This window comes from Pipistrellus hanaki, assembly GCF_964339955.1.
Source record: "Pipistrellus hanaki genome assembly, chromosome: 4".
NCBI lineage: Eukaryota > Metazoa > Chordata > Mammalia > Chiroptera > Vespertilionidae > Pipistrellus > Pipistrellus hanaki.
Genome location: NC_140506.1, coordinates 52698435 through 52986792, shown reverse-complemented (window position 1 = coordinate 52986792; position 288358 = coordinate 52698435). Strand labels below are relative to the sequence as shown.

General features: G+C 39.0%; 2 protein-coding genes across 4 annotated transcripts; both read left to right on the top strand.

The window, feature by feature from the left end:
* The first annotated feature begins 74607 nt into the window (after positions 1 to 74607).
* NUDT12 (nudix hydrolase 12) lies at positions 74608 to 89169 on the top strand. 3 transcript variants are annotated; one of them, XM_084880455.1, is made up of 7 exons: positions 74608 to 74674; positions 77208 to 77419; positions 77947 to 78536; positions 80546 to 80713; positions 82016 to 82129; positions 84558 to 84757; positions 85866 to 89169. In XM_084880455.1, exons 2-7 carry the CDS (start codon positions 77214 to 77216, stop codon positions 85974 to 85976), a joined length of 1389 nt encoding a protein of 462 aa, XP_084736581.1. In that variant the 5' UTR covers positions 74608 to 74674; positions 77208 to 77213; the 3' UTR covers positions 85977 to 89169. The 3 variants fall into 3 exon arrangements, with proteins under 3 accessions (XP_084736581.1, XP_084736582.1, XP_084736583.1); XM_084880456.1 differs by lacking the exon at positions 74608 to 74674 and adding an exon at positions 74687 to 74740; XM_084880457.1 differs by lacking the exon at positions 74608 to 74674 and adding an exon at positions 75093 to 75222.
* LOC311621098 (uncharacterized protein) lies at positions 86524 to 198887 on the top strand (the record flags this gene model as incomplete). Its single annotated transcript, XM_084880850.1, has 12 exons — positions 86524 to 86635; positions 107850 to 110177; positions 117696 to 117887; positions 123402 to 123569; positions 129271 to 129372; positions 138682 to 138792; positions 147301 to 147479; positions 184548 to 184705; positions 186494 to 186536; positions 188349 to 188535; positions 196404 to 196539; positions 198467 to 198887. The coding sequence occupies 12 exons, from the start codon at positions 86524 to 86526 to the stop codon at positions 198564 to 198566; spliced, it is 3816 nt and encodes a 1271-aa protein (XP_084736976.1). The 3' UTR covers positions 198567 to 198887.
* Between the last annotated feature and the right edge of the window lie 89471 nt (positions 198888 to 288358).

Here is a 288358-nt window from a genome sequence, read left to right as displayed (position 1 = left end):
TCAAGGAGTGAACAACACTTCTCAAACCTTAATAAATGTCAAGGTTATAAAGGTACCATATCATTTGTAAAGTTCACCTTAAAGGTAAACAGGGCAGCTTATTAGCATCCACAAGTAGTACAATTTAATTTTAATCTAATAAATATTCTGAAAATACCTGTAAGACCATTATGCTAAAGCAACTTACCCTTTAGATTAATGGCATACTGTATTGGTTTCTGGGCATGCTGCTAGCTTACTCTTTTTGAAAACTTTCAAAAAGATTTCTTTTTTAAAAATGTTTATTGTTGAGCCCAGCTGGTGTGGCTCAATGATTGAGCGTCAACATGTGAACCATGAGATCACTGTTCCATTCCTGGTCAGGGACCGTGCCCCGGTTGCAGGCTTGGTCCCCAGTGTCGGGCGTGCAAGAGCAGCCTATCAATAATTCTCTCTCATCATTGATGTTTATATCTCTCCATCTCCCTTCCTCTCTTAAATCAATAAAAAATATATTAAAAATCGTTATTGTTTAAAGTATTATATATGTCCTTTTCTCCCCATTGACCACTTTTAGCCTGCTCCCAACCCTCCACCTATGCCAAACTTTGCAAATGTTTATAACGCCACCATCTTCAAAGTTAGAGCATATTTAGTACACAAGTAAACTCTGAAGTCAGCTTAGATTCAAACTCTTCTTCCCCACTTATCAGTTCTGTGATTCGGGAAAAGAATATAAGCTCTATATGCCTCAATTTCTTTAACTACAAGATAGAGAAAATGATAATGCCTGACTCATAAGAATGTTATGCTGATTAAGTTAAATAATAAACATAAAATACTCAGCATTTGATATATGGCAACATGACACAAATTTAGATATTAATATTATTAATAGTGATGATGATTATAATTACTAATAATTATAATACATTACTAGAACATATTTATGCATTATGAATCTTCATAATCACATTAATATCGAATGACCTAATATATAACTATGAGCTATTCTAGAAGGGAGTAAGATGTTTCAATACAGAGAAATGTAAACAGGACAATTTTTCACCACCAGTTTGCTTTGAGAAGCATAAGTTAGTCACAGTCACAGTCATTTCCTACTTGTCTTTTTTTTTCTTTTTTCTTTTCTGAGATTTCAAGTATAATTGTTCAGTGTGGCAGAATTTTCAGAAACTTCCATGCATTAAAGTAGAATTTTGAGGTGCTTTATGTAAATAAGAAAGCAATAAAATATATAAAATAAAGTTTAGCATATAAACTACATATTTTATAGTTATCAAATATATAAAATATTGAGGTTAGCCAGGAATTGTAAACATGATAACAAGTGTATATAACAAGTCACACAAGGTTTTTGAACTCAATGACTGCATTTTAAGTTACAAGTGGCAATAGTTATAATGCAGGGAATGGAAGGTATACACATTTTTTTATGATTTACAGGCTTCAAGTTATATAAAAGCAAAGGATATCCTCCTAGGTGCAACACTTGCCCATACAGTCACACACATCGGGTGTAATGCAAAATAATCAGCATGTCTGGAGAGCAGTATTCTGTCCCCTCTTCAGAAATTAAAAGGCAAACAAAACTGATTACAAAATGTCCAGGTCCAGAAAAAGTGCCCATTTTCTAAATAATATGTGCCCTGAGAAAAAAATAATGTTGAATGCTTACCATTGAAATAGCTACAGAAAGTAGTAGGAGTCAGAGTTCAGCAATTCTGAACTTCTCTTAATTCCTGAACAATTATTTCCTCTTTCCATTTACAAACATGCCACCTGCCCTTCCCTCTATCTGCAACACTTGTCCATCCCCATCCAACTCATATTTGTCCTGTGTGAACCTCTCTCAGTCCTTGACTTCTCAGCTTAAGTAGCACTCCAACTGGCAAAACTTCTCAAATACCCTATGTATAGAAGAAATGCCCTAGTAAGTACTCATATGCCTTGTACTTTGCCCATGGTGTTCATTTTCACACTACATCTTACACACCCACTTACCTACCTATATCCCTTACTAGACAGTAAGCACAATGAAGGCAGGAGTCATGTCCATACCACTTTCATGGCATCCTAATCACCTAACACAGGGCCTGGCACTTTGTAAGTTCCTGCTTAGTATTTGTTGAAAATGGTGTTCAATGTTCTCAAATTTTAGCATCACTTTCAAATGGCAACTAAGCAATTACAACTATTACGTACTTTGGAAACAATTTCATTGCTTTATTTTTCAAATAAATACATAATATGCCATGTTATATGGCAAGGTCTTCTTTATGATTTTAAGTTTTCAATGCCCATAACCAAGAATCCAATTAGTAAATACTTAGAAATGGGAGCTCACACTTAGCTTTATTTGCCCTTTGCCAGGAAATAAGCTCCAAAACCGGGCAAGACCACTTCAGCCATTTTTGCAATCTCAGATACTGAGGGAGACACTTGCTGTGAGTTTTAATGAGAAAATGCATGATGTAAAAGAAGAATAATTGAACTTAGAGGCAAGGCACACAAAGGTCCTGGCTCTGGTGTGTCTCAGACAGGACCTGACTCTTATCTTAGCAACCTATGTAACCAGGAGGCTGTTTAGCTTTTCCAACTGCTTCTTGTAGTGATAAGAGGGGGTCAGGCAATTCCTAAAAGAAAAAAGTTTCTTGCAGAAACCGGTTTGGCTCAGTGGATAGAGTGTTGGCCTGCAGACTCAGGAGTCCCAGGTTCGATTCTGGTCAAGGGCATGTACATTGGTTGCGGGCACAACCCCAGTGGGAGGTGTGCAAGAGGCAGCTGGTCGATGTTTCTCTCTCATCGACGTTTCTAACTCTCAATTCCTCTCTGTGTAAAATCAATAAAATATATTTTTAAAAAAGAAAAAAGTTCCTACACCATTGAAACAGAAAGAATATAAACTATTCTTCAAAAAGTTCTTCAAGAACCTGGTGATTGGCATCTGGTTTAAAAAAGGGGGAAGGTCAGGAACAGGCCACAGAGATGTACCAAGAAGTCTCACCAGCAGGCCCTTAAGCATAGCAGGATGTGGAGGTTCAGCCGGGTCGGGTCGCACAGACCAGGCAGGAGACCCCGTGGTGGCATGTGCCTTAAGGTGATGCTCAACAACCCTGGACGGTCAACCTTAACTCCTATTCACCTGTTGCCTACTTTAGTTCTCTTCCATTCATGTGGGTCAACTGTTAAAAGATTGTGTTTGGTCTGTTAAGTGCAATCAAGGTTTAACCGATAAAAGGTTGGACTCAAGAAAAAGAAATCTAGTTGTCAAATTAGTTAACTGTACTATTGTTTAATGGGATACAGTAAATGCTTCAAGTGTCTAGAATTTTCCTGGATCAATCATTTCTTTTAATGCATAGAGCTGAATTTTGCAAAAAAAAAAAAAAAAAATCATTCTCAGTTCTTTTTAAGTTATATTTAATTCTTTTAATAGGCAGGAAGAGTCTCAAAAATCTTTCTCTTCACCAGATGTTTGATCCCCTTGCCAAACGTTTGGTCTCTGAGCTTTACTCCTTCAACAGCATGATTTGCCTTCTCTTTTCTTCAGAGGAGGACTAAATAGTTGTAGGAACCTTCTCCCAGTATGGCACTGCCACTTGCCTGAGATACCCCTATTTCTACTACCAATGTCAGCTAGCTTCCTACCTTGATAGAAATGGAAGAATAAAAAGGTTGTGTTTACTGTTCAGACCATCGGTAGAATTCAGAACTAGTTAGTAAAAATAACAGAGTAATGATGAGAAAGTGTTGTAGCTTTATAGACACATATTTGTGTTCCCAGTTTTATTGATCCACTAAATAATAAGGGAGTTATCTGTTCTGTAGTGTAATGGGGTGTAATAATTGTGTCAGGCCTCTAGAGTTCTTCTGGAGCAATTAGTTCTTTTTGTGCACAGAGCTGAATTCTGCATGAAACCAAAACTTTCCTCACTTTGCTTGATTTCTTTTTTGTGGGTTATTACAAAGTTAAAAACACAGACAGACGCACACACATAAAAGCATCTTTCTTGATTATTGCTCTGGTCTGGCTTTTCCAGTAAATATTACCACTGATCTTTTCCTCTTCGGTGATATTCCCTGATAAATGTGAGGATTCCCATGTGTGGATGGGAGTAGTGAAGTGAATTAGGAGACATAAATGGAGCATCTGCCCTCTCCTCGGAGAACCATCAGTTATACTGGAGTGCTCTCAGAATCCAAGCAATGTACTTATTTGGAGGCAGTTTTGGAAGGGCTGACACTATAGAAAGTTGGGAGATCTGAAGGAACCTGAAAAATAGCCCCTCATCAAAAATTGAATCTACAAGACTAAATTCCACCATAGTAGAGTTAGTTCTTTGTATTAAAAGACTTAATATCCAGTGAAATTTCAGAGTTTGGTAACATATAAATAGAAGTGGAAAGGACATATTTTAGCCATTAATATAACAATAGAAACAATCCCTCCTTAAAACTCTATTGTTAGTATAACAAATAATTAAGTTTGGAATCAGAGGGGAAAGAAAGAAAAAAGGAGCTCTAAAACCAAGTTGCTGACTGAGAAGAGAAAATCAAGAAACAACATTTCTAAAACCCCTCCTCATCCACTTACCCCAAGGACTGAATGTCTGAGAGGGAAATAATAGATAAAGCAGATACTGACTACTGAAAAGAGGAAATGCCTACTTCATTTATTTTATTTATTTACATATGTGTCCTTATCCCCTCATCGCCCTCCAACCCTCCACTCATGCCCTCACCCACTTATTGTCTATGTCCATTAGGTAGGCTTATATGCATGCATACAAGTCCTTTCCTTGATCTCTCCCCTTTTCCCCATCCTCCACTCCCTTCCCTCTGAGGTTTGACGATCTGATTGATGCTTCTCTGTCTCTGGATCTGCTTTTGTTAATCAGTTTATGCTGTTCATTATATTCCATAAATGAGTGAGATTATGTGATAAGTATTTAACTTTTACTGGCTGGCTGATTTTGCTTAGCATAATGGTCTTCAGTTCCATCCATGCTATTGCAAATGGTAAGAATTCCTTTTTTACCACAGCATAGTGTTCCACTGTGTAGATGTACCACAGTTTTTTAACCCACTCATCTGCTGATGGGCACTTAGGCTGTCTCCAAATCTTATTTATGGTGAACTGTGCTGCTATGAAGATAGCAGTGCATATATCCTTTCTGATTGGTGTTTCTAGTTTCTTGGGATATATTCCTAGAAGTGGGATTACTGGGTCAAATGGGAGTTCCACTTTTAGTTTTTTGAGGAAACGCCATACTGTTCTCCACAGTGGCTGCACCAGTATGCGTTCCCACCAGCAGTGCACAAGGGTTCCTTTTTCTCTGCATCCTCGCCAGCACTTGTCCTTAGTTGATTTGTTGATGATAGCCTTTCTGTCGGGTGTAAGATGGTACCACACTGTTGTTTTGATTTGCATGTCTCAGATAATTAGTGACTTTGAGCATGTTTTCATATGTCTCTTGGCCTTCTTTCAAAAACTATCTATTTAGGTCCATTGCCTAAATTGGGTTATCTTTCTTTTGTTAAATTATATGATTGGGTTATCTTTCTTTTGTTAAATTGTATGAGTTCCCTGTAAATGTTGGTGATTAAACCCTTATTGGTGATAACATTGGCAAATATGTACTCCCATGCAGTGGTCTTTCTTGTTGTATTGTTGATGGTTTCTTTTGATGTGCAAAAGCTTTTTACTTTGATGTGGTCCCATTTGTTTATTTTCTCTTTAGTTTCCATTGGCCTAGGAGCGTATCAATGAAGAAATTGCTTCAGCATATGTCTGAGATTTTGCTGCCTGTGGATTCCTCTGGTATTTTTATGTTTTCCCATTTTATGTTTAAGTCCTTTATAGATTTTGAGTTTATTTTTGTGTATGGTTTAAGTTGGTGGTCTAGTTTCATTTTTTGCATGTATCTGTCCAATTTTCCCAACACATTTATTAGAGACTGTTTTGACTCCATTGTATGTTCATGCCGCCTTTGTCAAATATTAAATAAACCAGAAAGCTTAGCACTCCATTGAAATTGCTCCTTCTTGACAAGAGTCTGACTTGGTCAGGCTCCTATTGTGAAGACCAGGCCTGATCTAACTTTATCTGTGATGAGGTGGCAAATTCTCCCTAACTCTGTGATTCCATTAATAGGCCCTGATATTCCACCTCAGCTTTTAATTTTGCTCCATCTGACACTTCTTTGTGTTACTGCTCAATTTAACGGCACCTGATATTTTGGCCCCTTGGAAAGACCCAAGTCTCCAGCTAAGTCTGTAAAATACAAGTGTTGAGTAAACTGGGAAGTAAATGCATCAGTTTTAGAAGATAAATGGTCCAGAGAAAGCTGCTCAAGTCTAAAGAATATTAATTGCCCTGAGGTGATCTGTGTAGGGAATCAAAGCGAAAGTTCAATAAAAGAAATTCTTGATAATAGGGAAAATAATGAACTCTCCACAGGAATTTTCTGAAGTGCATGGGGGAAAACAGGACTTGTATAAAATGGGGGGTTCCAAAAATAAATGGAAGGTGACCCTATAAAACTGTAGAATTGGGATTGACCTGGGTTAAATGTGCCTCCTTTTCCTCAAATGTCATTCTTTGGGACAAATTGGGGGGTGCCAGTTATTAATCCATTGCCTCTTAGCTTCCAACTCACCTTTCCTTCTCTACTTTAGGATACTGAAGCCAGGACTCCACAGACTGTGGTTCTCTCATGTCGTCTGACCAATCGGGGGCACTGAGGGGCCTGAAACTTTGAATAAGAAGAAGCAACAGATTTTCTGCTCTTTTGTTTTCCGCTGAGAGCTGTCAGAGAGGAGAGTGGCATAGTGTGGGGACACAGCATGCCCTACAGCATTCTCTGCAGCATTTGCCATCTCCAGGCTAGCCTCAGGGTTCTTTGAGGAAGCCCCAAGGTCCTTCTTCGCAGCAGTGGCAGTCAGTGTGCTGTAGGAGCAGCCATGCCCTCCATTCGAAGGTAGTAATCTCAGCTCAGTGGAGGGAACCCTCTAAATTTCTAACCCCCCTCCTGGCCCACTTACCCCACAGTCACAGTCTGCAGTTGCTACCTCTGTTAAAACATTATCAAGTTTTCTTTACCTACTTACCACCTTTTACCTACTTAATAATTGTTTATATTAGAATTTCCCTGTTCAAAATATTAGTGTGGTTATATGTCTTCATGCTCAATCTTAACTGATACAAGACCATATTTATAGTAACAGTCCCAATTCCCTAGTAACTTTTTCCATTTTTTTAAAATTCAGAATGTCCAGTTCCTACCAATATCGGCACCACCACCACCACAATCAGATATTTCTGAGATCACACAAAGTGGCTTATACAGACTTATGAAAAAATATCTTCCAAATTGCATCTCATTTGCATCAACGAATGTAGAGAGTATCCTACCACAGAGAGCCAATACTGGGCCTTCATATAATTAAAGCTTCAGTTCTATAGCAAAACATGGTAAGAATCCTGCTTGTTTCGGGGAGAAGATTCATAAAACAATGAGCTGGGGTCCTAATGTTTTATAAAGATTTTAGGGAAACTACTCTTTATGATTATTTTCTTGCAGCTCTCTCATACTTAGTCTGCACAGGATTCAGGCATGTACCCAATTGGCAGTTGAACAAGTGATGGGCAACAAGGTGAACCCAAAGTGGGCACTGCTCTTCTGTGGCTAAGAGGTGACTAAGGTGTGCTTATTACACCACACTTATTCGTTTTCCCTCAAGACAAATTCTTCTCAAAGTTATCTCAATGCACAAGAAAAGGGCCCACTCCACCAGTTTTCCAGACTATTGCATTATGCTTATATCTTACTTACTTATAAAGATGTAGATATGTAATATAGAATAGCAAGACTTAATAGTTCAGTATATTGAAATACAAAGTTATAGAGGATGGAGAGGGAAAGCAGTAGTAGCATGAGATAAAGTCATTCAACTAACAAGGGCTCCTTTATGGATACTAAACAACTCACACCTTGAGGACAATGAAAAGCAATCTATATTTCTTATAAATATAATTGGACTTAGAGGATAGATTGGGATGGGGTAAAAGGGGGGGGGGTTAATTTAAAAGAAAAAGATCCCTTACCTCTCATCTGTCTTTATAAAAGAAAGAGACTAACAACAGAATCTGGGCCAATATTGATAAAGTACATTAAATTCCTCAAAGGGAAAAAAAAATGTTCTCTAGCACAAACCAGGCTAGAGAAAGCAGTTCTTCTCAATCTGATTTTTGAAATATAACATTGAACATAATCTCTATTCTTACAAAGAATGATGAGTTGATTTTCAATAGATGTAATTCACAAGTTCCTCATCAATTTTTAAGAAAAATGACTAGATCTTTCGAAGGGGACAGATGAGAGCTCAATATATAAAAAATCAAAATAGGAAGCCATTGTTAAATATAAATGAATTACTTTATTATATAAAATTGAAGTAATCTCTCTACATATGCTAGTTGAGTATATTTCCTAAGATACATTTGAACGGCTGATGCCTTTTTTGTAACAGTCGCATGGTCTGTGCTGCTTCTCCACATCCCCAGAGGAGAACACGCTGAGACCAAAAAAATGCAAGTGGGGTCTCTAATGCTTAAACCCTATAAGTTTTATCTTCAATTCACTTCTGAAGTCAGGCATCACACATATATTTTTTTAGTTTAGAGAATTACTTCAAAAGTTTAAAATGATCATTTAAATTCATTTGAGGTATATGATCATAAACTCATTTGCCACCTTTTAGAATGATATAAATGATATGATATGAGATAATATAAGTATTATTTCCAAGTTACAGCTTTGTAACATTTAATCACACATATTGTTGAGTCTAAGATGATAATACGATTAGACTTAGCACTAACCTCTGAGATCTAGTAGAGAAACAATTAAGATCACTTCCCTTACTATTGGATGGATGATCAGGGACCAACATTCATGCCTCAACATACATGTGCATATATGCTCTGAATATAGCACTAGTTTTATATAACCCTAACTAAAAATAAAACAGAATGCCTGAAACACAACTAGGAAAATGCCCATTTTCATATAATATTTTGCATACTTCAAAAAAGTTATGTAACCTACATAACATAAATAGGATCACACAGTAAGAAAGAATTCTATGGATAACAAAACACCATTTCAAGTGCTGTCTTAAAAATAATAATAATAATAATAATAATAATAAAGTGCTGTCTTACAGAAGTTCACTTAAGCATGTAAGGTACACATTGCAATTCCTAAGAATAAACTAGTAATCTGCTTTATGTTTAAAAAAAAAAAAAAAAAAAGGAAATGACATTCTAAGATCCAGCTGCAAAAACAATATGATGAATATTCAACATATGAGAGACTAATTTATCTTTACTCCATCATTAAGCATTTTTGTGACGAACTCCCATTAGAGGGTGTGTGTGTGTGTGTGTGTGTGTGTGTGTTCTTTTTGTCTAATGCTTGCTCATGCCCTTTCCTGACATCCTGCATCCTAGTCTTTTCATTTTTCCAAATTTCTGATTATCCATATTGTTAGAAACTCATACTCAGAGAACTCTCTTTAATGATAGGAAGACAAAACTTTGATCAAAACCCTCATTCCACCACCAAAAGTCTGAGCTAATAGCTTTTCCCTCAGCCTACCTTAAAAAATAATGGCATCAGAAATAAATGTAAGTTTTTCACTGGCAAATATATAATCTTAATTATTTTTGCTCACTAGAATTCCACCTTTTTTATTCTTTCAGATTACTCCTAATTCAGGAAAAGATTACTTCTTATTTTACACCAGGGTCTACCACTCTTAAGACTTCATCTTCTCAAAGTAAATGATTATTTTCATACATCTTTCATTGCTATCTCAAGGTAAAACATTTGACTGGGAGGGCTTCTTCTAATTTTAGATAGCTCACTGAAAAGATATTCACCTAATAGCTCATTAAATTCAATGTCCAAAACAATTCTTATTTAAACAACAGAGGTAATAGGACTAACCCTCACACTCACTGAGAAGCTTAGTCTGAGATTTTTCTGTAAACTGTTGGAGTCTGACAAGCCTGTTCACTAGAAGAGTTCATAGTTCCTTTCCAAAAAATAATTGACAAGAAATAATTCTTTATGTAAAAAAAATCCATATGAAAGCACATCTTCAATGTAACAGCAGAGTTATGGCTCCTTCATTTATTATGTATCCAGCACCTTCTTCATGTATTTCACTGCCACTGAGATCATGACCAAACATCAATACATGTTAACACATTTTCAATATTTATAAGCTAAGGGCTTAGATCCAAGTGTTATCAATAATGGTCCTGCTACTTCATTCACACCCACCAGCATCTCAATTATACTACCAAGAGGCACCCTCAGGAATTTATGCAGGTTAACAGTTTTTTTTTTAAAAAAAAATCTAATTTAAGCCTGCTTTAGGGTTAGGATTGCCATATGTCTTTGCATACAATTTATTGCCTGCCTCCCCTGAAATAATTACTCTAGAAGTGTTTTGGTTGCCATATGACAGAGTCTGTAAACAGGAGGCTGAGCTCAAAATTATACTAGCATCATGATCATAGCAAAGTTAAATAGGAAATAACATTGCCTACCAATATAAATAGCAGTGTTTAGTAAATAAGATAGATAACTGTTAGAAATCCATCTTTTTCTAAACAAAAAATGAGAAATGGCACTTATATTACCACAAATATCCAGCAACATAACAACCTATTTCACTGAACACTGAGTAGAATCTATTTACTTTGTTAAATAAATGTGATGATTTAAGTCAAATGATTTTGCAAATGACACTAATTTTCCATCAGTAATGCATATACACACAAAAACTAATATAGAAATCTTTCTATTTAAGTAGAAAATGAATATTAGACACATTTTTGTAATTTTTGTAAATTTTTAAGAGTTTAAAAGATGGCTACAAGCCTACTGTCCTGAAGGAGTAAAGATTTATCCCTTAAAAATACAATTGCAAAAGAAATTCAATTATGATACCAGAAGTAGAAGCCTTGTTACCTGAGGCTTTCCTTAAAAAACATTCATTTTTTAAATTGACTTGTTATTGAAGAACGTTTAAATGTAAGCTGTTTTATATTATTAATATAGAGTAAAAATTATTTTACTACTGAGATCTAGTCAACTTATGTTCCTAATGGATTACTTAAGGTTTTGCTAACTGAAGTCTAGATGCCCACTTGAATCCTAGTTAGTCTTATGCCCAAATTGGGTTACTTTAGTTTATAAGTATAGTTTTAACTATTCAATAATAAGATATTGCTATCAGGACATATTACCATTAGTAAGCATCTGCCAAATGAATTCTCTTGTTTTCAGTGTTCTAGAAATTCAATTGAATATTGGAATCAGAAGAATCACAACCCTTCTGATGTTTGTTTCAGGCTCTATTTCAACTAGTATTCATCCACATACACACATTCTAGTCTATCCTCCAAACTAAATATATTCTCTAAATAAAAGATATGTAGGGAATATGTCCCAAATAAAACAAAGATGAACTTGAGGTTGCTGTTTGCTTGACAATAGTGCTGATGTTGTGATTCAGATTAGTTAAATATGCTAGAGATGACTACCAAATAAGTTGTAAGCTATACCTTTTTGGTCAAAGGTCTCTCTCCCTCTCTCTCTCTCTCTCTCTCTTTCTCTCTCTCTCTCTCTCTCTCTCTCTCTCTCTCTCTCTCTCTCTCTCCCTTTCACACACACACACACACACACACACACACACACACACTCACACCCATTACATGATTTATGATTATCATATATCAAAAGCTTGCATATAGGTTATATTTAATCCTCGCAACATTTTTATAGTTAATAAATTTATAAAAAGGATCGTGGTTTATAAAAGTCATACATTTTAATGTTACAACAACTTTAAACCTCTGCAGTCCTAATAAGAATTGGGAAATAGAGTCCTTTATTAAAAAGCTCAAGGCAGCAAAAATAGAAGTAAAAAAACTAAAAGATCATACTCATACATTACAAAATGTTTTCAATATCACTCAGTAACTATTTTTTGCTACTTCAGACAGAATTCTGCAAAGTATACATATGAATTTCTCTATCGCATAGATTAAAAGCAGAAAATTCAATAAGGAGAGCACACATTTAAAACAGTTGGAAAAGCCAGCTGATTACACACACACATATATATATAATGCAGTACCAAAAAAATCACTGTATTAAGTGCAATAACAAAAAATTACAGTGGTGGTTTTAAACTAAGAAGATAATGACCAAATGACTCCAATACTCCTAAGGACACCTATTGTACAGTACACACTAATGATCCATCACCTGCAAGTGACTTAATCTAGCTTATTTATACTTGTTTTAGGTAGAGAAAAGAGTGATTTTTATAGAAAATTTTTCTGTACAAAATGGCTTAAAAATATAATCTGAAAATAAAGCGTAGGTTTTGATGTTATAAAATTCATTTTTGAAGAACACTGCATTCACTAATGATAGGTATTTATTAACTGCTACATAAATTTATTATTTTTTATATTACATAAAAATACACAAGCAGATATAATTGCATGTATAGACTTCGTTCTCTAAAAACTAATAAAACAAATATAGGAATATATTTTGGCCCATCTAAAATAGGAAAAGAATCTATGTCTAGCAAAAAATCAGCCTGATTAATAAATCCCAAACCGCTAAGCCTGGGTATTTCTAAAGGAAAAAAAAAATAGAGCATAAGGAAAAACAAACTATAAGAGAAGAAAACAAAGGATGAGAGGAGAAAACCATGATGGTGATGTAGGCAAACGCCTTACTCACTGCCTCCCACAACCACAACAAAATTATAACTAAAAATCAAAACAACCAACATCCAGAACCGCCAGAAAGCTGGCTGAATGGAAGTCCTACAACTAGAGAAATAAAAAAGAAAGCACACTGAGACTGGTAGGAGACACAGAGGCACGCAAGAGGCTGGTCCAACACCCACGTGCTGCTTTTATAATCAATGGGGTGATGGTCTCTGTGGAGGCCACATGGAGGAGCAAGGGGTCCCAGCCCGACCATAGACATCCAGCTCAGGGTCCCAGAGCTGGGAAAAGAATTCCCCATAACTATGGGCTATAAAAACCAGTGCACATTGTGGCTTAGTGACACAGAGGCTGCTGAAGATCCAGTTGCTCCTCTTAAAAGGCCTGCACACAAACTGAACTTATAAGGTCCCACTTTCTCTGAGCTCCAGTGCTAGGCGAGGCTCTGGGGGACTCAGACACATAAGAGGAGGAATTGGATTATCTGGCATCATGGCAGGAACTCGGGGGTGGCTTTCTTCCAGATGGAGGTGCTCTTGCAGGGGTCATTGTTCCTATGCTGAAACCTTCCTAGTTGCAGGGCTGTCTGGCAGCCATTTCTGTTTGCTCTGCCCTGGTGATTCCCTGAGACACCGCCCCATCCAATTTGCAGCCTCACCTAACCTGTGTGCAGCGGATTTTGCAAATAAATGGCCTGTCCTTGCTCATGCTAAAATCTGTCAAAAAAGCTGCAGCTGGGTCCGGGAGCCCCAAACCTATGAATAAAAGGCCCAATATCTGGCACCAGCACCAGTCTGTCTTACTTCACAGCTGGGCCTCATCTGGGCACTTCCAAACCTGATACAAAGAGGAAGCATCTGGATATTTCTCTGTACTAGTAACTCCTTCTGGGTGGCCCCAGGCAGTGGCTGACTTTACATCTCCCTGGAGACCCAAGAGCCAGTGTACCCATACCAGATTACAAGTCTACATATCGATAAGCAACATATTCAAGGGTCAGACTCAATGAGCACCAAAGCTCCAATGATGTAAGTTGTGCTCCATAAGGGTGTCTCCTGCACAGCAGCTCTCCCACTATAGTCACAGCTGGTCCTCACAGCCAATTGGTCTGGAGGTCAATTCCTCCCAATGACACCAACAGCAATCAAGTCTCAACTACAGCAAAACTTCACCCAGCCCACAAAGGGGTGTACCTAGAGTGTCCACCTCATGTTTCTTCTCTCTCTGTTTCTCCCTTTCCCTTCCACTCTAAAAACAGGTGAGGATTAAGAACAAAAACAAAAGTGTGGCAGAAAAAAAATCAATGACATATCACAGAAAAGAAGATCTATATTACATGAAATTCATATTACATAAAAGAAGATAACGGAAAGGAGGGTGGAAAGAAGAAAGTAAGGTCCAATATCTTAGGATGGCAGGAAACAATCAGAATCAAGCCTTCCTTAAATGTCTTCAGGGCAATGGAAGGTTCCAGGGCTTCAGGAAATATGTCCTATGAAGAAAGGACTGTTATCACTGTGGCCTAAAAATCAGACTTCAGACTTAACTGAGAAATGGAAAATTACCACCAATGAATACTCTAGCCAAAAAAGTAACACGTTCTGCATTTCTGTTGAAAAGTACATAATCCTAAGTCTTACTACCTTTGTTTTAAGAACCAAGGTAGTAATTTAAAAAAAAAAAAAATAGATTAATTAAAAAAAAAATAAACTACTGTAAAATGATGGGTTCATAAATAACCTTGTCCTTAAAAAGGGAACTATAAAACTGGAAGGTACTAAAGTATTTTCCTTAATTATTCTCCCAACTCTAATGATTTCTTTCCTTTCCTTTTGTCCTTTGTGTGGAGGACAAAGCCAGTCAAAATTCATGTCGGGAACACAAACACAACCATGTTCCCTCCAGGTCCCAACCCAACTGTAGATCCATCATTTCAAATGACAATTCCATAGGAAATCAATATCTTGAAAGGAAGATTGCTTCAACTACTGCAGTGTGGACTGTGGGTGCAGCCAGTGAATTCAAGAAAGCAGACCCATTTGTAGCTGCTGCTCATTCCAGCAGGATTGATTGCAGGTAACTTCCTCAGAGAGAAGGTGGAGGAGCTATTCATTTCTCCTCTTTTCAACTTACTCATCTCTTCTGTGTTGAATAACAACAGTCCTGAATGATACATAGCAGCAGGAGATAAACAAACACCCTGGTCCACTCAAAATGCTAAATAATAACTCCACTGTTATTTAAAGATTGATGTTCTCTCCATTCAACATCTTTTTCATATTGCACATTACTAACAGTGAATGCAATTCACTGATATTACATGTCAGGATATTCTATTTTTTAAAAAGTGTGCAGATGCCCCAACTCACAAAGCTTCTTTGAACATTGCAATCAAACACAACCTAAAAACCATAAAAGCAGATTTTCTTCCTGCTTCCAACACTTGAAACTGATTTGTAAAATACTTATTTCAAATTATTTGATTTTTCAGAACATGTGCAATGCATGATTTAGAAGGGAGAATAATATAACCAGGGTAAGTCCATCTCCCAAAGATAATCATTATTATACATTGGTCTGTTTCCTTTTAATTTTTCTGTACAATTGTTTCACATAGTTAATCTCATACCTAGGATGCAATTTTATTTGTCCTTTATAAAACCTTTTAAAACACAAACAATCCCCATTACAGGGACACTGATCATCAATCTCATATTTCAGGGTTGTATAATACATTGTTTTTGCACAACTACCACAATCTACTTAACCATCTTAACTACTGATATTTAAGTTGTATCCAATGTAGCATTTGTTACTAGACATACTCTGCGATAAACACTAGAATGTATCTGGGAGATTTTTGACTCATATAGATAAATCACTTTCTAAAAGAATTACTGATAGGCTTTTTTAGATATACATTTTTAAATAAACCTCTTTATGCCAATCCCTGATGTAGATAATCAGAAATGTCCAGGTATCTTTATGTCAGTCTATGAAATATGTTTTCTCTAAGAAGAGTTGAAACAGAGCATAGTTCTATATTACTGAGTAAATCAGCCAAAGAAGAAAGTGACCATCAATTTAATCCCTCAAAATTTGTCTTATGGTACATGAATTGTCAGGTTCCCTAATATCAGATATTAAGATTAAGTATATGGTGCAAATCAGCCCTCATTCCATGTTAGTACTTTATATGTACTTTCATTTGACCAAGTTTCCAATTTTCAGAAGGGGCTGACTAGTGTGTTAATAGTGAAATGACAGCCAAGAACAAAAGATTCTAGTTTTGGCCTTAACAAGGCTCTGTGGTCATAGACAAGTCAGATAATCCCCCTGAATATTAGCATCTTCTGTGAACTACTTGATTGGGAAATGAACCTCTCTAGCTTTCTGTGGCATTTAAAAATTCTGTCATTCTCTGTCCTAATTTATATGTAGCAGGATAAAATTTCTAAAGTCTTGCCCTCATTTTTCTTACTATCCTCTACACATATATCCAAGATATTCATTGTCAAAGGTAGAGGTGGAATATAGTCTAAAAAAATAATTCAAATGGACTTTTATGCACATTACATAGATATCGGTCTAAAATCCAAAGTTCTTTCCATTTGAAAGACTGAGCCACTCAACAAAGGGAAAATACCTACTAGAATTCTAAAACTCTGGCTTTGCTTTATCAGGAGCAAGGAGGGATTCAAAGCAAAGGGTTATAGCATTGCTTTTCACACTGCTCGTGAAGGCCCAAAGGAAGGTCATGAGATCAGTTTCCTGGGTCTAGACTAGCACTGTTTCCCCACCCCTGATTGAATAGAGTAGGAGAGAATGCTCTGCAATTCGAGTAAGGTGAGTGTGTGATTTGGGGAGTTGATACGAAAATGGGTTTTTATTAAAATTTTTTGAAAATATCAGTTTAGATGGCAAACCACTTTGGGGTTGGGAAGGAATGTGCTTATGTAAATCCATTTTCCCGGAACATTACTATGTGTATATGTAAAAGAATTTGGGGAGGACTGGGGAGGGAAGCTACTGCAACTGTTCACCTGGTTCTTCCTTTTCCCAGAGAAGGCTTGAAGCCCAGAGAAGTGGAGTCTATGGAAACCATCACACTTCTGAGACGATGAAGGCAGAAATAGCTCCACTTCTTGTCTGGGTTCTAATCAGATGCAGCCTGGCAATATGATGCTTGCCAACATGGAGCCACCGCATTTAAGTATAATTTTACAACAGGGCAGGTCTTGACAGAGAACTATCTTGAGATTCATGCCCACATCGCCACTTTTCTTTGAATCCTGTGGGATATGCAGAGAATCTGAAAGGACTCTCCTGCCCAGCTGAGGCACAGAGGTAAGGTGAAAAGTAAGATACGGGATCTCTGAAGTTTAAGGGGTGAGGAATGAGGAGATTTACAGCTCAGAAGAAGCTTCCCAGATAATCACTGCACTCTGCCAACACTGAGAAACCATGTGACAAGTTATTCCAGCAAGGAGCATAGCAAAGAGGAGTTCAGACCACATTCTCTCCTTCCAATGTCAAGAAGATATGAAAGCACTCAAGACTCTAGATACATGGTCGGCAAAGAGAACCAAGTATTAGTAAACAGAACCAAATATCAACAGTACAACAATTGAAATTTCTTTTGAGAGCCAAATTTTTTAAACTTAAAAACTTCTTCTAATGTCACTTCTTCAAAATAGACTTGCCCAGGCCGTGGCATTTTATGGAAGAGCCACACTCAAGGGGCCAAAGAGCCACATGTGGCTCACAAGCCACAGTTTGCCGACCACGGCTTTAGATCCTCTGAAAAAAGAGGAGCAGGAGAGGGGCCCTTTTCTACAATAAGAAACAGCTTTAAGCTGGAAGTTAACCTTGGTTTGGAAAGATTGCCTTCCATTAGAGTGGAAATGAGGACGTGGCATACATGTAAAGCTCATTCAAAAAAAAAAAATTCAGTTTGCAACTTTTTTATTCATTACATATCCCTGTTACATTACATTTTAAATACCTTTAAAAGCCTGAAATCTCTTGTTGTTTGTTTTAAAATCACGTTTAATTTTGGGGCCAGTATCTGTCACATAACTGTTGCTCAATAAATGCTGCTTCCAGGGTTTCCCAACCTTTCACTTGGCATGGCATAGACTAGTATAAAACTTGGAATTAATATTGTATGCTGCTTAAAGTGGAAGAGGTTGACCTGCTCAAGTCTGGGCCACCCCACGCCCACTGATGTCTCCAAAGATGAAAGGAATCAATCAATAATCACACAACCATTTCAAAGCGGTCTACTGCATTACTAAATACAATTTGCACAGCAGATTTTAACTCATTTGTGTTATATTTACCATGGTACCACATGTATAATACCACATTTACCAAAGCACACACAAACATTGTTAGCAGATACCTGTGGTTTCTTGTTTATTAAGGCAATCAAATATTTCAATATCTTGTAAACATTTAGAAAGCTTCTGTTAACAAGTTTCTACAGTGATCCCCATGTATCAGCATATCAGACCCATAATGCTAAATAGCATACAAGAGATTAATCCAGAATTGTGGCAATGTATGAACCATTATATCTTAAACAGTCAGCAATACTTACCTTCTTCGCAATGGTAAGGACACAAATGTCAGAAGCCCTATTGCAAACAATTGAAAATAGGTTTTTTTTCTATTGCTTCAAAATACTATGATGATTTTTCCTGTTTTGAAATAGGCTTTTATTGTGCTCAGGATTGTTTTACTATTCTAAAAAGCCATTTGAGTCATTTTTAAGTATAAAATTATTCTTTACTGAGTGACCATATTGATTCTCTTGATCTCTGGTGAATAAATAATGTCCATTTTAATGGCCTGTTCTTTTCCAAGGAGATCATGAAAACGTTTAAATAACTCTCTGGTATTCATATCAACCTACTACAAATAAAAATACAATATATAATTTTATCTACACATAATAAAATTATGCCATCATGAATTAGGTAATAGGATAATTTCATTCTAGAGGTTGCCTTTTCCAATTGCAATGGCAGAAGATAGGATCAAAGAGGGCATGATTTCTTTTTAATAATTAGTCTAGAATTCTGCCCTATGGGTTTACTGATTTCAACTGTATGTTCAAAATACTGTGAAAAAAACTTTAGTTATTTCTTTGAAGATGAAGCTTCGACTGGATACAAAGAATGTACCAGGCCTCATTCCAGGACCAACTTCTCCACAAAGCCTTCCCCGAACCTCCAACCCAGAAACTGACCTCTCCCTCTTCCTGACTCCAGCAGCACATGACATGGACTGCTCATATTGCACCCATGATATGTGTCCTTATGAAATGATTCAAAAAAGGAGAGCAGTCATCCCACACAGAAGGGAAATCAAAATATCGTAAATTATTCAATAAAGGCTATGGCCATATTTACAGGCCTTTTTTTTATCATTTACATTTTCAAAATGTATTCCAAAGGGAACCTGAAAACTGAATATTGTTAGAATTAATGGAAACAGCAAAATGCTTTATCCATCACGGTGTTAAATCTCTCATTTTAAGCCTCCAGTTCATGAATATTTGATCTATTAATATATACACCAAAGAAGTAATCTACATATGCATGTGCGAATTCATAGCAACGTGGCTTGTTCCTTCGTGTGAAGTAGACCTGTACTTTACTTGTCAACATTAAAATGCCTGCACTAAACAATAAAGTCATTTATAATGAAAAGTGTATTTCACCAAAACAAGAAATGCACTGGCAATGCTTGACAGCATTTTTATAGCCCTTTAGTAAACACATCAGTTCCACATAAGGTTATTTTTTTTAAAATTTTTCCTTCTTTCTCTTTTCCATAACAATGAGTTAAATTTTCATTGCAACCAATGTACAAGGCTGGATAATCTCAGTGCATAAATTATAACATGCATATAAATTATAAAAGGCATGTATCCCACTGCATATATTATAACATTCATGGAGCTAGCAGTGGCTAGTTCCCTTTAAGGATTCAATAAAAGAATGCTATAATAAAATTTAGTTGCACTTGTCAGAAATCTATTTAAAACAGTCTAAAAGGACAAAAATAAATTATCCAAATAACATTCATTTATTTTATGAAAATCAAAGGATAATTAGACAATCAAGTTGGGGGTGGAGGGAAAAAAATAAGAATCTTGGGGGGGTGGGGATTAGAGCAAGAACTTAACAGCATTAGGCCACTCAACTCTTTCACCTCTCATCAGCCTATTTCTTACTTAGGTATAGAAATCCTTCTCAACATCCATTCATCATGTCAACCAGCAATCCCACACCAACCTGTTTACTCAAGTGAAATAAAATCTTAGTTCACAGAATTGTGATAAGAGTTTTATTCATAATGAACTAAAACTAGGAAAAAATATGTCTCTGAACTAAGGAATAAAGGAGCAAACTGTGGTACAGATACTGCATGTTGGAATATTATTGAGCAATCAACAATAAAAGAAAAAAACTATAATAAATGCAGCACCATGTATGCATTTGAAATATATTTCACTAAATGAAAGAGCTCACACTCAAAGGTACACAATACATGATTCCATTTATATGACATTCTATAAATGCAAAACTATGAGACAGAAAATAAATCGGTGATTGCCAGGGATTGGTGTGGAGGAAATTCTCAACTACAAAGCAGTATAAAGGAATTTGGGTGATGGAAGTTTTGAAGCTGTTTCCATATCTTAATTGTGGTGACATTTATAAGACTTTATGGGTTTCTGATAATCCATAGGACTGTATGATAAAATGGGAGAATTTTACTTTATGTAAATTATACCTTAGACATTTTTTTAAAATAGCTTAGAAGGAAATGACAGATATTAAATAGATAAAATACTTTTGTTACAAAGAAAATCCAATGAAATAAAATACGAAAATAAGGGGACAGAGAAAATACTAAAATCTAATATTCAAGAAAACCTTTTTGAATTAAAGATTTGAAATTGCATATTAAAAGAGCACACATGTACTTGACAATTTTGACTCACTCCTACTATCACTAAGTGCACACTACTATCACTAAGTACACACTAGTAAAATTACTGAACTTCAAAGAAAAAAATATTGGGGCATTTGTTAAAAAGATTTTATTTTATATAAAAATGCTTTATTCCAGAAGAGAATGTAATAATATATTTAAGAATTTTGATGACAGGATATGTGTACAAGTATTTCATATCCAGCAAAACTGACTTTCAATTATAAGGGGCATAATACAAACTATTATCAACATTAAGAATTCAGGAATGCTCTCATGAGTACTTCCTGAGGAATCTTCCAGAGAAAGAAATCTAACAATCAAAATAAATAGAGAAATATCAACATAAACACTGATGGTAAGCATTATGCTTATAATTACACTTAGAAATAAAACTAAATATTTTTTTAAAAAATATATAGAATATATGGTTATACACTCAGAACTTACAGATATGGTTCATCTAAATTGTGCAAGGAATGAGGATAGTATAAGCAAAATCACTTATAACTGTATTCCATAATCATATTGATAGTGGCACATTAGTATTATTCTGAGACTGTTATGTAATTCAGGATGAAGCAAATAGGAAATTATGGATTACTAATTCTATCATCTCCTATGTCCTTGAGGAGAGGCTAAATTAAAAGCCTTCAGTACTTAAACTGCTTTAAAAATATTAATACAAACTCATAAATTATATTTCCTATAATTATGTGTTATTCTCTATGTGTGACTATATATGACATATATTTCTGTGTGTTTCTTACCTCTGCCTACATAGTTAATTTTATTAAAATGCCTAGAAACAATGACCAACCCATGGTAAATAAACATCCCTAACATCCAGATTTTAATCTTGAAATCTTACTTTCCATTAAGTACCCCAGAGTTTGATTTCTTGGATAAAGGCTGATTTTAGGAATAAGGCAGAAAATATACAAGACAAGCCCAGAAAACATTGTCGAACTAGATAGAAGTAAGTAATCAAAAACTACTAGAATCCTGTCCAAACATTCATGAGCCAAATGGAAGAGGCTCCCTAATGAGACCATTTGAGCTTTAAAATGATAATGCCAACTGATTAAAACATCAAAACACATTTAAATATATGAGTTCACAATGATAGGAAAAAGCCAATGGGTCTCCAGAAAATGAATGGAAATCAATTCAACGTTATGGAAACTGGTAAATTAAGAGAAAGAATTAAGCATCTCTTCTGCTTCCTTATATGAATTGTACCACTGGATAATCACATAATAGATGAGGAGAAGCATTTCTTCTTAAAATTATTTCAGCTGATAAATGAAAATAAAATAGTGAAATTAGAATAGCATCATTTTCCACCCCCTAATGATTGATTGATTGGTTAAGGCATTAGCATGATAAGGTAGTTAACATTACAATAAAAAAGATACAGAAAGTGGGAAAAAGTGAGAGAGAAATTGAGAGAAAACCAGACATTATGTGTCTCTTCAGGAAAAATTGCCACCACCAGCACATTTGCAAAATGGATCAAACCATCATGCCTTGGGAAACAACTGCAGTCTATAAGAGGAGAGAGGTAGAGTGATATAGTAAATATATAGTACTCTGAGTATGAAATTACCAATCCAGACTGGGAAACTCTGTAGGTTAAATAATCAAGATTCTTCAACAAATGAATTCCAAAGAAAAAAATAGATATGGAGAGAAATTGTATATTAAAAAACATAAAAAGCACAGCCTATGTAAACAATGTACAAGACTGTAGTTTAGAAATTCACACTTGCATGATAAAATGGTGAATAAATGCAAGGGAGTGATTAGTATGTAAAATTGAATGTCTAAGTCATATGGTAAAACAAAACTATAAAGGAATATAGCTTAGGTTGGGGAGGTTAAACAAAAGGAAATACTTAACACATTGAGGACGGACCATGAGGATGATTGTGTCTTCTGTTAAGGCTTGTGGCCCATTACAAAAATTCTTTATAAAGAGATTAGCTTGTAAGAGCATGCAATAAATAACTTCAAAATGCCAGGGGTGTTTAATTTTAAAGTGTGCATTTAACATTTATGTAAAATGTTTTTTGTACTCATTCAATAGAAACATATCTGGCCACTGAGTAAAGCTAGCAATAAAACTACTGGTCCGCAATGTGTTAAGATAGCCATGAAGTCCAGAAAACATAAAAGTAAACATTGACATCTATATATATATATAAAATCCAAGTGACTGGACCGACCAGAACAACTGGTCACTATCGGGACCCCAATAGACACCCCCCACCCTGATCAAGGGCAGAGCTGGCTGGATCCTACCCATGTCTGAATTCATGCACTGGGCCTCTAGTCCTATCTAATAAAATAGTAATATGCAAATTAACCCAACTAAGATAGCTGCAGCCACAGAGTGAGTAGGAGGCTTGGGTTTCCCCGGAAATGAAGGAAGCCAAGTTTTCAGCACATGATGGTAGGCCCAGGCTTCCACTCAAGGCTATAAAGTTTCAATTATAGAAGATAAATAAATCCCAACAAAAATGGCAGCAGCCATGAAGCTGGAGAGAGCAGGAGGCTTGAGTTGCCCCCTGTGATGGAGCCCTGGCCTCCCTTGGCCTCTACTGAAGGCTACACAGTTTCAATTATAGAAAATAAATAAATCTCAGACATCAGGGCCTCCACTTGGGTCACCAGGGGACATGGCTGGCCTGCAAACCACCACAGGCCCCTCATCCAGGCTGCTCCACGCCCCAAGGAAACCCCCACCCTGATCCAGGACACTCTTCAAGGCAAACCAGCCGGCTCCCACCTGTAAGCAGGCCTCTATCCTATCTAATAAAAGAGTAATATGTAAATTGACTGTCACTGCAACACACAAGATTGCTGCCCCCATGTGGTCAAAGATGGCTGCCCCCATATGAACAAAAGATGGCTGCCACAAGATGGCCAGCAGGGTAGGGCAGTTGGGAGGGACCAGACCTGCAAGGGAGGGCAATTGGGGGTGATCAAGCCTGCAGGTGAGGTCAGTTAGGAGTGACCAGGCCTGCAGGGGAGGGAAGTTAGGGGCAATCAGGTTGGCAGGGGAGCAGTTAGGCATCAATCAAGCTGTCAAGGGAGTGGTTAGAGGGTGAGCAGGCTGGCAGGCAGAAGCAGTTAGGGGCAATCAGGAAGGAGGAACGCAAGCAGTTAAGAGCCAGCAGTCCTAGATTGTGGGATGGACATCCATTTGGTTTAGGCCCGATTCTATCTCCTGCTTGCTCTGTGGCCACAGCCATTTTTGTTGAGATTTATTTTTCTTCTATAATTGAAACTTTGTAGCCTTAAGCGGAGGCCAAGGCAAGCCAGGACTGGGGAAACTTGACTTCCTCCATCACCAGGGGCAACTCAAGCCTCATGCTCTCTTCAGCTTGTGGCTGCTGCCATTTTTGTTGGGATCGGGCCTAAATGAGCAGTCTGACATTCCTTAAAGGGTCCCATATTGGAAAGGGTGCAGGCTGGGCTGAAGGACACTCCCCCCACCACATGCACGAATTTCATGCACCAGGCCTCTAGTATTTAAATAAACAGAAGAAACATCTTCTGAAATACAAAATATATCATAGATAATTTTCTAAATGACAAAGTTAATATATTTATTTGCAGCTTATATGACTAGCAAAGAATTATCAACCCTTATATACAAATATTTATATTTCAAAACAAAAGCAATACTAGAAAAAAAGTCAAAATCACGAATAGGTAATAGACAGAAATATATATATATATTTAGGCCACATAGAAAATAATGATCAACCTCACTAGTTGTTATATCAATGCAAATTAAATACCCATTCACAATTTTTAACCTATTGGATTTGCAAAATTTTTACATTAATAATAACCAGTGTTTGAGAGTATATATATATATATATATATATATATATATATGTACAGGTACTGTCTAGAATGTTTTCTCCTTCTGAAAATCTATTAAATGAATATAGCAAAATTTGAACCTACATGAATTATTTCTTTCAGTTTTCACTTTTTTGTCTTTTGTGAATTCTAGGCAAACTCCTTTGTTCAGTTTCCTTAACTGCTAATTAAATCTTTATGATTATTCAACTATTCAGACCATTTATTGAGCCTTTTATTTTGATGACCTCCAATTAGTTGTTTGGTTTTGTTCTTTAAAGAGCCTGTTATTTTTTATGGCTGCATTAGTTAATTTATCTCTTTAAGGATTATCATTTATACTTTCTGGAGTTACTCCTAAAGTCTCATAAAGTTGGTTATCATTAAATGCTAGTAATATTCAGTTGATTTTGAATCTTCTGCTTTAGCTGTGCTGTGGTTCAAGCTTCTCCTACCCAATTACCTCCTTTCCTTCTTTCTTTTACAACAAACAATGCTGGAATAAACATCTTTACACACCCTTACACAGTGATACTTTCCCTTTCATAGAATGGATTCGCATAAGTTGGTAAAATATTTGTACATTGTGAATGTAAAATAGATAATGTCAGATTATGTTACATGCAAGTTGGAATAATTAGCACACCCACTAGCAATTTGTTAGCTAACCTCATTTCCCCATATCAGCGCCATCTTTGCTGATATTTTTCAAGGTAGATTTTGGATCTCTGGTACAGTATGAATTATACATTATCTTGTTTGTAGTTACACTTAGTAAATACTTATTAATTAGCTGGATGAATAAGTTCAACTTCTGGGTTCCTGTTACCCTGCTCTACTTTTTTCCACACAATAATCTGGGCCTTCTAGCACACTATTTAATATATACATTTATTATATTTACTGTTTAATCTCTGTCCTTCCTACTGAGACAAGCTCCTCAGGAGGGGGAATCTATTTTTTTTTCACTGATATTTTCAAATTCCTAGAACACTAGCATTTAATTGACAACCAGTACAAATTTATTGAATGAATATATGAATGGGCATATTAAATATTCACTTAATATCCTAGTTAGTATTTCAAAATATTAAATATTCAATATTCACTTAATATTAAATATTCACTTAATATCCTAGTTAGTATTTCAAAAATATTTTGAAAACTACATATTATAAAGATTTATTTCTCCTCTAAACAAATATCATTATTTCTATAATCATGTACACATGCCAAGCTGACTATACAACCTGCTACGAAGAGAAATCAATATAACATAATTTCTTCTTGGAATCCATTCAGGAAGCATAAACCACCAGCAGGAATAAGAGAACATGTGCTCATCTATAATTGGTTTTTGAGTGTGGACCCTGAGGGCACTGTCTTAGAGAAAGACTCCACTTTAGTCATAATCAATTTATCAAGCATATTAGTTGACCTGGAAGTAACAACAAAATAACATTAACTTGGATAAATTAAATATTGTCTGTCTTTTTAATATCCTAAACATCAAATAATATAATTTTAAATAAAGTTGACTTAAGATACACCAATCAGATAATTTCCTATTTTAAAAAACAGTACCTCCAAATAAGTTTTCATTGGAACCTCACAACTTCCCTGAGAAATAGGAAGAAAAAAATATTATTATATTTATTTTAAGGATCAGAAAACTGAATCCCGAATAGTTAAGTGACTGAAAGAAATGAAGTCAGCATTTGAATACATGTCTTTGGACTGATATCTTTCTGAAAAAGCAGTGTGTTAAAAACAAACAAACAAAAAAACACAACCAAATATTTGGAATTAGAAGTAGGTTTTTATTATGACACTATAATTATTAGTTATGGAAACATCAACCACTGAATTATCTTCTCTAAGCTTCAATTCAACATCTTATTTGCCATTAGGCAGAAAGGAATAAGAAAAAGGCCATGCATCAAAGGAAATTATTAACTAATTATCTATAGATAAAAAATATACTAAAATTTTTAAATTTATATTGTAATTCATGGGGTTTCTCTGAAAAATGGCTGCTATTCTCTATTTGTCTTCTGTTAGCAAGATGCCTCTAGGTCTAAGAATTTGCTGACATGTAACTTATCCCTCAGCCACTGTAGACAGGCCTGGGAAGCCACGTGGGCATTTCTTTAATTATTGTCAGCTGAATTCAAGGTGACAGGCAAAGCCACTCCCAGGACTGTTAAAGTGGGGCTATCCACTTGGCACTGTGCTATGAAACTGCTAGCAAAATATGGTTCTGTTGTTCTACCTTTATTATTTTTCCTGTATCCAAATGCATCTGAGGCCAATGATAGAACCTTCATGTCATTCCTCTCCCACCCCTACACCCTACCTCCAGTCCCTAAGCACTCAATTTTTGGAGTCATATAAAGATTAATCTGGGCTTGGAAACAAAGTCCCTTTTTTCCTATCTTTTCCTCTTATGCCCTCTTTAGCTAGTAGGTTTCTTAATATTGTTATTCCCTAAAAAACAGTGGCTCTGATCAGTTTAACAAACATTACTTGAGTGCCCTCTATGCTGACAATACTAGGGTGCTATTATAGAAATAGAAAGATACGTAGAGCACAAGCTCTATCCTAAAGGAAATTACAGTTTATTAGAGAAAAGAGATAATTAAAGGAATCATATTGCTATAATTAGATATATGTGGTAGTTAAAGATAAGCTCAACGTTTTATGGAAACAAAGAGGAGGAACAATTAACCACTCTAAGAATGGAAATCATGTTAGTAAAAGGCTTCAAGAAAATAAAATTTGATCAAGTTGAATGAGTAGGAATTAGCAGGTGAAGAAGAGATTTACAGGTGTGAAAACAATGTAAGTAATTGCATAGAAGCATGATGCCCAAGATTTTGTTTGTGATACAAGCAGTTGGGTATTTCTAGGGCACAAAATTTGCCTGAGCTTTGGACATGTGCAGCCAAAGAGCTTGTGGGATGACTAAGTAGAAATGTGTGTAAGGTAGCTTAGGAGAAAAGTCCAGACTAAATATTTGATAGCCATCAATAGTATAATAAGATGAGGGCAAGCACAAGGGAGAAAAAAATCAAATAAGGCAAGGAGGAGGGAGCACGTTGTTATCTTATATAATGTGGTCGGGAAGTGCTTCACGTCTAAGGTGATTTGTGAGCGGAGATCTACAGTAAGTTATAGGAATATCTCATGATGGAGCTTTCCGGGAAGAAGAAACAGCAGGACAGGCCCTCAGTGAACAATGTGCTTGGATAGTCTGCGGAACGACAAGGGGTCAGTAGGGATGACGAATATTACAGGGAGGAGGGAGAGCAGAAGGAAGTGATTGTTACAGAGATAGCAAGGAGCCAGTACAAGTAGAGCCATAAAGGCCATTATATAGACTACATTATAGGACTTTACTCTGAAGAATAATAGAAGTCAGAGTTTAAATTGGAAAAGTAACTATGATTTATGCTTTAATAAACCTACTCTTGCTGTTGTCTATGGAATTTACTATATGGGGCAACAACAAAACCAGGTTTGTTTGGTTTTTAGGTGACTGTATCATTAATTCATAAGAATGATGGTAGTTTAGAGGGGTAATAAGAAATGGTAGAATTCTGGGCACCTTTTGAAAGTAGATTTCACAGGATTTTCTGAGTTTCAGTATATAACAAAAGATAAAAGGAAGGTTCAAGAGATAATGAAAAGTCTCAAGAAGGATCAATCCCTGAGAAAGGAAAACAAGGAAAGAATGATGACACAGAGCAAAGGAGGTATACTTGTTTAAAGAAAGTTTAGAGAAGGAGAATGTAGCAATATTGTCTAAAGCAGAAGAGTCAAAAAAAAGAACAGAAACATCTATTGGGCTTAACAACTTTAAAGTTATCCTTGCCAAAGCAGTTTCAATGAAGTGGAAAAGGAGAAATCAGATTGCAATGAATTGGAAAGTGAATGGTACCCAAGGAATGAGAGATAGCACTACACGTTATCATTTCAAAACTCAGCACAGGGGAAAGAAGAGGTTATAGCTGCTGGGTATCTGGAGTGAAAAGAAGTTTTAATCAGCCAAATGATGTGACTCAGGACCAGGAAAACCCAGGGTAATCTCTTCTAATCCAGGATTTCAAGGCCAACCCAGTGGGATGGGTCATTTCCACTTCCAGTCTTCAAGATTTAAAGGCCAATGTTCCCTGAAACCCGTGTCAAGGAGAGAACTTTGGAAGAATAACTTGACTATTCAGCAATCATCCAAACAGGGCATAATGAATCCAGGGATGTCACCAAAGCATTAAACTAAACTGTCTCTGGGAAAATGACACATTCATTAAATCTGTATGGCATTATATTCAGTTGCACTAATGGTGGTTTAATAACTTCACCTGATAAATCATCTGTTCAGCTTCAATTTTTGCTAAGCAGATAAAAATGTTAAATTCTATTAAATAAGAATGCATCTTAATTTCACTTATTTAAATGAAATTTATACAGATTAAAAGATTTAATTAGAGTGATCTTGATAAGAGACCACTATTTTTCAACTTTTAATCAAATACTATCTATCACATATAGATTGCATAATATCTCCCTAAAATTCCATATATTAACTTGAATTTTTAAAATGCCCTTCCATTTAGAACAAAAAGAATAATACTAAATAAAACTTAGAAACTTGAAGTTTTTAAGATATCAAGTTCAAATGAGTAAACAAGCACCGGAAATGTTCCTGTCAAGCTAAGGCTACATAAATACCAGTAGAAACAGGATGAAAATCTGGATTCCTGTGTTTCAGTACACTTTTATTTCCACTGCTGCAACCAATAATTCTTTTCAGTTGTTTCTTTTTTTCTTTTTTTTTTCTTTTCTTTTTTACCATTTTTTATTGAATTATCATCTGTTTGAGTTGTTTCTTAATAAAGTACTGAATTCAATATTTAAACTGTATTGATTCCTTTCCTATATATAGCTCTAGGCATTGTTCTATTGATAAGTCTCAACATAAATTATTTCATTCTATCTTCACTGCAACTCTAAGAGACGGTACTATTATTACCCCCATTTTACAGGTGGAGAAACTAAGCCTTAAAGAGACTGAGTAACTTTTCCAAAGCCACTCAGGTAGCAAGTAGCAAAACTAGAATGGCAGGCGAGGCAGTCTGCTCATTTCCTGAGGCAGGCTAAGTCTTCTCAAGATTTAATTCAAAAAACATTGATTGAAATGCTACTCTCAGTAAGGTACTATCTTAGAAATGGAATAAGATATAGAAGATGCAGAGCGTAAAAGCCTATTGAAAAAGATAGATGAGTATACCACTAACTCAGAACACAATAGGTAAAGAACGGTAGTGGTGCAGGACAAGTAAAAACAAAGAAAACAAAACAAAAAACAAAAACAAGTCCATAATAGAAAGCAATTACAGGGCTGGGATGGAACATTGACATGGCCAATACTACCTTGTAATCTGTTGGGATATGCTTTGAACCAATCTATTACCAGTAGAGCCCAATGGATAACGAATATTTCCTTTTAACATATATATATATATATATATATATATATATATATATATATATATATATATATATATATTCTTGTCATCCAGCTCAGCTTTCTCTCCACACCAGACTTAGCACAGCCACTTCTAACTGTAGTTAGCACTCAAGGTATTTCTTTAATGCTCATGCTGCAGAGGGTAAAGAGCAAGCAGAAAATAAATCAGCAGTGCCAAAGCTCTCTTAATATGTCAAAGAATCCTTACAGAAAGTTATTAGAGGCCTCAGTCTCCATAAAATAATCCATTTACATCCACTGTCCACTTAAGTGGCGATCTCTAAATTTATGAGGTAACTACTTGCTGAAAAGACTTACTGAGTGTTAATTTCTTAGATGACCCTGGGCTGGTAAGAAAAGTGCAAACAAGTGTCAGACTCAGGAACTAACTCCTACCAAATATATCCCATTTCTGGATTCTCAAATAACCAACCCAGACCACTCAAGGATCACTTGCCCCCTCAATGGAGCTTTTTTTTTTTTGACAAATAGTTATGTTATGACTTATGGACAATTAGGGAATACACCTATGATTTTTGTTGTACTAATAGTGGTTTAATACAGCAAATTTTAGCTGTATTTTTCTTCAACTAATTTTGCCAAATATGTTTTATTTTTAAATACCCACCCTGTATAATAAACTACATATGTTTTAAAAAGTCAAGAGAAAAACCATTATTTTTCCATTTCTTATTATAAACACTAGAGGCCTGGTGCATGAATTCACAGGTGGAGTCCCTTGGCTGGGGGGAGGGAGGAAGGACCTTGGGAGGTTGGCTGTGGGAGCACACTGACCACCAGGGGACAGCTCCTGCATTGAGTGTCTGCCCCCTGGTGGTCAGAGAGTATCATAGCAATACAGATTACTATTGCATTGTAATTTGTACACACTTGAAGTATGAGTGTCTGGAGGTGAAAATACTATTAAGTTTCCCTTTTATTTCAAGTGTGGTCTATCTGGCATCCACTTTAACTATTTGATTGTTTTTCTTGTATCCCTTCCCAGTGAATAGAGTTCTGACCACTAAGAATGTGAAAGTACACAGGGAAATGTGGGCATATGCTGCTTGGCCCAACATCTCCAGAGTCTCTCATTAATATAAGAGGTCCTGAAACATGTGTCTGCATTATTTGCACACTGTGGTCAAGACTTGTATCTTATCTCTATAACACCTAGACTCATATACTTGATGTTTTAGTTTAAACGATATCATCATTCTTACGTATATTTATTTTTAAACTCTCGACTCTATTGGAAATTTAAAATCAATATCATGTGTCATAAAAAATGCCATAAACATCTAGTTAGATGAAGCTGCTTGCCAAGGCCTGCTTTCCAATTATTAAACAGGGAGATGAAGCAGTGTGAGTGAGCTATTAAGGGTACATGAGAACCACACTGAGGGTTTTTTTTCTCCTTATTCTAATTAGAAAAAATAATTGCTAAGATAATACCCCCCTTTCTAAGTACCTCAATGTTTTTTAATGTTGTGCTTGTGTACCTTCTAAAATCATCTCAAGTACCTCCAGGCAGCCAAGTAGCACTCTGTTGTAAATTATCCAGAATTTCATAAACTCAAACCTTGTCACTTCTAACTGATCTAGAATTTAGTATCACTGTTGTTATCTACAGTCTTATCTGAGCTCTCCTTCCCCCTCCCCCACTCCCCTCCACTTCCCACCTCCCATTAAGTCTCTGTTGAGTTTTTCTCAGAGCAGGACTGGTCCCGTTGTCTGGAAACTGTTCCCACCTGGCTTTGCCACAGGCTAGCAGTCACCATTACCTAGCAATTTTCTGGCTCAATTCCCATATCAAAAAAATAATGGTGGGCTTCATAGTTACTCACATCTCCTCTAAACTTACTTTTTTACTTCAGTGTTCTGCTTTCAAAGGTTTAGTCATTTCTCACAAATAATGAGATGCCTAAAAAAGCCTGTCTTCTTTGAATTTCTGTTGTTCTGAACTTTAACTATCATTTTTAAGTGAATTCTTTTCCTTCGTGCTACATGTTAATAACTCTACAATTTCACTTAGAAACAAGGTTCCTTTTCTTAGCTCTGTAATAACTAAATTACTCATCCTAGTTTCTATAAACGCTAATTGCAAATCCAATAGTTTTCTTAGCCACAATATTCTTAAACTACAAATTTCCCACATGGTATATTTTCTACTAGAAAATAGTCAAAGAGCATAATACATACTTCCTTTTTGGAACTACCAGAAGAGCCATGTGGCCTTATAAAGAAATACCAGTAGTCAAGTTAAGATGTTCTGTATTATCTTTATTGTTATCCATTTCCCAATTATCTTATTTAAAAAAAAATCAAATTTAGCATTGTTGAAAACTAGAAATACTCAGCACCGATATAAAATATGAGTCAGTGGCTGGGGTTAGTTGTGGTACACGAACTTGTCATATTTCACAGGACCAAACTTCTGCAGAGTATTTCCTAAACATTACATGTGATCAAATGACTTTTCACCCATTTTACAGGCTTTGAAAGGCTCACCATGATTTTACTTACAGCTATTATTTCTAATACAGTTGAGTGGTGACCTGATGACCCACTGGGACATCCAGAATGCAAAACAAAGGACACATGCCATGCCGGTCAAATGCTGGCTGGCAAGTCCCTGAGTGGCCAGGTCATGAGTGACTTAAAAGGCCTCAGCAAGTTATAAAGAAAGAGATTAATGGGAAGAGAAAGAAAATCTTCACCTAATGCCACAGTAAAATGAGCTGTTCTGTGAAGACAGTAAACACAAAACTCGGCCACATTGACACAGAGCTCCATGCTGGAGTGTTAACCACTTTCAGGCAACTGAAATATTCTTATCCTAATTAATAAGTGGTGCCTACAGTTTAAAGAGCCAATGGTTTGAATTGAAAATAAATATACATTGTAGTGAGATGACCCCCATATCAGTAACTCATTAAAATTATCTCAAACAGATGTTGGGGGGGGGAGGGCGGAAACTGTAAGAAAGGGACAATTAGATGATAAACATAATATTCTATTGCAGCAGCTCATCATATTTACCCAGGTATAGCTTTAAGTTCTTTTTGTGAAAGGTTGCAAAAAAATCAAATAGGACTCTAAATTCATTTGGCTTTTGAGATTATCACTCTATTTAACCTTGAAAGCTTTTTGTATTTTCTCATGCCTTTGTTTGCTTCCAGGAATTTATCTTCATTTTAACTTTAATCCGTGTTATATCTCCTGCCTCATCTTTGATCCACAAGGTTCAGCTTTTTTTCTTTTTTCTTTAACCTTCTGTGTAGGTGTAGGTAGGGAGGGCTTCCGTCTCCTTTTTATAAGAGTATATATTATGGCTTTCTTTAAAAGGTTATACATGAATAAACATGATAACGAAAACATAGCTTTACTGGAGGGGGTGTGTGTTTATACATATGTACGTGTGTGTGATTAACCAATGACCACTTTATTTGTTAGATTGAAAAACTGGTTTCCAAGTACTAGTTGTTCCCTATTAAGTAGCAGTTTCACCTGGGATTTACAACACTGATTCTGTCAGTTCCACTATCCTCAAGGTGTCAGCATTTTGTCTCAAGAAGCCCAAGCATTTCGACATTAGTTCTGACAAAAGTAGAGGCAAACACTTATCAACGTTGCCATAAGAACCATGAAACTAGCTTTGCAATAGCTGTCTTAGACCTCTGCAGAGAATTGCAATAGTTTCGACCAGCTCTGTACAATCATGGGCATTTTTTACATTAGGTATAGCAAACACAAAACCTAGGGTCTATGAGCTTTTGAAAGGACTTGAGAAAAATTATATATCATTGGCTTCAAAAAGATTCATAAATATTCAAATGATGTCTACAAAAAGTATGTCAACTGCTTTTCAATTCATATACCAAACAAAGAAGTTTAAATCTCAAGAGCAATAAGAATAACTTATCGTTTTAAAATGAAATTATCTTAAAATTTTACCTCAAAAAATTCAATTTTACTGATGCATTCGTGTAGGTATATTAGAATTGGAATTTGATATAATAAGGAATGGAGTCTACCTAACTAAGCATGCCCAGAACATATGCTGTGATCACTATAGATTTTCATTTACATGTCAGCAAGGCAGTAATTAGAGACTGTAAAACAACTGAGAATTTTGGAAAGCAACAAAAGATCTGTAGCAGAACTAGCTGTAGACTGAAAATTACTTTCTCACAGAGATTAAATCAGATAAATTGGGATTTTCCTGAAATCTTAACCTGTGAAAAGAAAATCCCAGGCGATGTGAGTCTTAATTATTATTATCTTATTATTATCTTATTCTTATCTCTTATTCAGAGATAAGAATAAGATAATAATAAGTCTTATTCTTATCTCTGAAAATAATGAGTGGAACAGCTATACTCTAAGATGTACGTGTGTGTGACTAACCAATGACCACTTTATTTGTTAGATTGAAAAACTGGTTTTAAAACCATTTAAATATGGTTTATACTGTCCCAAAGTCATCATGGGTATCAATGTATCTGTGAGAGGGTTGTTTTGTTTTGTTTTTCCTTTTTTTTTTTTTTTCCAACAATTTAAACATACCAAAAATATACCAAAACAGAGACACTGGGAAATGTCCCCATACAGTTGTAGTTATTTTATATTTATTTTATTTAACAACTTGGAGCATGTAACAATGATCCCATACACTTCCTACCTGAGGAAAAAATCAGAGCAGAAAATTCTCCGTCAAATGTTATGGACTTTCACGGATCAAACTTATAAACTACCTGACAGCAAACCACCACATCCTATTACAGTTCCACACCTTGTTGAAGGCCCAATACAAACTTGGACTTGAAATCAAGCACCCCCATGTTACCAGGCAGCCTGCTTTTTCACAATAACAATTCCATGGAGAGAAACTGCTCTCACTTTCTAACAGGTTTGAGACTCTGAAATGTGACCGCTTCTCTTCAGTAATTTTCCATCAAATGTGCAGGCTACCTCTTGACAGGGAGACACCATTTCTCATTTACCTCTTCCCACAAGATTGAAAATATTCCTTCTATAAAACTGGACTTCCATTTTATCTAAAACCAGGGCTGATATCTGTGGCTTCATTTCTTTTTCTACATATTTCCTCATAGAAAATAAACAAGGATTGGTTTCTTAGCTCACAGGGCTTGGGGGAACTTTTTAATGTGCTCCCTGTATCTAAAAGTTATATACTGATGATATGTCAGATGCTATTTGAGTTATACTAAGCCAGTCCCGTTTAGTGGCTAACTTTCTTGGTGACCAAGAATCTATTTGCTCAGAATACAAATTGCAACAATGGGCACAATTTATTTTTTTAAAATATATTTTATTGATTTTTTTACAGAGAGGAAGGGAGAGAGATAGAGAGCTAGAAATGTCCATGAGAGAGAAACATAGACCAGCTGCCTCTTGCACACCCTCTACCAGGGATGTGCCCGCAACCAATGTACAAGCCCTTGACAGGAATTGAACCTGGGACCTTTCAGTCCGCAGACCAACGCTCTACCACTGAGCCAAACCGGCTTCGGCCAATGGGCACAATTTAAAGCCATAAACTGAATAATATATGGATTAGCAAATCTATGCTTATGAGGTCTGCGGGGGACTGAAAAGTTTTTAACACTTCCAGCAGTAGAAATGAATAGCTTTGAAGGTTTAAATCACAGAGCTGACTTAGATCACAAAGTTTTAAAATTGAGGTTACCACCATCTGCTCCAGATGAGTTATTTTGCTGCATTGTGAATGGAAGCCCATCCAACTTACAAATCAATCAGAAGTGATATTGGGGAGGAAGTTCATTCTGAACTGCCAGTCCTTGTCCAGGAATTTGTCTTTGTCAAACAACCAGCAGCTCTATTCTGTCCAACTGCTAATACCTTGCTCCAATACAATAGCAGGTTGGGCGATAAATAATAAGAAAGGCATTTAATCTTTAAAGTCTCTGCATAATAAGCTTCAGTTAACTATAAATGATGCTAATGGCCTGAAAGCTTCCAAAACTTCCTGGGAAAGGGGTAAAAAAGGAATATATAAGGGGGGGCGGGGGAGGAGAAAGAGAATTTTGACACTGAAGTACAATTTGCACTTCAGGAATTTCTTTCTCTATATAGAAAAATAACTTTTTTATTATGTATCCAAATAACATCCCCCGTTATTTTTGTAGTTATTTCTGGGATGTACATCTGTCACAAATAAAGATGTACATCTTTATTTGCACCCAGAATGGTGCATACCAATATTTCCTGGGAGCACACAGAAACCTGGGCAAGGCCATATAATTCTGACATCCAGAATTATCCCTGATGTTCTCTCGTCTATTTTTCCAGTTTTCTAAGCCCGGATGGCTCCTTTAACTTGCCTCAGGCCTTCCCTTTGTTTCACTTTCCTTTGACACCATTTTATTTTCCCATACTTAGCATGTCTGGTTCTCTCCCACAAAAGACAGACTGTCCTGCTTTCTAACACTTTAGAGGAGAGGGGGAGCTCATACTTCGTCATTAGGCATCAAAGGAATATTGTAGACCACGGTGTTTTGGTGTCGCCAGAATGTAACACTGCATGGTCTATTGCTAGCCTCTTTATAATGACTGTGCTCATTATCACCTGAGAATTTCCTTTCCTGTTGATATTCTGCTGTGTTTTATCCCATCTCTCACATGGCCAGCTCTTTGAGGACCAGGGACATGATTTACTCAGCTTAAAGCCTTTGCAACACATAACACATCCTTTTAACTTGCATCAAATTAACAGAATTGAATTCTAGACAAATGAGAACTTTTTGTGAAGTACTGTCAATTTTTAATTTCTGAGATTCCTATTTTACAGGTCTGTGTTGATTAGCTTTGTAATTAATTTAATAATTGTTGCCTAGCTGGGAAAACAAAAGTTGAACACAAGTATATGCAAAATAATAAAATATTTCATCCAAGTTGATAATGGTGGTGTGTATTGGAATCAGGAAGATTGGAAAAAGAAGATGGGCCAATTTCCAGACCTACTTCCTGAATTGGAATTCCAGCTGACTTGGACATTCATCCCTGATAAAGAACCACTGGTAGAAGTATAGGCTATCCTATATAATAAAAGGGTAATATGAAAATTGTCCCTAATGGTGAAATGACCAGAACAATTGCTCGACCAGCCACTATGAGGTGCACTGAACACCTCTTGGTCCCTTTCCTGGCCGGCATGCTCTGGTCGCCCAATGATGAACAGGGAACTGGGCGTGGGTGGCAGGTGGCAGGGCCAAGGCCCCTGCCCCACCAGTCACCCCACACACAGAGGGCAACCCACAGCAGGGGCGGGGGCTGGGCTGGTGAGAATGGCCAACCTCTTGGTCCCTTCCATCAGCCCTCAGGCTTCAATCACCTTATGGCAAACCAGGAACTTGGGGTGGGGGTGAGGGGGGGCAGCCAAAAAGGGGGGGAAGCTGGCCGCAGGCAGCCTGAAAAGATGGCTCTGATCACAGTACAGGCCTAGGGACTGTACCCACACATGAATTTCGTGCGTCTGGCCTCTAGTTATAAATAAAAGAGTTCGGGAAGTGAAGATACCATCCAGAGACTCTGTGAGAATCAAATGAGTTTTGTTTTGAAAAAGGGCATCATAAACTGGAAAGAGCTGTAAAATGTTGTCATCAGCTTCGTCATTTCCAGTAGGAATTTTCTGGTAGCTGCATAGGGAGAACGTTTTTGAAGTCAGCCTTCAGGAATGCAATGTACCTGTGACAGACCATATTTTTAAAATGCCCCATGAATCTTCACTTCCTTACTCAGATCTATCTTTAATTATTTACCATTTTTCCCAACTCAATCCAATTTTTTTAAATCACCACTCTTGACCTGTTTCATAAAATCCTCTTCTTTAAATCTCACTTCAATGTTAAATCTACTCAGTTGCTTCTAACTTGAACTATTCTTGTTAATGTAAAAATTCATAAAAAGGGACATATCCATCCATTAGACTATCCAAATTGTAGGCAAATGTGTGATGCTGGTATGATTCAAACCCTCAGAGTACAATAGTATCATTCGCAACTTAATCTGAAAATATGAAAATGTGTATTATATTCAAAATACTTTGATAACCGGTTGATTTGCTACAATATGAAACTTCACTCGATTCTATTTGGCCTCATGCCCTAATTCTTAATTAATACTCTTAGGTTCCACAACATGGTTCGAAAACAATGGTAAATCATTACGCTACAGACAGTGATTTCTGAATTAATTTCTTAGCACCAGCAGCAATTCTGCTATTACAAGATGCATTTAGATCATAAATTATTCTGTGGGCCCTGTTGCCTGTGCCAAATAAATGGGAAGTTACTAATATGTATAAAGATGGCAATTTGGCAGGAATATTTAGAGCACAAAGAGCAAGATTATTGCCTACTCTCCTGTAGCTAAAAATGCTGGTGAAAAACTAGCCAAATGGTCCCTGAAACACATTTGTTGAAAAGCTGCTTCATCTTCAGCAGACACCTGAGAAGAAACTAGTTAACAGCTTGACAGATTCAAGACAGGGACAAGCATCTTTCTTTGGCACTATTTTAAATTGCTACATGGGAGGGTGAATCAGTGAGACTGGGGTCAGGAGAGAAAAGGGAATAATTGCTTGTTAGAAAAGAGAAGGGCAACAGAGAATACTATAAGGAACAGACTTCCAAAATACATACTAAAAGCAAATCTTTGTTGAATTCATGTACTTAAGGACATAATTTCATTTTGAAAAAAAAAATTACTTCTAGGACATAAAAATATTGGGCTAGAAATAAAAAATAAAGCATGATTTTTTTTTTAAATGTGGTAGGCATCATTATTTTGTTCAAGAATTAGCTAATCCACAACCCTTACGATATTGCAAGAGTTTGAATAGGGTCATAGGAAACAGGAAAGTATTTTTCAAATATCAGTTTGATGTAAAATAGGCATACATAAATTAGATACGGTGACAGCAATCCCATAACATAGAGGTTGGCAAACACTTTTGGTAAAGGGCCAGATAATAAATATTCTAGGTCAGTGGCCAGCAAACTCATTAGTCAACAGAGCCAGATATCAACAGTACAACGATTGAAATTTCTTTAGAGAGCCAGATTTTTAAACTTAAACTTCTTCTAATGCCACTTCTTCAAAACAGACTCGCCCAGGCCATGGTAGTCTGTGGAAGAGCCACACCCAAGGGGCCAAAGAGCTGCATGTGGCTCTCAAGCTGTAGTTTGCCGACCATGGCTCTAGGTTTAAGGGCCATAAAGCCTTTGCCACACTCAGCTCTGCCCCTGCGATGCAGAAGCAGCCATCGACAATAGGTAAACAAGTGTGCCACAAAGCTTATTTACAGACAGAGCCCACCTACTGGATCGGCCAGGATTCAGAACACTGATACCACCGAACGCTGGAGGGGAGGTGCTGCGGCAGCAGCTGTCACTCCTGGCTGCCGGGAACGCAGAATGGCACAGCCACTTTGGAAGACAGTTTGGAAGTGTCTTACAAAACCAGACATACTCTTGTTATATAATCCAGCGATGCTGCTGCTTGGCATTTACCCAAAGGAGTTGAAAAACTTACACCTGTGCAAAAACCTGCACACAGATGTTTATAGCAGCCTTATTCCTAATCACCAAAATTTTGAAGCAATATCCTTCAGTCATGAAAGGATAAAAAAAATGGTGGTACATCAGTGGAAGGGTATTCCATCCTAAAAAGAAATGATCTATAAAACCACGAAAAGACATGGAGGAGCTCTGGCTGGTGTGCTCAGTGGTTAGAATGCCAGCCTGAGCACCAAAGGGCCACGAGTTCGATTCCTGGTCAAAGGCACGTACCTGGGTTGTGGTTCCCTCCCTGAACCCAGTCAGGGTATGTGGGAGAGTCAACCAATCAATGTGTCTCTCTCACATCAATGTCTCTGTCTTTCTCTCCTCTCCCCCCCCCCCCTTTTCCTCTTACTTCCTTCTTTCCCTTCCACTCTCTCTCTCTAAAAAGCAATGGAAAAATATCCTCCGGTAAAAGGATTAACAACAAGAAAAAATTTAAAGACATGGAGGAATCTTAAATATGTATTACTAACTGAAGGAAGACAAAGCTCCATACTGTATGATTCTACAGGGAGGAAGGGAGAGGGATAGAGAGTTAGAAACATTGATGAGAGAGAAACATAGATCAGCTGCCTCCTGCACACTCCCCACTGGGTATGAGACAACCTGGAAAAGGCTAAATAATGGAGACAGAAAAAAAAAGACCAGCGTTTGCTGGTGTTGAGGGAGTGAAGGGATGAATAGGCAGATCACAAAGGATTTTTAGGACATTGTTTGATACTACAAAGGTGGATTCATGTCATTATGTATTTGACAAAACCCCCAGAATGTACAACATCGAGGGTGAACCCTAAACTACAGAGTCTGGATAATAATGACATGTCGATGTAGGCTAATCGATTGTAACAAATGTAAAACTCCGGGAGGGAGATGTTGATAATAGAAGAGACTGTGCATGTGTGGGGGCAGGAGGCATATGGGAAATCTCTGTACCTTCTGTGCAATATTGCTGTAAACCTAAAGCCACTCTAAAATATAGTCTATTGAATTACAAAAAATAAAGGGCCTCTAACTGGACCACGGGCTTTATGACATTTGATAATACTGCCTTAGTGCATGAACCCTGCAGCAGAAAACGGGGACAAGTTCTTGCCGCTTCTGGGGAATCTCACTTTAGTCACAAGGAAATCCTCTTCTGTCTAGTTACTTTTCTTTTAGAGATGCTCCATCTCTCTCCTGTTTCCCAGACACCGATTTTAACCCTCTAGAGTGGCTTCAGCTTTGGGAGTCCCCGCTGGAATGGGAAGTGCTGTGGAGCAGCTCTGCTGTGCATAATACAATTAGTACGCAGCCTCTGCAGCTCTCTGTTCCCAGCTGAGCAACGTCAACAATAATACCCATCTCAAAGAGGTGCTGTGGGAATTAAAGGAGTTCCCATCTGAAGCGTTTAGTAAAGTCCCTGAAATATGGAATATATTTTTTAAATTTAGCTACTGCTTATATACATTTGCTCTTTCATAAACCTTCTCTGAGCAAATGAAGCACCTAATATTTTACCTACATAAAAACGGAGAAAATACAGGGAGAAAAAATAAAAAATAAAAACTTGCCCTAGCCTGTTTTGCTCAGTGGATAGAGCATTGGCCTGCGGACTGAAGGGTCCCGGGTTCAATTCGGTCACGGCCACATACTCAAGTTGCGGGCTTGATTCCCGTCTGGGTGTGCAGAAGGGATCGATGATTATCTTTCATCATCACTCTGTCTACCCCTTCCTCTCTAAAATCAGTAAAAGCGTATTTTAAAAAATAAATAAATATGCCTTAACCAGTTTGGCTCAGTGGATAGAGCCCAATGAGGGTCCCAGGTTCAATTCTAGTCAATGGCATGTACCTTGGTTGTGGGCACATACCCAGTGGGGAGTGTGCAGGAGGCAGCTGATCTATGTTTCTCTCTCATCAATGTTTCTAACTCTCTATCCCTCTCCCTTCCTCCCTGTAAAAAAATAAGTAAAATGTATTTAAATAAATAAATACTCAAAAGATTATCCTGGAACACATAATTGACCCAACATGGCACTGACCAAGATCCTTACCGGAATGTAAACTCAAGATACTAAGGGGGTAAAAATGTTTGACTCATTCAATCAAAAGTTCAAAAGCACACAATCTCTAAGAAATTCATCAAAACTCTCACATATGCCTGTGGACTGAGAGACAGCAATATGGAGACAATAAGCAGAGACTTGATGATAAGGCAGTAACACCAGCCACAGAATCTTCAGAGAGCAGGCTGAAGGTCAACCTAACTTTCCAGGTTACCACCAGGAGAACACAGCTGGGCCCAACAAAGGCAAGTGAATGTAACTTTGGCCATTATCCACTTCCCTTAATATAGAGGCATACAACTGAGCACCTGGATCCCTCCCAGAGGGGCTGTCCTTGTTGAAAAAAATGTCCACTTCTCACAAAATGAGCAGGTATCTAATCCTGAGTTTTTCAATTTGTTCAATTAGGGAGCAAACACTGATTTCCTAACCTAGGAAAGTAAGTTCATGGCATTGCATATTAAAATTCTAGTTTCCTGAATTTTGAAAAAAACTCCTCATCTTGTTGACTTTGAATATATTGATATTCATGGTAACTTTTATGAACACAGTATTGGCAGTTCAAGACACAAAAGGATAATTTATATAATGTCTCAAAGGAACACAATCCTGGTTATTTAAAATTTGTTTAATTATATTTTTAAGGATTAATTAAATGACTATTACAAATAATTTACTTACTTTGTATCCCAAGATATCTTTATATAAATATAGGTCATATCTGAAAACTGGACCACATAAACTTAAGGGCAAGTTAAAATCATATAAATGAAATTCATCTTCATATTATTACCAAGATATAACCAAATATATTTTAATACATTAAACAACTAAAGACTGTTGTAATTAACTGTCTTTTAAAAACCTAAATTAAAACTTTCTGCCTATTTATCCTTTTGTTTCATTAACAAAACATTTTGGGGATACCTACTAGGTGGCAATAGTAAAAATATCTGCTTTCTTCCTGTCCAGTATTAGTCAAACTTTCAGTATTTGGAATTAAATTTTCAATTCTAAGTTCAGCCTACATTAGATGCAGGAACCTAATTCGTACCATAAACTCACAGTCCCAAAATTTATCACCAAATCAGTCTATACATAGTAGTAGCACCTAGACTCTTCTCTTATAACCTAGATAAGTACTTGGTTTATTGAATCTTAAATATAATAATTGGTTCTGTACCTTTGGCTTAGACATCTAAATTAGGGTCTTGATTTCTTTCCAGATATCCTCTCCTCCTGTCCTGTCTACCTCAGATTTCTGTTTTGTCTGGAAGTCAGCTTCATGTTTGCCCCTGAGGTCTACTACTTCATCTGTTCAGGACTGTACAGGCTTCTCTCCTGCCCCTATCACATCCCAATTGACACTTTCTGATCCCAACTAAGACTCAGTTCACTAAGCTGCAGGATATAGAGCAGATATTAGCATAAGTCATGGCTATGCAAATTGCCATGGCTATGAAAATAAGGCTCGTATTAATTAGTGATTTGCTTTAACTTATGCTTTTAGGAACAAGTGTTGAAGTTAAAATGCTTTCTAATGAACATCCATATTAAAAGAATGAAAATGTCTTTGCATTTTCTCAAATTTGCAAGTTAAGATATAAACTTTCACATAAAGTAGCCCAAATTATAGTCAACTCTCAATGATCTTACATGCATATAATCTTTATATAATCATCTAAGGGAACTATTGATATAGTTGATGACATCTATACTACCCATATTACTTTAGTTGCTGATATCCCTTTCATTAATGGCTATCACTTAGCCCCCTCAGTTTTAAGTGAATGCACTGACTCACTTACATTCCCAGGATAATATTCAAAATGTTCTAAAATAGAAGCAGCACTGGCCATGACCGGATAGCTCAGTTGATTAGAGCATCATCCTGATATGCCAAGGTTTCAGGTTCAATCCCTGGTCAGGGCACATACTAGAAACAGTCAATGAATCAAAGCGATCTCTCTCTCTCTCTCTCTCTCTCTCTCTCTCTCTCTCTCTCTCTCTCTCTCTCTCTCTCTCTCTCTCTCCCTCTCCCCCCTGTTTACCCTCTCATCAATCAACAAATGAATACATTTAAAATAATTGGTGCAGACCAATTTGAATGGAAGCTGGACATAACTTTGGGACACAATGAAATGTTTTCTCTCCTCACATCCTACTCCAATTAAATTCTAAGGATATCTTTCTACACTGTGAAAATCAGGCTTCTTCCTTCTAGTGCATTCTCTTCATCATTTGCTTCCATCCAAAAGATGAAGAAAGCAAAACATGAGGAAGGAATACCTGCTCTTATCCATCTTGGCCTGGAGGTGATACATATCACTTCCACATACATTTCATCAGAAAGAATAAGTTATATGCCCCACCAAAATGCCAAAGGTCTAAGCCTGGAAATATACTCAGTGAGTACAAACTACTTTCTCCACCACATATAAATTGTGTTAGAAGATTAAAAGTGCTGGGGGGGGGGGCGGGGGATGAACAAAAGAAAAAAAGGTCACAAATCTAAACAACCTGCTCAGAGTAGGCTTCATTGAACAGGTGACAACTGAGCAAAGGCTTCAAGGTTGAATCAAAGGCTTCAATGTTAAATCCATAGCTGCATATGGTGGAAGAGCAGCTCAGAAACAGTTAGTTCAAAGCCATGATGTGGGACAGTGGCTGACATATTTAATAGAAGTATGAAGCCTGTCGTTGTGAGAGCAGAGTATTGCAGTAAAGGCCTGAGAACTCAAGGGTGCTTGTAGATTTTTATAAATTGTTATAGACTACACATTTTTATGCCCCTAAAGCCCATAAGTTAAAGCCCTAACCTCCAAAGTGATGGTATTTGGAGGTGAGGCGTGGAAAGGAAATTAGGTTTAGGTGAGGTCCTAAGGGTAGAGCCCCAGGATGGGATTAGTGATCTTAAAAGAAGAGGAGGAAATACCAGAGCTGCTTCTACCAGGTGAGGATACAGCAAGAAGGTAGTGGCCTACAAACCAGGAAGAACTGAATGTGCTGGCCTCTTAATCTTGGACTTCCCAAACAAACAAATGTCTATTGTTCAAGCCACTCAGCCTATAAGTACAGTATCTTGTTATAGTAGCTGTAGCTAACTAATATGTAATGCACTGTGAGTCCTTTTGCTTTGACTCTGAAAAGAATAGCAGTCCTTTGGTGGATTTGAGTTGAAAAGTGATATGATAAGATAGTTACATTTTAACAAGACTATTGAGGCTATTATTTGAGAATATGCTACCGTGTCAAACAAAAGGTATGAAATTTAAGAGACCACTTAGTAAATTATTAAAACAATCCCAGTGAAAGAAGGTGTTAGGCTGGACTGGTTAGCAGCCAAGGAGACTTCTAGCAGTGAAAATTTCAAACGTACTTTGAAGGTAGAGTCTATGTATATTCTAATAGATTATATATAAACTGTGAGAGAATAAAAAGAGCCCAAGATGACACCAGGGCTTTGGGCTGAGCAATTAGAAAGTGGGTGTCATCATTAACTGATATGGGGGAACCGTGAGTGAAGCAAATTTGGAGAAAAAGAATAAGGATCTATTTTAGAAATGTTAATTCTGAAATATCTATTATATATATCTAAATGGAACTGTCAAATAGTCAACTGGATATATGGTTCTGGAATAAGGAGAGAGGAGGTCTTGGGCAAAGATATAAATTTAGAAATTGTCAACATATGGATGATATTTAGGCCATGAGGCAGATGAGATCACTAACTTAGTAAGGACAGAAAAAGAAGAGGTCCAAGGTCCCAGCCCTAGGCCAAAGAAACATTAAAAGGTGAGGATAAATAAGACAAACCAAAAGGGAGGTGAGAGAGAAGGGGCAGGAGTAATGTGAAAAGAAATCCAGGGGTGTGGTGTCCTGGGATTAAGTGAAGAAAGAGTTTTCAGGAAAAAGGAATTATCAACTGTGTGAAATGCTGCTAATAGGTCAGGCAACATGATAACTGAGAATTGGATTTGGGGGCCTTCGGGTCTTTGTTGACCTTGACGAGAGCAGTTTTGGTGGGAGGTGCAGTGGCAAAAACCTGAGAAGAGTGAGTGTAAGAGAGATACAAAGAGAGAAATTGGGGGCTGAAATGCAGGTAACTCTTTCGAGAACTTTTGGTGCAAAAAGCAGCAAAGAAACTGAGCTGGAAAGTTTTGTGAAGGTGAAAGATTTTTGTTTTAAGATGAGCTAAAACTATGGCGTTTCCAATATGTGTCCATGGTAAGCTTCTTTAGATTCAAATATAATCACAGATGTACTCAGATTTGCACATTTCTTTAGATGCTAGCGATAGTGGCACAATGCTCGGTTCTGCTCTTAGTCAAGAATATAATTATTTTGGCTTCCCTTCAATGATTAACACAGAAAAATGCTTATTCAACACAGCTACGAACTTATTACATTTTAAACATAGTCTATCAATTAATGCCTCCTCCCAGTCAACTTAGAGTTAGTACAGTTATCACACTGGGAAAATGTGAAAGGTGTATTTATCTTTTTGTACCTTGCTGTCAAAATATGTCACACACTAGTGCCTTTCCATTTTAAATATGAATCATCTAACTGTTTCTCTCCTCCAGCCCTTTTGCTGGAAAGCAAGAAAAGATATATCCTCCAAAATTAGAGGAAACACGTATGACTTCGGAAGATTAATCTAAATCTAAAATCTCAGGCCACCCTTCACATGACATCACTCTCACCATCACATCTCTACCTGTACACTTAAGGCAACAGAGAACCAGTTGCCGTTTAGCAGCAAGATGCTCCTTGAAAAAAAGCCTAGCTAGCTGTTTCCCATTCATCCTCCCCTAAGAAGAATTCCACGGCAACAGTGCAATGGACTGTTGACAGGTTTTCACTGAATAGCATAGGACTGAAGTTTCAAGAACTGATATTAGTAAGGCCAGGGGGAAATGCTAGAATTCAGTTAATACTTACCTGTTTTCCCACAGTAAGCAACGTTTAACTTTCTGAGCCATGGGTCTGATCTGGTAAAGCGATCCAGTCACAGAGAAAGGATGGGACTGCCTGCAGTCCTGTTGAGACTGCATCACAGCACAGCTCCTCCCTCCCCTTCCTTCCCTTCTCTTCCATGGTAGCCATCCCAACATACTGCCTGTATGCTAATCTCTAGCCCACAGATTGCACACCTGGGAACCCAATCTCCAACCTCTATCTTTAAGTACAGTAGGATCCAGCTATTCAAATGATATTACCAGTAATCTGTCTCTGTCCTTCAGCTCTGCATTAAATTCGTTTTAACAAGTCTCATCTCTGTGGTAGAGAGATGGTTTTAGCTCATTTCACCTAAAACATTTTTCCAAATTCAGTTCTGTGAAAATAAATTTCCCTAATAACAACGTTTGTGCTGAAATATTATAAACAGTTTCTAGAAATAAAGTAAGCTCATATACCATCTGAGGAATTGGTACAAGAACGCTGAAAATGTCTAGAAGTGGAGAGAATATGGCATTTAAAAAAAAATCATTCAAAGATCTGAAAAGTTGTTCTGATTTCTCACTATAAATAATTGAATATATGAACTTGGAAAGTGCCAAAAACACGAAAATTTGGAGGCTCAAAATAGAAATTGGCTGAAAATCCTTAAAAATATGTTTAAAGTATAAAACTAACAAACTGCCTGGCCAGTGTTGCTCAATGATTGAGTATTGGCCCGTGTACCAAAAGGTCCATGGTTCAATTCCCAATCAGGGTGCATGCCAGGGTTGCAGGCTCCATCCCCAGGAGGCAGCCAGTCAATGTTGATGTATCAATGTTTCTATATCTCTCTCCTTCTTCCTTATTCTCTCTCTAAAGTTAACAAAAACATAGCTTTATAGTTTTTTTTTAAATGTTCCAAAGTTGAAGTAGACACAATTTGATATATGTTTCATATATTTGATAGATATTAATATTACATACATCTGTTAAATAAAATTAACAAATAGACGTCTTGGCACACAGAATTTTCTTTTGTTATACTATCATTTTTAGTTGTTTTTATTCTTTAACATATGAACTATCATTAATTTTATCATGCTTAATCTTCAAATCAATTAACTCTACTCTGGATAATTTAGTTGGTCTATTTGTAATAAAGCGAAATAAGATTACAAGTGTCTAAACAGGGTATATTTAAAATGTTCTCACATTCTTCTCTTTAACAATCACTCAATAAATATACATTGTGAACTAGGCCCTGTACCAGGCACTATGAATATAGCTTAAACAAATGCTTCACCCTCATGGAGCTTACATTTAGCAGAGGAAACAGACAGCTAGTAAATAAATGCAGCATATCAAGTATTGGTAATGATTCCAAAGAAAAACAAAGCAGAGGAGGGAAATAGAAAGTGAAATGAGGCTATTTTAGGTAGAATGGTCAGAATTGGGGCACTCAATAATACCCTTATGTTCTGTTTCAATTGAGAAAGAAATGAAAAGGCAAATGGGAAATAGCACCTTTTTGTCAATAATACTGATTTTGGAAAATATGTCTGATATCTGTGAGCAAATAAACGTTCTAACATTGAAGCCCTCCATTAGAGAGATCTGCCAACCAGTTTTAGTCAGGGTTGAAAAACTGCAGGCTCCCTATAGGGTCAGACCCCTCCCACAGCATCATAGCACCAAGCTCCAGGAACTAACACTCCCTGCAGGCAGCCAGATCCCACGCTGGACAAGGGAGATGCTCCCAGTTACCCCTTTCAATTGCCCATGAAGATAAAGTCACCTCTCCTTCAGTACTGAGGGAATGAGAGGATAGAGACAGACAACTGTTACTAAAGCCCCTCGACATGGAAGGAAACAGGCAGAGAGGGATAAAAAGAACCTTCCTAATGTTTCTTTCTCCAACTACATTCTGCTGCTGAGGTGTGGGCGCAAAGGAGATAGGCAGAGGGTTGGTTGGGTTTAAGCAGGGACACAACCTGCTAAGTGGGACAGGAGGTGGGTGTGGGGAAGAGGATGGAGAGAGGGGTGTTGAGCATGTCTGCAAGGCAGTCATTGTAGCAAAGAACCACGGGATTTAAATTGGATAAGAAGAAAAGCAAGTCCATTAAGACAGTAATAGATCATGAATAAACAGCACAGTAAATAGATTAGATCAAATGTAATCAAATAATGTTGGAGACAGGGAATCACTAAGTGACCCAGAAATATAAGATTTGGTAGAGATCTGAATATGGGTAAGGCGGGAGCAAGATGTACCAATAAATGACATAAATTTTTGGCTGTGAAGTGAAAAGCAGGAAAATTCCAAAGTCCAAATTTTGAGGAAGAGATATGCTGAAGCCACCAGAATGGGCCCATGGCAGCCCTTATTACCTTTAATAAATCCATTAGGTTTATTACATCTTAGAATAATTTTGATATTCTCATCCTGTCTTAGTCAATTCAGGTTGTTATAACAAAATACCATAAACTGGGTGGCTTAAATGGAAGGCATTTATTTCTTAAAGTTCTAGAGGCTAAGAAGTCCACAGTCAAGGTGCTGGCAGATTTGATTCCTGATGAGAGCCCTCGTTCTGGCTAGCAGAAAGCTGCCTTCTTTCTGAGTTCTCACATCGGAGAGAGAGAGAAAGAGCTCTGATCTCTCTTCATCTTACAAAGACAGCAATCCCATCAAAGACCCCCACCCTCATGATCTCCTCAAAATTTGATTATCTCCCAAAGGCCCCACCTCCAAATGCCATCAGATTCATTTGAATTCTGAGGGGGACACTAACATTCAGTCTATAACAATCGACTTTAGAGCTAAGCCAGAATTGAATTATTTATAAGATAAATTTAATTCCATACAACTTAAATACAAGATTTTGCATGCAAAAAAATATGGAGATTAAAAAACAAAAAGTTGCCGAGACCGGTTTGGCTCAATGGATAGAGCGTCGGCTTGGGGACTGAAAAGTCCAGGGTTCGATTCCGGTCAAGGGCATGTACCTTGGTTGCGGGCATATCCCCAGTAGGGGGTGTGCAAGAGGCAGCTGGTCGATGACTCTCTCTCTCATCGATGTTTCTAGCTCTCTATCTCTCTCCCTTCCTCTCTGTACAAAATCAACAAAATATATTTTTTAAAAATAAAATAAAAAACAAAAAGTTATTCCAAATAATTTAGATATTTAACATTTTAAAATAAAAACTCTTCTCTCAAAGGAAGCCCAAAGTCAAGAGATGCTGATTACAGTATTTTCAAGTTCACCCCATCCCTTCCCCACCCCATCCCTAAAATAGCTACTTCCCTTAACAAGGATGCATGTATCTAACACAAGTTTTATTCTCCAATTCCTATCAATGCATGTAATCTGAAACTAGCAGCAAGAGTGCCCTAGAAGTCTAAATTTATAGTGTATCACACTAGGGGAGAATAAAGTAACCCAGATCCAAATAATTTTGGACTTCACAGTCTGTGGTCAACACCTAAATTTCACCTGGAATCAGAGCAGATTATGGAACACTGATGTATAACCAACGGAAACATTACTACAGCTTGATCACATAGTAATATGATGCATTTCTCATTTGTTTCATTAAAATAGCATCATATCCACAAAATTTTTAAAAAGAGAGTGGTTCAGAATTATCATCTTATTAAAATGAAACTCCTGCTTTGGTTGCTTTTTCTTGATTTCTTTAAAGCTCCAAACTATGGTGTATGTGACCAAGGAAATATAGATTATCCCTGAGACCTAACACAGCAAGGCCTTAATATTACACAGAGCCCAGACGTCTATTTTCCATGTTTCTTCTTCAAAATGTTTTCCCTTCACCCCTCCCTCTGCCGGTCCAGCTTACCCCCAGGGCATCAGTTTCTGAGTTAGGGCTGAGATGAATACTCCAGATTTTAGGTCTAACCCAGCCTCATTCACTTTAGGGCCCCCCCCCCTTTTTTTTAATCTTCTCTTTTCTGTCACAGAGTCTCAGAAAGTTCTGCACCTGGATGTCACGCCTTGTCATGACCTAAGCGGTGCTCACTGACAGGTGCTTGGGAGAAAATGAGCCGGGAGAAATAGAGGTGACCGGAGGAAAGTCAGAAAGAGAACTATAGGAAGAAAAAAAAAGTGAAAGAAAAGGAGGATATTCTGGAGTTTCTCTCAACCTCTCATTTTCCCAAAATTACCTACATTGCCTGACAGCTGTTCTTGCTCTCCTTTCATTTTACATTCACTGGATCATAATGATTCAGCCAGAACACAGGGGAAAGTTAAGGCCGTGAGAGGTCATTCATCTTCCCCATAAGGGGAGAGAAAAATATGCAGTCATCCCCTCATTCTCAGAGTGACCCATTGTAAGTGATGATTTTTATGTCACACTGGACTTTTCTTCATTCTTTCTTGTTTAAATGTATGAGGGCTATTCCACATTGAGATAGGTCGCCAGGGTAGTTTATAGATTTTCCTTCCCTTGAGAACTTTAAAGAGATAGATATCAAACTGTCTTTGAATAATGGCATGGAGTCTTTGCCACAAGTTGAGCAATGAATAAAAAACAATAACTTTTTCTGTCCCTAGTGCCTTATGAGTTAGGGGGGGAAGTCACACACAATTGCAGTAGTTAGAATATAAAACAGTTCCTTTTAAATACTAATTCTTTGTTTCCAATATGGTGATTTCTTTTAAATGTCTCTGACATTAAATGTCAAAGTAGCACCAACTGTGTCCTACTAAAAATAATTTTTTGAGCTATAAAATTAATAGACTACAATGAAGAATATCAATGGAGCATAATGAGCCACAAAAGACCTACCTCTATCAACACTAAATTAGAAGACATGACTGCTCCTAATAACTCAGATATACACAAGCCTGTACTGTCCATAAATTACTGCAGGGTTACTGGGATGTTTATTAAAAGTACTAGGATATCTAATGTCTTCTGAGTAGATGTGGAATCTAAGGTGAAGATAAATTCATTTCTTTAGAACTCCAAGTACTAAGGACTTATTGGTCTTAAAATAGCAACAGGTTGACCAAGGCCTGGGATAAAACAGAATGATGAATAAATGCACGAGAGCTACAATATTTGCTACTTTCATTCTTTTGATCTTTTTGTGATGGTTAGTTACTGCCCCTCACAATATGTTCAGACCTCTCTCTACTTCAGATATGAAATCTAGATCAATATATTTTATTTTTTTTATCCAAAGTATAATTGCCTATCCCTAGAGTCCTACTGGCTGGCTCATTTTATACAACTGAGGCTTATGCTATCTTTTGTTAATTCTTGAGATAGGTATGACTCTTATTAGATCTTCCCACTCATTGCTGAAATACTTTTTTTTTTTTTTTTTTGAGAATTCAGAAAGACCATTAATTTTCTTCTCTAGATTGATTTCCTCCATCAATTTAGAGAAGAAAATTAGAAACTGGAAGGTTGGAATATAATCTGGATTAGCTCAGGCATACTAGCTAATAAAAGTGTAATGTGCAAATTGCCTATACCTCCATTACACCCCTCCAGCCACACCCACTAGCCAATCAGTGCAGGTATGCAAATTAACCCAACCAAGATGGCTACAGCCACAGAGTGAACAGAAGGCTTGGGTTTCCCTGGCAATGGAGGAAGCCAAGGTTCCTGCAGCACATCCTGGCTGGCCCAGGCCTACGCTCAAGGCTATAACATTTCAATTATAGAAGATAAATAAATCCTAGATACCAGAGCCTCTGCTTGGATCGCTGGGGGCGTGGTCAGCCTGCAAACCACCACAGGCCCCTCATCCAGGCCATCCCACACCTCAAGGGAACCCCCACCCTGAGCCAGGACACTCTTCAGGGCAAATCAGCCAGCTCCCACACGTGCATCAGGCCTCTATCCTGCATATTACTAATATCTATCTAATAAAAGAATAATAGGCAAATTGACTCTCACTGCAACACACAAGATTGCTGCCCCCATGTGATTAAAGATGGCTGCCCTCATGTGAACACAAGATGGCCGCCACAAGATGGCCAGCAGAGGAGGGTAGTTGGGGGTGATCAAGCCTGCAGGGGAGGTCAGTTAGGGGTGACCAGGCCTGCAGGGGAGGGAAGTTAGGGCAATCAGGCTGGCAGGGGAGCAGTTAGGCATCAATCAGGCTGGCATGGAAGTGGTGACGGGGTGATTCAGGCTGGCAGACAGAAGCATTTAGGGACAATCAGGAAGGCAGGGAGGCAGGCAGGTGAGCAGTTGGGAGCCAGCAGTTCTGGATTGAGAGAGAGATGTCCAACTGCCCATTTAGGCCCTATCCTACTGGGATTATCCCTCGTGGGATCCCATATTGGAGAGGGTGCAGGTGGGGCTGAGGGACAGCCCCCCCTCTCGTGCACAAATTTCATGCACCAGGCCTCCAGTCAATAATAATATTTAATTTTCATATATATAAGTCTATGATATCCAGTAATTGTTATTTTTATCACCCCAAATTTTGTTATAATAATCCAATATAATAAAAGGCTAATATGAAAGTCGACCACAGAGAGGAATGACCGATCCCTATGATGCTCACTGACCACCAGGGGACAGACACTCAATGCAAGAGCTCCCCCCTGGTGCTCAGTGCACTCCTACAGAGGGAGCATTGCTCAGCCAGAAGCTGGGCTCATGGCCTGCAAGGACAGCGGCAGTGAGGAGAGCCTCTCTCAGCTCCACAGCAGCACTAAAAATGTCCAACTCCTGGCTTGTATCAGTCGGATATCCCCTGAGGGCTCCCAGACTATGAGAAGGCACAGGCTGGGCTGAGGGACCCTCCACCCCACCCTGAGTGCATGAATTTCGTGCACCTGGCCTCTAGTTTATATATAACAAAAAGTTGCACTACTGTGAAGAATAGTAGAGATATTGCTGCTATCAGATGTCTAAAGATATATTCCAGATAGAAAGATGGTGATTTTTAGGGGCATCCTGTGGTTCTAAGATCCTGATGATGAAAAAAATGAGGACTGCTGTGAGCTTTGGGGCATCTCTCAGTATATGACATCCTACAACAAACAACTGACTTAACATCTCCTGTGAGATTTCACTTCAAAAGTTGATTTTATTTTGAAAAGCTAACATGAACTCACCAAAGAGATTATTTCTAAAGCAGTTCTTTCAGAAATAGCCTTAAAACTAAATGTCCTAAAATCACTTATTTTTATTTTCTCTCACAATTAATAATAGGACATACAGTTCTTAATTTTTTCCCCTAAGCTTATCACAAAACAAACAAAATATATTAAAGTTGAAAAACTTTAATCTCATCTCATTGTCCATCTAAGACCAGGCAACAAAAATGTATTACAACGACTGTTCTGGAAGAGGCATCTCTCTTGTTCTATTAATTAACTTTAAATTAATTTTAGATTCATTGTTTTGCTTAGGTTGGGTTTGTTTCTTAAAATTTGTGAAAGAGCAAATAATCTATTAGAGACAGCCTCGCATGTTTAAATCCCCTAAAACAGGAAGTAATTTTAAGGCTCAAATTAATAAACAGATAGAAATGTTTTTGTATTTAGATTTTAAGAAAGTTTTTTTCTTTTTTCTCAAATTGTCCCAAAGTTTCTGATTCTAAGAATTAATTTCCTCTCCTGTTTACAAGTCCCTCTTCATACTTAAAGTATACAATTTAGGATCTAGATTTCTCTGAAATGGAAATTTATGACTCAAAAAAACAAAACAAAACACTAGAATCAATTGTTTGAATAGCAGCAACTATAATTACATCCCCTTTCAAATACTGCTTTACTGACTTGATCCCATTTAAACTTCTTAAGAATCCAACATAGTGACAACTGGCTCATTCAGAAGATGTATAAAAAATAAAAAGGATTATACCCAGATGAGCATACCCTCACATCACGTTCAAGAAAATGCACTGGAAGCTTTGAATGTTTTCTGAAATGTCAAATATTTCATAATAGACTTCTCTCAGTCACTTCTCATTCTAGGATAGCGTTTGTTCATTTCTACAATGCCTTTGCACCCTCTTATGGCCATTTCAGGATCTGTTTTATTGGGAGCAATTTATTCTAGGTTATTCAAATGTTTCATCTTGTAAATTTGAATTTTTATTAGGATGACATTTACACACTCTACAACTTTAAATCCACAATTTTATAATCCCAAATATTAATTGAAGCTCACACTTCTTCACACTGTTGAGATAACAGAAGTATATAGAGTTGAGGTTCCTAGGACAATAATTAGGAAACAATCCATACTTTTCAATTATGTCTGACATATTAATAAGCTAATAAGAATTTAAGATTCTGCTTTCTTGGCACAAAGCAATTCAACAATAAGGCCATCACTAGGTATCACAGTTCTTATTTCCTTATATTGAGATGATAAAGTCAACTTAGCATCTGTTTTGGCCTGTTTATACAAAACATGGAAATGATTAGGACTATTCTAAAAAATAGAGTAGAGATGTGGCTGCCCTTTGTTACTGTGTAATAATAGCAAGACTAAACACACACACACACACACACACACACACACACACACACTTTATAGCCTAATTGACTCACACTATCTCAGAACCATTAAATTCATTTAAAACTAGAAATCTTAAAAAAAAACAAAACAAAAAAAAAAAACTAATGGTCAATTGTTATCTTTCTATTATATTTGACACTCATAATAAAAGAAAGACCTCTCATTCCTTTCTTGGCTTAAAATCTCTTTGTGCTAATTACATATTTAGAAAACACTTAGAAACATGTGAAAGGTTTCAATGATAAGCTTTATTTCTGAGTTTGTGCGGCTGCTAGTGATAAGAATACCTACTTTGTGGTGAAGAGAAATAACATTAAACTGTATATTTGGCAGTAGAACTGTTTAAAGTGTTTATGAGGGGAACTGTTACATTTCCATATAATTTCTTTTCTTTCCAGGTTGACAGCTACATATTTTAAGATATCTTGAAGAGAAGTATAACTTGAGCATTCTACTGATTATAAATTTCAAACTTACATTATATTCTATATTTTTTATAGAAAAGTACTTCAGAACCTATACAAATATCTATAAATCAATAACAGTTTCAAAATACAACTACATTTTAATGGCACACACAAAAAAGCAATAATCAAAAGCTCAAGAGAAAACAAAAAGTGCAAGAAATCCCATACTGAATAATATGTGAGGAGAAGGGAAATACAATTTCACCAACCTGGTGCCATTTAGCATATAGAATGATGATCCAAATTTTTAAAACATCTATTAATCTTCCAATTACAAATAAAATTGAAAAATAAAGTTTCAAGAGATCCATCTGAAAAATATAATTCTTTCTCATAGTAATTAACAGCACTTACAAAGGTCACCAGTGCCTGCAATGTACCAATTCATAGGTTTCCTGTGTATAAGATAGTGTGTCAGATGTACTGACAGCAAATACATATGCAGAACATTACAGTTATTGCCAGTCCAAAAAAATTCTTTATCTACAATTATATTCTCAAGAAATCTAAAATGCTACAACTCACCTCTATTACAATATTAGATTTTAAATTCCAAACATACATTGTCTAAAATACCTTGTTCATATTTCATAAAAACTTAAAAATTTGATAGGGAGCTGCCAAGTGAACAACTACCAGTACCTTCTCTTGTATGTGCTCTTTCTCAGTAACAATCATTGACAACTGGGATCTCCTTTATAAGTGAGTGTATCTTTAAAAAAAACAAAAACTGGGTATACTTTGTGAATGAGCATTGCAAATGATTGCATTCAAATGTATCCTGTTCTACAAAAGCCTGATGTGTCTGATAACTTAAGTTATATTCAAAATATAAAGCAATTAAGTTTATTAGCACCTAAAACTATTTAGGAAATAGTAATGAGGGCTGTTTGAAAACAGCGTGACCCAGGGGTCCTAAAGTACTTAGCATAAAATTCCAAGCCCTTCAAAATCAGCCACAAGATAAAACTTTTTATTTCTTTACTACTACACATTTTCACATCTCAGTGATTATACATTTAGCTAGCTCTATCAGAAATAATTTTCTCCCCTACTAGAGTACATCTATATCTATATCTATATCTATATCTATATCTATATCTATATCTATATCTATATCTATATCTATATATGGCTAATATGCTAAGTGTCCCTCCAACCAGTCACTATGATGGGCACTGACCACCAGGGGGCAAACGCTCAATGCAAGAGCTGCTGTGATGCAAACTGGCCATTTACAAAGAAATGGCACCGTGGACCTGGCACCGACAAAGCAACAGTCAGCTTCCCCCAAGTGGGAGACAGGCCCTACCACCACCCCAGAGTAACAGCCCACAAAATCGCCGCCAATGCTTCCGAGACCCCATGGTGCAAAATGCCACTAACAGCCCAGCCCAGTCCAGAAACAGTGGCTATGAGCACAGGTAATGGCATCATGTAGCAATGCCCGGCTTCCTCACCCTAACGACTAGCCTCCTTACAATTTCTTCAGCCCAGGAACAAGACTTGCTTTATAGCCAAGTGCAATTTACACTTTAACCAAATTTCTGTGAAGCTTTTTTCCCCGAGCCTCATCTCATTGGATCCTCACAGAAGTCCTAGAGTAGGTAGATAGTAGATTCCTATTTTCTTTTCATTAGCCAGAAAATAGAGATTTAGAAAGTTTACAAACATGACCTGACTGAAAAGAAGAAATGGTGGAACTTGAAAATGACTTCAGGTTTTCTCACTGTTCAGAATATAGTCAAACACTGCTGCAAGTTAAATATTTTATCGTCTGTTCTTCCTGCATGATCTACAATAATTATCTGCATTGTGTTGATATTTACTGGTGTGTTCCTGACAATTACCTGAAAGAGAAGTTGGGGTGCTTCACTGGGCTGGAAAAAGTTTAGCTAAATCAGAAAACAGTTCTAATTAAGCAAGTTTATCTATATAGATAAAGCTCTCACTAGCACCAATCACATGCGTGTATTTCCATCTGTCATTGTCCATCATGAATTTGGTTGACACTTCTATTATAAAAAAAAAAGGGGGGTGAATAGTGATATTAAAATATTCCTTCTAATTAATTTCCTTTGAATGTGCACAAATTTATACACCGGGCCTCTAGTCCTTATACATTGGGATTTATCATGTGGGAATGCGAATTATATGTTTGAATGGCTATCTGACCCAGTAGACAACTATATGAATTACGAATTGCTTGAAAGCAGGAAATGAGTTGATTTTTTTTTATTTACATTCCCAGTACCTGAAACTAGTAGGTGGCAAAGCAACATTTGAAGTCTACAACATCATTATGAAGAACTGTGTTTTAATTCTAGGCTCAATCACTTAACTTTCCAGTTTCCTTATATGGAAATAAGTAATAATACACCTTTCAGGATTATTGCAAACCTGAAGACTTCTATAAAGTGACTAGCCCAGTACCTGGCACACAGGAGGCACTGCTACCTGTGCTCAATAAATTTTAATTAAATTGATCTTTCCATATAGTTCTTTCCATTTGAGTATTAACTCAAAATCTTTCCAGATTTCTCAAAATTTAAACAACTGTCTTGTTCCTTTTTACTGTTTCACATATACCATAATTTAAACATAACCATACTATAAAAATAAAGAATTTTACTGTGTATTCAGGCAGTTTAGGCATTTGAGGGCAGTAAGTTCAATTTTTTCCTAAAATAAAATATTCTAAGAAATGTGAACTAAATGTGAACTAAAAGTATTCGACTTTATTTTTCTCTTCTACTTTTCACCGAATGAGGGGAAAAAAATGTTTCAATATTTATAAGTAAGAATAATGGATGTGCATAATTTTGCCTTACCATTCATTCCTGCCTTTTAAACCCAGTTTAAACTCAGTGAAAGGCCAAGAACACAGACCTAATTATGCAGAAAAAGAAAAGATGCTTTAACTGCAGTGCACATTCAATAGACAAAATCCAAAGAAAGCAGTCCTGTCTGAAACGTTTATAAATCAATTCATTATATTGATTTGGAATGAGTTGTGTTGTAATTTAAAACATAGATTACCACAGGCCAAACTTGATAAAGTTCTGTTTTTAAGGTACTTTCACTTGGCTATATACACTTGACCCGAGCATTTTCAAGAAACACTGATTTGCCCAACCTTAAAAAAAAAAAAAAAAGGCTACTGTATGTAAATAACAGATTCTAAAGTGGTAATAGATTAAGCATTTAATCAAAATGAAATTTCAAAGTATAAAAAATTGTGTATTAGAGTTAATAGCTCCAATAAATCACTGATATTTTATTGAGGACAGGCAATGTGTTTCTATTTGAAAATGATTTAATCCACATACCATGTATAGAATGTTTCCACTTCATTTCCTATTTCTAATGTAATCTTAGAAGAAAATTTCAAGGTTTGGTTCTGTTTTGTTTGTTTTTCATGGAAAAAGCTGCTCCTTAGGGAATCAGTAATTACACCTAAGAGTCCTTTTGCACTACAAGTCTCCTGATCCCTTACTGTTTTATCCTAATGCAACTTAAATATTTTGTCATTTTTATCACTTATTAATCTTAAAGTGTGGAAATAATAAGAGCTGTCACTACCTAGGATAGCTCTTAAGAAGCACAAAAACCAGGGATTCAGAAAGACTCATCTAATTTTAATTACACATCAAACAAATGGGGTCATGAAGTCAACTTTTCAGTTCATTAAGTGCTACAACATATGCTTCTTGGAGAAGTAGAATATCTGTTAAAATAATTTTCTTCGTAATAAAATATCTGATCTAGTGGGTTGACATTCCTTATTCTCCATACATTCTCCTGCCGTAGAGTCCCCCTCCCCAAAACGTGCAGGAGTCCAGAGAACGTAGGTAAATAAAATAATAAATTGCAACTGAGTCATTCCTGAATCTACCTGATCCAGTGTAGCAAGGTCTTGCCATAACATTGAGTCTCCTTCAGTGAAATTTCTCCTGGGCCTCCGTGTCTTCATCTGAGCAATGACCACATGAATTCTCAATTCTACTGTAATTTTAAGTGCTCTGAGCTCTTAATAACTTAATAACAGATATCAACTATTCTACTGTTAGCTAATGTCTAGATGACATATGGACATATTAATATATGAATGTTTAAATAAGTAATATGTAAGTAATTCAAACACATGTATAGTTTCTTAAAGTCCAAGAAACATTAGACAGTTTTATTTTTAAAAAAATGTTTTTATTGATTTTATTTTTTTAAGAGAGAGAAAGGAGAGGAATACATAGAAACATTGATTGGTTGCCTCCTACACACGCCCTACTGGGAATTGATAAAACTTGCAAGCTCAGGCATGTGCCCTGACAGGGAATTCCTACAAATTTTAACAGGATTCAAACTACCTAATCTTTCTATTATAATATTCAGTTATAGAATAAGCAAAAACTAAGGGTAAAAAACCTGGCTTTCCTCAGTTAAAACAAAATTCAGTCTCTAAACCAGCATTTTTATTTAAAAAATAATCTTACAGTCCTAACCAGTTTGGGTCAGTAGATAGAGCATCGTCTGCGGACTCAAGGGTCCCAGGTTCAACTCCGGTCAAGGGCATGTACCTTGGTTGCAGGCACATCCCCAATAGGGGGTGTGCAGGAGGCAGCTGATGGATGTTTCTCTCTCATCGATGTTTCCAACTATCCCTCTCCCTTTCTCTCTGTTAAAAAAAAAAAAAAAAAAAAAAAATCAATAAAATATATTTTAAAAGGTTTTTAAAAAATCAAAAAAAATAATAATCTTACAATTTCAAACTGATTTCTCAAATAATTCTTGATAAGATTAATCGGCAAAAGTGTAAGTCTCTATTTAAAAATTCCTCACTAATTGCATTATTTGTGTAGATTTGAAAGATGTATTCTTTTCCACGCTGATTAGATACCAAAAGTCACAACCCTTGCTAGCACTGCCACCTGCTGTTGACTCTAATTCATTTTCCTGCACATAGAAATAGAAATAAAAATAAACGGAATAGCATGAGCAAACTGGTCTGGAAAAGAAGCAGTGACACAGATTCTAAAGAGAATTTGTGTGCAAGCCATGATAAAGTTATGTGGGCTCCTGATGGCAACAGAGAAAGTTATATCTACATCATAATAAGCCTCTGACTATAAAAGAGGATATAATGGGTCACGGAGAGAGCCCTTCAGACTGTTTGGTTATTCACATTTGATTGAGGCATATATTTTACAAGAGTATTATTTATGTGACAAAAAAGAAGTAGTTTCAATAACCCCACCTCACTCCCCACCAAAAAATTAAAAGTATTAAAGTTCTTCTAAGAGGAATTAAGGAATTTCCTTTTAATTGATAAATCATGTCTAATAAGTGTGGGAAGATATAAGCATACATGTATGAAGATAATAAGCAAATGTGGCAAAATATGTAAATCCATCTGAAGGATATATGGGCAATATTTTTCTATCCTCTTAATCTTCCTTAGATTTTACAAATTTTCTAAATAAAATGTTGGAAGGAAAATTATAATGCACTGATATTTTAATCTACTTTACCAGCGAAGCTAAACTTCACAGAATTTAAGATAACACTGAAATCATATGACATCAATTTAATATGTCATTTAAACTCTGACCCCCCCAAAAAAAATTTAAATAATTTTATTTAAACAATATTGAGGCTTTTTCCCCTTTCTGTCCTTACCTCCCCCCCTCCCCAATTCTATTGGAACATGATTTATAGCAGCTGTAAGTCTTATGGGAGATGGCTAGTCACATAGTTGAAGCACAGACCTAACACTGCTGCTTGGGTAAGGTAAGAATAAAGTGTATAAAAGAACATGAGTATACCCAATGCTTTTTTCTTTTACAATTTAACGGTGTCAAAGCTGACCTGTTAGGCCACATGCAAAAGAATGACACTAGACCATTATCTTACAACCTACAAAAAAAAAAAAAATAGCTCAAAATGAGATTAAAGACTTGCGTGTAAGACCTGAAACCATAGAGTACATAGAAGAAAACATAGGCAGTAAGTTTCTGGACATTGGTCTTAGTGATATTTTTGTGAATTTGATTCCAGTGGCAAGGGAAATAGAAACAAGTGGGACTACATCAAACTAAAAGTCTTCTGCACAGCAAAGGGAACCATCAACAAAACAAACAAAAACAATCAACCAAATGGGAGAAGATATTTGAAAATGATACTTCCCATAAGGGGTTAATAACCAAAATAAATGCAGAAGTCATACAACTCAACAACAACATAAAAAAAAAAAAAACTGATTAAAAAATGGGTAATCTAGTCATTTTTCCAAAGGAAAATATACAGATGGCCACCAGACACATGAAAAGATGTTCAACATCACTGATTATTAGGGAAATGCAAATCAAAACCACAATGAGGTATCACCTCACAGCTGTTAGAATGGCTATTATCCAAAAGACAAGAAATATGTGTTGGAAAGACTGTGGAGAAAAGGAAACATTTGTACTCTTTTGGTGGGATTATAAATTGGTGCAGCTTCCACAAAACCAAAAAACAAAACAAAAAAAAAAGTGTGAAGATTCCTCAAAAAAATTAAGAATAAAACCACCAGATGACACAGCAATTCATATTCTAGGTAATGAATTCTAATAATATAAAAACACTAATTCAGAAAGTTATATTCACCCCATTGTTCACTAAAACAATATTTACAAAGCCACAGTATGAAAATGACCTAAGTGTCCATTGATAGATGAATGGATGAAGAACATGACTGCATCGACAATGGAATACTACTCGGCCATAAAAAGATGAACGTTTGCCATATATGACAACATGGATAAACCTTAAAGGTATTATGCTAATGAAATAAGTAAGACAGAAAAAAACAAAACCATATGATTTCACTCATATGTGGAACATAAAACAAAACAAACACAGACACATACCACAGATTGGTGGAGGAGAAGGGAGATAGAGGGAAGGCAAATAGATAAAGGGGGATCGAATATACAATGATGGGGGAAAACTCAACTTTTGGTGGAGAGCATGTTATAGTGTATACAGATATCAAATTATAATGTTATATACCTGAAATGTAGAAATAATTTTATTATATTAATATTAAATTATAATTATAAATTATACTAATATTTATATACTATATAAATGTTATTAACCAATGTTACCTCAATTTTTTAAAAACTGACCTATTAGCTGCCTTGAAAGCTTGATTGGTGTGCTTTCATTTGCCTATCTATCAAACATATGAGAACTTCTTTAAAAAATACTAATGATCATTTTATTACTGCTATTATTATAAAGAAAATTTATTTTAAAGCTCCTTATTTTGTATAAAGAAATAAAGCATAGTAGTTTTGGAGTTGTCTGTCTAACCCTTTTTCTGTGGATTTCCCCTCCACCACTTCCCCTGTCCTCGAAGCTTTAAAGTCCATGACTCTAGCCAGCTGGTCACAACCTACCAGACAACTCTTCTGGGAGTTCAGAACTGGGATTCAAAAGGATAATTCAGTCTCAGTGTTTTGAAGTGGTGACAGGTAAACTCAAGCATTATGGGGTTGCCATTGAGAACAAAAGTCATGGAAAGACAGAGAGAAATGCCCCTATACAAGAGACAATAAGGAAAAATATGCATGGGAGAAAAAGAAGAGACTAAAACACAGAGATGGAATACTGCCTGACAGCCTTCCAGTCCCACACGAGCCCAGCAGTGCCTCCTGCCCACAGGTCCCATGACGTTCCACCATATCCACTGACCTCATCCCCCATTGCAGAGACACTAATTTGCTGTGGAATTGTTTCTTGAAGCTAAAAGCCTTAACTCAAACAATCTGCTGACACAGGAGATAGAGAAAACTTTGATACAACAAAAAGATTAGAACTCTCATCTAATAACAAAAACACTGAAAGATGTAGATATTGCCCGTGAAATACAATTTTAGAGATAAGCACCCTCCATAGAAAACTGCCATATTTTATCCTGAGCAGAGTCCATACTTGGGACTTTTCATGGCACCTATGGTAGATTGTATTATTTATTCAAAACATTCATTCTTCCTCCTTATAAATTTCCTCTCTAGTGACTCTATGAAAGAATTGTATTTTCTTCTGCCACAGTCTGAGGCTTGGCCATGTGACTTTGGCCTAACCTTAACCCTAACGCTAACCCTAACCCTACCACAGTAAGCCCAAGTCACTTGTGCCATTGCCAAACACGAGCTTAAAGGCCATCTTGTCATTTCACAGAGGTTTTCCTTTCTGGCTACACGAGAAAGAACAAGGTGAGGTTGTTTCAATAATGTGAGGATATGTGACATGTCAACCTGCAATAGACTCATAACATAAATGAAAAATAGATCCATATTCTTGAGAGTCACTGAAATTTAGAAGTTGGTTGGTGCCATATAAAACCTGACAAAAACTGGTGCATGTCTCAGATTCTCATAATAAATAAGACCAGTGGGGAAAAAAGTCAATATTTAATTCTGGAGTTCATTTAAATATTGCTAATAAGCTTATTTTTTTTTAAATAAATACTTTATTAATTGTTTTTTTTTTTTTTTTTTTTTTTTTTTTTTTTTTTTTTACAGAGAGGAAGGGAAAGAGATAGAGAGTTAGAAACATCGATGAGAGAAAAACATTGATCAGTTGCCTCCTGTACAACCCCTACTGGGGATGTGCCTACAACCAAGGTACATACCCTTGACCAGAATTGAACCTGGGACCTTTCAGTCTGCAGGCTGACGCTCTATCCACTGAGCCAAACCAGTTTTGGCAATAATTTTTTTATCTTAAATAAATCCCTCTCATTTTTAAAATTACCCCACTGTTGATTATTTTAAGGATCTTTAAACACAATACTTACCAAAGGATAGATTTACTGCTTCTCCCATGTTTCTAAGAATTGCCAACAGATTTCATCTAAAAAACACATTTCTTTTTAAAATATTTTTAAAGATATTCTAATGTTACATCTGTACTTTACTGGAAAACTGTGACTATATAAGACTTTTTTAAACAATAACTCAATTGATAAAAGGTTCATAACAAATCTTATATTCTCCTTCTATACTACAAAAACAACCTGATATCCTTTCAAATAGTACAAACCAAAAGCAACTGCTAACACCATTCCTATTTTCTTAGTCATTTTATAACACCAACTGCTTTAAGTCTTATATGAACCAAATATAAATTTTGCTTTTGTTTTCCTGAGAACAATATGCCATATATCATAGAGAGTTTTGATAACTAGATAATATGATTAAGTATGAGGCTAACTCTATACAATCTGCCACTAAGAATAGATGCGGGACCTTAGAGAAGTCATTCAATTTCTCTAAGCTGGTAGAGAGACTTAGAAAAATGAGGGTAATAGACAATGCCTATCGCAGGGAGTACAAACGAACTAACACTATGACTCTTTCCCTAATATAAAAATATGGGCTACATGGTCACAACAGAAAAAGCAGACTAGGTGGTTACATATAGTTTCCATAAACTTTAGTATGAAGATTAAATTATTGAAAAACCAAGTGGTATTGGAGATTATTTCTATTTCTTTACTAATCCCACCATTATAACCACAATAAACTGTATTAATGACAGAATTTTTTCATGAGATTCACTTTTTTATTCTAGGTCATTGGTTGAAAGTCTACATTTCAAAAAAAAAAAAAAGAAAAGAAAAGAAAATACCCTAGTTTAATGGCTTTAACAAAAAAGAGGTTAAGAATTAACCTCAACCGTTTTAAGTTATATATTAAACTGTTTTTCTAAACTTTTTATTTGTATTTACTCATTTGATCCTTTAACAATTCTACGAGAAATTTGCTACATATTAATTAGTCCATTATTCAGATAAGAAAACTGACACAGATTAAGGAACTGGTCCGAAATCCACAGCTCATAATTACAGTAGCAGTCAGGTTTTGAATCCAGGCAGGCAGTACTAAAACTCCATATCAACTAAATGTTACCATACTGATACCAGTAAAGCAACCAGAATTGGGGGAAGAAATTATATGCCAAGAAATTATTGCCTACATATATACACCTCAAAAATGTCTTTCAAAAAATTCCATTTTCTTAAATTATTGAGGTTTCAAATGGATAGAAATTATGTGAATGCATCTACTAATATAAATGTTGATATAAATGTATTACTTCCATTGCAGCAATTTCTTTCTTTCACTGTTATTGATGAATCAACTTTGAAAAGGAGATTTGCATTTCAACAGGGCTGAGAAATTTTATTCTGTGAGCTAGATTGTGCCCTTGGTAATGAAAATGTAAAGTTGGAAAAAGCTACGTAAAAATGACAATGTAAAAAAGTCCCTAGCAAAGTCTGTGTAAATGTATAATAACTCTGCAAATATTAGTGTAAAACACACACACACACACACACACACACACACACACACACTACACACACATCTTAGATTGATATTTGAATGTTAAGGACAATTTTTTGTGAGCTATCACTTTTATAAAGATACCAGAAGCCTGACGCATGAAATTCATGCACAGGTAGGGTCCCTAGGCCTGGCTGGTGATCAGAGCCGATCAGGGCCTTCCAGATGCCAGTGCTGCTAGCAAGGGCCTTCCTTCATCCCATGTCACCTCCTGGTGGTCAGAACATGTCATAGTGAACAATAGAACTCCCAGTCTCCTGGTCAAACTCCTGCAGGGACACTTTGCATATTAGCCATATAGATAGATAGATAGATAGATAGATAGATAGATAGATAGATAGATAGATAGAGATAGATAGAGATATAAAATTTCAACTCAATTTGAAAAATCACTGAATAACTGAAAAATATTTTTCCAAACTTAAATTGTATTCAAAATCATCAAGAAAGAATCACAAGATTCAGTTTAATTTAAATAACTTAAATTTAACATGTTCAAATAACTTAGAACTTTTAACTTTAAAGAAAATTTTAAAAATCCTAGCCCCGAAATCAAGGAAATGTGTCAAAAAAAAAAAAAAAAAGGCCATTACTTTCAGGAAAGAAGAGGCTATTTAACTCCTTAAAATAACTAATTTGCTATAGTGAGCCAAACTTTTATAATTGGTCCATTATGAAAAAGTAGATCTTAGGTTCTTTATTCCAATTTTTCAAATAAGAAAATTCCAATAGATTGAATACAAAAGAAGAACCCTACATTTTTACATCTAAATTTGCACAAAGACAAGATATCAATAGAACAGAAAGTTGGTTGTATCTTAGTGTCTCAGAATAATGATTACTATAGAGAGTCAAATAGATAAATACCAGTTTCTATAAATTCTCAACTTTTGGGGGCGCACAATAAACTGCATAAAACTAAAACTACTGGGAAATTACTACATTTTGGCTTTTAAGAGGTTTTGTGAGGATCATATTTTTCCCCAGAATGTACCTGTTGCTTTTCTAAGGATATCAATAAGCCCAAGAGCTCATCTACACACATTTCCCAGTTCTAATAACAGTGAAAGTATTAAATAACTAATCCAATATAATGCACTATTCCAAAATACAGTGTTTGGCCAATATCTTCAGAGAGATACTGTAATTGTTTCACTCTATTTTCAATGAATGGTCTATAATGAAAGTTGTTTTTTAGGCTTAACCTAGAGCAGCTGTGCCCTGTGGGAAATGGAGAGTCTTTGTAAAATGTGGTACAGTTTATTAATAAGGGTGAGGAAGAAGCACAACTGATGAACCAGCAAATCTGCTCTGACTTACTTGGTCTTTGCTGAATGAATTTGAATATCATCAAAATACATTATCCTTAAATATAACCTGCTTTCTGTGACTCACTGTATCCTCATACTCATTACAAAAGGAAGTTTAAGCATTTAAATATTTTAGATATTTTGCTGGCCCTATGGCAATACATAAAACAATCTATTTTCTAAAGGACAAAAATGATGCTTTCAATAAGAAAAGGTTGCCAGGTGAGTATTTAGGATCTGGGGGGGGGGGGGGGGGCAGAGAACATTTACATAGCAGCATTTATATTTGATACTGACATATAATAAACAGAATTTCTCACCTAAAAATAATGCAAAATTACTTTCTCTGAATATTTACCAATTGGCCATTGGGGAACCATAGAGATGTGAATTAAAATTCTATTTATACCAGTGACAGATTGTTTTATCTTGGATGCACTTGTTAATTTCTCTCTCCCTCTTCACCTCCCTCCTTCCCATCCTTCTTTCCTTCCTTCCTGATTCATTCATGAATTCATTTAACTTTTATAACATGTGCTGGGCATTATGGTTGCCTCTAAACATGAACAAGATAGTTGTTTCCCAAAGGAACTCTCATTCTTTTGAGTAATAGAAATATATATGTAAAATGTATACTATAAAATATTATGAGAAAGGTTTATTTAGAGTGCTCTGGGAGCAGAAAGAGGAATATAACCCAGTTTCTCTGAGATGGTGATAGATGACCATAGTTTTGAAAAATAGGAATTAGTCAAGAAGTTCTGTGGGTAAGGGGGCAAAGTGAGGCAGGTATTTCTGCCAGAAGAAATAGGAGTTCACATGCCACAGGCCCTGCAATTATTTAGTTACAGGTCTAGGGTACATAGCAAGCAAATAGAGGAATGACAGCATTTTCCAAAGTTGGGTTCATATACCAAGGGTACAGAAGATAATTACAAGAGAAATGGAAGAAAATATTAAAACTTTTTTACAATTATTCTTACAATCTCATTTTTAAAAAATTCTATTCTATACCGATTACATAATGTACATAATACTTTAGTGTTTTAAGCTTTGTCCATGTGTATAATTTATAAACAAATAAGTATGTACTGGGTATATTTTCTCCAAAATTTTTAATGAATGGTATTATAACTTTACAAAAAAGAAAGAACCACATATTCTATATTATCCTAAAGGTGATGCATAGTAATAAAAGGTTCTTAGCCAATGAAGAACAACTGGATTTTAACACTCTTGCTATATTCTAGGAGGCAAATAAGAAAATGGGATTTGAGACTAGTAAAGCAATTGTGAAGCCACTGCAGTAATTGTAGTGAGAAGATCCTAAGCAATAACAGTGGCACAGTGGGAATGCCAAGGAGGAGCAGAGGGAGGGAGAGAGGGAGGGGGGAGGGAGGGGGGAGGGAGGGGGGAGGGAGGGAGATAGATTTATTTCATTAACTGGTTGATTCTTGCATGTGCCCCAACTGAGATTCATTACATTTTGATCCTACCCAATTCCACAAAATAATTTATACATCCTTCCAAAAGTAGGTTTATAAATCAAGATCTAATGTATTATTAGCCTACTTGAGATAATTAAAACTCAAAGATAAAATTATATTCTGATTTCATGACTAGGACCAATATTTGAAAAACAATGCAATCACTGTCCCAGTTACATCAATCTAGTTTTTCTTATCTAAGTTAAATTAAAATCTTGATCATAGGTGAGGGTAAAAGTTACTGGCTGGTATATAGCTAAGATGCTATTATGAATATCTAATTATTCCATGCCATCATAATGGTGATGGAACAAAGATAGTATTGTTTCTGCCTTCCCTCTCTATTTTAAAAGATTCCATAGGCCAGGGACTTTTTAAAAGAAATTTGCATCCAATATAGCATAGATTGCCTTTGCTAAGAAAAACAGAAACCAAGCAAAAGAGAATGGATATTAAGATATATCTTTGCTTTATATTAAGATATAAGTTATACTTTAACCCTTGGAACTTCAACAATTGGATTTAACAAAATTAGATATGTACATTTTGCATAACTGACCTCCACTAAGCTTAAATTCAGGAGAAGGAAATTTGATAATAGAATTTAACTAATTCAATTAATCTTCTCCATTAGCATCTTAAGAACTCTTTGCCTGTTTTTAAAGGAATGAATGAGTGAATGTTCAAATTTTATTTCATATCAAAGTACTTGATCCTACATAAGAAATATCCCACTTATGGTCTTGTTGCCAGAAAAGCTCCAGCTAATTTAAATTTCAAATGTTTTCATCCATAGCAGGTAACTTTTTAACTAGGACAAAATGGACTATTACATAAGCTATCCCTAGTGGCATTTTGTAATAGTTCCTCATCTTGGTTTTTTAAGTATTTCACATGGCCTTCAGTGGCATTGCTCCTCTCTTAAACCACTCTAGTTTTCCCACAATTCTGTCGGCCAGATTTATATTGAAACTGGCTAAAGAGCATAGTGGCAATAAATGGATTCTCAAGGATATTTCACAAGAACTTAAATTATATACAGCATTTTTAACATCAACATTAACAAGAATCACATATAATATTAAAAATCAGTTTTTTAATCTTAAAAAATACATAATAAATACCTTTTGGAATAAAATGTCTTATAATGTTTCAAAACTAAAAATGTATTGGATTCAGACTGACAGTTCAAAGAATAAAAACAAAATGCCAGCCCAGTTTCAAAAAGTGTTTATTAATCATTCTAAATTTCATTCCTCATTTTAATGTATTCTGAGTATATTGTAGCAATCAGCGTTATATTATTGTTGCAATGATAGCTTTGGAGGCCACAGAAATCCTCTGTGGGATACTGAAATCAGACAAGTTGGGGACAGCTGATAGAGCACTTTGGGGGCATTATGTTTGGAAATTAACAGTTAAGGTGCCCTCTAATCATGGTAAAGTCATCTGTTTTTCATTCCAAAATTTTAGATTTACTTCCGAACTAATCCTCTAGGGGCTCAAATACAGACTACATTCACCTCCAACAGTAAATTAACCGACATGTGAGCACATAACATGGGGCTTTAAATACAGAACTAAATTATCCGTTCTCCGTAGAAATAGAATGGACTCTGATTCGTAGAGCAGGTAACAAACCTAAGGCTCTCAATCACTGGAGGAATTTACGTGCACTGCAGACACCCACTCTCGGTAGAAGGTCATCGCTTCAGAGCCCTGGAAATAATCCCTGCCAACTGCCTTGCAAAGTGCCTGAGGCATCGCTCCTGAGAGGCATAACTCCTCTTCTTTCAAGGCTAGAGGTCAGAGCCATGATCACAGCTCAGTCAAATTTAAAGGAAAAAGTATCTGGGGTCAAAAATATCCTGAGGAAAAATACAAGACGAAGGCTAAAAAAAAAAAATAAATAAAAAATAAATAGATATTGTGCTCCTCTGGGCTTCAACATGGTGATGAGAAAGAACCTGTTGCAGAATATTAAATTTAGATTTTATTTTCATCAGATAGCTTCAAAATAACTGAACTAAAACTGAATACAGAACGTGACAGATGTCATGCTGCAATCCGTTCTGAGGACATTTTTAAGTGCTACAAATCCATTTATATCCTCATCAGCCTAGACATTCTACAAAAGAACAAAAAAAATCAAGTTTAAGTGACTTAAACACGGAACATGAGCAGCAGCTCCTGATTAAATGACTGGGTCGGTTAACCTGAGTACACAGAAAGAAGGCTGCTCTCTTAAGCGTCGTTCCTTCTGCCTCTGATCAGACAGACTCCCCCTCGCATCATGGCTGCTGCTTCACAAAACACTACATAGAGCCAAGGGGGGGGAGATAATTTGTAAATAGGGAGAAACTGCTCTTTGGGAACTCTTTATACAATACATAAACTAAATTGATGTTTGTGTGGAAAACACAGTCATTTCCTATACTTCTGAAAGTGAAAAACTCTGAAAGTGGTTTTTGAAAATCATAAGACAGATGAAATTAGCATGAAACTCAACAAATGTGGCTTGGGCCCCATAAAAATCATAAAGGAGCATAGTTAAAGGTTACAGGCATTTTTGGATGTATACAATGCAAAGGGTAAAGTGTTTTATTTTGGTCGTCTTGCCAACTGCTATTACATGCTGTCATTTGCAGCAAGGGGCCATGAATTTGCAAAAGAGTGGGCACAACAGGCCTTAAATCAGACAAGTTGGGGACAACTGACAGAGCGCTGTCCAGCAGGCCCCTAGAATATCAGGATTTATGGTCTATTTTTCTGACATATCTGTAACTTGGTGTAGAATCTATAACCTCCTGATCTACTAATCTACTTTTAGCTCTACCTTGGTCCTACCCTGGTAAAAAAAGAAAAGGAAATCCCGCCCCCCAAACAAAACAAAACAAAATAAAAAAACAGATATTGTCCTGTCATTGTTCCTGGCTTTTCAAAACTCATTTCAGAGGTTATTGTTGTTCCTTGTGTCACTCTGAATGGATTAAGTCATGGCAAGGTAGTAACTTAACCCGGAAATCTCAGTGGTATAAACCCAAAGGTTTATTTCTTGCCCATGCAAGTCCATTGCAACCCTGGCAGCTCCCTCCCAAGAATGCCAGTCCTATCTCCTGGTGACCTGGTCATTCTCACATTCCATACCCCGACTACCATACAGGGAATAAAGATCTAGAGGGCAATTTACTCTCTCCTGGCTGCTTTGGCCCAGAAGAGCACCCCGTGTGTCCACAGGGCACTGCCTGGCTGTAAAGAAGCTCTGGAAAGAGAGGAAATAACACATTGGTAAGCACTTTACTAAGTCTCCACTACACCTTTTTTCTAACCCTGGCCTGTAAATGTTCCTTCATTGGTCTTCACTCTATTATAGAGGATGTAATTTTACTTCACTAGACAAGGAGGCAAGGGAACAACTAAATCAAATATTTTCCTGACTAAATTCCATAAACACACAAATAAATATGACCACAGAAAGTAAGATGCATGCCTGCTCAATGTTAGGGAGAAATCCTACCTGTCATGCATGGCAGTAACCTCAAAAATATATTTAACTTTATATGAAAACCACCATTTATTCAACATCAACAAATATTCACTTAATGTTTCCCATATACCAATCAAAATTCCAGATACTGAGAAAACAGCCATAATTGAGATAAACTTGAGCTTTCTCATGTAGTAATTCACATTCAAATAGAGAAAACCAATAAGCATTAGAAACAAGAATTTTCAAAAAGAATGGAAAAAAAAAAAAAAGAAAATATCAGGAGAGTTACTGTAAACTGGGTGATCAGAGAAGTCCTCTAAAAATACCTGAGCAAAACTGGCTAAGGCCAGAATATTTTTTAAAATGTTTTTAATGAATTTCAACAGAGAGAAAGGGAAAGGGAAAGAGGGATAAAAACTTTGAGAAAGACACCTATGAAGTGAGTTTTTTGGGGGGGAAAAGGTTTAATCTGATATTCCTGTAGATTTAACTACCAATTTACAAGAAATACAGAAGAAAGGACATCATAGGTATACAATTTTCAAAATTCAGAATGTGGAAATTCTATAAAGCAAAAGATGATCAAATCATCAAATGTAATGTGGAGATTTTGTGTAGGTTCTGATTCAAGCAAAACATGTAAAATAAAATTTTTGAGATAATAAAATTTGATACTGAATATCTCATATTACAGAATTATTGTAAAATTTAAGTTGCATTAATGATATTATAGTAATGTTTTTAAATACCTTTTATATTATAGATACCTATAATAATAAAAGTGTAATATCCTAATTAGACCAGACAGCAGAACGACCTTCAGGACAACCTTCTGGGACGAAGCCCTTGCACGAATTTCATGAATCAGGCGTCTAGTATATTCATAATTCCAAAAGTTTTATTATTAAATATTTATTAGTAAAATAACATGGTATCTAGAACTTACTTCAAAAGAATCTAAAGGACTGGAAGATTATATATTAATAATTACTTATACTGCATTACTAATTTATTAACTTTTTTTTTACTATTTACTTTAACTTATGTTGGAATAGCAAGACTGGATATTCCAAGTGAATTAACTGAGTATTTCTAAGCTCTTGCCTAATCACTGAAATCATTAAGAACTGAAGACATCTATTGTCCGAAAGAAGCATAAATAAAGCTAAAAAGAGCAGTTATGGGAGTACAATGTTGATGGGAACATAAAACTTCATTGTGATAAGCTTCTAATTGAGATATTGGGTAGTTAGACCGACCAGAGCAGAGTAGAAAAGATAGCCCAGGTACAGAAGGTCACCGGGGCCAAAGCTTCCAGTGCCTAGCAACAGACAAGATGGGAAGCATGGTGTTGTAGGATGGGACCTTGCTCCAAGAGTGACCTTTCCTCTCCTTGAGTATTGCTGGCCACCTGGTTTAGAACTCCTGACTCCTTAATTGTTGCTGATTGCCCAAGAGACAATTTAGTAAAGAAAAAATCTGGAAGCTAGAAGACTGCCAACACCTACCTTTGTAATCTCGACTCACACAAGTTCGGTAGGTTTTGGAGCATAACAAACAACAACGACAATAACTGTGTCGAGTGTACTTAGCACTGCATGCATCATCCTATTTAAATCTCACAGCAACCCAAGAAGGGCACTTGTTATGTACTTTCTACTGAAGGAGGTGGTGGGCATCAACACATGGCACCATTTTGCACATGAGGAGGTTGAGTTTCAGAGGCCAACAACTTACTTAAGGTCATGTACTGGAAAGTCTTGGTCCAAGGCATATTCCAATTTTCTCCATCCCCCCCCCACACCCCCCCCCCCCCCCCCCCCCAGTTTTCTTTAATATGGAAAAAAAAGAATACTTTGAGCACTCCATTGCATTGGACTCTATCGAAGGGTGCAAATGACTGGAAAACTTAAGTCCATTCCACAGACCTGGAGTTTTCCAAGCCAGCACCACACGCTACACACCTCTCCTGGAAGCATCACCAACGCTTCCCTCACCTCCAGGAAGCCTCTTGTCCAAGCCTGGAACTCTCCTGCCATAGGACTGTCTTTCCCCCAAAACCCCACCCCTTCTAGGGTGGCGCACAGCCTTGGCCCTTCGAACTACATCTCCCAGAAAGCTGTGCGAGGTCACCGGCCCTTCACCGGAAGTCGGGAAAGTTCTATCCGGCTCAGAAAAGAGTAAGTGTTGGGCTTTCCCCATCCCCTGACCACATCCTGGTTTCCGCTGTTTCTGGTTTTCACTTGGTTAGTAGTGGCGTTGGCCAGTGAGCCAGTCGTCGCCCGGTCAGGGGCCGGGGCCCCGTCTCCAGGCCTCCGGCCCCTTCCCCCGCCATGGAGGCCTGCGGGCCCCGGGCGCCGCCCTGGGAGCGGGCGGAGGAGCGGTGACCCCCCGCCGCCGGCCCCTGGCCCGGGAGGGAGCGCAGAGCCCGGGGCCCCTGGGGCCCTTCCAGGCCCGGCTCTGCAGTGGTGCAAGGAAATGCTGCCTCGGGTTTGGTTTCCTATTAAAAGAAGGACTCAGTAGTGGCAAGAAAATAAACTGTTTGGGGCATTTGACCCTTTGAAGAGACGGTGTGGGTGGCGCCTGGTGGGTTCAGGGGCCTCCTGGGTGCCCGGGAAGGGGGTGCCCCAGGGAACGGCGGGTGACTGGGGACACAGCCCTGCCTCCCCTGGGCAGGCCACGGCCCGTTACCAACGGCAGTAAAAGTGGGTGTGGGTTTGGGTAAAAGGTAAGGCCGGTGAAGCCTAAGGTTCTGTTAAATGACCTCTCAGAACAGTCCATGCCTCTCGGAAAGCAAGGGCAGCATTTAGGGAACCATCACCCAGTCCTGCCTTCCAGGCCCTTACCCCACAGAGGACCTGTCAGTGAGCGGGGACCTGTCAGAGAGAGAGGAAAAAGTAAATGGAGCCGTGGAGCCGGACTCAGAGTTGGCCCTGCTTCTCTGGAATGAATAATGGTTCTGCTTCTAGATTGCTTTTATGCTGAGAAAGCTGATGGGGGGAGTGAGCATTTAAAAACCTATCTCCCGAAAAGACTGTGCTGTCCTGAGCATCGCAGGGGGGCTGCTGGATGGCACTGCGATTTGGAGGACAGTTTTGCAACCACCTGTAGGGAGGGTGAGGAAGTGACCATGACTTCATAAATGAGGCAGTGAAGGACTGCTTACAATAAGCCTAACTACAGGACCTATATGCTGAGGTTTTTATAGCAAATAAATTTAAGAGAAGGACAATTTAGAAGGGAGACTACACATGAGTCTGTATATAGCAGTGCTTCAAAACAAAGTCCTTAAAAGTTGTGTATTACAATATTTTTAAAGCATTTAGAAAGCTCAATATGAAGACAATGATCAGGTAAATTTTAAAGTAAATCTAAAGAAAAAAAATTGTTTTCTAATACAGAAGTCACTTTTAATTAAGTTATAAACAGATATTCATTATTAGGTTTTACTCAAATGTTTACATTCCTGTGAATATATTTCACCTACTTAGTTTTTACCTACTTACTTGTAAGTAGTAGAAAGATACAAACAGGAAAGGTAAACAAAAATAAAGTTTCTCTCTCGCCCATTTTCCCCCTACTCATACTATAAAATTAATCTGCCAAATTTGTAGTGTCAGAACCCTAAAGACAACTGCTTTCAAAAAATATAGATTGTAACCTTTCCTTCTTTTTAGCATAAATATGTATTGCCTAGAATAGTAGAAACCCATCTATTTTCTTAACTGCATTCATAGAAAAAAAAATTATACATTAAAAAAGGTACTTTGAGGAATTCATAGACAACTGAAGCATGAACCATTTCTACCAAAAATAGTTCAGTTTTTGCCCTACCGCTTTTAACCCATGTTTAGGCAGCATTTAGTAAGAGATATGAAACAATTATTTTCTGTATTTTTTTTTCTTACTTAAACAGCACAGTAGGACAAAACAGACCAAGTAAGGGGTTTAAAAAGTTTCTGTGGTTCAAGGGTAGACAAAGTGACCATTAGAACAGTGTCTTATAATAGATTTTTAAAAATGGTCATCTGATTTATGACAAAGATAATGCTACAGTGCAAAAGGACAAGATAGTAATTTCGAGAATGATGCCAAGTCATATGGATTGCTCTATGAGATAAAAATGTATGTTGACCCTTACCTCACACCTTGAACAAAAATCAATTCCAGATAGATTGCAGAGTTGTGCAAGGAAAAGCAATATATGGTTTTCATGAGAAATTTAGCTTTTTAATAATTTATAAAAGGTTATATGTTCTTAATTTCTCTGAGGACAGGGACCTGTTTCTGGTACTGCAAATCTAAGGGAAATACTACTTGTCATCTGCTAAAAATTTCTGCCTTTACTTCGATCTGCTTTAAACCCTCCTCCCATTGAAGTTATGTCTGGTCTACTTCCAATACCTGCTTTTCTTTATAAAGCTGTTACCTGGCTCCTCTCCCAAGGATATGGCCCCCTCATCTGTATTACCAGATATCTGTATGTTATGTATATATCCTTCATGTTGAATTATATTTAAAATTCCCAACTGATGACAATTTTGAATGTATGCTGTGATGACATTGACTGCTAATTACCTTTTGCTAATTATGTTTTAGAAGCATAAGTATTCTAATTATATCAGCACTCAGATAATGTTAAGCCATTGATATGAAGAGCAATTGCAAATGAGGTTTTTTCTATTTTCTTTTTCTTTTTTTTTTTTTTTTAAGGACGAAATGTCTTCTATCGAAAGAAATCCAAAGCAAGACATAGTTTCCCAATTTCACCAATCAGCTGCAGGAGGAGATCTTGCCAAGTTAACAGTAATGCTCGGTCATTCTCCATCTCTCCTCAATGAAACTTCTGAAAATGGCTGGACTGCTTTAATGTATGCTGCAAGGAATGGGCATCCAGATGTTGTCCAATTTCTACTTGAGAAAGGGTAAACATTTGAGGCTATACCACCTGAAGGATTATATGGTTTAATTTATTTTTTCTTTCCAAATTTTTCTTATAGCCATATTTATATCTTTGGACTTGTAAATAACTCATTGACCAGTTTTGTGATATAAAAATGTAGCATAATTTCTAACTAAAAGCTTGTAACTTTTTTTACTCAGGAATTAATTTTTTATTCTTAATAGCAAAACAAAATTAGGAGTTAATCTATTATTTTTTTCCCAAAACAGAAAATGTAAGTTTACCCACTGTGACTACCATGAATCTCTTGTAGAATTTTAATATCACATAGTACATACTACTTTTATAATTCTCCAGAAAATTGAAATATCCACTATCTATAACTTTTCATGATTATTTCTTTTAACCTTCCCACTTGTAAATTATGTACTAAATGAAGAAAAATCTATGTAAGCATTAAATAAATGAACTATAATATGCATCTGAAAATATTAAGTAACTACTGGAGAAAACCTTTGTTTCCTATTATATTTTTCCTTTTATCTATAGGTGTGACAGATCCATTGTCAACAAATCAAGGCAGACTGCACTGGATATTGCTAAATTTTGGGGTTACAAGCATATAGCTAACTTACTAGCTAATAATAAAGGTGGGAAGAAGCCTTGGTTCCTAACCAATGAAGTAGAAGAATGTGAAAATTATTTTGGCAAAACACTATTGGACCGGAAAAGTGAAAAAAGAAATAATTCTGACTGGCTACTAGCTAAAGAAAGCCACCCAGCCACAGTTTATATACTTTTCTCAGATCTAAATCCCTTGGTTACTCTGGGTGGCAACAAAGAAAGTTCCCAACAGCCAGAAGTCAGGCTTTGTCAGCTGAACTACACAGATATAAAGGAGTATTTGGCTCAGCCTGAAAAGATCACCTTGATTTTCCTTGGAGTAGAACTTGAAATGAAAAAAGAGTTACTTAATTACACTGGGGAAGTCCCAAGAGAAGGAGAAGATGGGCTGGTTGCCTGGTTTGCTCTAGGTATAGATCCTGTTGCTGCTGAAGAATTTAAGCAAAGACATGAAAATTGTTATTTCCTTCATCCTCCAATGCCAGCTCTTCTGCAATTGAAAGAAAACGAAGCTGGTAAGAAGTGAACACTCAATACTTGTATTGATAATAATCTGGTCTTGGAACTCTATTGGAGTTGTATGTATCTACAGTTTCTAAGGGCATGCTTTTTTCAGTAAGCAATGAAATGAAGCTATATCTTCATTAGAAACTTTACAAAGCTCTCACCCTAGAGGACTACTCTCCTGGGCAGTTACAGCAATCTTAATCAGCTAAGACAAATTTCCCCAGAATTAACCCTAAAGCATGATGGTTTCATTTGATTCTTCAGTGAATAATGATTGAGCACACTACTATACAATGAGCATGATGGCAAAGACTTAAACGATTTTGTTTTTTTCTGTTGCTGAGTATGCCAGTTTATGTGGGACCTTTCAAGTCATGATAAGAAACTAGGGGTGTTAGTATAAAAAAACGTCACTTTGGCTGTTTTATAGATCATTAATTGTAGGCAATTAAGTATGGAAGTCAGGAGTTTTGTTGTGAGGTGATTAGAAATTACTGCATCCCAAGTAAGATATTTTATTGGCTTATATTAGTGGTGGAGGGGCAGGAAAGAGAGTTTGAGATATGGAGGTAGGACTGATAGGGCTTGATCAATTTGTTGAGACTACTATAAATGAGAGGGAGATGATAGTAACCTGGACTAAAACCTAAACTAAGGTGATAATACTAGAAATGGTGAAAAGGAGGTACATTCAAGATATATTTTTGATAGAGAATTGACAGTACTTGATGGAATGAGGATAGAGTATATAATAATGAAGGAAAAGGAACGACTGCTAGGCTTGAGACTTTAGTAATTTGGTAGGTATTTTATTATTTAAATAAAATAATATAGGGTGATGAGTAGAGCAAGGGAAGCAGGAAAGAGTTCAAGTAAGTAAATCAAGATATTAGTTTTGGGCATGCTAAATTTCAGAGGATATTAGAATCTGGAGAGAGGAGAGCAGAGGTTTGAACTAGTGATATTCATATGGGAGTCCTCAACACAAAGATGGTTTTTGAATCTCAGGAAAACACTGAAGTAATCTGAGATTACTTCAAGTTGAGAGCAAGTAAGAAAGAGAATCTCAGAATCATACCTCAATCCCTCTCCATTTAAAGGTCAGGTAGAAAGAGGAGCCATCAAAAGTGATGTTGACAGTATGGTCAAAAGAAAGGAGGAAACAGGAGGCATGGAAACCAGGAGAGCAGAGTTTTTTGGAGGTACTGGTCAAATGCATCGAATGCCGTTGAGAATATGAGTAAGACAAAGACAAAGTTTTGGGGGGGGGGGGGAGGTTTAAAGCTCTTTGGTTTGGAGAGTAAGAAGGTTTTGGTGAATTTGACAAGAGGAGTACCAGTGGAGTGGAAGAAAAGCTCAATTATGATAGATTGAGGAGTTAATGGGAGATGATGAAGGAGTCACTTGTCAGTGTTTCCATTCCCTTAGTAATGGGGAAGGCCCTTCCAAGGATATGAATGTTGTAAATGTGCAGTTTCCGGTTGTAAACAGGAAAGGTTCCACAATGATACGGACCAGTAGTGGCTTAGCCAGTCACCAAGGTAGAGACGGGTACCATCAGTTTGTAATACTGCCTTTTTTAGTTCAAGTCCAAGTTATGAACAGCCTTTGTAATGTATTTTTAGAAAAGTTTCCATTATAAAATCACTATTTGTAGAGTCATTATACACCTTGTATGTCCAAAATTTCAAAATCACCTGCAGTAAAAGTCTGAGCTAATACACTGTGTAAGATGGATGTTAGTACATCTCTCTTATATGTATTATATTTTCTTAGTGCAAATTAAAGTTTAATCTAATTTCATTTGTCATATGAATTAAATCTTCTACTGAAATAAAAAAGTACACATCACAAAAATAGGAATACTAAACTCTTGATCACATCACTAGTCAGAAGTATATTCTTTATCATGACATTTATACTATATGTCTTTATTATGATTCAAGAATATTTTACTTATATATTAATTTGTTTATAACTTGTCACAGAATTAAAACTTTTTGTTTTTCTCAAAAAGGAGTTGTAGCTCAAGCAAGATCTGTTCTTGCCTGGCACAGTCGATACAAGTTCTGCCCAACCTGTGGAAGTGCAACTAAAGTTGAAGAAGGTGGCTATAAAAGAGTCTGCTTAAAAGAAGACTGCCCCAGCCTCCAGGGCGTCCACAATACATCATATCCACGAGTTGGTAAGCCTTTCTTTTACAGTGAAATCTCAGCCATCTGGGACCTTAAGAAATAAGACATTCTAGAAAAACAATATTTTCAGCTGCTGAGGGGTTAACCTTTTTGTTAAGAGCATTTTAATTTAACCGTTAAGTCTATAAGTATTAACTTATTACGTACTTTCATGAATTTTAAGTAAAGGCCATTGTACATAATTAGCCATTTCTTAACTCTGGGTTAATCAATGTGAATTTGATGTGTTGAGATACATGATTTCAAAAGCCCACCAATCTTGGTCCACTTAGTTCAGAGATACCAAAAAAGAAGCCCCAACAATTTAGTGCCTGTTTGAGGCATCACCCAAGCAGTACAGCCTGGAGCTAGCTTCTCATAATTGCTGGTATCTGCCTATACTTTCTCTGCTCCTAATTGCTTTGAGACTGCTGTTGATTTAGAAATCTGATAACTCAGCCCTTTCAAACTATGAAAAAAAAATAGACAAAGTAAGCAACACTTGACGAGGTCTCCTAGGAGTGAATAAGATGCATGGCTTAGTGACATCTATTTTTACTGCTCAGGAACCTTTTACATCTGATTTTTGGATCTCAGTCATGATATAGAGAGGATAATTCACTAGATTAGTGACATCTGAAGACATGAACTGTATTTAATTTATATGTATATGTATTTTTAATAGCTTAAACATAATCACAAAGCCACCTTAGCTTTTAAAAGCATTTTATTACGGATTCGGAGAGAAAAATCCACTATATTTACTATGGTAAAATTTGAATTTTATTCATGCCATGTATTATCTACTCACACTTTTTTCTTATAAAAAAAATAAGATCCCTACCTGGTTTGGCTTAGTGGATAGAGTGTCAGCCTGTGGACTGAAGGTTCCCAGGTTTGATTCCCATCAAAGACACCTGCCTGGGTTGTGGGTTCAATCCCTAGTAGGAGGCATTCAGGATGCAGCCAATCAATAATTCTCTTTCATCGTTGATGTTTCTATCTCTCTCTCCCTCTCCCTTCCTCTCTGAAATCAATAAAAATACATTTAAAAAAATATGCTTAGCATCCCATAAGTACAATAAATGTTATTAAAATTAGGACAAAATGATCTTTTAGCTTACTGACAGTATTCTATATAACTTCCCTAAAATACTGTCATTAGGCAGGAAGAAACAATCTCTTGTAACTAGACAAATCTTGTTCTTACAGTATTTATACCTTTTAATTATCCTACTAGATAGTGACTGTCTATACAAAATGAGTAGAAGTTATATTTCCTGTTATTCATACATCTGATTTTTTTTTAATAGATCCAGTAGTAATCATGCAAGTTATTCATCCAGATGGGACCAAATGTCTTTTAGGCAGGCAGAAAAGATTTCCTCCAGGCATGTTTACTTGCCTTGCTGGATTTATTGAACCTGGTAAGCTTTTTAAAAATAATGTTTCTAATAATTTTTATTTAACGTATAATTTCCAAATAAATATTTTAGGCAGCATTTGAGAAATAATCTTTGATAAATTATTAAATAAAACCATTACTTTTACATATTTTCTGTGTATTTTAAGTGATGCAACTTTTGTTTTTACTAATGGAACAATTTTGTGTTTTAAAATTTTAATACTTGCTCTTTCACGTAACTTTCATATATTGCTGTTATCCAAAATATTGGCATGATTTGTACTTTACTTCCTTCTGTGCTAGACTCAGCTGTCATCTTTTCAAATAGACCTTCTCTGATAGCCCCAAATACATCCGTTAGCCCCATAGCCTGCATTCACAATCCCTGTTATCCTGCCAGGTTTTTTTTTGCTATAGCACTCATCACCACCTAACATAGTATGTATGTATGTATGTATGTATGTATTTTTGTATGTATTTGTCTATCTCCATTTATCTGCTTTTATCAGAAAGTAAGTTCGGTAAGGGCAGGGACTTTGTTTTATTCACTGGTATGTCCCAAACCCTTAAAGCAGTGCCTCTTACATAGTAAGAGTTCAATAAATATTTGCAGAATAAATGAATAAGTATATCTAATTAATACATGTTTAACCTCAAACTTCCAATATTAATCTGCATTACTATATAATAATAGTAATAAATATATATTAGAGCCACACTCTGTTCCCAAAGCTTTACATGTATTAAGTCATATTATCCTCAGCAGTTTTATAGATGGGGCACAGAAGTATTGGAGCTGAATAACTTGCCCCAAATCTAGCAGGTAGTAAGTGATAGGGCAGGGACTTAAACCTGGGCAGTTGTCTCTGAGTTCATGATCTTAATCACTCTGCTGCTCCTCATAGCTCTGGATTACCTTTTTTCACTGCTGTATAGTATTCCATTTATGAATATCCTGCAATTTATTTATTCTGCTGTTAGACATTTATTTCAAAGTTCTTACTATTACAAGCAACACTGCAATGAATATTTTTATACCACTCCTTGTACACATTTGCAAGAGTTATCTAGAATATATATACCTGAGAGTACCATTGTTAGATCATAGGATATGAGCCTCTTAACCTTTTTAGTCATTGCCAAGTTGCTCTCTAAAATGTCCCTGCAAATTTACATTCCTTCTAGCAGTACATTAAATGTTCAGTCTTATGCTAGTCAATGTCTCATCTTTTCATTGTTTTTTTGTGAATATAAGTTGTTAATTTCAATACAGGAAATATATTAATCTATTTGAAAAAGAAAGCTATATTTAAATAGCACAATATTTCTAAACTTCCAGATAAACTTAACTTAGAAACCATTTCCTCTATCCTAATTCTCAAATCCAAAAATTCAAAATATAAGGTACATTTATAGGCATCATTTTATTTTATTAAAGCTGACTCAGCAGTCATCTAGAGCCACTTTCAGCCTTTTTCATCTCATAGCACACATAAACTAATTACTAAAATTCTGCAGCCCGCACAAAATGTATTTTTTGCCAGTCTTACAAATAAAATACGTATAATCTTGATTGATTTACAAAAATATAATAGTAATTACCTCTCCTTTTTGCTCCTAAGTGATTTTTTCTTTTTTTTAATCAGGTGCCTTATATTTGTATATAAGGATTTTTGGTACGAAGAATTAACCAATCAGACTGAACCTTATTATGCAGCATGATCAATAAGATGCATCTCTGTTATATGATATATATTTATTGTTCAAGACAGGGCATTCACATCGGTCTGTTATTGTTGTGTTGGCTGTTGTCATGTTTCACTTGACAGCCTAAGGGAAAAGAGGTCAATGCCCCTAACTAAATAGTCGTGTATTGCATGTTTTAAAAATTCTTGCAGCACACCAGTTGAAAATTGCTGATCTAGAGGAAAATAATAATGTTAAAAGAAAAATGCTGAATTTCACTTACTGTGGTTTTTAAACTTTTAGTGTTACATGCTTTCTAACTATTTTGAAAATAGTTATCTGTAATAATTGACAACATAAGAAAAAAGGGTTTAAAGATTTTAGTGAGGAAAAGACTAGACATTAAAAATAATTATAATTAATAACTATTTAGTGATAATATATTAATGAAATAATATATAAAGTGTTTACAGTGTTTAGCCAAAGGTAGGTGGCTAGATAGTTGTATATGTTATTTTTTTAATGTAACTGGAAATTTAGACCTTTAAAAAAATGAGAAGTTTGTTGCTATTTTGATTTTGTATATGGTCATACACTTTAAGAAATAATGTTTTCTTGAATTCCAATCTAGTTTTAGGCTTCGACTTTCTGATTCTTTGAACTGGGTTTCTGTCCAAAGTGATTGCCAATGTTTGAACCATTCCTAGCACAATATGTACAGGGCATGTTTATCAGCTACTTGTTATTTTGCCCCATTTGATTAGGGGAGACAATAGAAGATGCTGTTCGGAGAGAAGTAGAAGAGGAAAGTGGTGTCAGAGTTGGCCATGTTCAGTATGTCTCTTGTCAACCATGGCCAATGCCCTCTTCCTTAATGATCGGTTGCTTAGCTGTGGCAGTGTCTACAGAAATTAAAGTTGACAAGAATGAAATAGAGGATGCCCGCTGGTTCACTAGAGAACAGGTAAAGTTCAATTTAATTTCCTTCTTCTATTGATTGTTCTCTGACTGTATTGGTTTAAGCATGCAGCAAAGATACTTGTTTTCAGCAAGTTGAATGAATGGCTATGGCCTCTCATTATGCATGGATTACAGTGTAATTGATGTGTTAAGTCATTCTCTGAGATTCTTCTAGTAATGCTGATTCTATGCCATTTTCTAATATCGAATGCCTTTCCTTTAGATTAGTACCTTTTAATGGACTTAAAATAGGTAACCATAATATCATAGATGAAAAACAGGAATGTTGTTTTTAGACATTTTGTATTTTAATTTATAGCTTTAAAACAGTTTTCTCTTAAAAAAAAAAATCTATAATAATAAAGTGTAATATGCTAATTAGACCAGACATCCTTCCAGGCAACCTTCCTTCCAGACAAAGTCACAATAGGTGGGGGCTGAGGCAGAGGCAACAAAGGCCCCTGGCTGTAGTGGTGGAGGGAAGGGGCCAGGGCTAAGGCCCAGGCATGAATTTCGTGCATCGGGTCTCTAGTATCAGTATAAAAAGTTTAAAATTTGTGAAAAGTTCTTATTCAATTTAAATTATATTTATGGATAAGAAGACAAAACTCACAAGAGCTTTTTGAAACATCATTAAGTATTATAATGCGAGATAAATTACTTGTCTGCATTTTATATAACCCAGAGTATTTGTGTAGAAAACAAATGGATATACTGCAGTATTGAACACCTGAAGTCCTTCTGACTATGTCTAAATAAAATTTATTTTATGCTCAACCTCCAAAAGTAGAAATTATATATTTTTTTTCAGAATTTTGTGAAATGAACCTATCCCAGAAGATGACTTTACTTTGAAAATAAGTGTGGAGCATATACTTAGCTTTTACATGACCTTATTTTCCCTAATATTTTAAAAATTGAATCACAAACTCATTGAAGCAACTAAAGATGCTGTACTAAATTCTGCATGTTGAATATGGATATTAATCACTTTTTACTGTTGTCATTCACTATAAAAGTTCTCACATTTAAGTTGAATTGTAAAAGCATAGAAATAATATTTAAGTATGAGATTGTTGAAATCCTAATACATTTTATTATGTGTATTCTAGGTTGTGGATGTTCTAACCAAAGGGAAGCAGCAGGCATTCTTCGTGCCACCAAGCCGAGCGATTGCACATCAGTTAATCAAACACTGGATTGGAATGAACCCCAATCTCTAAGTCAATAACTAAACTTTAACTGAGTACTATTGATTTCTAATACTACTTATTTCCTCACATGATATTAGAAATGTTAACTGCTCTTTAGAATGTCACAACACAGAATACCATATTGGGTGTTTAAAATATTTTCAAGTATACTTTTCATCTTAACCACAGAATTCTTAACTTTATAAATTACAACATTGTCTCAGATTTTGTTAAATCTGGATCAGCCTTCTGTAAACAGTTGTTTTTTGGTAGAGCTCCATAATTTTATCTCACAAAACCACATTTCTAATAAGAGAAACCATGTTGTAAAGAAGTATGTTCTAAAAATTTAAGTAACCTAAATTCCAGCACCTCTTGTAAGCATTAGACCAGACATTAAAGACTCAATGTTGAAATTAAACATATTTGAAAGGAATTCTCAAATGTCAGATTTAAATCTCAAGTAGATGTACATCTATATATATATAAAACCCTAAATATGCAAATAGACCAAACGGCGGAACCAAACAACTGGTGTCTATGAAGTGAGCTGACCACCAAGGGGCACACATAGAACATGGCAGGCATCAGCAGCGAGTGGCAGAGTGCAAAACATGGCCACGGTGGGATGGTGAAGCAGGTGAGCAGTGGCGCCAGACCAAGGCGGGTCGCAGGTCGCTGTCATCAGAGTGAGCCTATGGTGGTTACTAAAAATTCTTTGTTCCCTTGCACTGTGGTCCCGCCCAGTGCTTGCACTTGCTCCTGGCACTGGTCCTGTTTTACCCACTTCTGGCACCCGGCGCCAGGCCTGATCACTCAGTGCCATCAGTGGATGCAAGTGGCAGCTGCCAGCCCTGATTGCCCCTGAGGGCTTCTCCGCCTCCCCCTGCTCCTGAGGGGTGATCAAGACAGCAGCTGCCACTCACACCTGCTGATGGAGCCAGCCCCATTTGCATGCGCTGCTGGCACCGGCCCCAGTTGCTCCACGCTGTCAATGGGTGCGAGCAGGGCAGACGTCTTCAGCGCATGGGAGTGGCGGCTGTAGGAGTGGGCCTGCTGGTAGATGGGACCAGGGGCCGCAATGGGAGGGGCAGGTGGCAGTGCCGAGGATGGGCCAAGACCCGCCCTTGTGCCCACCGCAACCTCACAGCCCACAGTTCCTTTCAATAAGCATGAATTTGTACACTGGGCCCCTAATCTCTATAATAAAAGCCTAGTATGCTAACTGTCTGGTCAGCCATTTTACCAATCAAAACATAATATGCTAATGATGTGCTAAAGCCACTCAACCAGTTGCTATGATGTGCACTGACCACCAGGGGGCTAAAGCTCTGACTGGAAGGTTAGCTTGCTGCTGGGGTCAGGCCTATCAGGACTGAGCAAAATAGGCCAGACACACCCTGGGACCCTCCTGTAGTCTCTCCCTGGCTGGCCAACCTCCCACATCCCTCCCCAACCCCAATCATGCACCAGTGGGATCCCTCAGTCTGGCCTGTGCCCTCTCACAATCCGGGTTGAGGGACACCCCCAAGTGCATGAATTTTGTGCACCGGGCCTCTAGTATTTTAAAAGAAAAACATGACTGTGTTATATCTTTTTTGAGAAATTAGACAAAATAATTTTAATGAATTTTGAGCTTGCTTTTTTAATCTTTCCATTACCATAAAGTTTCAGTTATCAGTAGCTGATTTTTTTCTCCTCTTCCCATTGTAATTAACTTTTTTCTCCTGGTTCCATTGTTCTAGCAGTGGTACAGTTACAGTGCTGCTATTAGTTTATTTCATCAGTGTTAAGAATTTTCTATTTTGATAACTCTACTAGTGATCAGAATAAGTGGGAGCATACTATTTTATCTAGGACCTCCTCCTTAAACCTAAAATTAATATATTAATTTGTTAGGTCTACTCAAAGTCTTAAGACAAATCGGATTCTATGTTTTTTCACTGAAATTAAACATATTTGAAAGGAATTTTCCTCAAAGGTCAGATGTTATATAAATCCCAGATAGCTTTACATATTTTTAAAAAACACTGGCTTTATGGCATTTTCTGATATGGATTGTATCTGCATTAACAAAAAATTGTATAACCATTACTCATTTTATTAAACTCAAATATAATATTTTGATTTTGGCCTTAAATCATCACATTTTAAGATATATTGTAAAATAAATATATCTTAGAAATGAATCAGTACGATTCTAGAGAAAAGTAAATGGTAGTAATTCACAATTTTGCGACAAAGAACTACCATATTTTACAAGGCTGTTTTGAAATTGCCTTAAAAGCTAATGTTTAAATATATAAATTTATATAATTGGCTCTATACTATAGTATGTTAGAGCTGGAGACCATTTAAGAATAATATATATAGTACATTGCCCTTCTTTTGTGGGTTAGTTAAGGTAAAGCAAATCCTAATAAGTGAATTTAATTCATTAAAGGTGAATTGAAATAATTTATGATGAAAGTTACACAATTACATTTTATAATTTCTAATACAACTAATTGTAAGTACAATTAAGTAACTTAATTACAACAGTCTATACTGTGTAATCTAGTGCAGGATTCTCACTCTAATAGGAAGTAGAAACTATTACTAAAATTATTTGCAGGATAATCAAAGTAACAGATGATAACAATAAATTTACCAAATATTGTTAATTAAAATTTTAGATACTAAAATTTATTAACTTAAATAATTTTATTAGGTAAAACTTTATTTTACTGATAAACAGTGGTTTTCTTAGTTATTGGTAAATACTTATTGATAGCAGGACTTAAGACAAAATTAAGACACAGGACATTTAAATACATAATAAAATCTGAACTACGTTCATATTTAGAAAATGACTCGCCTTGATTATTATTAAGTATAATGACTTAAGGTTCAGTTTTATTTCAAATGTACTTTTAATACTTATAGATACCAAGATTACATAAAAAATTTCAGGTTTCCATAATGTTAGGATAGCGAAGTAAAATACAAAGTATCAACAAAATGTAGTTATAAATTTAGTTTTGATATTTAATCCTGTACTCAGGGAAAATCAGTATCTAAGTAAATTATTATTTTAAGAATTATTCTTAAATTTCTAACCTCTGAGAGGTGAATAGCTACATTAAGTAGAAGGAGTAGCCAAAAAATGGTAGCAGTTCAAGTGCCATGAATGTATTCTAATGGAAATGAATGTAACAATACATTAAAAATTTCATATATTTTCTGTTTTGTGTGTTATGTGTGTTCTTTAATGTTTTGATAAATGTCTTCTAAAAAAACGGAATAAAACAAATTTTAGTCATCTGTTTAATATGTAAATAAAAAGCACAAAAGCCTTTTAAAAGTTATTATATTAGATGACTTAAATTTTTTGTTTAAGTCTTTTTAATTGCATAATTTTGGGTCATATATATGTATGTATGTCCACATGTAATATATATATATATATGTGTGTGTGTGTGTGTATATATATATATAATGTGTATACATATATATACACACACACTGACCTACATATGCATGTCAGTAATTTATTTCATAAAGTTATGTATCCAGTCTAATGTTTGTTTTTTATTACTTGTCCAATATTACCAATCTTTGCATTTTGAATTTTTCATTTGTTTACTGTTCAGAGAAGGACTAGAAGAATTAGAAGCCTACATATTTTATTTAGTTGGAAAAATGACTAACTCTTTTAAAGATCAGGTAAAGAATATTGGTAAAGACAGAAAAGAATGGAACAACCAAGATGAGACCATGAGATGGAAGGAGAAAGTATAAATTTCTTAATAAACTATATTAAATGTCATATGAAAAACAGTAGATAGAACTGATCCTTGAACTATGTGGTTAATGTGTATATAGCAAAACATTAAGGGGAAGTGTTCTACAAAATAAATCTATTATTTAGAATAAAATTTCCACAATGCAAATTTTATTAGGGATGAGAAACAGTTATTAGGTTCTGAGTATTATATATATACTAGAGGCCCAATGCATGAAAGCTGTGCAAGAGTAGGCCTTGCTTCCCTACACTTAAAAGGGCCAATTTTCTTAAGTAGAAAACTAGGACAAAGTAATTCCCAGTCCAAAATTAAGAGTGTCTATCTACAAATGGAAAAGGTCTCGGTTGTGAGGCATTCACAAAGGGGTTGAGAGTTTTGACTTCAGTGCAGATGGGAAAGGGTGCTCAATAAGGGGGCCAAACGCTTGGGAGCTTTGACACCACAATGGTAGACAGACAGACACACAGTATATTTTGAGAACTCTTTTCAGGAGACAGATAATGTTGCCAAGAGCCTCCATCTTCAAAAAGAGTCTCATTGGTCAGGAGAGAACTGGAAAGGAAATGTTTGTGAAAATAAACTCAATTCTGAAAATGATTTTTTTTTTACACTGTATCTTGTCTCCCCCGCACCCGGACACTCAGAATTCAAATAGCTTCTGAAAGAGGAAGTATGGCTTATAACCTACATAAAATTTTCAAATAATTCAACTTATTTGCCCAACGTAGAAAGGGTTAAAGGAAAGTTAGTCAAGTAGTAAAGATGGCATAGTGGGAAATGGGTAATTCAAAGCCTGAGTTATTGTTCAAGAAAAAAAAATTTTTCACTATAAAATGAATATTTGCATCTATTAATGGGGCAGACAAGATCCTCACTCTATTTTCACTAAAGGATATGCACATATAATTGAACTTGGTGGAAGGGCACTTTTCTCTATTCCTTCAGGAATGCTACGTTTATCTTTCATTGTTAAGCAGACTGCACCATAGCATTGGACAATGGGTATGTCTCCTTTTCACAACTCCCATTATGATGATGCTGGGGGGGGGGGGGGGCGCTATAAAATTTTAAAACACATTTTAAATTTTAAAAAAAAATAAACCTTTCTGCTAATGGAAACATTTTTCTTTCTAACTAAAAGTCTGATAAGAAACAAGCTGCAGCATGAAGAATGAAAGCATATCCTGGCTTTCCATTCCTGTGCTCCGGGGAACTGTACCAGACCATCTCCTTGTCTCACCCCTGGTGGATGGAAAACATTCCTCTCATCTCTTTCGAGGTGGCTTCCTACTTATAATAATAATGTGGAAGTTGCAGCCAGGAGTAGAAATTGAAAATGGTACTACTTATATCCATTTTAGAATAGAGTAAGTGGACGAGTGATCCAGTCTGAAGTTTATTTTTGGTTACTTTTTACTCAGCCCATTTTACTGCAGCCCCAACTTGAGGTCAATTGGAGCAGTGTGAGGTTTTGGACACCTCAATAAAAATATCTTATAAATATGTATTACTGCTTTCAGATAGCAGCAAGCTGAAGTCATCTCTATCAGTAGGGGTAAAAACGATTTAAAATGCCATTGATCCAACAGCTTTGCTGTTTAGAGTTACTTTGCTTTTGTTGCTGGGCTTACTTGTTATGGAACAAGTTTGAAAACTCTAGTGCCCAACAGGCTGTATGGTTCGGAGCTCCAAATAAGATGCCCTCACAATGGGTGCAAATCCAAATCCCAGGGGCTGCCACGGTCCTATCTTAGGGCTTCAATAGGATTGTAGCCATGACGGTGAAGCCCGTGGGAATGTGGTATGGGAGATAGACCATCAGCACTAATAAATTGTAAATTTAACTCCAGATTTCTGAACCTTGTTAAAGTTACTTTTTGCTTGTTCTTTCCAATGGTATTTCTAAGAACTAATAGATCTCTACCTAGAGTAAGCTCCTAAGAAAATAGAACTCTGGTTAGCTTATTCTCATAATATTAATACTATTTACATGGGACTTTATATATAGAATGTTGCTTTTTTAACCTTAAACAGTCCTATGGAATACTTATTAATACGGTATCATTATCTACATTTTACAATTGGCACAGAGGAGTTAACTTTCTTAAAGTCAGATTATTAATAAATAGGAGATCCAAAACTTGAACCTAAGTCTTTCACTCCAAATCCTTACACTTACCGGCTATTTTAGAGAAGTTCCTTAATAATGCTGCATTGGCAAAAGCACATCCAGTGGTAATATCCTCTTTCAATTCCTTAAACTCTGGTCATTTTTCAGATTGGGTCTTCTATTATTATTAAACTTGTTTTGTGTGTTTTTGTTTGTTTGTGTTTTTTGTTGTTGTTATTATTTTTCACAACCTTCAACTACTTATTTGGTTCCCAAATTTCTATCTCCAACTGTCTGTTAGACATATTTGTTTGGATATTCAGAGCCTCCCATACACTACATGTGTAAAATTATCTTTTCTCCCAAACATGTTCCTGTTTCTACATCCCTATCTCAGGGGTCTTGCAAGTTCATCATGGAACTTTGGATATTGAAATCTTTGTCTCTCACTCTACACTATAGCCAACCCTTTTATGTTCGTGTTCGTGTTCTCTCTCTCTCTCTCTCTCTCTCTCTCTCTCTCTCTCTCTCTCTCTCTCTCTCTCTCTCTCTCTCTCTCTCTCTCTTCCCACTGTCACCATCCTACTAAAGGCTACTCACCTCATTTCTAGCTCAGCTCAGCTTCCTAAATGAATCTCCATACTTCAAAACTTTGCTCCCAATCCAATCTTCACACTGCAGCCAAGGAGATCTTGCTAAAGGGCAATCTTATCTAGTGTTTTACTTACTCTTATTCAGAAAAACTCCTCTGTGGTCAAAGGATTATGTCCAATTTCCTTTGCATAGCAATTTACCTCTAACTCTCTTTCTTCCAACCCCTTATATTTATGTTTTTGAAGAAAAAGAAAAGCCACAGACAAACCTTCTAAAATTTTATAATGCATTAATAACATTCATTAAGGATCATCTGAATAATTATAATCAATTTCATAAGCTACTAGGTTAAATAGAAGTGTTTTATCCATTTAAAAAATTTTTAAATGGCCCTAACTGGTTTGGCTCAATGGATAGAGCAAACGCCTGAAGACTGAAGGGTCCCAGGTTCGATTCCAGTCAAAGGCATGTTGGTTGCAGGCATATCCCCAGGTTGGGGTGTACAGGAGGCAGCTGATCAATGATTCTCTCTCATCATTGATTTTTCTATATCTCTGTTCCTCTCCCTTCCTCCCTGTAAAAAAAAAAAAGAAAAAAAATCAATGAAATATATTTTTTTTAAAAACTAAAAAAAAAAAATTCTAAACTGAATTTCCAAACTATATTTTCATTTGCATACTTCAAAGTATTTCAAAAATTATAGGTCAAGAATTTATTATTTATCCCAGCTTTACCAAATAAGCACTTGAGTCTAATAAGTTAAATGACTTCACCAAACAACCTAGGATATTGAAAAAGAACTCAAATTTAAATCTTTCTAATGAAAGCCTACAACTTCCACCATAACATACACCATACTGCTTCTGCCCCTGTATGCACTACACAAAGATAAGTGAATTAGCTGATAAAGAGCCAAACTAGATCATTTAAGTTTTCATTTTTTTCTTGTTTCGTCCTCTTCATCTGCATCACGTGAACATTGTAGCTATGTTTCGTAAACGCCCCTATATGTAAGCTCCTAAGCCACAAGAGCACCATTGTGCACTAAAAATATATTTGAAAATAAACGGACTCTAGGAATGGTTAAGACAGACAATAATAGACTGATTAAAGGATGCCAGATCATTCCTGACACTGCATAAGATTAAATATGGTAATCAGATTTTGGATTTAGACAACCCCAGATAAATCCAAAGTAGAACAAGATGAGGTCTTCAAATCTCTACTGCATTTTCTTGCCTTTCAAAATACATATTTGCATTTAATTCATGTCTCCTTCAGAGCTGAGGAATTTATGAAGGCTTTACCCAGGTGAGCTGATTATATGTTTTTACTTCTTTCTTCTTTTCTATGCTGTTTTGAATGCAGTCACTATTTTAATCCTTGTTTTCCTAAATAGTTGCCTAGCAAAGGGAAATGTATTTGAATGTTATATCTGAGGACACTTGAACAATGTATTTCTTTACAGTTATAGAAAGTCCAACAGCTGTTTGTAACTGACTCTGTCATCAGAGAGGATGGATGCACCCTAAAAAGTTCTCAATATTCAATGTGGTTAGGCCTCCTTTTATTTAGGCTAAGAAAGACATCATATGCACAGTTAAATAGCTACCAGCCATATCCTAATTTGGTTATTTGAAATAAATTGTGCATTTGGAAAGCAAGGAAAATGCAATTGACAAGCTAGGCTTCTAAGCATAATTGAAATTCATTCTGAATTCAAGGACAGTCAGTTTCATTTCAAAGCAGTAATGTATGTTTTGAATTCCTATATTCTACTTTGTTTCCATTGCAGCATTAATTTATTACCAAATGTAAATTTGATTTTAATAAATCACCAAATGATTTTCTCATCTAGTTGAGTTAGAATTTTTATTAATTAACTTTACATTAATTTTACTTATATAAATGTTTTTACTTAATTTTTAAAATATATTAATTGCCCAAAACATTGTAATCTGATTTCAAGTAAAAAGACATCAAAGATTATTTTTTCCTATAACAATAATTGCAATTACTCTGAGATTTAAACCAATTTCATGGGCAAATATTCTCGCTAATATTTTTGTATAAATAATCTCAAATCAAATTTTGCAAAATGATCAGGAATTCAGACAGTCCTTGCCTTTCTCATTCTCACTCAGAATTTAAATATTAGATAGATATTAATCTCCCTTTTCTTCTTCCAGGATTTAAGCATTAGTTGTTTTTTATTCTAGTGTCAGATTACCCTAAAGTTAATAAGTATCCTCAAATTATTTATTTATAAAGAAAACAAAAGTAAATCTTTGTCTAATTATTTTACATATTCCCCCAGTTATTAACTATTCGCTTTTTTACAATTTTTTATATGAAGGCATTTAACTTCTCAAATAAATCTGTAGTAATCATGTGAGTAAATTACAATGAGGAAATCGGAATGCTCATAAAATAGTCTTGGTGTGTTCTTTTCAAGAGGAAAATCATCCAATAACAAAATTTTCAAATATGTCTTTAAAATGACATACCATTAATTTAGATGTATGGGTCAAATTCTCAACCCTCTCAACAGCCATGAAGCCTCTGTCAAAGACTGGCTCCAGATTATTTTTGCAATAGCAAAAATTCTCAATAGGGCCCTTGCTGGTTTGACTCAGTAGATAGACCATCAACCTTTGGACTGAAGGGTCCTGGGTTTGATTCCGGTCTAGGGCACATGCCCAGGTTGCCGTCTCAATCCCTAGTAAGTGGCGTGCAAGAGGCAGCCAATCAATGATTCTCTCTCAACATTGATGTTTCTCTCTCTCTCTCTGCCTTCCTCTCAAAAATCAATGAAAATATGTTTTAAAAAATTCTCAATATGATCTGACTTGTGAAGGTATACAGTAATTACACAAAATACAATGGCATGTTACTCTTATTTCATGGGACTGCCCAGACCTCAGTGAATTTGAGAGATGGGATGAAATGTTAGCACTGATTATCTGCCCAATATAAACCCAATCCTAATGTGATTATATTAACCTGATAGATTAAATCTAAGTATAATTTCTCATTCTAAGCATAATTCTCATCATTAGCCAGACTGCAATTTACACACTTCTTTTATGATAATGGACAAAAACATACTACAGTAGTTCAAGCCATATAAAAGGAAATCCAGAAAATATCAAGCATAGAATAATGTAGAGTGTCCCATGGAACTTGAGTGAATAGAAATGGGTTTCCCAAGATCAATTCTAAAAGTCTTTGTGATGGTCAGGTCATAGTAGGAGAAAACTATAATTACAGATTTCTCAGACATAGTAATTTTTTTAAAAAATCCAGAGTAGCTAGGATTCTAATTGCAGTTGAAAAGGGTTACTTCTCTTCCTATACTGACTAGAGGTCCAGTGCATGAAATTCATGCACAGGGCTGGGGGGCAGGGGGGGTGGGTAGTTCCCTCAGCTGAGCCTGCACCTTCTCACAATCAGGGACTGCTGGCTCCTAACTGCTTGCCTGCCTGCCTACCTGATTGCTCCTAACCATTCTGCCTGCCTGCCTCATCACCCCTAACTACTTGCCTGCCTGCCTCATCACCCCTAACCACTCTGCCTACCTGCCTAATCACCCCTAACTGCTTCTGCCTTGGCCTCTGCCACCACAGCTTCATTCAGAATGATGTCCAGAAGGTCATTTGGCTGTCTGGTCTAATTAGTATATTATGCTTTTATTATTATAGATATTTAATTCATGCATCATTTTGCATGTGGGATTAGCTAACTTGCTAATACTCCTTCTAAAACCAAAAAGGAAATTAAGCAAAGCAAAATACACTTCTTCAGGGTTTTCTAGTCCAACATTGTCATGATAATAATACATACAGTATGACTGTACCTTCTAAAGTGAGTGATACATACCACTGCTATTCTGCAAAATGGTTTTAGATGGTATACAATGAATATTTGTTTTTGTTTTTGTTTTCATGGGTATTTTCTACACCCCAGAATTTCATATATAGTACTTTCTAGTATGGAACTAGTGTGAAACATGTAATGAATCAATAAACTAATAAGCAAATAACAGCACAACTATTTCATGGGAGTAGTAAGACTCATGAAAGTATTACACAAATGACTGAAGTTGGGAAACAAACGGTGCAAGTTGCATTCAGTCATTCACTCCTTCATCCAACAAATGTTTATTAACCACTGTGTTCTTCCACATAGATGGAACAGGAACACATCAAAGTGTATGACAAGATCTTGTCCTTGTGGATCCTGCACTTTGGTCCACATCTCTAGTGCTTCCTCAGAAGAGTGGGACAGTCTGAGAATACAATGGGGTGTTTTCTCTTCCTTTGCCGAGCCTCAAAGGAAATTTCCTTTGGAGTTCTGTTGGCTCCAATCAGGTTAACAATGGAGCAGCCAGGGATCCGGTTTAATCCCAGAAAGAGAGTCTCACTGGGGGTGCTTCATAAAGAAGAAGGCCCTATAAATACTGAAGCTCTAAGAAGGTGATGGATGCCGTATCATAAATAGAAAGGTTATGGTTTAGGTGCCTCACTCACCCCACCAGACATCCTCCTTCTGAACACTTCCACTATACCAGTGGTCAGCAAACTGCAGCTTGCAAGCCACATATGGCTCTTTGGCCCCTTGAGTGTGGCTCTTCCACAAAATACCATGTGCAGGCGTGCACATACAGTGCAGTAGAAACTTTATGGCCCGTGTGCAGAAGTCAGTTTTCAGCTCTCAAAAGAAATTTCAATCGTTGTACTGTTGATATTTGGCTCTGTTGGCTAAGGAGTTTGCCGACCACTGCACTTCACTAATGCTCCAGGTTGCCAACCATTTTAGCTTACAGACAAAGTCAAGCCCAAAATACAGCATAGAAACCCTTCCACTCTGAGAAGCCCCAAGTGAGCACAGGAAGACAAGCAATGAAAATACGACATGATATCTTCTCACTCTCATGGCCCTGGCCTTCTAATCTGACTTGCTGAGTTTTTACCTACTACCCTGTTTCCCTGAAAATAAGACAGTGTCTTATATTAATTTTGCTCCCAAAGATGTGCTAGGTCTTATTTTCAGGGGATGTCTTATTTTTCCATGAAGAAGAATACGGTACACATTTATTGTTAAATGAAAATAAAGGAAATTTATTACCTGTATATGGTACGGTAGTACGGTAGCTGTCAACACAAACCAGATAAACTGTGAATCCTACAGTATCAAGAATTTACTCATTTATTCAAGGACAATCATGTCATCATCTTCTGGAACATCATCATAACAATCCAATTCCTGAATTTCCTGGTGAATTTCTTGTGACTCCATTTCTTTCAGAATCAGTGGACCAAATCTCTCATGTTTAGCCTTGGGGGGCCTTATTTTCGGGGGGATGCTTTGTATTTCACTCAGAAGGAAACCTGTAAGTAGGTCTTATTTTCGGAGTATGTCTTATTTTCAGGGAAACACGGTACCCACTCCACCCACTGCCCACCTTCCCTTCATAGGCATTTTGAGAAGATAGTCTAATGTAACTGGTCACATTGTGTATTATAAAGGTAAAGGTAAGTTAATATAAGCCCACTTGTGAGATATTGTTCCAAAAGAACAAAGCCTTATAGTCCAAATCAGATCGCTTTCAGTGAAGCTCATTCTTTAATGTCTTTTTTTTTTTTTTTTTTTTTTTTTTAGTAAGTCATGTTTAGGACAGATGAAAGAAAGATATGGAGGAATTAACTCCTAAAATTAATTTAGGACACAATTTGGGTACAGTCTCTATATTGGGCTGAGAAAAATAAAAGATTATCTCTAAAGAAGGTTTTTTTCCCCCTGTAAGTTTACTGATATACAAAGAGAATCTTTTATGCTTAAACCAAAATAATAAAAATTTAAAAAATAAAGTAAAAAATGTAAACCTTAGAGGTACCATCTGGGAGGGAGAGAATATGAAGTGGAGTGAAGTGAAACTGAATTCATTGCAGGACTCCTCAAGACTGCCCTCCTAGGGCATTAAACATGTTCTGAATGAGGTTTCATTCCACCTATTCAAAATTGTACCTGTTTCCACAGTGTTTCTGAAATCAGAATTACGTGGCGTTGGAGGTTGGGTGCTTATTAAAATGCCTATTCCTGGGCTCTACCTCAGAATCCGAATCTACATTTTTAGCAAGTTGCTCATTGATGTTTAAGTACTCTCACGTTTGAGTAAATCCCTGTGCTAACCTGTAAATTCTTTTCAGTTTGTATTATATTTACATTTTTATGTTAAGTTCAGCTCAGAATCTTGAGCCCATAGCAAGCACAGCAGCAAATTCTTAAGGCAACCTCTGTGAGAAGTATGCTGGGGTTTCTCCATTAGAATGTTGCTCCTTTTCTTTGAATCATTCTGTGAGAAAGGGAGAGAGGAAAGGGAGAGTTCTGGAAGCAAGTCAGGAAGAGCCTCTACATTTAACACAGTAAAGCAATAAAAACCTTGCAAAAACCGTCAGCAAAAAAACATTCCTCACTTTCAGAGCCTTGCTGTGATGGAGAAAGAAGTGAAGCCATATCTCAGCAGTATGTTTCCTTGGGCAAGCCGCTACCATACATCACTCTCAGCTTCCTCTGATGAGAAATGGGAGGTTGGGTAAAGGACCTCACACCTACGGATCCTGTCCAGCAAAGGGCAGACACTTTTGGAAGTGGAAGAGATTTTCATTTTTAGTTCATCCTTCCCTTCCTTTGCTGGTATTACTTAATGTATCAAACTTTATTAAATATCAAATTTAATTTTTTTCTGGTTTATAAATGTAAATTTTCACCTAGCTTTTAAAATGTTAATAATAATAGTAATAAGAACAATAATAAATCCCCACTGCACAATGCTCTTTTCTGTCTGCATTTTATTTCTGCAGGGATTCTGGTTTAACCTGTTTAAGTGGGCTTCTTGTTCTTCAAGGATTAACCTCATCCACTAAATTATATTTGATCCATTAGAGGTCAAATGGGGTAATGGCTTCCCACCAAAGCTTATGTTTAAAGATAATTCTTTTGGCCCTGGCCAGTGTTTCTAAGTGATCAGAGCATCAGGCTTGTGCACCGAAGAGTGTTGGATTAGATTCCCAGTCAAGGGCATTTACCTGGGTTGCAGGTTCACTCCCTGCCCTCCCAGTCAGAGCAGGTGTGGGAGACAACCAGTCTATGTGTCTCATGATATCTCTCTCTCTCTCTCTCTCTCTCTCTCTCTCTCTCTCTCTCTCTCTCTCTCTCTCTCTCTCTCCTTTGCCTCCTTCCTTCCCTCCCTTCCACTCTCTCTGAAAAGCAATAGAAAAAAATATCAAGTGATATGTATTATTATTGTAATAAAGTACTTTTATATTTATTCTTATGAACTCTATACATTAACAGATTAATGCTACAATGATTACCAAGAATCTCTTTTGCAAATAGACATGAATATTCTCTGAGATTTAACAACTACCCATTGTATGCTCAAGGAGAGGAAAAGTTGGTTTCATTGAATATGAGATTTGGATGTTTCTATTTTAAAATTTTAACCTAATAGATTCTAATATTTTACCAATATGAAAGTATATAAATATAAAAACAGTCTTCAATGTTTTCAACAGACAGAAGGAAGTAAAGGTGTGAGGAAAAACTTGCTTAAATGACCTTAACTAAAGCTGTTCAGTTTCCAGACACTGGGAAATTTTTATTAATAACTACTGTCTAACAGCCAAGTTCGTTAAGTTTGATCCTGGCATCCCCTTAGTGCAAGTCTAAAGTGATGTATGGGTATTATCAAAACAGCTGTTTTTTCAACATATCTCTTCCTAGGCTTATACATACTTTTAAAAATGTTTAGACAAAAAAAGAGTAGTTTAAAAATGCATGCTATTCAAAATCAGGAATGACAATAGATAAGTTTTCACGGTTAAAACATACTTTCAAAAGTAAATAGAAAATTTACAATTTTCTTCTTTTCGAATATTTTTAAACTTGAACTTTTCATAATTTGTTTTACATATACAATTTTTTTAAATATTTAGAGCAAAGAACAAGGGCTTTGTGATAAATTCATGAAAGCAAAATTATTAAAAAAAAATAGGCAAAAGTTGTTTTCAAATTCTACAGAAAACTGGAGCCAATGGGCATTAAATGCTACCCTGGAAGTTAAGCTTGTAACCTTCTGAATTAATTTTGTATTTGGTCTCCTCTAGAATTTTAATAGTGATCATTATTTACACTTTTATGAGTCTTTTTTTTTTTTATTGATAATAGAATAGTCCCTTTGAATGTTCCAAGAAAAACATTTCAGCTTAGCAATATAATCGGGAATTTTTAAGTAATTTGTCAAAAAATAAGTGGCACTAGTAAAATTTCCTAATACCTTAAAAAAACACACCTTCATATTCTAACAATTTTCTCAGAATAATGCTATCAATATGTAATTCTGCAGTGGAAGGATATTGTTAGTATTTCCTGTTTACATTTTTTTTCTCATTCTTCTGTGAATTATAGTAATGAGTCAAAGCTCAGTCAGACAAAAAAAATCCATAAAATCCAATATAAAGGTCTCAAATGTGATAGAATCTGGCTGATATATAACTGCAATCATGGTAACTCTCCTGAGCTTTATTGCCAATTTTGCACAGAACAAATAAACATTTATGAAAAATATAAATCCAGGGAATCTGTGGTGAAATTGGTATCTTAGTGTATATTCTAAGGCCTAGTGGTGATGTATTTTACTGGTGGGTAAAATTATACTTTATACATATGTGTAAAAAAAGGTAAAGTGCTTAAAAGTTTGTAAAAGTGTAATGAGAGTCCATTAGAAAGAGGGTTATAGAAAGGGGATGGCATGATTTAATTTATATATTTTAAAAATCTGGCTCCTGCCGAAACTGGTTTGGCTCAATGGATAGAGCGTCGGCTTGGGGACTGAAGGGTCCCGGGTTCAATTCCGGTCAAGGGCATGTACCTTGGTTGCGGGCATATCCCCAGTAGGGGGTGTGTCGCCCATCTCTCTCATCGATGTTTCTAACTCTATCTCTCTCCCTTTCTCTCTGTACAAAATCAATAAAATACATTTTAAAAAATAAAAAAATAAAAAATAAAAATCTGGCTCCTTTTTAAATAATCAAAGGATATCAATATAAAAATAGAAAATCAGTTAGAAAGCCATTGCAGTTGTCCAGATTTAAAATATTAAAATATATTTAAACATATATTTAAACATATTATTAAGGCATAAATATATATTTTTAAAGACTGGACTACACATGTACATATACCTGTACATATGTATATACGTAGAGGGAGAGGCTTACAATGGGGTATTAGTAATGGAGGGGGAAAGCCCCTTGGATGTGTAAGCCTGGACTTTGGGGAGGAAGTCTGGGTAGAATTATGAATTTAGAATAATTTGCATAGATTATTTTAAAACCATGGAAATTATTAGTAGGGTTTCCTGGTGAGAGTTGATAAAGAAGCAAAAGGAACCTTGAAAATGCCAAAGATTTGATATTGACCAAGAGAAGATCCAGGGAAAGGCCAGTGGAGAAAGACAAAGATGAGGAGAGCATGGCATCAGGGAATCTAAAGGAAGGAACAGAGTCAGGAGGAATGGAGTGATCACTTGCATCAAATTCTACTGAAAGTGTGACTAAGTTGACTACAGAGAAGTGACTGTTGGCTTTGGCAATACAGATGTCACTGCTGATTGGGGGCAAGAGTGCTCTGAGTGGAGTGGTGAGAATAATAGACTTCATGGAGTGGGTTTGGGTAAAGGATGTGAGGAGAGAAGATGGAGTCAATATACACAGACAACTCCTTCAAGATGTGTTGCTGAAAAGGTGATCATAGGCATGTGATAGTAGATGGAGGAGTCAAGAAATGTTTACATGCCCTTATTAACTATAAACTAATTAATACACAGTAAAAGGGGGAAAATGCATTTAGAAATACAAGAGGGCACATTTTTTAAAACAATTAGATAGAGATTGGCACTGCCAGCCATTTATTCGTGCATATTTGTTATTTGAGATGCCTTCTAAGTGTCAGACACTGCCAGACACCAGGTACATATACCACAGTACCTTCTATTTCCTAAAACAAAACTGTAGTGCTCTTTTGAAGGTAAAGTGCAAACTGATTTAAATTTGTCCTGTGTGATCAGAAACAGTCCCGGGGCATCAATATCAGATGTGTTGGTTCAAAGAGGAAGTTTGCTTAATTCCTAACAGCATGGATTCTAGCCTTGAATTTGACAATATTAGTGCAATACGGAAAACTAGGACTCTATCAGTTTTTTCCAAAAAGAGAACTTTGGATGAGCTGATCTTGAAAATGTCTAGATTTTTTTTTTGGGGGGGGGGGGGAGGGGGCGCGGAGGGTGTCAAAAAGATTATGGTTTGTTTAGCTTTATCTAAGCACTCACTCACAGCTCTGATATGATGGATATTCTCCCAAAGTCAGGCATTGCTCAACTCTGTTTGCATGTATGCTAATGGATACATTATACTCTAACCCAAAGTAAGAGTAACAGATGTCATTGAATGGAGTCATTTATAATATACTAGAGGCCCTGTGCATGAAATTTGTGCCCTGAGGAGGGGTCCCCTCAGCCCAGCCTGCACCCTCTTGAAGTCTGGGAGTCCTCAGGGGATATCTGACTAACAGCTTAGCACCATCAGATATCCTTAGCACTGCTGCAGATTTGAGAGAGGCTCCGCCACTCCTCTGTGCTCACTAGCTGTGAGCCAGGCTTCTGGCTGAACAGTGCTCCCCCTGTGGGAGAGCACTGACCACTAGAGGCAGATCCTGCATTGAGCATCTTCCCCCTGGTGGTCAGTGCACATCATAGTGACCGATTGTTCCACTGTTAGGTTGATCTTCATATTAGCTTTTTATTATATAGGATTGTCAGTTGTGTTTCTTCAAGGTGAATCTGTAAGGTGGAATTCATAATTGCCATCTCAGAGGCAAAGGCAATCCAGCCTACCAGAGACTACAATACTTTCCCAGTAAGCAGCAGAGCCAGACAACAACCCAGATCTTTTGAGTCAAATTCCAGGGTACTCTCCATTAAACACAGCACAGCCAGAGGCTGCATTTTACTATTCAAACTATATGGGGTCATAGAGAAGCAATTGATAACTTAGTCAAATGCCTTTGAACCATATGCCAAGTTAGAAAATTCAAAATGTGTTAAGACAGGGATTTAAGAAAAAAAGTAAAATATTAATTATATGTTTGTAATCCTCTCCGAGACCCAATCCTCAAGTTGGTCTTCTAAGAAAATGGATTATTGCTTGCTTAATCAGCCATAGGAACTTAATGGTGCCTTCTTTGGAGGAGTGAATAGAAAGGATAATTTGAAGATGCCAGAAGAGTAGCAATTGCTCTCAATAAAAAAAGGTAGCCTAAAGAAAAAAACAAAACAAAACAATTTTCAGAAAGTTATGAGAATGAGAATTTATGGAGGGAAAAGGATTTTAAATCAACACTTACTATAATGTAGGAGAGATGTGTTAAGAATTTACATATATTTTTGCAAAAACTGGCCACAAACCAGTCCATTTTATTTGATTTACAGTAAAACAGATAAAAGTTGAGCTTCTCTGCTGAGGTATGTAAAGACACTGACTGCCAAAATGCACTTACAACAAACTACTTCATTAGAAAGCATTCTCTTTGCATCTTTGCAGACAGTTCAATCGTCTAAAAGTAAAGGAATAGAATCAGGCTTAGCTCTAAGCGTGGGCAGGTCCCTACTTGGTGTGATACTTGGAAAGTTATGCCTTTTCCCCTAAGTATCTCCCCAAAAATACTATCTGTTGGCTAAGACATCACCAACAGAGAAAATAATCCTTTATTTTGCAATAAAAATAAAGAATTAATTTGATCTTCTACAAATAATAAATCATGTGCATTTAATCCTATATTTAAATATAGTATACAGGATATGATAATAATGTAATTATGGCAACCTATCTCCCTGCTTTACTTAATTTAGCAGGGCCACAAATTTGATATTAAATTTGGTTCAACTTCATTAAAAAATTAGGTATTTCTATTAGGCCAAGAAAAATTGCAATTTAATAATTAATTGAACAGAATATCATTTTATAATCTGCATCCTACATGACGGTACATATGAAAATACTTATGTTTGACTGTTCATGTGGTATAAAATAATGTACTAAACAGTTTGGGGGGAGGAGAGAATTACACAAAAAGGGATAGTGTAATTATGATAAAATGTATTCAAAAGAGAATACTGTAGGGGATCAGAGAAAGGTACAATGCTGTCAAGCTGCAATGAGTTGAACTACTTATTTTATTAAAGCTAAACTTTGAGTGGAAAATAATTTCAAATTTTATGCTTTCAAAGGACAGCGAAAGCTGAAGACCCTCAGCTCCCAAAAATGAGGAGAAAAAGAAGAAAAGCTTATAGAAAATGGAAACTCCTGAATCCCACAATGTGTATGTCCAATTCATTGGTTTTATAAGTATGTAAATATGAATTACCTAACTTATGTACTTTCTTCTTTATCACAGGAATGTTTACAAAAGTAGGAATATAAATGCTTATAAATATTATAAAACTATTTTAAATGTTATAAAACTATTTAGAAGTTTGGTCAATTGTTCTTATGTATATACCTCTGCATTGATTATTAATGATATTAGTATTGTGAATAAAAATGTAAATAAAATATTTGAGACAAAGGCTATTAAGACCTTTATTCTTAGAATCTGTGTTTAGTACATTGCCATGTAACTATCTTCTTACTTGCAAAAATTGACATGTCATCAATTGAAAAAGGCTATCTATACTAATAAAAGGGTAATATGCTAATTAGACATCCTTCTGGAAAAAGCCACAGTGGTGGGGATCAAGGCAGATGTGGTTAGGGGTAATCAGGGGTGATCAGGCAGAGGCAGTTAGGGGCAATCAGGAGGGCAGGAGAGCAGTTAGGGGTGATCAGGCAGGCAGAAGTGGTTAGGGTCAATCAGGCAGGCAAGCAGGCAGAGGTGATTAAGGGTGATCAGGCAGGCAGGCAGAGGCAGTTAGAGGTGATCAGGCAGGCAGGCAGAATGGTTGGGAGCAACCAGGTAGAATGGTTAGGGGCAACCAGGCTGGTAGGCAGGAGAGCAGTTAGGAGCCAGTGGTCCTGGATTGTGAGAAGTATGTCTGACAGTGGGATCAGGCCTAAACTGACAATTGGACATCCCCTGAGGGTTACAGGACTGCTTGAGGGTGCAGGCTGGGCGGAGGGACCCCCCTCTCCCCAGCCCTGTGCGCAAATTTTCTGCACCAGGCTTCTAGTAAATTATAAAACTGTAAAAGGCTACAAAGTAAACTGTTCTTGGCATGAGAATACTTTGTAAGAATATATTGCAATCTACAGTCTGGAATGCAGTTCTATCAGTATATAAACTACTTTCATGGACATTATAAATGGGTTTGAGAGAGAGAGATTTCCATGTCTTTTTTCCCTGAACTTCCACAGGATAGCTCCAGGGGATAGCCAGACCTGCTGGAAACGTTCAGTATTTGTGCAGAAAAAGGCCATTTCCTCAGACTAGAAGAGTGGCAGATGGGAACGGTTAGACTCTTCACGGAAGTTTAGGATGCTTGGAGAGTACAAGTATCAAATCAGAAGTCTGTATACCTCTCCTGAAGTTGGGAAGTTATGATTCCTAAACCTATGATTCTTCATTTGATTCTGAAACAGCAATTTTTTTTGTAGCCCATACTTCTATGTCACCTCTAGACAAATTTTAGTGAAATATTTTTCTGTCTGTTGAAGAGGATTTATGTATTTACTCTTTATATAAGTGTTTATATGTTTTTCTATTTTATATTAAAAATATATAAGTATATATATAAAATCACATTTAAATTAAGAACGTTTCAAGTAAATTTATATGTAATCCTTTATAATTTTTAGCTTAATCGATTTATTAAAACTACTAGAGGCCCAGTGCATGAATTCATGCATGGGTGAGATCCCTCAACCTGGCCTGCACCTTCTTGCAATCTGGGACCTCTACAGGGATCAGGCCGAAACCTGGCAGTCAGACATCCCCCTGAGGCAGGGGTCTTCAAACTACGGCCCGCAGGCCACATGTGGCCCGCAGAGGAGTCTGATCCTGCCCGCCAGGTTTTTTGGGCAGTGAGCGCAGCCGAGGTGTTACAGTAGGAATTAGTAGTTCATATAGTCCGGCCCTCCAGCTCTCTGAGGGACCGTGATCTGGCCCCCACTTTAAAAAGTTTGAGGACCCCTGCCCTGAGGGATGTAGTAGTACCAAAGCTGCAGGCAGCTGGAGAGGAGCCCCAGCCGGGGCCAGGCACAGCGCCACTGCTGCTTATCCTGGCACTGCAGCGCCTGCTGCCACCACTGCCATGTAGCACTGCCATGGAGCCAGGAGAGGCTCCTGCTTTCACATTTGTGCCTGCCGGCCACTGTGGGTACACAATGACCATCAAGGGCAGCTCCTGCATTGAACATCTGCCCCCTAGTGGTCAGTGCGCATCATAGTCCAGTTGACCAGTCATAACTGTCATTTAGGCTTTTATATAGAGAGAGATCCTATGGACACCTGGTTTGTAGATTTAGCTGACATCATTATCTACTTGTTATCTTTCACAAATACTCTCTTCCAGATGTATTTTAAAACATAATTTGAGGACTTCATGTTTTATCCACTGCTTTTTTTTTTTTTTTACAGTAGTTCATTCTCAAGTTCATGAATTTCTCATAGCAAAATATTTTGACATTATAAAGCCGAGGAGTAAAGGTTGCAAATTGAAAGTTCTTATACCAAAGCTGATACCTAAATATATTGGTCTCCATCTATGGAGGGTTTTTTAAAATGTGTGCCAATCCCCAGAAACTGAAGGTTTTATATAATAAAGCCAGACTCTAGCTTACTTCTGGAAAATGAGCGGATCTGGTAACACCAGAACACCTACTCTGAAAAAAAGAAAAAAGGAAAAAAAGCCCTCACCCTGGGCAAAGGAAGCTACCGAACCTGTTTAACAGGCTGTCTAGAAACCATTGTTAGTTATCTCCCATTCAGTTTACTCACATGTTTATTTGTTGTACCATCTTAAATTATTTAGATCCAGCTTGATTATAATTGGTATTATAATGTTACATTCAAATACCTGATCATGATACATTCCTCTTTATCAAGAAGTCTTTTAAACTTTATTCACAGAAATGTGCTCTAAATTTTTTATTTCACTCATTTTGGAAGTCACATTTAATGTTAAGCTTAGTTAGATTCTTACTTCCTTAAACTACCAAGTGATATTTTGCATTCTAAGATAATTGATTTAAAATAAGATGTTTATTAGAAATGCATGTTGTGGGGAATGCCATGAAATGTTATTCAAAATAGTTACAAAAGATAGGCATTGAATAGAAACCTTTTCTGCTTCATCTTTAGGTGAACCTCAGCCTGCTAATCAAGCATGCCAGAGAAATGTAAAAAGTCTTGAAAAGGTCCAAGGAGACACCGCAGAGGCTGTGTCTCATCAAACTCGAACATCAGGGAAATCTCAGGGAAACAGAGATGAGCATACATCTGCCTCTATGAATGGAAAGCAGAATTCCTCTTTTCTCCCTAAAGATAAGGAGCAACCTCCCTCAGACAGCAACAGAAGTAGGGAAAAGGAAAATGATGGCTCCTCTCCATCCATTTCTCATCAACTAAAGAAACTCTCGCCAGTGATCATGTTTAATGGCTGTGAAGGATCATTATCAGGAAAAATGACGCTACAGGATTTCCCAAACACAGTGGGAGCCTCTAAAGAAAAGGGCAAAATTACTACAGAAGTAAAATATGGGGATATCGTTGTTCACGTGGCAAACAATAACAGATTTTTCTCTAAAACAGAAATACAGTTCCCAACAAAAAAGAGACGTCCCAAATGTCACCAGGGTTACTCTGTCAGGCATATTCCAAGGTATTGCTCTTCCCGAAGCTGCTCTTATATGTACAGGAATATATTGGTAGAAGAAAGAAAACCGCAGGCTCCATCTAAATACGAAGGAGAAACCGCCAGAACTGAGAGCACCTCCCTGGAAGTCAGCATTGAAGGGAAAGGAACTAAAGTTAAATACATGAGCAAGGAACAGAATATAATAATTAATATCTCTCGTCCTAAAAGAAGGGGGAAGACAGCTAACTACGGGAACGTTTCCTCCAGTCACACCACTAAAGAACCTTCCGGGGCTTCTGCACAGCCTGGGGTCAGGCTGCCTGAAAAGGGGCGGCTTGGAAACAGGCCTCGGAGTCCGGACCCTTTGCAGGTCTCTCCTCCCGTTCTGCCTGCTGTCCGGGAGGAGGAGAATCCTGACACACTTGTGGTTTCTCTGTGCTCAGCCCCTGAGAGGAAGAGTAAGCCTGGCAGGCTATTTTCGGTCTTAGATGACTGCGAGTTAGGATCTGCCGTCTCTCAGCAGAAGGGCTCTAAAATTAGTGGGAACACCTCACAAAAGAAACATTTCTTTGAAGCCGAGGCTCTTCTCAAAAATGTTTCTCCCACTTCACATGATGCCCCGAAGGCCCCAAGTTTAAGTAACACAGACTTAAGGAAAATGCCTTTCGAGGCTCCTAAGGATATAGCTGGAGATAGAAAAGTCAACTCCGATATCCCAGAAAATATTGCAGCAGACTCGTGTGCGCAGCAAAGCACAGGAGGAAGAAATTATTTGCCAAGTACCGTTACTAACACCTCTCCAGTCCAACGTGGCCGAGGCTCTGACTGTTATTCCTCCTCTTCTCGCAATGGGAAGCACACAGGGGCAGATGCAGCCAGCATTCATGACAAAGACAGCAAAATTCCACCCGCAGGCTATGGTGAGAACTCAGATTGCAAATCGTCCCCTCCCAGTCAAAATCCTGAGAAATCTTCCACTCCATTCTGTCCATCAGATGGGGCCAGCGGACATCCAGAACCTACAGAAACCCCTGGGGATGCATTTCCCTCTGGTCACTGTGCGGAAAGGGTGATAGACCACGAGGAAGAGCACTCTGATGGGACCAGCAGAGACTTCAAAAAAGCCACTTTATACAGCGACCCTCACACGCATATGCAGCAACTACTGGAAATGAAGAGTACTCAGTGTCCGAGTCTCAGCCCTGCGTCCTCCGGCCGGCTTGCTGCTGGGAGCCCGCTCAGCAGCAGTAGCCTCAGCTCTGTGGGATGGAGTCAAACAGGGTCCCAGGCAAGCCCTGCAGAGATGGCAGCCCCCAGCCATACAGAAATGGCAGCCGTGACCTCAATAACTGATGAGTTAGAGCAAAGGCTAATTATTCAGAATGGTAGAGAAAGCATGGTTGATTTCAATTGTCGAATGGGAATAAGACTCCTTAAAGAGTCACCCAGCATTGGGGGAAATGTCGAAAAAGACACGTTCCTCATAAGACCAGCGGTCAAGAATGCATGCCACAGAGAATTTGAAGACCTATCAAATGAGAATCGTGATGAAGCCTGCTTTCAAATGAAATTTCCCCCGAACACTGCTGAGTTTGACTCTGCAGTGCGTGCTGCAGATAATCGGTTTCTCATTGAGAAGCCACTGACCAGCGATGCAGACCAATACAGTGCGCGAGATGAAATAAACCTGGGACTAGCCAGCTTTACACAAGAGGCAGCGGAGTGCCAAAGCATTGCACTCATAAGGCCAAGTGCTGAAGGAGATAAAAAGGAAACTTACTGTCACCAAACGGACATACTGCTTTCCCCTCGGAAGCGGAAGGCTTGGGAAGGTACAGTGCTACACAGAATCTTTTATTTTTACATGGCTGAGCTTTGGAAAGTCTTAACGTTGGGGGCTTTTTTTTTTATTGCTTTGAATATTTTTTTTTTCTTTATTGCTGAAGATCTATTGAGTATTTTAGAGTTAAATGACTATGGGCAAGCATATATCAACAACCCCACCCATAAAAGTGCATAACAAAATTACCAAGGCTACAGTTTAATATAAAGAAAAAAAATCAATTTCTCTTTAAAAGGTTGATGTATTGCCAAATCAATTTTGTAGGAGGCATTAGCCTTTTGCCACTCTTTAAAAAAAAAAAAAAATCCACCATTTCTTTCCTTCTTGCAAGCTAAGCATGTTTAGAAGAACAGGAGAAATGTGTTTGCGGTAAAATGTGTTTTTAAGCTTGCTGTGGTGTTGCAGAAGCGTGGTGTACATGTCCCAGGAGGCCGTGTGGAATAGTAATCGAAGCAAAGGACACAAACCAGAAATGGCTACGGCTAATCCTGACCCCGCTGTCCCTGGGGCCTCCCAACTCAAGCAGACCTCTGACCTCCCTTGTGCATTGGTAGGCCCTGCTCAAACCATTGATAAAACCCAGAAACTCTCCAGGCCTCCAGAGGACTAAGATGGAAGCTCTTTCCTAAGTACATAATGCCGCCTGTCTGCTTTCAATCTTGGGTCCATGCTGTACCATTTTGGTCACTTCATTAAGGAGCCCCTGTTGTTTTTCTCAGTAAGTCCAAAATATTTTATATTTAGTGTCAGCATTATGACACATTGTATATTAAACCATATCTTGAACAGATAAAAATCGTATACTGCCAGTAACATCCCTAACTTGTCCAAAAATGGAATTTGGAATGATGAAACTTTGGGAAGCCATCTTTTCTTTGTTGTTGTTCTATTCCTAATTTTTAAATAGAATTTAAAAACTTGAGAAGTTAAAGTATAAAAAGGACAATTACATAAATGTTGGCATAAGATGTGGAGTTTGTTGTATGGAGAATGAATGCCCTAAAACAACACAAAACCTATACAGTCACCAGTTTAAGATGAGCACCCTAAGGCAAAGATCTGTCAGTTACATGACTGCTTCCCAGTGCCAACATGCCTCCAGATACCAAGTGAATGAAATTCATCCCAGCATTGGGTTCAGTCCACAATTATTTAGGTCTTCAAGAAGCAGACCTGCGATAAGAGCACTTGTGTCTTTTAGAGCAGACATCTACTCACCTAGATGTCTATTCTTCCCATCTGCCTCCCCTTGGACTGCCTCTCCCAGCAAGGCATATTTCCTTAAGAAAACCGGTCATTCAAGTCAGAATCCTCCCAAAGCTGATATTGCACTTCAATGGGCTTTGAAATGGTCTCAACTGATGAACAATTGCAGCTACAGGTTCCCTATGTTACTATGATTCATCCAAAGGCTGTTTCTGTAACTCCTCTTCCCCCATTACTCCATTCCAGCAACACTGACTTCCTGGAGTTGCTAGAACCTACCAGACAAGATCCCTCATTAGTCCTTTGCTTGAGCTGCTCCCTCTAACTGAATCACTTTCCCCCATATGCCCACGTGGTTCACTTTCATCGCTCCAAATTTTTGCTCGCATGATACCTTCTTAGTGAAGCATTCTCAGCCCATTCCATTTAAAACTGCAATCTGAGCCCTCTCCATCACAACCCAAGCATTCGCTATCCCTTTCCCATGTTTTAACACTTTTCTACAATAGCACATAGCACTTTTCATTTTCTAATATGCCATCTATATTTTATTGGTTTTGTATGTGGTTTTATTATTGTTCTATCTTCTCCCACTAGAATGGAGGTATGAAATTTTTCTGATTTAATCATTGCTTTATCCACAGCACCAGAACAGTGCCTGTCCTGTAGTGGAGACAGTCAATGGATATTGATTGAATAAAAGAATGAATTCAGGGAAGTCGAATAGGCTTCTTAGTGCACAATGCTGTTTACATACAAAACTAAAAAAAGCATGAAAATGGTAGAGAAACTTAAATATTGTATTAAAAGATATTTGAATCCATAAACTTTCATGGCTTTGACTCTCCTCGAGCTATAAGTATTTTTATACTTTATTCAATACTATTTTCATCATACTATTGATACATCAGGCCAAGATTTTCAAATTTTTTCAAGGGTGTAGATTGCTTTGAGAAACTGGGACATCTTTGTATTGTTTCACCAGAAAATTATAAATTTGATATAGGTACAAACTTACGCCTGTATTTTCAAAGGGGTCCTTCAACTCCTCAAAGTCTAGCTGCGTACCTCAGATTAAGAATCCCTGACATGAGTGCTGATTATAACATTTACATACCGTAATTCCCTCCACACATGTGTGTGCCTTTGGAAACTAACTAGATTAGAGGCCCCAGTTTGGATTTGCCTACTGGGGCCAGGGACATAAGGTAAATGAGTAAAGCAGGCTGCCAGTGAGAAATAATGAAGTGATGGTAAACTAGAGGGAGCACTGTCCTGGGGCAATAAGAATGCAGGTCCAATACAGCCAAGCTTTTTGCTTTTTCAAGGTAACTAGAGATCTGGATTTTTAATATATTTAACTCTCTACAGTATATGACTTAGAAGATGGTACATACTAAAAAAAATCTGTGACATATGAACTAGATAAACAAGAGAGGGTGGAGATGGGCATGCAGTGGAAGGTAGAAAAGCCAGTGGCAAAAGGAAAGGGATACCAGCCTGGACCCCTCAAAACTAAATTCTGGGTTTTCCTCTGTCAGGTCAGAGGAAAAGAGGTTTCTCAGGGACTTGTTTTTCAACTTTAAATGGACTGAAATGTATATTTAAAAATATCTGCCCCCCCCCCCCCGCCCCAAAACCCAGAAAGTCTGTCATTAAAAAAAAAAAAAAAATGAGAAAAACAACACTAGGCTACTCTGAGAGAATAACAGATAACGAGAAGGATTATGTGATATTTTACATGGCATAGAAATACTTAAAATTAAATAGCCCTTTGTATGTAAGATGGCATAAAACTTGCATGTGTTATGTAAGATATTCTATTTCCCTGTGACCCCTAATATCCCAAAAACCCACACCAAGGCAAAAAGATGTAGAGCATCGCAGCTCTGAGAAAGGTCATGGTCCCGAAGTCTGTACCAATCTCTAGGGATAAAAAAATGAATTTTAAAATTTCTTTTTAAATAGCAGAATACAACTGTTGAGATAATTTTCAATATGTTGACTTCTGGTAAAACTGGGAACTTTCCACACTCATGCTCATTTCAACATTTCTCAGTCGATGAGCAAGGCCAGCGTCCAAGGCCCAGGGTCTAGCTGCAATGCCTGTGCTGTTTTCCAAGTCAGGCCCCTCCCAGATCTGCAATTTCCTCTCCTTGGCTTCTAACTCACTTTCCAGGCCTGCCCCCGGCTTTCAAAGTGGTAGCTTTCTACTTTCTCACTTATGCTTGATAAGATATTAGTGTGTTCTTTAATGAATTAGCATATTATGTCTACATAGTGACAGTGGGTATTTTAACAGAGTCCTTCAAGAAACCTGAGTGTCTTCATTCTAGCCCCAAGCAAACTGTCTGATTCTTAGAATGGCTAAATAAACATCTATTGGGTATTTATGGAATGAGGAAAAGAGTTGCATGTGAATGTAGGTTACTAAGATATAGAATCAATTCACTATCAGCTTGAAGTATTCAAGGGTTATGCTGATTTAAGTAGTAAATAGGTAGCAAATTTGAGTCTGGAAAGTGTCCAAGCTTAGACTGAATGACTACTTCAAAATCTTTTAGAAGTTTTAAACATATAAAGGGTGGTTGGACCAAATTACCTTCTACATTTTTGCAAACCTGAGATTCTACAAGGAACGAGCAGGACAATGGGAGTGCTTTGCACTCTGGGCATTACAAGAGGTTCTCAGATCAAACTGCAGGGCACATATTTTCTTCTCAAGTGAGTATATAAGCATATATCCTAGGCAAAAGCTTCTCCAACCCCATCCCAGGGTCATATTTCCATCACACACTTTCCTAGGCCCATCAGACTTTCCCCCCCCCCATTAATTTCAGAAAACAATGCATTTTAAATGTAAAATATTTGACATTAGAAAATTATCCTTCTCACGGATGCCTTCAGAATCAACCTGGACTCTCTATCTCTACAAATAGCGAAACTACAGGGACATTGGAAAAAATGGCCAGAGGCCAGTTCTCTGGCATTTTTTAAAGTTCCACTGCTCTGTGAAGTTCCAGAGGATAAAAAGTCATCTTGTTTACAGCTGTAGACCAAGTAACCAGCACAGTAGAAAATAGATATAGATTCAATTCACTATCAGATTGAAGTATTCAATTACAGTGGAAACAGCAATAACTATTACAGAATGAATGTCATTTTTCTGTCACCCTGTTTCTTTCTAGAGAAGAGGTAGGAGTCAACAGCAGAGCTTTGGAAAACTAGAGGACTGGATAATGACTTTCCCTCCCTTCTGTGTCTTTAGCCCTGCCAAGTGAAATTTACATTATTATGCAAATGGAGCACTAATAGTTACACATTAAAATAAAGAAGATGATTTATTAATATTCAGGGATATATCCTATTTATTATTTAAATAGTCCTGAGAACAGGGAGAATCCAAGATGGCTGCTCGGGTAGGCAACTAGCCGCAGCCGCACACAACAATTTTAATAAAATACAACTAAAATATAAAATGGACATTACCCAGAACTACAGGAAAGTCGACTGACTGGAAATCCTACAACAAGAAGCAAGGAGAAAACCAGAAGGAAGCACGGAGGAGCTGTAAAAGCCTAAGGTACGGAGACACGCGGCGCACGCGAAGAGGACAGAGCCGGAGAGGAGGGAGGCCGAGTGCCTGGCGGGCGTTCCCTAGCGGAAAGGAGATAAAACTCCGACTGTGCTGGGCCCCCAACTGCTCTGAACCCCAGTTCTGGGCCAGACCCCGGGGACTCAGGCTCAGCCACAGGGAGCTGGGCTGTAAGTCGGAACCCCGGGGTAGCGGAGAAAGGAGGTCCCGGAGGCGCGCACACTGCCCCCAGAGAAGGGACGGTCGGCTGTGCCGCGGGATTGCCCTGACGGGAAGGAGACTGGGGCTCCAGACTGCTGTGAACGCCACCTCCAACTCCACTTCCAAATGAACTGAACCCCAATACCGGGCTCATTGTGGGAGAGCATAGACTGTTTGGTAGCAGGCGAAAATCGAGGGCACCTTTCTCTCAGAGGCGCCGGCAGCGAGCACTGAAGGACCCGCATAGGGCGGGGCTGACGGAAGCCAAAGCTGCAGGCTCCACCCTGAAACCCCATCCCATCTGTAACTGCGAAATGCGACAACAAAATAGATCACAAACGAAAGAAATGGAGGACAAAAAGCGTCTGGATATAGAGTTCAAATCTACGCTTATAAGGTTTTTCAAGAATTTCCTAGAAAAGATGGATAAGGCCTATGAGGATATGAAAAGAGATCAACTAGAATTAATAAGGAGTCAACAAGAAATGATAAGGGATCAACAAGAAATAAAGAATACATTGTCTGAAATAAAAAATATTCTACAGAGTCCTAAAAACAGAAGGGAAGATCGCAAGAATCAAGTCAAAGATTTGGAACATAAAGAGCCAGAAGACACTCCTCCACAGAAGCTAGAAGGCAAGAGAATCCAGAAAATTGAAGATAATGTAAGAAACCTCTGGGACAACTTCAAGCGAACCAACATCAGAATTATGGGGGTCCCAGAAGATGAGAGAGAGCAAGATATCGAAAACATACTGAAAGAAATAGTGACAGAAAACTTCCCCCACCTGGTGAAAGAATTAGACTTACAAGTCCAGGAAGCGCACAGAACTCCAAACAAAAGGAATCCAAAGAGGACCACACCGAGACACATCATTATTAAAATTCCAAGAGCAAAAGATAAAGAGAGAATATTAAAAGAAGCAAGAGCAAAGAAGGTAGTAACTTATAAAGGAGCACCTATACGATTGTCAGCTGATTTCTCAACAGAAACCATGCAGGCCAGAAGGGAATGGCAAGAAATATTCAAGGTGATGAATAGCAAGAACCTACAGCCAAAAATACTCTACCCAGCAAAGCTATCACTCAGAATCGAAGGCCAGATAAAGAGCTTCACTAATAAAAAAAAGCTAAAGGAGTTCATCACCACCAAACCAGAATTATATGAATTGCTGAAGGGGGTTCTTTCAGAAGAGAAAGTAAACAAAGATAAAAATTATGAACAACAAATACGTAATTATCAACAAGTGAATCTAAAAACCAAGGAAATTTAAAAAATCTGATGAACAATATTAACTGTTGAATATAATAGAATCAGAGGTATGGAAGGGGAGTGAACTGACGATTCTTGGGGAAAAGGGGAGAGGGGGGCGTGGGAAGAGACTGAACATAAACTGTGCACCTATGGATGAGGACAATGGGGAGAGGGGAAAGGGCAGAGGGTGGGGTGGGAACCTGGTGGAGGAGAGCAATGGTGGGGGTGGGGGGGAAAGGAACATTTGTAATAATATGAAAAATAAAAACTTATTAAAAAAAAAAAAAAAAAAAAATAGTCCTGAGAACAAACTTTGATACTGATAAGTTAGAGTTTAATTTATAAAGATCCAGCTTTAAAAACTCCTTTGCTCCTGGGAATAGAATAAAAGTAAAGGCTAAGAGTTGAGTTTTTGTTTTGTTTTGTTTTTAATTTTACCTTTTCATATAGTACCAAAAAGTTACAGCAAGTAAAATTTTAACCCATCCTAACCTATCAAATTATTTTCTAGGTATTACATGCTCCACTATTTGCGTGCTTTTATTTCAGCCTTTTAGTTAATTTCTTAAAATTTGCTTGTATTACAATTAGTTTATTTATAATTTTCTTTATTTTCATTATTACACAGCCTCTCAGCTTCTGAGGAGAGAAGGCAGAAATTTTAAAGTTATAATTGATATTTATTTAAACGTTGTTAAGCTATTTATTCAAATATAAAACTGTCAAGACTTTCTTGCACTCTGGCCTTTTTCCCTCTTTTTCTCATTTTGAGCCAACACATGTAGCAAGAAAAGTATCACGAAATTTTTATTCATGTGATTCATGGAAGTCAAACCATTAAGGACTGGAGTTCAATAGTAAATTTATCTAGATTATAATATAATTCAGGTAATAATATCTTGTCTTCTTATTGAGAATTCAGAGGACATAATTAACAATTTATTTGCACTTTGCTCCTCCGGAGTAACTAATTAACATGGCATTTTGTATACTACTGCTGCCCAAGAAATATCTGTTGAATTGAATCCAACTGAGGCAATGCGTGGTGATCCCCCTTTCCTATATAACTCGATTTTTCAATTATAGGATTCTTCTTTTTTAAGCAATACAAGTTTAGAAAGTAAATCATGAAGAAGGTAAATGAAATTATTCTAATTCTAGTCTAGTCTAGTCTAGTCTCCAGTGGTTCTGTTTAAAATATCAGAATATTTTAAATTCTACCTTTTCATATATAATGTGGTTTAATCTAGATTGGAATTTGCAAATAAGTAGCCTCCTCAAGTCATCCCAGGAATTGCCTCCAAGAGGAACAAGGGCCAGTGATGTTTCCCAGGAGGAAGCAGTAGACCAGTGGGCCAGGAGGAGGCAGCAATTCAAAGGCGGCAAAAGCAGCAGCTCAGCAGGGGCAAGTTCATTCGCCAGCAACATCATGGAAGGATCCAGTGAGTAGACAATTACTTTCTTCTCCAAAACCAGAAAGACTTACTGAACCTATAGGACTTAGGACCTCTCCACATATATGTTTTCTAGCATTCCTATCAAATGGACATTGGTACTTAATTCCACTATCTCCGACCCACACTAGCAAAGAGCTTCCCTTTGCCCATGGAACTTGCTTTTTCACTTCCTGCCCCAGGAGTCTTACCTCTATGGACTATTTCAAGGGGACAATTTGCCCTCTGGCTTCCTGTGGGGCTTAATCAATAGGGAAGATCAGCAGGAGCTGGAGGGGAGGGAGCGAGGAGAGTGAGGACTTGGACCCTGAGGCCCAGAACCACCTATTTCCACAGATCTTAGGCTACATCGCGTGGCCGTATCCCAAGGCTTTTATCAACACAACTTGACTTTCCAGGAGGCTCTTGACCAGGCAAATATTTGTATTGTTCATTACAGAAACTCACCCTCCCCCAAAACCATCAGATTTGCAACTGAAAACACCAACAGATAGTTTATTTCCGCAGTCTCTTTGAAAACTCCAAAAGCCTCACCTTGCCATGTCTGTAATTCATGATTCTGACTAGTCCTAATCAAGGTCTCACTTTGAAAGACCTGCCTTAAACCAAATTTCTAATCCTCAATAAAATCGGAGTTGGCCTCAGACCTCTCCCTGTGGTGTGCCAAGGGCTGTTTGTGTCCCTAAAGCTGCACTGCTATAGATGCCCCCTCCACACTGCCTTCTGTGGTTCTGGTTCTGGTCATTGGTGCCTGCTCCCTCCCCTTACCTTTTCAGTGTTAAATGGACTAGTAATGTTTCAGTGTTAAACGGATTTACTATATCACACCTGATTTCCTTCCATCTTCTCCACACGTCAGTATTTTTATTGTCTGTAAATTACTCATTTGAGGGTGCCATCTATTTTGTGCACAGACTATGCCACCCCTGCGCTCTGTTTTCATATTACAGCGATGACCAGACATCACCAACACTGCACTAGTGTGCAGACAGAATGGTTCATTGCTTTCAGAGATAAGAGAGGACTCCCCTCCACAGAGCATTGGTAATGTCTGGGGGATGGGGAGGCGGGGGGGCAAAGTCTATTTTATCGAGAATTAGAGGTTTTGTTCTCAGTGTACTCAAAACTTCCTGTCATGAGGTAAATAAGTACATAGTTGAAACTTCTCTAAGATGGATTCCCCAAACTGGATTTCCTAGACAGCAATATTCTAGAAGTGCCATTCGTGTGTTTCCTGATCTTTTGTTTGATAAACTTGCAATCTGGAGATTTTCTGTCTTTTCACTGAAGGATACAAATCTTGTGTTTTGCATGTAAGTCAGATACAATAGCCACTAGCCCTACTATTTCGGGCCCTCCCCCAAAAATATACTTGCACAAAAGCAGTAGTCAGAACGACAGAGATCTCCTGAAAACATCAAAAGGAGAGGTTCCGGAGGACATACATCATACACCCCACAGCAAACAACTTTGAAACCTTCTTTTGATGCCACATACTTCACAGGTCCCTGGGCAGCGCTTCAGGCACCCAAGGGGGGCCTTTCATAGCCCTGCTTTCCTCATTCTATTTTCTCCTTTCTGGGCTTTTCCTTGGACCCTTGAAATTCCTCTCCTGAATACTGCAGATAATTCAACTGCACTTCATACCTCCAAACTTATGTAAATAAAATTATCAAAGTGTTCAACAATTAACCAACCCTAGAGTAATCTGAATTAAGCCATCTTACAAACTAAGAAGGAAGGATCTGAGGGAATAACAGTTTGATGATAAATTAGAAAAGCAGAAGTAAAATTTTTATTGTACATGTCAATAGCTTCCATTATTACCTGGATCTATTTATGAATGATTTAAACTAAAAAGTTGGATTTGAACGGAAGCTTTGTTTAGTCTGATTAGCCTAGGATGATCTTCTGGTGGCATAGAGAAAAGGGCCATCTCCCCATGCTTTCAGCTCTTCCTCCTCCAGGACCAGTTCTTTCTAGTTCACAGAATCTGTTAGCTTTCTGGACCATTTAAGTCCATCTCATCCTTTGTTTCATGGACAAGTCTGCCACTACTAGTGCTCTTAGACATTCATGTCTGTTCTGCATTTCTTTTTTAAAATATATTTTACTGATTTTTTTTTGTTTTTTACAGAAAGGAAGAAAGGAGAGTTAAAAACATTGATGAGAGAGAAACATTAATAAGCTGCCTGCTGCACACCACCTACTGTGGATGTGCCCACAACCAAAGTACATGCCCTTGACTGGAATTGAACCCAGGGCCCTTGAGTCTGCAGGCCAACGTTCTATCTGCGGAGCCAAACCAGTTAGGACTGCTTTTCTTGACATAAGTGTAGGCGTGCAAGAATCAGCCCACAGTGGTTCACGGTAGCCAACATTGTACATTTGTTTTTCTGACACTACAATTCAGTAGCATCGGGTTGGTAGCTTGAAATGGGCCGTGGTAGGAGGACGTACCACAAAAACTGGCAAAGCACTACACACCAGGGCTTTTTTACCTTCCTTTCGGGAACTGTAATGTTAAACATTGATCAGTGCCTGCTTGAAACCACCCCTGGAATCAGCTGGATAACTTGCACCAATTCAAATTTCAGGCCAAAGTAACACAATCCTGTTGATTAAAATAATGATTGTGTTTTCTTTGCGATGACTTCTGTTTTTAATGAAAATTTATACTAACAATTTGTTTTACGTTGGACTTATGGGAATGGAACCATCTGCTATTTTATTTTGCAGTTTATCTAAGCCCCAGACACAAGAGGCATGCTGCATTTCTTCGGCAGCTTTTCAGGAGAGGCTGCACTTCGCTAAGACCTGCTGGAGCTAGCATTGTTTAATGTGTGGTTTAAATTTTATCTCATTTATAGAGTCAGGATATGCTACTAATCCGTGACTTGGAACCTGACAGCTTTATCGAGCATCATTACAGCTGGTGCTGTTCAGTCTGTTAATCTTACTCCGCTCTGACTTGCTCCCCGATAACTGGAAAAGACATTAGGAATGACACATTTACGTATGTGGGCACAGCTGATCAATCCATCTAGGCTGTGGGGAGTGCTGACTCAGGCTCACCAGGTCAATAACCCGAAGGCAGCAAACTGAAGTCAGAAGGGCCTGCAGGCTCTGATTTTTAGATTCTCAAATGACTCCAGTGTCACCAACAGCTGTGGTAAGAATTTGGGTTTAACAGTGTGAGGCTGCTTGAGAGGATTTTTTTATTTCAGCTGTAAAAATTATGGAAATGTATTTTCAAATATTAGTTTGCATAGAAAAAAGAAAGCAGGAGTGTGGGGTGGGGAGACAGAGAAGGAAAGGAAGGCAGGCAAAAGAACTTTAATTTCTAACAATAAGAGCTAAAAATTACAGTGTGCTTATTCTTTCAAGTTTTATAATACAACTAGAAGCCCAATGCATGAAAATTCATGCACTGGTGGGGGGTCCCCCAGCCAGGCTTGCCCCCTCTCACAGTCCAGGAGCCCTCAGGGGCAGGAGGTGACCTGGTGATCAAGGGAAAGCAATGCCTCATCACACCTCTGCTGCTGCCACTGCCAGAAGCACAAGCCTTGGCCCGGCCCTGGGTACCTGAGCCTGTGTGGCTGGGGGGCTGAAGGGACTGGGAGACTCTGGAGGCAGGTGCATGGAATGGCCGAGCCCACCTGCCACCCCAATAGGGCTGAGGGGACTGAGCACCATCATCTTATGGCTGTGGGTGCCACCATTTTTAGGGCGTGGCAGTCAATTAGCATATTCCCTTCTTATTGGCTGTTGGCAAGCCATCTTTGCAATAGTGTGAGAGTCAATTAGTATATTACCTCTTTATTATATATGTTAACTTTTAATTCTCCCAATAGCACTATGAGCTAAGTACTATAGTTTTAATCCTAACTTTACCAGATAAGGGATCTGAGTCATGGAGAGAAATGACTTGCCTAATGTCACTGGGCCATAGATAGCAGTTCAAATCCAGATACCCTGACCAGAGTCTATGCCACTGAATACAACAACTCGCTGCTTCTCATTGGATTATTCAAATCTGATCATGGTTTCTCTCTGGGAAAGTCCAAACAGGGTCTCCCTTAATCAGATACCATTTTTACTATCCTCAAGTAGTACAGTGGAATGAACGAGAGTGAGAATGTCTAAAGACATCAAAAATAAGGGAAGTATTTCAAGTTTTCAAGAGCACAGAAGTACAAATGCAATTTCAGTAATGCCAACATATTTAAGAGTTCATTGTGTTATGGTTTCATTTATTCAGAGGCTCATCTAGCAAGCCAAATTTTGGTGGCAAAGTCACGTTTGGGTATGTTTGCTACCTGGCTCAAAGGTCCCCAGGGACAGCTGTTGAGAAATCTAGCCATTCAAAGCTGCAGCAGGTGTGTGGCTTGCTGCTTCACTGGACTTTAACACAGGTTTTATGTCTCAGTTTATGTAAGAGGATGCTGATTAGCTCTGTCTTGGTAACTGAACGAACAGAGAATTGCTCATCCACACAATCAAATCTGCTTGTAAATAAGTGAGCTATTTTAATAGTCCCACGCATGCTGTTAAAAACAAAGATCACTGTAATTTAAAGGCCCACCCTCAGACCTTAACATAATAGGGGATGAATTACATAGCCACCATGGACAGCTACTGCTCAGGGGGCGGGGGAAAAAAGTAATGATAAATCCAGGGCCCAGGAATGTATGTACATTATAGTCATAAATATTAAAATGTAACTGAATATTTAAGGCCAAGGATATAGAAGATAAATCAAACAAGGGAAGTTGTTTTAAATGCCTTTGGGGCTTCTGTAACTTTAGCAACTGCTATGTATGAAAGCAGTTTGGATTAGATTTAAAGCTAAAAAATACGGGTGTGTAAATTATTATAATACTGGAGGCCCAGTGCACAAAGTCTGTGCATGGGTGGGGTCCCTAGCGGTTGCCAGCTGACAGCCAGGGCCTTCCTTCATTCTGCGTCACCCCTGGTGGTGAGCGCACATCATAGTGAGTGATTGAACTCCCAGATGGTCGACCTCCTGAGGAGACACTTTTGCATATTAGGCTTTTACATACACTGAGTGTCCAGATTATTATGATATCTGAATACATATATTGAAAGGAATTCTAAAGCTAACTCTCAGTCTTATGTGGTTTTCTCTTGATCCCTAAATACTAATATATGTCTCAACAACAATTGTTTTCTCCCATAGTTTTTCACACACACACACACACAAAAAAATAAGATTTATTGTGCTGTCTGTAGTCTGCTGATTCCCACAGCATAGGTCCTCGAGGAATGCATGCTTTATTTATGATATTTTCAGATTATGTAAGTTCTTCCCCCAGAGAAGTGTCTCTGCAGCTTAGCTACTTGTTTCAAGGGTGATATTCTTCCTTTAGCACAGGTTTCCCCCTGCACACCTTCATGGGCTGTTTTCTCACCATGGCCATAAGAGTGTATTCACTTTCTTATCAGAGCACAACTCATGATGCCACCTTTTCTGCTCCTCAGTCATCTCAGAAGACAGCCATTCTGTGGACCTTGGCTTTCGAGTTGATATGGAGGAGAAAGGTTTCTACACGGAGACTTTCCATTCAGCAGCCTGGGTTTTTCGAGGGGACGATGGGAATCCTGAGGACAGTCCCAGGTGCCTTAGTAAGAAACCCCGACCTGCAGCTGGTAAGGACTCTATGATTGTGATAAGATGAATGTGTGTATCTTAGAGACCATAACTGGGCTCCAGGCAAGTCTCTGAAGCCGGCAAAGTTGCACACTGGGTGTGGCATTTGGAGAGAAGTATGTGTGCTTGAATATATAGACATATGTAATGTATTTATTAATAGTGTGAAAGAATCTGAAGCTATTAAAATAAAAACTATCTTAAGAGCTCAAACATAGAAGGTTATTTCAAAGTTGGAGTAAAGATTAATGGAGGAAGAGTCAAATCTGTTTCATCCTATAAGTACATTTTGAAAAAAAATAATACAATTTTTTTAAAATGTACTGGAAAATATAAACAAGTAACATATTATAATTTATTGCTCCAATACCAAAATATAACCATTTTATTGTCTCTGCATTGTCTATTTATTATACACAAGAGGACCAGTGCATGAAATTCATGCACGGTTAGGGTCCCTAGGCCTGGCCAGTGATCAGGGCCAATTGGAGCCTCCCTTCCCCAGCTGCCAGCTGCCAGATGGGGCCTTCCTTCATTCCATGCTGCCTCCTGGTGATTAGTGCACATCATAGCAAGTGATTGAACTCCCGGCCAAACTCCCGCGGGGACACTGTGCATATTAGCCTTTTATATACACTGAGTGGCCAGATTACTATGATCTCTGAACACATACCAATCTGGCCACTCAGTACATTTATATTAGAGGCCCAGTGCATGAATTCATGCATGGGTGGGGTCTGGCCAGTCTGGCCAGGGGGAGGGGACATGGGCAGTTGGCCAGCCTGCCTGCTGGTCAAACTCCTGGTAGAGGGGACAATTTGCATATTAGCCTTTTATTATATAGGATATACATTGAGTGGCCAGATTATTATGTGTTCAGAGATCATAATAATCTGGCCACTCAGTGTATATAGATAGGTCTAGTCCTGTTTTAAACATATATGGAATATGCATTTAATATTGTCATATCTATAGTCTGAAACATAAGATTTGTAGCTTACATTTTACATTTAGTAATATAATTGCTTCATATTATACCTTCATTTAATAATGTAAATATTTTCCTTGTGTTTTTGCAGACTTCATTAAAAATCTAATAGTTTCAAGATGTTTTATGAGATTAATATTTAGTTTACTAAAACTATATAATTTCCCAATGCAATAACAACTTAATGGGTTTTAAAAAACACTGATACCTGAATTACAAGTTCCAGCATGTGAAATTATTATTTCAGCCCAATCTTGGCTGCAAAATACATGTGAAACTTTTGTAAACATCTGTATTGGTATAAATAAATGACCTTGATTAATAGTAAACAATGTAATTCAAGCAAGTAAAGATTCATGCTGCAAATAATGTTTTAAATTATTTATACAACCGTGCATTCAACAAAAACTATGTCTACTAGGTCCTGGCACTAAGGGAACTTGCTAAAGACACACAGAGAGAAATTATAAGTATGAATTTGATAAATTCTACAAAGAATCTAACTTTTTCAGTACAGGCATCAAAATTATCACCTGTTTATGGCCAGCAAAGAACAAGCATTTGGTTAATTAACTATCATTTCCTTTGGTTAAAAAGAAAAATAAATGTGTTCAATTTTTCCAATAATTCTATATACATATACCTATATTTACACACACATGCACATACTCGTGTGCATATTTGTATATACATGTGCATATATGTGCACAAACAGGGTATTCCAAATAAATGTATACACACTTTAAGAAATGATAGCTCAATGTTGAAAATGAAATGTATTTTACATATAGGTGTCCCCAAAAATGTATATACACACTTTGATAATTTATGAAGGCAATGTTTATTAAAATACATTTCATTTTCAACATTTAGCTGTCAGGTGTTACAGTGTGTACACATTTTTGAGGGGCACCCTGTATATATAAAATGCTTAGATGCTGCAAATGATAGTATTTATGGCACTGAACCTCAGTTCAAGAATATACTAGTTGTTCTGATTGTTACTAAAACTTGAAGTGTTACATATATAAAATGCTTATTTTCTTAACTATGTGATATTGAGAAATCAATAAAGAAGATTAAGATTGGAAGGAAAGATTATTTGTAGACAAGACCAATCATTTTTAAACCGAAAAGCATCTTTAACCTAATGGTATTTTAAGATATTGCAATACTAATTTGTATCTACCAGCACGTGTTTTGTGAGAATAAATCTTTACACCTTTAAAAAAATCCAATTCATTATCTCCTAAAAGAGCTCTTCTATAAGTTGGAGAAATAGGTAAACAAAGGTTTGGATCACTACAAAATTCTATTGCTGGAGCCATAAGAAAAAGGAAGGGTATTTTAACTCCCACATTTACCAAGATGATTCCAAAGTAGTGTTATTTGAGGGGATAGACTACTTGAAAATGAGCCCACAGGGTCCCTGAAAAAGACAATGGCATTTATTTGTGGCTTTTCAGCAGATGTGTCATACATTATCCACCAGACAGTGGCAAGGGAAACCAATACTATAAATCTTAAAATATGAAAAAATTGTCTTCAGAATGGGGAGACATGTTGCAAAACATTTTGATTGTCTTTTCTTCCACAAGAGATTGCTACAGTTTGAGCTCACCAGTTAAAGATTTTATTGAATTGTTTATATCTTAACAATTTCATGTTATATGGAAAAACAGCAAACAATTTGATTTGAATCAACAGTAAAAATACTCCAATAAACAAATATCCATTGGGTAATCAATATGTCAAAAGCATAAGACAGTATCAAGTGGGTAACCTATAGGGAGCAAGAAGTTTTGACATGTGGGGAAGTTAAAATTTTTTCTACAAAGGTCAGAAATGGTTTCTGATTTTCTTTTTCTTTTTCTTTGCTTTTTTTTTTTTTTTTTTTTTTTTACCTGATTAGCTACCAGCCTATTGCAGACTGTTAAAATATTCATTTCTGTCACTTTGAATTTCCCAGTTCTGCTTCTTAAGTTATACTGAAATCCAGTAACTGGCAGCCCAAACAATCGTATAAAATGTCTGCCACAAAGGGACTGTACTAACAAATGATGAGATCTTCCCAGGAGCATAGAATAGAGCAGAGGGCATAATTTTAGAGCTGCAATATATCAATGCCTTCACGGCAACCTGGTATGCTTTCCCAGATGCTGTTTTCAACAACTGAAAAACAGTATTTTTCCCAGACGTTTTGGAAAGATCGACATTCCTTCAAGAATCCACATGAAGAGACTTTACCTTTCCTGCCTTTGAATGTTTGCCAGTTTTGGCAGCAGGTGTTTATCATGTAAACTCCATGAGAAAAAGTCTCTTGTATGTCTTCACCACGGCAGTCCTGGTGCATAGAAAAACACCTGGGCACATAGTAGATATTCAGTAAATGTTTGTGAAAGGCTACCGTGAATTGTTCAAGACAGAGATGCTTGCTTCCTTATTGTTATCAGAAATTTTTATTCCTAAGCCGACCAGGAAGATGGTCACATCCAAGCATATTTGAACAGATTGACTAATCTTTCACTGTCCTTGTCATTTCTTACAGGAAAGTGAATTTTTAAAAAGTATTGATATACCCCAGAATATCTGGGAGAAGTTTTAATGAAATAATGACAAATCTTCTTACAAATTCTGCAAAATATAATGTAAATATCTATATATATAAAAGGCTAATATGCAAAGTGTCCCCTCAGGAGTTCAACTGGGAGACTGGTAGTTCAATCGCTCACTATGACATGCACTGAACACTAGGGGGCAGCACGGAATGAAGGCCCTGGCCAACAGCCTGCAACCAGGGAAGGAAGGTCCCAGCTGCAGCTGGGAGGTCCCAGTTGGCCCTGATTGCTGGCCATGCCTAGGGACTCTACTCATGCATGAATAATAATGTATCTCCAAAGATTAGGGACTCACCCACCTAGAGCATCTGATAGAGATGACAAGGAAGAGATTCCCCATCAAGTAGGAAGCTGGATTAAGGTTCTTCCCCAAAGTACAATTGTAAAGTCATCTTAAATTCTCAGGATTTTCTTTGATCTCTTGATTGCTTCTAGTTTTATCCATATTTTGACTACATATAACATTCTGTAACAGTCTTTCAAAATGTACCTAAAGAAGATGCAACCCTGCAAAGAAAAATGTTCTTGATTTTTCCAACCCAGAGGAAGATATAAATCTATCTGTAAAATGAAAAGTGAAATACAAAAACACAATTAGTCTAATGTATCCCTATTTTTTAATAAAAGGGTATTCTAGTAAATTATAATTTTAAGACGATAATTTACCCTGCCCTTATTAACAGGTAAGCATTCTTATTTTATACTTAACTGAAGGCCCAGTGCAAGAATTTGTGCACCAGCGGGGTTCCTCTGCCTGGCCTGTGGGATCTGGCCAAAACTGACTCTCTGACATCCCGAGGGGTCCCAGATTGTGGTGCAGGAGACCGAGGCACCCCACAGGTGAATGATCAGGGTTGGTGAGGGACACAGGAAGTTGGCCAGCTGGGAAGGGACCACTTAGTTCTGATCGGCCAGACCCCAGCAGCAAGCTAACCTACCAGTCAGAGCATCTGCCGCCTAGTGGTCAGTGTACATTAGAGACTGGTCAACCTGTCAACTGTCCGCCCCCTGGTGGTCAGTGCACATCATAGTGAGCAGTTGAGCAGCCTGAGCATATCATTAGCATATTACACTTTGATTTGTTGAACGGATGACTGGATGACCGGACACTTAGAATATTAGGTTTTTTATTTTACAGGATTACCTCAGAGACCTATAACAGGGCTATTACTAATAATTCACTTCTGAGGCTCAGGAAGTTTATCATTATATTTTGTTATGATTCTTTATTAAAGGTGTCTATTAACAAATATGTACACACCCACATGCACGCACGTGCACATGCACGCACGCGCGCATACACACATACACACAGACAAGTCTATGAGGTAGCAGGAGTAAAGGGGAGAAGATACATGGAAAAGCAGATTCAGAAGTGGCTGAGCCACATTAATAAGGATTCATGGATTAATCCATGAATTCTTACTGTGAAGTCTCTGGAACTCTTTACCTTCAAGGCAGCATAACTGTACAGTTATAGTTTCTACAAGGCTCAGCTTTTTCTGTTTCTTTCTGAGAAGCTCAGTTGTTCAGTTATTCTTGGATTCCTACAAGGCCTAAATGTATGGCTAAGAATTTTTTTTATTTTTTATTTCTACCTTGAAATAAATGCCCCACTATTGACGGATCTAAGTGACAGACCTGTAAGACTCAGCTGCCTTTTGGGAACCATGCTGCCTCATAATCATCAGCAGTGTCCCTTCCTCACCCTGTGACTCAGGCAACTTGTTTAACCTATCTATGCTTCAGTTTCCTTCTCTCCAAAGATCTATATATATATAAAAGCCTAAGCAACCGAATGGTCAACCAGTCGCTATGACACACACTGACCACCAGGAGACAGACGCTCAATGAAAGAGCTGCCCCCTGGTAGTCAGTGTGCTCCCATAGCCAACCTCCCACTACCAGCCCTCTAGTACAATAATAATGGGCTAGTCAGAAGATTAAATTGGATAATATTTGTAAAGTGCTTAAAACACTTTTTTTTAGGCCTAGTATGCAATAAACAAGCAGTAAATACTAGACACTTTTATAATCATATTTACTGTACCTAAAGATGAACTCAAAAGAATGTCCTCTTTGCTTCCTCTATAGTTCGAGAGCGAACCCTCAGGCTCTTCAAAGGAACTGATGATTGTCCCTGGGGCTTCCAAATTCAATTCTCCAAACCAATCGTGGTAACAGAAGTGGATGCTAGTAAGTTTTCTCACTCTAGAAGTTTTAATCTAAATAGCCTTTGATAGCATAGTCCTGTAAAACCCACATATGCAATACAAGCAATTTCTAATTCTCAGTCTATCAGAAACTCATGGTGATTGACAGGTGCCCACAACATGACCAGATGTTTTTTATAAGACATGCTTTCCTGATGGAAAATACCCCTCTGCTATACATAGGGCATTGGTCTCCCTACCAAAAACTAACCCTACCTCCAAAGAATAACAACCAAAGAGTAGGTTGTTGTTGATTTATTAGTACTTAATATTTTCTAGGAAGCACTCCATTCCCCCTGAATTATTTCCCTACAGCTTTTCAGATCTCCTTATTTCCTAACAAGCATATTAAATATTAGTAGATGCCTAGTGAAAATTGGATCCTTTGCTCCCTAATCTATAACATGAGAGTAATGTGAGATCAATGCTTTAAGGCCAGGACACTAAGGTTGGTAGGCATCTATATATGTAAAAGCCTAAGTGACCATTCAACCATTTGACTATTCAACTGGTAGCTATGATGTGCACTGACCACCAGGGGGCATATGCTCAACACCCAGGCATGGAAACATGGAACAGACTGATGAATTTCAGAGGGAAGGGAGGAGGGGGGAGAGCCGGAAGAGATTAACCAAAGATCTTATATAGAAGCCAGGTGCTGCTATTACACATATGTCTGCAGGGATAGGGACAAAACCATCAATCCAACATCCCCCAAGGGGTCCTGGATTGGGAGAGGGCGCAGGCCAGGCCAAGGGATCCCACAAGTGCACGAATCCGTGCACTGGGCCTCTAGTATAAAATAAAGGTGTCCACACCCACATGACACATTAGATGAGGCTTATTGAGATTATCACAGAGGGAGGCCCAGGGCCACTAGAGGGTTTCTAATTGACATTTCAGTATTTGTCTGGACTGTGAGTTTCCCGAGGTCAGAAACTCTATCTTACACATTCTTTTATCCTCAATAATTTGTGTGGTATCCCCAAAGCAACAGAGTAGATGCCCCAAGGTGCTTGTTGAGTGACAGAATGAGCCCTGGGTACCTAAGAGCTGGGGGAGCATGGGGCAGAGAGGAAGGGAGGAGTGCCGTCCAGGAGGTTTATGACCCGTCCTGCTTTGTCCTGGTGCTCTAGTCCCTTCTCTGGCACCCTTATCAACAGGGTCACACTGCACTTTCCTTGGCCTGTCAGCATTCAGGTATTCCTCTGCTGTATGCTCTGTGGTTCTACCGAGAGTCAGCTCTCCTATCAGTAAAGAAGCAGGTGGCTACTCAGCTCCAGGAGCAGGGATGGAAGATGCAGTATATGGGATTGGTGCCTCCCAGCCCAGCATCTCAGTCATAGGTGACATTAGTGGGTAGGAAACAATGTGCTCAGACAACCACTTTTTTTTATGTGAACAGAATTTTCTAATCTAATTTTCTAACGGGAATGAAGGAAAGAAATACTGAGTATCTACATAGAATAGGAGATATTCCTGGTGAGCAAAGAAGCTGTTTTTTAGTTTTAGGGCCTGCCTACGGAAACATTTTACAGGGTATCACTTTCGCCAGGTGCTCAATGGCACAGATTTTTTTGTAATCCTATAGAGTTTAGTCTCCTTTAATCATGAGAGGATTGCCTATGCACTAAGTAACCTGGATATCTATTTCACCCTCATTGATGTTTATAAAGAAGGAAATTTACTTATTTATAATATCCAAGTAGTAATTAAGTGCACAGAAAAGCCTTCAGCCATAATTCAGGGCTGGCACCTGTGAAGAGAGAGTGGGAGGGAAGCAGGATTGGGTAGGAAGCAGCTCAGACTGCGGTTCAGCTCTGAGGAATTCTGAGACGGACTGATAGGAAGCTCATGGCAGAGTGTCCCTGAGCGGGTACCTGCCATGGCCAGAAACAGCTTGGCTCTAGTACCCTCTCCGACACACTCACAGGCCGTAAACAGTACCTTCCTGAAGAGGACATAGCCTTAGTGTAAGGTGCGGTGATCAGAAAGTGTGGCTGTTGAAGACTTTCACTCAATTACAGCTCTCACATCCCATCTCTTAAAGGTGTGTGTTGGCAGTGTAGATCCAACACCCCAAGGAGGGTGTGAATAGAAAGCCCTCGGCAAGCAGGAGAAAATTGATAGGAACAATTCCAAGAAAGGTGTGACAAATACTAGCTTGAAAATAACAAAATATAGAAAGATTTAAGAACATATAAATGAGTGGCAGGAAAAAAACATGTTATCATTTGTAAATCTTAATGTGTAAAGATGTCAATTCTTCCTTACGTTGATCTATAGATGTAATCCCAATTAAAATTCTAGTAAAGTAGCTGTTTCAGTTTTTGCTTTTGTGGTAAATTTCTCTTAATTAGATTCTAAAGTACTTATAGAAAGCAAAGGGCCAAATTATTAAGCTGAATTTTTTTTTCACAGGAAAAAAAAAAGCCTTTTATTCTGAGTTAGATGTCAAAATTCAAATGCATGGATATAGTTTTACTTTGAAATGAATGAATTTCAATTAAAGTTGAATCAGTTAATCAAATATGCAAATGATGACTTAACAAGTAATTTTCTTATTAAGGGAAGGTAAAAGGAAGAAATTTACCCAAATGTAGGTGGGGTTTGAGGGTGGAAGAATGAACCCCGAATAAGTGCGGAAAAGGTAGAATTGGAACATGGTGGCAAAACTCAGGTGACAAAAGATAAAGACACAGATTTTGTCCAGGGTCAACCTTACTTGGCCCTTTAGTGCCCTTCAAATTAACAAGAACAACAACAAAAAAACAAACAAACAAAAAAAAATTGTGGGATTACTTCTTTATAGACCCAAAGACAAGCAACTTTTTATCTTAAAGTGGCTTCCAGTTTTGTCACTGCATTGTTAATAGATATCTAGCCCTAAGGAAATAAATGTTTATTCATGGGGAATCTATTCATGGATGTGTCTCATCTTTCCACTCCACTTTCTTCTCTCCCCCTCCTCCTCTTGCCATTTTTTCTCTTGTCTTCCCTTTTCCCCTTTTTCCTACTCTCCTCTTTCTACCTCTCACTTTATTTCTTAAATAAAGAAATAAACTAATTCCTAAAGAAAATAAATGACTGCCCTTTTTCTAGAAAAACCAAATAGGTCTGACTTTATATAAGTTTAGCAGATTTTTCCGAAATATCCAAAATGTCCACACAGACTTGACTCGGTGCTTGTCATTTTAAATAAAATAACTAAATGCAGTTTTATAAAATGTTATGATCTCTTTAATTTTTGATACCTTTGCAACTGTTCAACTGAAAGAGTTAACTGTATTTCATCCATTCGAATGCGAAACAAATAAAAATGTTTGGATTGCAAATGACCATATTTAGGAGGCCTTGAGGTTTTGTAATAGGAAAAGCTGAAGCGTGTCTACTATAGCAAAAATGGCACAATACATAGTTAACCTAGGATTTTATTCAATATCAGAAAGTGCTGCCCTGGCAGGGATTCATGTAGCTGCTGAGTCTACTTCTTTTTTAAAACGTTTCTTAAGCTCAACCCCCGAAACCCATTGTCTAGTCAAATCTACTAAATGAGCGGTTGAGGGACTTCAAAATTACACATATTTTCAGCACTTCTGAGAATCTCATTCACACCACGAAACATTGTTCTGGATGCACTAGAGAGGCTTAATTACACACTGGCGATAAAGAGATAAAGCGGGAGATGTGTAGGTGGGATGGAAGTGATTATCCATAAGTATATGGAGAGGGAGTTTGCGTGTAGCTTACATAACTAATTGCCCACACCCAGCTGGCATTTGCATGAACATTTTCTATGAAAGACTAAATGCTTGTGCGATCTGTTGGCATAAACAAAAGAACCAGATGTTCCAACTCTGATACCAAGCAAACTTGAAAAGAAAACTATACATTTAGGGATGGACAAACCATAGAGGAAATTGTGGACGGGCCCATCTTTCTGGAAGCTCTAGGATTAAAATGCTACTGTTGTAGTATAATTTTTTTAAATGAAAAGGACAAGCCCCTGTTTTAAATGATAAGGTTTGCAGATTCTGCTTTGTATGTAAATATGCATGAAAGGACGGAGTAGCTCAGCATTTAACTTTTTACAAACCCAGAACTATTCAGTCGAGTATCCTTTTGGAGAAACAAACTTAGAAAACAATGCTCTTGTTTTTCCACCATGTCATTCCTTCCTGTGTAATGTAGGGCACACACTTCTAGCTGCTCCCAAGACCAGGAGGGCAAGCACCTGTATGGTACATTGCCGGGTAAATTCCTACCACTATTTGTAGAGAGGGAGAATTTGTAAGTTGCATTGCCAAATGGGACACAATAGGTACCATCTACCATTAAAGCTAAAAACAAACTATCAAAATTAATAATACCTTTACAAACAAGAACCCTTTTTACTCTCATAACTCAAAGACACAAAGATAAATATGGTGACAATTTTTAAATGAGTAAGATATTTGAGTAGACATTTCTCCAAAGAAAAGTACACATCGCCAAAAAGCACATAAAAAAATGCCCGTCATCAGGGAAATGCAAATGACAACCACAGTGAAATGCTACTTCACGCTCACTGGGGTTGCTATCATCAAAAAGTTCAAAGCAACAATTCTTGGCAAGAATGTGAAGAAATCCAGAACATGTATAGAATACCAATGGGAATGTAAAATAGTGCAGCCATTTGGGAAAAGAGTATGACCGCATCTCAAAAACTTAAACATGGTTACCATTTGACTCACAGTTCCACTCATGGGTACATACCTAAGACAAGTAAAAACATATGTCCACAAGAAAACTTGTACACAAATTTCCAAAGCAGCATTATTTATTCAAAAAGTGGAAACAATACAAATTCCCATCTATGGATGGTGCATAAAAAATGTACTATGTCCTTACAATAAAATATTAATTCAGCAATTAAAATAAATGTAATATATGTGGATGAATCTTAAAAATAGTTTGCTAAATAAATGAAGCCAAACACAAAAGACGGCATATTGTATTATTTCACTTACATGAAATGTTTGTAATAGGCAAACCCATAGAGAAAAACACACAGATAAGCCATTGCCTGCAATCGAGAGGTTGGAGGAAATAGAGCTATTGGTTAGGAGTTTCTTCCTGGGGTAACAAAAATATTTTAAAATTATATTGGGGTGATGGTAGCACAATTCCAAGAACATAGTAAAAACCATTTAATTAATTATATACTTTAAATGGGTGAAATATACTGTATGGGAATTAAATCTCAAAGGTGTTGAAAATGAATATTTCCATATTGATGGCGCTCTTACATCAAAAATTATTGTTTAAAAGCAGAATTTACTTAGGAGTCAAGATGTGTTATCAGACATTTATACCGTTGATTATAATAGTTTATGATTTTATCTAGTCAATTATTTAGCAAGTACTGATCAGCACAAATAGCTCAAACATTTTTCTTCCACTTTCCTCATACACCTTAAGATTATTTATCATTTACTTTCACATCTCCAGATTTAATCACTTTTCATAGATTTTTGTTCTTGACTTCTTGAATAGACTGGAATTTAAAAGGTTATTTCTATGGGATGTTCTGTGTTGTCACTGTAGAACTGCGAACCATTTTCTCCATTTTGTAATTCTTCTCTTGCCTTCGCTGAACTTATATTCTTGCTTCCATGTTCTCTGGGATCCATCTGCTCCATCTCTATGCTCCTCTTTGGCTGCCCTTTCCCTCCTCTCCTTAAAGGTTTTGTCCTCAGGACTCGGCATTTCTCTCCTTACACTTGTCTCTTTCTTCACATTCTGAATCCATTTCTCAGACCCATCACATATCCTAGGTTTCAAACTTATTTTTCTATCAGCTCAATAAACACTTTCAATTTTCTCTTCCATGGTTATTTTAGTATTACCAAAAAACACACGTTTAGCCAACTTTATAAATGTCCCTACCATGTGCCAGAGATTATACTAGACATGAGAAACACATAGATAGATAGATAGATAGATAGATAGATAGATAGATAGATGATAGATAGAAGACAAATAAATTTTTACTTACTCTTGAGGTATTCATAGTTCGTTAGGTATAGAAAGGCAGATATGTAAATGAGTACAATGAAGTGGTTTAGGTCCTATGACAGCATTTTTTAAAAAATATATTTTATTGATTTTTTTAATATATTTTATTGATTTTTTACAGAGAAGAAGAGGGAGGGATAGAAAGTTAGAAACATCAATGAGAGAGAATCATCAATCAACTGCCTCCTGCACACCCCCACTGGGGATGTGCCCGCAACCAAGGTACATGACCTTGACCAGAATCGAACCCAGGACCCTTCAGTCCGTAGGCCGACGCTCTATCCACTGAGCCAAACTGGTTTCAGAACCTATGCTGGCATTTTACACCTTCCATTCACTTCCAGTTCGTATTCCCCTGAAATATATTGGCAACCATACTTTGGTAAAAACTATTTGAATTTTAACCCTGCTAAGTCTTAAACACGGAATACTTACCTCAGCTTCCAGGGGGAGACCTGGAGGCTAAGGCAATTTTCCCTTGCCTCGGACCAGGACCTCAGGAGATTGATTCCCACTGACTCAGTAGCTTCAGGGATAGAAACTGTAGATAACCTTTAGAGGCTAACCGCTGAGCTCTGCTTCTGTGTTATCGGCAATGGCAAGATAGGGCCACATTCCGATGTCCAGCCGGATGTGACTAGCAATGACCCTGCGGGCTGACCCCAGTCTTTAGAACATATTCTTTAGGATTTAGAATTTAGAACAAAGGAAAATTCCTGTGGTTTGAACCTTTAAAAGGGACTGCCTATCCCTGAAATAGTGCAGTCATGTGAGACCACTTGTGTGTGGTGCTCTCACAGCTGTCCTGGCCAGTTATTTCAATAAATCCTTGCCTGCTTTTTTAATTAATCATCAGCTTCTGGTGGCCTTATTTTGAACCCAGATTTCGACCCCACAACACCCCAAGTCCCATTACAGACCTGTTTTAATTCTGATAACATATTTGTTGATCTTCTTAATCTCTCCCTATTCTAAATTAATCTTCTGAAAGTCACTGCATATCTATTTTCTGCTCACAAACTTTAATGGCTCTCTATTATTGAAGGATCAAGTACAAATTCCTCATCCTCACATGGAAGATTCTTTACACACTGGCTAATTTTTCAGTCTTCTCCTCCACACTCACCCTACCTACACTCACAACCTCTGCGGCCGTTGATCTGAGTCACTAACTTTTTGGTATGTCTTAAAACATTCTGCTTGTATACCTTTGCTCAGAAAACTTCTATTTCTTGGCTTGCTGATTGAGGCTATGCTAGCTTTGGAAACAAAAATATATGAATGGCTTAAGAAAATAAATGCTCATTAGTCACTCGCGTTAATAGTCCAATGTGGATGTTCTTGATTGAATGCTGACTTTGACCTACACAATGTTTCAAAATCCAGGTGCTCTGTTTTTTCTGTTGTTGTTGAGTGTTATCATCCCCTAGGGCCTTGAAATTATCTGAATCTGGCAAACAGATGGGAAAGGAGAATGAAGGATGGTCCCTTAGATGTTTTTATGGGTCAGGCCTAGCAGTAGCATACTACATCATTTCTATCCACATTCTATTGGCTAGAACTCAATCATATTGCCTATCCAACTGCAAAAGAGTAAGAGAAAAACTGTCCAACTGTGAGCAGATAGAAGAGGAATTCATTTTGTGAACACCCCGACCTCCTCATTACTCCCCACTGTGGAGAATCTGGTTCCACTTCCTCTGGAAAGCATTTCTTAACCACTGGAAATGGGAATGAGAATCCCCTTTTCTGATGTTGCACAGGACCTATTGTCTTTGTTCCTTACTTTACACTTACCACTCACTGTGCTGCAAATTACTTTTCTTTTTCATTGTGCATATCTTTTCATCCCCAGTGGAATCCTAAACTCCTTGAAGGCATATGTTTGGGCCATTCATTCATTCATTCATTCAATATGTGTTTTATGGACAACCATCATATAGGACTTAATATCTGGTGCCATAGGGAACACAAAAATTGATTTTTAAAAAAAGTCATTCTGGATCTATATTGTCATTTTAGAATTTGATTTAGAAGGCATTGGCATAACAAGTCCTCTGAGCCCTTTAAAAACTATAGAGGAATTCATTTCAATGATCAACCGTACCATACCATTTCAATTCATTACAAGAATGGCATTATGTAAATGAATGGATATATTAAATGCTATCCTTCGCTTACATTTCCACATTGATTGGCTGTTGCTTATCCAAGCAGCAAAGACCTTCCCTATCGCATTGTAAATAGATGTAGACAAATTGTGATTGTTCCGAAAAATATTCAAAGTCATGTTACCTCACCAGTTGAGTCATGCTTTAAGATTAAAAGTCTTTGAGGAGGGTTATGACAACCTACGTAATGACAGCCTGGTGATTTTCTGCACAATACTCTGCACGTCCATGAACTGTGCATATGCATCCGCACTGAGCGCTGAGACAAAGGAAATGGGTTCACAGTGAAGTGAAGAAGAAAAAGCAGACTTAAACTGCTGGTGAAGGAATCCTGGTTAAATATATAGAAAATCTTATTAAAAATTAATCAACATGGCTTATGAAGCCCTCTTTCACCCCTAGGAAATATTAGGTATGTGACAGGAAGTGCAGATGCTAGAAAACCAGGCAATAAAATAAATAGCCTCTGGATAGGTCCTCCCCACCTTTCAAAGCCTAAATCCTAAGGCTTAGGCTATTTTTGGTTTCCTTTCAGAACGGAGCCTATACAATGAAAGCAAAAGCAGCTCTCTCTCTCTCTCTTTTTTTTTTTTTTCCTCTGACTACTCCAAGATCTGTTTTTGCCACAACTTCATAAGTATTTCAATTACTTGTTCCCTCAACAATCCTGCAGCGAAGCGCTGCCCCCACCCCTCCTTTTCATAGATGAAGATATTGAGGTTAAGTGATTTTCTCAGGGTTACAAAGAGACCTAGCAGCAATGAGGGAATGAGAACTTGCGGCTCAACCTTCTGGTGGATGAATAGATGAGTTTCTGAGCAGCTGCTATTATCCTGCAAAGAGGCCCGTAGCTGCCTGGCTGATTGTGCAAAGAAACCGGGCCCAGGAAATGAAAGGGAGGCTGCGAGGACAGCTTTCTCCTCCTTATTAATGACACAGCCAATTGTTTAATGTTGGAAAGAAAGGCCCTTTAGAGAAAGAGCTTTTTAGAAAGAGGACAAGCAGCAGGGCACTCAATGCGGGACCCTGCCTCAATGAGACCCTTGTTGTCTGTCTTCTCGCAGACAGCGCTGCTGAGGAAGCCGGGCTGCAGATCGGAGACGTGGTGCTGGCTGTCAACGGCACCGAGGTCAGCAGCATGGAGCACGCAGAAGCTGTGCACCTGGCAAGGAAAGGTAGGGGGCGAGCCACAGACTCTACAGTTAGCCCGAGGAAGCACAGAGCGGCACTTCACCGGGGAGTTCCAAAGTGGAAGAGGCAATGTGATTTTTTCATGTGAATAAAATCACATTTCTGCCCATGCTCCTTCTGTGTCAATGGCCAGCCACAATGGTGAAACCAGAAAATGGCAGTAAGCCAAATGTACTCTCTTGAATATCAATATATTTCCTTAAATCCCCTCCCTCTGTTGTCTTTCTTCCTTTCTCTCTCTTTTCTTCCTATTTTCCTTTCATTCCATCAGTTGTTAGAGGTAAAAAACTCAGAGTTTAAGTTTGGAGAGAGAGAGAGAGAGAGAGAGAGAGAGAGAGAGAGAGGGATGAAGAAATTACAACTTAAAGCTTTTACAAATTCTCTTAGGGCCACTAGAGGCCTGTCCTTAAAGCAATTCTGACACGGATGGAACCAAGAGAACAATGACACATGCCCCATACCCTTGCATCCACTCACATTAAACTTTGTGGGAAGGCTAAGACCATCTTCCTCTCTGCAAACCAAGTTACTTCCTTTGGTGTGAAGTTACAAATCCTTACCTCCACACAGACCTGAAAGCATGCAGCTGGCAATTGCTTTACTCCATCATCGTCTTATTTGGTGAGGTGCCCCATGCCTGGCTTTCCAAAGGCTGCATGCACACCTCCCTGCCCCTGGGGCATATTCTCAGGCAGTGATGTTAAAAAGGGAGCATTTGAGATAGGCCACAGGTGCCACTTGCTGAGCTACATCACTTTCCCTTTTTCATAATTCCATTATGCCTGGGGGTTAACAACAGCAAGAGACTTCTCTAGTGCAAAAAATCACTAACAAATGTTGCATCCTGATAAGCTATTCTGGACTTTTTTAAAGAAAGAATTTAGCTTAGTATTTGGCTAAGTCTGAAGGAGTTGTCATGTACGAGGTGCACCAGGAACCCAAGGACACGATCAGTTCACATGTGCACAACTACTTATGAGTCCTACACGTGCAGATGAGAAATTAAGATAATATGGTAATGACTGTATGAATGAATTGGTAGCATCCCATACAATATGGGAATTTTATCCCATTACTTTTGGATTTACTCGTTCCTAGGTTCTTTGTTACAAATGACTATTTTTTGAGTTACGCAAAACCTAATTTTAGTAATACTTATACTTGTAGGATTTGTTTTCTTTTCCCTCAAGAAGTGTAATGTTCTTTATAATATTAAATCATTCGGCCTTCCTATATCAGTTAATGAAACATCTCTAAAACTTGAATGGAAGGTTTGCAAATTTCTAAGAGATGGAACTAACATTGATACTGAGAGAAGAGCTAAATCTAACTCCCTCGCTTGTGCTGTTCCTGGCAGCTACTTATAGGGTGGATTTACCTGCTGCTATATTCTGGCTTCCCCAAGAAAGCACTCACCCTCAGGGCACCTCCCTGGGTCTCCAGTCCTTCTCAAACCCAACAGTGGAGATGCTTCAGAAGCAGAAAGGCAAGTTGTAGATCTGATGTTCTAAAGTGAGGACAGTAAGAAACTTCTGAGAAGACAATGTCATTGTGGATGTTCGGAGGAGTGGGATACAGCCAAGAGCAGAAGAGGGCTGAATGCCTCATGTAGGGCATAGCTGGGGGACCCTTTCTTAGAGTTTTCCTCCCCGATGGCCCCCAGTGGTCAATTCCCTACCACTGAAAGCCAGACAACAGAAGCACCTGTTGTGGACAGATGGAAACATAAGGTGGCGTGTCAGCCCAGCTGGATTAGGAAGATGATTATTCCTTTCTCAGGCTTCCTTTCCCGCATATCTCTAAGACTGAGAAATAATGAAAAGAAAAAATGCAAATAACAAAATAAAAAGAAACAATAGAAAGATAGTTTTAAAAATAAATACTGCTTTGAACTATATAACAATAAATCTGAAAACTAGATAAAAATATTTTCCAAAAACATTCATGGTGCCAAAGTAAGTGCAAGAATAGATAGAAAATTGGTACATACTATAATAAATTTCCATCCTGCTCCATCCACCATACAAAAACCCAAAATTCACTTTTATAAATGAAATTTATTTAACTTTCAAAGAATAAGTAATTCCTATTCTATAGAGTTTTTTTCCAGAAAAAGGGAAAGAGAGAATGCTTCTTGGCTTGTTTTATAAGATTACTATAACTTTGATTCCATAACCAGATAAATATAAGATAAAAAATAAAATAATATATCTATTTTACTTATGAAGTGTAAGAACAAAGAGTAGATATCTGAATCAAGCTGTTTATTTAAATTACACATAATAACATCATACTCAAGTTAGGTTTAAAATAAAGATGGCTTTTCATAAGAAAATATTTTAACAGAATTTATCACATAAATGGACTAAAGATAAAACATCACATGTCTATTTCAATAAAGTAAAAAATCATGTAATAAAGTTCAGCAACTTTATTTAAAATTCTATAAATAATTGGAATAGAAGTTTCTTTTCATAGCTTTGTAAATGGAATCTACCAAAAATCTAACCATGAAAAGAAAAAAGTATATAAAAGAATGTACACAACAAAACTTTTAATAGAAAAACTTTGGACACGTTTCCTTTGAGATTGAGAGGGATAATGCCAATTTTAGCAATCTCTGTTTATCTAATATCTAAGGTCCTGACTTATCAAAAAATGCAAAAAAATTAAAGGTGTATTGTCTAGAACGAAAGAAAACCATTATTATTTGCAGATTATATAATTATAACAAAATCAATAGACTAATGCTTAGAATGAATTAGGGAACTACTGACCAAACCAAGATCTCCTTATAAAAATAAGTAGTGTTCATCTGTACCAGCAATAACCAAAAAGAAGAAGAAAAACTTTTAAAGGACACTAAGATAGGATTTAAAATAGAAAAAAAAAACAAAAAACTACAAAGTAGAAAAGAATTAATTTAAAAAGGAGTGCTTAAGAACTTTACGGGGAAAAAAAAGTACAACTTGACTAAAATACATAAAAGAAGACATAAGTACTGGAGATGTACAGTATCTTTATAGGTGGAAAAATGTAAAGATATTAATTCTCCCCAAATTAATAATTAAATTTTATTAAACATATTTGAGTAGCTTGTCAAAGTTATCCTCAAATATATGCAAAAGAATACATGTCTACAAATAACTATATCATTTATGGCAAAGAAACTTTTTAGACATATATTAAAGTACATTACAAAACCATAATAATAATAAATAAAAAGTGGTACTGTCACAGAAAAACATAACTGGAATAGAATGAATTAGAAAGCTCAGAAACACACTAAAACACACTAAATATTTATTAAAATTTGATGTATGATAAGTGTATCATCACAAAACAATGAAGGACAATTTTTTTAGTACATCATTTTTATGCAGAATTGTAAGTATGCTACCTTATACTTTATACCATATACAAAGGTGGACAATAAAAGAAATTGTGGGAGAATTAACTTGGTTAGTGGTGAAAGAAATGCAAGTTAACAAGATGAGATTTTAGATCCACCAGATTAGAGGGGGAAATTATAAAGGATATGATAGCCAATTTTGGTAAGGATATGAAGAAATGAGAACCCCCATGCACTCTTGTTAGGCCATAGGCATTTCAAAGAGCAATCTGGCAGCATCTAGTAAAGTACCTTATCAATCTAGATTGCACTTCTGGGTTTAAAAGCCCAAAGAAACTGTTGAGAGGACAAATTCAAGGACATTCAATGCAATGTTCTGTGTGGTAGAGAATATTTAGGGGAAGTCTGGTTGACCAATGGAAATGTAATGTACTTGGACTCCTATGCCACACTTTGAAACAATAAAGAAGATGAGCATTTAGCATCATGGACAGATCCTTTTAAAATAAATGGTTTTGAGGAGAGAGAGAGAGAGAGAGAGAGAATTTTTTTTATGTAAAATAAAATGACATACACAAAAGAGTGTGCCACAGTCCTATGCTCTAAGAGTGCCAATTGTGAGGAGCAGAATGTTGGAGGAAAGTTAGGAACAGAGAGAGAAAATAAAGTAAAATAATACAAAACAAAAGGGAGCTTCATTCCAAAGACAATTGTGTGCAACAACCTGAGTGTCATGATATGCTGGGAGGTCTTGTACCCAAGTTCAAGAGTGACAGATGAACATCTCCTCAGCAGGGACCCACCCATACACAATTTTACCTCCACCCACATTCTAAAATGTATAGGCAGTATGGTGAAGGGGGTAAAAGCAAAAGCAAAACTGGACTATTGAGATGCAGTGGGTCTATGAGAAGCAACTAAAAAGAGGAAAAGGGAAAAAATAATAGGAATAAGTTAGTTTTATGTAATGCTTCACAGGTTTGACTTTGTTAGCAAGCCTATAAACTGGTCATGGTGTTTCTGGAACATAACATTTGAGACAAGCTTTTGGGTGTCCTCTCTGTGAGAGAAAGTCACCCACTTATCTGAGAAAAGCAATAGTCATAAAACAACTGACAGAGCCTTTTGTTAAACTCATTGGAGGTATACAGATCTTGAAATACATATGTAAGCTTCTGTTAAGAGCTTATTTAACAATCAAAAATAAATAAAATAGAAATCCAAATGTTTCTGCTTGCCTGTTGTATCTGTTTGCCTAAAACTTTCAAGAGTGTTAACTGATATCATTTTGGCCACTATATATTTCTGAACAGTTTCCTTCCCATGCATTGAGACTTACAAACATTAATCACTTTTCTCAAAACATTATATCATATATCTCACAGTATGTGAGACTCACCAGAGACACTCTTTCCAGCACAGAGCTCCTGGCGGTGGCCTGCACTTTTGTCATTTTTTTTTTTTTAATATATTTTATTGATTTTGTACAGAGAGGAAGGGAGAGAGATAGAGAGTTAGAAACATCGATGAGAGAGAGTCATCGATCAGCTGCCTCTTGCACACCCCCTACCGGGGATGCGCCCGCAACCAAGGTACATGCCCTTGACCGGAATCGAACCCGGGTCCCTTCAGTCCCCAAGCCGACGCTCTATCCATTGAGCCAAACCGGTCCCGGCAGCACTTTTGTCATTTTAACCAGCCCTCCCTGGTGGTTCTTGCGGAGCCAGCTCCGCATCAATGCACAGCCCGCACAGGGGAGGCATGGCCGGAGGGTTACAGCCGCAGGTCAGGAGTCTATTTTGTTAGCTTCCAGTGCAGGTGCTGCCATATCTCCCCAGACTTGCGTTAGAAAGGGGGTCCACCGTGTGTTATAAGGCCAATTTTTCAGTAATTCTACTGAACTAACAATTCTAGTCAATAATAATCATAGAATAATAAAGTAATATATGTTACAGAAAATTATAAAAGTAATTGAATGATAATTCCATTTAAAAAAATATGACTAATCACACCCACTTGTACTTTCATTTTGCTGCTGGGAAACCCAAAACAGATTGAAGAAAAGCATTCAGTATCACACCCAGAATGGCCACAGTTCCATGGGAATCTTGACCTAATTAAGTCCCTCATATGCTCTAGCTTGGGTGTGTATAGACCTGGTTACTTGCAGACTCACAAAGAAGGCTTAATGCTCAAGGGAACAGGCTGGAAAGAAGAAAAGAAAAGGAAAACAATACAGCGTCGCCACCCTGGAAGCCCCTAGTGTCTGAGGGCTCCGTGTTGCACTGTGAGCAGCTTCCCTGAAAACAAGGCCGGGTGCCCCTGGAGCGGACATGCCACCTGCCCCCAGTGGCCGCCCGCCGAGCAGCCCCGAGGGACAGCGCCTGTCTGGCAGGCCTCTCTCCTGCACCGGCGGGGGGCCGGAGCTTGTCTGACAACAGAGGTGCGACTGACACGGTGTAAGATTGTTGGCAGAATGGGAAGACAGCGATGCAAGGAGCGAGTGTGAATTAGAAAAAGAAGTCGCTTTTCTCTCTCCTGTGGCTGTAAATAACCTCCCCCACAATCCCTTACTTCCAAAACTCTAGGCCCAAGCGCTCCAGAATGAAAGTTTGCTAGAGACTTTTTTTCTTTTTAAGGACATCGTCACCAAAGAGCTATATTTGTTAAAGACATGATTTTCAAACTCTCATCACATGAATAGTTCCCTTGACTATTTCACCTCAAGCCATTCATCTTCCCATATCCTTCCTCCCACCCACCCGCAGGCAGCAAGCAGGATTTCAGGGATGCCTAATAGAAGGCAACGGTTATGTGTGTTCTTTCCCTAGGGTGGAGAGATACTTAGAGAAAGAAGTAAGCCATGGGAAAACTAATAATTTCGTGGTTGCAAAATATTGGGGTTGAAAAAGGAAAGCATGAAGGGGAAACTAAATCATAGTCAAGGAAAGGAAGAAGCGTGGTGGTTGGTAATAAAGCTCTGTTTATGAGCAGAGCCTCCCAGCAACTGAGAGATGCCTGAGGACTTGCTACTCAAACTGTGGTCTGACATGACCTGAGAACGTGTGTGTTACAAAGGCAAAATCCTAGGCCTCATCCCAGACCTGAATGAGGGCGTGCATTGCAACAGATCCATCAGGTAATCTGCATCTGCATTTAGTCTGAGAAGCCTTGAACTGGGACATTTTCATAGTTTATGGTCCCAGTAAATTAATAGATAAGTAATAATAAAACCAGGAGATTTTCATTGTATGTTACCTTGAGTTCACACACACACACACACACACACACACACACACACAGACACTACAGTAACTACATAAATACTCTAATTTGGAGAGGATATCTGAAGTCTAAAGTCTCTGTGAATGCCCAGGTTCCCTGGCCCCGGATGGAATCTGCAGACAGAGGATAGCACCAGCATCACCCAGTAGCTGTTTGGAACTCAACAGCTTCCCCGTGCGTGAGGATCACGTCCTAACTCTGAGCGGGAAAAGCGTTCCTTTGATAGATGGCACCGATCTGCAGCAGAGCCATTTGCATCCTTGCGCCCCAGAGAATGTCTTTGGTGCACCGAGTCCTGTTGATGGCTGGCGGAAGCTCAAGCTCAGCCTGATCAGCATCAGAGAAACCCACATGCAGTCTGTGTAAGCAAAAGGACAATGACCTCCCGGGCAGCCCACTGTGGCAGCACATAAATAAATTGGCAGACGTGTCAACGAGGCACATGAGTCCAGGAGTGCAGCTCTTCGGGGACTGCAGTCCAAAGACAAAGACGTTTGTCGTTGCCGGTCAACCTGGAGCATTTCTGCTAATGTTTCTGGATGGGTTTTTGACAGGAGCTTCAGGGTAGTTCAATAAATTAAAATGTATTTACATGGCAATGAAGAATCATCTTGACATGCAGAGTTATTTAATTACCAAAGTGCTTTGTGTGCTGCTGAAGTTAAGACTGTGTCAGCCTTTCTGGGACAAACCTTGATTTTCGGGGCCGTGTGGCTCAGCCAGGAATGGTCCCCGGGTTGGAGCTTGTCATTTGGAGAAGAGGAGTCTCCTCACTGACACCCCCAGCCCCCCAATTTCCATGAACAGCTCTAAACAGATCAGTAACCTCAATGTCAGACATCATGATGAAGTCAGCACGACCAAGGCCAAATGCCCCCCTTCCGGGACGTGGCCTGCCTCTCAGAGGAATCGTTAATGAAGCCATCCCCCATATGCAGTCTTCAAAACTTGTCAGGGTTTCAGTCTACCTGAATGACATTCAGAGAATTTTCTGGAGGCATCAAGAGGTGGGCGTATGACGCAAGTCTGGGACCATGCTGGCAGCATCAAAACAGTTGATAAACAGGGATCACATATTACCAGGGACAGGGACAATTTCCCCCAAGCTATGCACCATCCTGATCCTATTGCAAAGGAGGACCAGGCTGGAAGGAAGGCACTCTGAGAAGTCGAGGACACGCACCTGGAAACTCAGGGTCCGATCCTCAGCACTAAGTTTGGTAGCATTGCTGTCTACTTCCAAGTTCAAAGGTTTGGCGTTGGTTTCGGCCAGAGATAATACTGGTGACAGGTATATTAGCAATGGCTTAGATCCTCCCTTTAACTAACCCCGGTCAAGGAGGCTCATTGAATAAAAATAAGATAGGGTGCTCGCTTCGGCAGCACATATACTAAAAAATAAGATAGGAAAGCCAAACCATCACCTATCTTCCTTCTTAGGATGCAAATCAAAATACGTTAAAGATTTTGCTTGACGCTATTACAGTCAGAAGAAACAGACTTGAGTGATTCATGATCAGACCCAACAAGGCTGATGGTTGAATAGAGAGTTCTGCACCAGAAGTCAGGAAATATGTGTGTCCCATGTCTGATTCAATCCCTTGTGAATGGTGGAGCCTCACAAAAGTCACTTTACCTCCCCAGCTTTCATTTTCCTCTTCAACGTGAGGGGCTGAATTACTAGAGAATGCTAACCCATTTCCAATCGTGGGATTCTATTTCATTTATTCCATTTATGTGAACTATAACCTCTTTTCCATCCATCTCCCCATCCCCTTCCCACCCCGAAAAGCAGCAATCCTTCCCGCTGATTGAAAGATTCAGGCACTGAACCCTCCCAAATTCATTCCCCTAGGCCCAGACATCTTGACTCTGGTGGTGGGATCTGACATCAGCCGCTGCCCCAACACCCCTCGGCCCACCTGCCGCGGCTACCTACATAAGAGGACTCACTCTGGCTTCGTGAAGGGCTGGAGGAAGCGGTGGTTTGTGCTGAGGCATGACGGCCGCCTCCACTATTACAGACATAAGAAGGTAAGTTGAGGGCAGGTGTACGGGTTGGCATGGGTGAGCACAAGAAACCCTTGGAAGAGCAGTTAGTCCATGACCAATGCATTGCCTTGCAAGGTGCTAGGATTCTGGAAACCGTGTCCTGTTCTGTGACTTTCAGAACTTCTTCACAGGCTCAGATCATTGTAATTTATTTTCTCTGCTGCCGCATAAATCGAGGTTGGCATACATTTCTATCTCATTTATTCCTAGTTTCAGTTCCTCTGTGAATACTTTCTTATCAGGCCAAGAAAATAAGAACCAAACTGCATACTTAGTACCTTAGAGAAATCAAGGTGGGTTCAGGCAAAGTGCAGCCAATATCCCGCTAGGCCATGGGGCTGGGCACTGTTCCCCAGGTTACAGTGACTGTTGCTAGCAAGGCTTTGGGAGCTGATCCCCATGAAAGCCACCTGGAATACCTTGTTTCATTCCCCAGCTTTCATCAGCGCAGTGATTTCTAACTAGAGGTGAAGGAGGGACTCATCTGGGGAATGTTCTCCAATGATGCAAAGCCGGTCCTCCTCCCAGAGGCTTCTCATTCTGTCAGTTAAGGATGTAGCCTGGGCCTGTTCGTCTGGGGCAGTGGTCAGCAAACTCGTTAGTCGACAGAGACAAATATCAACAGTACAACGACTGAAATTTCTTTTCAGAGCCAAATATTTTAAACTTAAACTATATAGGTAGGTACATTGTTACTAACTTAATTAGGGTACTCCTAAGCTGGCCTTTGCTAAAAATGTGGTATTTTTGTGGAAGAGCCACACTCAAGGGGCCAAAGAGCCGCATGTGGCTCTCGAGCTGCAGTTTGCTGACCACTGGTCTGGGGAAAGCACTTCAGGTGATTCTGGAGAACAATTCTGAAGAACAACCTGCAGGCTGTATCTTGTCAGCAAATGTGTTTTCTTAGCCCTATGCAGTATGGTGTTTAATGATTTTAATATGAGGCAAACATAAAATTCAGACTTCATATAGAAATCCCAATTTCCAAATTTGCCTGAAAAATTCCTTAATGACATTTGGTGGAAGCTAAATAATGCCACCCTCTCCTAGGGAGCACAGGAACTGTCCAGTTCAACAAGGGCCACTCTTCCTGTGTCTCTGGCCCTGCTGGCCTCACTCCAAACCATGTTTCGACCCTCTGTTAACAAGTGTTAGAAACAGGAGTTTGAGTTGTTTACCTTTTCATGACACAATCTTATTATTTCTGCCTTTATTTCCACTGCCCTAGTTTCTTAATTTTAAGCTTTTTGTTCATATATGTGTGTGTGTGTGTGTGTGTGTGTGTACTTTTGAATGACCTTAATTCTTTCTAGAAAGGAATGTATATAAAAGGCTAATATACTAAGTGTCCTTCCCACCTTCTGACCAGTTGCTATGACACGCACTGACCACCAGGGGGCAGATGCTCAATAGAGGAGCTGTCATGATGCACAGAGAAATGGCCCTGGGTCCATAAAGCAACACTCAGCTTCCCCCAAGTGAGACACAGGCTCCGTCACCACCCCAGAGAGACAGCCCACCAAATTGCAGCCAATGCTGCTGAGACCCCATGGTGCAAAATGCAGCCCACAGCCCAGCCCAGAAATGTGGCTGTGGGTGCCAGGTAATGATGTCATGGCTTCATCTCCCTGGTGATGACTAACCCCCTTGCAGTTTCTTTAGCCTAGGACACAGATGGAAACATTTTACATTTTAACCAAATGTCTATGAAGCGTTTTCCCATGCCTCATCTCAATTGATCCTCACAGAAGTCCTAGAGTAGGTAGATAGGAAACTCGGTGGAATCCTATTTTCTTTTCATTAGCCAGAAAACGGAAATTTAGAAACCTGACCCTACTGAAAAGAAGAAGGAAATGGTGGATCTTGAAAATGACTTCAGGTTTTCTCATTGTGCAGAATAGAGTCAAACATGGCTCAGTTAAATATTTTAACCTCTGTTCTTCCTGTGTGATCTACAATAATAACCTGCTTCATGTTGATATTTATTGCTGTGTTGCTAACAATTACCTGAAAGAGAAGTTGGGGTGCTTCACTGGAATGAAAAAAGTTTAGCTAAATCAGAAAGCAGGTCTAATTAAGCAAGTTCATTCTATATAAAAGGCTAAGTTGACTCACGCATGTGCGATACATATAAAGCTCTCGTTAGCACCGATTGCATGAGTGTGTTTTGATCTGTCATGTTGATCATGAATTTGATTGACACTTCCATTATAGAGAAAGGGCCAATAGCAGTATTAAAATATTTCTTCTGATTAATTTCCTTTCAATGTGCACAAATTCATGCACCAGGCCACTAATATATCAATAAAGAAATCAACACATATTTTAAAGTGAGGAGTAATTTTGCATATTGAATCCTGATGAAGACTCTCTGTTCTATGATTATTTCTCACTTCTCTGTGACACAGACTAGGATTTGTCTGCCTTTCGTGGCTATGTGAGCTGCACAGCTACTTTGGAAAAACTTTGTCTCCCTCCAGTGCGGGAAAATAAGATTCTCTTGTAATCAGAATGAGAAATGATGGTTCGGCCTTATTCTCCGCATTCTGAGAATTAGAGGGGAACAGACCAGAAGTGTTCAATCTGGGTGTGCTTCAGAAGCCCCTGAAGAGTTTTCCAATGTGCACATGCAAACCGTCTCCATCTCTCTTACCTCCTGAGAGGGTCCTGGAAACTAGGTGTTCTTTCTTAAGCTTTCAAGGTAGTTATGATAGACCTGATTTGTAACCTGGCTGAGTCCCACAACAGTTTATTTCCATCTATAGTCAGAAGGAAAAAAACAGGAGGCAAAAGCAAAGCTTGCCAGTTTTTCTTCCATGGTTCTTTATCCTGAGATTTTGTTTTTTTTTGCTTTCTCTTATGAAATAGTGACAGCAGTAGATGCTGGCATTTCTTTAATGGCCTTCCTCAGTAAAATACATCCATAAGAGCAACCTTTTGTCAAGCACCCCATATATTAAAATTCCTGGTTCTTGAAAGCCAAAATGGCTCCTAGAGCCAAGTGTTTTAGGCCTGGGTTTGCCAGGTGGCAATCACGGGACCTGTGCTGCCTGAAGGTGTTACATTTGGCTTACACAATATTTTTATAAAATTTTAATTAAATGCATTCAGGTGTCGCATGCACTATCCAACTTACCATAATCCCTACTACTCCTCATTACCTTACTCTGAGCCCAGTCACATAAACTGCCCACTAGGCCCTGTAGGGATTTGAGTATTTGAATCCTGGGGGTAGAATTCATATGAAAATTTAGTTCTGTGATTGTATAGTAGTAGGAATTAAAAAAGATTTTTTTAACTGCTCCTAGTCCTCCTTGGAAAAGAAATGTGGATCTTACAGTAAGTTTGAACACAGCTAAGGAAAAACTATTTGAGTAACTGCAGTTATGAACATCATTGCCACATAGGTTTCAATGTGGAGATGGTGAAATATAAAAACACAGCTTTATTCTGTTTATCAAGGGCCAAAATCAGATCCCTCGTGGTGCTACAGATTCCAGAACACATTATGCCTGATCTTTAGAATAGATATCAATGACTAAGAAGAATTAATGAGGCATAATAAGAACATAACAGAATAAATTAGCAGAAAACTAACTCAGCCATACAGTATTTATTCATGCAACAAATATGTATTGAGTGCTTTTTATGAGCCAAGCATTACACTAAGTACTGGGAACACACACATAAAATAACAGATATTGTACCTGCCCTGTTTGCCCTTATAATTCCATTGAAGAGACTGATATTAAGAAATGGATTCACAAATAAATATTCAATCATGACCCTGACTGGGTGGCTTACTTGTTTGGAGCATTATCCCATACACCAAGGTGGGTGGCAGTTTCAATTCCTGGTCAGAGCACATACCTAGGTTGTGGGTTTGATCCTTGGTCAGGGCCCATACTGGAAACAACCAATCAGTGATTCTCTCTCATATCAATATTTTCCTGTCTCTCTCTTTCTCTTCCTCTCTTTCTCAAAATCAATAAAAAATATCCTAGGGTGAGTATTTAAAAAAATATGCAATTGTGGTTGGCACATAAGTAAAATTAAAGAGTACTAGTAGGTAGAGAATTGTTGCAGTCTGGATACAAGAAATGCAATTCCATAGTGATTTAAACAAGTGAAGTTTAATATAGAATACTAGAGGCCTGGTGCACAAAATTCATGCACTTGCGGTGGGTGGTCCCTCAGCCCAACCTGCACCCTCTCCAATCTGGGACCCCTCGTGGGATGCCCAAATGCCGGGATCAGGCCTAAACTAGCAGTCAGACATACCTCTCACAGGACTGCTGACCCCCAACTGCTCATCTGTTTGCCTGACTGTCACTAACCGCTTCTGCCTGCCAGCCTGATCATCCCCTAACCACTCCCCTGCCAGCCTGATCGAAACCTAATTGCTCCCCTGCTGGCCCAATTGCCCCCAATTGCCCTCCCCTGCCAGCCCACTCACCCCCAACTGTCCTCCCATGCATAGTCCCTCCTTATTAGATAGGGTTTTTCTTTAACACATTGGACACTGTACCTGCCATGGTCTTGCCAAACCAGTAAAAATGTAAATCCAAACTAAAAGTATCATAAAATAAACTCTTTAAACAGGAATTTCATGAGACCTTGGAAAGGTGATATCATGGAGTTGTTTCCTCCTTTTTTCCTTCTTTTTCTTGATGTTTCATCTTTTGTCCTTTCTCTCTTTTCTCCTTTTATTCTTTTTCTGCCTCATTTTTTCTTAACTTTTCAGTCGGTAGAATCATCGGTACTTAAATCTGTCTCGCTTCCAGATGATGAAGAACAGGGAAATATACTGTCATCTGAAGAAAAAGATGGAGATGGCCATAGATGGGAAGGCAAGGTAGTGTGTGAGTGAGAAAACGAAAAGAGAGTGTGTGGACGAATGGGAAGTATATATTTGTAAGGGTCAGCTATACTCCAAGAGACTGTTGGGGACTGCCAGCCTGGGCTCCCCTGACCGGGCAGCCTACACTGCTGCTCAAATCTCTCCCAGAGCAATGGAGACAGCACCATCTTGAAGGGGAAAGTGGCTGTTATCTGAAGCCTAGACATCCCACGACTCTTCAAAGAGAATACCCAGGAACCAACTGCAAACCCAGGAACACCGGATCTCAGGCAGCGCAAATACGCTGCACCTTCTCACAGAAAGGTCAGATTACACCTATGGAAAGGAGAGAGAGAGATTCAGATCTCCTTGGGAAATGCAGTGCAACCACTGGATGGCAGGGCCACTCTGGTTTGCTGGGTCAGAGCCAGTCTGCAGTCCCAGGACAAAGAGGAAGCAACCCTCTGGAGCACAGCTGAGGCAGGGAATTGGAAGCTGGTAGCTGGTGCCTGGGTGTGTAAAAGGAGTGGGGATGCCAGTGTGGCATCAGGCCTGCAGCATGAGGTGTGCTGTCGGGAAGGCCAGGGGAAGCGAGCAGAGGACATCCACCTGGAAAGGGTCACAGGAAGGCGATCACCAGGCCACCATGGGGCTGCAAGGTCCCCAGGGACAGCGTGTTCTCGGGTGCATGGCTGGGGCAGAGCACCTCCAAATGTCCACACCCCCACACTGCAGACCCACCCAGAGCACCTGGAAAGAGCAGGCATGCACCTTCCTCCTGGAATGTTCCTCTACTGCCCTCTACTGAGAAAGCGTAACACCATGCTTACTGCACAGGAGTTCCATCCATAATCGCAGGGCACAAACCGAGGGCTGAACTTGGAGCTGAGAAGCAGTAAGTGGACAACTGGCACACGAGTAAAACAGAGGGTCTAGTATAAACTAAGAGAAGGAGTCGTATTTAATGAATTCCTTCTTGAGGATGCAATATTTCAACTGAGGCCTGGAGTTTGAATAAAAGTTCGCCAGACAGAAAGTTGGGCTGAGCATTCTCCAGGAAGAAGAGATAGCATGTGTGAAGTCCCTGAACTGGAAAAAAGCCTGGGAAGGGTAAGGAACTCGGAGAAAGTCCCATGTGGCTAATTCAGATTTCAAGGGGGAAGCAGGGCAGGTGGGGTCAGGCCACTCTGGGCCCTGGGTGAGTGACAGGAGCTTTGTATGTTCTTCCAACTACAATAAAAAGCCTCTAAAATATCTTAGGCGGGGGAAGTGTGGTTTTTAAGGTGCAAGATACCAGTATAAGTATGAATGCTGCTGAGAGTAGAATCAAGCAGACAGAAAAGTTAAAGGTACAGAAAAAGAGGAATACTTAATGGATACCTAAGCCATTTATCCTAAAAGTTGGGTATCGAGTCCATAGGTACCAGCAGAGAAACAGAACTTTATGAAGGATAAGACTGAATGTTCAATCGGGTTAAAAACAAAGAGATACATTCTCTGTGCATTGTAGCTGAACAAGGCAGTTTTGTTTTGTTCTGTGGATCTATGTATGTCAGCGCCCACATGTGGGTGTGTGTGTGGGAGACACTTCACACACTGGGTTTCACAGATGCCGAAAGAAGAAAGCAGCGTTATGCCTTCAATAACTGCCTCTATTCAGGGCTTCTAATGGTCACAGCCTATTTCCGTGGCTGTGTTGGAGGAGGAGTCCAAGGGGCTGAACAGCACACAATAGTGTGAGAGTCCTCATTTCGAACAAAGAGTAAAATTTGAAGCATGAAATACGATTAGTCCTTTTAGTCATGTGATCTTGAACCCCTTTTCTAAGTGAGACCTGTTGATGTGTTGCTTTCTTTTATGAAAGGCGAATGAATACTATGCCTTTCCCAAATTGCCAAGATGCTAACAATTCACTTTCAAAAGCTGCAAAGCTCTAAAACTACATGGAGGCTGGGTGGAGCAGAACAGAGTGTGGGCTTTGAAGGTCAACCCAGGTCTATGGACTCCAACCTTAGAGTAGAATGGTTCCCCTGACCCGAAGGGTTTCTACAGGGACACCCAATGAATGCCTGGCACCGAGGGTGGTACCTAGCCCTCCTCCCTCCCGCAGCTCTGCCAGGAAGGTAGCAGCAGCAGCACAGAGGCAGTCTCTCCAGTCATTTCTATGTGGTTTTTATTTTTCAGACCAAACCTAGCTTTGAGTCTGTGTAACCATCCCTTACTTAGTAAATGGCTTGGTGTCACTCGTTTCAGAGATCCCTTGCTGAGGTCTCAGTGCTTTCTGGCGCAACACCTCGCCATCAACGAGAACACATTTTTGGTTCATGTCTTCCACCCATAAATGTAATGCCTTTTCCATTTTAAGGTAAGCACTGAAGATGCACTGCAGCTGTAACTTTTTGCTGCTTGAGGTGCAATAGCAAAACTAGCAGGAATTTCTTTTTTCATCTTCACAATTTCATGGCTGGAAGATTTATTCTTACCATAGATCTTAGCAACCTCGCCATACGATATTTTTCTTTCCTTATTGAGAACGTTCACCTTTGCACTGAAAAGAATAACTTTTGTGGTTTCTCTTTGGCAAATCAAATTGCCAGTATCCCTACTCCTGTGTTTGGGCCATTATTAAATAGAATGAGGGTGACTTGAACACAAACACCATGATTCCACAACAGTTGATCTGATACGAGACAGCTAAGTGACCAACAGGCAGAAGTGTCTCCATTGTGGATGGGATAGATGGGCAGGATGGAGCAGGAAGGTAGGAGGTTTCATCCCTCTACTCAGAACAGGGCACCCCCAATTTTAAACTTATAAATTATTTAATTCTGGAACTTTTTATTTAATAGCTTCCTATCTCAGTTGACCACAGATAACTAAAACCACAGAAAGGGGAACCACAGGTAAAGGGGGACTAGTGTAATTTTATGCTACGTCTTTAAGCAAACTAAGAGTTACCAGACAATGGGTGACTCCTGGGACTTGCCCTAGAATTGATCCAAGAAGCAGAGGGAAACCAGGCCTACGGAATGGGTTTGAACGGGCAGTGGAAGGCATCAATGCAGTTGATTTCTGATGACACCTATGGCTCTGCTTGTTACCAACATGATTCCAGGTGACAATATGGAGGAGACAGAATGCTGGAGCTCCGGGGAGTGGTCTGGCAAGGGCTCTGTTCATCATTTGCACATAGAGTTGGCACCATATGCCTTGAGGTCACTCAGGAAGAATGTCGGTTACCAGAGAAGAGAGCTGAGGTCAGAGTCTTGGGGATAAGATCAGAGCCCATCAGAAATCTGGTGCAGGGGAGAGGACCCAGCATTAAAGGCTGAATAGGAACAGCCAATGAGACAAGAGGAAAATGGAGGGAGTCATATGTTCTCATCAGACAGAGATGAATGTGTTTCAAAAAGGTGAGATTGGTCAATGGTTGTCAAATGCTGCTGTGAAGTAACGGCCCACTGGATACAGGCCTCTTAGTGGGAGACTGGGCCTCCCTGACTATGACTGGTCTTGTGTGGAACTTACTTGTTTCCCATCTAAAAGCATATTGTCTCAGCCATTCTGAGAGGGGGGCAGAAACTGCCTTGAATGCACATTTTTGGGGGACTTTCTTTCTTTCCTCTTTCTAAGGCAACATCTTGGAAAGAGTTGTCTAATACTATCTTCCTCCACTTTCTTTCCTACTCCACTGCAATCAGGAGTCTACTTTCATTATATGAGTGGCTGTTAAATTACAGTCATGCCCAGACTATTCGGGAAGGGAGTGCAGGATGAGGAAAGCGTTGGGCCACCAACATTTAATGGAACATGATATTATTTACCTGATAAGATTCAGGGGAAGAGAAGTAGCATATATAAACTTATAATATAATCAGGGCCAGCACATAGTCTCAAACACTATTCTTTATCCCCCTTGCCCCACCCCTTTTCTACATAACCTGCCTGTGGTCCCATGGCTAGTCAGTGAGAACAGATTTAAACTCGTGTCTGCTTGGCTAAAAGGATCATGTTCTTTCTTTCCATTATTCCTTCCCAATACTTCCGTCCCATTCTGTGCCCACCTACAAACCACCTGCCCCTGGAAACCTCAGTCTCTAACCCTTCCAAGGTCACCCCTAGGAGCTTGAAATCACTCTGCTCATCCGCATCTACTCCAGGAGTCAGCCTCCTCTGAATGCTCATCTCATCTGTCCTCATGTCCTATATGAGTCAGTCCCCGGAAAAAATGCAGCACAAAAGAGAAGTGAGCTCTGTGAGCATCATTTACTGAATTTACAGGAAGGAGATGAATGCTAGTGCTTGCGGCACTCAGAAAGCATGAAACTAGTCATTAAGTGCATGTGTCAATAGAATAGAGCCGTGGTCGGCAAACTGCAGCTTGCGAGCCACATGCGGCTCTTTGGCCCCTTCCACAAAATACCATGGCCTGGGAGAGTCTATTTTGAAGAAGTGGCGTTAGAAGAAGTTTAAGTTTAAAAAATTTGGCTCTCAAAATAAATTTCAATTGTTGTACTGTTGATATTTGGCTCTGCTGACTAATGAGTTTGCCGACCACTGAAATAGAGGATCTCCAAGTTTCCAATAGTTCATTCCAAAGTCTCAATACCTCCTTGGACTCTTACATTGTCATTTAAGAGATGCCCAGTAGGTGGAGCAGCTTACTCACAGATGGTTTTTCATGGCCTGCCACAGATAGAATTTTGAATCATAAATGTCTTGTTAATTCAGGAGATTGAGAAACAATTGAGACCAACCTCCCCCTTTTCCAAAATACAAAAATGAGGAAAAAAAAGATTATATCATTGACAACAGCATATCCAGCACTTAGACCAGGTGGCTGGTGTTCACCTGAAACCCTGATTATACATCTATGACTCTCCACCTTGGAGTAACATTCCATAAGAAGGCCACGCCAAGACACCAGGCAGCACATTCTGGGAGAGGAGGGTGTATGGACACATAGTGATGTTGTCTGCTCTTAGGTGACCTCATTTCTTAGGATGATACCCTGTTGGAACTATCTGTCCTGTACTCATAAGTCCCAATTTAAAAAAAAAAAAAAAAAAAAAAAAAAAAAAAGGATGTTTTAGAAAGGGAAGAGTACACCCCTTAGCCTTTTTTACACTCTCCCACCACCTGCTGCTGTTTCCCCTACAAAATCCCACCTGCAAAGTGTATGCTCAGGGTGTAAAGAAGAAGAAAGCCAGTTTCCTGAGATGGCTTCCTTCCTTGGTGGTCCCAGTACTTGGAATTCCCAGGGATGAAGGCGGGGCCGTGTCCACTTTTAAGAAATATTTACATCCATTCAGTTATCGGCAAAACACTTATTGAAAACTTTCTATACGCCAGGAATAGAGCTGTAAAAGGAGTAGACAAAGCCAATAGCTCTCCTAAAATTACACTTTACTGTGGGAAGAAACAGGAAAGAAACAAGATAATTTCTGATACCGATCAAGTATTTAGAATTGTGAATGCCTGAGGGAGGGGTGGGGTTGAGAGATTATTTTCAAGGAATGGTCAAGGAAGGTAGTCTGAGAAGATAATATTTAAAACACAGATCCGGGAGCATGATTTTGGCAGAGGAAACAGCTAATACAAAGACCTGAGCAGGGAGCGTTAAGCTGTTTTCAATTAGTTCATAAGGTTGCCTTTTTTTGTTTTTTTACTCTGTAATCTTTTACTTTAAAAATTCATAACACATGGTAATGTAACAGTTACTCAGCATGGGATGGGTTTGGTCACTGTGTTTTGAATATTGAAATACTTTATTAAGAAATATATTATAGCCGAAACCGGTTTGGCTCGGTGGATAGAGCGTCGGTCTGCCGACTGAGGGGTCCCAGGTTCGATTTCAGTCAAGGGCATGTACATTGGTTGCGGGCACATCCCGGGTAGGGAGTGTGCAGGAGGCAGCTGGTCGATGTTTCTCTCTCATCGATGTTTCTACCGTGTTTCCCCGAAAATAAGACATCATCCGAAAATAAGACCTAGCGCAACTTTGGGAGCAAAAATTAATGTAAGACACTGTCTTATTTTGGGGGAAACGGGGTAGCTCTCTATCCTTCTCCCTTCCTCTCTGTGGAAAATCAATAATATATATATATATATATATATATATATATATATATATATATATATATATATATAACAGCTCCAATACTAGTCATGAGATGTCCCCAGAGTGCTTGAGGACCATCACAGGAAAGTTTAAATACAGCATGCTTTCCTCTAAAAACATAGAAAATTACTTTTTATGGATGAATTATGTTTCAATTTGCTACCTCCGGATGTGGAAGGTACCAAGTCCCATGGGTGTGAATTTAAAAGACTAAGCAGCTTTATTTTTCCTTCGGGGACCATGGTATCCAGGGTTTACATTTAGGTTTCAAAGCCAACAATTTCTCCAAGGAAAGGGGAAACATAAGAGAGAATTCCATTGGAATATCTAAATTTAGCAAGGAAAACATAGACAAAAATAAAAGCCCTATAAAGGATAACAATAATTTTAACTGAGCAACTTCATCCCACTAATTTCTAGACCAAACACCTGCCAGTCATCTCGATGAAAAGCAAACGTCACTGAACTGTGCTCTGAAGGGCAGGCAGATCCCTGCAGCGAGTTCTAGCATATTCTCCAGAATTAGAAACGCGCGCGCACACAGAGTAAGGGGGGAGAGGGCCAACCCCCTAAAAAGCACTTACCTTCCATCCTGAAAGATGCGCTCGCCTCTCCTCTGCCGGGCGGCCCGGCGCTGGCAGGACAGAGCGCTGGTCACAAAGCGCCGGCACTTCAGGCCCAGGGACCGGCCAGGCTGGTGATATAGCGGCAGGTCCAGGCGGGCATAACCTGGGCGCAGGCTGAGCGGGAGGGCTTCCTCCTCCAGCCCTGCTACAGACAGCTGCCCTCCTCCCCGGCCTCAGGATGGCTGTGCCCGACACCGGGGGGATTCTGGGAGCGGCCCTCCTTCCACCACCTGCACCTGCGGGTCCAATAACCCGTGTCTTCTCACCACACCTGGGAACGTGGAGTCGGATGGGCATCCTTGGTGGCTGAGCCCATTGGACTTCTGGAGTCCACTGTGGTGACCATGACACCTTACACCTTCTGGGCACCCTGGAAGCCAGAGTCCAGATTTAATTTTCCCGAAAAGTCGTCTTTTTCATTCCGAACTTCCACGCTTGGGTCATCTGGAGATGCTCCAGGAGAAAAAGACACCTTCATTCGCTCAGGTTTTTCTGATGAAAGTGGTCAAATTTCTCCTCGATTCCGTCCTAACCATCTCTTGCAGAGCCTAGAGGTTGTAGTCGGAGCACTGGAATAGCTTTGGCATGGGACACAGACTTCCTAAATATCCCAAGATGATTTCCTTGGAAAAAGATCAGCTGTGTGCTCAGGGCGGGCTGGGCTCTTTGAAAGTGGGGAGGAGTCACTTCGGGGCCCAGGTGTTTGAAAGCCTCATTTAGACAGCTTATGTTTTGCTGAAAGGTATTCTTGGCCGGTGGTTGTTTTTTTTGTTTGTTTGTTTTGTGTTTTTTTGTTTTTAAATCCTGGGGGCTATAGGGCTTGCTGGACCCAAACCTGACTCCCACAGGAAATCAGCCCATCAGGGTGTGTTTTGGGGGTGGGTTTTGTGTTTTGTTTTTTGGGGGTTTTTTGGTTAGTAAAATATTTTTTAATCTGATCAAATGGTTTCCAGTTGTTGTGAGGCACCTTTTACTTTACCTTTTTAATCTTTATTGTTGAAAGTATTACATATGTCCCCTTTTTCCCCCATTGACCTCTCCCCGTTCTCCCCGGGTCCCCACCCCAGGCCTTCGCCACCCTAGTGTCTGTGCCCATGGGTTATGCATACATGCATACAAGTTCATTGGCTGAGTTTCTTCCCACCCACAAGGGCGCTTCCTAAGTGCTACCCGCTACCTGGTTTAAAGAAAACACTGAAGGAACTAAAGTTTAAGTGAGGGAAGGGAAAGGGATGGTCCTAGAACACAGCAGGTGTGTCCGCTTTTCCCAGTGGGGAGGTGGCAGGCAGCTGAGTCCAGCTGTGTGACATTAGTGCATTAGGCCTTCTTCAGAGGCACCGTGTTATTCTCGGGAAGGTGTAATGTTGTGGGCAGTAATGTCCTCTCCCTTAATCTCAAGCGCATTGAGCTCTCGGGCTCATCCTCTTCTGGGGACACGATGGGCAGGAAGTTCCATTCGTGAGACGGTGGGTTGAGAGGAGGGGATTTCAACTCCTGCCCAGACCGCCGTGAGAACACAGCAAGTGCGTTTGGAACAGAGCTTGCTATCCATTCCTCACATCCGCTGGTATCTTTGTATTCAACTTAGAAAACCATGGCCAAAAGGCAAGAATAACCCGGAATTCTTACTTCCCCATCGGTGATTCGGTATTGAGGTGTGTATTTCTAACGAACCGTTCCATTGACCTCACCCCAGTAAACAAACGAAAAGAGCCAGGTTATTTGGTTACCCGCCTCAGCCTGATGCATTTCATGCTTGAATTTTTTTCATAGTTTTTTCATCAAAAGCTTGAAGAGAAAGCCCATGCCTTCTTCTTCCCACATATCTTTCTAGTAGGCCACAACGCCTCAGAGTAGCCACAGCAGCTGCAGTCACTAGTACAGCCGCAGGGCCTTTGGGAAAATGTTTCTTTTTTCGGAAACCTAACAGCCTTTGCGTAAAGACTATTCAATCACTATTCACACTCTTCAAATGCTTCAGCTGAAATGTCTGAGGCTGCATCCAGGTGGAAATTATTTTATGACTCCATAATACATTATTTTTCTCTGCAATAGCCTTATCTCCTTATTTCAGTAAAATACCTGCCAAATATCAGCAAAAGGAGAATCAGTCCATTAAAGTTTGTATAGCTGTTCTTCACAAGCAATTCTCTGGGTCCAAGTCCAAGAATGGACAATTGAGGCCAATTATTCATGAACTGAAGTGCCATTTGCATTTTTCCCTTCGGGATACATTTGTTATCATCACTTACAGGGAGAGTATTTGCTTTCAGATCTGCCCTTTTACCTCAGAATGGGAGATAATGTTTCTATTTAAACTGAGTCATCCTTGTCCTAAATATTGCAGAGTGGCAAGGACTGCCATCTCCTGTTTCCTTGGGCCAAGCATGATGACAAGGCAAACTAGGCCGTGGTCCCTGAATCTCTTTGCACTCACTGCCATTTTGTGTGGTGGTCAGATGTGTTTATCATATTGCAGAGAATCCTAATACTGGATGAGTTGCATACAATTCTACCCAGGAAATTTTAAAATAAAATGCTTGCAAATGAGGTGCCTGTTCTAGCTATGAAAAATGTGTTCTGAAAGCACCGAAGGAACATTTGCAACTTGAAACTTTTCATCAGAATTTGAGAGAACTCAAGGTCAGTTTAATATTAATTCTCCCCCAGCTCTTTCATCTAACAGATATCAAATTGCATTTGAACCGGTAAAGAGATATGAATGTAGGTCAGTTGAGCCTTCAGAGGATGAATTCCTTGAGAAATATTTTGCACCCATCTATTTAGTCTTAAGTATCACAGGTTATTTTGAGGTAAAAGTGACCAAAAGCCTGACTTTTTCATAGAAATGGAAATTCGTTTCTGGTAAATGGAAATTGCTTTTGAATAATTTATGGGAACAGAGAATTCATCAGATCTGATAACATTAGTAGCCATGAGATTACCTTGTTCTGTAACGGGTGCTATGGGAACTGGAGAGCTGGAGTTGGTTAACACGAGACTTTCTATCCAGAATCCCAATCTGCTTAAAGGCAAGCAACATTTAAGGAATGCAAAGATTTTGTCAAAACACTGTAAGAAGAAACCTTAACAGAAAATTGCTTCCATCTAAAGGATGTTCTCTAGTCCTCCCTGCCTGATGCGGATATTCATTCCACTGTCGTTCCCCGTCAATATACAAGACCCCCTCTCTTAATATCACCACCTTCTCCTCCTTTTCATTAGATGGGGTAAGGAAAACCTCCAATTCATTACTGATTAACCCCCTATTTCTTCTGTTCAAATATTAAAATTCTTTCTCCCAGTCTTTTAGACCTGCTGCTGAATCTAACTACCTTGAATCCCACCTGAAATTTAAAAATGTATAATCAGGGGACTCCCCCCAAAATAATGTTTAGTCTTTTGTTCATTCACTTAAAATGCTATATTGATCATCTTTTGTGTGCAAAAGACACAGCTAATCATTTGTGTAAAAAATAAGTTGAATAAGACAAAGTTCCTATTTTTAGCTTGAATAGAATTTCTGTACATATAATGTGGGAAAGAAAATTCCAGATGGAAGCAACAGCCTGAAGAAAGTCTGGACTAGAATGTGTTGGGACCCAACCATGGAACCCCAAGTGGACCAATTCGACTGCATCACAGGGTAGATGGAGAAGATCAATGGAGACTGTGATTATAAAGATAGAACAAAGGCAAATGCTAATTAACCTTAAATTCATAATAAAAAGCTATACCCAATTTGGGAGGCAATGAAGAACCACTGAATGGTTTTGAACTTCAGAAGCATAACTGAAAAATATAGGAAGCTTTTTCTATTTTATGAACCTTCCTTCATACATCATCAGAATGCCAATTCTTCTGTAACCCAGAATAATCTCAATCTCCATTTGTCCTTCTGTTTGTTTGTATCGTAAAGAATTATTTCTGTGGTAAGTAAAACGCTGTACTATTCCTGGACCTCGTTAGTTTGTTGTTGCTGCAGACCAGAAGCCAGCAACTTTTAAAGGTGAATGCCAAGCCTCCACTGATTCACTTCCTTGTCAGTGGCAGCAGGCGATGAGAGAGGAATTTCCTTCTGGGAAATTAATGCTGCATGAAGCACGTGGACAAACCTATTGACCATTCAATGATGTGGGGAGAGAGGGCAGGAAGGACATTGTTGACTAGAAAATAGACAAGAGGGTGTTCTCGGGTACAAAGAGTGCACCAAACATGAGTTTCCTCTAGAATTGACTCTGACTGCTCCCGCTGAGTGATCTTGTATGTTAAGAATCTTGGCACATGTGCATAAATTGATAACCTGTTACATAACTTCTCAAAGGGCATAGGCTTAGGCCACACGCTGAAAAATGAAAGCATAGTAAATATTTTCTTGGCTGACATTGTGATGAAACTAGAATAATTTTAACAGATTTTGTTTTTGTGAAAGTTCCTTCCAATTTACCTCATTTCCTATGACTAAGAGATGGCACAGGTGATAGAGAAAAAATACTATGTATACTGGAGTACTTTGTGGAGGGTTCCATGTGTAGGGGTTTTGTTGTTGTTGTTAGGTTTTCTCCTCATTTAGCTTACATAAAATGACAAATATAGTTTTCTAGAATATTGTACACAGAATTTTCATTAATAGTTTCTCCCGTTGTTGGAAGTAAATAATAAGATTTCAGGGGTTGTATCTGAACATCTGTAACTTGACAGTTTCATAAATAATCAACAACACTGGAATATGAGCTTTGGTCAGTAGACTGGAGCAGCAGATGCAAAGATGAGTAGTATCACAAAAGGTTGTCTGAGCATTCAGAGACCAAAAGGGTCAAGGGATGAGAGTGGGCCACAGCATCTGCAAAGCAAAACCAAAGTGAAAAATGCTCCCTGTCTGGCCACTGGGAAGTCACTGTTTCGATAAGGATAGCACGAGGGTGCTTTACCTGAACTCTGGGCCCAGAAAGACATGAAGGAGGGTAACTGTCACAGAAAAGGTAAAAATTCATATCGCATTTAAACACAAATTATTAAAAAGGTACAAGGGATATGACATATTACATTTGGAGGGGAAAATAAGATTATGAGAAGTAGGGTGAACAGACCAATGGTGTTCCATGGTTATTCAGAGTCCATAGAAAAAAAATTAAAAAAAAAAAAAACTAGAGAACAATGTATAAACTATTCATAACTAAATTATTTTCATTTTAATGGTTTATCCTTTCTTCCACAATCACATTCTTCTTAATTTTCTGATGTTAAACTGTCTTTTCTTTTTAAAATACAAGTGATAGATAAGTCTTTTCTTAAACAAAAATAAATATTTTTTTAAGAATTGAAAAGTATATCCAATCTTCCCAACTTATGTTAACTTTCTACTTTTAGAATGGGTAGTTCAGAACAGTGATCCCTGAACCTATTTATTACATGTATCTTTCAAAAAAAATTTAGCATACACTCCTAGCATACGGGACTTTATACAGTACATTCATATGTTGCTCTATAATATATATTGATATTATTAAACTTACACAAAAATATAAATTTAGCAGAAACCGGTTTGGCTCAGTGGATAGAGCATCAGCCTGCGTACTGAAGGGTTCTGGGTTCGATTCAGGTCAAGGGCATGTACCTAGGTTGCGGGCACATCCCCAGTAGGGGGCGTGCAAGAGGCAGCTGATCGATGATCTAACTCTTTATCTCTCTCCCTTCCTCTCTGTAAAAAATCAATAAAATATATATATTTTAAATATATATATATATATAAATTTAAAAGGATGAAATAAAAATAAACATTAAAACTTATTTTATTTATTGAAGATTCAAAAGACACTTTATGTTATCTCTCATCTTAAAAATATTGAGATTCCCTTATTTGATACAACATTTTTTTTTTTAATTTTACTTTAACACTTTGTGAGACAGAAATTCAGTTTATTTTTCCATGGAGTTTTAGTGGTGCCATAACTTAACTGCACACTTTACAAAGACAGCAGAGATCTGAACGGAAAAGTGCCTAATTGGCTGTACTTCCGGAATTATGATACTTATTTTTCAGTCCCACCCACCAATTATGCAAAAGCTTTTCCTTTAAATCTGGCTAGTAAATTTCCATCTGCCCTGATGTCAGTCATTCATCCATGCAAACTAACTGGGCAGTGTTGCATTCTACTCTTTTTAACAAATGGATTCAGAACATCTTATTTGAACATTTTTGAAATTCCAAGTCCCTTCAATGTGGAGATACGAGTTTTATAGGTGAAACCCACTGTTTGTGGCAACTAAATCATTACTAAGAACAGCATTCCCCAAATGCTTTTTTCATGAGTTTCTTTCAAAAGCAGTCCCTTTCTCATCCATTATTAAAATGTGACCTTTGCCTTGAGGAGACAAATCAAGTCTGCTTATTTTTTTTACATGTCTGCTAGGTAACACAGTACTGATAGCTACTTGTCATCGCCAAAAAGGTCAGCAAACCCAGCTCTTGAGGGCTTTGTTTTGTTTGATTTTGTTTATAAACATAACCAGCAAACCTCTGTGTTGTGGAAAAGATTTCATGGCCATTGCCTCATATCCTTAGAAAGTATTCTAAAGGTATTTTTAAATATAAGGTAATATATTTGTAACCCTCTTACCCATATATTAATTTCACATTGCACTATGCTGAACACATAGCGTGGTTGAGCAGTCAACACTTCCAAGTGTGGAACTCCCGCTCTGCCATTGAGAAGTGGAGTCTTGGGTCCAGGTTCCTAACTTGTAACTGCTGGAAATGCAGGCTACGTGATTATGCCTGGGAGATACAATAAATGTTTATAAAGTTTACTTTATTATCATGCTTGTAGATAAAAGTCTAAAAATAGAAGTTCTTCTATTTTCTTCTTGCCTCTTGGTCTCTGAGGTGTATATGCAATGAATACCAAAGCCTTAGTTGATTTGGAAATTGTGCTTTTTTATTTTTTGAATTGACTGTCAAAGATCAGTAATTTTAATGGCAAATATTATTAATTCACATTTTCAGTTGTCTTTATGAACATAGTGGTATAATATGTAAAGTGTGGTATCCACGAATTCTTTAAGTTTTCCAAGAACAAGTTAAAAGTGTAAGGACATGAAGCCTAGAAAAATAACTCTGGATAAATTCAAATAAAGAATTCCTTTTTAATGAAGAGTGTTAAAACAAATTCTAAACAAAAAAAATCTTTCTCTCCACATCTTTTCTAAAATATCAAACTGCCTGAGATGAAAAGAAATCTATATAGCATATGTTGGAGCCAGACTTTCCTGCTAATCTATGCAGACACAGTGTCTGTGTCTGAGTTTTCACAATAAGAACCTAGGCAGAGCCTTTCCTGGTTCCCTAACAATTGCATTCTCCCTTCAATTAAAAGATGCATTTAATTTCTATTAATACCACCTTTATCAGGATCTTGTGATTATTACTCAAAGAGATCAACCAATGAACTTAAACATAAACAGAAATACAAATATCCAAGGAATAAAATAATGAAAACATTAGCCTTTGACATTTTGTCTTAATTAATTTTTCACTAAATTGACATGTAAAATTAGCAGATTACAACAAAACATTATAAAAGGACAAGCAAATGAAATTAGTATCACTGGGCCATATACTAGTAAATTTACCAATAAATAACAAGTTTCCAGAAATATTAAACAATACTTTCATATTTGCAAAGGTATATATTCTTATGGTGTCTATTGATTAAATAGCTAACACACCACATATTATATTCATTGTTACAAAGACAAATTTCAAAAGTACATTCAATTTTTATTATTCTCAGTATTATTTTCTATAAAGTAACTACAAATGCTGAATTCATGAATACTGAACCATTGCTCCTAGGAGAAACACAAGGCTAGGTTCCTGCAGGCCTCTGATCACAGCATTTCCATCAGCTAATCAATATATCATCTTGTTTTATATATAGGCTTCTTTTTAAATATACTTTAATATATTATTGATTCACTAACATTGGACTCACAGCTATAGCATTAGAACTCATGCTTGAATGAAGCTTATTTACATGCAGATATTTTCTCCACGAGGCACATCAGTCTTCTTGCACTTAGGAACACTAGCCAGCAATTCAACATTATCTTTGGAGACCATTTTAAATAGTGAAATTGCCAACCCAAAAGAACATAAAAATACAAAGAACATGGCACTAAATAGACCAGGAGAAGGGCATATGTTTACAAAATCAGAACTGAAATGAGAAGACAGAACATTGCTTTGTTTGGCCTCAGCTGACAACTCGATTTTTTTTTTAAACTTTACATGTGTCCATGAATGACCATGAAAGTGCTACATGTATTGATCTGGGGGTTATAAATAAATTTTAGGCCCTAACTGGTTTGGCTCAGTGGATAGAGCGGCAGCCTGTGGACTGAAGGGTCCCAGGTTCGATTCCAGTCAAGGGCATGTACCTTGGTTGCGGGCACATCCCCAGTAGGAAGTGTGCAGAGGCAGCTGATCAATGTTTCTCTCTCATCGATGTTTCTAACTTTCTATCCCTCTCTGTAAAAAAAAATCAATAAAATATCTTTAAATTTTTTAAATTTAAAAATAAATAAATTTTAACAAGCGGGTGAATTCACACATACAGAATCCATGAATAATGAGGACCTCTGTTACTTATAAAACTTATAATCCTAAATTATTAGAATAGGGAAGCAAAATATGAAAGATTATTCTTTTTTCAAGTCTTATTTAAAAAATGGAGGAAAGTATTATAATGAAAATGACAACTGACTCTTTTAAGAATTTTATTATGAACAAAATAGGACCGTTAAGCACTTAAAACTTTTAGTTACAACAATCCACTAAAATGGTTAACACTATTATGCCCATTTACAGATGAGGAAACTGAGGCTTAGAAATGAAAGAAGCCCTGACCAGTGTTGCTCAGTTGGTTGAGCATCATCCCATGAAGCAAAAGGTCACCAGCTCAATTCCCCATCAGGGCAATGCCTGGGTTTCAGGCTCTATCCCCAGTAAAAAGTGTGCAGGAGGCAGATTATTGATGATTCTCTTTCACGTCGATTCTTTCTTTCTTGTCTCCCTCTCCCTCCCTCTCTAAAAAAATAATAAATAAACAAATAAATAAATACATATATACATTAAAAAAATAAAAATAAAGACATAAAAGCATATTCCCCAAGCTCACCCAATTATTAATTGGCTGGGCTAGATGTAAGCTCAAAGGTCATAGTGTTCCTACAACTTTATGAAATATGGCTTCCCTAAATTTAGTTCTAGGTTCTCATTTTGAAATCAGTTAATAAACCTACCATAATGCCATTTTTTTTTTAGCTAGAATGTAGTTGCATTTTTAAAAGTTTTTCCTTTGTTCATGTTCTTGTAAACATTCTATCTAGTAAATTATTCATCTTAACCATGCACAGTCATTCTGTAGACATTCTTGTAAACTCTGAGGAACATAAAAGAGCCAAATGTAACCTTTCAGATAACACAATCCTGTTTTTCTTGTTTTTGTTCAGGAATACACTCTTTTGTACACAATCTTACAGTACTTTTCCTGGAAAGGTGGAAATGTGTTCTTTCAGGAACACAGATGGTAATGTTTGTCGCACCTTAAAAATACTGCTAACTCTTCCATATATTTTATTATAAATAATAGCGAATGGTGTCATTTTGCTTAACAAGTTTCAGTTATTTCTTACTATACACAGAACAAAGTAAAACTCCTCAGCCTGGCATTTAGAGTCCACAACATGAGTCCAACTTCTTCCATAGATGCTTACTCTGCTCCATCCAACCCATTTAATTTGATGCCACTTCAAACACCTTTTCCCTCCAATCATTCCTTCTACTTGGCTCTCTTACCTCCCAACACCTCTAGATGCAAAAATATAGCCCCCGCTATATGACCTCAGTGTTTTCGGGTCTCAATTAGTTTATTCCACCTCAGAGCTCCTCTATGTCCTTATCTTTAAGAAAGTGACTGCACATCATAGGTGCCCAAAATATGTTAGTCAAACTGAAATGAAAATGCCATGAATATCTACGACATAGGCATATCTGTTAGGACATCTGTTACAAAGACCAGCTGAGATACCATTGCTGACTCTTGCTGGGAAATAATTGAACTTTACAAAGGGAACAGACTAGCTCTGGGTATTTGGTAATCAATCAATAAATCAACACTTTAATATAGCTCTTTGATTTTGTTAGCATTCTCTACATCTTCCTTACTGCCTATACTACCCATAGATTTTGGTCATTCCAAATCTTGGGCTAGTGAGATCTAGAGTACATCAAGAACTCTCTTCTGATCTGTAAGGGAAGCAGGGATAAATTTCATTTATTATGCTCTTGGGAACATAAATTTGCCTACATCCTAGCAGTTAACTCAAAGTTTGAGAATGAAGAGTGACTAATATAAGGTGACCAGATGTCCCACTTTTGGCAGGACGGTCCCGATTTTTAGCAATTTGTCCTTCGTCCCACGGTGTTTTAAAAAAGTCCCGATTTTTGGAAAGAATGCACGACAAGCTAGGGAATGGCGGGAGAACGGGAAGGGAATATATGGTTTTCGGCGACCATGTGGCTATTTAGCCAGGATATGAGTTTTATATTATTTTTGTTAATTTTATAATGTTAAACTTTAATAATAACAAATAATTGTTGAGAACTAATTATGGAGAACTGCTTATCAAAGTTCGCATTGTTGATCAGTTGTTAGAATTCGACCACCATTGTTTGGACTTAATGAACAATGGCATTTTTTGGGATTGGCAACTATGAAAACATTTTGTAACTGTCTCTCAGACGATACACATCATACTGCGTGCTAGTAAGCTAGTTAAACAAGTGATGTCATTACAAATCAGCTATTCAGATAATTTAGGTAAGTAGTTTATTTATTTATTTCATAAGTACATAAATTTTCTTGAATTTAGCATAGTACTCGCATTATTTATATTTTATAGTGACGACAAAAAGTCTAGTGCCGGCCTTGAAAGTGAAATGACTATACATAATTTTTTTTAATTATATTTGTAAATTGTACTTAGGTTGACATTTAAAAAAATATATTAGAATACTATTTTTGCATTCTATGAAAATTTTTGTTGCTCCATATAGACCAAATTTTTAATCAAGAACAACCCCCCCACCTCCACCCCACCACCGTCAATGGTATCCCGCTTTACCAATGTTAAAATCTAGTCACCTTAGACTAATAGCACCTTCTCCATGAAGTGGGAAGATGATTCTGGATTATATAAGAGGGTCCAATGTCATTACAAGGATTCCTATTAGAGGGAGGCAGGAGAGTCAGACTCAGTAATGCAGACGTGACAAAGGAAGCAGAGGTCAAAAGAGTGAGGTGCCACCAGGCTAGGAACACAAGCAGCCTCTAAAGCTGGGGCAGTGAGGAAGCCATTCTCCCCTACACCCTCTCACAGGAAGGCAGCCCTGCCAACACCCCGATTTCAGCCCAGCAAGCATGGTTTCCGACTTGGGGCCTCCAGAACTATAGGAGAATAAATTTATGTCATGTTAAGCCACTAAGTTTGTGGCAACTTATTGCAGCAGCAATGGAAAACTAATACAATGCCATGGCTTCTGAGTGGAGAATGTCTTGGAGGGGAATCAAAGATGGAACTGGGAGGCCAGCTGAGATGCTATTACAACAATCCAGACAAAGTAGGTCTGTCCAAGTGGAATGGTGGCTGCATAGACCTGAGACAAGGAGACCAACTGGGGCTATATTTTGGAGGTAAGGCTGACAGGACTGGCCAAATTCCCATAGTTTCTAAACCATTCTTTGTTTTGGCAGAAGCTGGAACCCCTGGGTACTATTTGGCATGCTAGAGTCATCAGTCTTAGAAAGTAAGTGCTGCTTTACTAGGCGACTGATTTGACAAATAAATAATTTACCTACCACCGGAAACATCCATCCAGTGGGGGAAAACACACACACACACACACACACACACACACACACACACACAGAGCTCACAGCCCGGGCTAAACAAGTTTCAAGGTAAACATTGGATTCTGTACTGTCATAAGGAATGGAAAAGCAAGGTCAGAGATAGCAGCAGGCACAGAAGTAGATGCCTTCAAGGGGAAACTGCCGTGGTCTAATTCCAGGCTCTGCAGAATTTCCTCTTTACAAGAAGTAAGAAAAATTCTTTTCTCCACCATGGAAAAGAGAAGGAAAGCTATGGCCATTTCACCCCAGTGCTACTTGCCAGGCCTCCAGTCCATGCCTCCTGAGGGCCAGGACCCCACATGGCTGATTGCAGTGAGGCATTCCTACAGGCAGAATTCCAAGCGTGGCCTCTGCCCGCAGTCCTCTCGCTGCAGCCCAGGGCTGTCGAAAACGCTGGCTTGAGCACTGAAGGCCTGGGGAATGGGACATCCCACAGGAGACCAGCAGTACTGCCCTGTCATACAATACATGGTCATCTCGGGGAGAAGACTAACAGAAGCTCTCACTCCACCAAGCCACCAGGACTTTTTGCGTGCAGGATTTCCCTAAAATCACCTCGCCAGACCAGCCCCACCACCCACATCATCACACCTTTTCCTGTCAGCACCCAGTTCATCTCAGCTTCCCGAGGACGCAGTTGACCCAGCAGACAGGTCTCAGAGCTACAGCATGACTCTTGCTTACCCCACAGCCTGCATCGTTGTGTGTTGTCCTGTGTGGGCCATGCACTGCCCTTTCCTCCAACACACTCTCTCTGAACGTCTAACTCTCCCTAGAAATGAAACCACTTTCATCACAACACAGAGGCGCCCGTCCCAGGCTTTGCACTGTTGAGGGAGCCTCCTCATTACCACGTTAGTGGCAGGATTGCCAGTGCTGCTCCCTGAGGCTCAGCGTTTCCTGCTTGGAGCTCTTCTCCATAAGGGAAGGGGGAGTGCAAACAAGATTCAGAACACTGCACACACTCTCTCCCTGCCTGGCTCCAAACCCCCCAGCCTCATGCAGAATTGTCCTGTCCTCCAGCGTTTGGAGATCATTTGCAGCTCCAGTCTCTTTTTTTATTGTTTGTTTGTTTGTTTGTTTGTTTGTTTTATTGATTAAGGTAATACATATGTGTCCTTAACCTCCCATTGCCCCCCCCCACCTTCCCCCTACATGCTCTTACCCCCTGGTGTCCATGTCCATTGGTTAGGCTTATATGCATGCATACAAGTCCTTTGGTTGATCTCTCCCCTTTACCCCCACCCTCCCCTGTCTTCCCTCTGAGGTTTGACAGTCTGATCCATGTTCCTCTGTCTCTGAATCTGTTTTTGTTCATCAGTTTATGTTGTTCATTATAATCCACAAATGAGTGAGATCATATGATATCTATCTTTCTCTGACTTGCTTATTTCACTTAGCATAATGCTCTCCAGCTCCATCTACCGTAGGCTGTTGCAAATGGTAGGAGTTCCTTTTTACAGCAGCGTAGTATTCGATTGTATAGATGTATCTCCGGTTAGGGTTTAATCTCTAGCATTTATGGGAAACTCATACAACTTCACAAAAGGAAGATAAACAACCCAATAAAAAAAAATGGGCAACAGGCCTAAATAGATACTTTTTGAAAGAGGGTATAAGGAAGGCCAAACATATGAAAATATGCTCAAAGTCACTAATTGTCCGAGAGATGCAAATCAAAATGGCGATGAGGTACCATCTCACACCTGCTAGAATGGCTATCATTAACATATCAACAAATGACAAATGCTGGCAAGGATGTGGAGAAAAAGGAACCCTCATGCACTGCTGGTGGGAATGCAGGCTGGTGCAGCCACTGTGGAGAACAGAATGAAGTTTTCTCAAAAATCTAAAAACAGAACTCCCATTTGACCCACTGATCCCACTTCTAGGAATATATCCCAAGAAACCAGAAACACCGATCAGAAAGGATATATGCACCCCTATGTTCATAGCAGCACAATTTACCATTGCTAAGATTTGGAAACAGTCCAAGTGCCCATCAGCAGATGAGTGGATTAGAAAACTGCTGATGTTACATCTACACAGTGAAATACAGCTCCAGTCTCTTATCCTAGAGCTTATGCAGCCTCATCTCAACCTGACTGAGCTTGTCACAGGCCTAGTGTTCTTACTCAAGACAACCAGAACAGATCACTCTACCATTTTTTAATGCAACCATTTTGATTTAATGCTCCCATTTCCTCCCCAAATCTCTCCCTCTCTGGATTAATACCTCACTTTGCCTTTCCACATCCCCTAGATTCCCAAAATGATTTATGGACATCTCCATTTTCATTGATAAGGAAAAGCAAAGTGCTTTGCTGAAAGATTAACACAGATGCCAGGTGCTCATAGGAAGGTGCCCTCCAGCTCTGGTCCCTCGCCTCAGAGCCAAACCTCTTTCCTGGTCTCTATTTTGGGAAGCTTTTTATCTTGCAGGCCACAAAGGCAGCCCGCTCCCCAAAGAGAACGGCTCTGTGAAGAACACAGAGGTCACACTGGATACTGTGCTGCCAGTTGATTACGCCCTTTTCCAAGTCCGTCCTTGGTGCAGACGCGGTGAATGCCTGTGATTCTCGTTCCGGCAATTAGGTTTTGATCTCTCTCAGGCTTAATGCTGTGTCCAGTTGTTCTGAAAGAGAAAAGAAATGCTCTCTGCCTTTGCACCATTTATTTTTATATCTGCATTCAATGAAGACTTATTGAAGCCGGGGTTTCTCTCCAGCATTGTGAAGGATAAGAATGAATCATTCCCCACCTTCAAGAAGCTAGTAGCATAGATGAGAGAAAACGTGCAACCAGTATATGACATACAATGTACTCTAGTATTTGAGGGAGAGAAAGGGCCTTTCCTTTATTCAACAGACAAATGCTGAGCATGGTTTAAGGCAGGAGGGTATGGAAGTGAAGAAGCCAAAAGAGGTCTTTCCCTTCATGGGGAGAGATGGTCATTAAACCCATTTAAAAAATTAAATACACAAAGTTAATTTAAAAAGTGACCAATACAATTATTACAAGAGGAATGGGATAGGGTGGGATGGAGGTCGGCTTAGAGCAGGTATTCGGGCAGACCTACCTGGAAGGCAAGCTTCATCCTAAAAGACGAGCCGGTCCCCTGTACCAGGCCTAGGAAACAACAGGTCTGAGGAGGGAACAGGTGCCAAGACCAGGAGGTGGGCATGGCGGGGGCTTCAGGAGAGAAGTTAAAATGGCGTTTTACAAGCACAATGGCACCAGCAAAGACACAGAGCTGGGAAAGCGTGAACTAACTGCATTCAGTTGGCAGCAAGCATGGATTTGAACCAAGGTATGGAGAATCCTGAAGGCAGGGGCGGCTAGACTATTTACCCCCAGACCACGCCGTGTTTGTGAGCAGGAGCACATGCAGTCAGAGCGCACACAGTCTCTGGCTGGATAAGAATGTGCTTTAGGAAGATTTCCCTGGCCTTAGTGGGAACTAGCCTTGCCTTTGGCAAACAAATAGCCCTCTGTGCTTCTGTTGACGCTTCCTATTTCCTGATAAATATCCATCTTCATGCCCAGATTTCTTGTGAGAGGCTGGGCTATAAAATAGTTTTAGGTGCGCTGGCAATATAATTTGTGGGGCCCGGTGCAAAATGAAAATGCCGGCCCTTTGTTTAAAATGCAGTTTAAAAGCTTTCCCCTTTCTCCGGCCATCTCCGTCATGGCTTGTCATGGGGTTTTGTGTCTGTTACTTAATACACAGTAACTCCCTCAGGATGTTCATGGGGACAAGTGCAGCTGGTCACAGGCACCCAACGCCCCACCCTCATCCCCAGCCCCACCCCCACCCCCTGCACCCTCTGGAACCCACACCAGCGCCCGGCAGCAGGGGAAGGAAGCCGTGTCACTGAGTGGGACACCACACCCTGACCGCAGAACAGACATAAAAGTGGAACCACACAGGATCCAAGGCTCCCCACCCCCAGGCACATGCTCCATTGTCCTCCTATGTCACATACGACACACAACTCAAAGGTACAATCATGAAGAATTTCACAATGCGGATTACGAAAGCCCCCTTCTGCTTATGGGGCTTTGGTGCACGTGAAGCCCACCCTGGTTTGAGGCCTGATGAGAAGGTAACTGCATCTCAACATGGATTTTTTTTGCCCCTAGAATTTAAACTCAGTGAGCTACTGTCCATCAAAAACAAACACGCTTCCCTCGTTCTGCAGGATGTTGCCACTGGGAGCACTGAGTGAAGAGTACATAGGACCTGTCTATATTTTTTTTTTCAACTCCCTGTGAATCTACAATTATTTGAAAATAAAGGTTATGTATGCAAAGCCCTCACACATGCGCTATTTTGCTGAAGGCAATAAGAAGAGAAAGAGGGATAAAACGAAGGAGGAAATCGAAGAACAAGATTGAGAGGATGAAATTAAAGCCACTTAGTGGTACTCAGCCGGACATCACTAATTATCTTGCAACCTTAGCTGGACATGCAGACCTTGTCCTTGAGCTGGGAAGGGATAAAAGGGCAGTGGTCAGGCTCACATTTCCAAAGGTGAGGGTCCAACCAGCTTGTTTCTGCCCACACTCCCCTTTCAGCCTGCTCAAATCCATCCGATGGCCGTTCACTGATTGCTCACTGTGTGTGAGGAATGCACCACACTGCCCTGTGCCCTTTGGGATGACAAGATGAGACAACTGCACTTTATGCAAAGAATGTTTTCTCCAGAACGGATGGAATCTGAGAAGAATGTGGACAGAATGGCAGGTACTTCTAGTTATCAGGTAAAGAAGTGCTGCCTTGTGGCCATAAAGTAAAAAGAATTCTTTTGGCCCATATGTTTTGAAATTCTTGTTCATTTTTTAAATTTAATTTGGGAGTTTATCTGATTTTGTGCCAATGTTTGCATAATGTGATTGCAAATTTGCATAATTCAAATTGTCATAAAAGGACCTGCACATTTCCTAAAGGCATACTATTGGAATTAAACTAACATATATAGAGCATCTAACGCAACCTTGGAAACAAACAGGCAGAAAATTAAAGGTAGTCATTCTTATTGTTGTTATAGTCAATAATATTCCCAATAAATCACAGTCTCTAATCCTGAAGAATAGTATCTCTAGGCTCTGAAGTTGGAACTTTTTTTTTTTTTATCAGTATGAGTAGATAAAAGTAGAGCACATGGAGTTAAAACATTTCAGAGGAAAATACCGTTTAGCATTGAGGTTCTAAGTGTTTTTCCACTGAAGGGAAAATTAATACCTAGTTAATTCTTTTGCTTCTGTGCAAATGAGGAATGGAATAACATATCAAACCTACACACCATCCCAAAGCTTTCATCTAATCAGTGATTAGGATACATCTCCCATGATGTTATTTTTCTTTGTCCTCACCATGGGGGAAGATCAATGAGGCCTCTGAATTAAAGGCAAGCAGTGGTAGAAGCATTCTGCAAGGTCATCTCTGAACAGCTAGTGAGTCAGGTGCACCCGGAGCAGCAGAGCAGGGCCATCGCACCAGCATTCAGGGCCCCAGCACCATCCTTATGCAATCCAATGGCAGGCGTCCCTTTGGCTCTGGCCACTGTCATCTGTCCCACGTGGCGTGTCCTCCAGAGCCAGTCTTTTATCTTGGTGAGACCTTGAACATCAAAAGAGACCCAACATCTCCTGACAAGTAGCCTTCACACAATCCCAGGGACAGGGAGATTTTTTATGAACACAACTAGGGAGACTTATCTCTGGAGAGGTCATGTCATTGCTGTGGAGAAATACAGCAAAACAGCAGAAACATATTCCTGAACTGGTGCTGGATTCCGGCACTCTGGGCTCCTTAATAACTGTCTACCTACCTGAGTACTTCCTCTGGATCCAGCACCATCTTAGCTACTATCTGGGAAAAACGCAACGTCTGCTCAGATGGAGCTTGTCTGTACCCTGGTCCATCAGACCTACACAAAATAATCCATCTAACAATAGACTGAAAGCACCTTTTCTGCATCTCAGAGGCTGGGACCCAGGCTTCAACCCTGTGAACTTGCAACCTGGATGGACCTGGGCAATGGGGATAAATAACAGCCCTGACCTCCCAAGGTGAAGGTAAACATGATATGCCTTTATGAAATAAACCTTATTTCCTAGAGACAGTCTCGTGTTGTGGTTAGGTAAACCTTGGCTCACATCCTGACTTTACCACCTATTAGCTGCATTTCCTTGGTCAAATTACTTAACCTTATGTGCGGCACTCCCTCCCCTCCCCCACCACTGCTTCCTTGTTTGCAGAATGGAGATAATGTCACTCTCATGGTGAGATCATTTTATAAGCATGCCCAAATCAACAAGGAGTATTAAGACCTCTTTCTGGAGATGTAGAATCAGGATTAATTTTCACTCAAGACAAAGGCTAGATGAAATTCAGAAATCACCTACACTATATTTAGCTGTTTGCTGATGGAATTTCTTTTCTTTTTTTCAAAGGTCTGAGTCATTCAGTTTTCTTGAGGTTAGTCAGAAGAGGGTTTGCTAAAAACGTCCAGTAAATCTATGGACATGACACAGCAACTACTAAAGAGGATTAGGTTTTCTGACCCTTTCTCTCACCTCCCTGAGGTTTCACTGTGGCTCACAGGATGGGTTATCTCACTGGAGGCAGGTTCAGAAGAAAGGCTTTTTATCATTTACTAGAAAGACTAACCCAGCGGGCAGCTATGCTTTTCAGATGCACAGAGAGATTTCTCACAGGAGCATGACACATACGTCCTCTCCCTCATTTGTACCTGTCATTTATCTTCTAAAAAGGGTGTGCCCTGACCTCATAATGTCTTACTTAAGAACAAGAGACTATAGTCCCACTTTGCTAATTTCATTTGGTTCCAAAGAAAAATAAGAATTTTTTTTTTTGTTAAATGGTGACTCTTGGGGGAGCACCTAGGCCCATAAATAGAGCATTTGAGGCGGTATCTCCCACAGGAGATGATTAAAAGTGCACACCACGGTTCGGTGTGCATAAGAACTCAATCTCAATAAATATTAGGGGGAAAAACACACAAGAATCACAGGAACCAGGAAGACCAGTCCTCCTGCTGTGTCTCTCCAGTGCTCTGTGCTGGCGAAGGGGAAACATTTAGAAGTCCCAGTTCTCTTCTCACAAATCAGGCAACGAAGCATAAGTTAGGGGCAGAGAGGCAACATGTTGGCAGTGGCACCACGGGCAGTGAAGTGGGAGCAGCCCTGTGTGGATGGTATCGGATCAGGATTTTACTGGTCTCCAGAAGCTCAGCCAGGAGGCTGCTGGAGCGATAAAGGCATGAGATGCCAAGGTCTCAGAGCAAGGTGATGTTAGGAGGAATGAACTAGAAGGTGGAGTGAGATATTTCAAAGGTGAAACAAAATTCTTCTCAGGTTAATCACCCTGTCATAGTCCATTCAGGTTGCTTAACAAAAATATCGTAGATATGGTGATATTTATTTTTCAGTTCTGGAGACTAGGAAGTCCAACATCAAGGCTCTGGCAGGTTTGGTGTCTGAGTCATAGGTTTTCCCATTCATGAAGATTCAACCCTCAGGACCTAATCACCTCTCAATGTCCCTGCCTTCCAATACCATTACAGTGAGTGTTGGGATTTCAATATATGGCTCAGGAGAAGGTGGCAGGGGGAGGGGGGAGTGGGCGAGGTGGGGAGGCACGCAAAAACTTTAGTCTATAACACATCCCAAATTTTTAAAAGTAGAAAAGTGAGGAATCTGCAAAGAGCTTAGAGACAGCCACTTTTCCTCTTCTTGGAAGTGCCAGGTACGCTGTCATGTGTGCAGATAAACATCTGAATGTACTGAGAGCAAAACACTGCCCTCAGGAGAAACAAGCCAGTCAAAGGACCATGAGTAAGAATTCACCCACAAATCAACAACACAGTGAGTGCAGAGGGAAATCTTGTAGGACAAACATTCAATGGCCAGGCTTAAGATGTAGAATGTCTTGATGTTACAGTTCACCTGGTAACTTTTTACAACTTGGAACTAGGTTATAAGTATGACTCAGACTTAATACTTCACAGTCCTCCTATTGTGATGAGAGTATCGGGTGGTAGTTGTTGTACTCTAAGGGACAGTTTAGGAGCCAAGGAAAATGGTGACAAATGAGACATGTGATTGAGAAGGAAGTGGCTCGTCAAAGCTGCAGCACCTGGGCAGCACCGACCTGCGTCCCTAGCAACCCTCCACTCGGCTGCCTCTCCAGCAGGAAGCCTGTCTATGCCCACGAGCTCCTCTGGCCTCAGAGCTGCCTGTGCTTCCTGGTGCCCAGTCTCCCCGGAGCCAGGAGACAACGCGGTGCTGCCAGCATGCATTTATCACTCCTCAAAACTGGGTCCACCAGTCCAGGCAAACGGAAAAGAAAAGCACCACCTCTGAGTTTGCAGCCGGTACCTCTGCTGATGCCACGGAGCCAGGCAGCGTTAGAAGCGCAGGGAAAGAGCAGTGGTGCCTTCACACTGGAGGGGCGCTGCGATTGGGCGGTAATGAAATTGCCATCGTCTCAATTTCGTGATGAAAGCGAAGGGAGTGATATGAAATCCACGAAGCTCTGGTGGGGAACATCTGCCACCTACAAACATGCATCTGACTTGCATGCTCGCTTTACTTTCTGTTCTCTACTCTTCATCCATCCTTTCTTGCCTACACGGAGGGAAGAAAAGAAAGCATCTATAATAATAAAAGCATAATATACTAATTAGACTGAACAGCCGTATGACCTTCCGGACGACCTTCCAGACGAAGCCAAGGTTGCAAGGGCCGAAACCCTCGCACAAATTTTGTGCATCAGGCCTCTGGACCAATATAAACAAACACATGCTTACATAGATACATGTAATAATTGTGAGTGATGTAGTGAGGGGCTCACAGTGCCCAGAGTCAAGACTTTTATTTAATTACAGGACGAAGATAGCAGAATCACTAGAGGGAAAAAGCACTCTTGTATCTTTCCCTCCTTCTTGGCTTTGCTGCTCTCCTGATCCTGTCAGCCAAGACACGGACGGAGGCCATCCTCTCGTAGCTATCAAGGAGTGTGGTTGTTCATCACCAGTGGGGAAGGTGCTTCCAGACTGCTGCCTAGCGATAAAGGGCCCCGGCATCATTAATAAGGCTCCAAGAGACACTCATGCTTCAATTTTGCTTCAACCTACCAGCTTTAAATATAGCACTCTAGCTGTATAAGTCATGCACGCTTTCATGTGATACGTTGCTTTAGGACATGTTTTCTTGTCCTCTAAATTTATCTTGGCTCTGGCTTCCCCTCTGCGATTTAGCTATTTTTCATGGCTAAAGATGCCCTTTTTCCTCCTCTCTAGTTTGTGGATTTTCCTGACTGTGCCTTGAGATAAAAGGAAATATGTTGGTATAGCTTCCCAGCCTTTTGTCTTTCTTAGACAAAGAGGCCTAACACTAATAATCAAAAAATAAAAAAAATAAATCTAGCATGTTCAAACCAAAACTTTGACCAAAGCAAATGAACTCAAAAACATCTGTAGGGAATTTTGTCTTACCAGAGAGCCCAAGTTGCAGACAGACACAAATGTCCTTGTCTATTTTTCTTCATAAGAAATAATTTAAAGTAGAAGTGGATTCACTCTGGGCCGGGTCTTTGTCATTCCTATTGTTTACTGTTTCCCTTTGCTGAGCAGTGTGACATTTGGGATTACTGCTGTAGAAATGATAGACAATGTCAACATTATCCTGGGCCATCTGGCATAAGCAGCCTAAGTTCCTTTATTCTCCGTGGATAGCTTCTGGACTTCCCTGAGCAAATCCCGTCACCATCCTTGCTGTTTTAATCAATCAGGCATGCATAAAGCAGCTGGATCTCTGACTTAACTCAGAAATTTTTTTTTTTTAAATGGAGCTAGAGCCTTTTCACATCTTGGAAAGGAGAATATGAAGTTCTGGGAAACCCATACCTACAAAAGTGAGACTTTTGGCATAGCCAGAGGAGCAGAATCAAACAGACCCTATTTAAGAATCATTGCCAAACTGAAGGACTGAGTTTTCCTTATGGGAAGAGTTGAAAACCCCAAGGGCACAGTCGCAACATAGAAAAGGGATCCTAGGTGTTCTTTTATCCCTTGAAAACATTTGATTGGGAACCATGGAACCACAGTCCAAGTAGCATTGGATTAGACTGAATAGAGAACTTTTTCCAAACTCTGTGTCTCCACAGGATTGGAGCGTGGAGGTGCTTGGGCTGGTGAAACCCAAGGAAAGAGTCAGATGAGTAAGCATAGCTGCAGGAGCACCCACCTCCCACACAGGCTGTGCCCATGGTTTTCATTGCAGCTCTTTCCAGGGCCACAGTAGGCTTGTAATCGTGGGCAGAGAGGCAGCAGGTAAGATTAGTGACAATGGGATCTGGGCCAGGATAGAGACCATTTCAGACAAATAGCCTCGTTTTCCATCTAGTCTGTTCACCAATCATTCATTCTCCCCACACTGCTGCAATTGGAGCAGAGGGAAAAGAGCCTCCAGTGTGTGTCATATGCCATTTGAGTGTACTCTCTTGCATGTTCTAACAGCAAAGGATGTGAGAGAACGTGGTACCCTGTTTTCCCAAAAATAAGACAGTGTCTTATATTAATTTTTGCTCCCAAAGATGTGCTAGGTCTTATTTTCAGGGGATGTCTTATTTTTTCATGAAGAAGAATACGGTACACATTTATTATTAAATGAAAATAAAGGAAATTTATTATCTGTATATGGTACGGTAGTACGGTAGTTGTCAACACAAACCAGACAAACTGGAAATCCTAGAGTATCAAGAATTTACTCATTTATTCAATGACAATCATGTCATCATCTTCTGGAACATCATCATAACAATCCAGTTTTTGAATTTCCTGGTGATTTTCTTATGACTCTATTTCTTTCAGAATCAGTGGACCAAATCTCTCATGTTAGCAATAGCATTCTGAGACAGAGCCTAGGGGGGCCTTATTTTCGGAGGATGCCTTATATTTCACTCAGAAGGAAATCTGTAAGTAGGTCTTATTTTTGGAGGATGTCTTATTTTCGGGGAAACACGGTAGTTCCAAAGTGACCTCAGAGGGCTGACTCTGAGACATCAATATATGATATTATCTTATCTGCATAATGGACCCAAACAAAAGCAGACCCAGTGAATATTTGCTTGTAGCAAGTGAGCAGAAGAAAATATAATCTCCAGGATTTACTTATGCTTCCCTTCTCTCACTCATTTTTCTTTATTTGTTTAAGATGCTCTTGGGGAAATTATATAAATAATTAACCATGATTTATAGCCATCTAAACTCTTTTTCCTTACTAAAGCTAATGAAAATATATTCTTCTGCTTTCTAACTTCATAGTACCAGCCATATGCAATTATTACAAGATGTGCTAACTTTCTAATATTTACTAAAACTGAACAAAATTTCAGATTTCTGTCGCTATCAAAGAAAACCTGATGACTTCAGGAAATACTCTGTCTTTAAATGTTGACTACCCAGTGTTCAGGTGCTGACTCTAAGAGTCAGCAGTCTCTCAAATTGCAGTGGCCCAAGAAGGCAGACATGTGAGAGAAGTAGTGTGGAGGACAGAGCCAAAAGACCCAGTTTCTTTCTCTAGAAAATGGTGTAACATTAGCTTTCTACTTTCGAGAGTAGTTGCAAAGAATACAAATATAGAATCCATGAAAATATTTTATAAATTGAAGAACCATACAACTATGATATATTACCTTTAGAGGAAGAATATCTTTGTATCCTTTCACCCATGAGTTGCAAGACATATTTGCATGTGTGTACACGCACACACACATGTATTTACATACACATGTAGGTATATACACACATACACATGCATGTGTATACAGGCACACAAACATGATTATGCATTTTTTGGTGGGGTGTCCATAGTTTTCATCAGCATCTCAAAGGGACTCGTTTTCGAAAATTGGTTAACAACCTCTGCGACAAATGGGGTTTCGCATTATCAGTCATTAGAAATGAGCAAATTAAAACCACTAGGAGATACCATTACATACCCAGGAGGACAGCTGTTACCAAAAAGACAAGCAATACAGAGTGTTGGTGAGAGTGTGAAGAAGCCGGGCCACTCATACACTGCTGGTGGGAATGTAAAGTGGCACAGTCCCTGTGGAAAACAGCTTGCCAGTTTTCTATGAAGTGAAAGCTGAACCTACCATGTGGCCCCGCAATTTCACTCTTAGTGATCTACCAAAGAGAATGAAAGCATATGCCTACACAAAGAGCTGCACACACATGTTCTTAGCATCATTATTTAAAATGGACAAAAACTGGAGAGAGAAGTCCCCATAAAGTTGTGAAGGGATAAAGTAAATGAGGCATAACCATATAACAGAATACAGAGTGGGGCAAAAGTAGGTTTACAGTGGTGAGTGCATGAAATAGTTTATTCTTGTGTTATTATTTATTAATTATTGTATTCTTTTCCAAACAAATAACTGTAAACCTACTTTTGCCACAGTTGTATAGTTCAGCAAAAGATGTGAAATACTAGCAAGTGCTACAATATGAATGAGGCTTAAAAACATTACACTAAGGGAAAGCAGCCAGTCAAAAAACCACATAGTATATGATTTTACTTCTATGAAATGTCCAGAAATGGCACATCTATAGAGACAAAGAGCAGATCTGTGATTTCCTGTGATTGGAGGGGCAAGAGTAGCAATTGAATGCACATTGGCTCAAAGAAAATGTAGTGGTTGATAGGAAAGTTCTAAATCTACATTGTGACAATGGTTTCAGGACTCTATAAATTTATTTAAAAATCACTGAATGGTACCTGTACATGAATGACTATGGCATGTAAAATATACCTCAATATATTTTATAGCTGTTTTTAAAAAGAGGGATAAATAATGGAGAAGATGTTTTGAAATAATATAAATAACAAAATATCTGTAAAATGATTTAGTCTTGCAAACATATCATGGTATTCTAAACTATTGTCATTTAAAGAAAAGTATTCTTTATTCTCTCTATACTGCAATTTTCTCATCTGTAAAACAGAGATAATAAATGTAACTACCTCCTAAGCATTTGTGAAGACAAACCAATTGATATATGTGAAGTATTTAGAAGCGGTCCTGACACACGAGCATGAAATACATGTTAATTAGACACAAACTAGAGATCTCGTGTCGCTACCAATCACATATACTTTTTAATGTCAATTTATTTGATGTTCTTTTTTCTGATACTTTCAGAGATGGCATAGGTAAGAAGCATATTAATAGATGCTCTTCAGAAGGGATGTGGGAAAATATCCTCACTAGAAATTTGGAGTACCATGGAGTGTATCATGGAAGACATAATCTACAAAAACTCATTTTGTTTTTATTTTTATTCCAGAAGAAGCAATCAATTCAAAGAATAACTGGAGTCCTTTCCTCTCTCATTCTCTCCCTTATCTGCTAGTTGCAGCACCCATGCTGACCCTCTTCCGTATCACTTGCAGGATGAAGGGAAGTGCCCCCCTCTAGAGGTAATAAAATTGGAAGGCGCAGAAGTCGACATGGACAGCAGTTTAGGAAAACCATTTGTGTTTAACTGTGTGCCTCAGCCTGGAAATAGAACTTTTTGCCTCTGTGCAACCTCCAACCAAGAAATGAAAAGGTAATTCGTTCATCTTTTATCTCACCGGATTCACTGGAGGGGGGTGCTTCTTCAACAGCAGTCTTTTAGATTATTGGGATTGGAACAGCAAATTCATAGCAGGAGTCAGTAAAGTATCTGTTTTTTAGGTGTGAGAAGTCTGGTCCTTTACTATCCCCTCAGGTTTTTCTGACAGAATTTCTAATGAAGAGAAGTATCTTCTCCTGACGTACTTACTTTGGATCTCCACATTCTCCTAAAAAACTCAATAATGCCACAGTTCATATATAGCTTCCCCAAAAGTTACTGAATTTATTTATTTTAAGCTAATTCAGTGGGTAATCCCAGGCATAAAAGTGATGTGGTGTGGCTATAACTTAACACACTACAGTGAGGTGAGCAACATAAATAATAGTAATGTGGCTTGATGAGGAATGAATCCAGTTGGCACTTGTCAGCATACCACCCAATCAGAGGGTAGACGTGCTCAGAGGTAACCTATAAACTCCATTCATTTGGAGACTTAGGATCATTATTCAGTGTATCACCCTGAGGGAATGGAGGTCATTGGTCAGTCCAATGAAACAAAAGGAGGTTTACAGTTGTTCATATGGAAAATAATATAATAATTAATAAATAATAATATAAGAATAAACTGTTTTGCGTACTCACAACTGTAAACCTACTTTTGCCTGCCCCCTGCACTTATTGGAGAGCATTAATGTGTATAAGACTGCTTTAAGGGCTGAAACCGGTTTGGCTCAGTGGTAGAGCATTGGTCTGCAGACTGAAAGGTCCCAGATTCAATTCCAGTCAAGGGCATGTACATTGGTTGTGGGCACATCCCTGGTGGGGGGTGTACAGGAGGCAGCTGGTCGATCTCTCATCGACATTTTTAGCTCTCTATCTCTCTTCCTTCCTCTCTGTAAAAAAACAATAATATATTTATATATTTTTTAAAAGACTGCTTTAAGGTTTCTAGGACTATTAGTATGACGAAGCCTTCAGAAAGCTCTCAACTAACAATATAGGGCGTTTATTCCAATATTTTTAATTCAAAGTAGAAATTGAGAAGTGCTACAGAAGACAAGGTGGCACAGGAATTGAGGGGAGGAGAGAAGGTCTCTGGGGAAGGGCTGAGGGAGGAGTTTATGAAGGGTGTGATATCAAATCAGATAAGAAGAAATGGAACAGAGGAGGAAGAGGGACTCAGTCAAACTATTGGACAAAGAGCAAGCCCTGTGGTTCGATTGGAGATTATGGGGTTCAAAAGGAAATTTTAAAAGATTGGCAAGACGGGATGGGCTGGGGTGGATAGGCTGGCTGGTCATGGCTAAGGAGACAGGACTAAGAACATGCACTTCGCAAGTAGAGGCACTAATTGCGCCCAACAGGAGACCACTGTGCCCAAGAGACACTTGAGAGTGACTGCTGACCAGTCTTCCCATATTTTAACAACCAGTGCCTTACAGTTAACACATGAGTTGCTATCAGCCCTGCTGGTATTAATAAATGCACATGCCTTAGGAACATGAAAAATGAATGAGTTTGCTCTAAGGCACTAATTAAACTATAGTAGAGAAGAAGAATTTATTTTAAATATGCCTGACAAGAGTGGGATTTGCCACCTAGTAACAGTAATTTTGTAAGAATGTGTTGCCCTTCAACCATGAACTTAAGAGAGTAAAATATGTGAGCCTCAGGACTGTTTTGCCTGGTTAATGGGTTTCAGGGAGAACAGCCAGCCCCTCCAAATGGCACTTATCGGGGACCCCCAAGGAAAGCACCCCTCATTTTACTGTCTTTCAGGTGGCTTGAGGCAATGGATAAAGCGGCCCATCCTGTCCACCAGGTAAGTGTTCTCGATATTTATGGCGGCCTTCATTCTGGTTTTCTACTCAGAGGGGCAAAGGATCAAGTCAGATGCTGGGCAGTCCACCCTGGGACTTCTCGGATCTGCTCTAAAAGCTGGGAAAGAGGATTTTAAGTCAATAGAGTTTCCTAGTCAGAGTCTAAGGGGAGCTTGCATTCCTGCTGCTCTTTTTCTTTCCAGGAGTGTGTGTGTGTGTGTGTGTGTGTGTGTGTGTGTGTGTGTGTGAGAGAGAGAGAGAGAGAGAGAGAGACACTGCTCCCATTGAGCTCAGTGAGGAGTCACAAAGGGGGTGGAATTTGTTTCACAGAGAGCAATCCTGTAGCTCCCTGTGAGGTTAGACACTGCTGCTGTTTTCTTTTCATTCCCAAAGTCCAAGGTGTCTGGAATGGCTTGGGATAGCGCTGTGGGCTGAGCAGCTTATTAGAAAATGAATGTTCATATCCTTGTTCTGGTGACATATTAGGCCACTTGTCTTGCACTGTCCTTGCTAGCTCATGATTCCTAGCCTTGGAGCAGTATAATTTTTAACTTAGATTTGACCTATAAACTGACAGATAACTTCATAACACCAACAGGTGAGTCACCACATTAGCCTGAAGGCACTGATATTCCTTTTTCTGAGCTCATGCTATGACCTGGGGGAGGCGGGGAGTAAGGAAAATTGATTTAATACCCAACTGTTCCATTTTTATACTCTGTGTATGATTTCTAACAAGGGGATTGATTCCCTTTAAACATGTTCATTTCCTCACAAAATGGCATATAAGCAAAAGGCATTTTCAGTCAGTTACCTTCTGTACATATTTTGGCACGTGTCTATTTTGGAAAATTCGCCTCGTTTGAGCTTGAGTGCACTGCCCCGTGCCCTGTAACTGTCCTTCCAGAACAATCGCTGGCATCGTCATATGACAAACAATGGGACTTGTGTTTCATATCGCCTGGAACACAATGCTCCCTGCACGCACCCACCTCTTCAATGCGTGCTCCCAGCGAGCGTCAGTATTTTAAGAGGGATCTTTGCTGCTAATGCCCTCAGTGTCTGCAGCCCAGTGAAAAAGAAACATCCAAACCCCCAGTGGGCTCCCACTTCGCAGCAACCAATAAAGCCCGCTCCACATTCTGAAATCTTTCACATGCCTTGTTAAAACGAAAGAGCCAAACTGAAACTAAATAAAAAGAAACTGGCCCTGTGCCAGGCAGGTGTTCTGATAAAGTGGGATAAAGCACTGTGTCCTGTGCCTCGGGTCAAGCTCCCCTGAAGAACCCGCCTCTAAGGCCTATGGACTGTGGACTACCCTCCAGGGTAGAGGGTCTTGATTTATTGTGGGCCAGCCATAGAGCTTAAGGGCATTTAACATGCTCCATTGAACACATGGGATTTCTAGATAAAGTAGAGCATGAACCAGGGGCTACTGTTAGTCACTGTGGACCTACCTGGAACAGGGCAAACGGGGACCAAACCCTCATAGACAGTGCCATTCAGACTAGTCTTTGCTGAGATGCCTGTTTCCATTTCCTTTCTATACATCACTGGTGTCTCTTTGATTTTCTCACAATAGAACCCAAAGACAAGGGCTGTCTTTGGACATGAAAGGGGAGACATTCTCTATGGCCAAGAGATGAATTCAGGTTTTCTGGCCAGTTGCTCAAGTATTCACATGGCCATAGCAATAGAGTCACTGAGGACTGTGGCTTCTATGGGGTCCAATAGCCTGGGTGGGATGCCGCCGGCCCAGGGGATCTCTGGCGCAGGCTGATCACTCAGCAGCTCCCTTTGTGCCGCACCTGCAGAACCACGTCTGGGAAGATGTCACTCTGCACAACAGCAGCCTCCCTCCCCTGGCTATCAAGAACCCGGAGTGCCTGGGCCTTCTGCACCAACTGGACAGAAGCACAGCCGTGTGGGCCCAGCACTACTGCATTCTGAAGGATGGCTGCTTGTACCTCTATGCCAGCATTCGCTCCACCCAGGCCTCAGGTACGGACTCAACTTTCACATGAAATAATAGTGATTACAATAATAACAGTAATGACATGTTAGCTTTATGGAGCCCTTACCAAGTCTTGTGCTATGTAATTCACCTACATTAACTCAGTTATCCTCCAAAGAAGAGGTACTACTATAATTTCCATTTTACAGAGAAGAAAACTGGCTGGAAAGTCTTCATAACTTGACAAGATTGACTGAGCTCTGAGCACAGCTAAACTCCAGAGCCTTGCCCCTGACCCCATGCTTTTACTGCCTGGAAATCAAAAAACTCAACTCTATTCTTTGGGACACTGATGACATTCAGAGTCAGTGTAGTGATGGGTAATGACTCCACCCTTTTCTCACAGTATCCCTAATCTTAGATAAGTAAGTAAAAGAAGAGAACTTTAGCTGTCAACTTTCCCTGGGCAAGTTCCTAAAACTTTATTTCCTCATTTATAAAATGGAAACAGCTATCTATTTCACAGGATTATTGTTAAGATCAAATGATTGCCAATGGAATAACTTAAGCTCTACATAGAAAGCTCTCTACGTAAAAAGCTCTTGATATTTTATAGACCTATATAGGCATATATACATTTTTTATATTTATTAAATTGTATATATTAAAAACTATATATACATAAAACAAGTATTTAAAAAATACAATTTAATAATAAAATAATTGTGCCTGATTTCTACAAGAAAGATTACTTAACCTTCTTATCATTTTTGACAAAAGAGATCATTGGTGTTTTGTTTACAATTGGACTTTTTCCAAAATCCTTAAATAACTAGCAGTAGTGAACATTCTGCAATCTCAGTCATTTAATTTCTTAGGTTTAGGTTTAATTAACCTAGAAAGACATGGCAACTGGGAAATTAGTATCATGTGACAATTTTCTATCTTCTTGAAAAGGTACAAAAAAGGGACAAAGCAAGCATGATCCATTTCTTATCATTCATGATGAATAATAGAATAATTCTCCCCACTTAATCGTCCTTTGGTTTTGATAGTTAAAACATGACCCAGAATATCATTCAACTGTTAAGAGATAGATGGCATCTCTAAGCACCTACAGGACAGCCTGTTCCTGTTCAAGTCCAAATCCACAGCTTCAAGCACCTGATACCAGGAATGAAGTAAACAAACCTCCAACCTGGTCATTGCCTGGGACTTTTGTTATAAAGCATCATTATAAAAGTCTGAACATTTTAATTTCCAAATCAATGAAGCTCATTTTCAAGAGACTGTTTCCATAGCTAGGGAGGAAATATTTAGGATTGAATGCTCAGATTACTCCAAACTGAAATATTAACACGGTGCTGCCAAACCCTTAGGGCCAAAGACAGCTGCTGATTCCAAAAGTTTAAAATATCCAGTGGCAGCCACTAGATGGCCTCCCTCAATCTGAAAGGTCAGAGGAGGCCCTACTTAGAAAGTCCTAGTTGGAGAACTGGAAAACAGCTACTAATAAATGGCCCTGGCCAAAGTTGCCGGTTCGTTCCATGGTCATGGCACATACAAGATTCAACCAAAGGCCCGGCCGGTGTTCTCAGTGGTTTGGGTCAGGGGACCTATTCCTGGTAGGGGCATATGCCCAGGTTGCTGGCTTAATCCCCAGTGGAGAGTATACAAATGCAGCTGATCAATGATTCACTCTCATCATTGATGACTCTCTCTCTCTCTCTCTCTCTCTCTCTCTCTCTCTCTCTCTCTCTCTCTTTCTTTTTAATAGCAAAGGTGGAAATTTATTAAAGAACAAGTACAGACTCCCACATGGGGGGAGGGAAAGTCCCACAGAACTGAATCCCATGTAGGGAGGGGGAAGAGTCCCCTCTATCTCTCTTTCCCTCTCCCTTCCTCTCTGAAATCAATTTTAAAAAAATCAAACCAGTGAATGCATCAATAAATGGAATAACAAATTGATGTTAAAGCACCCTGCACTCTACCCAAACATGGTCACATTCTATTTCCTTAGCACATCCTCTTGGTTTTTTTCTGACCCATCTCTTTACTTGTGCTAACTCCTTCCCCGGAAACAGTCTCCACCTACTGATTCCCTAACACAAGTTGTCCCAATTCTACCTGTCCTTCAAGTGCTTGTTCCATTGTTAGCCGTCTTTGCTATAAAGCAAACCCAGATGGTCCTGAATAAACAAGCATATCCCTTTTCTGAACTTGCACACCAACCTATTTTATGACTCTTATCACCCTCTACTTTGTATTTTTATCTTTATTTAAGCAATCCTGTCTCTTCTAAGGCATTATATGCTCAGAGATATAATGTATGTTTAATGAATGAATGAATGAATGAATGAACCATGTTACCTCAATTGGCCATTATTCCCATGAAATGTGAGAAGTTTGTCATTCCTTCATTTAGTAGTAGATTAAGATTAGAAAACTGCAAACTCAATTCAAAGATAAAACCAGAACTCAGGCCAACAGATAGATGCCTGGCCTTCCTGCTATATCACACTCTTTTCAGTTATTTTTCTAATTCCTTTCTAGAAAATATATTATTTTGTGGTTTAAAAAAATACTTAATCTGAAGCCATTCATTCTTTCTCAGCCTTAAGTCTTGAATATACCTATCTCCACATGTCATCAATTTCTAGCCCAAATTATCTCAAATATGATTGAAAGGACATTTTCCTTACTGAAATTCCAACAGAAATTGTATATCTAGGCCATGTTCTAAAATAGAGGCCTGTGGTTTTTAGTTTTACATGACTCTGCTCTTCCTTGAATAAAAAAAAAAATACCACTTGCCTGAGCACATACCTTGTTCGAAAAGGTGCATGTTACTGCCACCCGCTCCCTCTTCCCCCCTGACAGCTGCTGGGGCCCCACAGAAGTGTCTCCAAGGGTTAACCAGGTGGCTGTTCCAAAACTCTCCTAAGGTCTTTACCCTTCCCTAGATTTCAATTTTACATTGACGTTTACAATCTATTTCAGGGAGTTCTGCTTGACCTTCTTATACCTTTTAACTTCAATCATGATCCAGACGTTCACAGCCAGTGATCTGGCACAATAAAACTAAGATAGGATCTATGCTTATCCACATCTCCGGTGGGAAATTCCCAGGATAAATATGCCCATCCCCGTTGCCCTGGTCAACCACATGGTTTTAGAGGACTGGACCACACTGCTCTGGCGTATTGAAGTGGGAAAGTTAGCATGTATTGTTGGATGCTCCCTATGTGTCTAGGACTTGGATAAGCACTTATGTTATCCGCTGTTATTTCATAATAATAGATGAGAAACTAAGGCTTAGAGAAGTTAACAATATCCGATGGTCACCCAGCTAGTGACAGCAACAAAATGTGAACAAATGCTATCTGAATCCTGTGCCCAAACTCTTAGCCACAGTGCTACGGGTAGTCTTCCCTGACAGAAACTAGTCTTCTGAAAGTAGCACTCAGTCAATTGGGCTGTTTGTCTGGTTTCTGTGCTTTGGACATCAGCAGTCCAACTATTTATCACAGGAGCCGTGGGAATTGTGAGGACAGCAGAGAAATGGCTGAACCCATGATGTGTCATAAACATTACAGGCACTCAAATACGCCATTTAACTTAATTGTGTTACATGCATAGAATGTGAATCATTATATTCATAAAGATTATACAGAGTCCTATACTCATTTTCAGTTTTTCCCAGTGATGCCAAGTGAGTGGCCTTGGTGCTGGTCGAATCTAAAAATTCCTCCTTTCTTGTATTGTCCAAGCTCTGCTTGGCTCTGGCACATCCCAACCTAGTCTGGTTCCTTGTTCTCCAGCCCTGTGAAGGTCAAAACCGATTATCATTTATACCAAGTTGCAGGTTTTGACCCCATTACTGAGTCATGCAATCAATGTAGTAGGTTGGGAGCAGTATTTAAAAATATTGATAGAATAGAATTTGAATTGAATTGAATAGAAAATATCATGATATACCACAACATTTCCTAAAATTTTGTCCTAAATGTACAAAAACATGTAGAGATCTGTTTCTCTCACAGGCAAAATAGTTGGGAAAATACAAAAATACTGTCTCTGAATATATGCTTATTCAGTCAGTTTTCTGTTCAGAATCGTAGAGTCCTTAGAAGGGCTCTTTCCTTTCTGTTATCTTTATAATATCTTGATCATATTAGTTGATTTCTGTGGTCACCACTTCAAAGAGACATGGCCCATGGGCTATAGCATTCTTGTTGCTTTACTGTTTCATTTTTATTTATTTTATTTTTTAATTCACTGTATTCCATTGATTGATGTACTTTATGAACATCTGCTATTTATCACTTCTGAAAGTTTCTGTAATATTTCAAGCATGACTTATTTCTTGTAACAGTCATCTGAGATGCTAAGACAATACTGAGGACAAGAAAGGGAAGACAAGAAGAAATAACAGTGAAATGAGGAGAAAGAGCAAGATATGAGAAGCCACACAGCCCTGATTTCCTGTAAAAACCACATCAGATGTGAATCCCACATTTTACTTTCAGCTAGATAAATATGCCTCTAATGTGTGTTGTGGGAGTTAGAAATAGCCGCAGACAGTTCCCTGAAGTCCACCCTTACTGTCAAGGAAAGTGCTGGTACTTTCACAATATGGATTACTGGCTTGGCTGTGCCTGTTAATACTAAAGAGGTATTTTGTGAGGATTCTAGAAGCCCTTTAGTCAAGTGCCTTTTTACAGGCCTGAAGTCTTTTTTCATTCACCATATACTTGATTTTTTCCCCCCCTTTTATCTCTCTCCAGCCAAAGCTGGAAGTAACAAGTTGTGACTTTTAACTACGCTTCCTGAATAAGTCACATCTAGGTCTGTGAGCAAATGGAACATGTAATGCTTGCATAGTTTTTGTGAGAAATCTCTGTCCAAAATTATGCCAGCTTGCTATTTATTGCTGTTACCCAGAAACAGATAAAGACTAGCCCAATGAGGTCACCTCAAAAAAGGTAATTGGGTTATAATTGGATGTCTTCACTGCCAATCATTTCTACACTATAACTAGTTAGAAAAGGGTCAGATAACCTTCCTGTTTGTAGCAGACACATTTGGACAGTATCTTCTCTCCATTCTAAGAAAGAGTAGGGATAGAGGAGGATATTCTTATCTGCTCAGATAGATTATGAAAGGAAATCTCATAAGCAGGAAGATGTCAGAAACCAGTGTAGCAAGATATAAATGCTGTGTGCTATAGTTTAGAGCAGAAAATTAAAACAGCAAAATTACCCTCTGAATTGTCTTTAGGTAACCTAAAGTCCTGAAACATCTACCACATTGCTTATTCCACTTCTAGCATATACCTCCAAAACACATATCTATGCAAAATATGTACATGAATATTCATAATATCATTCATAAAAAAATTTGAAAAAAATCCAATTATCCATCAACTAGTGAATAAATCAATAAATAAAATGTGATATATCCATACAATAAAAAGAAATGAAGTACTGATACATAATATAACATGGATAAATCCTAAAAACATCATGCTAAATGAAAGAAGCCAATCGCAAAAGACCACATATTGTATAATTCCAGTCATACTAAGTGTTCCAGGAAAAGTAAATCTATAGAGACAGAAAATAGGTTTAGATTGCTTAGGGTTAGGTTTGGGCAGCAGATGAGGCATGACTACAAATGGGTATGAAGCTCCTTTTAGAGAGAGAGAGAGAGATAAAGCTTCTTTTTGAGGGGATGAAAATGTTATAAAATCTACACGAATAAAAGAGAAATATGTAAATTAGTCGTGCCTCCACACGATGCGCACCAGGCAATCAGGAGGGAATATGTAAATTAGCAAGACAAATATGGTAGCAGTCCCACCCCCAGCCACTCCATGGAGTGGCTGGGCAGGGCAGGACACCTGCTATGAGGGAGAGGGTGGGGGGTGGAGAGAGCTACTGGAGCAAAGTGAAGACTCTGGCTGGAGTCACAAAGCCTGTGAATACTCCAGCCAGAGTGAAGGTGGAAGGCAGTGGCCAGAGCAAAGGCCTGGGTCCCGGGTTCCAGAGGAAAACCGATGTTGGCGGTCAGGTGAAGGAAGACCTATTGCACACATCTTCGTGCAATGGGCCTCTAGTTAGATTATGATCATGGTTATACAACTCCATTAATACACTGAAAATCATTGATTATACTCTAAAAATGGGTGAATTTTATGATGTGTAAATTAAAGTTGACACATATAATGCAAAGAAAGAGGTCACTCTCTGATTTTAGTAAAAACCATTATACTGGGTCTACATAATAATAATAAAAAAAAAATCCAACCATTTCTAAAATAAATGTTTTCCTAGTAGTTCTAAAATTGACTTTTTTAAATGAAAATTTTTTTAAAATTTACTATTATATCTAAATCCCCTTATAAAATAAACAAGTTTTCCTTTAATTTTTAAAGTCTAAAAGCCACTCATTCGGTTTATAAAAGTTTTCCTTTAATTTTTAAAGTCTAAAAGCCACTCATTCAGTTTATAAAAGAAAATATATTACTTCCTAACAGTGCACATTGGTACCAAAAGGAAATCAAAAGTCACCCACATTCAAAGGGACCAGATTTTCTCTGACAGTCCCTTACAAATGCATGGACATGAAGTAGTTACTGTGTTAGAGTAGCAAAAATCCAAGTCATATTTTTGTCAGAATAGTGCACTAAAGTGACTCGTAGGGGGAGGTGGGACATGAGAACAAGAGTTAGCAAGAGTGCCGAAACCGGTTTGGCTCAGTGGATAGAGCATCGGCCTGCGGCTTGTACCTTGGTTGCAGGCACATCCCCAGTGGGGGGTGTGTAGGAGGCAGCTGATCGATGTTTCTCTCTCATCAATATTTCTAGCTCTCTATCCTTCTCCCTTCCTCTCTGTACAAAATCAATAAAATACATTTAATAAAAAAAAAAGAGTTCGCAAGAGCAAGAGAGAGGTTTAAATATCTCATCATCATTGCTAATGATGCTGCCCAAAGTCTCCGCATGAGATGCAGGTTACCTCAAAGCATCAAGACACCATAAAAATAAAAAACAACACTCAAGCATTTGACTTTTCAGCACCTTCTACATTGATATCCTCTCCCTAACCCCCAAATAATGGGAAGGAATTCCATGCCAAGCAATCTGTAACCACTAACATAGATTCATCGGACCATGGGGAGGAAATTATCTTCTAAAACTAGTCATTTACTCTCATTTTAATTCAAGTTGGCTCCCTCACTTCACCCTGTGGGTTCATATTTTAAATGTGCTTTGCATTAAATATGCACAAAGAAGGTAAGAATCTGTGTTGGTTATAAAAACTGCTGGCGGTCTACATTATTCTTCAGAAAGAATGCCTTTCCTGGGTGGCATGACTCAGGGGTTGAGCATTGACATATGAACCAGGAAGTCATGGTTCAAGACTGTAGGCTGGATCCTCAGTATGGGGGCATGCAGAAGGCAGCCAGGCAATGATTCTCTCTCATCATTGATCTTTCTGTCTGAAAGCAATAAAAAAATATTTTTTAAAGAAAGATGCCTAAATAGTTCTGCCCAACCAGTATCATTAAATTTTCCTCTAATGTGGTATTACAGGTATAATTGTTTGATACCTAAAAATTTATCTCAAAATGTGTTCGCCAGGTAAAGAAACTAGCTTAGTAGGCCCATAGTAAATCAAAGCTCAGTACCAAACAAACAGTAAGAAGATTGCAAAAATGAAAGCCAGAAAATCCAAACTTTATTACCAATCTTGCCATTAATCATTAATGGCAAGACTAAAAAAGAACAGCTGGAATACAGTTTACTTCAGAGGCAAGTTTTTTTCTTGATATCTTTTCAGTCTCATTTTCTCTATTTTAACTCTTTCTCTATTCTCCTCACTTGCTTTTTCTTTTCTTTCACTTTCTATAGGTGGCCTATATCTGCAAGGATATAGGGTCAATGAGCAGACCCTTAGCTTCAAGCAATCAATAATTGAACTCACACCTCCATCTGAAGAATTCAAGACTTTCTATTTCTGTGCAGAAAATAAAACAGAAAACCAACGGTAAGTCAAGATCTGCACATTTCTTCTTCTTTATTAGTCCTGGCGAGAGCCTTCATAACAAACCCTTATTCTTATTTTCCAACTTCAACTCTTATCTTCAATCAAATCACTCCCTTTCTTTGCATAATCCCTCCATAATTACTGTTACCCAGGATTCTTTTTCTTTCAATGCATGTGACTCTTCTCAAAGTATTATTTTCAAATAAAAAAGGAAGTTCACAATTTTTCCCAAGGAAGTGACTTACTCAGGCTTCAACATAAAAAAAAAAAAAAATAATACCATAATTTGTGAGGTTGTAATTTACTAATTCAGATTTGCTATTTCACCTCCTATCACATAACTCTTATTGATATGACCATCTGAATTTGATCATTTTTTTTTTTGTTTTGTCATAAGCCATTGAATAACATGAGACTTATCCATCTAATTCAATATGTTCATTATACAACTTGGTATGTACAAATGGGCACTTGATTCATAATGATTCTGGAGAAGAAAAAGTGCTAAATTTAACAAAGACAAGATCAGGAAGCAAAGGAAGTGTGCTCTGGTGTCTAAGAGCGTCCTCCTGCATCTCTCAAGTCTCCCTGTCCTAACTCCAATCTCCAACAGAGCCGTGCCCTCCTACCACTTGGTGATCATTCCTCACCTCATATGAACACTTTCTCTTAACTAAAACTAATAACAAGTATCTAATAAAAAAAAAATTCACAGTAATTTATTAAAACAGATGATGTAATAAAAATTTCCAGAGACATTTGCAAGAACTAGATACACTGTTTTAATTCAAAGGAATAAAACTCTGAAAGTAGAATTTCAGGATCACCAGCAAGTGACTATTTGAGGAAGGGAAAAAGGATCTCCCTACACCTTCCCCCATATGTAAATCTTGTCTGTTTCATTCATTCCTAGAGTGAGAGGAAAATAAATATAGAATTGATAGATATTATCCAAGCTTTTCTTTCTTGGGATGGTACTAGACAATTTGGTTGGCAAATGACTATGTTTCCCTTGAAGGTGAAGCTCCAGTTGGCATATTCAGGAGACAGAGTTAACTTCTATTCAATACAATGGACTGGCTTCTCTGAGAGGAGGTTGAATAGTTGGATCTCACCACCAAATCTATCAGTGGATATTATCAAAAGGAAACAATATGTAATCATTACAGAAATATTTCAAAGCATAAAAGCAAGAGTTTCACAAAGTGGTTCATTTTATATCATTTCTTACACTTATTTTTCTTACACAAAAAATAAGTGTAAGAAATTATATAAAATATTATCCTCTTAGATAATCACAAAGCACACTAACTTATTAAGATACCTTGCCCTGATAATAAGAATCCTGGTTAATGCTCCATAGCTCCCATTACCCAAGCTTATCTGACCCAAACCATTTTTTAAATAATACCTATTAACCACCCTTAGAATAAATGTTATATATGCACTTTTGAAAAAAATCATCCAAGAAAATGAAAGGAAGGGATTGGGGGGGGGGGGGGTGGGGGGGAGAAGAAAAGAAAGTTAACTGCGATGGTTTCCAAAATTTAACACAGAATTATTTAACCTAACTAAATATTTGATTGCTATATGTTTGGGCAATTATACTTTATTTTTAAATAGAAACAGAAATATTTTTTAAGGTCCTATAGTTTCATTATTCACTATTTACAAATATTATATTCTCTTTTGATTCTATTATTTATATGAACATAGTTTTATTTCAGAACTACAATTGCATATTTCTCATGTGGTGTTTTACATTTTTGTTCAATCCAAAACCTAAGAAGCATTGTTCACTTTATTGATCTTAAACTAAACAACCAAAAGAAACAATTAAAAAATAAATGAAATGATTTTGTAACATTTCACCTTCTTAGAGTGGGATGATTTCTTAATAACTTGTCATGCACTGTTATTTCTGCAGCTGGATTACAGCTCTGAAAATGTCTATCAAGAAATGGCTTCCTTTGCATCAGGCTATTCAAGACTTCATCAATCGACCTCTAGAGGAGACCAGAATGTAAAAAGAAGCCTAATTTTAAGAGAAAATATCCACAAAATCATCACCAGCTAGTTGTGGGGATAAACAAAAACATTTCTCATTATATAGCTTTTCAAATGAATGTTTCTCCAATATAGTAAAACTCTGTGATAAGATTATAGTTTTGTTTTTTAACTGAAGTATCAAAATTGATGTGACATTCAAATAATCCAACTTATGTCAACATCATTAATCCCCCCCTCATGTTTTCCCCCTAAGGCTGTACATATTAGCATCAAAATATATCATGCCCTATCACCTTCCTGTCTTTTGAAAACATAAATACAATAAAGTTGATTTATTTATTTTCTCTTTTTTATTCTTTTCTAAATGTGCTTTAGCTGTAGGCTTCTTAGAATGCCTACAGGCCATGATGTGGGAAGCTGATATTTGGGAAAATTAAAATCATGGAAATGAAGTGACTTAAATTATGAATAAATAATTCAGCTAAACAAGGTCCTCTTATAATCAACTGACTCAAGTGACTCCTAGGACTTCCCACATGAAAAAAAAAGTAATATTATTGTTATAAAAATTAAACAAGGAAAGAATTAGACTAAATTTAGGGGAGAAAAATGCAAAGGCATAGGTCTTATTATTACCTGGATATTTATCATACTGTCGGGGGCAAACACAAAATAATTAAAAATGTCTTGCTCTTGATACTGAAAGTGAAATTCAGAGAAATTAAAAAGTGAATTCTAATCATTGGGTTAATTTCTCAAGGGAACAGTCCTTAAGTGTATCCGAGATGTCAGGATGCATTTGGAAGTCCTATGCCTGCACTAAGGGAACACGAAACAGATTCCAAGGAGTTCAACTACTAGATTCAAGTGCCCTGCAGCAACTCAAAACTGAAAAGAAGAAATCTTGTCTTTTCATAAAATCATAATATTTCAGAATTCATGTGGGCCTTACAATGCAACCTCTTTTCTTCATGGCTGAGGCTCAGGGAGGTAGTAGTCTGTTGAAGATCACATTGGTTGTTACTGGCAGAACTAAAAGTGAATCCCGTCTTCATCTCTCCATCCACTGCTGCTTCCATTCATCCTACTGCTCTTCACTGTGCTCAAGAATGTGGTGTATTTTCACAGAACAACCCAACCACCCTCTCCCCTAAGTTATCAAAGACTTCTAGTTTTTGGCTGAGAACTGACACACATCAATTCCAGCAAGTTTATATTTCCGCAGTCTCATGGAAGACTTCATATATCAAAATTTGAGTCATTTTTCCTATACTCTTCACCTCTACTGCGCGCCCCTCTTCCCAAAACTGTGAACTCTTCAAATAGATGGCTCCCTTTGGCAACTGCCTTTCCCAGCAACTCAGATAAAGGAGGCTGGTGAGTAAGCATACGCTACTTAGTTGCCATATTAAGAGAGGCGGCCCACATGAACTCATGCCCAAAACAGCACTGTAATCCTCTGGCCAATTTAATACCATAATTAAAAATATCCAATTCACAATAACAGATAGCCCTCTGTTCTGAGAATGGCCCCTTTGTCCTGCCGGCATTGACCACGATAATAATGAGGTCTTTCAGCAGGGGCGTCATCAGTAATGCTCATGTCAGAAACCTGGAGCTCACACATCCGCTCCCAGCAGGGTGCCCTGCGGTCTGGAGCCCCGCCATGGAATGCAGAAGCTGCACAGCCAGCGAGTGCCCACGGCCAAGGGCAACACTGTCACGGAGCTTCCCCCACGGAGAAAAACAAGAGCAAGTCCCTCAGGAAGGTGTGAATACAATATTACCTGAATGAAACAAGCACTGCTATAACTTGCTTGCAAGTGAAGGGTATGAACATTAGAAGTTCCAAATCATAGCCCCAAAACTTCTGTTGTTAGTATCCTAGAAGGTTATAGACATCTAAACAATCCAGGACATCATGCCCAAAAAAAACAACAAGAAAAAAACAAGTGTGTGTGTGTGTGTGTGTGTGGGGGGGGGGGGGGGGGTGTTTGTGTGTGTGTGTATTTTTATGTAGAGAGGGTTCTAAGCTTTTATATGATTTGGAAGGGATATGTGACCCAGAAAGAACTCACTAGTTTTAAGATTAAGAACATTTCCCTGGATCCATAGGCTTCCTTCTCCAATAGACCAAACATGGAGGGAGAAGGTGCAGGGCCAGCCTTTCCACATACACACTCTCTGACTGCACATTTTAGTGTTATCCCACCTCCAGGCAAATCAAGAAGCGCTCTCTATGAGCCCATAGTCATGGAGTCAATAAATTTTCATTGGACACCTATTGTGGGCCAACTGCAGGCTGCCACCCAGCCCGCCATTTAAGGAGAGGGAGAAGGAATTGTTCAAAGCATGCACTCCGCAGCCCGGGGGCCCGAGCTCAAATTCTAGCTTTATCACTTCTGTCCATCACCTTGGGCAAGTTACTTTAACTCTCCCAGCTTTAGTTTCCTCATCTACAAGGGGATATGATTATAGCATCTGTCACGTGTTTATGAGAATTAAATGACTGGTGCATGAAAAGCACTGGAACAGTGAGCAGCCCCAGGGAACTCTGGATCTCATTAGCAAGGACTGTGAGCTGGTTCTATACAGACCTCCCATCCCTATGGACAGATTCAGAAGGAAGGCAACTTGCCTCCTTCACCTCACTACCTGCAGAGTGGAGGATGGAGCATCCCATCAGGGAGGAGCGTTGTCTTAAGTGGCCTTAGGAGAAGGCCAACTATAGTTTCAGGCTTTCTGAGTCATAAGCAGCATAGTGTTGCCTATTTAGAACCCCAAAGACTGGCTGACAGTTGTCAAAACTCTGCTAGCCCTACTCCTTGATACACTTGGAAGAGTTTCCATCAGCATTCCTAGAAGCCCTAAACTAAGCCCCCATTGTCCTCAGGAGGTCCCGCAGGGCCTAAGTTAGTGCTGGTGTAACTCCAGTTCTTGTTCTGCCTCATGTACAGTCTTAATGTGCACACAATGAGGAAAACCCGTGGACTGTTCTGTACTTAGGAATTACAGTTAGTGATGATAAACTAATAAACATCAAAGACACAATAATGTGTTCCCATAGAAAAGGAACACTGGAAGCAATCAGTCTATTTCCTTATTTGCCTCACCCACTCAACCTGAGAAAATGATATCAGTGATCCTTTGCCTTCAAATCACCTCTAAAGCTTCTTCCAGGAACAATTTCCCCCACCCTCAAAATGAGACTAAATGTTTTCCCTATTGAGGTTTGGCTAACATAGAAGAATCGTCTTTTCCATTCTAGTCCACCCAACAACCATGTAAAGCTCATCTCTAAGGCATGCTCATAGCAGGATATAAAAGCTTATGAAATGATAAAGCATACTTTTAAAAAAGTAACCACTCTTTTTTACAATTATATCTTACTTTATATGTATAATATTTATAAATGCATTATTTGGTTAAAAAATAGACCTTCATATTTTTTTTCAAATCTGCCTTATTAGAATGAAACCATTCTTAAGCAAAGAATGTTCATGGCAGTGACTCTTCATAGGCTATAAATACCAGGATGCATAAACAAGGTTCTGAATATACTGGTAGATTATGTGGTCATTTTTTGAAGCAGCCTAGGAAGAATCTTATGCCTGTACTTGCTGGTTTGATGATTTCATGAGGGTAGGAATATGGCTGTCTTACCATTTTCCCTGAAGCTAACACAGTAACTATCCTACATTGAGCATCTGCTACTCATATGGTAAAAGCATAAATAAATGAATTTCAGGTATTTACTTAATCACAAATGAAAACTAAATATACTAATTTTGTGTTAGGAATATAAGGACTGTAAAATACAGAAAGGTTTTAGAGATAAGTTAAGCATAAAGGTATTATAATTATTAAGAAATAGTGACACATTATGGAACCTAAAGGCAAGAATGCACCTCAGAAGCAGCCTCAATAGGGGTTAGAGAATAAGAAACCCAAGGTGTCTTCTCTCTCTGCTCTGCTGCTAGCTGTCCATTTATTTCATTCTTCTTTCTGCACGCTTGTTTGATATAGAGAATGAATGCATGGATTGGAAGTCAAAACCCCAGCGACAGTCATAGCCTCTTATCAGCATCACCCATAAAGATTGCCTAACCTGCATATTCATGAAGTCTATGACCAGAGGAAGGGTTTGTAGAGTCATATCGAGTCAACATGTTAGAGTCGGCATCTCACCAGCAACAGCAAGAGCCTATCCAGCAACACTTAAGGGAGAACCAAACTCAACAAAGGAAGGAGCTTTCCCTTTTCCAACGAAAAGATATAGGAGCCTCCCTAGGGCAAAGGCACTTACTCCCTCACGGAGGAAAATGCCATCCCTCCACTCTCCAAAAGCCTGAGAGCTGCCGTACCTTGGATGATGGTACTCAGAGAACTAGGCAGCTGGTATTCAAGTTGAGCTTCTATCACTTGCCATCAAAGTGTCTTGAGTGATTAAGATAGCCACATGAGCCGAAACCGGTTTGGCTCAGCAGTAGAGTGTCGGTCTGTGGACTGAAGGGTCCCAGGTTCAATTCCGGTCAAGGGCATGTACATTGGTTGCGGGCACATCCCCGGTAGGGGGTATGCAGGAGGCAGCTGGTCGATATTTCTCTCTCAACGACGTTTCTAGCTCTCTATCTCTCTTCCTTTCTCTCTGTAAAAAATCAATAATATATATATATTTTTAAAAGAAACTAATTTTTGAAAGAAAAAAAAAAGATAGCCACATGATTTAGCTTCCAAATCAAGGTATTTTGAGAAAAGACACTATTTTTTTTAATGTTTTATTAATCCTCACCTGATAATATTTTTCCACTGATTTTTAGAGAGATTGGGAGGGAGGGAGAGAGAGAGAGAAACATCGATGTGAGAGAGATACATCTATTGGTTGCCTCCTGCATGACCCCAACTGGAACCGGGGATTGAGCCTGCAACTAAGATATGTGCTCTTGACTGGAATCAAACCTGAGACCCTTTAGTCCTTGGGCCAATGCTCTATCCACTGAACCCAACCCACCTACTAGGGTGAGAAAAGACACTTTTAATAATTATACTGATACAACAGATATAAGCAGGCAGTATGTCAGAAAAGTGAAATATATGCCATCTTATGGATACAGGACAAACTGGTGTTCTCTGCTTCATCACCCACAGGGGCGGAACGTGATTTTAGCTGACAGCTTCAAGTATGTATGTTCTCAGGTCCAGTTCCCTGTGAGAAAATGATTTCTCCCTTTCAATACCAATTCCAACAAATTGAAAGAGAACAATTACTCATGACCAATAAGGTGGGAGTACAATATAAAGAAATAGATTCTGGAAGCTGGGTAGCCTTAATGCTATGTTTGTTTGGAGTAGAGCGGAGTGGGGGAGAGCTGGATTTCCAGGAAAATGAAGTCTCTGGGAGGCCAAGGGTTGGATTTATTCTACTTAAATAAGTTTAATGGTGTGAAAAAAGACGTAGAAGCCAAAGAATGTCCATCAAATGGCAATACAACTTAATGAATTAGCCTGCCACAATTCCATGCATACTTGCAGAAAACATGGAATTCTTGTGTCTAAGACAAGACTTTTCTTACGCACAACCAAAGCACTGTTGTTGCTATAAGCCATGACACTGGTTTCAGCTCTGTCACTAACTAGCTGCATCGCCTTCAAAAAAAGTCATTTGGCTTTTCAGATTATATACTCTCATCACCTTTATTTTTGTGCTATGCAGACCCAGCCCCAAAATAGATTTCAAAACTAATTTCTTTAAGCAACAGTTCTTGAGAAATATGGTGGTATAGTGGAATTAGTTACCCCACACTTTAAAGAAGTTTCTAAATTATACAATAAATTAGAATGTAGTTTGAGATTATGAGGAAGGTATAGTAATCTGTAATTAAAATTACAAATATGAAACAAGAGACCCCCTTTGGGCAGACATTGTTCAAATAACACTGGAATCAAATGTGACCTTTTCACAGAGCTTCACTACTGTGTTGAGTTAGCAGCACAGCAATGAAGTGTTATATTGTCAGTGTGAGTTTCAAACAGGAACTCTCTTGGGTGAATGCCATTGAACCACACCAAATCCTTTATTTTACTAAAATCCCCCTCTCAGACAACTTTCCATGGAATCTGTTCAATTGTAGTCACTGTAATTATGACTTTCTTTTTTAATGATCATGCTGTATTTTTCTATGCTGTAAGATAAATTAAAATTTTGTTTTGGGGAATTTTACTCTATTTCTTATGCCAACATAAGGTAACATGATCCAGTCATTTGCTTCTATTTTCATATGGACCTGTCTAGCTTCTCTCACTTTCCTCTGGAGCCGTGGTCAGCAAACCGCGACTTATGAGCCACATGCGACTCTTTGGCCCCTTGAGAGTGGCTCTTCCACAAAATACCACTGAGCCTCTTTCAGAGATAAGGCTATTACTATAGATACCTGGGCACTTGAGTTTCATACCACTGCTGAGGTAAACTAAAAAGGGAGGTATGATTAAATTAATTATAATATATTCTTAGTTAAAAAAGTAAGCATTGTTCTAGCATTGAAGCTTCACACATTTTGCTGGGTGGGGTGACATCCTACTGTACACCAACTGACTAGCTATTATTAAAGTACCACTGCTCAAATCTGTGATGACATAACTTTTCATGAGTATTTCCAACTAATTATAATAGTTTAAAAATGAAATGTGATAAATTTGCATGACATTTTCTTTGCACTATCTAATCCCTATACCTCTTGGTAGGCTGAACATTCAAGAGAATAGACAGAACTGGGTGCTAATGGATTCTGATTCCCCACCGCACCTGTACTTTTCCACTGGTAAGTACACTGTCATAACATAGTGTTAGAATAGCAAAGTATTGTGTCTGAATCGTTTTTTATTTACCTTGAAAGCACTTGGCTCAGATAGTTACTTGCAAGGTGAATAGATGTTTTAATAGGTTAAGTACCTTCATGATTGAATTAGCTTTGTTCTCTTCCAATGCCATAAGTTGCACTCTTAATACGGACAATTTCTCAAAAGACCATGTTGTTTGTTGTTTTTAAAAGTTCCCTGCCATTGTAAAAATAACTCCAAGCACAAGTTCTAAAATCATAGGTCAATTGTGTCACATGCAAAGGACATTCAGTATATTCTTTTGTCATATCGTAAAGTACTTTCTTTGTACTGAAGCAGAGACATAAAAAAACGTGACTTACTGAGATCACAAAGAAAAACGATGATAAAAAAAGAGAGAGAAGTGAATACCCAGCCCTGACAGTAAAGAGGAAGATTCTATCCAAAAGATAAGCCCTACCACATTGCCACTAACATGTCACGGAAAGAAATGTCTGGCAAATTTACAGGTGAGTATGTTAGAACAAGAGGACAAAGGCTCAAGTTAACCATTACCTTGGAAGTTTTCATCTTCCTTAAAAGAAAAAAAGGACCCAGGTTCGATTCCGGTCAAGGGCATGTTGCAGGCACATCCTTGGTTGCGGGCACATCCCCAGTAGGAGGTGTGCAGAAGGCAGCTGGTCGATGTTTCTCTCTCATCGATGTTTCTAGCTCTCTATCCCTCTCCCTTCCTCTCTGTAAAAAAAATCAATAAAATATATATTTTTAAAGATTACAAATGCATCCTGGAGTATGCCTCACTTTAGTTTCTACCCCTGAATTTGCACAATTGTTACACTGATTATCTTAGTGCATCTGTCTGAATGAGGTATATTCCTATGATTCTTTGAGCCCCTTTTATCTTGTTCTTTTAAAAGTTGTACTCATTCCAGCATGGACAGTTTCTTTTATAGCTCTCATTTAATTTTTGTAGGATCACAGACTTCCTAGTTTCTTAGTCAGCTGGAAAAGAGGAGCCTTCCATATCTCATCTTCTTAGTGATACTGTGTCAGAGCTCATCTCCAGCCAAGACTTCCTGGAAGAGGAGACTCGTGTCTCCATTGCTGTTTGGTTTGTTTAAAAAAAAAAATATATATATATATATATATATATATATATATATATATATATATAATATATTATCATGAAGAAAATTTTCATTCAAAGTGAGATTCTGATTACGTTTTCTTCTCACAGAGAACTGAGGAGAAAAGTCCCTTCATCTAGTCACACACTGAATAAAAGTTGGAGAAGCATCTTCTTCCATAAATTCCTGAGAGATGATAACTCTCTCAAGCAGGTAAGCATAAGAGACTTGCCACATAGCAATGCTTCGGGAAGCTAATTACCTAAGGCTGTTCATGAAAACATATGTGGCTGGAGGGGCCATACGTAGAAATATCCATTTCAAAGTAACAACACGGAAAGGGAAAGCAAAATTAACAAAAATTCTTTGCTGCTTAGTTCCCATACTAACGGAGAATGGTAAATGAAGGTTGAACTAATTTGTTTTCCAAGACTACATTGCTGACTTCGTTTCCAGAGGGCACCATTAATTAATTCTTTAAATGGTTATTAAGCCTCCATGTGCCAGGCACTGGGGATAAAAAGTCAGAAAGCAAATCAGTGACCTGTAGTTGCCATGGCGAGGGGAGATAGGAGCTGAAATGAGAGAGAAATGAAGTTTGACCTGAAAAATCATAAATCTTGGAGACAGTTCTTGCAATGAGTAGGGTTCAGCGGCATAATATTCCCCAAAAGTTTTTATCCCTTTATTTACACTTTAAATCAGCCTTCTTCAGCATTCCCTTGTCCCACAGAGGACTAACAACCCATCTAGAAGCAATGCTATGAGCCGCTCGGCAAAAGTCAGGGGAGCAATGTTAACTTTTTAACACAAACTAAAATTTACAAAAAGTTTACAAGTATTGTACAAAGAAATGTATTCCTGAATCTCTTGAGAATAAGTCGCTGCCATAATGTGTCACCACACTCAAATACACTCACGTGATTTTCCTACAAGCAAGGACATTTGCTACACAGCCACAACACAACAATCGAAATCAGTGATACACTGATACACTGCCACCAGCTCATCCTCAGACCCCATGTGAGTTGCACCAGTTGTTCCAGTAATGCCCTTTAATAGGATCCACTTCAGAATCCTGGGGTGCATTTAGTTGCCACATCTCTTTAGTCTTCTTCCATCTGCCACAGTTCCTGACTTGTGAACTGGGCACTTTGAAGGTTTTGGGACAGTTATTTTGTAGTATTATTCTCAATTTTGGTTACTCTGATATTTCCTCGTGATTTTCAAGTGGCAAAAAATCTCTGTTTGCACCTTTATGGCTAACAATCACTTTGATCACTTTGAGCAAGGTGGTAATCTGCCAGGTTTCTCCATTTCAACCTTATTCTTTATCTCCAATAATTAAAAAGTAGTTTGTGAAGAGACACTTTTAAACTACATGAATAACCCATCCCTCACCAATTATTTTTATTTATTCACTTATTTATTTATTTATATCTCATGGTTTTTATTTATTAACTTATTTATCTATATTTCATGGCTTCTGATCCCATATTCTCATGACTTAGCTTGATGTTCAGATTGCCTCAGATCTGGTCAGTGTAAGTTCCTTCAAACTGACTCTGTGTCCAGTTGATGTTGCCCAGATCATTCTTTGGGCACTTTTTAAAAATATATATATTTTATTGATTTTTAAAGAGAGGAAAAGAGAGGAATAGAGAGTTAGAAACATTGATGAGAGAGAAACATCAATCAGCTGCCTCCTGCACACCCCCTACTAGGGATATGCCCGCAACCTAGGTACATGCCCTTGACTGGAATTGAACCTGGAACCTTTCAGTCCCCAGGCCGATGCTCTATCCACTAAGCCAAACTGGTTTCAGCCTTTGGGCACTTTTTAACTTTCTGATGCAACAAGATGTTCCACATTCATATTGTACTTTCCCTGCCCCATTCTGGAATCAACCATTTTCCTAAGAAGCTTTGGATTCCTTTTGGTTAAAGGTAATAGTATTGCCATGTAGATATAATTAAGTTTAAACAATCTTGAAATGGAGGAGTTAGCATGGATTCTCTAGGCGGGTCAGTGTAATCCCGAAGGTCCTTATGGGAGAAAGGCAGGAGGGCAGAATCAGAGCATGAGATATGACAATGGAAGCATAAGCCAGGGTGACACATGACCACATGCCAAGGAATGCTGGCAGCTTCTAGAAGCTGCAAAAAGCAAGAAAATAGATTCTCCTCTATGGCTTGCAGAAGGACCATAGCCCTGCAACATCTTGATGGCAGCCCGGTGAAACTGATTTTAGACTTCTGGCATCCAAAACCGTGAGGAAATTCATTTCTGTTGTGAGCCACCAAATTTTTGGTCATTTGTTAGCAGCCGTAGGAAATGAATCCAACATTTGTCACTACCTAGAAGCCTTCCTTACCCAGCTCAGACGCTGATGCCCCGTTTCAGGTCACACCTCTGCACCCTGCGGGATCCAGCATCCTGTAGTGACACCCCCCGGAGGATAGCCATCTCCTCCTGCTCAGATTCCGAGACCTCATGCCAGGCCACACTCTGTACAGATGCTCTCCTCACCCCACGGAGGTTCCAGCTTCCCATGCCCCACACCAAGCTGCCTTTCTGTGCATATGCAATGCGTTTCACAGCATTGCTTCGTAGCTTTCTTTGCCTCACTTCCCTTTTCCTTTACTGTCACCTACCTGGGCTTATACTGCCCAGCCGCGGTGTCAAAACAGGAATCCCTGAGTTAATCTGTTTTTTAAAATGTATTAAAATATATTTCATTTCATTTTCAAAGTTGAGCTATCTGCTGTTAAAGTGAGTATATATTTTGGGGGACATCTCTGTTGAGGCAGAAGATTATGAATTTCCTTTACAAGTCTTTGGTATTAACTCTCTATATTACTTTCATAAAATAAAAAAATAATTTTAAATTATATGATGACTATCATAGTATGCATTTAAAATAGCTCACATAACTTTCACAAGTTTTCCCCATAATTCAGAGGATCAAAGTAACAATTATTTTAGTAGTATTCTAATAATGTTGACTGAAATCTGTACATTTATACACATTTTATAGATTTTTGTTAAAAAAATACACACACAACCCTTTTATGAAAAATGAAGGAAGATGTCACCATTAGATCGATACCTCCTTGTATTCTGCTTAAAGTGCTATGTTCTTGAAATGGCAGCAAGTGCTTTATGGCAGAACAGCAATAAGTCAATCTATAGACTCATCTTAATGAATTATAGAGGAAAAAGCAGCAGCTAAAAAAAGAAACCATTTTATTTTTACATTGACTGTCTTTTGAAAAATGGAACTGAGGGTGGAATTAATGATTTACTTAAACCACTTAATGTTTTATTAAAGTCAATACGGTCTAGTGTTCCTGTGCAACCATCAGCTTATCAATAAAAGCTCATATGTATTTTTGCCAAATAAGTCATGTTTAGTCTAAGATGTGCCTGCATCACAGAGCCTCTAATTGTCTTCGGGGACTTTCCAGTGGGGGATCACAGAATTCTGCTGAAAAGAAACCGGGTCAGGCTCTGAAGGTATGATTTATTCAGCGTGGTTACTACTTGCCCCGAGGAGCACTATTTCTGCTCCGTTCAGCAGAACATCTGCCGGACTTTTACAGCAAAGGAGGGACTCAAGGTCACCAGTGCGAAACCCACTTGAGGCTGATGTAGCCAGCAGCAAACGCTGAAGCAGGGAAGAGAATTTTCTCACCAGAACCTGTTCGTTCCTCCCCTTCTTTGGAATGTGTCTTTTCTCATCCCTAACTCCCCATTTCTCTAGCCAATGTAAATTACTGAAAGTAACTGGCCAGTTAAGGGAAGAGGACGATAGGTTAGGAGAGGCCTCCAAGATAATGTACGAACGTGAGCCCATTTTCATTTGAAGCATTGAGATTCCATGGGAGCAGTCCTGGCAGAGAGAAGAGCGTACAAATGCAAATCCAAAAAAGAAAGTGTCCCAACGTGCATACCTTGCCTGCCACCCTGCCTTTCCCCTGATGTGGCTTCACGTATATCCCCACATTTATAAGACCTCGGACAGTTAGACCAATCACCAGCTACCGACACCATGTTTCTAGGCCCGGTCCTATGACTAGTTTTGCTTTAGTCTATATATTGCTAGAGGGAAACTTTCCAGACAAAAGCTGCCTTTTAACCAGAACGGAGTATCTGTTCCTGTAATGCTGACGTTGATGTTCACAGATCAAAGCCTTAGTGGGTGGGTCACGTTCCCACACGCTCTTCTCCAGCCCCTCATTTAACAGAAAACAGACACACAGAGGAATGTGTTCATCGGGTTTATGATGCACATGCTTCGGGTTGATCCAATGTTACAGACTTGTTGTCTCCGCACTTTGGCCCAAAGTATTTTTATAAGATTAATTTGTCACAAATTAATTTGTTTTAAATTCACAGATTTCACATTTTTTTTCTTTTTAAAAATATTAACCAACTGGCTTGATTGACTTTTCACATAATTGACTTGCTTTGTGAAACAAATACTCAAACAGGGATATACACATATATATATATATATATATATATATAAATATATATATAAATATATATGTATATATGTTAATGTTCAGTAAATAATCTTTCCCCCTAAAACACAGAAAAAAACATCACCTATATTCCTACAATCCATCCTCAGAATTAATAACTTTTAATATTGAATTAATTGCTCTAATTCCTTTTTCTGTACGGATAATATTAAATAAAACTACACAAGCAACTTAATCTTGCATTATCTTAAGAACAGAAGGGAGGTGGAAGGGAGAGGAAGGGAAGGAATGAAGTTCTCCTTGACAACCACTAACCTCATTTCTCATCTCCCTCTTTATTCTCTGCCCCACAGGCAAACTCCTCCACACCAGGCAACCCGTAGCACAATATACATAACTTTTTCAAAATTTTCATACTTCTATATGTATCCAGAAATAACATATTGTACATATCCTTCTGCCACTTGCTTTTTTACTCAGCATTAAGTTTTCGAGCTCTAGTCCTGATGACTTATTTAGATCTAGGGCACTGTCATTCACATCTTTGTCAAAAGTTCCCTTACTACTTGCTAAGAAAGCAGCACCGTTTGCTAAGTACCAGGGACAAGCTCACCCCTTCCACCCCCATGAAGTGCTCAAAAAAGGAAGTTACTTTGGCAAATTCATAGAAGGACAACTTTACAGTAACGTCCTGATTTAAAACCAAAATGAAAAGCTTTTCTTTGGAAAGCTTAAAGAATTTTACACTTGAAAAACGCATTTCTCCAGCTGGCTAAATCCAGGCACTACAAAAGTTCAGTCCAAGAATACTCCTCGGCTTGAATCCGCTGCCTTTTCTTGTGGTTGGAAATCAGATCCACTTCCTCCCCAAAAGCTCTTGCCAATGTGTGCTTTCTTCTAAAAGAGTTAAATAAACGCCAACAGGCAGGCCTGCTCCCTTAATATTTCCTTCACTCGGTAACCTATTTTGGTTGAAGTTTTGCATATAGCGATGCATTCAACCTCCTTGACACATTTCCAGAAAATATGCAAATACGGCTCATATTCTTCTAAAGTCTTTCGAGCCCCTAATGTTCAATATGTAATATTCCTTCTCCCCACTGCCTGAAGCCTCACGATCTCTTTATTTTGATGCCCTGAGGAAAAAAGGAAAATGTTTTTAAGACGTTATTCTCTTTCATCCCTGACCCTGTCCTACTAGTGGATGTTTTAGGAATGGTTTTCAGATAGGATCTACCTAACTTTCCACTTACTTTGCATTTTTAAGCTCTCCATCTGGACTCCCCTGCTCCTTCACCTTTAGAATTTTGGGGGGGGGGGGGAAAAAAAAAAAAAAAAAAGCTCCCAAGAAAGCACACATCTGCACAGAGACTCTGGCTTTGTACAATACATACATGTACCAGGAGGGTGGTGCCCCTGAATTCACCCAGCCTTTAACAAGCCATGTATCCCCTCTCTACAACCCCCCGCCCCCCAATGCTCTTTCTGGAACCTCTCACCTGGCAGAACCAGCTATGCCCCTGCTTTCTTTCCTCCCACTTTCCTAAACTCTTGCAGTCTCAGTCTCAAAAAAAACTATTTCTGCCAAAAAATGCAGGCAAGGTTGCTTGGTGTTCTCATTTCAGGAACCATAAAACCTACCCCATACACTCTCCTGAAAAGTAATGCTGCTTTCAGCTATTGGTAGGATAAAAACTGGTGTTTGCAGATGAAAAAAAGAAGCACAGTGAATGAAAAGAGAACAAAATCACTGCATAGCCGAAACCGGTTTGGCTCAGTGGATAGAGCATCAGCCTGCGAACTGAAAGGTCCCAGGTTCGATTCCGGTCAAGGGCATGTACCTTGGTTGCGGGTACATCCCCAGTAGGGAGTGTGCAAGAGGCAGCTGATCAATGATTCTCTCTCATCGATGTTTCTAACTCTCTATCCCTCTCTCTGAAAAATCAATAAAATATATGTTAAAAAACAAAACAAAAACCAAACCACTGCATATTGAATGGTACACCATATCTGTACAGTTAGACACTCTGGTTGATCCATTTCCTCCAAAATATTTCCTGCCCCTTTTCTATCCATTATCTACGTCATAGTGCTTCTCTCTATCCCTTCTACAAGAAGAACTTAAGTGTCCTGAAGGTTAAGGCCCACAGGTGTTAAAAGAAGAATTGCTGATCACACAAGCTGCCAAGAACCAGCTCACTCCAGATACTCTGGGGCATTCAGTACTGAAAGCAAAGAAACATGACTTTTCTGTTTGGGGATATCACTTGCTCTATGTATTTTTTTCCAGGTCTACCAGGAATTTTTGGTGAAAGCAAATGAAAACTGAGGTAATACCTAGACAGATTCATCTTAAGCCTTCAATGACTTGTCTTTGATTCTACCATCTGAACATTAAGAGAAAAAATATAGCAATTCTTAATTACCTGTATGTATGTTATTCTTCTGAAATTTTGGTATTTAAGATGATTTCCCTTCAACATACTTCAAAAGGAAATTCCCCAGTCACCAACTGACTCATACTGAGAGAATACAAACTTATTTTAATATCAACCTCAGTAAAAACCACTGTGGGAGATGTTTATATTGCACAGAATTATAAACTATATTCTTGAATCAAAGGTACATAATTTAGGATTTAGAGATTTATTTTGGATATTCATTACTTATACTACTCTCTAATAGTTAGATAATTATTTTATAAGTAGATATATCTGATAAGTAGGCAATTGGTACCTTATTGTTCACCCCTCCAAGCTTCTAGAATGACTGTTTTTAGTATTAAAAATGAAAACTAATATATGTCTGTGGTGTCCTAGTCCATGTAATCCTGTCTCTGTGTCAGAGAAATTGTGGTAAATCTTTGATGCAGCTTCACACTAGGGTGAGAATACTGAGTCCAAATGTTCAACACCAAACTCGCCACCTTTCAAACACAGCATCTCATGTAACCCACCATACATCTGTCAAAAAATCTGGTCAGATATTCCTAAATACCTTAATTGAAGTCTACATCTTTCTGATTCTTACTGTCATTGCCCTCATGGTTTCTTGTTCTATTAGAACATCATCCTTTCTTACTGTCTCCCTAGACTTATTCATTCTCTACCTGATTGCTGAAAAATCTTCCTAAAATGCTACTTGTATCCTTTCAGGACCTTCTCCTGAAACCTCTGTTTCTCACCAGTGATAGGCAGCATAATGCTTCCCAAAGTTGTCCACATCATATATCTGTGACATGTCGTGTTATTTATAATAATAAAAGCGTAATATGCTAATTAGACCAGACATCCTTCCAGACATATTTTCAGATGACCTTCGGATGAAGCCAGGGCTGCAAGAGAAGCCTGAGTCCCAGGTGCCTACTGGCAGCCAGAGGGAAGCCTGGGTCCTGGGTGCCAGAGGGAAGCCGGTGCCAATAGCCAGGGAAAGGAAGGCCTACTCTTGCACAAATTTTATGCATCGGGCCTCTAGTATGACATAAGAGACTTGGCACATATAATTAAGGCTACGGATGTTAGAATAGGGAGATTATCCTGGGTTACCCAAGTAGGCCAGTCTAATCACATGAGCTCTTAAAAACACAGAAGAAATATTCTAGCTACTAGTACTGTTACTGGTTCAAAGATGAAGGTCAAAATGACAAGGAATGTGGTGGCCTGAAGGAGCTAAGAGATGGCATCAGCTGATACTCAGCAAGAAAACAGACTTCAGTCCTATGACCACAAGAAAGTGAATTCTGCTAACAACCTAAGGGAGCTAGGGAACATATCCTCCCCCAAGGCCTCCAGCGAAGAGCTCAGCTCAGTCAACCCCTTGATCTCAGAGCAAAGAAATCAGACTTCTGACCTACAGGACCATGAGATAATACATTTGTGCTACTGTAAGCTACTGAGTGTGTGGTCATTTGTTATGACATCAGTAAACTAATCAATCAAAACTCTCCCCATACTTTTCAAGACACATCCCGGTCTAGGCCTGCTCAATTAATCTTAATTAACTTCCCTCTGCTCACACACACCAACTCTTGGTTTCTGCCAGACAAGGCTCAGCTTTGACTCAGAGCTTACATTTTTTGCACAAGGAAAAAGAAAACGATGTTTTCTTTAATATTATAAATGCAGGGAGTTTGTGGTAGATGGAAAGCTGTGCTCTCCAGAACCCCTTCAAGAAAGAAGGTGCTGTCCAGGTGTGGGGAAGTGTGGTCAGCAGGCAGCTCCAGCTGTCCGCGCTTTCAGGACCCACTCTCAGGGCCGTGCCCTTTCTCAGGAAGTTTGCATCTGACGGCTGAGCAAGGGAGCAAGGATGGAGAGGCCCAGCCATGTTGGCTCAACACAGGCCTCTTTGACAAGCAGGCTTTACCTCGAGCTTCCCACAAGGCTGGCGGAGGCTGTATCAGGCCCACATCAGTCTTACTTCTTCCTGTGTCCAATCCTGCTCCCTATTTCCTTTATACATTAATTGCTGATAAACAACTAGGAATCCAAAATCTACCTCAGTGTCTGCTTCTGTTGAATTCACCCTGTGACTAATAAGCAAATAAGGCAGGTTAAAGAGAGAGTGTCTGGGATAGCGACTCAGAGGAATGAAAAGCCCTGTAAAAATTATCATACTATAAAGACTCAGAAAAGTCAAATGAAAACATTTTTTAAATTATGGCTAAGGATGCCGAAACAGGCTAGGCTCAGTGGACAGAGCGTCAGCCTGTGGACTGAAGGGTCCCAGGTTTGATTCTGGTTAAGGGTATTGTACCTTGGTTGCGGGCACATCCCCAGTGGGGGGTGTGCAGGAGGCAGCTGATTGATGTTTCTTTCTCATTGATGTTTCTGACTTTCTATCCCTCTCCCTTTCTCTCTGTAAAAAATCAATAAAATATATATTTTTTAAATTATGGCTAAGGTCATATGAAAGTAAGAGATCTCCCAAAATACAAGAAACAAAGGTGAAACTAAAAATCAAAATAGTAAGAGTGCAAGTTGACATGGTACGAGTATGGAAATAGCTGGACCTAGAAATAGGACTTGATGGCTAGGAAATTTGATTGTCATTCACACACAGGGGCAGAAGAAAAGAACTTAGGCTTTTGTGAAGCAGAAATTGAAGCTAAGAACTTGCATAAACCTGGCACCCTAAGAGATCTACATCCTCAGTAGAAGAAACACCCAATTCATCTTCCAATGAAATTATAGGGAAGCTTGTTTTATGAGTAAGCAGAAGAAATATCTCATGAGAAGCCAAATACCCAAGATTGCTCCAAAGAGGCATTTGGAGTTCCACTTGAACTGTAAGAATTTCACATAGTTAGTAATATAAGAATTTCCAGGCTGAGAATTAAAGTACTGTATTTTCCGGCGTATAAGATGACCCCCTAATTTTACAGTTAAAACATAGGTTTAGGCCTATATTCGCTGTATAAGACTCCCCCCCCCCACCTCCACTTCAAAGAAAAGACTTACTTTGCTGTCAAGATCTGCAGGTAATTTTTGTGCAATTTGACTATGGCATGAGCCAAAATATCTCTGGAGAATCAAGCAGCAGCAATTCGTCTGCCCTTGATTCCCTCAGAAAAAAACAATACCAGCAGAAGATGCAATCACAAGTTAAGACACATGTTAGGGAAGGACCCAGGATAAGTGAGAGGCAAACAGGATGAATTATAAAATAAGCATAATTAAACTAATACAAAAAATTTAAAAGGTATAGAGGCTACTAGAAAAAGTTGCTGAAAAAAAGGGAAAGATTTGAAAACAAAAACTAAAATAACCCCTAAAATAAAAATTTTAATCATGGACTGTGAAACTCATTCATGGTTAGGTTAAACAGCTAATCAAACAGAACTAAAGAGAGAATTAGCAATGTAGAAAATGGATCTGAAAACACTTGCCCAATATTCCCATAGAGGTGTGCCACGTAGATCTCCCTATAAGATATTCTGTTGGAGAGAGCTTAATTGATCAATACCCCCAGCTACTGAACTTCTGGATTCACACTGCATTCACTCTGAGGACTACATAGTCTCAGGAGTACTAGAGTCAACTCATTGCCACTCAACATACAATCTCCAAGTGGGTAACTTTTGCTCAGGAACTCCTCATCAAAACATTCCCAGAACCATCCTGCAGTCGAAGCTTCTTATCAGATCCTTCTTTTCTTCTCCCCCTTCACAGTTGTCAGTCTTAGATGAGGGTCCAAAGGCTCTGCCTATCCCTGTTCTGTCCCTCTTCATCTTTTATTTCCTACAATTGATCTCTTGCATACCTAATCCGACCTTGGCTTCTGCTTCTCAGAGAAGCCAAGATTAGACAAAAACTAGAGGCGTGGCGCACAGTAGGGTCCCAAGGCCTGGCCTATGGTCAGGGTCATCTTCCTGGCTGATGGCTATATGCAAAAACAAGAGAAACACCTAATCTTAAGGTTCTCCAAAATAGAAACTAAAGTTATATAGAAAGATGTTGTAACAAAAGACTTCCTAAAAGAGGGGTTGCTTTCTTAATATTAGGGGGGGAAAACAAGGTTTAAAAAAAATTTTAAGCATTACAGGAAAAAGGAGGGACATTTCATAATGATAAAAGAAATTTACTAGAAATGTCATTATCCTGAACCTGTAAGCACCTTTCAACATAGTTTGAAATGCATAAACAAAAATAGAAGGAAAAAATTTCCAAGGGAAATGGAAAATTATACAATTCTAATAAGAATTTGATATACTTCTCTCAGGAGCTTATAAATCAAGTGAATAAAATTATTGAGGTCATAGAAGATTTGAATATCACAATTAACAAAAGTAATATAATAAGTATATATACAATCCAGCACAAACTATTAGAGACTACATATTCTTTTTAACTACACATGGAACATTTACAATAATTGATCAAATTTTGTTGAGCAAAACTCAACAAACACTAAAGTATTGGCGTAATACAGATCTCATTCTCTGACCATAATGCTATAGTAAAACTAGATATCAGAAACAAAATCCCATACATTTGAGTAGCTTAAAACACAAGGATTAAATAATCTGTGATTAAAAATTAAACCATAAGAGACCTTTTAAAAATATTTAGAATTAAACAGCATTTTTTACAACACATCATTTATCAGAACTAGTGGGATACAGCTGGAGTTATATGAAATATAACTTAAATTTATGAATTAATGGAAAAATGAAAAATAATGAGTCAAGTATCCTATCAAAGAGTCAGTATAATACTTAAAAAGTAAACTCCCAAAATGTCAAAGAGTCAGTATAATACTTAAAAAGTAAAACAATAAAGAAATAGAGAATGAGTGGGTAGGGTAGAAGTGATTATTTATTTCAGACAAAATGGTAAAAAATTGGACAGGCCTTTTAGACAGAAATATGCCAAAAGAAAAACTTTCAGATATTGATCAAATACTTTTGAAATAACAATATGCATATTTTGCTTTCCGCTCTACCATGGAAGGTGACAGAAAATTGGCTTACCAGTCTGCAGTTCACAGTAGGAGTATATATAGAGTGGAAAAATCATGCATCTCTTGGCTCATGAATCCTCCCTCGGGGATGAAGTCATAAATGCAGCAAGTGCGATGAGGATAGACCCCTGGAGGAAAGGATGATGACAGACTGTGTGAAGGGCGTTCATACTCCTGACATTAGAGAACCTCTCAATTCTGCCGCCCAGTTATCCCAGTGAGAGTCAGCAGCAGCAACTTGGTTCCCAACCCACACAACACTCTATCCCTGGCCTCTTACCAGCAAGCGGGACTGCCCTTCCTGCTGGCAACATCACAGGACTTTGGTGCCATGCAGAGGCTTGTGCTTCTGATCCTAAATCACCTTTTGTTTGTCCCTTTGCTCTTGTATCCTGTTGATCACTCCATCAAGTCAGCTGATTACTCACATTTTCCCAACAGATGATTCTCCCATCACAGTCACATCATTGTCACCACTGCAGCTCATCCATCATCACCCAGACTTCATCCCTCCCCCCACCCACACCTCTCACTGTTCAGTAGCTCCATTAATTAGGTCCAACTGTCCACACCTCCCAGCCTTTAGAAAATCTAGCATGGAACTCCCCATCACATCTGTTTGACTTCTCTACACAGGACTTATCATCTGGTCATTTTCTTTTCTTTTCTTTTTTTAATATATTTTATTGATTTTTTTTTTACAGAGAGGAATTAAGAGAGATAGAGAGTTAGAAACATTGATGAGAGAGAAACATTGATTAGCTGCCTCCTGCAAACCTCCCACTGAGGATGTGCCCGCAACCAGACTGGAATCGAACCCTTCAGTCCCAGGCCGATGCTCTATCCACTGAACCAAACCGGTTTTGGCTGGTCATTTTCTTGCTAATTTATTTGATTATTTCTTTCATGTCTTCCCTCATGAGAACATAATCTCCATGGACCTTCTGTGTCTTTCTTGTTCACCACCATATGCCAGCTCACAGGAGTGCTTAGCACCTTGTGGAAACAACACGTTTTTGAACATATGATCTACAGTAGCATAAGTAATGAATGAATTTCTCCATGCATATTGGGGAATCTTCTCTCCATAGGCAGGCAAGAGGGAAGATCATTAGCACTAATGTTCACTCTTTAGTATAATCCTGCCATTTCAGAATTTGTAAGCGACTGTAGAGATAATGTTGTGCAGCCCCCTCACGTCCATCTTTCTCTGCCACGTGAGAATTACACTCCTGCTGTTCTGGTCCCATGCCCAGATTAAAAGGACTACACTACATCGATTTTAGCTGGGCAAGATGCCAACCAAGGACCATTTGGGAAGAATTCCCCACCGTAGGCAGAAAGTGACACCTCCCATGCAAGCTTAAACTGCTCTCAGCAGCCGGCGATGCTAAACAGGCTCCACGTGACACTGCACTGTGGAGAGTACACCTGGGCATTCTGGAACATGACATCAGCAGCCTAAACTGTTTCTGGTATAAATCCCAACTCTGGCAAACCTACTCACACAGCAGGAAGCCTGTTACAGACTGTTTGCAGCCCCTAATTAATCCCTGCCTCTTTAAAGGGTTTCTCTTCGGCATTTGTTTACTTTTAAGCTGCCTACTAGTTCAACAATCAACAACTCAGGTGATTTTATTTACATTATTTTTGTTTTTGTCAGCAAAGATGTGTGTAGATTCAGAAAAATAAAATGGCAATTGAAAAAAGATGGCCCTCGAATAGTAATGGCATCTTAACCAATAATTTCCCTGCCAAATATTCATACTGTGGCGGAAAACTAATTCTAGCACTTACTGAATCATTTGGTAGAAATTGCTAAAGACTACATTTTAATAGGTAAAACTGTCAGAATTTCAACCTACTCGGCTAGCTTTCACTGACCACCACAAGGCCAATCACAGTAAGGTCTAATTCGCTACCTTCCAGGGCTTTCAAATCAACTTAAATTTTGCTTCCTCTAGAAAGAAGAAGGTTCTTTACCATTTTCAAGACTAATTTAAGTGGCCCTGTGTGTTGTTCTTATATAATCTTCTACTGACTCTTGTTAATTTTTATTAGCTCTTGTTTCCTCAATAAAATATAAGCTTCTTAAAGATAAGGGTTATGTTTTGTTTTCTCATTGCGTCCATGGGGATTAGCACATGGCCTGAGTTAGAATGGGTGCTAAACAAGTGCATTTGATTGAATAGATAGATGAATGGATGGCTAGATGGACAAAAGGAGTGATGAATGAACCAGAGTTAACCAGTAGAGCAGAATCCTTAGGTACCCTGTATCACAGGGCCCTCTGGTTTTAGGATCTCTATAGTAGACAGTATGAGAAAGCTCAGATTAAACCCTCTCATTAGATAGCACCTCAAACATAATCTGCATGTCTTTCTGTTCAGTGTCTTCTCTGATGCTGCAGATGCCCATTCAGACCAACACAAACACCTCAGGAGAGCTGACACCCTCCAGGATCCTTCGACAATGATGTGCAGGAGCCACTGAATGTACATCCAGCCTCCTACCCTCAGTAGCATCTGGGAATGTCTCATCAAGTCTCAGCAGAAGAGAGCCCTTGTTGCCTACAGCAATGCCATTGATACTACATCCTCATGCTATCTTTCACTCTTCTCACTCCTTCAAATCTGTACTGGACTCATCTGCTCAATAAACTGCCTGCACCAAAAGCTTGTCTCAGGCCTTGCTTTCATGGAAACCCAAAGAAAAGTGTCATAATATGAGAATCTCAACCTAAGAAAGATGCCCAAGGACCTAAATAATCTCAGACATGACAGCCTCGGAGAACATATGGACCATATTACATAGGGCCCATTACTAATAAAGTAATAAAAGAGCCCAGCCAGTGTGGCTCAGTGTTTGAGCATCGACCTATGAACCAGGAGGTCATGGTTCTATTACTGGTTAGGGCACATGCCCAGGTTGCAGGCTCAATCCCCAGTGTGGGGTGTACAGGAGGCAGGCAATCAATAATTCTCTCGCATAATTAATGTTTCTTTCTCTCTCTTTCTCTCCCTTCCTCTCTGAAATAAATAATAATTTTTTTAAAAAAATTAAAAAGATAATAATAATGAGAGAAAGCACCAAACACAGTCCCTAGGTCATAGCAAATGCCTGACAAGTTGTTCCGACCCTCTTTCCTGCATTGCTTCCTCTATAAGCTCTGTGGGAACCCAAAGACATGAGTCTCTCAGCTACTCTCACCACCTTCTACGCAAATGTCTCAGAGGTTTCTTACTCTAAAAATGAAGGCTCTTGGTGAGCAATTATATTTACACAGAGATCAAGAGGAGTGATCAATAAAAGTTGTAACAGCTTATGTTTAGTGTAAAAAATATACAAATATATTCTAGTGTTTGTATTTAGATCTTCCACTTTTACAGAGAGTAATAATTGATTAATTAATATTATTGGTTGACTAAATGAATAAATTCAATACCATATTACAAGTACTGGAGGATAGACATTCTTATCTATACAAAGCTTAATTGCTAAATCCATCAAGTTAAATGAAAATGTAGTTCCCAGGATAGTCACATGTAGTCAAGCCTTATAAATCTGAATCTGCAGAATTAGTGTAGACACTATCACTTCTCCAAATTGCATTTTCATTTTAGGATTTTCCCCAAAGATGTGAGATATCTTAGGGATAACCAAATGAAGAGCTTTTGGGGACAGACTGACCTCAAATCAAATCACATAAGTATTCTACCTGAGACGAGATCTAAACTTATTCCCTGGTAAACATTACGATCCATTTAACATGTCAACAGTGCCATTCATATAAATATGAAAAATACTATAATTTTTACTGTCTCTTTAGCACAGAGTTAAAAAAGCCTTGCCTTGTTCAAGCAACCAAACTTAAAGTGAGCAAACATCACAGAGCTTGTAAACATCTTGTGTCTTAGGAAAGAAATCACAGCACATTTGCAATTCTCAACTACTTTTTTCAAACACCTTGTTTCTGCAAAGAGGGAAATTGTTCCAAGTCTAGGAATTAGTGGTGAGTGAAACTGGCAACATTTGAATTCTTCACAGGTCTAATCTTAACACTATATTTTAAGCAAATTAAACTTAAAACAGAAACCCTAAATATGTTTTGGACAGAATGTATCTACAGTGGTGGCAAAATTGAATTGCAGCCCTACCACTGTCTCTAACAATACCCTAAAGTCCCCAACAAGCATATGGTTAAGTAATGATCTTTATTGGGATTGCTATGCAAATGAGGCTTTAAGAGGAGGCCTGTTTTTTCATTAGCATCAAAGTCATCTCTGATAAGCATGCAGTCTGGGCTTGCTATGCAATTATAATGTCAGAAACAGTGGGCTTGCTATGCAAACATAATGTCAAAGCCAATTCTAGCTCTTCCTTCCAAGTGTATTGTCAACCTAAAACTGTTTTCATAGACACTCAGAGCCCACTATCATCTATCATTTAATTTTCCAAATTTTGTGAGTTAAAATGTATAGTAACCACAATTAGCCAATGATATATCATGTGATTTTTAAAATACTTTATTTTCTATTATTATTACACTAGTGACCCGTGATCAAAATTTTTGCACATTAAAGGGGGATTAATTAGAGGAAATAATTTAATATTGCTATTTGCCCTTTCTCTATAATAGAAGTGTCAGAGATGAAAGAAAATTAGTAAAATGTGTATGAAAACCTTCCTCCTGTCAGAGTCTGGGGCTCACCATGGGACCCAGAGTCAAGTCCCTGCCCATCCATATGCACCTCAAAATTGCGTGAGATTCACACATGATCTCACACTTCTAGAGGAAATAATGAACAACATAAACTGATGAACAAAAACAGACCCAGAGACAGAGAAGCAGCGATCAGACTCTCAAACCTTAGAGTAGGGGTGTCGAACTCAATCAGAGAAGGGGCCAAAATCTAAAATCCAGCCTAAATCGCGGGCCGAATGGTTTACTGAACAGTCATAAACTGACAATGTCATAAACTGACAGTGGAGTGCAGTGATGACAGCGCGGTGCGGGCCACATTGCAAGGCCTGGCCAGCCGGATTTGGCCCGCGGGCCTTGTGTTTGACACATGTGCCTTAGAGGGATGGTAGGGGAGGGTGGGGGTAAGAGGGAGAGATCAACCAAGGATTTGTGTGCATGCATATAAGCCTAACCAGTGGCCATTGACAACAGGGAGATGGGGGCATACGTAGGGAGGGGTTTGGGATAGAAATGGGGGGATGAGGACAATTATGTGATACCATAATCAATAAAAAAATAATAATAAATTGTGTGAGATCCAGACCCAGCCACCTCCCCCCTCACTGGGCTAGATCCAGACCCAGCCAGTCCCACCCTTGTCAAGTCTTGCTGAGCACGGGGTGTAGCTTCAGATCCCCTGGCCCAGCACCAGGGTGAGGTGTGTGGCCTGAGGTCCCCCAGCCCAGACCAAGCAAGGCAGGGGACATGCCTTGAGGTTCTCCATCAAGCCCTGCCAGGTAGGAGACACAGCCTGAGATCCCCTGTCAAGCCCCACAGGGGCGGGGGAGGACGTAGCCTCAGGTCCCTGCTCATTAAGGCTCCTTATGGGAACTTGGCCTCAGCTGTGGGTGCAGCCATCTTTGTGACAGAGTGATGGTCAATTTGCATATTCCCTCTTTATTATACAGGAATAGATTTTTCAAGAAACTCTGAATGTTTTCAGAACATTTGTTTTCATTGAAAATATGGAAATAATTCCCTTGTAAAAATTAACAATTCAATACCATCAGACTTGACAGATTTCCAACCAATTTTGTCAAGTGGATGTTCCTGTCAGCTAAATAAATGCTCTGATCAATTCCAGAATGGATATTTTTGGACCTTCAGCATTGGTTTCCCTACTTCAGCAAGGACATAAAAGGAAACAAACTGAAGATTTTCTTCTGTGTTGGGTGCTCTGCCATCCGAACACCCCAGGGTGATTTATAAATGGGAGCCTGGCTTCTGGGTTGTTCACTAGGTTGCTCAAGGTCACAGTGACAAGGCAGAACACAGACAACAGAGGTTGAAAATCACTTGCTAGAACTTGCTGCTGATGATGCCAGAGAGAGTTAACTGGATCAAACTATATGTCTCCCTCTGTCTCATCTCATTGGAATTCGAAGAGAAGCCGCTAGGATGCCGTGACCAGTGTGCACCACATCTTGTTAGGAGATGCTCTGGGAGTACACTAGAAAACTTCTTTTGAAACCAGGAGCTAGAGATCATTAAAAGCAATGAGAAATATGATCATTGCCCAAATGGGGAATAGCAAGATCGAGGAGTGAAAACAGACACACAGAGCTGGTATCACTACCAAACCGTTAGCAGAAAGTAGCGGAGTGTCCGTCTAAGAGCAGGAACAGAGAGGACTGGAGTGTGGAGAACAGTTAAGTGGGAGCTCAGAAGCTATGTCTTGCCAGATGGTAGTTTAGTTCAAGCCTGTCAGTGAGTTTCAAACAATCAGAGAAGAAGACGAGTAAAAAAAAAAAAAAAAAAATCTTTTCTGTAAATTCTTCAAAATGTATTGATACATTTAGCACAAATCATAATGCAGACTAAAATGAACTCTGGGTTTGAAAAATAAAAATAAGCTTATTTTTTGTAAGCTGTTCTAAGAATCAAACTTCCACTAACAATCAGTCGCCTCTCTTCAAGGTCAAGAGGCACACAGCAGTGCTTGCTGGGAGCTGTACCTGCGAGCATGAGCAGGAAGTGCTCTCAGGTGACACACCTCCGTGCTCTCAAAGTCGGTGCCCACAGAGAGCCAAAGACCTGCGTGGGGAAAGGGATGTGTGTGCCCTGTTTTGTGAGTCTCCCCACTTGAGAAATACTAATTATCTGGAAAAACAGTGCAGTGGCCTGAGGACAGGAGGGGTGGAGGGGTAGGGGAGATGAGGAGTGGATGAGCCGCAAAATCCTCTTTCCTCAAGGCCAACATATTAACAGCAAAAAGGAACAAAACACGGGCACACGCCCATGGAAAGGAAGAGCACTGGGATCCTCGGGTTGAGGTAAATAGCTGCATCTCAGAGATGAATTGTCCTCACTCAGCCTCTTCAGCCTGCCCATCTCCTTTCACCCAGGAGCTTAGTATGAGCTCTGTGTTAATTATACATCACAGTGACACACAGACAGGGGTGCGCGCACGCGTGCACACACACACTGCAATGATCATGCCGCTATTGCAAACCACTTTGGGACTTATTCAGCTCACCTCGGCCCCTGTGGATGCGACCTTTACTGTCTGGTACCTCACCCTCGTTTCCCCCACAGATGATTACCGGGAAATGAGCTTCTTCCAACATGCACACTATTGGTCAAGGTTTTCCAAGGGAACAGATTACAAATGCCGTATGCTACACAGTAACTAAAACATGTGCATGTGGTGACAACATCCCAATGTCCTGACCGTACATCCTGGGCAAGTGTGGCCCAGTGAGCTGGGAGGGCTTCCCGTAGGTGTGGCAATGCCTCGCAAGGCGGTTGGGTCCAGGACATGGCTCTTAGGTCGCAGGGGAAGTGGATGTTGAAGGCTTTTCCTGTCGTCACAGCAGTTTGGGTGATTGCAAGATGGGCTGGGGAACAAAGACTCGGCAGAAATATCTCCTCTGCACTTCCCCCCAAGCCCAGCTGCCTGCCCTTGACATCTCGAAACCGGCACTTCAATGAGCTCTTCGCCTCTGAGAACAGCGCATAAAATATAAGGCCAGAAGCGTCTATTTATTAAGCTTGGTCACTAAATTAATCTTTCCCCGTGCCCAGCTATGAAGTGGAGTTAATGAGGATGAAGCAGAAGCTGAACTGGGACATATTTAGCCTTGGGCTGAGCCTCAAGGCCTCAGTCCCTGGCAAGAGAAACAGGACATCTCCCGCCTGGCATGGAAAGGGGGTGACAGGGACCTCCTGGCAGAGAATCCAGGCAACTTTTACTTCTTTCACCCCCACCCCCTGGCAATATGTTTGCTCCAACACAAGGTTGCCTCCCAGGTCTGCAGCCTTCTCACAAGAGTTGGGCTTCTCCATGTGTCCATCGGTCAAATAGTTATTGATTTGCTGTGCCCCTCCCATGCCTGAGCCCTGTGCCGCGTGCGTGCTGATGATACGGCCGTGAACAAAGCAAACTGCCTTCCCTCAGAGCCTCACAGTGCAATTCGAGGAACGAATAAGGATGCGAACAGATGCACAAGCGTGTTGTGTTTAGGCTGCGATGAGGCCTAGTTGGGGCTGCAGCACAGTTAAAGCAACCCCAGGGAAAGCCTCTCTCAGGAAGTGTTGCTTCAGCTCGGCCAACCCCCAGTGTGGAGGCCCGACCACACGCTCTAGAAAACGAGGAAGGAAAGATATGAAGAGAGTTAAACACAGCAATGCTTTGATAAGTGCTTTTGCATTTTATCTCCCCAATCAGTTACAGAGAGGTAGTTATTATTAGGGACTCAGCTGTGACATAGATTCAAGTTGTTTGGTCACTGAAACCCCAAAGAGGCCATATGATATAATGCAAAGAGACTGGCACAAGTCCAAATTCCCAACATGCCCCATGGCTGGTAACTTTGAGCATGTAATTTAATTTCCACATGCCTCGGTTTTCTCATTGAGAAGAGTGGGTGCTGCAAGGAGTAAGTTACAGAGCATGCAAGATGATGTGGCACAGTTCTTGATGCACAGTAGGCGCTCCAGGAGTGTGCATCAGAGCCAACAGTTGTGTGCGGGCTAGGTGTGCAGGCAAGCCCTCTGCAGACTTTTCAAAACTTACTTCCCCTAATGGACACGATTGCTATCACCATTTTAAAGACAAAGAAGCAGAAGCCGAGACGACCTAAATAAATTGCTCCATAGGTAAAGCTGGTAAGTGCGAAAGCTGGTACTTGACCCAGGTTTGACACGAGAGCCAAGCAATTAGCTCACTTCCCTATTACAGTATACCCATACAGGAAGTGTCTAACCCCTTTGCATGGCATCAGAAGCCATCCACCTTAATATTCCACTGCCACCTCATCTTCCTCTGAGAGGATCAAAAGAAAAAAGGTTCCATTCCATTTTGACCTTTTCTTTTCTGGTTTCTTCTCAACTGACATGGCACGAAACTCAAAGATCTTTTGTTTAACTCTCCATTAAGAAAATAGGCTGGAATAAGCAGAGGTGAGATTCCTATTGTTTTGTGTGGTTTACCTCTCTCCTCTCTCTCTCTCTCTCTCTCTCTCTCTCTCTCTTTTACACACACACACACACACACACACACACACACACACACACTGTCACACATTAGGTCGAAGTGGTCTACAAAGAGTATACCATTTTGCCACTTATCTCCAAAGGAAAGCTGTCTCCATAAGTATGATGAAAACTTTATCTGACAAATCAGAAAAAAATGCAAAACAACAAAAGTTTTAGGGAGCTTGTCCATGAAAAAAATCCTGCTTTGTTCCATATTCCATTGAGGTGGAAAATATACAAGGAATTAGGTACTCACATTAACAAAAAGAGGGGAGACAAACCAAGAATTAGTTATTTTAATAATAATAACAACTGTGATGGCTCTATGGGAGTTTTAGGAATACAAAAAGTACCTTGAAAAGTATATGAGTTTTCATTCATTTGACCCACAGAAATTTATTCCTGCATACTATATTCCTGGCACTGCTCTAAACACTGGGGATATAGCAGTAAACTAACCAATAAAAATACATGCCATCAAAATAATAATATCAACAATAATGCCCAACATCATGGAACTTTATTTGTTCAGATACTGAATATTATACAAATATTCTTCATTTTTTTGTTTCCTTTACTTTGAAGTTGACTTCTACTTAAATGTAAGCATCTGATGCTCCTTTAATTGGTTACCAGTCAAGTCAATCTTACCCATTCACATTTTATCCCCTGGTGGGAATAAAAAGGAGTGTGTAATGGGAGGGCAGGAGGAGTTGGTGCCAGGTGAGGTGGTGGGACAGAGGAGGAAGAAGGAGAATGGTGCCTCCACATTTTGCCTACCAAAAGCACTGGCAACACAAAAGTAATCTCACTATTATTCTAATTAAACCACCGGCTACTGCTTTCAAAAAGGAAAGAAAAAAACCTCATATAACACACTTCAGTCAGAAACAAGGTTCTACAATCTGAATTACTACTCCTCCCATCAGTATGAATAATCAAGTTTACTGTGTGTTCAATCAAAGCCAGCCCCACATGAGTCCTAAAATACAGCATTTGCATGGGTTCTTCCCACTCCTGCCCTGCATAATGGGCTCTGGAGGCAAAACAGTGTTCAAACAGGCAGACACATAGTTCTCAGTGCGTGGGGAAATCCATAAAAAGTGTAGCATTTTACACTAGGTAGCAGAAAGGCAGGCACGGGTGTGGCCTTCCCTGAAACAGCAAGAATATCCCCCTTTTGGAGGAAAGAAGATGAAGCCAGAGTGACAAGATGAGATCTGATTGGTTGGTTACTCTTTCATTCCCCAAAAGAAAATTGCAAGGGATTGAGACCATAGACTAATCCAAATGTCAAATATTAGTTAGTCAAAAGAAGTGTGTGTGTGTGTGAGGGGGGGGGGGGAGAGGGGGGGGGAGAGAGAGAGAGAGAGAGAGAGAGAGAGAGAGAGAGAGAGAGAGAGAGAGGAGAATAAGGAGAAAAGGAAGGGGAGGGGGAGAGGGAGTGGAGAGGAGAAGGACAAGAAGGGGGAGAAGGAGGGGGAGGGAGAGGAGAGAGAGCGTGGGGGAGGCCCTGGGAACTGTCAGATCCCTGGGATAGGAATGGCACCATTATGCCTGCATTTTGAGAAGTGGCCCTCCTCTTATCCTAGTTTCAAAAGAAGCCCCCTTTATTCACCTTCTCATTAAAACAGCCTCCAGAAAAAATGCTGAGACCACACAAAGCAGGACATTCATCACTAGGGCAACCCATGTACTCAATGAAAGCTGGCAAGCACAAAAGGCTCGCTTCAGGCTTTGCAGGGAAGCTGGGTCTTTCTGCCTCAGATCATATTTCAGATTTAACATTGAACATAGATAGGAAGCATATTCTATTTTGGGGGGATGTTGTACTAGGAGTACTTATGAAGAATGAAATCATCCTTTTAATCTAATTTCACTTTTAAAGCAGGCAACTGCTTGCATAGTATTAAAAACCAATTTTTTAATTTTATCGATATTTACCAAGACACTACCACCAGCTACATCCCATCCCACTTGATATCACCTCGTTTATGCCATCTAAATTCAATGTGGCTAACTGTCTCCCAGGATGGCCTCCAGACTAAATATTAAGAGTCATTCAGATACACTTCTCAGCTTTGCCCCTACCTGCCCACCCCCACCCCACCATCACAAGTGACTTCTACCCATCCACCCTGCCAAAGACCACACACACACACACACACACACACACACATACACACACCACAAACACACTCCTCAAGGTCAGCAGGAGCCTACTCAGCTATAGCTCAAATATAATGTGTGAAATGACACCAGAATCTGGCTACAGCACTATTCACACATATAATGGAATTTAATACAAGTCATTTTTTTTTTCTTACATATTCTCTTTTTTTAATTTCTTTATTGATTATGGTATTACATAATTGTCCTCATCCGCCCATTCCCATCCCAAACCCCTCCCCATGTATGCCCTCACCCCCCTGTTGTCCGTGACCACTGATTAGGCTTATATGCATGCATACAAGTCCTTTGGTAACTTTAAAAAATCTCAAAGTCCTTAAATCTTTTTTAGGACTTTGAGATTTTTTAAAGTTACCAAAGAAATCTTCATTCCTTTGAGGCAAGGGGCAGACTGTCTTACAGTAAAACCATCATAAACTAAGTTTCAATTAGTGTGTGCACCTCACCAACCCTGTTTTATTCCCGGTCCTCCTTCATATCTTTCTTTTCCTGGAGATGGAATAAAATTATGACATTTGGCAGGAATAATTGATATTTTAATTTGCTATTGACAGAGCTTCTTCTCAGTCACTTTTCACAAATAACATCTCCTAAGAAGTCACTTTAGCACATTAGAATCTCAAGCAGAAATTCCATTGTGGACACCTGGGGCAATTTTCTCAGCAAAAGGACAGACTTCAGCTGGGAGTGTGAAATTTGACCCTTTTTTCCTTGTCTTTTTTTATGTGTTTTGAGATGTGGGGTGAGTTGGTTTTGTACTCCTGTTTCATAACCTATTCTTTCATTTTGTTTTAAATCTACACAAATTAGATAAAAGAGAAATTTGAAAAGAAACTCAGCTGAAATACAAGCTAACTCTTCCTTTTGCCAGCATCGGATTAAAGAGATTTGGGAAAATAACCAGGGAGAGATAATAATAAAAGTATTAAGTTCTGAGTCAGATACCAGGGATTGCAAGATTAGTAAAACATAAATTCTGCTCTTGTGAGGTTTATTTAGGCAGCAGAGTATTTATCCATCTGGGAAGAGAAGGTAAACATCTCAGAATAGATAATACATTGTGGCTACACACATAAACAAGAGCTGTTGGAACTCCTCTATAAGTTTCAAAATTCTAAAAGGGGCCCTGAGATCAAAATGCTTGAAAAAAGCTCTTCTAGGAAATGAGGAGACAGACAAAGAGTAGAGACAATGCTTTCAGAAAATGTAACTAGGAAAACGACAGACAAAGAATTATTGTTAGAAGGGAGCTTTGGAGTCAGAGATTTGTGTGCGTTTGTGCATGTGTGTGAAGAGATAATATTTAAACTTAAGCATGTTTAAATACTAAGGGTAAATGCCCATTAAAAAGGGAGATACAGCTCAGCTAGCATAGCTCAGTGATTGAGTGTGGACCTATGAACCAGGAGGTGACTGTTCAATTCCAGGTCAGGGCACGTGCAGGAGACAGCCGATCATGCAAGAGGCAGCCAATCAATGATTCTCTCTCATCATTGATGTTTCTATCTCTCTCTCCCTCTTCCTTCCTCTCTGAAATCAATAACAATATATATTAAAATAATAATAAGAAAGGAGATACTGTGCAGTTGGAGAATACTGATGTAGAGAAAATAAAATGCCTTAGAAAAATAGAGACTGGAGAAAGGATAGCTTTGTCCCTTTAACAGGAGACAATTAGAAAAGAATTGCTTCTGATGTTGAGAAATTTTTGTTTCTGTGGCAGGAGCTTGAGAAACCTCTCCTCTGATGGCTGTTAATATGCTCTGAGAATTAGAAGGTAACGTTATGTGCTAAGGAGGAGGGGAGAGGTGGAGGGTAGGGGAGGAGTAGGAGTTTGAAGAGAATTTGGAATATTTGAAAGTGTTCCCACAGGGAATGTCAGGGACATGACAATAAAAACCCAGGCAAGATTGCCAAAAAGCAATGAAAAACCTGTTGACCTCACAGGAAGCTATCTAGAATCTACCTTTAATCTCCTCCAGCCTTCACACACTCCCCATCCCCAGGCCAAAGAGGGCCAGGCCCATGGATACAGAGGCATTGGCTCATGATTTTCATGGTAGTTACCAATACTGCATCCCAGAAGCAAAATAACAGACCAGTTCATGGAAAAATGATTACGGCCACAGAGCCTGTGAATATCCGAAAACAGTACTGCCAAAGGCAAGTATATGTCTAGATGTGCAACTGTGGCTCCTTTGTGAGATGACCAGTGGAGAAGACTGTTTTTTTATTATTTAATTTATTGAGGAAAACTGTTTCTGAGGAATGTCCTTGCACATCAGTGCCCATAAACAGGGATGAAAGAGAATAACAAGGACCACAACCAAAGCCACAACAGGCAAAACAAAAGGCAATGTTGCAAACACCAACACACCCTGATGCAAACACGTCCCGCGTCCCAGCAGGGTTCCCAGGAGTTTAGGTTGGCATCAAGCTTTGCTCCTAATGCCTGTCATTACCTCTCCAGAGCCCCCTCCAAGGCATCATCCCATGAAACAGGAAGTCTTCCTTTACCATACATTTTTTCAGTTTTGCCAGTAACAGAATCTGCGGCTTTGGTGTCCTTTTACAGAAACACTGATCGAATTACCCTGAGACCATTTTGTGTGTTCTGGGTTACTGGGCAGAATTCCAAAAACAAATGCTAACATTATCCTCAGATACAATACCTAATTTTTAAAGACTACTCAGAAGTAGCTATTTCTCAATCATTCCAGGCGTGGCCATTGATAAAGGCGCAGTCCACTTGACATCCCGTTGTCTGGCCACCAGGTTACACAGGCCCCATATAATCTTATAACCTGTAAAGCAGTTCCCGTAAAAGCTCTCAGTAGCCAGAGCGTCCTCTGCTCTCCCCTGGAAACGTAAACAGGACACGTTTCTCTCAGTCTACTCCCTGCCCGGTGCAGACTAGTTTCCCAACCTTATTAGGCCTCATTGTTATTTCCATCTCATTCAATCAATTCACTTAAGAAATGTCTGCCTACCTCATTCAGTGCTCAGGAAAAATAATCACATCCTTTTTTCTCCAGTATGTTTCAGCATTGTGCAAAGAATTTTAGAAGTTCTTTCTAGTGGCATCCAGAAAATCTAATCATTTAGAATAAAATTAAGAGTAAAGTCTATGACAATTATGTAGCTTGTTCCCCTAATGTGACAGTTGGAGAAACTGAACCTACAGTCAAATGACTTGTCCAAGATCAACAGTGTCAGAATCAAGTGCAGTATTCATTCTAGTGGTTTCCTACCATATCACTCGCATCTTAAAATTTGAACTTTTCTATTTGCTTTATGCTGCCAGGATTCCTATAACTTTTCCTTTTCCTACCAATACTGCTGATTACATGCTTTGTCTGCATCTTCACAAAAAAACCCCACAAAAAACAAAAAAAAAAAAACACAACACATCTTTTTTAAAATATACATAGGACTAACAGAAGCTGACAATTGAATATACATCATGTCGATTTGACCTTGAAGTGTCAGTGTTATTTAATGTGAAGCTATGAAGATGATAGCATAGCAGATGCTGCCAAATGAAAATGTTGCTGCAATGAACTTTTTATGAAATATTGAGGCTAAGCAGAGCACCGGTGCCTCTGACAAAAATATTCTCAGTCACTCCCCTCACTAAATCACGATATAGAGTTTGCAGCTACTCTGGGCTTTCTGTGGCCAGCAATGACATCCTGAATGTGCTTAGCTGGGAAACACCCAAGATCAGGAGATAATTTTCGTAGTGCAGATTGTGAGATCATCTTCATTCCTGTAGGCTTACATTCAAAACAAAGGTTTTGTTTTGTGCGTTTTAAAAATTAAATGGTATTCAAGAACTTGGTATGAAGTAAAAAATACATCCTACTACCCAGCTGGGGTGGCTCAGCAGTTGAGCATCAACCTATAAACCAGGAGGTCATGGTTCAATTCCTGTTCAGGGCTCATGCCTGGTTTTCAGGCTCAGTCCCCAGGAGGTAACACACAAAAGACAGTCAATAAATTATTCTCTCTCATCCTTGATGTTTCTGTCTCTCTCCTTTCCACCCCTCTCTGGTAGATATCCTACTGAGCAGGAAAGGAAGTGGTGAACTTTCTCATTATGGCTGCATCTTGGAAGCACACTGTATTCTCTCTCTTCTACTGCAGTCCTAATCAGTCACCACTCTCCTGTCAGGTGAAGAATCTACATAACACTTGTAGAGGAACGCCTTTGACCTACCACCCAGTGAGGCCAGCTCGGTTTAGAGAAAGAAAAGGAAATCATAACTAGAGATGCTGCACCAGGACAAACAGGATGTGCTGCTGTACATAAGGAGTGTGATGGCAAAGACCTCCTAAGGGGCTCTTCTTGTGTCACCTAATGGGTACTTTATATGAGATGACATTTATTAAGCAGCCAGGAGGGGCTGAGACCACAGTCATTGTTCTGCCGAGGGACAGGCCTGGGAGATGAAGTGTATGCTGCATTCCTCCCTAGATACAGAAAGCCCAAGGTCTCTCCATCTGGTGCACTGAGCAGGGGCTGGGTGGAATAAGGCATCCAGTCCAGCTACTGTTCAAAGACCTGCCCTGACAGCACCATGGTAACCTTTAGTTTTACTGACTGCTATGGACCCACTGTTCTATTCCTGGCACAATGCTCACTGCTGGCCAGGATTCATTTCTCCCAATTCAGTTCAAGTTGGAGTCACATAATAAAATACACAGTGACAAGATTTCCTGAGGCTTTCAGGCACCCTCAGCCTAGCAGGCTGTGAGTTGCTACATTTCTAGATCCAAGGGCTAAAGGAAGGTGTCCATTGATCCTAGACTTCGTTTGGAATCCAAAGAGATGCTGCCTAGTATTAGTTATTCAGGAGGCGGTTAAAGATCATTTCATTCATTTACTATATGACAAAATACTTTTAGAGTACTAACTATGTCCCAGACACTATGGATGCTATATACAAATATAAATAAGACATAGCCAGGGGAGTCTCACTCACGAGTAAGTGAGAGAGAGAGAGAGAAGTACACATGTAATACAATATGGTGAGCGCAAGGTTAGAGATATGTGCAGGGTCCTCAGAGAAAGAGCATCTAACCCAGTCTGAAATGGGTAAGACTTTGTTAAGAAAGTCTGGCAAATAAAAAAGAGGGAAAATGGATTAAAGAGCATGGATTAGAGGCAAAAAGAAAAACATAAGCAAAGGGAAAGAGGATAGATGGATGGATGGATAGATAGATAGATAGATAGATAGATAGATAGATAGATAGAATGCAGAATGCTTTGTGCACAGAGCTGCCAAGGACAAGTCATCTAATGTGTGTGCAAGACAGGGATGGCAACCAAACACTAGCTAGGAATTAGGAATTCAGGTAGAAGCCAGGTCAGAAGAGGTGTATGTCCCATGTAAGGAGCTTTATCCTATAGGCACTGAGGAGCCATTGAAGGCTTTGAGCGGGGGAGGGGCAGTCCATTTGCACTCCTGAAAAGTCACTCTGGCAACAGTATAGAGGAGAGGTCTGAGGCTGAGACTAAAGAAAGGGAGAACAGTTAGGAGCTTATTTCAAAAGCTGAGATGAGTAGCAAGGGCCTGCCTCTTGACCTCTCAGAGAGCTGACCACCACGCCTGGAAACCACAGACATCCCCATCTATGCACAGAGCACAATCAGCATTGAACCCACTGTAACAAACCTACTGTGTGAAGTGTGGCAGACTTAACTTTGGTATGTCCTCCCAAAGCAGATGGAAGCCAGGGGAGAAAAGGTCCAGAAATTTCATCCACGTCCTTACTCCCTGCCAGTCTTTTTCCCACAGTTGCTTAGGCTTCTGGCCCCGTGAATGCTCAGACCGACCCACAGCTGGCTGTGGCCTTGCTTGCTTCTGTTACACAGGGTGGCTCTGCCACATCTGGGTCTGCTGCTCATTTTCCTGTCTCTGCTAAGGTCTGAGGACTTGCTTCTCATCTGTCTTACAGTCACTGTCATTTCTGCCCCTTTCTAAATAAACCTGCTGCATGGGCCCTTCCATACCAGCTCAGTTCTATGGCTGCACAGTGGCTACCTCCAATGACATGAGCAAATGGCCATTCAGTTAGATGTGCCCCAAGGTACTCCGAGGGCTGCACCTCTGGGAAACCCATGACCTATGTCCCAGGGCACTCTGAGGGCCGCACTTCTGGGATACACATGACCTGCAGACTGCAGCCTGCATGGAGAACACTCTGGCTTGGAGGTCAATATTTTTCCTTTTGGGACAGTTTTGATCCTAGAATAGCAGGCTTGAAAAAGAAAAGCTAATCAAAACAGAAATTTTTGCACTGGAAAGAACAAGAAAACTTGTGCACCCTCTGATGAGAATTCTGCGTGCTCTGGAAAGATAGTATCCAAGGTGATCTTCAGTGACCAAGACCTGGGCTGATGCTGGACAAAATTGCAAAAGGCAATTTTCTCTCATGCCCTCTATTTTCCCTACTGGCATCATTTTCATGACAGTTCCAGCCATGGGGCTCATGACATTGGAAATTATTCACAGCAACATGGAACTTGTGGGGAGACTAGGTATGTCAAGTTACATTAAGCCTGGCGTGAAGCCAAGAGCATGGATCTGAACTGGGGGCACTATCTCAGTTCTACCCAGACAGACCCCATGGTGTCCAACGGGCACAGTTAACTTTAGGCATGATTTAGACAATAGCTGGCATCAATTCAAATCTAGCATTTAGGGGAGATTGACTTCCCGCATAGCAGAGTGAGGAACTCTGCTGACCCACTCCCCAGTGAAACTGGTGAAAACCATTAAAAAGCTACACACCAACAACCATTTAAAGCCTCTGGAAATGGCCCTCAGAGTATACCACCACCAATTGGCTCATCCTAACCCCCTTTTATGCTTTCTCTTTCTCCATAGTACTTGTTACTACCTGACGTACTATATATGTACTTGCTTGTCAGTTCATTGTCTCTCCTTTATAGAATGCAAACCTATGAGGACACAGGCTTGGGGTTTTTGCTGCTCTATCCCTGGTGCTTAGAACATTCTAGACCACAGTATCTACTCAATAAAATATTGATGAATGAATGAACGAACGAACCAGGATTCAGTAGCCACAACTGGGCCACTGAATCCCAGTCTCCGAGAGTATACCTTTATATTATAATCATAACATAGTTAATAAGACTGGAGCTGATGCTTTCATCCATAAGAGCACCATACTCTATCCCCTTCCTACCCACCCATGTGCTACTCTATAGGCATTGCTTCCAGCTGATTTACATTGAACCACTGCTAAGATAATTAAATTGTTATTGGCTAGGTTTAAGGTATAATTCATTTAAGATGTCTATGCATTTTTATTATATCTAGTAAAAATTTGCTGAGTGTCTAGGATATAAGTTTACTATAGGATTGTGCCAAGAGCTTTGGAGCTATACATATTAGAATAATGATTAAGTTTATAATCTAATTTACAATGTCCAGAAAGGACAGTTGGAGATTTAAATGCATTTAAAACTAAAAAAAAAAAAAAAAAAATGCAATTATGGTCAAATCAGAGATGGTAAAAGTTTGATCTATAGTTATTTGTAAATTTATATCCACACCCCCAGGGATAGGCTAGAGCTGGCTTATATCAGTGCCTGGAAGTCAATTTAATTTTCAGAAATTTTGCACGCCAGTTGTTAAATACAGCCATTATTAAAAATTAAATTACTTAGCCAAATCCGGTTTGGCTCAGTGGATAGAGCGTCGGCCTACGGACTGAAGGGTCCCAGATTCGATTCCGGTCAAGGGAATGTACCTTGGTTGTAGGCACATCCCCAGTAGGGGGTGTGTAAGAGGCAGCTGATCGATGTTTCTCTCTCATCGATGTTTCTAACTCTCTATCCCTCTCTCTTCCTCTCTGTAAAAAAAAAAAAAAAAAAAAAAAAAAAAAAAAAAAAAAAAAAAAAAAAAAAAAAAGATTATTTAAACTTTAATTAAATAAATAAAAAGAAAGGTAGTAAAAATACATAGAATTATCACTTTCTTATGATTTTATTACATCTTATTACCTTTTAAGCTCTCAAGGTTATTTATCTATATATGTAAAAGCCTGAGCAACCATTGACTGAAAACTGGTTGACCAGTGGCTATGATGCACACTGACCACCAAGGGGCAGACCCTCAACACAGGAGCAACCTCTTGGTGATCAGTGTGCTCCCACAAACAACCTCACACAGCCGGCCAACCTCTTGCTGTCCCTCCCCTCAGCCAGATGGCACCAATTGGGACTGGGCGAGATGGACCCAATTGGCCCAATTGGCCTTGATTGCTGGCCAATGCAGGGACCCCACCCGTGCCCACATTTGTGTACTGGGTCTCTAGTGCCTATTATAATGGTGAGCTACTGAACATCTCTTCCAGATTCCACATTCCATGGAGGCCTGAAATCTGCCATGGTGAAAGTGTTCATATCATGCAGATCTGTAGATTGTGACAAAATAGGGCTTAATTTATTGTTTTGTTGATTGATGAGACTTAGGGAAGTGATAGAGAACATGTTAATAGTTTTGATTAAAATTAAGATTGTGACATATCTGTAGCTGTTACATTGTGAAAACTAAAAATGTTCTTCCAGTATTTGAAATCTATTAACTGAGTCAATGAAAAGGTAGCTCACGTCACTGAGAAATGAGTAAAATTCCAAAATACATCTTTGTTGCTTCACTTAATTCATGTCATAACATGACATTCATGTTATAATTATACCTCATTATAGTTGATGAAGGATACAAATGTTTGGAAGAAATTAATGAAGGAATTCTAAATATATGGAATTTGTAATGAAGAGTTGTATATTTTGTTACTCATAATGTAATTTCTTTATATCAGAAGAAAATGGTAATAAACTTATGTATGTATAAATTTGCATACCCTTTTTTTTTCCCCAGCAAGCTGGTTGTTAAATGTTGCCAGCACAGTACTTTTTACCCCACTCCTCTCACCTACATTATAATTAAGTACATTAACTCAGTTTGTGTAACATAAGAAATATATGTTCAATCTCTGTCCTGAGTTCCTGGCATAGAGCTCCTAAAATCTTTGTAATTTCCTACAGGATAGGGGTGAAAGGAGCATCTTTTGTTATTATATTTGTTCTGCATCCCAGCTTTTTAACACAAGAGCTCCTAAGATCCTTGGAATCTCTGAAGTGACAAAAGTATTTTTTGTTTGGTCATGAGACAACTGGTGGCTGCAGGCCCTGGGCAGCTTCAGGATGGGGGTGAGTCATCAGAAAACCAAGACCTGCTTACAGGGTTGGAACTTTCGGGTCCAGCTCCGGACCTCTACAGAGGGAAGAGGGGCTGGAAATTGACTTGATTACCAATGGCTGGTGACGTAATCAATTGTGCGACCACAATGAAGCCTCCATAAAAACACTAAACAACAGAGTTTGGAGAATTTCCAGGTTCATTCCCACAGGCCAGGAGAGTGACATACCTGCTAACTCCAAGAGACAAAACTCCTGTACCGAGACCCTTCTGGACTTCTGTATCTCTTCATCTGGCTGTTCATCTGTATTTTCTGTTATATCCTCTACAACAAACCAGTAAATGTTAAGTGTTTCCCTTAGTTCCATGTGCCATAATAGCAAATTACTGAAACTGAAGAGTGGTTCAATATAGGGTGAGCAAACTATAGCCAGATGGTCAAAAGTACAGGTGACAACCCATGACTTGCAACTGGTGTCTGAAGTGGGACAGCCGCTTAGCAGTCCTGAGCCCTCAGCCTGTGGGGTCTGCACCAACTCTGGGTAGTCAGTGTCAGAATAAGTTAAATAATAGATTATAGGCTATTAGTTAGTTTCTGCAGAGAATTGGAGAATGCTTGGTGTGAAAAACCAGCACATTTGGTGTCAGAAGTGTTGTGAGAAGAGGAAAGGGTTTTCCTTTGCTTTGTAACTGATTTTACATAAAACCTTCTATGTGAAACACTTTCTAATCTACATCTATGTATCTACATAGAATTTTATACAGAAATATATCATAGGGTTATCCACATAGCAAAGAGTGTAAGCAGTTTGTAGTGGCATATTTTCTCTCCTGTTACATATGACTAAATCAACAGAAGTGATTTATGAATACATTTGCATATGCTAATAACCCTTTCCATTTAGACTTGTAACAGTTCCTTTTTGTGATAAAGTATAGCAAATACAAAATAAAAAGACAAGTGTATGATTTTCCTATACTTCACATTTTTTATAACCCTGCACTTGGAGTGTGTGCTCCACTGCACGGAGGCATCATTGGCACAGTTTGGGTCAATGTGTAAGTCAAGTACTACTAAGTAGGTACCTGAACATGTATGGCTCTGCTTTAGTTCCCTGCAAGGTCATCATCATGAAATACAAAATGAATTAGCTTGCTTACAATTAAAAGCAATAGAATGTGACACAGTAACTTTGACAAGACTTCAAAAGTTTGTTTTGCTTAGCATTCAAAATGTGTCATTAAATGTGTTTCAGTATATATATAACTGTTAGGTCAAAGCTGTTTTATTTTTGTATGAGAGGAAAACATCTGCACTTTAAGTGACTTTTTAAACAAAATGGCACCAGACATTTTTATTCTATCTTCTAATATTTTCAAATAAAACTAAGAATCTTCTGGCCTGGTTTATTGTATAAGCTTTTCTTAAACTATTAGATGTGCACTTTGGGGTCTCTCCCTGATAGACCCACATTGATTGAGCAACCTATAGAAAAAATTATTCTATATATTGTGAAGGCACTCTCAGAAATAAGACTGTGCAGGAATGAATCCTCCCTTATTATCTATACTGCTTGTCTGGGCTTAGTGATGCTGGCCAGACATTGTGTCCACCAATTCATAATATTTACCAATTGACTGGTTGTTCAGTCCAATTGTTTGACTGGCTTGAATGTACAGAGCTGGCATGATTTCTCTCAAAGGAGTTTTCTGGTTGAATTGTCCAAAAATTAGAAAGCATTTTCCTAGAAAGTATTGTGTGTGTCTGGACTTTATTTCCTCCACCATTTTGACAAAGCCTGTGGCTGCTAGACTTCCAGGCGCTAAGAACACAGCACCTTTCCAGGCTTTCTGTGTATCTCCAACAGATTGCAGAAATGACCTTGGCTCTGGAATATCTCTTCATCTGTATCTCCATGATGACAACCAGCCAAAAAGGGAGAAGTTGAATCAATCAGCTGATTGTTGTTTTTTTTACATAATCCCAATAGCTTTGGTAGATTTTCTTCCCCCTGTCATGGCTGATTTCTTGGAAACTATCAATAAAGAGTTTGATAAGTGTGAGATTGAGGAGTATAGAAGTGATTAGTTTTAATATGATTGTGAAAGTCTACTTACAATTAAACACTATAATGTACAAATAAAAAATAACATCAAAATGATTACCATAGGCATTGTAATGAGGAAGAAAAAAAAAAAAAAAAACACAGGAGACCGAAGATACAACTTTGCTTTCAGTCCTCCATGTGGCACCTTTGTAAAAGACCTGTCTGCACATCTTTCATGGTGGCTGTTAGACTTTCAAAGTCTAATAAGAGGACTAGCGACTTGATCTGTTCACTCTGGGCGCCAAAATCTTGCCTTCACTCACAGGTGGCCAACTTGGTTGAGTCTCTTTTGCTAATCTAAAAGGAACTTTTAATGGGTCTTTAAAAATAGTTAGCTGAGAAAAAAATAAACTTCAATAAGGAGCAAGAAAACTCTAACTATAGACTATATCTAATAATAATAATAATAACGGCTGTAATGATTAATTTTATGTATCATCTTGACTGGGTTATGGGGTACTCAGATATAAGGTCAAACATTATTCTGGGTATTTCTATGAGGGTGTTTTTGGATGATATTAACATTTAAACCAGTAATATGAATTAAGCAGATTGCCCTCCCACTGTGGATGGGCCTTTTCCAAAAAGCTGAAACCCTGAATAGAACAAAAGGCTGACCCTCCCTTTAGTAAAAGGAGTTCCCCTGCCTGAAGGCCCTCCAATTAGAACCTTAGATTATCCTGGTTCTCCAGCAGCTTCCAGCTTCAGACTTCAACTGCAGATTTGGCCTGACCAGCCTCCATAACTGCATGAGCCAATTCCCTATATTAAACACTTCTCTCTCTCCTCTCCCAATAGATATATTGGTAGATTGGTAAGTAGATAGATGACAGATAGATAGATAGATAGATAGATAGATAGATAGATAGATACATAGATACATAGATACATAGATAGATACACAGGTAGATCCTGTTTCTTTGGAGAAGCCTAACTAGTACAATGGCTATAATATACTGAGCACTTACTGTGTCTCCACTGTTACGGTTATTACCTCTACCATTTCATTTAATTCATGCATTATGCCCATTTTCCACATGATGAAACTGATTCGAAGCAGGTGTATTATATCCAGGGTCAGTGAACTAACCCTGGCATTACAGCCAGGGCCTGAAAACAGATGCATTGCTCCTAATGTTGCATTTTTACATATTTATTATTATCCTATTTTTTTCATGTGGCATAAACTATTAGTGCTCACCTAAAGTCCACGTACTCCTCTACATTTCCCAGCCCTCCTTTCAGTTATGATGGGCTGTGTGAATAGTGCTGCTCAATGAAATATGTGTGGATGTGACATGTGACCTTATGGAGTAGGCAATTAAGAGCTGATATGACACCTTCATTTTTCTTTCTCTGACTATTCAACCCTGGAGGACACCTGTCCCAGCTGCATAGTTATAAGCTGATAGCAGCCCAGGTCGCTGAGTCATCTTTTGGATAAGAGCCACACAGGAAAGTCATCTAAGCCACATAAAACTTTGAGTAGGAAATAAACTTTTATTGGGGCAAGCCACTGACATTTTAGTGTATGTTACCATAGCAAATGGTACACTATTAAGTTCCAATTTATACCATTATGAGATAATATAAAAAAATGATCAGCAAATGACACATTTTGTGAATTTATGTATATAATGTAACATAGCAAGAACCTGGCTAAGTAATTCAAATCCTAATTTGAGCTTGGACAAGCGACTGACCTTGGATGAATTACTTAGCTATTCTGTGCTTCTCATCTAAAACAGGGGTTATTATAATAAGTGGCTGTAATAATCAGGTAAGTATGGGCATACCTCAGAGGTATTGCGGGTTTGATTCCAGACCACCACAATAAAGCAAACATCTCAATAAAGTAAGTTGTAATATGTTTGCTGATGGAAGGTCTTGCCTTCAAATTGTAAAAAGCACAACATCTATGAAGCACAATAAAGCAAAATACAATAGATTGAGGTATGCCAGTATATTTAAAGCTATGGTAACTTTGAAAAGTATAAAATGTGAGATATGTAAGTAAACAATAATATACATTGCCAATATAAAACAACTTTTTACTATCATTCACTCAAGTTCATTAAGCAAACAACAATATATTTAATAAAAGCATGCAGCCAGCACTAAACTAGGTTCTGGGGGTAGGAAAATGAATGAATGAAACATGGTTTGGATTTACAGAGTTCACAACTTATTAGAGGAGCCATGTGATTAATGTTGCAAGTCAATAAGCACCATAAAGAACCATTATCTGGACTTCACAATTATGGCTTTGTAAAAAAAAAAAAATTTCATTTCCAGTTTGAGATTTTTGGCATGAGTAACCCAGGCTATACTGATTATATGGTAGAAGGAACATGTCTTCCAATTCACCTTCCAGCTTAGGTTTCCCCCTCTCTCCAAATCATTCTCTAGGCCAGGGGTCCTCAAACTTTTTAAAGTGGGGGCCAGATCACGGTCCCTCAGAGAGCTGGAGGGCCGGACTATATGAACTACTAATTCCTACTGTAACACCTTGGCTGTGCTCACTGCCCAAAAAACCTGGCGGGCAGGATCAGACTCCCCTGGGGGCTGCATGTGGCCCGCGGGCCGTAGTTTGAAGACCCCTGCTCTAGGCTATCTATAGAACACAGATTTGATTAAAAATGCTACTACTACTACTTGAAAGTCTTTGAAGTATCTCTATTCCTTATAGAATAAAGTATTGGAGAGTAGCAAGATGCACCTGCAGCCCTACATAGGATGTAGCAAACATCCTCTCACATGAAAGAAGAATGAGTGAGAAGTTATGTAAAAAGAACTAGGAACTAAGACAGGACTAAATTCTGCCTCTTATTGTCTTTGTAGCCTTGGATAAGAATCCAAACTTCTCTAGATCTCTGCTTCTCCATCAATGAAAAGGAGATGTTATCTGTTCTTATATTTAACAAGGTTGCTAAGTCTGATGACAATGTAAATGTTAAAGTAAATTATGATTTATCAAACACACACACACACACACACACACACACACACACACACAACTTAAGGGCAGGAAAAATATTCTTTCTAGGATGTTTTTAAATACATATTCACCCAAGTATCTTCCCCAAAGATCTTAATTCAATATGTCTAGAGTAGAGACAGTTAATCTGATTTTTTGCCAGACAAGCCAAGTGATTCTGAAACTGGTGGTCAATGGACCACACTATGAAAAATGCTGATGTAAAGTGTCATAAAGTCCAGAAAAGAAGAGTCCTAACCAACATAAATATTTTTGACCAACAAAAACATCTTGGTCAACATCTACTTTTCTATGTTTTATCATTCTAAAAATGGAAATTGTTGTCAGACTACTAGCAAACTGGAAATTGATATAATTATTGAGAAACCCAGAAAGTTTCATAGGCTTTCACTTCATTTTAGGCCTTGGAAAAGTCTACAGTTATAGTCCCAATTGGTAAAACTTAGATGTGGCAGAAATCTCTAGTGCCATCTGGAATGGCATTTGAGACCTTTAAAGCCAGAGTAGGATGGAGCCAGAACTGGCTAGAAGTCAGATTTTGTGGAAGCTCTTAAGGTGTAACAGTGCCGATTATCAGTCCTGGTATCTGCTTGAAATAAAGTGGTTATAATTCATTAACAGAAAAAATTTTTCAGGAAATGAAGTAAAATAATAAAAAACAAAATGGAAAAATATTTTAAATAGAGGAAAAATCCTGTATACTGTCCTATAGCGCACTATCCACAGATTTAAAAAAAACACCACTGTAACAGATGTGCAGCAGAAACAGAGAAATTCTTGCTTGCACTAATCTGAGCTAACAGCTGTTATTAGGGCTGACTCTGAAATACTTCTGTCATCACTTCTGAAAACGAGCTTTTCAAATGTGGAAAGGGGAACTTGCAAATATGAGAGGGAAACTTCAGGGATATACATTTGGCTTTTATCAGTCCAGAAGTCCATCACCTTTTAAACTCACAATCAATATGTTTCCATTATAAGCTCTGTCTCCAGACATTTTTATATGGAAGCTTGAAAATATCACTTCTATTGTGGTTATTCCTCTTCACTTTATTGACCACATTTTGAGGGAACTAATACAGAAGTTTAGAATTCTTGTGCTGCAGATAAACTTTATATGAATATATCTCAACATGTACATGCTCTGGTGAGTCAACCAAAGGGTACTCTAATACAGTGACAAATAAGTAGCATAGGCTTTACAGGCAGATGGCCCACATTTAAATACCATGCTCACCACTTTGTGACTCTGGATAAATAATGCAACCTCTTTGGAACTCTATTTCCTTCTCTGACAAATGACATCTATTAGTAGATAATAGTATCCACTAATGTCAAGGATGCTTTGTTGATTAAATTATATATTTAATCATATATATATATACACATTTTCATATGTGAAGTATAGGTACGTGCATTTGTGTGTGCGTGTGTGTGCGTGTGTGTGTGTGTGTGTGTGTGTGTGTGTGTGTGTGCGTGGCTTAAAGCCATGCCTACCACATTATATACATTCTTTAAGTTTTAAATGCTGCTGTTGCTGTTATTTATTATTAGTGTCATTACAAAGCTATCATACTGCTTAACCTATAAATCAGACTGGGGCACTGATTAATTCAAAATCTGTGTCTGTAAAACTTAACTCATGAGAAAAGTCCAGCTAAACACGTTTCATTTTTTTTTTCACTGAGAATCGTTCTTAGAGAACTTAAATTTACTGAGTAGACTGCCTGTTTGGTGTGGTGTACAAACATGGAGAATATGACTGTGATTTATCTCAAAGCTGTTTTCTCAAATTCAGTTCTCAGTCATGAAAATCAGTTAGAGGACATTGAAGAGTTCTATAATTTCACATTCAATTGTGGCAACCAGGGGATTTGGTTGAGTTAATTACCTTAATGACACATTTCAATTTGTGCTTATCCAGTATTTTAGCGTAAGATAGGATTCTTTGCTGCAGTGTTTGGTTAGGGCTCTACTGAGACTGGTGCCAAGTTTTTAAGTCTCTAAGTGGACTTGATAGTTAATATGGGGAGTGATGTGTTATTTTCCAAGTGTGAGAGATTGTGTATTTAACTATTTTTTCATAGAAACCAAAGAGCCATATTCTTTTAGCATTAGCAATGTAATTTCATTTTATCGTCAATAACAAGAATATATAGTTTGTATATTAAAAAAAAAAAAACTATTACAGGATTATTATTCTGTCATTTTGCTATTTAAAAAATCCAATTCTTCTTTTTTCTGACGTACTCTTCTCCAAATAGCTTTTCTAACTCTGCCCTTTTAAAATCATCTATCAGACATTGATTTTTTTCAGCTTTTAATGGAATGAAAATTAAGAGGACCACAGTGTGTGTGTGTGTGTGTGTGTGTGTGTGTGTGTGTGTGTGCTTTTTAAAAAACCCTCACCTTTGAGCTCCTTATTTTGATAAAATATGTTTTCAAACACCAATATATTCAGGTGTGTTAGCTCTAGCTTCAGACAAAATACAATTTTTCATTATCTCCTAAGTCCACAGGGTAGGGAAAGGACTAAGTATGAGCTTTTACAGAACTATATCAAATATGTGAATTCTTGCATTCCTTTTTACATTTTTCAGTAACTCAGTGGTAAATTTTTCCAACTCAATGTCCTTAAGTTGAGCCTGGTCTTAAGGCTAAAATCTCAACCATGGCCCTTTATTTGCCTGTCATTTAAAATATTTCAACAATGCATTAGTTTTATTTGATTAACAAAAAGCAACTGAAATGCAAAGGATAATAGAATAATAAGGCAATTGATAGTATTCTTCCTGCCAGATAAACATGCCTCACAGGAGGCTTAACTGTTACATACCTACAGTTTCAGCTGTTTGAGAGTTTTGATAATAGCCTGACATGTCAAAATTCAGCTGCCAACACCAAGCTGTCAGCTTTCAAAACGTTCTATGGAGTGTTTGTCCCTTAGGGCATAAATTCCAAGGAGCAACTGAGCTGCCCTACAACTTGACAGCTATCCTAGTTCTGGGAGAGCCTTGCATCTGTGCAAATCTAGGAAATGTAACTGCAGCTCGAAGATGAGGAGCTGTGATTGGAGCACAACTGCTCAGAAAATAGCACGGGGGCCATCTGGGTGCCAGATAATCAAAGGGCTTTTGAGGTCTCTGGAAAAGAAGCTTACTTCAGCTACAGGAGCTGGTGCAGCTGGACAGAAAGCACTTACGCAACTGCTTCGGCCAAGATTCTCAAGGTGGAAAATGATATCCTGGAACCACTCCTTCCTCTGCTGGTGACCCTGCTAAGTAGAAGCAATTTCCCAGATTATGACAGTAATTTCTCACCAAGCATTACATAACCCCTATCGTTTCATCTTCCTAAAATAAATTATGCATGGCGTTTGGGAATTCATCTGGGAGCTGCAGGTCAAATGCCCCATTTGCTGCTAACTTATTGTTAACATTTTTCTTTTTTTTTCTGATTTATTAGCTATTTACACAGAATATTGCTTGGATATAACACATTTTCCTCAGTGCGGTGTTTCTATGACAAAGCAAATCTTTATTTTCTTTTGACTCCCCAAGGTCAACTTAAGGACTACCAGTGACCCTGAAAAAAAGTAGAGTAGCATCCTCAAAAGATTCACATCATCTACAAAAAAGTTCTCACCTGACACTTGGATGTTTTGACAACATAAAATGGCTGTTCTATGAAGACAGTCTAGTGTAATGGAAGGTAGTCTGACTGTGGGATTGGTATCCCAGCTCTTCCGTTTCCTGGATGTGTGACAAGAGGGAATTTATTTCCGTCTCTTAGCCTAACTGGTGTCGTCACTAACATGAAAACATTGTTAGCACCAGTTTTGAGAACCATTGTAAAAAATCAAGTCAATGAGTACATAGAGTGTCTATATCACTGCTGGACTTAATTATGCTTGTAAATATTAACTATTATTTTCTACATACTTAAATTGTCACATTATCCTGATTTGATCTTTCAGGATTCATTATTTTGAAAAAATGATAAATTGGTGAGTCAGAAAGCAGCACAATAATGTTACTTGTGGAATAAGTGTTCCTAATGTAACCATGGAATCTGAACACTAACCTACAGGGATTAGCACTAGATGTCCATGCCCGGACCTAGAAGAGGGGGAAGTCGCCCCCTCACTAGGGACAGCAGCAATATAAATTCCTGAGCCCCAGTTCTGACCAACCCAGATGCACATCCTCTGAGGGCCCACCCAAACATCCCATCTTGTTTATTTCTTATTTCTTTCATAGATGTAAAAGTATCTGAAATTATCACTTTTAAATTTTTATTTTTTGACTCCTTTATTTCCTGACCACACCCACACATTTTTCACACATTTCCGTTTCTACTTCTTTTTCCCTTCCACAACATTTGTGGGAAAACATTCCTTCTCCCCATCTTTTCTCACCACGTTGCACAAAGGATGCATGCAACAAACAGACCCTTCAGTATTCTCCTGCTCTCCATGTGAAGCATCAATGCAAATATGTGTGGTTCCAATCAGAGGAATCAGAACTGGAACAGTTGTTAACCATCATTGCTACATTGCAAGTTTATGCACCACCATTGTGTAGATGTAAAAATATGGTTGAAAAAAAAATAGTTACTTTAGCTCTCGTCTCTTGTTCTGATAATGTTACTCCAGAAAAAAAAAATGTACACTCTAAAACAAAACTATATTATTCTGATATTTATCTGGGTCATTTTTAATTAATTAAAAGACATAAAAGTAAATATTGTCCCGTTAAATGTAAAGATTTCTAAACATACTGGTCTCCATTAAAGATATTAGGTAACTGTTCTGTATCCACAGATGCATTTTCTATCTGTCATAAGTTTGCTTCCTTTTTTATGGTATTAAGTAATAGCATAAGCGGTCATCTTTGGCCTTGGATTCAGACACAAAATTATTCCATGCCAACTATGACAAACAGGTGTAATCTCATTTGTTGATCTGATCATTTTCATGTTGAGTATAGCACGTTCTTTATGCTGAAATTACTGAGGCACTTGTATATTCGGTTAGCTTTCATTTGCAAGAGTCCAAATTTAGAAAACATTTTACAGCCATCACCTTTCACATGGGATTGACCAAAGTCACTATGTGGTATTCAGTTGGCAGATGAGAGATCCCAAATGGATTCACTCACATATCTGATGCTATGACAAAAGTGGCTGCAAGAGGGCTGTTGACCAGATTGCCTCTGCCTGGCCTCTCCAGCATGGCAATCTCAGGGTAGTCTGTGTACATAGTTGCTATTCAACATACGTTTTCTTAATAAATAAATGAACACAGTTGTCACATTGATTAAATTTCCATTGGAGCTCTCAACTAAGGTTTAAAAATGAGCAATAATGTACCTCAATGCCCTGAAATAAAAATCTAGAGCATCGGAGCACTTTCCAGGGGGAATTCTGTCCAAAGTACAAGATGCTCTGATTTGGAGAGCAGTCCTTGAAGGTCTTGCTTGCTTGCTTGCTGACTCTTGCAGAAAACCTGCCAGAAGATGACTGAATGGTGGTAATTTACCATAAAGAGCCATTACCTGTGCACAGCACTGGAAACATTTCTGATTGGTGGGAAGGAGAAACATAAGGATGCTCTTAAAGACACTGAGCTGGAAGCAAATGACCACACACATGAAGATGCTAACTAACTCTCAGGATCACAACTCCAATATACACTGCAATAATTAGGTGCAGAATCACAGGATGTTGCTAACAAACAGTGGTAGAGGGCAAAAATAAAACAATGCTTTGAAAACACAAAGTAACTGTACTTGTTGGAATATATATTTACCTTGCTAAAATAAGAGTATTCTTGGACAACATACTTATCATGAATCTCAGTCCACAATTCTAGGTGTGTAAGTAATTCTATATTATTTCTGACTCAAAGCACAATTTCTCCGAGATTGTGAACAACTTAATACTAGCTCTCTTTGGGTTCCCTCTTTAATATCGTCTGTCAGAGTTCTGAGACCTTCTGCCAAGCCAAGGCAGGGAGAAGAATGTGGAGAGTAGAGTATCCTGTCCTCAATCACCATTCAGACATGTTGCTTGTGAGGTATAAAATCGCCTTTCAACAAGTCTGTAGGGGTTTTTTTTGTGTGTGTTTTTAAAAATATATATTATATTGATTTTTTTTACAGAGAGGAAGAGAGAGGGATAGAGAGTCAGAAACATGGATGAGAGAGAATTATCGATCAGCTGCCTCTTGCACACCCCCCACTGGGGATGCGCCCACAACCAAGGTACATGCCCTTGACAGGAATCGAACCCAGGACCTTCCAGTCCACAGGCCGACGCTCTATCCACTGAGCCAAACCGGTTTCGGCCAGGTCTGTAGGTCTTTGCTGCTTCTGAGGGGAAGCTATCAATGGTTCTCTTTGCCCAGAAAGCTTCTCCCCACCCTCACTCCCCCAACACGAGGAGATATCAAAAGTGAAGCACGGGTCCTCTTTCAATCCCAGTAGCCATGGACTTCCCTCTCTTTCTCTCAACAGGCTGGGAGCAACTCTTTACCTAAAGGCATTATCTCTAAAGCTTTAACTCCTACTGGTGAACTGGGGCTTTTTTGGAAGTGGAAATGACAGAAATGGACATTTCACATGCAGATCACTTTTCAGATCATATTGTTCCCATGGGAAATCAAGCCACTTTTGGTTGATTTGCTAGTCAATTAAGTCTATATTACCAGGATTTACCTTCAAAATGAGTCTGTAAAGGCTGGCACATGCTTACAGCAACCAGACCGATGAGGAAACAAGTGTAGATGCTGGCTGGAGAATACAGAATTTAAGGGGTGTGCTGTCTCTCCAGACCTGTGGTGAGATCACCCAAATTTCAAGGGATGCTAAAGATTTTTGTGTTAAAGCGCTTAGATTTTTAAAAGCCAACTCATTTGTTGTAACACAATATGTTTATACATAGTGTAGGCTAAACAAAATGCACCCCAAGGTAGATAGACCCAGCCCATGAGTTACCAATTTGCATAATCTAGATATAAGTATATCACTTGGTTAAAGAACTACTGTACCTAATACTATAGAGAAAGGATTTCTTTTAATCAGTGATTTATAAAACTCAGCTCTCTTTTTCCATTTCATAATAAAACTCAAATTTCTGCTGCTACCAGTCATAAAGGCAGGATATAAGATTTACTATTTATTATAAGGAAATGTGGTATCTCTGGCTCTTTGGACATCACCATAAAGATAAAGAATTTATTTTCTTGGCCTTCTCCTTCCCTTTCTTATCATTGCACTTTCTTAATCCTTTCGGAACACCGTGAGCACAACCCGGTCCTTACTCAGAAACAGAGCCCATTCCCTCAAGCCCTTTCAGTACCTTAGTAACTGCTATGATCCACAGAATCATTTAGAATCAGACCAAAGTACAAACTTGCACCATCCACACAAACAAATCCTGACAATTACTAAACTGGCGGTGTTCTTTTCCCAGAAACCAAGAATATATATATATATATATATATATATATATATATATATATATATATATATATTCTATATAATAAAGAGCTAATATGCAAATGGTTCTCATGTCCTCCTGTAGTCATGCCCTAACAGCTCAGACACTCAATACTGGGGAGAGAGGAATGTGGACCAGCCAGGCACAAATGAGCTAGAAAGAGAGAAATGGGGACCAGCCAGGCACAAATGAGCTCATGAGAGAGGAATGGGGACCAGCTAGGCACAAATGAGCTCAAAACAGAGGAATGGGGACCAGCCAGGCTGCTGCTGGGGAGAGGGACAAGCTGCCTGCCCTGTGGTCCCAGAAAAGGGACAAGCAGCCCGCCCCACAGTCCCTAGTGCCTGTGACTGTGGCCCAGGCAAAGCCGCCTGCCCACAGTCCCCTGCGGCTGTAGCTGGCCTGGGAAAAGCTGGATCAGGTCCTGGGAGCCTGTAGTCAGCCAGGGGGAGGGAAGCCTGGGCCCCGGGTTCCTGCAACCGGCCGAAGGAGGGAATCCTGGGTCCCGGTGTAGGACAAGACAGAGGTGGTTAGCAGTGATCAGGCCAGTGGGGGAGCAGTTAGGGACAATCAGGCAGGCAGAAAGAGGTGGTTAGAGATGATCAGGCAAGCATAGGAGTTAGGGGCGATCAGGCAGGCAGGCAGGCGAGAGGTTAAGAACCAGCAGTACCCGAGAGGGTGAAGGCTGGGCTGAGAGAGACACGCCCCCCCCTCCCCCCCCCCCCCCCCCCCCCCCCGCTCCCCATGCATGAATTTTGGGTGTATGTGTGTGTGTGTGTGTGTGTGTGTGGTCAAGGGCACATACCCTGGTTGTGGGCTCTAGCCCCAGTGGGGGACTTCTAGGAGGCAGCCGATCCATGATTCTCTCTCATCATGGATGTTTCTATCTCTCTCTCCCTCTTCCTTCCTCTGTGAAATCAATAAAAATATATTTTTAAAAAATATATTCTGGAAGAGTTCAGTCACACAGACCAATTCTGGCTCTATCATTTAGCAAGCTATATGCCTCAAGTCAAGTGACTTAATCTCTCTCCTTTTCTTAAATTACTCACCCCTGAAAGGTAAGTCAAGGTTGCCTCCCTCATGGGGTTTATTTGAGAATTAAAGAAAATAATGCATCCAAATTGATTAGCACAGTGTTAAGCAGAAAACAATCCCTTGCTAACTCCCTCATGTCTGAGAAGCATCCTTCAGTAAACTCTAAGAGATACAAAGAAGATAAAGCATAAAAACACCCTCCAGGAGTCCTAATCTAGTAGAAACTATGGAAAGGTACTGACATTAGTTCACAACAAATTTTGTCATAATTATAAGTGTGATGTAATCAGGAGTCAATGGCCTTAAAAGGGATTTTCCGTTGTCATCTATTGTAAGAATAGAAACCTTCAAACACCAGGGCAAGTACAAAGACTGTCTCAGATATGTTCTGACAATATAGTCTTCTGCAGAGCTAAAATCCTGGTATTAGTCAGCTTTGTAGCTTTGATGAACATCACAAACAGGAAGCCACCAACTGCTGTGCTAGTGCTATATTTGGTGCTGGTTTGCCCTTACTTTGAGAACCCTATTCCGTATTGATCCTCCTACCTCAGAAATGATGTAACTACCCTTGGGGAAGTGAAAAAAATACAGAGCTATGTGAGCTAAGCTTAGCTCCAGGATTTATGACTGCAAGATAGGAAATGCTAAATAGGCAAGAAAGCTCAAGAACATATTTTCATCAAGAAGACATAGAGACTTGCAGTCCCTGCTGTACAAATAACTCCCTAACAACCATACTGGAAATATTACCACATAAAAAAGACAATGTATCTGAGTTAATATGATTAAAAATACTGACCCACTTGACCCACTAGGACTTCCTACAAGCTCATTAGACAGAGTAAAAATCAGTACAAGGGAGATTATTAAGGATAAGAGATTAACTTTATCCCAAACCAAGTGCCACAGTTACACTTTTAACACTAATGAAGCTTTCTTGGTGTGATCCTAAAGATTATTTAGAGTGGTATTCTAACTTAGTGACATGTATTACTTTTAAGCATCACATGGCAGAAGCATATTAAAGGTAGAATTTTTACTGAACTCAGTGAGTAAAACAGTTGTAAAGAGTCACTATCATCACTTCTAAAGCAACACAACTTAATGCAGTGTCTAATCAAGATCTTTTGAAAGGTCTAATTAGATACGGCATTAAATTGTATAAAAATTAAAACACATTTTTAAAAACTTATTTAAATGACATGACACCATATCTGACATTTTATGTTTGTGTCACTTTTTAGAACCAAAGTAGAGAATAATGGCATATTTATCTTGCATCATAATTCAACGAATGTAATTTTTAATCCAAAATTGCTCCAGTGGCAAATTTCCATTTTTGCAGAAAACCCATTTGTACAGAATATCTGTGGTCCAAAATCATTGTTTAAAAACAAACTATTAAACATTGTCTCTTTGGTTTTTTATATTTATAGTCAAAGCCTATACAAGCATAAAAGACATTTGTAGTGGTAGAATGAAATGAAAATGTTAACCTGACCATGTGAAAGCCAATGAGCAGCTGATAGGCAGAGGAGGTAGAACTACAATAGGAAAGGAAAAGTGGTTTAAAAAGTGGGGATCCAACTACTTAAATGTACTTGTTTTACAAAACAAGGAATCAAATGTGTTTGTAATATTATTTAAAAATTACAAAGGCTTAGAAAAACTAAAAATAGTATGAATATCAAACCTTAGCATAGGGGACCGGGATGGGAGAGTAATGGAAGTGAGTTATTACCTCATCTTTCATAATAGGAATGCTTTAGGTGTGGTGTATTGATTTATGGAAGAGTACAGGAATAGGCACATTATCTAAAGTTATGAAGGCAATCTTCAAAAAATGTTTTAAGTAGCAGCTAAAAGGTGATGTCTTTAGGGAAAATAATTGGGAATGGAGAGTATGGGTGAGAAACCGTTACTTTTCACCGTAAACTCATCTGTATTATTTTATTATTTACCATATGCATGTGATATTATGAAAGAACATATTTTAAAAAATAAAACTATATGTGCATATTGGCATTCCTTATTAATATGTAGAGAGAAATGCAATAATAGGTAACTTTAAAAGACAACATTTACAGAGAATTTTCATCATGAGCCACAATACACTTAAAAAACATTCTGAAAAGCTCAGTATTTTCTAACTTATTAATACTTCCTTTATAAAATATGTACATGACAGAAAACATTCCTTTTTAATAGTTGACAACCACTCAGCAGTGTAATAGAGAAACAAAGAAGAGACTGCCAGGCACAGCCAGGAATACATGTGTGATGTTGGAAAAGTCCCATCACTTATTCTACTGGGGCCTTGGTTTCCTCTTCCACTGGATGAAAGGGTTGGGCAAAAAAGGCCTTGAAGGCTACTTCAGGCTTAACCTTATAAATAGCAAAGCAGCTCATTTCATGTAATTAGAATCAAAGATTTCAAAGATTGGAAAAGAGCTTAGAAGTCAGTCTTTCAACCTCATTTGGCAGAAAGAAAAGTGAGGCCTCATAAAACTTCTAGAGCCACCAAGAGTTAAGGGGGCGGTGGAATCAGAAATAGAACCCATACTCCCAGACTCTCATGCTGCCATAACAAATGCCATAGAACCAAAACACCTGTTCTGGAAGTTAGACGTCTGAGATCAGGGTATCAGCATGGCCGGGTTCTAGTGAAGACTCACTTCTGGGCTTGCAGATGGTAGCCTTGTCACTGTGAGCTCATATGGTCTCTCCTTAGTGCACATACATTGGAGAAAATCTATTTCTCTTCCTCTTCTTATAAGGCCTCCAATCAGATCAGATTAGGACCCCACCCTGTGACCTCGTTAACCTTAATTGCCTCCTAAAAGCCCTTTCTCTAAAAACAGTCACATTGGGGGTTGGGGCTTCAACATATGAAATTGGGAGGGAACACAGTTCAGTCACTAGCATCTTCTTTTCATAAAATGTATGACACAACCTTTTGTTGTTGTTGTTAATCCTCACTTGAGGATATTTTCCCATTGATTTTCAGAGAGAAAGAAACATTGATGTGAGAGAGACACATTGATTGGTTGCTTTCCGCACGCCCTAACCAGGGCCAGGGATCTGAGTCTGAAACCAACATACATGCCATTGACCAGAATCAAACCGGGGACCCTTTAGTCCCAGGGCCAACGCTCTATCCAATGAGCCAAACTGGCCAGGGCAGGATGACATAATCTTTTCACATCTCTTCTCCCTGCCAACATAACACAACAACTCTTGTCTATATATTTCAACATTTCAATATGAGAAAATTGTACTTGACTGTAAAAAACCGAAACTATTTCACAGCCTGATATTGTTTCTCATTTCTCAGTGATGACTTAAGGAGACTAACTGCATAAAGATTTGCATGTGATATATTTTGCACTTTCTCTACATCAAAGTGTAAATTCAAAGACACAAATGCAAAGGTGCTAAGCTACTCTGTGGTAGCCTTCCATACACACTTATCAGTTGCTCTAACAATATCCCCAAGAGTAAAATATGCCCATTAAAGCTAATAGATTTCTAGGAAGAAAAATGTTTTGTTCTTGGTTGAACACTTCCCTCGCAGTCCAGTTTCGTGAAACAAAACCCCACGTCTTCCTTTCAAACCCACAGAAGCAAACGATACAGTCAACATCTGGGTGAGGTGAGGGTTATATTTTCGGTTCAGGGTTGAGGAAAAAGATTTGCTAATCATAAAAAGCATATGAAGCCACTGAAATTACAAAATAAGGAGCTGAGAATAGGAAACTTAGTTTTAGAGGAAACTACTACTTAAATTACAGCATGTCTAGAAATGGGAAGGGATGCATAAAACCCATGAAGTTGCAGATAGTATAATTTATTTAGTAAAAAAAAATTATATATATATACACATATATATATACATATATATATGTATATATATATGTATATATATATATATATATATATATATATATATATATGAAAAGGGTGTGCACTATAGACCAAGTAGAAAATACTTTAGGAGAGGTTAGGGACAACTACAAAGAGATTTACATGACTTCATACTCACAGATCATGTGAGAGGAGATGGTGTGGTCATCCACTAAAATGCCTTTCCAGGGCCTCCGAGCCCACTTCCTCTTCCCTCTGCTGAATCCATCAGCCCCATCTTGGCTCCCAGAGTACACGGGGTAGACACCTTTGCTGTTACCCTTATATATTGCCTTGCAGTGTTTTTCCAAGAGTGGTTCTCACACCATTTGCATCAAATTCACCTCCACTAATCCCCAGCCCTACATGCTTATTAAAATTGCAGATTCTTTGGCAGCTCTGTAGAAAACAGCTTGTTGAGAATGAGCTCAGGAATCTGCATTTTATCCACTTGCAGATGAAATGTGTACTACATTTTGAGAATTGCTACTACATGTTAGCTATTAGCTTGTCTCTCACCAAACTGAAAGTGCCTTTGATGACAGATGCTGTGATTTATCAACCTCTTTATCCAATGACAAGCTCGAGTAGATCCTTGATAAACACGTGTTGACTGGGACACTGAGGAGCACCTCCTAGTGAGCAGAAGGCAGGGAAGTGGAACTCACAGAATGACTGACCAAATCTGAAGAATGGCACTCAAGCCTCAACACCAAGATGAAATAAGCAAGAAATGATGTTGGGTTCTGATTCAGAACTGACTCAACACTTCGCAAACTGCTTTGTAATATTTACTAATTGTGCTCTGTGGGAAACCAAGTGAGGGCTAGCTGAGACTCCAAGGAGTCCGGCCGCTTGCATGCAGTGACCGAGGCAGGACACAGCAGTGTTACCAATGGATGCCAGTGAGGAGCAGCAGGGAAGATGGTCAGCAAAGAAGCCAGGAAGTCCTTCACTTCTGGCGAGTGCCGAGAAGGATTTGCAGCTGAAATTTGAGGTTGAGTGGAAAACCACATGAGAAACAAGATGTCAAAATGAAGCTTCTCAGACTCACACAGGAAGCCACACACCAGAGGCTGACCTGGCCATCAGGCTGATTCCTACTGTGCACCTGCGCTTGAGAAAGTCCTCGTCGCAAGTACAGATCAGGACTGGAAGCGACTTTTCCGGAAAGAAGAACGCTGGGATGACAGTTGGTCCATGGGACACTAAAAGGGGAATACTGAGATCTTTGTTTAAAGCTGTGACATCTTGCCTCTCACCTGAATAGGGAGGGCATAGGGTTTGACGAGGCAACGTGTGTCTTGCTGTAAAAGAACATTCAGGCTTGCAGAAGCAGAATATGTTACTGTTCAAGGAAAAAAGCTACACAATATAATATAAATGCTAGGTCATGTCCAGTTTCTGTGGTCATGTTGATCAACCTAATTACGATACCAACGTTTAAAAAGGACTACATTTAAGTTTGGTTTTTGGGGAAAACATGCTTGAACGCTTTGTTTTGTTTTTGTTTGTTGGAAGTCATGCAGGTAGAAAATGTTTAGTCCTTTACATAAGGAAATGTGTCAGCCTCAGGTACATTCTGTCTGTGCTGAGGTTTAAACCCAGAAGGCAGCTCAGAGCTGGAGAGCAGTTCAGAATGGAAAAAACTAGAGAGGTGTCTCTCACCTACAAGGAAAAAACTTCCCAACTTTGCCTTCTGAGGGCCTGGCATTTCTTCTGTCTCTATTCTGCTCCTGCTCATAACTCCAGAATAGTTATTCCAAAGCTTTTTCATTAAGTCCCTGACTCCATTGCTCTCCTTCTCACTTTATATGGTGACTCCTATGGTAGATCAGAGAGAAAATAAGGTGCCAGTGGAAAGAGCTTCTTCGTTTTCCTGCTTGCTCTGGGCCACCGCCCAGAGAAGAAACTTATTCACACCCATCCTCCCCTAGTAAACATCACGCACACACACATGTCTGACAATGTTTGTCGCAGTATGTGCTTGTCAGACATCCAATCAGTCTTCAGGGCACAGAGCAAATCCCGCTTCCCACCCCTCTGCTTCCAGATACATAAATGCCCAAGAAGTGTTCATGGGTGGAAGCAGACAGGAGAAAGGCAGCGGTATTGGCAACATGTTTGAGAGTATTTAACGTTCAAGGTGAATGGCAGGATGGAGTTAATTCAAGGAAACATTTAATAAAAATTTAAAACCAACGAGACCACGTTAGCCTACCTACATAGGCACTTACATAACAGCCTCATCAAACCATGGTGTAAGCATAAGATCACGAGCCACATTTAATTATTTTATTTTTAGTTGTGGTAAAATTCATATAACATAAAATTAACCTTCTAAACCAATTTTTAAAATGTTTTATCACTGTTTGCTATTTTTTTCTCTATCTTTTTTTTTTTTTTTATTGAATTCACCAGGGGAGACATTGGTTAATAAGATTTAGGTAGGTTTCAGGTATACAGTTTTACAATCCAGCCTCTGTATACTGTATTTGTGCTTACCACGCAAGTTGTCTCCTTCTGTCACCATTTACCCCCCCCCCCCACACACACACACACAAGAAAAAGCTCACTTTAACCATTTTTAAGCTGAGTCATGTTAAACGTTTTATAAGCACACCACTTTTAGTGATATAAAATGATGTTGCACCTTCCTTTTGTAAAAAGGACAAATACAGGCATTCGGAAGATCTGACTTAAGAAGGCTAGGTTCGTGCCTAAAGCACACGTAGCAACTTCGTGCCTTAAGCACATGTAGCAGCTACGCAGGGCTGCCTGAAGGATGTACCACTAATTACCTGGCAGCAGCTTCTGGGGCTGACAGCAAGACGGTAACATCACTGTAATTGAAGGGTGTTTTCTTCCAAAGGACTCGTGCCGCAGACTACATTTCTGGTGCTAAAAATCCCCTGGGCTTGACAATTGCCAGCAAAAGCCAGGCAACTTTAGGTCTGGCCCTGATTAACCAACAAACTAGACACTGAGTGGTTTTAGAGAAGCAATACAGATCCAAAATGTATCAGTAAGTAAACAGCACATTATCCCACCTCTTACTCTCTACCCTCCCAAAAAAATCTTCATCTAGCTCTAAACTCTCTGGACTGGACCATTTGGCAATCTTCCACAGCAGGTGAGTAAGAAAGAGACCAGAAATTTGAAATGTATTGACAGTTATCCGAAGTCAGGCAGTGAATAGATTCATTGCACCAATTCTAACATCATCATTCCGCAGCCCAGGGTCAATAGCCACCTAGAACCAGGGCAGAGTGTTTTACCTAGCAACACAAAGCTTCAACGGCCACTTGAAGGATTGAGAAAAGAAGTCAACATACATTTTCCACAGCTACTTACTGAGGCTCTACTATGGGCCAGCTGTGTGTTAAATAGTATAACATCAATATTAACACACTTGCTCCCAAATTTCAGAAATAAAACTTTCAAACTATCGAAAATCTGATCAAAAGTTATATAACCCCCCAAAAGTTACATAACCATGAAGGAAAAAAATGACAATATTTGCTTCTTCAAAACTTGTAGAGACTACACAGGGACAGAAAATCTTATAATGGACTACAAAGGGAATGTCCTAGGAAGGAAGGAAGTGAACAATTTGAAACAATTATTCAGAATTGGGTGATGATAATTTTCACAATTATGTGATTATTTTTCTTGGTCTGGAATTTATTTTGACAGTAAGAAAACCTCTTATAAGTAAACGGTGGTGTTTACTAGAAAGATACATGGATACTTTATTGAACCCAAAGGGTAGAAAGTACACCTGTGCCATGCCAGGGAGGGAAACACGGAATTGGGAGTTAGGAACTGTGGTTACTCTCACAGTTGCCCTGGAAGGTAAGATGCTCCCATTTCTCCTTCTCTGTTTGCCTCCTTTCTTCTTTTCCTCCGCAGACGGGCTTTCTCTGCCTGGGGATGCACACGGCCAAATATGAAACCCTCTCTCTCACCAAAGCCCTGTTATTCTCGCCCCTCACATTCAATAGGGATGCACTAAAGCTTCTGAGACCTAATTTCAAATTCTTACTTAGAGAAATTGATGAGGATAGCTTAGGCCAAGTATTCACGCCCAGATGTTTATGACTTTTCCAGAAGGCTCTATTTCCTGTGATGCCAGATATAGCACTAAATTTTGATGTTCTACCCATAGGATTGCAGCATCTTGATTCACCAGTAACCAAGCAAAGTTATAGAAATGCGAGGCAAGAACATTCTGTGCCAAATGCTTAAATTAACAGGTCAATATTGTTGGTTTTCATCCCATCCAACAAAAAGCATGTGCCGTTTTTCTTAAGTGAAGAGTTTCAAGCATATCCTTAGGATGTTCAATCTGTACTATGCTTTTTTTTCCCCCACAGGAGATAAACTCATCTTTACTTACTGGAAAAAGCAGTCTGTGTGGTTGTTCTCATCATCAGCGTGGGAGCTGCTCTATGAAAGGCTAAGCACTTACTGACTTCAAGACTGTTGCAACACACAGACAGAGAGCATAAACCCGCATTTCTCACCACAGATGCTTTGTCTTAGAGACTAGGAGCTGTGCTTGGTAACAAATGCTGGAAGGCACTGAGGTATCAATTACTAACTATTTAAGGACGATGCCATCTTTAGCAAGGAATAAGACAATGATAAAAAACAGTTGATTCTGTTGCAGGAGTCAAGTATTTCCATACTCTTGTTAGCAAGCTTTATAATCTATATTTAATCACACGTTTCTTTGGGGACTCTTGTCTAGGGACAAGCTTAAACCATTAATTAAATCACTGCATCTGCGAGGCTGGAGTTGTTCCTCCCTTGTTTATAATACGCACTTGTCTACTGGTCTGAATGAGGAGAATGGAGGGCGGGACCCAGTCTGTCCCCCCTCCCCCAATTCATATATTGAAGTCCTAACCCCAGTACCTCTGAGTGTGACTGTATTTGAAGACAAGGCCTTTAAAGAGGCGATGAAGCTAAAATGAGACCATTAGAGTGGGCCCTGATCCACGATGACTGATGTTCTCATAGTAAGAAGAAATTTGGGCACGCAAAGGGAAGTTTGAGCATCAGGGACACTAAGCACAGAGAAAAGATCATGTGGGGACACAGTGAGAAGATGGCCGTCTACAGGCCAAGGCGCGAGGCCTCAGAGGAAACAAACCCGTCAGCACCTTGTTCTTGAACTTTCAGCCTCCTGAACTGTGAGAAACTTACATTTCTGTTGGTGAAGCCACCCAACCTGAAATAGTCTATTGTGGCAGCCATAGCAAATTAATACGCTCCCCTGTGAGAGATTTTAATACTAGAGGACCCCCTAATACTTTTCTTCAGGTGACTCATTCACAAGGGTAATTGAATGTGAGCTCACTTCATCTGTGTCTGAACCTAGACATGGAGAGAAACCGTAAGAGCAGCTCCCACAGTGCAGGGCTGCCTTCCCTCATGGCAGCGATTGGCTGGGACAGGTAGCAGCTGCCTGCTTTCTAAGGGCCAGTGTCACACAGACCCAAGACTGCCTACTGTCATGCACGTAATTGCTCCCCCCATTTATAGCATCTCCCCGGCTTCTGCAAGCCTTTGAGCCACTGCGATGGTCTGCTCAGAGCCAGGGGCTGAAGCCAGGATGCCTCCATGGCAGGGGCAGAGGCGTGGCTTAGACAGCCCCAGAGCCTGCGCAGCAGCACGCCCACCACTCACGTTTCCTCTAAAGCCAGTGACATTGATTTTTTTTTTTTTTAATTAATGGCTCCGAGGACAAAATAGAGTTGCAGAATCAAAGAAGCGATAATTTTTCTCTGGCCATTGTAATCATTGAAGTGGAGTCACCTTGTGAATAAACCAGATTATAAAACATGGGGATATCCTCCCCATTTCCACTTGCTTATGTAAAAACTTGTTATCAAAGGAAGGAAGCTGATTATGAGTCCAAAGGGGGATGCTGTGGTTTAGTACAAATCAGGGGTGTAAGTTGTTGCAGGACTTCTTGGGAAGAGTTGACAAGATTAATTTCGTCCACGTTGGGGTTGATTCAAAGGTTGTTCTTTGCTGGTTTGTGATGCCCCCAGCACTATGTTTCCTTGGTCTTTGGTTAATTTAAAGAAGTTGCAAATAATCAGGAAAGGTCTCCAGAGATAGTCTGTGAGCCCTGTGACCCTTCTTCCTCCCATGGCCAAGGAGAGTCCCCCAGGACAAAAGCTAAGATGTTCGAGGGATGCCGGGCTGCACGGAGCTCAAAAGCAGAGATCTCTCTCTAACTTCTCTCTCTCTCCCTCTCATTTTCTCTCCTGCTCACTCCATTCTCATTCATTCACTCTCTCTTGCTAGAGCAGATTGAAAAGATTTTCAACTAGGGTGTCCCCAACAATAAGAGTTCAAGGGGGGCTGCTTTTGGAGGAGGCCCAGGACTTGGGACTCGCGTTAGAATCTCCAGGCACAGGCACTGGTTAGCTATAGACTTTGAAGCAAATAGCATCTCAATATTGATCTGTGCCGCCCCATAAACTAAGGATGCAAAAGATTCATGTGTTCGAATGACCAAATATTAATTCAGTACCAGTGCCCCTTCCTAGACAGGAGCTAAATGCACACGTCCCACCAAACACACACACACACACCCAATAACGGCCCCTCCTATGTATACACAAGAACCCCCATGCTCACACACCACAACAACTAGCACATACACCACCAACTGCCACCCCCCCACACATTGTCAGCCACTGCTCACCCACCGCATGTCGATAACAAACACCACCCACACACAACGCACCACACACAGTTCACAACAGGCACATTACAAAAATGCAGTCCTCATAAGTGAGTGAGAGGGAATGTGAAAAACAAGAACCCTCAGCAAAATCATCTCTGTTCTCTGTTCTTCTCGTTGTTTCAGAGTCTCTACCTCTGCTTTACACTAACCCAGATTTTAACATTGACTTTTGAAGAGAAATGTCTAGTACCTTTGGTAGTTCTATCTTCCCTGGGTGTTTGTCCGGAGTCTCCTGATTCTGTCACTTTAGGCAAGAGGGTCTGCTGTCGTGTTCTTTTCTCAGTGTGTCTTAAAAACCAAAGGCACAGCTGCATTTTATAACCTGGTACCAGACCACATTCTCTCGTCATGCCTGCCTCCTTGCCCAAAAGCAATGAAAGCTCCTTTACTAATGAAAAAAAATTAGTAAGGTACCGTAATCGGGTCGCTTTAGAAGGGTGCGAATTATGTGCGTTTTAGGGCATGAGAGGTGTGTTTAGTTTTTCAGAAATAAAAATTGGACATATCACCCGCCTCTAATTTGGAAAGAGATTATTCAAAAGCAGTCAACTCTTGATTACACTAAGCCTAATGTACTTGGGCCTTGTTTTTTCATTCCCTCTGCTGCCTACTCTTTCTCAGTTTCACTGTTCATTACCTTCTTCATCATTGTGTAGACAGAAAGGTCATGGTGATATATAAGTCAATCCCTTTCATTTTATCTTTGTAGCTCTGCAAAAGATTTGGAAGAGGAATAAGCTGAAACCTAAGGATCACCTGAGGATTTTAATTACTTCTGTGCTCTCTGCCCCCCAATTTGTACTGTTTAATTGAGTTTTTTTACATGAGATAAATGTGTCTTTATCACTCCATCCTTGCCTCAGTACAAGGATTGCTCCAACAAGCAATTTGGCAAATGAAAGTTATAAATAAGAGCCACTGCAAAGGGCTTGTTAACCCAAACTATGATGTCTGTACCACATTCCTCTGCCAACTTCTAGGTCACCCACACCAAAGTTCACTAAGCTCAATATCCTCTGGAAGGATTTGACATAAAAGCGAATTGCATGTGAACTGGGTGTATGACTCTGTAATGCTATAACCGCACAGAAAACTGCTGTCATCTCTGGCCACTGATAAACTCTAGTTGGCATAAAGAAAGACATCTAAAATTTATGAACTTCAGTAAACCCATCTACAATAGATTCATTGCCCAAATTCATAGTGAATGACTGCAAGTTGTGCATAAGGGCTTTTCAAAGTGTTCAAGAATTTTAACATTCCATTGTTTGAGAACAATTAATAATTAATTCATGACTAATACAATCAGTGTAATTAATGAATGGTTAATACAATCATTACTATATGACACGCTGTATAAAATGTAAGTACTAGTAGATAGGTTGACTGGGCATTAATGTTAATGGAGGACAGTTTGCACTTATGTAACTAGACATTTCATTGTTGGCATAATCAATTGGGATGTATTGCCTAGAATGTATTGACTGCTAATTAACTTTAATGATACTTACTCCATTGTTTAAATAAAAAGTATGAAAACTAATCACTGCAGAATTTCCTGAAGCTGTGTTCTTTGTTTCAATCAATGTTTGCTTTCTCTATAGTGAAATACTTTGGAAATTATCTCAAGCTTGACCAAGAATATTGACTCTGATTCACCACAATTTAAAAAAAAAAATGTTATCATTTCCGTAATGTTGTCGCTCATTTCTGAGTAATTATTGTTGCTAGTGGTATAATGACTTCACTCTAAAAGGCATTGGGAACGTAGCTAACTTTTTCCCTGTCTTTGGATATCATCAGGAGTCAAGATGCATAGTGGCAGGAAGTTCAGGATTTAGGAATAGTGGAAGGGAGCTGTGCTTTTTCTAAGAATATGTTCTGATTCTAGCTAATAATTGGGTAGGAAAAGTTTGGCAGTTTTAAATAAACAGACTTACTCATGGACTAGGTCAATGTCTGAAATCAGATTTTTTATCCACTCACAGTAATGATTTAATGTACATGAACAGCCACTGGTTAAATGTATCAAAAATTAATGCTAGTGGGCCAAAGAGCAGTTTTTTGCAAATAAAAAAACTGACAACGTCATTTTAGTAATTTCTCACTAAGGAGAAAGAATAATAAAAACAATGACTAATGTTAGTTGAGTCTTTTCTATAATCTTCTCTTAAGAATTTTATCCAATAGGAATCCAGTTATCAATCATAAGCCAATTGCTCACAAATTTACCTTCTTCAGCCAATTCCTTCATTCTGTAAATATTTATTAAATGTCTATAGTATTCCAGCCACTAGGGATAAAAGAGTGAATGGACTGAGACTTTTCTTAAGTTTAAGACCCATAAATCCACTGCCTACTATTTACTCCACTTGAATGTCTCAAAGCCATCTTATTTTAACATGCCTTAAGCCAAACACAAAATCTAAGTCTAACGCTTTTCCCAAGTGCTTAACTCAGTGACTGGCACTACCTTTTAACCAGTTGCTTAAGCTAGAAACCTAGGAGTCCTCTTCAGTTTCCCCTAATCATCCATCCCCATATATAGCTCATTAAGTCTATTTTATTGTTACCTCCTAAATGTATCTTGATTATATCCAATGAATTCTCTGACTCCACCCTTACCTCCGTATTCCAATATGTCATCATAACTTACCTGTACTACAACGACAATCCCTCAGCTGGCTCTCTGATTATGCTTCTCCTTCTTTCACTCTCTTTCTTTGCGCTGCAGAAGAGGTGGAATTTTAAAAACATAAATTTTATATTATGCTCCCTAACCCCTCTTCCCCACCGCAATATTCGAGCCCCCTTCACTTAACGATTCCATGCTTCATCCTACTACAGGGACTTTGTAAAGCTGGTGCTTTGCAAAGGAACACTCTTCCAATCTTCCTCCCCCAGGTATCTGCTCAAATCTCCTGCCTACACCTCAAGTTTTAGAATACTTGTTAGTTCTTTAATGAACTAAAACACAAATTATGCTGGGTTCCCTTTACATGCTCTTATACTTGCCTTTCTTCTTATGACTTATCACAGTTGTAATTTTACATTTATTTTTATGGGTTTTTTTAAATCATAAAAAAGTCTTCTCCACAATGATGACAGAGCTATTTTATTTTTGTTCATTATTGAATGTATAGCTCTGTATAGTGCCTATCACATGTTTGTTTTTTCAATAAAGACTTGCTATATGAGTGAATGAATGAATGAATGAATCAGAGAGTGAGTGAATGAGGAAAAAAACCAAATTACTCAAAATCCCAATGTCCCCAAGTAGGCAGTTATAATAGTAGTTTGATGTATTTCTTCCAATAATCTTGATGCAAATGTATTTTGACACATTTTACAATTTGGTCAGATACTGTATTTACAATCTTCTATATATATAAAATCTTAAGTGACCATTACTACTGAATGACCAGAATGACTGGAACGACCAATTGACCAGTCGCTATGACACGCACTGAACATCAGGGGGCAGATATTCAATGTAGCCAGCCAACTGCCCGTGGTCCCTCCCTTGGCTGATCAGCCCCCATTGACCCCTGGTGCTAAACTATTTGTAGACAACCCGCTTCTGGGTGAGGGTTTTATATATAGCTGAGCAGCTCCCTTGCTATAATCTTTTGAAAGTCAGCCCTCAATACAAGGGTTTGTCTTGTTCCTGTCCTCTCCCTTCCCCAGGGGCCACCCACCCACCACAGTGGCCATGCAGTAATGAGAGAAGGAGAAAGGGTAAGTGGGGAACTGTGCAGTGGCAGGGTGCCGATGGCAGAATTGGTGTCCTGCATCCATTTCCTCTGTGCCTGGCCCAGCGACCATCACCTCCTCTCCCCCTGGGGCTTTTGGGCCCTGGACTGGTCGTGGTCCTTCCCGGGGGGGACAAGGGCTGGCTCCTCCTCAGGGTCAGCAACCAACCTCTCTCAGTCCCTCCCCCTAGCTGGCCAATCCCTGGCAGTCCCACCCCTGTCCCTCCCCCGATCAGCCTGGCCCCAATCTGCCCTGATCGCCGGTCAGGTCTAGGGTATCCACCTGTGCATGAATTCATGCATCAGGCCTCTAGTTTTAATTATAATCCATACATCAAACTCTAAGAATTTCCTGAAATTGTTAACTATCATTAAAAACCCCATTTTTTATGGCTGCATAATATTTCAATTTATGAATCTAAAGTATATAAGCACTCTCCTATTATTAGATACTTAGGATTTTTCCAGTATCTTTACTGTTGTAAATAATGTTACTGCAACCATTTTTGCACATTTAGAGCATCTTAATTTATGACTACTAATGGGGCAAATTCATCAAATAGGATAAATTCTATGGTTAAGATGTATATATATATATATATATATATATATATATTTTAAAGACTTGGAAATACCTGAATACTAATATAAGAACAATGAATACAAGAGCTATAAATGATATTATACCATTTATATGTGTCTATGTTGAATCAAATTAGCCAGCTTTAGATTGCAGGGTAAGAATAGACTAATCAGTTTATTGCAAACATTTATTCAACATTTGAAACTATACATTGTCATAGGTTATTCCAGAGAAAGGCTGAGGAAATGCTTTATAGGATATACTTATTTTTCAACCATATACCTAGTGTCCTGAAATTAACCCTTTTGAAAAAATACTTCTTCAATTTTGGACTTTCCCCCCTGCTTTACAAATCTGGTAACTTGATAGTTCAGTAGAGTCCTTCACAATATGTTCCAGAAGTACATAGTTTTTTGAAGCTTTATGAGATTAACATACATACATTCTTAAAGATTCTGCCAATTGTTTATGTTTAAAAGTTGTTCCAAATGTTTTTGTTGTTTGGTGTGTGTTTTTTGTTTTGTTTTGTTTTGTTTTTTGTTTGTTTTTGATAAGTTCATCAAGGTCAAGTGTTCCAGGATAGGATAAGTGATCAATGAAAACATTAGGGGGTATTAAAAACAAAGCTTTCTAGACAAGTGGGTTTTTGTTTTGTGTTTTGTTTTTTGTCTTTGTTTTTTTTTTTTTGCAAGAATATTACATTCAAAACAACCACAGCAAGACTTTCAATAAATATGTTTATAATATTTCTGGTGTTCAAAATAAATGTCAAAATCATCCATTTTTCATTCAGAAGATTCAATTCTCAATCTCCTATGTAAGCACACATCATGCTAGGAAAAGAAATCTATGCACAGCATGACCTACTTTTGGTGTATTGAATTTTTTAAGGAAAAAAAGAATTAAAAACTGTCATTAAAAATTCAGGCAGTACTGCATTAATAGAATGAATGCAAAAGAATATTTCAATATAACTAAGAATGAACTGTATTTTTTAAGAGGTTCTACAATCAATAATTTTAGGTATATTTTCCTATTATTTATACTGCTATAAACCCCCTTAGACTATTTAAATTCACACTCATATTCTCAGTTGCCTGTCCGGGCACATAATTCTTTTTATAAAGGTAAGAAAAACCTTTATTACTGTAGGTTCAATTTTGATACTATGATTATTCATATTTTCATCATACTATTATGTTTGTGATTTAGACATCTTCAGAGATACCCTTGCCTATCTATTATAATTTTATTTTTATTACCCAATTCTTCTGCTTTTGTTATAGAATGCATTCTAAGTTATTTAAAATTTTTTTCCTCACATGCACAAGAACTCTATGATATATGTACATAGCCCATTTTATAGTAGATGATGTTGAGGCTCATAAATAAGTGAAGAACCTGCCTAGAGCTCAATAACTAGAAAGGAGAAGAGGCAGGACTTGAACCCAGTTCTGTTTGGCTGAACACTTCGGCTCTTTCCACTACATCAGGTAACAAACCACATATGCTTCATATAGTTGTAAGCATCAGAGATTATATAATTTTGGCCTATTTTTGACATTCAGTAAATGGCACCTACTTACTGTTATCATCATTATTTCTTATAGTGTCACTTAGCTATGAGCATTCCTTTACCAGAGAAACACCATCTAACAAGTCATCTTCAATCCAAGCATATGCTTTTTGTGCCTCTGCTTCCTTTCTCTTACGCTATATAACCCACTGCATAATTGAAATATTCCCCATTTTCTCCTCCACATACACAAGTTCAGGATAGTAGTAGGACAGTAGAAAGAACACTGGCCTGTGAGTCAGCTAGAACTCCATTGGATTCCCAGCACAGACCACTAACAGCTAAGTAACTATGGGCAAGTTATTTAACTTTAAGATGAAGATCTTTTCATTGGTAAAGGGAATAATGATGCCTATCTGGTAGGATTTGTAGATTAGAAACAACGCATGCACATAGTAGGTACTCAGTAAACAATTTTCTCATTATCATTTTCATCATTATAACCTATGCTTCAGTTAAATCAGACCACTTATCCACCCCCAATACTGTGTGTGCTTTGCAATTCTCTCCCCCCATCACATTATCATCCAATTCATTCTTCATTCTCCAATTTTAGTTCAAAAGTAACTTTCATCACCCTGACCAGTTTGGCTCAATGGATTGAGCACTGGCCTGAGGACTCAAGGGTCCCAGGTTTAATTCTGGTCAAGGCATGTACCTTGGTTTCAGGCACATTTCCATAGAGAGTGTGCAAGAGGCAGCTGATCAATATTTCTCTCTCATCGATGTTTCTAACTCTCTATCCCTCTCTCTTCCTCTCTATAAAAAATCAATTAAAATATTTTTTAAAAAGTCATTTCCATCAAACTTTCTTAGGTCCTACTACAGAAAGAGATTTCTCCTTTATCTGAACAGCTATAGTACTTGGAACTTGCTTATTAGGCCACTGTATCTTGTATCACAATATGCTTGTATTTGCCTATTTTTGTTTTTAAGCTCTGAGAACCTTGATTGCATGGACAATATCTTAAGCTCCCCTGTTTTCTCCACAGCACTTAGTTCAGTATCTGGCACTCAATAAATGGATGAATAAATCAAATATATAAATAAAGTTTTAATGAAATCTGTATTCTTTCTTTAATAGCTTCAAATCTCTTAATTTAAAATGTGTAGGAACTCTTTTTAAAATATATATATATATATATATATATATATATATATATATATATATATTATTGATTTTTTACAGAGAGTAAGAGAGAGCGATAGAGAGTTAGAAACATTGATGAGAGAGAAATATCGATCAGCTGCCTCTTGCACACCTCCTACTGGGGATGTTCCCACAACCAAGGTACATGCCCCTGATCGGAATGGAACCTGGGACCTTTTAGTCCGCAGGCTGACGCTCTATTCACTGAGCCAAACCGGTTTTGGCTGTGTAGGAACTCTTAATAGTTTCTGGAATATGATCTATTTTTAAAGTGACTAAATAAAAAATTCTGCTCCTTGACCCTCCCTTAGAAAACATCCCTCCCAGGAAGGCGATGACTACATGGGATTCCCAGAGGAGCCTTAGGCACACGAAGGTACATTGTAGACATGTGGCCTGAAACAAAGAGAATGGGAAGACTGGCAGACGGATATATATGAATGATTTATTATAAGGAATGTACTCACATGATTAGGAAGGCTGAGAAGTCCCATCTGCAAGCTGAGTCCCAGGAGAGCCTGTGGGTGTAGTTCCATTCCCAGTCTGAAGGCCTGAGAAGCAGCAGGTGCTCTGCTTGCCAAGCTCTACCAGGAGCATCCGTGATGACGTAGGTCCAGTCTGAGAGCAACAGAACATTGATGTCCTAATTCATTCACTCGGGGCGGGGGGGGGAGAGAGAGAGAAAGAGAGAGAGAGAGAGAGAGAGAGAGAGAGAGAGAGAGAGAGAGAGAGAGAGGGAGAGAGAGAGAGAGAATTCTTCCTTCTACATTAGGGAGACAATCTGCTTTACTTAGTCTACAGATTCAATTGTTAATCTCACCCAGAAACAGTCACAGACACCCCTTGAAATCGTGTTCAGCCAAATAACTGGGCACTTCATGATCCAATTGAGCTGACACATAAAATTAACCATCACAACTTCTCAAGTTTAAAAGGATATAATTTTTGCAAAAAAAAAAAAATTAGCCTACACCAGAATAATTTCTCATTTGTCTGCTGCAGGTGAGTCCTGGGCCCAGGGAAAAGTAGGCACGGAAACCACCCTGCCCACCAAGCTTTACCAAATTGGCCTGGGGCAGCCTCCCCCTGGGGGAAAGTGCCTCTTTTTAATTTGCTGAGTAGCTGTGGACCCCGAGAAGAAAGATTTATTTGGTGTGAACCCCTGGAAGAAATTTACTTGCCGAGATGGACTTCCTAGTGTTAGCCAAATTTTATGAATAATAAGAGTATAGCGGCCATTTGCTGACAGAGGGTCCTCACATTGAACTCTGGGCATCCCACATTATGTCCCTTGTCCGTTTACACTGTTGAGTCAACAACTGCAGGGAAATTCTGCGGCCTGCCCACTTATCCAATTGTCTTTTGTATATTTATTTGTCCAATAGTAAACTTGTCTGTAAGATTGCTGTCTCACACTTTTTATAGAACATTCCAAACATATACTGAAATGGAGAGTGTTATATAATAGATCTCCATATACCCATTCATCAGCTTCATCAATTATCTACCCAATTTTATTTCATCTATACCCCTATAGTATAGATTTCAAGGGAAGAGAGAAAATATAAAAAGTAAAAAGAACCTCAAAGTCTATGGAATGGTAAATAAAAATATTCTTTTTCAATCTGTCACTTGGTCCGGTACTCATCACATATTCTGAGTTCTCATGGCAGATCAAGCTTCTAGACCTCAGATCCCTCATTTGTAAAATAAAGGGAACTCAGTGGTCTCTCAGTCACCTCTGACAGGAATTGTATGAGTTTATTGGGGAAAGCCTAAGAAAGCATAGGAGGGATCTTATTGGAAATAGCATCCGTTTACTGGCATATTTCCATTTTTGGTTTAATTAATTTTAAAGCATTTTATGTCTTCCAGAAAAAGAAAAAAAAGTAACTTCCAAAATGAGAAAGACCCCTGCTCAGCATTTCTCTGTTGGGCAGTAGACACTCTTTAGGAAGAATAAATCTTTCCTCATTCACATATTTTTTCATTCCAGAGAGGGAGGGAGGGAGAGAAACATCAATGATGAGAGGAAATTATCGACTGGCTGTACACCTCACACTGTATCCCCTCCCCACCCACCCCCCACCCCCACCCTGGGGATTCAGCCCACAACCGGGCATATGCTCTGACTGGGAATCAAACCATGACCTCCTGGTTGATAGGCCAATGTTCAGCCACTGAGCCAAGCCACCAGCCCAGAGGTAAGCATTTTTAAATTTTCCCCAGCAGAGACTTTGCTCAGTTAGCTTCTGTGGAAATAACCTTGTCTCCTCTTAAACACACCTATCTTTATCTTAAGCTCCTCTTGTTGGAAATGTTCACTTGCTTGAGAGACAAATCTCAGAATAATACTTTTTTTTTTTTAAATTCAGCTATATTTAAGAATCTCATGGCTTTAAAGTCTGACATGATTCTTAAATGCTATCAGGTGAAAATATATTTGTAGAATCGCAACTAGGAATTTACTCCTATTGATCAGAATAAATTGGTAGAGGGGAAATGGCCTCAAGCAGCAGAGATAAGTACACCAGCTATAAATCTCCCATTTGCTACCTACTCTTCCACTGTGTCAGAAAGCAAGGTACCTAGACAATTAAATAACCCATTTCCCCCCATTATACTCTCCTCCACAAGAAGATTCGTGAGCTAGAAAGATTGGTCATTTGAAAGACACTATTTCCGGCAAAACGACAATACCTCGGTTCTTCTCTTCTTGAAGGAAAGGTTTCAATCAAGAGACAAAGGGTAGCAAAGTAAGAATTTATTGGCCACAGCAAAAACATACTTACGACCATGAAACAAGGAAGGTACATCGAAGAAGTAAAGGAGAGCCTAGGCTGGGCTGCTTTGGCTCACTGGGAAGTCAGAGGAAAGGGGCTTAGCCTGGGATGAGCTGCCAGCCCCTGACTGCAAGTCTGCCCCCTGATTGCAAGTGGTCCCTGAGAGGGAAGAAAGAACGGGGAAGGTGTAGGTGTTCTCCAGGGGAGAAAGTGGCTGGGTCCTTCATCCTGAGCGTATTTCTCCCTCTCTGGTGGAAATCTTAGGGGCGGTCTCTGGGGAGGTCTCAATAGAATATTCATCAGCTTTCCAGGTGTGCTCTCTCAGGATTCTGGCCACTACTGATTGGCCAGTGCCAAAGCAGGGGGTCATTAGTCAATGCAGCTGGTCCTGAAGCAGCCATGGCGTCACTTACCTGATTTTGCTGCTTTTCCGGGTCTGGAGCTGAAATACAACTGAGGCCTAGATGTTATCTTTGGGAGGAAAAGGTCAGGGGGTCTAAACCGCATGACCAGCAACATGAAAAGCCAGTGGTCCAAACCACATGATCAGTGATATGCTAGGTTACCCTAGGGGTGAGGTTCTTGTTTTTCCAGTTTTGCCCCGTGCTAGGCCTCTGGGGCTTTTGGCCCTAGTGAGTTTCTGTACCTAGCCCATCGTTCTTGCTCTGCTAAGGTCTGTCTAATTGCCTATAGTAGTATCGTCTCTGATTTCACGGAATCTGTATTTATCTAAATTTCTGGTTGCAGAGATTCATAGGCTCTTCCTAAGGGACAATTTGACAATATAGACCTTAAAAGTAGGCATACCCTTTGTAACATCTAAGATGGCTCTAAATGATCCTAATGACCCGGTGGTATGCACTCTTTTGTGTAGTCCCCTCCCACAATGAATCATGGATGTGAGGCTGTATTAGCATAGTTTTGCTGCTGTAACAAATCACTACAGATCTAGTGGCTTAAAACAACACATATCTATTATCTTATCGGTTAGAAAATCAGAAACTCAAAATAGATCACACCAGGCTAATATCAAAGTGTCAGCAGTGAGCTCTAAGGGAGAATTTCTTTCCTCAGCTTTTCCCTATTCTAGAGGCCACCTGCATTCCTTGGCTCAGGCCCCCTCACCAATCACATCACTCCAGCATCTGCTTCTATAGAGACATCACCTTCTCTGATTCTAATTCTCTTGCCTCTTTGTTTTATTCATAAGGACCCTTGGGATTACACTGGACCCAACTGGATAATGCAAATAATCTGCTCATTTCAAAATCCTAATTTAATAATGTCTGCAGTAACATTCCTTTTGCCATGAAAGATAATGTCTTCACTATGTAGTTCCATTTTCTTAGGTCATCTTTAAGGGGTCATTATTCTGCTTACCACAGTGACCAACAGAAAATGATGGAAATAACAGTATGTGATTTCCTTTGCGCGGTAAAAGGCATTGCAACTTCGGTCAGGCTTCCTAAGTGTTTTGTCAGCTGAGAAAATTAGCTGCCATGTGTGAGGATACTGGGCCCTGTAGAGAGATCCGGGTGGAGAGGAACAAAGCCTCTCTATCCATAACAAGCACACATCACCAGCTGTGTGAGTGAGCCACCATGGAGTAGGCCAGGCCTTCAGATGACTCCAACCTTAGCCAACAACTGACAACAACCACACGCAAGACCCTGCCTAGCCACTCCTGGACCCCTGACCCAATAATAAAGAATTATTTCTACATTATGCCACTACATTTCAGGGGGGTATATGTGCAGCATTGTAACTAATACAACTTTGATCCACTCCTAGAAATGGAGGTCAGTTGTACGTGGAAATAATTCTGAGGAAAGAACCAGTTATACTGTACAAAGAAGTTATATATGCATACAAATTTTTGAATAGAGAAGCTTGTTAGAGTTGTATGTTAGTGAAACATCAAAACCAACCTAAATATTCAGCTATGGAGGATGAAAAATAAAGTAAAACACACCTATATAATGGATGAGTATATATCCTGTTGTAGAACATGAAAAGCATGTTGCAGAAGAGTAGTTTTCGAAATATTTCTGGTTAGAACGCTTTACGTAAAATTTTAAGAGAAGCTTCACAATAAAAGCAGTCTTTTTAAAAAAAAATAATTTTTAAATTGATGAGAGAGAGAGAGAGAGAGAGAGAGAGAGACCTGTTGTATGTGCCCTGACTGGGGATCAAATCCACAATCTTGGCTTATTGGGAAGATGCTCTAACCAACTGAGCCGCCACAGCAGGGCTAAAGTAGAGTCGTTTAGGTGAATGCTCAGGTTGAGGTGGGTGCGGTTTCCCAGAGCCAGGCCCTGGCAATGGTGTACACCAAGGATTCTGGGAGCACAATTTGAAAGCCACTGCTTAAGAGAATCATTACTAATATGTGAATCAATATGTTACTGACCGGAGAAGATCTCTCTTTGGGAATACACTCACCTACCTCTCCACCCTCACCTTGGATTCTCCACCCTTGTCACCTGTGCTCTGGCCTCTGGTATCTCAGCTCTCAGCTCAAATGTTACTTCCTCAGTGAAAACTTACTTGCTAATCCTTTCTTCCCCTCATACTAACTCAGATGGGATCTGATTCCCTTGTTTGATGTCTTCGCACCATTTATACATCTCCCCCTATTATTATCACCATCATTTCATTCTATTATTGATGCCTTTCTCCCACACAAGGCTGCTAATTTCAAAGTGATTAAAAAAATAAATATAATGTATATTCATTTGCTAGGACTTCCACAAGAAACTGCCTATCAGCGAGTATAAGGTGAAGCATCTTGTAGTACCAGAATGTAAGGAAGTGCTAAAAATAAACAACAAAAGGACAGGGTTATGTCAAAGGGACACAGAAACCTACCTGAAAGAGCTCCAAATTGGCAAAGGTGGAATATTTGGAGCAATAAAATAAAGCAGTATTGGAGTATAAAGTAAGTATATATAAATAAAGCAGTATTGGATATAAAAAATATCTATACTAATAAAAGGGTAATATGTTAACTAGACAGGATAGACTGGACCTCTTCAGGATGTCCTTTCTGACAAAGCCAGGGGTGTGGCCAGCCTGCAAACTGCCCATGGCCCCTCTCCCAGGCTTGCCCCGTCCCCAGTAGGAACCCCCACCCCAATCTGGATCCCCCTTCAGGGGAGGCCAGCCAGCCCCCACCCGTGCACCAGGCCTCTATTCTATATAATAAAAGGATAACATGCAAATTGACCCTAACAGCAGAATGACCAGAACGACCGCTGGACCACTCACTATGAGGCACACTGACCATCTCTGGTCCCTTTCCTCTGCAGGCAGGTTCCAATCGCCTAATGGCGAACAGGGAACTGGGGGTGGGTGGCGGTAAGGGGCGGGCCCGGCTGCAGGCATCTGAGGAAGATGGCCCTGATCACAGGCCAGGCCTAGGGAACGGGCCTCTAATTAAATACAGAAAGAAAGAAAGAAATTAAGTAAAAGAGACCAATCTTCACAGGAGAGGACATTCATGGAGAAACTTGTGAAATCCAAGTACCGTTTGGAGTTTAGTTTAAAAAGAAAAGTATTTCAAAGCCCATCGAAAATAGAAACTTTATTCTGATATGTAACTCGGGGGAAAAATTTTCTCACCATTCCCTAGAAGCAGGTAATTCATATTCTCAATACAGAAATGGAAAAAGGGGACAATAACCTGATTACACCCACAGAAAAATGCCCCTGTTACATTCAAAGTAACTTATTGGAAAAGTTGGCTCTCATTCTGTGTACATTAGAACCCTCTTGTTAATCTTGCATAAGGTATATTTACAAAATGCTGCATTCCTTTCTATTCTCCCTTACACATGCCACAGTCAGAATGCCATTAAGAAACAGTTACATTAAGAAAGTATATTCTTTACTTAAAAAAAAAAAGTATATTCTTTACTTAAAAAAAAAAAAAAAAGCTTCAAGTTGGATTAACTGAGATTTAAAACCATGCATTTAATACCCAGTGCTAATACAGCTTTAATCCTTTTAAGGAAGATTGTCAAGAGGAACAAAACTTCCAGGGGGGAGGGGAGTTAATGATTTAATAGAAAGAAAAAAGTCATGTACAATCTTGTACACTCATATCAGGAGAGGGCTTCTTGCAAATTTAAACTAATCAGCAGCAAAATATTCTTTCCTTTCAGTGGCACCATAAGAAGCCATCAAATTCAGAAACTTTCCAAGGACTTCCAGGGCGGGAGATACTAAAACAAACAAACAAACCCTGTGAGGACACTGTCTTTTGCTCAGTCAGTCTTTTATGCTACCCAAGCTGCTTTCCTCTTCTGGCCTTCTCCTTTCCTAATTCTTTAAATCCATCTTTCTCCTCCATCTAAAATCAAGGAGTGTAATCAGAGGGCCCGGGGCTCCATCTTTTATGGAAATAACTATACTCCCTATTTGCATGTGTTTGGAGCCATTAGCAGCTGTCCTTCAAAGCAACAGGGTGACCAGTCCTTGTTACCCAGGAAGATTTTTGTTCAAAGCCAAAGATGAGAACAGTGCAAGTGGTAGAAAACAGCTTTTCTTCTCTCTGCAAAATTCGAGAGCAGTTTAAAGCGCATAGAAATTAGTGGATCAGTGAACCGGAAGAAAACGTTATTGCCTCTGAAACAGCCTTGCTCCCATTCAGCTTTGCATGACAATGTTCGGGTTGCTATTATGGAGCAGGACTTCCAGTCTGCTTCCCAGCCCAAAACAGGAAGGTTCCCCGCTCTACCATGAGTCTGGGGAGAACGGAACCAAACACACAGTGCAACCAAACACACTTCAGCCTTTTGGAGAGGATTTTTTTTTTTTTTTTAACTCTAAACAATGATTTCTGCCATTAACAAGAAATAGCAAATTCACTTTTGAAATATTCGGCACAAGTTGCATATATATATAAAGACATTCTAGGAGCCTATCTGCTTCAATTTTTATAAAGCAGGTGTCCGCTGTCCTAAGCAAAATGTTCAAGTTGTTTCCAAAAGATGGAAGCATAAATAGAGGTACCATTTACGCACTCATCAGTAAGAGAGGAAATGCAACCGCTTTGTAAAACTGCTGCTCACTAAAAAGCAAATTTCCCTAGCAACAACTACATCGCACAACTCTTAGAAGACCATTTCTAAGCTCTGAGAGTAATTATAGAAAGATGTATAAAAAGATTTATCCCCTCAAAAATTTTTTTTATCTTTGCCATGGGAACATTTCCCTAAAGTTAGATATGCCTAAAGTCATTCTACATGATCAGATGAGAAAGGAGAGAGAGAGAGAGAGAGAGAGAGAGAGAGAGAGAGAGAGAGAGAGAGAGAGAGAGAGAGAGAGAGAGAGAGAGAGAGAGAGAGGGAGAGAGAGGGAAAGAGAGAGAGAGAGAGAGAGAGAGAGAGAGAGAGAGAGAGAGAGAGAGGAGAGAGAGAGAAATATAAACAGGGAAATGAATGGTGAGGGGATTTCCCACCTGAGGCACCATTTCAGCATGAGGTATGGTTGGTTTGGTGACCCATAACTCCATTCTTTTTCTTTGTGACTTTTCTTATTTCCTTCCTTAATCAAAGAATTCCTAATTGGATGATAAAAGTCCAAAGGTAGAAGCTCAGCTGAAACGGGACTGAAAGGTCCCAGGTTCAATTCTGGTCAAGGGCATGTACCTTGGTTATGGGCACATCCCCAGTAGGGGTTGTGCAAGAGGCAGCTGATTGATGATTCTCTCTCATTGATGTTTCTAACTCTCTATCCCTCTCTCTTCCTCTCTGTAAAAAATCAATAATATATAGATATTTTTTTAAGGTAGAGGCTCTAAATCCCATAATTCTGTTGATAGTTAATCTCACGCCCACCCCCAGCTGCCAGAGGTGACCTCCAGGGAGGAGCTGGGCATTTCTTCTGTCATCACTGCCTAAAAGCTTTCATTACTCAAAAAGGCATGTAGGATTCTCTCAAAGTTCATCCAAATCCAGTAGGAAATGTCTTAAATTTTCCAGGATTTCTTCCACCACAAGTAGGAAAATACACTTAAAAATAAAGTGGAACATCTGAATTTGCCAGCATTTCTAGATTGTTCTGATATGTATACAGTATATTCTTTTAACTGAAATATTGTTTGGGAATATAGCATATTTTCTGGCAGGGAACTGTTACCTCGCAATACTGTATTTGAACGTATTTAGTTGTTGATACATATTTAATGTCATGAATGATAGCTTGTTTGAAATGTCTTTTCACTGTACCAGGTAACATTTAATACAGCTTATTTCTTCCCAATCATTTTCAGCCCCCGGATCTGAGGGAGCAAGCATGAGAGAGCCAAGATAACAGAAGCAGTCTTCAACCCACCACACTCAGGGTACTCTGAGATGGGGGGGGGGGGGGGGGAGAAATAAACTAAGGAGTATATGGATTGAAATTCAACTGCACCATCCTGCTGAAACCTAGATGAGATCAACAAAGGAAAATGGAGCTGGGAAGATCTAGGTCCCTGTTCTGTGCCAGGGGTTGAACCTTTATTCTCCCTTTGATCTTCACATTAATCTCCGGAAAGCATTAAGGCCTTTTCAGATGAGGGGTTTGAAACTCAGAGATGAAATCATTTGGGCAGCATCACATAGGAATAGTGGTAGAAGTGACATTTAAAGTCTGTCTAAACCAATGTCTGTGCTCTTTCTGTGTGTCTCCTTTTACCCTCCTAAAGCAGGGGTTGTCAGTAGCTGTTCATTTTTTCACCTGGACTTCTTGGCAGGGGTCACAAACTGTTTTTTTTTTAGACAAAACAGTTTTACTTACAAATGTGAATTAATTGCCAGAAGATCCTATATAATAAAAGAGCAATAAGCAAACAGACTAAACAGCAGAACAACCGAATAATCAATCAAAGTGTAATATGCTAATGATATGCTAAGGCTGCTCAACCGCTTGCTATGATGTGCACTGACCTCTAGGGGGCAGACAGTCAACTGGTCGACCAGTCACTATGACGTGCACTGGCCACCTGGAGGCAGATGCTCTGACTGGTAGGTTAGCTTGCTGCTGGGGTCTGGCCAATGGGGACTGAGCGAGATGGGCCATACATGCCCTGGAGCCCTCCCATGATCCCTCCCTGGCCCGAATGTGCACTGATAGGGTCCCTCAGCTTGGCCTGCGCCCTCTTGCAACCCAGGACCTCTCAGGTGATGTGGGAGACCTGGCTTCATCCCAATCCCACAGGCCACTCCCCTTGGGAGGGTGCCAGCCACAGGGCTATGGCTGGCGAGCATTGCTGTGGCAGCATCGTGAGCCTCTCTGATTGGGACTGATTGGGCATGAGCCCGCAGCAGGCAGTCGGGCTGGGATGAGCAGGAGCAGTAGGTATGAGCTGCAGGTGGCTTTGGACTGTGGGTTTCAGCCCGATCCCTGCAGGCCATCCAGAGGGACCACACCCATGCACGAATTTATGCACTGGGCCTCTAGTTTCATATAAAATTTTGATTTGGACTTCCTCTAAAAAAAACAGCATAAAAAGCCAGGCTGGTGTGGCTTAGTGGATGAGCATCGACTTATGAATCGGGAGGTCATGGTTTGGTCCCCAGCTGGGGCACATGCCTGGGTTGCAGGCATGATCCCCAGTGGGGGGCGTGCAGGAGGCAGCCAATCAATGATTTCATCTCATCATCGATATTTCTATCTCTCCCTCCCTTTCCCTTCCTCTCTGAAGTTAATAAAAATCCATTTAATTAAAAAAAAAAAGAAAAAAAGATAGGACCGCTTCTGAATTCTCTCATGGCCACTAGCACACTAACAGCTCCAGCTGTGTTCTTTATTTAAGGTCGATGGTCTCCAGGTCACCCCAGCCTGTCACACCCAGTTAGCAGCCTGGCTGCACAATATCGGAGTTTGCCATCCCTGGATGAATGGTACCAAGTGAAGTCTCCCAATATTCACTAAACATCGTCTACAAGCAGGGCCAGGGCCTTACACATTCATTGGGAAAGGGTGTGATGGGTGCGGCTGGGGGACTATAAAACCGAAGGAAAGGACTGAAGACCAAACTTGAACCTGTGAATTCATCTTGGCGTGCTCATTCTCTAACCCAGGAAGATAATGGGCCCAGATGTTTAAAAATTTGCCATTAAAATGTTTAAACTTGCCCTCAGCTGAATAATGACCTCCCATGAATTTCAGATAAGAAGAGTAAAAGAGCAGGGTCCAAGAATCCAAAAACTAGAATGCTCACCTCACTCACTTGCTGACTCACTTTTCCATCAGTAAACAGCACTAAGCATTGGTTGGATCCAGGTGCCATGTCTGTACGTGGGAAGAGCTGGACTACTGATGGGCAGCAGCCAAGCAGGTGTAAGTACAGGGACACAGAGGTAGGGACTGGATCTCAAGCTCACTCCAGACCACTGTTGCCTGGGGGAGTCTCGGCTGAAGGCTGCCAGATTGTCCCACGTTGCCAGAATAGCCACAAACACATATGAGCCTGTGAATGTGTTTTAATTTGAAATGTCCGACGCTTTGAAATATTAACAACTAATTAAAACATCTTATAATCCCACCTAAACTAAGTCTGGGCAGTGGAACAAAATGCCCCCTGGGTTGGATTGGCCCCAGGGCCCTCAGTGTTCTGCCTCTGGTCTAAACTCTACTTTGCATTAGGATTCTGTGATTTTAAGCACTGAGTAGACATAATTACGTTCAGGAAGAAGAGAGGGATGTAGGTGGGTATGTTTTCAGTGAAAAAGCTCAGAAAGATGAAATGTGTGGCATTCACAAAGCGGCCCATTTTGCCACCCTCCTCTGAATCCTGCATCTGTGAGCACGAAGCAAGAGGTGTGGGCACACGCACCACGTGAGTGGGGAGATGCTGCCAGGGAGGAGAAAAGAGAGCCGAAGGTGGAGATTACTCTCCGGGGAAGTAGGGGAATTATACCCAGTTCCTGGGAAGCCAAGAAGGAAGAAGGTAAAAACATTTTTACACGTGTACTTGGTGGTAGATGTTTTATATTTATTATTTAGTCCCTAAATATTTTTTTTTAAATATATTTTTCTTGGTCTCAGAGAGGAAGGGAGAGGGAGAAAGAGATAGAAACATCAATGATGAGAGAGAACTACTGATCAGCTGCCTCCTGCACGCCCTTCACTGGGGATCAAGCCCACAACCTGAGCATGTGACCTCCTGGTTCATAGGTCAATGCTCAACCACTGAGCGATGCCAGCCAGGCAGGTCCCTAAATCTTTAAGGTAGACGCTGGTACTGCCCATCATTATAGTGATGACCATGTACCATGCATTTTCATGTTCCAGGCATGGTGCAAAGTGATTTAACTATGTTTTATCTTACCAGCACCATGACAGAGATCCCTTTATGGCCAATATATAGATGAGGAAATGAAGACTTCGAGATTTGGCAATTTGGCCCAAAATGTACAACTAAGGAATTAGCAGTGGGTTTCGAATTCTGTCTACACAGCACTCACTCTTCACTCTTCTGCTTTTCTAAAAAGTTAAGGGATTGGTTCAAAATCCCATTACCAGAAAGCAGTGGAGCCACTATTCCATTGTAGCTGTGAGTCTTCAGAGCCTTTGGTTGATTTTCCTACTATCTGTCCCCTAGTGGCACTAGGACAGACACAAACGCTAGGGTACAATGTCCTCCTACATTCTTCTTAAATCCACAAGTTCCTATCCTCTAATGATCTTTTCTGGAATGCCGTGCACATAGCCACTGGCTCCCCTCGAAAGCGAAAGCAACACTGAACTAATTAGACAACATTTAATAATCATTGTTGCTCCTTCTTCAATAAAGCAAAAAATATCAGTGAGTGTTAATGACACAGTACTTACTTGAAAAACAAAACCATAGAGCATCTGAAAAGGAGTGCTAGTGCATTGAATGGATTTCTATTCAGTATGCCAGTTGTTTCCCATGTGAGGAAAATATTGTAGCCATTATTTCCAAATACAAAAAAAATGTGAAACCAAGCTAAGTAGAGAAACTGTTTTGAGCTAAGTCAAGTCCTCAACAATACTGACACGGGTGAGCACATACTATGTGCAGGGCACTGTGCTAAGCAGGGCACATGTATTATGTCATTTCATTCTCACCTGAACCCATCTTTAAGGTGCAGACACTGAGATGCAAATGGCTAAGGAACAGATATAGAAAAGGCTTGCCAATCTATTTATCTGCTCCATGCTGTCTTTGCTAGAAAAGTCAACATATTGAAGAAGCCCAAGTTTGAATTGGGAAGACTCATGGAGCTTCACAGAGAAGGTATCAGTTCTAGAAAAGCTACGGGGAATGAGACAGGTGCTAAAGTTGAATGAGCTGATGGATATGAGCCTCCAGTCCAAGAATCTGTTTAAATTCAGACATTTAATGGTGACAAATAAAAAAACCTATTTGTGATTTTTAAAAGCAACATCAAAAAAGTTCAAAAAGTAAAGTGCAATAATACAAGGTATGCTTGTATTTAATAGTGTGAAATTGTATTTTGCACTCACCAAAAATGTTTAAAGTGTTTTATTTTATTCAGTTTTTATTATTATTTTGTCCACAAAGGAACTTTTACTAAACTTTCAACCCATGAATTTGTCTTCATTTATTCATTGCTCCCTAAAATGTGTCCATTTTAAAAATAAATATCTGAAATACATTGCTTTTTAAAACCCACTAAGTATCAGACAATATCCCCCCTTTGTCATAGATTTTAGATTTCTGATTTTAAATTCATTTTCATACATAAAATGTGGCTGCATTCTGATAACAGAAAACATGCAACTTAGACATTTTAAAAATATAACCCAAACTTGCTTATCTAACCTTGCAGTCTTCTAAATTAATTTGAAAAAAAGACTTTATATTTATTACTGAGGAAATCTATAAAGTTCTTAGTTATAATTAGACACACAGAGAACTACAGACACATTAGGAGGGAGACCATCACTCAAGCACTTAGCCCTCGCCCCTTCAGCTCTTTCACCATGCTTCATCCAGCCTAATAGCCAAATGTCACAGTTCCGTGCCAAGCACATCAAGGACTTTCCTGGCATTGACGTGCCTACTTCAGAATACGCAGTGTTTCACAGTCATCAGAATTAACCGTCCACTAAATTCAATTTCATAAGGTTGCATCATCCTCCCTCCGCATTTCACCTTCATGCTCAATTTATTATAATTTCTTAGGAAAAGCTAGAAGCTCAGAACACACATATGCTATCAGGTTCCTGAACAGAAAGCCCTTTCTTTTCTTGAGCAGTTTTTAGACCCTGGATAGTAACTCAGACAGTAATTGGACATCTTCTCAGAGCATCTGACAGAGTTCACACTGAAAAGGAGATTAGAGACAAAAATGTCAGGATTTACTGACGGCGAGAAATCCCTGCATTCTCCTCGAGCCCTTCAGCGCTGACAAGATGAGAAGCTTCACACCCAAGGGCTCCCAGGGTTCTTCTGAAAGCGACAGTCCCTGGCTCCCTGGACGCTCCCAGCATGCACCGTGCAGAGGCAGGACAGGAACTGCCTTAGGTGCTTTCCAAGTGGGACTGGAAAGGCACCACATCTGCCCTATGTCTTCTCCTTAACTTTTATTCTTCATTACTTTCAAGAAAGAAAAACAATAGGCACTGCAATGCAGCTACAAACTGAGGAGGAAAAATAAAGAAACTCTCAGTAAGGACTGTCAAGTAAAGTCTAATATTAGAAACACTAACAAGGAAACGCTAACGTGTTAGCCTCTAGCTAACATGGTGCCTCTCGGGTTCTTTCACACTAAGGAGAAAGGTTATGCTTGAGACTTCACAGGAGGGTCCTGGTTGATGTAGGTGAGACAGATACAAACTCCTTCCATTAAAAAAAAAAAAACAAAAACCAGAACGTTAAGGATGGAGGAGGGGGACCTGAATCCCTCAGAAGGCTGGTCACTTGCTACCAAGGAAACATGCTGGCTGTGCGCGCATCTCATAAAAGGGCGATGTTTCCCACAGGAAAAGCAGAAACCAACCCCAGGAGGCTTATTTCCTCAACAGTACACGCAGGTGTCTGCAGCAGGCAAAAGCCCAGGCCCTTGTCAAGCCAGAGGTTCCCAGCAGTGCCCGCCAGCCGCGTGGTGCTCTCCCGGGTCGTACACACTGAACAATAACTCGGATCCATCACAAGATCACTTGTCAGTCCTCCTGGGGTAAATGGGCCTTTATTTTCAGAGAACAATGGGAATTATAGGAAACTGGGGGCCTCACACCACAGAACTATAAATAGCTGCTCTTAAAGGCAGCCTATGTTTTTGTTTTTCAAGTTTAAAGGGAAGTTGACATTTAAGAGAGGGTATACACACAATGCTGGTCAGTTTGGAATGCCCCGGTGATGTCATTGCATGTAGGTGATTAGGGACCTATTTGGTTTCCAATCAGACAAAGCACCGGCTCTCCACAGGAATTTTAATCAGGAAGATTGTTTGCTGTGCTGAGGCTGTCTCCAGGGAGCAGAACATTACTGACCTTTTTTCCTCCACAGGAAATTTAAATGTGGATCGTTTGGCTGGTTAGGATTCCTGCCATTTCCCCGTGGATCAAGATTAGAGATGAACTTTCAGGGTCGGTCATACATTAAGAACACAAACACATAAAACTGGGGAAAGCCAGAAGCAGAACGACGTCCTTCCCCTGATGCAAAGGTCACCGCTGTTTTTCCTCATTCATTCCAGCCAACCACAGCTCCCACGCTTACTGCCCCCATTCAGGGAACTCAAATTGGAAAACAGCGGTACTTATGGGTCCTCAGCATGCTCATTACCTAATTTTGTACACTTAATTTTGCTCTCTCAGTTTTTTTGTTAAAGGAAAAAGTTCCCTTGTGATAGAGTAGAACAGGACATTTTTTTAAAAGATGTGCAAATGAGATTTATTCTTGTTTAGTCTAGAAAGCTCCTGACTTGTACAACTAAGGGAAAAAGAAAAATTTGCAAGTAGGTATTTCTTAGAGGAATCTGCTGCTCTCTAAGCAATTTCAGGTTACAAACTCATAAAACTGCTGTGTCATCACATATTAAGTAGATTAGGGGGTCACACCGAAAACAGAACCCCTACCCCAATAGAGTAATAAAAAGTAACTTAAGAAAGTTAATTAACATGATCTGAGTATTAAATTAGCAATTGTTTTTATATATTTCTAAAAATGAATTCATAAATTGATATAACTGTGAAACATGGCAATGTTCACACAACATTCAATGACTTAGGACTGGGTGAGGTTGGAAGGTATTACCCTAGAATGATGCCAAATTCGAAACAGATTTAATACCAAAAAGAGACTCAAGACTAAAGCTTTATTATAGCTAATTTAAAGGTCGTGTTGTAGGAAACCAAGGTCAGCCTCATTTCCACCTCAACTCTTAGCTTCTAAACTAATTTTCAATTTAATTTCTTTATCTACACTATAGCATCTGATTCTAAAAGGCTATGCATTTAATTATCACTACACATCAGAAAGTGTTGCAACTAACCTATAGGTCTAGGCTTGGAAGCAATTTAGAAATATTTTAATGTTTATAAATTATTCCATTAATTTTACAATATTATAAAGTATGCAGATACTTAGTCATGGATGGGCTGTTTTTTTCTTTGTTATTTGTTTGTTCTTAAAGATATTTAAATCAGTGGCTTAAGAATTGTTTTATCTTGATAGGCAGGTTTGATTATGCATTGTTTTTATGAATTGTCTTCACCACTAAAATAAATGTGATATATATATATATATATATATATATATATATATATATATATATATGGAAACTCACTTTGGAATTCAGCTAGAATCAAATACACAACTGCTTGACACTCTTTTTGGAAACTTGATTCAAACTTAACATCAGCCATTGAACAATATCAAGAATAAAAAATACCTTGGCCTGGCTGGCATGCTCAGTGTTTAGAGCTTGGCCAATGGACTGAAAGGTCTCAGGTTCAATTCTCGGTCCCTGTGCAGAAGGCAACCAATCAATGTGTCTCTCTCTCTCAGACTGATGTTTCTCTCTCCCTGCTCTCTCACCTCCTTCCTCCCTTCCACTCTCTCTAAAAAAATCAATGGAAAAATTATCATGGGGTAAAGATTAACAAGATATATACATATATCTTAAGAAAAAAATTTATTCTTTGTAGCAGCAGAAAATGCCTGAAATTGTTTTTAAACTGAGTGACATGTCAAGGCATTATTAACAATACAAAAATAAAAAGGGAATAAAAATCATTGATGCAAACATCCTTAAATATGTGCCAAAGGTGAATAATTTCTGCTTTTTTTTTTTTTTACCTATTATAATTAGTTTGGGAGAAAAATCAGTAATTATTGCACCAGACACTGTGCTCAGCCCAGAATTCAAATCCAGATTCTGTCCAATTTTAAGGCCTGTGTTCTTTCCATCGCATATTCCGCTGCTTGCTTTCAGGCTAACCCCCTCCTTCCAGTAGTGCATCCATTCAGTGACGACCTGAGCAGTGCTGAACAGCTGAACTGCACGGAGAACAAAGGTGACTGCTCCCCTAAGTCCACTCTGTTCTTTCCCTGGAGGCTTTCTCCCACCGCCCTCCTCTGAGAATTCTGGGCAGGACTCTCGTAAGTGATTACAGGAAGTGCCCAAGCTAAACAGTGCGTGCAAAGAGATTTTTAAAATCATTCTGGCATAATTATCCCAATCAACAAAAGCCAGCGACAGCTCAATCAGACTTTTGAGAGAAAAAGACTGTGTGGGAGTTAGATGAATTAAAGCATAAGGTCAGGCTTTTATAAGGTGCTCCAGATTCATCACCTTGCTCTAATTCTTGCATATTTTGGCGGTCACCTTTTTGTGTGACTTCACAGAAATAACAAGTCATTAAAAAAAAAAAATCCCAAGATAGGTTACAAAAGTACTGTTAACAAACACTGTGCATACACACACACACACAAACACACACACACACACACACACACACACACACACACACACACCATGGTACTGAGAGCATTGGGATAAAGTTGGAAGTCTGCAATTGAAATGTCTTTTTTAAATCTGAACCAGCCAAGTGGAAATTAAAAAAAACAAAAAAAAAAACCCAGAGATGTTAGTGAACCAACTTCGA

What these genes read in the sequence shown, in the direction of transcription:
- NUDT12 (XM_084880455.1), top strand. Translation starts at nt 77,214, where the DNA reads ATGTCTTCTATCGAAAGAAATCCAAAGCAAGACATAGTTTCCCAATTT. An exon ending in ATTGAAAGAAAACGAAGCTG is followed by an intron (nt 78,537 to 80,545) that starts GTAAGAAGTGAA and finishes TTTCTCAAAAAG; the next exon opens with GAGTTGTAGCTCAAGCAAGA. An exon ending in TACATCATATCCACGAGTTG is followed by an intron (nt 80,714 to 82,015) that starts GTAAGCCTTTCT and finishes TTTTTTTAATAG; the next exon opens with ATCCAGTAGTAATCATGCAA.